General features: G+C 37.4%; 1 protein-coding gene and 1 pseudogene across 1 annotated transcript; one reads left to right on the top strand and one right to left on the bottom strand.

The window, feature by feature from the left end:
- Positions 1-47,390: 47,390 nt before the first annotated feature.
- Positions 47,391-48,958, bottom strand: LOC609540 (DDB1- and CUL4-associated factor 12-like protein 2). Its single transcript, XM_038586600.1, has one exon. The coding sequence runs from the start codon at positions 48,956-48,958 to the stop codon at positions 47,558-47,560; it is 1,401 nt and encodes a 466-aa protein (XP_038442528.1). The 3' UTR covers positions 47,391-47,557.
- Positions 48,959-49,214: 256 nt separating this feature from the next.
- Positions 49,215-232,258, top strand: LOC100683622 (annotated as a pseudogene).
- The last annotated feature ends 56,100 nt before the right edge of the window (positions 232,259-288,358 follow it).

The following is a 288,358-nucleotide window of genomic DNA, read 5'->3' on the forward strand; positions in this document are numbered from 1 at the left end:
CAGTTTTTCCACATTGAATTTGATATTAGCTGTGGGTCTTTTTTATATAGCCTTTATTATGTTGAGGTATGTTCCCTCTGTCCCTACTTTGTTTAGGATTTTTATCATGAATAAATGCAGTATTTTGTCAAACTTTTTTTCTGCATCTATTGAGAGGATCATATGGTCCTTACCTTTTCTTTAATTTTATTAATGTGGTTTATTAATTTTTTTAATTTTATTAATGATTGATATGTAAATATTGAAACAATCTTGCAGCCCAGGAATAAATCCTACATGATCATGATGAATAATCCTTTTATTGTACTGTTGGATCCTATTGGCTAGTATAATGGTGAGTATTTCGACATCCATGTTCATCAGGGATATTGGCCTGTAGTCCTCTAGTCCTTTTTTAGTGGAATTCTTGTCTGGTTTTAGAATCAGGGTAATGCTGTCCTCATAGAATGAGTTTGGAAGTTTTCCTTCCATTTCTATTTTTTTGAAGTAGTTTGAGAAGAATAGGCATTAAATCTTCTTTAAGTATTTGGTAAAATTCCCCTGTGAAGCCACCTGGCCCTGGACTTCTGTTGACTGGGTGATACTTGATTACTGATTCAATTTCTTTGCTGGTTATGCATCTGCTCAAGTTTTCTATTTTTTCCTATTTCAGTTTTGGTAATTCATATGTTTCTAGGAATTTATCCATTTCTTCCAGATTGTCCAATTTCTTTTTTTAAGATTTTATTTATTTATTCATGAGAGACACAGAGAGAGAAACAGAGACATAGGCAAAGGGAGAAGCTGGTTTCCTGCTTTGAGATCCTGTGGGATTCGATCTTGGGACTCTGGAATCATGCCCTGAGCCAAAGGCAGATGCTCAACCACTGAACCACTGGATGTCCTGATTTTCTGATTTCTTGGTGTATAACTTTTAATTGTTTGTATTTCTGTGGTATGAGTTGGTATTTCTCCTCTCTCATTTATTTATTTGGGTCCTTTCTCATTTCTTTTTGTGAAGTCTGTCTAGGTGTTTATAAATTTTATTATTTTTTTCAAAGAATCATCTTCTGGTTTCATTTATCTGTCCTACTGTTTTTGTTGTTGTTGTTTATATACCATTTATTTCTGCTCTAATCTTTATTGTTTTTAGGCTTTGTTTGTTGTTCTTTTTCTAGCTCCATCAGATGTAAGGTTAGCTTGTGTATTTGAGGTTTTTTTCTTGTTTCTTAAAGTAGGCCTGTATTACTATATACCTCCCTCTTAGTGCTGCTTATGTTCCATCCCAGAGGTTTTGGACTATTATGTTTTCATATTCATTTGATTCCATGTATTTAAAAAAATTCTTCTATAATTTCCTGGCTGGCCCATTCTTTCTTTAGTAGGACGTTCTTCAATCTCCATGTATTTGTACTCTTTCCAAATTTTTCCTTATGGGTGACTTCAAGTTTCATAGCATTATGGTCAGAAAATATCCATGGTATGATCTCAATCTTTTGTACTTGTTAAGGCCTGATTTGTGACCTAGTATGTGATCTATTTTGGAGAATGTTCCATGTTGCACTTGAAAAGAATATGTATTCTACAGCCTTAGGATGAAATGTTCTGAATATATCTGTTAAGTCCATCTGCTTCAGTGTGTCATTCAAAGCCCTTATTTCCTTATTGAGTTTTGGCTTTGATGTTCTATTGGTGTAATGTGTTAAAGTGCCATACTATTATTAGATTATTATCAGTTCCATTATGTTTCTTATGGTTATCTATATTTGGATGCTCCCATGTTGGGTATAAATATTTACAGTTGTTAGATCCTCTTGTTGGATAGTCCCCTTTTTATGATATATTGCCTTTCTTCACCTCCTGTTACAGTCTTTTTCTTAAAATCTAGTTTGTCTTGTATGAGTATTGCTACCCCAGCTTTCTTTTGATGTCCATCTGCATGACAAATGGTTCTACATCCTCACATTTTCTATGGTCTATCTGCAGGTGTCTTTAGGTCTAAAATGAGTCCCTTTTAGACAGCATATAGAAGGGTCTTGTTTTTTTATGCATTCTGTCACCCTATGTCTTTTTAAAATATTTTATTTATTTATTCATGACAGACACAGGGAGAGAGAGGCAGAGACAGAGGCAGAGGCAGAGGGAGAAGCAAGTTCCATGCAGGAAGCCTGACATGGGACTCGATCCCGGGTTTCCAGGATCACTCCCCAGGCAGAAGGTGGCACCAAACTGCTGGGCCACTGGGGCTGCACACCCTATGTCTTTTGATATAGCATTTGGTCCATTTACATTCAGAGTGATTATTGATAAATGTATATTTAGTGTTATTTTATTATTTTTTCTGTCATTGTTTCTGGAGATTTTCTCTGTGCCTTTCTAGTCTTTGTTGCTTTTGGTCTTTCCTTTTCACTCAAAGACTTTCCTTTAATATTTTGTTCAGGGCTGCTTTAATGATCATGAACTCCTTTAGTTTCTGTTTGTCTGGGAAATTTTATCTCTCCTTCCATTCTAAACAATGGCCTTGCTGGATAAAGTATTCTTGGTTGCATAGTTTTCTCACTCAGCATGTTGAATATATCATCCCACTCTCTACTGGTTTGCCAAGTCTTTGTGAACATATCTGCTAATAACCTTACTGGTCTTCCCTTGTAAGTTAGCAACTTCTTTTGTCTTGGTGCTTTAAGATTTTGTCTTTATTACTATATTTAAAATTTAAGTACAACATGTCTTGGTGTTGACCTGCTTTTGCTGATTTTAATGGGAGTTTTCTGTGCTTCCTGGATTTGGATGTCTGTTTCCTTCCCCAGATTGTGGAAGTTTCAGCTATAATTTCTCAAATAAACCTTTCGCCTTTTTTTTTCTCTCTCTTGTGGGGCTTCTATGATACAAATGTTACTATGTTTGATGGAGTCCTTGAGTTCCCTAAGTCCAGTTTCATGATTGATAATTTTCTTTCTTTCTTGTCTTCAGCTTCATTAATTTCCATAATTCTATCTTCCATATCACTTATTTGTTCTTCTGCTTTTTCCATCGTTGGGTTATTACATCTGATTGGCTTTGATTCTTGGTTACTGCATTTTTCATTTCAGCTTGATAGGTTTTTTAGCTCATTTATCTCTGTAGTAATGGTCTCTCTGAAGTCTTCCATGTTTTTTCTCAAGCTTAGCTAGCATTCTTATGATTGTTGCTTTGATCAGGCATGTAACTTATATTTCTTTCAATTAAATTCATCACCATCACCTTTTCTTGTTCTTTCTTTTGGGATGAATTCCTCGGTCTTAGCATTTTGTTTAGATCCCTGTCTTCTGTTTGTTTCAAAAGCCTGTTATTTTTCCTGCTCCCAAGAATAATGGCTTTATGAAGAAGAGGTCATATAATATCTAGGGCCTGGTGCTTTAGGAAGTGTCTTTGGTGTGTGCTGCATGTACTCTGCTGCTGTGTTTTGGCTGCTCTATCTTTCAGGTCAGTCATCTACAGAAACTCTTCTTGCATGCATTGGAGACTGTTTGGTCCTTGGCCAGAGTGTGATAAGCTTTAACTAGGTATTCTCTGGTCTGCTTCTTAAAAGAGACCTGATGCTATTTCCACTACAACTAAAACTTTGCAGAGCTCTATGGTCAGTAGATGTGGTGTACATGGGGGTTTATGCTGGTCTTCTGAGGAAGGAGCCTGTTGCACTGGTCCTTAGTTACATTTGCAGGAGAAAAGTAGTACCAGGAAAGTGCAGGGTGGGTGGGACTTTGTGAAAGGTAAGGCAGTGTTGGGGCTATGCTGTTTACTGAAGTTGGTTTATGCTGAAGGGTGGGGAGGATGTAAATAGCACCAGCCAGCAACTTCGACCCCGGGGAATGGAGGCTAGGCCTGCTGCTCTCAGAGAAGCTCTTTCAGAGGAGCAAATAATTTCCCTTTATGCATCACAGATGTTTTTCAGATAGCTGTTTTGACACTATCTGTTCTGGGACTCTTGCCTGCCTGGAGCAGTGCAATGCACCTTGGGCTTTACTCCTGCCAGACATGCTGACTTTTGAAATTCTAAACTTCAGGGATCTGGTGTGGCAGAGACCTGCAATGGTCCTCTGGGAAAGGATCTTACAGCACTAGGACTGATGCAGGTTTGACCCAAAAGGGAAGGCAAGCCATAGTGAAGGGAGTGGGAGTTTTATCAAAGCAGGCCAAACAACCTGTGTCTGGGTTGGCTGCCCTTAGCAGGTGTCTCTGAGCCTATATTGAGTGTCTGGTGAGGGAAAAAGTGCCCTCTGGTTCTTTACCCAGAGGGGCAATGCTACCTCTCACAGATGTGCTCCAAAAAGTATGAACAGTCTTTTCCAGTGTGACATAGGTGATCCTCAGATCCCACATGCTGTGCCAGGTTTGTTGGCCTGCCTCCTTTCCAGTAGTAGGACGGCATCTCCAGATCTCTATCACAGCCAAGCCCAGTGACCTCTAAAATTTCAGTCTTTGAGTCCTACTGGTTGCAAAAACTCATGAAATTCAGCCCCATCTCATTTTCCCAGATAATGACTTTGGGGAGGTGTTCTCCTTATGTAGATCCCTGTGCCATTCACTCTCTCTTATCTTTCTTTGTAACCAGGGGTCTCTACCTTCCCCAGCACCTGCAATCCATTTCTCCCTGAAACCACATCTCCCAAACTTCCTACTTTCCTCAGTATGGCCTCTTCTCTCCCTCTAGTTGTACAGTTTGTCTATCAATTTTCAGGTTGATTTCTTGGGCATTCAGAATTATTTGATAGTTATTTAGATGTGTTTGAGGGATGAGGCAAGCCTAGGGTCCTCCGACTGCATTGCCATTTTAACACCCCCTTGAATTAAGGTAATATTTTTTTCTTATCCCAAATTCCTTAAGATGTTCTTCTTTGTTTCCTCTAGAAGCTTTATTCTTTCAGCTCTCATATTTAGATATATGATCATTCTCCAATTAACAGGATCAAGATTATTTTCTTCCATATAGATATCCAAATTATCAAGTACATTTTCTTTTTTTCCCGAATTAAGTATGGTGGAATCTTTGATGAAAATCACATGTGAGCATCAGTATGTGGACTCTTATTCCATAATTTATTTGCTGGCTTTGCACCAACACCAAACTGTTCTAATTACTTTCTTCATAGTAAATCTTGAAATTTGATCATATAAATCCTCCAAGTTTATTTTTTTTCTGCAATACCATGTTGGATATTCTTGGAATTTTGCATATCCATATTTTGAGAAATAGCTTGCTCATTTAAAAGAAATCTGGAATTTAAAATAATCTAGAGTTTTAATTTGAATTCTATTACATCTATAAAATATTTAGGGATATTTCACATATCTGCAATACTGAACCTTTTTAATTTTTTTAATTTTTAAAATTTTTTTATTGAACATATAGTATAACACCCATTACTCATCCCATCAAGTGCCCTCCTCAGTGCCCATCACCCAGTTACCCCATCCCCCTTCCCGCTTCCCCTTCCACTACTCAACTTTTTTGGGTGATCCTTGTAGGATCACTAGTCCATTTCAACATACTTTTTGACAATTAGTATATCTAACATGCATTAATCCTCAGAACAACCCTGTGACTCAGGTGCAAAGAAAGGTTAAACAATTCCCCAAAGTCACACAACTAGTAAGTAACATAAACAGAATTAGGACTCAGATATCAGTGTTTGGAGTTCAAACCCTTAACCATAGTGCTACTAAGAATATAACTCTGAAATGTCTCCACATTATGATGATGACACAGTATTCAAGAATATGGATTCACTATAATTCACATATTCATTCTTTTATAAATAAATGTTTATATTGCTTTTAGTTTTACAAGCAACATTGTAACAAAAATATATGCACTTTAGTTTCCATATAATGTATATGTGTAGTGTAAATTCCTAGCAATGAATGGTTTTGGTCAATCAATATACACATTTTAAACTTTTATATATATCACTAAATTCCACCTTAAAATTATCACACCAAAATAAAAAAATATACAAAAAATAATAAAAAATAATTTAAAAAATCACACCACATTGAGCTTTTAAAATTCTCATCTGCAGAACCTCACCAATACTCACTATTATTAAATTAATGTTTTGGTATGCACATAATTTAATTTTAAATGGGACTAAAAATTTGCAGATCATTTTCTTTCTTATATTTTCACCATAACGGTATTTGTTGAGCCTTATTAACTTGACTTTTTTCATCTTAATATGAATGTACTTGATAACAATCATTAGATTATTTCTCATGTTTAACCATGATTTTCAGTCATTTTTCTAAAATTCTTCCTTATTTATAAGCACCAAATAGATTATTTATTATGTTATTGGTTTTCCTGATATATCATTATACCATGGTGTATATATTTCAGTACCAGTAGGATTTAATCAGTCAATATTTAATAACTTCTGAGAATTTCTTAAGCCAGCCCTTATTAATTTGTATCATGTTCCTTTGAGATATAAATATACATTCCATGAAAAATGGTTTTCTGTGCACAAAGTTCATTGAAAAATACTGGGTTAAGCAATGCCAAACTACTCTCCTTCCATTCAGAGCTTCTCAAGTTGTCAGGTGCATTGTAAATCTCCAAGAAGTGGGTATGATATATAGCATTTCTAAAACATACTTCACTAGAAAAAAAACTTTTTTTAAAAGAGATAAATTCATTGGATTAGTATTCTATAAAACATAGTTGAGGAAATACTATTTAACAATTTTCCTGTATATGGAAGAAGTCTGTGTATATTGCAAATGCCAGTAGTGGCCCAAAAGGCATAAGTAGAATTAATGGTTATCTATTTTTAGAGAAAGTATATCCAGATGAGAATTGTGGGATAGGTCAATGGTTATTTTCCATGTATTAATGTGAACTAATATTCATCAATCATCTGGCTAAGAATCATTTGAAATTACTTATTACACTTCAAAATGATTGTTGTCTAAAATTGTTTATATGAAAAATAAATTATCTCTTTTGAATGATATCCTTATGTGGTGTTCCTCAACGCTTCAACCAGTATATAATTTATATTTTAACTGATCTCAGAACCCAAAGAAAGGAAATCAATACTGACTTGCTGTCTGCTATCACTTAGCTAAAAATATTTTAGTGTAACTGATAAGAAGACAGAAATTTTACTCTTGATGAATCATACCTTGTTTGCAAATGATGAGGAAGTTGTGAGAATAGGAAATAGTTATAATTATAATGAAAATGTTCAAAAGAACATCGGAAGTTCTTCTCATTAATACTCTAAGCTTCTAAGCATATTAATATTGGGTCTCATTATAATGAAAAACTTAAAAAAGATTAAGCCTGTTTAAAACCAAATGGAGGGATCCCTGGGTGGCGCAGCAGTTTAGCGCCTGCCTTTGGCCCAGGGCGCGATCCTGGAGACCCGGGATCGAATCCCACATCGGGCTCCCGGTGCATGGAGCCTGCTTCTCCCTCTGCCTGTGTCTCTGCCTCTCTCTCTCTCTCTCTCTCTGTGACTATCATAAATAAATTAATTAAAATTTTTTTTTAAAATTTAAAACAAAATGGTTATCTTTCAAACACATTTAATGGTATTTTACAAGATATTAACAAATTCAAACATATGCTTAATTACATGCAGTAATATTTGATATGATATCATTTTAGTTTTAAAGAATTTGGATGATCTTTAGTGGTGTGAAATCTGAATATTAGAAATACTTTACTATTTTTTTGCTTCCTCCTGAGTTAACTGCCTTCATCCTCCTGCTAATACATTTATGCAAATATACTTAGTTTTATTAAAATAAGAGTACTTGTATGGTCTGAATGTTTGTGTTAATCCAAAATTCATATGTTGATATCCTAACCCCTAAGATGATGTTATTAGGAGTCAATTAAGTCATAAGGGCAATCCTCTTGTGAGTGGAATTAGTACCCTTTATAGAAGGGGGTCCAGAGAGATCCTTAGCCACTTCTGCCTGTGAAGACACAGCCAAAAGATGTCACTATCTATGAACTAGAAAGTTGTTCCCAATGGACACTGAATCTGCCAGTTCTTTGACCTTGAATTTCTAGCTTTTAGAACTGTGAGAAACAAATGTTTACTATTTATAAGCCACCCAATTTGTGATATTTTTGTTATAGCAGCCTAAAAATATACTAAGACAGAAAGCTGGTACTGACGGTGGAGTACTGCTGTAACCAAACTAAAAATCTAGAAGCAGCTTTGGACCTGTGTAATGGGTAGAGACTAGAAGAGTTTTGAAGTGCATGCCAGAAAAGGCCTACATTGTCATGAAGGAACTGTTAAGGATGATTCTGGTGAGGGCTCAAGGAGAGTTGAACAAAAGCTTCAATCTTCTTAGAGGATACCTAAGTTGTTATGTTACTGAACCAAGCCCTTGGGCTCTCTAAGCAATTGAAATTGACAACAGACCAAATGGGAATTCCAGGCAAAGCTTTTACTAGAGTTTATGCTCCAGTACAAAGGAGACAGCACAAAGGAAAGAATCCTCAGGCTGACTCCCCAGGGAGATCTTTAAGAGGCCTGGTGGGAAAAGGGTGACATTTAAGCATGTAGAGGTGGGGATTTATTGGCACCTGTGCACTTAAAGTCATGCATATTCATGCATGGCATGTGTAATTAGCATGTTAAAACTGCACCCTGGGCATGATTTTTCATATTATAATGAAAGAGAAAGTCAGTGAAAGGTCAGCACTGGAGTCCATCTTAGCACAGACTGGTTTGGTCCAGTGTTCACCACTCTTCCTAGCTGAGTCCTTCCTTTTGATAAGCATCCTACTTCCACATTCTAGTAAGATATGCTATTCAAGAGGTATAGAGTTTCAGCTATCAAGGAATAACAAATTTTACAATTAGAGTTGAGGGGACCTGAGTTCTATCTCTGGTCTGTCTCAGTTATGAACAGAATGTTGGTAGAAATATGGATGGTAAAGGTCACTCTGATGAGGTCTCAGACAGAGATGAGCAACATACTGATAACTGGAGGAAAGGCGATCCTTGTTATAAAATGATAAAGAGCTTGGCTGAATTGTGTTTATGTCCTAGTATTTTGTCGAAGGTAGAATTTGTGCATGATGAAATTGGATGAAGAAATATCTAAGCACATTGTTGAAAGTGCAGCTTGGCTTCTCTTTAATGTTCATTATAAAATATGAGAAGAGAGAAATGACATAAAGATGGAATTGTTAATCAAAAAAGAAGCACAACTTAATAATTTGGAACATTTTTAGCCTATCCATAAAGAAAGAAAATAGAAAGCTTGAGAGAGAACACAAGGGGTATAGCCAAATTTGATGTGTAAGTTAGTATGGATTGACCATCTCAACAGAAGCTAGGACCTAATGTCCAAAACAATGGAAGAAAAACCTGAAGGCAATTCTGAGATCACAAGGGTCTCCCCTTCTCATCTTGGGTCCAGAACACAAGGGCTTGAGGGGCACAATAATTTAAAGGCTCAGCTCCCAGGGTTCTGGCTCTAAGCATCTCAGCAACCCTAAGTGCAGGTCTGGTGGTCTCTGGTGCAGTGTGGGCTAAGGTTGCTGTCCCTCTCTAGAACACAGGTGGTAAACCTTGGCAGCATCAGTCAGGTGCTGTGTCTGTAGTTTGTACTAGCTGCAGGGATGTGGCTACCTCTACCTAGATTTCAAAAGGATTCCCCAGAAAGCCTCAGTCAGGAAGACAATGGCTAAGGGAGTAGAGCCAATCAGAAAGCCACAAATAGGGCAACACCCAGCTAGGCTACTCATTTCACCCCAGACCAGGACCCCAGGCACACTACTCCAACCCATGAGCTGCTGCTTGAGCTGCAGGCAGCAAAGCCATATTGGCACACTAGGCTCCATTATATCCAGAAGTTAGGGCATTGAATCTTGGCATTTAGTGTCATTTGCCCTATTAGGTTTTGGACTTATCTTAGACCTGTTACTCTTTTTTTTCCTTTTTTATATTCTTCCTTTAAGAATGAGCATGTCTACATATGCTGTCCCACTATTGTATTTTGTAAGCACATAATGTCTTTGATTGTGCAGGTTCACAGCAAGGAGAATTTGCCTTAGGATGAATCATATTTTGAGTCTTGCCCATATATGATTTTGATGATATTTAGATGATACTTTAGATTTAGACATTTGAGTTAATGACATAGAAGAACATGAATGGGAAGCGTGGCAGAGCAGAATGCTATAGACTGAATGTTTTTATCCTCCCAAAATTCGTAGGTTGAAATTTAATGCCCAAGGTGATGGTGTTAGGAGATTGGGCCTTTGACATGTGCTTAGGTCGTGGGGGTGGAGTCCTCATAAATAGAATTGATGTCCTTATAAAAGAGACCCCAGAGCTCCTTTGCCCCTTCTGTCCTGTGATGTTATAGCAAAAAGACAGCTACCTATGAGAAGACCAGATTTCACCAGACTGAATCTGCTGGCACCATGATCTTGGACTTCTCAGCCTCTAGCATCATGAAAAATATGTGTTTATTATTAATGAGCCATCCAGTATATGGTATTTTTGTTATAGCAGCCCAAATGGATTAAAACACATACTCTAGAAATATTTGTGATATCTATAATTGTATGCACAACTCAGAATTGCAAGTGTAAGGCAAAAACATGAGACATCAACTGGAACTAGCTATGACCTATTTGTTAGGATCCTGTTTATTGTTTCATTAAAATGGTTTCTCACTTTTTAACTTAAATATTTGTACCTTGTAAGTACATTCATTCTATAAACTTTATTAAGGGAGGATCCAAGCTAGGAAAGTAAGCTTGCATAGTTAATATAGACTAGTGAAATGCATATATACATTACCATGCCAGCAGGTAGTACTGACTATAATAAAATAAGAGAACTTCAGTTTAAACAAATCTTTATTATGGTTAATGATACAGTCAGACACACCACTAATTAATTTGCTATACATTTACATCAATTCACATTTAGGACTAAATCTTGCCTAAGCAGAATAACAATTTACCTGAAGGTCTCTGAACACTTGTTTGCTCAGAGCCACTTATGCACAAAATAAAACATAAAAATAGAGCATAAAGGAAATAAACAGTTCTATTTTAAAATCAGACATTATGGGGGGAGGAGCAAGATGGCGGAAGAGTAGGGTCTCCAAATCACCTGTCTCCACCAAACTACCTAGAAAACCTTCAAATTATCCTGAAAATCTATGAATTCGGCCTGAGATTTAAAGAGAGACCAGCTGGAATGCTGCAGTGAGAAGAGTTCGCGCTTCTATCAAGGTAGGAAGACGGGGAAAAAGAAGTAAAGAAACAAAGGCCTCCAAGGGGGAGGGGCCCCGCGAGGAGCCGGGCTGAGGCCGGGGCGAGTGTCCCCAGGACAGGAGAGCCCCGTCCCGGAGGAGCAGGAGCTGCACCGACCTTCCCGGGCGGAAAGGGGCTCGTGGGGAGTTGGAGCAGGACCCAGGAGGGCGGGGATGCCCTCGGGCTCCCGGGGACAGTAACAGCAACTGCGCGCCCAGGAGAGTGCGCCGAGCTCCCTAAGGGCTGCAGCGCGCACGGCGGGACCCGGCGGGACCCGGAGCAGCTGAAGGGGCTCGGGCGGCGGCTCCGCGGAGGGGGCTGCGCGGCCCCGGGAGCAGCTCGGAGGGGCTCGGGCAGAGGAAGAGGCTCCGTGCGGAGGGGGCTGCGCGGTTCCAGGAGCAGCTCGGAGGGACTTGGGCGGCGGCTCCGCGGAGGGGGCTGCGCGGCCCGGGAGCGCGAATCCAACAGCGCAGGCCCCGGAGCACAGGGCGCCGGGACACAGCCCAGGATCCCGCCTCCCCCGGGACAGGCAGAGGCCGGGAGGGCCCAGGACAGCAAGGACGCTCCTGCCCCAGCTGAGCACATCAGCGGCCCCGCCCCGGAGCCTCCAGGCCCTGCAGACGGAGAGCTCCGGAGTTCCTGCCGGAGCTGAATCCAGGTTTCCAGAGCTGCCCCGCCACTGGGGCTGTTCCTCCTGCGGCCTCACGGGGTAAACAACCCCCACTGAGCCCTGCACCAGGCAGGGGCACAGCAGCTCCCCCAACTGCTAACACCTGAAAATCAGCACAACAGGCCCCTCCCCCAGAACACCAGCTAGACGGACAACTTCCAGGAGAAGCCAAGGGACTTAAAGTACACAGAATCAGAAGATACTCCCCGGTGGTTCTTTTTTTTGTTTGTTTGTTTGTTTTTGTTTTTGTTTTTGTTTTTGTTTTGTTTTGCTTTTTGATTTGTTTCCTTCCCCCACCCCCTTTTTTTCTCCTTTCTTTTTCTTTCTCTTTTTCTTCTTTTTTTTTTCTTTTTCTTCCCTTTTTTTTCTCTTTCTCTTTTCTTTCCTTCTTTCTCTCCTCTCTTTTTCTCTTTTTCCCAATACAACTTGCTTTTGGCCACTCTGCACTGAGCAAAATGACTAGAAGGAAAACCTCACCTCAAAAGAAAGAATCAGAAACAGTCGTCTCTCCCACAGAGTTACAAAATCTGGATTACAATTCAATGTCAGAAAGCCAATTCAGAAGCACTATTATACAGCTACTGGTGGCTCTAGAAAAAAGTATAAAGGACTCAAGAGACTTCATGACTGCAGAATTTAGAGCTAATCAGGCAGAAATTAAAAATCAATTGAATGAGATGCAATCCAAACTAGAAGTCCTAACGACGAGGGTTAACGAGGTGGAAGAACGAGTGAGTGACCTAGAAGACAAGTTGATAGCAAAGAGGGAAACTGAGGAAAAAAGAGACAAACAATTAAAAGACCATGAAGATAGATTAAGGGAAATAAACGACAGCCTGAGGAAGAAAAACCTACGTTTAATTGGGGTTCCCGAGGGCGCCGAAAGGGACAGAGGGCCAGAATATGTATTTGAACAAATTCTAGCTGAAAACTTTCCTAATCTGGGAAGGGAAACAGGCATTCAGATCCAGGAAATAGAGAGATCCCCCCCTAAAATCAATAAAAACCGTTCAACACCTCGACATTTAATTGTGAAGCTTGCAAATTCCAAAGATAAAGAGAAGATCCTTAAAGCAGCAAGAGACAAGAAATCCCTGACTTTTATGGGGAGGAGTATTAGGGTAACAGCAGACCTCTCCACAGAGACCTGGCAGGCCAGAAAGGGCTGGCAGGATATATTCAGGGTCCTAAATGAGAAGAACATGCAACCAAGAATACTTTATCCAGCAAGGCTCTCATTCAAAATGGAAGGAGAGATAAAGAGCTTCCAAGACAGGCAGCAACTAAAAGAATATGTGACCTCCAAACCAGCTCTGCAAGAAATTTTAAGGGGGCCTCTTAAAATTCCCCTTTAAGAAGAAGTTCAGTGGAACAGTCCACAAAAACAAAGACTGAATAGATATCATGATGACACTAAACTCATATCTCTCAATAGTAACTCTGAATGTGAACGGGCTTAATGACCCCATCAAAAGGCGCAGGGTTTCAGACTGGATAAAAAAGCAGGACCCATCTATTTGCTGTCTACAAGAGACTCATTTTAGACAGAAGGTCACCTACAGCCTGAAAATAAAAGGTTGGAGAACCATTTACCATTCGAATGGTCCTCAAAAGAAAGCAGGGGTAGCATCCTTATATCAGATAAACTAAAATTTACCCCAAAGACTGTAGTGAGAGATGAAGAGGGACACTATATCATACTTAAAGGATCTATTCAACAAGAGGACTTAACAATCCTCAATATATATGCTCCGAATGTGGGAGCTGCCAAATATATCAATCAATTATTAACCAAAGTGAAGAAATACTTAGATAATAATACACTTATACTTGGTGACTTCAATCTAGCTCTTTCTATACTCGATAGGTCTTCTAAGCAAAACATCTCCAAAGAAACGAGAGCTTTAAATGATACACTGGACCAGATGGATTTCACAGATATCTACAGAACTTTACATCCAAACTCAACTGAATACACATTCTTCTCAAGCGCACATGGAACTTTCTCCAGAATAGACCACATATTGGGTCACAAATCGGGTCTGAACCGATACCAAAAGATTGGGATTGTCCCCTGCATATTCTCGGACCATAATGCCTTGAAATTAGAACTAAATCACAACAAGAAGTTTGGAAGGACCTCAAACACATGGAGGTTAAGGACCATCCTGCTAAAAGATAAAAGGGTCAACCAGGAAATTAAGGAAGAATTAAAAAGATTCATGGAAACTAATGAAAATGAAGATACAACCGTTCAAAATCTTTGGGATGCAGCAAAAGCAGTCCTAAGGGGGAAATACATCGCAATACAAGCATCCATTCAAAAACTGGAAAGAACTCAAATACAAAAGCTAACCTTACACATAAAGGAGCTAGAGAAAAAACAGCAAATAGATCCTACACCCAAGAGAAGAAGGGAGTTAATAAAGATTCGAGCAGAACTCAACGAAATCGAGACCAGAAGAACTGTGGAACAGATCAACAGAACCAGGAGTTGGTTCTTTGAAAGAATTAATAAGATAGATAAACCATTAGCCAGCCTTATTAAAAAGAAGAGAGAGAAGACTCAAATTAATAAAATCATGAATGAGAAAGGAGAGATCACTACCAACACCAAGGAAATACAAACGATTTTAAAAACATATTATGAACAGCTATACGCCAATAAATTAGGCAATCTAGAAGAAATGGACGCATTCCTGGAAAGCCACAAACTACCAAAACTGGAACAGGAAGAAATAGAAAACCTGAACAGGCCAATAACCAGGGAGGAAATTGAAGCAGTCATCAAAAACCTCCCAAGACACAAGAGTCCAGGGCCAGATGGCTTCCCAGGAGAATTTTATCAAACGTTTAAAGAAGAAATCATACCTATTCTCCTAAAGCTGTTTGGAAAGATAGAAAGAGATGGAGTACTTCCAAATTCGTTCTATGAAGCCAGCATCACCTTAATTCCAAAGCCAGACAAAGACCCTGCCAAAAAGGAGAATTACAGACCAATATCCCTGATGAACATGGATGCAAAAATTCTCAACAAGATACTGGCCAATAGGATCCAACAGTACATTAAGAAAATTATTCACCATGACCAAGTAGGATTTATCCCTGGGACACAAGGCTGGTTCAACACCCGTAAAACCATCAATGTGATTCATCATATCAACAAGAGAAAAACCAAGAACCATATGATCCTCTCATTGGATGCAGAGAAAGCATTTGACAAAATACAGCATCCATTCCTGATCAAAACTCTTCAGAGTGTAGGGATAGAGGGAACATTCCTCGACATCTTAAAAGCCATCTATGAAAAGCCCACAGCAAATATCATTCTCAATGGGGAAGCACTGGGAGCCTTTCCCCTAAGATCAGGAACAAGACAGGGATGTCCACTCTCACCACTGCTATTCAACATAGTACTGGAAGTCCTAGCCTCAGCAATCAGACAACAAAAAGACATTAAAGGCATTCAAATTGGCAAAGAAGAAGTCAAACTCTCCCTCTTCGCCGATGACATGATACTCTACATAGAAAACCCAAAAGTCTCCACCCCAAGATTGCTAGAACTCATACAGCAATTCGGTAGCGTGGCAGGATACAAAATCAATGCCCAGAAGTCAGTGGCATTTCTATACACAAACAATGAGACTGAAGAAAGAGAAATTAAGGAGTCAATCCCATTTACAATTGCACCCAAAAGCATAAGATACCTAGGAATAAACCTCACCAAAGATGTAAAGGATCTATACCCTCAAAACTATAGAACACTTCTGAAAGAAATTGAGGAAGACACAAAGAGATGGAAAAATATTCCATGCTCATGGATTGGCAGAATTAATATTGTGAAAATGTCAATGTTACCCAGGGCAATATACACGTTTAATGCAATCCCTATCAAAATACCATGGACTTTCTTCAGAGAGTTAGAACAAATTATTTTAAGATTTGTGTGGAATCAGAAAAGACCCCGAATAGCCAGGGGAATTTTAAACAAGAAAACCATATCTGGGGGCATCACAATGCCAGATTTCAGGTTGTACTACAAAGGTGTGGTCATCAAGACAGTGTGGTACTGGCACAAAAACAGACACATAGATCAGTGGAACAGAATAGAGAATCCAGAAGTGGACCCTGAACTTTATGGGCAACTAATATTCGATAAAGGAGGAAAGACTATCCATTGGAAGAAAGACAGTCTCTTCAATAAATGGTGCTGGGAAAATTGGACATCCACATGCAGAAGAATGAAACTAGACCACTCTCTTTCACCATACACAAAGATAAACTCAAAATGGATGAAAGATCTAAATGTGAGACAAGATTCCATCAAAATCCTAGAGGAGAACACAGGCAACACCCTTTTTGAACTCGGCCATAGTAACTTCTTGCAAGATACATCCACGAAGGCAAAAGAAACAAAAGCAAAAATGAACTATTGGGACTTCATCAAGATAAGAAGCTTTTGCACAGCAAAGGATACAGTCAACAAAACTAAAAGACAACCTACAGAATGGGAGAAGATATTTGCAAATGACATATCAGATAAAGGGCTAGTTTCCAAGATCTATAAAGAACTTATTAAACTCAACACCAAAGAAACAAACAATCCAATCATGAAATGGGCAAAAGACATGAACAGAAATCTCACAGAGGAAGACATAGACATGGCCAACATGCATATGAGAAAATGCTCTGCATCACTTGCCATCAGGGAAATACAAATCAAAACTACAATGAGATACCACCTCACACCAGTGAGAATGGGGAAAATTAACAAGGCAGGAAACAACAAATGTTGGAGAGGATGCGGAGAAAAGGGAACCCTCTTACACTGTTGGTGGGAATGTGAACTGGTGCAGCCACTCTGGAAAACTGTGTGGAGGTTCCTCAAACAGTTAAAAATATACCTGCCCTACGACCCAGCAATTGCACTGTTGGGGATTTACCCCAAAGATACAAATGCAATGAAACGCCGGGACACCTGCACCCCGATGTTTCTAGCAGCAATGGCCACTATAGCCAAACTGTGGAAGGAGCCTCGGTGTCCAACGAAAGATGAATGGATAAAGAAGATGTGGTTTATGTATACAATGGAATATTACTCAGCTATTAGAAATGACAAATACCCACCATTTGCTTCAACGTGGATGGAACTGGAGGGTATTATGCTGAGTGAAGTAAGTCAGTCGGAGAAGGACAAACATTATATGTTCTCATTCATTTGGGGAATATAAATAATAGTGAAAGGGAAAATAAGGGAAGGGAGAAGAAATGTGTGGGAAATATCAGAAAGGGAGACAGAACGTAAAGACTGCTAACTCTGGGAAATGAACTAGGGGTGGTAGAAGGGGAGGAGGGCGGGGGGTGGGAGTGAATGGGTGACGGGCACTGGGTGTTATTCTGTATGTTAGTAAATTGAACACCAATAAAAAAAAAGAAAAAAGAAAAAAAAATAAATGGTTAGTATCCAAAATATATAAAGAACCTATAAAACTCAACACCCAAAAACACAAAGCAAATAATTCAATTAAAAATGCTCAGAAGACATGCACAGACATCTCTCCAAAAAAGACACACAGGCCAACAGACAAATGAAAAGATGCTCATCATCACTCATCATCAGGGAAATGCAAATCAAAACCACAATAAGATATCACTTCACACCAGTAAGAATGGCTAAAATAAAAAACACAAGATGGTCACCAGGGTGGCTTAGTCCATTAAGTATCTGCCTTCGGCTCAGATCATGATCCTGACATTGTGGGATCAAGCACACATCAGGCTCCCTGCTCAGTGGGAAGTCTGCTTCTCCCTCTGCCCTCTGCCTGCAGCTTCCCTGCTTGTACTGTCTCTGTCAAATAAATAAATATTAAAAAAGAAAAAAAAGCAGATGTTAATATAACTACCTCAAAATTCCACAAAGACAAACTCATGTACATTATAATAAATAGGGAAGGGGTTATAAGGGAAAGGAGGGAAAATGAGCAGGAAAAATTAGAGAGGGTGACAAGACATGAGACACCTAACTCTGGGAAACGAACAAGGGGCAGTGGAAGGGGAGGCAGGCAGGGGGATGGGGTGACTGGGTGATGGGCACTGAGGTGGGCACTTGATGGGATGAGCACTGGATGTTATACTATATGTTGGCAAATTGAACTTCAATAAAAAAATATTTTAAAAACTCGGGGATTTACCCCAAAGATTCAGATGCCATGAAACGCCAGGACACCTGCACCCCGATGTTTCTAGCAGCAATGTCCACAATAGCCACACTGTGGAAGGAGCCTCGGTGTCCATCGAAAGATGAATGGATAAAGAAGATGTGGTTTATGTATACAATGGAATATTCCTCAGCCATTAGAAACGACAAATACCCACCATTTGCTTCAACGTGGATGGACCTGGAGGGTATTATGCTGAGTGAAGTAAGTCAATCGGAGAAGGACAAACATTATGTGTTCTCATTCATTTGGGGAATATAAATAATAGTGAAAGGGAATATAAGGGAAGGGAGAAGAAATGTGTGGGAAATATCAGAAAGGGAGATAGAACATAAAGACTCCTAACTCTGGGAAACGAACTAGAGGTGGTGGAAGGGGAGGAGGGCGGGGGTGGGGGTGAATGGGTGATGGGCACTGAGGGGGGCACTTGACGGGATGAGCACTGGGTGTTATTCTGTATGTTGGTAAATTGAACACCAATAAAAAATAAATTTATTTTAAAAATAAAAAAAAAAATCAGACATTATACCCTATTTCCTAAACACTTGTAAATTTCTACTCTTTTTTTCTGATCTGTCAGATTGCTTTTATTTCTTTGTTTTAAACTACTTCCATGAGGCACACTTCTCCTCTAATTCTAACTCTTTACCTGCTTAGATCTTTATTTGCCATTAGACTCTATAGTTCATTTAGTAGGATTTCTAGTGAGATACTTGCTTGGCCCATGTACAGAAATGATTTTAATTAACAGAGTCAGAATGACAGATTCTCTTCTGTGTGTGTGTGTGTGTGTGTGTGAATCTGTTTCATTGGGTAACTCATAATTTCATGGATAAAGGTCAGGAATTTTAGGACATAGTTCCTGGTGGAGCTACTTTATTTTCTTGTACCTACATGCTATCATTTGTAAAATAGAGTGAATATTAACTCTTTATGTCCAGAAAGAATTAATACATATGCAGAGTACTTTAAGAGAATATTTTAAGGTTTATAAGGTGTTTACTTACATGTGCATAAAGACAAATTGAGAATTGTTTTTCTTTTTCAAGTAAAACTTGCCCCTGAACAAGTATATGATATAATTTGTCTTCTTTTTTACATACCTGTAGCATCAGAAAGTCTTTCAGAGATAGGGAACAAAGAGGAACAAAGGGGAACCAAAAATACTTTTATAAGACTTGCTGAAAAAGAAGTGTTCTGTCATTGTATCTCAGTCATCATTTTCAGCCAACTTCAGCTAAACAAGCACAGAATTCTTCAATAATTGCCAATATCAGGACATAAAAGTTTGACTAAGACTTAGGAAAAGGTTAAACAAAAGAAAGGCAAAGTGTCATTTAAAACAGCGATAAATTGTAGAAGCAAGAAAAACAATTTGTTATAGACTAAAATGAACATAGAGCATATACTTATCCCAGAACTTTTAATCTAAGTAGCAATTTAAAATGTTTGCTTATTGTCAGAGTAGTGTTTAGTAAAGATAAGAAATGAGGCTATATTTGAATACAGGGTGAGCAAAAGTTCTACAATAAACTGGCATTCTAATTTATTGGAGTATAGCTGCTCATAATATGTTTTAAAAGTCATTTGTATTTCCTTAGTATTGGTTGTGATCTCTTTCATTCATTATTTTATTAACTTGAGTCTTTTTTTCTTTTTAAAAAGTCTGCCTAATGGTTTATCTATCTTATTAATTCTTTCAAAGAACCAACTCCTGGTTTTATTGATCTGTTCTACAGTTATTCTGGTCTCTATTTCATTGAGATCTTCTCAAATCTCTATTATCTCTCTTCTGCTTGGTGTAGGTTTTATTTGCTGTTCTTTCTCCAGTTCTTTTAGGTGCAAGGTTACCTAGTGTATATGAGTTTTTTCCAATTTTTTGAGAGATGCTTGTATTGCAATGTATTTCCCTCTTAGGACTGCTTTCGCTATATCCCAAAGATTTTGAATGGATGTATCTTCATTTTCATTAGTTGCCATGAGGTTTTTAATTCTTCTCTAATTTCCTGGTTAACCCATTCATCTTTTAATAGGATGATCTTTGACTGCCACATGTTTGAGATTCTTCCAATTTTCTTCTTGTGATTGAGTTCAAGTTTCAAAGCATTATGGTCTGAAAATATGGAGGGGACAATCCCAATCTTTTGGTATAAGTTGAGACCTGATTTGTGACCCAGTATGTGGTCTATTCTGGAGAAAGTTCCATGTGCCCTTGGGAAGAATGTGTATTCAGTTGCGTTTTGATGGAAAGTTCTGTATATATCTGTGAAATCCATCTGTTCCAGGGTATCATTTAAAGCTCTTGATTCTTTTGTGATGTTGTGCTTAGAAATCTGTCATTTGCAGAAAGTGCCATGATGAAGTCTCCTACTATTAGTGTATTAGGCAATCTAAAAGAAATGGATGCATTTCTGGAAAACCGTAAATTACCAAAACTGGAACAGGAAGAAATAGAAAATCTGAACAGGCAAATAACCAGGGAAAAAATTGAAGCAGTCATCAAAAACCTCCCAAGACACAAAAGTATAGGACCAGATGGCTTCCCAGGGAAATTCTATCAAACGTTTAAAGAAGAAATAATACCTATTCTACTAAAGCTGTTCTGAAGGATAGAAAGGGATGGAATACTTCTAAACGCATTTTATGAGGCCAGTATCACCTTAATTCCAAAACCAGACAAAGACCCCACAAAAAAAAAAAGAATTATAGACCAATATCCCTGAGTAACACAGATGTAAAAATTCTCAACAAGATACTAGCCAATGGGATCCAACAGTACATTAAGAAGATTATTCACCATGACCAAGTGGGATTTCTCCCCACGATGCAAGACTGGTTCAACACTCATAAAACTATCAGCGTCATAGATCACAACAACAAGAGAAATACAGGAACCATACGATCCTCTGAAATAGATGCAGAGAAAGCATTTGACAAAATAAAACATCCATTCCTGATCAGAACTCTTCACAGTGTAGGGATAGAGTAAACATTCCTCAGCATTTTCAAAGCCATGTATGAAAAGCCCATTGCAAATATCATTCTCAATGGGGAAATACTGAGAGCCTTTCCTCTAAGATCAGGAACATGACAGGGAAGTCCACTCTCTCCACTGTTATTCAACATACTGCTAGAAGTCCTAGCCTTAGCAATTAGACAAAAATAAGAAATAAAAGGCATTCAAATTGGCAAAGAAGTAGTCAAACTCTGTCTTCACAGATGACATGATACTGTACATAGAAAACCCAAAATTCCACCCCAAGATTGCTAGAACTTCTGCATATAGAAATTTGGCAGCGTGGCAGGACACAAAATCAATGCCCAGAAATCAATGGCATTTCTATACACTAACAATGAGACTGAAGAAAGAGAAATGAAAGAGTCAATCCCATTTACTATGGCATCCAAATACATAAGACACCCAGGAATAAACCTAACCAAAGAGGTAAAGGAGCTATACCCTAAAAACTACAGAACACTTCTGAAAAAACTTGAAGAAATCACAAAGAGATGGGAAAATATTCCATCTCATGGATTGGAAGCATTAATATTATGAAAATGTCAATGTTACCCAAGGCAATACACATTAAATGCAATCCCTATCAAAATACCATGGACTTTCTTCAGAGTGCTGGAACAAATCATCTTAAAATTTCTGTGGAATCAGAAAGGACCCCAAATAGCCAGGAGAATACTAAAAAAGAAAACCAGAGCTGGGGGCATCACAATGCTAGATTTCAAGTTGTACAACAAAGCTGTGATCATCAAAACAGTGTGGTACTGGCACAAAAATAGACACGTAGATCAATGGAACAGAATAGAGAATCCAGAAGTAGATCCTCAACTCTATGGTCAACTAATATTCGATAAAGCAGGAAAGACTATCCACTGGAAAAAGGACAGTCTCTTCAATAAATGGTGCTGGGAAAATTGGAGAGCCAGGTGCAGAAGAATGAAGTTGGACCATTCTCTTACACCATACCCAAAGATAAATGCAAAATGGATGAAAGATCTAAATGTGAGACAAGAATCCATCAAAATCCTAGAGGAGAACACAGGCAACACCCTTTCTGAACTTGGTCACAGCAATTTCTTGCAAGATACATCTATGAAGGCAAGGGAAACAAAAGCAAAAATGAACTATTGGGACTTTCTCAAGATCAAAAGCTTCTGCACAGCAAAAGAAACAGTCAAAAAAACTCAAAGCCAACCTACAGAATGGGAGAAGATATTTGCAAATGACCTATCAGGTAAAGAGCTAGTATCCAAGATCTATAAAGAACTTATTAAACTCAACAGCAAAGAAACAATCCAATCATGAAATGGGCAAAAGACATGAACAGAGATCTCACAGAGGAAGACATAGACATGGCCAACAAGCACATGAGAAAATGTTCTGCATCACTTGCCATCAGGGAAATACAAATCAAAATCACGATGAGATATCACCTCACACCAGTGAGAATGGTGAAAATTAAAAAGACAGGAAACACCAAATGTTGCAGAGGATGTGGAGAAAGGGGAACCCTCTTGCACTGTTGGTGGGAATGTGAACTGGTACAGCCCCTCTGGAAAACTGTGTGGAGGTTCTTCAAAGAGTTAAAAATAGAGCTACCCTAAGACCTAGCAATTGCACTAGTGAGGATTTACTACATAGATATAGATGCAGTGAAACGGCAAGACACCTGCCTCCCAATGTTTATAGCAGCAATGTCCTCAGTAGCCAAACTGTGGAAGGAGCCTCGGTGTCCATCGAAAGATGAATGTATAAAGAAGATGTGGTCTATGTATACAAGGGAATATTACTCAGCCATTAGGAATGACAAATACCCATTATTTGTTTTGACATGGATGGAACTGAGGGGTATTTTGCTGAGTGACGTAAGTCAATCAGAGAAGGACAATAACTATATGGTTTCACTCAAATGGGGATTATAAAAATTAGTGAAAGGGATTATAGGGGAAAGGAGAGAAAATGAGTGGGAATAATCAGAGATGGTGACAAAACATGAGCAACTCCTAACTCTGGGAAATGAACAAGGGGTAGTGGAAGGGGAGGTGGGGAGAGGAATGGGGTGACTGGGTGACAGGCACTGAGGGGGGCACTTGGCGAGATGAGCACTGGATATTATACTATATGATGGCAAATCCAACTCCAATAAAAAATATACATATAAAAAATGTGTATACTACCCAAAGCCATCTACATATTCAATGCAATCCCTATCATAATACCATCAGCATATTTCACAAAAATAGAAAAAGAAATCCTAAAATTTATCTGGAACAACAGAAGACCCTAAATACTTAAAGCAATCTTGAAAAAGAAAAACCAAAGCTGTAGGCATTACTATCCTGGAGTTCAAGTTATATTACAAAACTCTAGTGACTAAAACCCTATGGTACTGCCACAAAAACAGACACCTAGATCAATTAAAGAGAATAGAAAACCCCAAATATGAACCCTCAACTCTATGGTCAACTAATTCTTGACAAAGCAGGAAAGAATATCCAATGGAATAAAGATAGTCCCTTCAACGAATTGTGTTGGAGAAACTGGACACAGTCACATGCAGAAGAATGAAACTGGACCAATTTTTTATACCATAACACAAATAATTTCAAAATGAATGATTGACATAAATGTGACATAGGAATCCATCAAAATTCTAGAGGACAACACAGGCAGTAACCTCTTTGACCTTGCCTGCAGCAACTTCTTACTAGATATGTCTCCTGAGGCAAGGGAAACAAAAAGTAAAATGAAGTATTGGGACTTTATTGAGATAAAAAATATTTGCACATCAAAGGCAACAATCAATAAACTAAAAGGTGACCTTCAGAATGGGAGAAGATATTTGCAAATGACATATCTGATAAAGGATTAGTATCCAAGATCTATAAAGGACTTATCAAACTCAACATCCAAAAAACAAGTAATCCAGTTAAGAAATGGGCAGAAGACATGAATAGACACTTTTCCAAAGAAGATATCCAGATGGCCAACAGACACATGAAAAGATGCTCAACATCACTCACCATCATGGAAATGCAAATCAAAACTGAAATGAGATGTCACTTCACACCTGTCAGAATGGCTAAAATTAGTAAGATAGGAAACAGCAAATGTTGTTGAGGATGTGGAGAAAGGGGAATCTTCACACACTGCTGGTGGGAATGCAAACTTGTGTAGCCAACCTAGAAAACAGTATGGATATTCTTCAAAACGTTAAAAATGGAACTTCTTTACAATCCAGCAGTTGCACTACTCGGTATTATCCAAAGGATACAAAAATTCTGATTTGAAGGGATACATTCACCCTGATGTTTATAGCAACATTATCAACAGTAGCCAAATTACGGAAAGAGCCCAGAGGTTCATCAACTGATGAATGGATAAAGAATGTTCAGAATTGTTATGCCTCCAGCTTTGGTTATCTTTTTCAAGATTGCTTTGGATATTTAGGTCTTTTGTTCCATATAAATTTAATGATTGCTTCTTGTATTTCTATGAAATATGCTGGTGGTATCCATATACATAATGGAATTTTATTCAGCCGTTAAAAATAATGAAATTTTGCAATTTCCAACAACATGGATGGAGCTTCATTTATGCGAAGTGAAATAAGTCAGTCAGAGAAAGACAAATACCATATGATTTTGCTCATATGTGGAACTTAAGAAACAAAACAAATGAACATGAGGGAAGAAGAGAGAGGCAAACCATAAAACAAGAGTCTTAACTATAGAGAAGAAACTGAGGGTTACTGGACAGGAGGTTGGTGGGGGCATGGGTTAAATGGATGATGGTTATTAAGTAGTGCGCTTGTGATGAACACTGGGTGTTGTATGGAAGTGATGAATCACTAAATTCTATACCTGAAACTAATATTATACTATATATAAACTAATTGGAATTTAAATAAAAACTTGAAAAATAAAGAAAAAATTCCTTGTCAAAGCACCAAAATCACTTTTAATTATAAAATTTTAAAATTGCTAAATTTGACTCAATAAAAGTTAATTTTGTTTATCATAAGACACTATCAAGAAACTAAAGAAGGGGTAAGGTACAAAGAGATTTTTCAGAATAAATGTATTTGACAAAGTGCTATATCTAGAAAAAATGGAGTTCATAAATAAATAAGAAAAAGGGAAACCCAATTTTTAACATGGATAAAGAATTAAAGAGGCACTTGACAAAAGAGGAAATCACAATTGACTATAAGCATATGGAAAGATGATAAACATTTTCCCTGCTCAGGGTAATGCAAATAAAAACCATAATTACATACCACTGCACACATACCAGAATGTATAAAAATATATATATTATATTAAATAAATCTCTGTGTGTATGTATGTAAAGTGTTAGTATACTGTTAGTTTGGAGCACTTCACTATATATAATTAATACCTTAAAGACAAATAAAAAGATATGACACTATTTTGAGCAATTTTATACATTTGTCAACTTAGATGAAATGAACAAACTTCTTGGAAACTGTAATCATGTAAAATTGACACAAGAAGAACTAGAAAATCATTAGATCATTTAAGTAAATTGAATTGGTTATTATAAATCTTACTACAAATATACTCTGTGCCAAAGATCTGTGCTGATGAATTCTTCTAAGTTACTTAAGTCAGAAAACAAAAAACAAATTTACCCAATCTCTCCCACAAAATAGAAAAAAGGAACCATTCTTTTACTTTTTATGAGGACAACAGAACTTGATACCCAAACCAGAAATAATAATAAGAAGAAGAAGAAGAAGAAAAGAAGAAGAAGAAGAAAAATATTACAGAGATACCTCTCAGTAATAAAGATACAAGGGTGCTGGCATGACTCAGTTGGTTAAACATCTGCCTTCAGCTCAGGTAGTAATCCCAGGACCCTGGGATAGTGCCCCACCAGGGGCTCCCTGCTCAGTGGGGAATCCTCTCCCTCTGCCCCTCTCACTACTCATGCTCTCTCTTTCTTAAAATAAATAAATAAAATATTTTTAAAAATACAGATAAAAATTATTAAATAAAATTGTAACAAACCCAATCCAGTAATATATGGAAAGATAATGCAAAAAGATCAAGAGAGGATTATTTCAAGAAAGCAAAATTGGTTTAGTATTTAAAAAAATAATTTATGGGATCCCTGGGTGGCGCAGCGGTTTGGCGCCTGCCTTTGGCCCAGGGCGCGATCCTGGAGACCCGGGATCGAATCCCACGTCGGGCTCCCGGTGCATGGAGCGTGCTTCTCCCTCTGCCTATGTCTCTGCCTCTCTCTCTCTCTCTATGTGACTATCATAAATAAATAAAAAATTAAAAAATTTTAAAAATAATAAAAAAATAAAAATAAAAAAATAATTTATGTAATGCACCCTACTAATGGAATAAAGAACAGAATTACATATTCATTTTAAAATAGATGCGGACAATGTCATTTGTTTTTTTTAATTATTTTTTATTTTATTTTATTTTTATTTATTTACTGTTTTTAAGATTTTATTTATTTATTTATGAGAGACACACACAGAGAGAGAGAGAGAGGCAGAGACACAGGCAGACGGAGAAGCAGGCTCCATGCTGGGAACCCGACGTGGGACTCGATCCTGGGACTCCAGGATCACGCCCTGGGCCAAAGGCAGGCGCTAAACTGCTGAGCCACCCAGGGATCCCCTATTATTTTTTATTTTTATTTAATTTTTTAAATTTTAAATTCAGTTTGCCAACATATAGTATAACAGTACTTGTCCCATCAAGTGCCCTCCTTAATGCTCGTCATCCATTACCCCATCTCCCTATCCACCTCCCCTTCTGCAACCCTTTGTTTTCCCAGAATTAGGAGTCTCTCATGGTTTGTTTCCCTTTCTAATTTTTCCTCACTCAGTTCCTTTCCTTTCCCTTATAATCCATTTCACTATTTCTTATATTCCACGTATGAATGAAACCATATGATTGTCCTTCTCCAATTGATTTATTTTCACTCAGCATAATACCTCCTGTTCCATCCATGTTGAAGCAAATGGTGGGTATTCATCCTTTCTAATTTTATATATATATATATATATATATATATATATATAGAGAGAGAGAGAGAGAGAGAGAGAGAGAGAGAGAGAAGATATCTTCCACATCTTCTTTATCCATTCATCTGTCGAAGAACATCGTGGTTCCTTCTATAGTTTGGCTATTGTGGACATTGCTGCTATGAACATCGGAGTGCAATGTCCCAGCATTTCACTACATCAGTATCTTTGGGGTAAATATCCAGTAGTACAATTGCTGAGTCATAGGGTAGCTCTATTTTTAACTTCTTGAGGAACCTCCACACTGTTCTCCAGAGTCCCTGTACCAGTTCGCATTCCCATCAACAGTGCAAGAAGGTTCCCCTTTCTCCACATCCTCTCCAAACTTGTTTCCTGTCTAGACAATAGCATTTGATAAAATTCAAGACCTCAAGGACATAACACTGAGTAAAAGAATCCAGACTCAAAAGAACACACATTGGCTCATTTTTGTCAAATTCAAAAAACAGACAAAGCTGGTTTATGGTGTTAGAATCATGACAGTCACCTTTTGGAAATAAGGAAGAGGTAATGACTAAAAGGAGGCATGAGGGGGATGTTAATGGGCCAGTGTTGTTCTGGTTGCTGATTCTGGTTGTTCTTGGTTACAAGGGTGCACTGAATTTGTGAGAATTGTATCAGTTTTGCGCTTATGATTTGTGAACTCTCCTGTGTTATATTTCAGTAAAAACATTTTTAAGTAGCTTATACTGCTAAAGGAAAATATAAATTTGTGAGATAATTCCTTAAAATGCAATATAAAGTAAGTACCCTATATTGAAAATAATTTTTATCCTGTTACATATCTCAGCTATAGACCTTGAAACAGGAAGACAAAAGGTTAATGTATACCAATTTATCAATCATGAAACACTGCTTATAGGAACATACTCTTACTCCATTGCTAGATATAACAGGGTTAGAGAGTTTTTCTAAAACATCCTTCTCAGGGGTGCCTGGATGTCTCAGTTAAGCCTCTGACACTTGATTTTGTCTTAGGTCTTGATCTCAGGGTCATGGGATTGAGCACCTTGTTGGACTCCACACTCAGTATTGAGATCTTCTTTCTCTCTTTCTCTCTCAAATAAATAAATACATCTCAAAAAAAGAAATAAATCTTACAAAAAGAAAGAAAAAAAACACAACTTAAAAAAAACCCTCTCAAGTGTAAGTGTAGGGCAGGTCATTTTATAAATTAATCTCAATATACACTTATAGAGAAAAAAGTGAGATGCTAAGACTTTACATTGGATAAAAATGAATACACACAAAATCAAATAATATTTGTCAATCAAATATTTGTCAGTGAAGTCAAATATACAGTGATGAGACTTGTTACTTTTTTATATTTTAGGAGAATGAAATTTGTTATTTACATTTTGAGTTTTCTTATATTTTTGGTTAAAATTAATTGAGCACATTCTGTGTTCTACGTGTTTTCCAGGTTCTGAGGATTCACAGGCAAATTTGCCGAGATAAATTACTCAGACTGTCACACTAGCAAAGAGGAATAAGAACTTCACAGCCAAAGCCTAAGTCTAAAATGACATTAAGTATTTAAATCATACCTAGTTTTCTTCCATGTAATTTTCTTGGGTTAACAAAAATAAGTGTACTTCTGAAACTAATAATACAGTATATGTTAACTAATTGAATTTAAACTTTAAAAATTGAAAAGAAAAAGCAAACAGTAAGCAAAATAAGCTCTGAGAGATACCAGGTAGTGGGAAAGTCAACACTAAGTAAGTCTTTCCCAATTTAAAAGGGGATCCAAATATCTGATGACCATTGTTTAAATGAATATTTCTGGACCCAGTCAGGGATCTGAATTTTGTTTGGCTTGGTTTGGTAACATCCCAGATAATGTTAGGGTGTCTAGTTCTAGGACTACACTTGAAGAAATACTCACCTCCATAAAAGAAGCAAGAGTCTAAAGTCCAGCCAAAATTAGGCTTAATTTTCTCCTTCATCCATTTTCAGTTCTAACTTGTAGGAAAATATGAGTGATTCAAAATTTATTGTGGCTTTTATTTCCATTTGCATTTGAAAACACAAAGGGGAAATAAGTTTCTCATTTGGTAGGATCACAATAACTTTAATATGGTTGCAAAAAATAAACCAGTGAGAAACAAAATATAGTTTGTATATTTGCCTGAGGCATCCTCTTAAGAGAAACTAAAGACACATACGGGGAAAGAATGTCTGGGAACAAAAGCCATGACTAGCAATGACCTATTGGAAAACGATAAACATTTTTTTAAGATTTTATTTATTTATTCATGAGAGACACAGAGAGAGAGAGAGAAAGGCAGAGACACAGACAGAGAAGCAGTCTCCACGCAGGAAGCCTGATGTGGGACTCAATCCAGGGACTCCAGGATCATGCCCTGGGCTGAAAGCAGGCGCCAAACCTCTGAGCCACCCAGGGATCCCCACGATAAACATTTTTTTCATATATTTTTTTATTATGCTAAACATTTTTAACTACAACCATGCTTTAGCAAGTTTTCTCTATTTCCAAATCCATAGGAGCATGACCAGTATTTTATGTTTTAAAAATACACTTCCATATATTATTTTAATGAATTTATACTTAGATATGATCATAGTATTTGCTGTATAATGATCCTTCTTTTTAAAAGATTTTATTTATTTATTCATGAGAGACACAGAGAGAGGCAGAGACACAGGCAGAGGGAGAAGCAGGTTCCATGCAGGGAGCCCGACGTGGGACTCAATCCCAGGTCTCCAGGATCCTGCCCTGGGCTGAAGGTGGCGCTAAACCGCTGAGCCACCCCGGCTGCCCTGATCCTTCTTTTTGAAACTATTATTTTCTTGCTATAGTCCTCATTTTTTGAATTTTAGGTTTTTGAGAAGAGATCTAGTTTAGTGGAATTAACGGAGATATCATTTTTTGTTGCTCTATTGAGTACATAAACATTTTCTGTATGGAATCAACTCTTATACTTTTAGTAGCTTATAAAATATGTTCATTTTGTACAGGCTAAATAAAGATAAATGTAAAGACCAATAAAATATTTTACATAATCATCCCAAGTTTAAATACACTTACATAAACATCCCTGTTTTACACCAACTTCTGGTTCCCATTCCCAAATATGTTTTATAATTTTAAAACTCTGTATCGCATTTAAAAACTCAACTTATTTTTCAGAGAATATGATTCCAGGAAGATGTTGAAAGTAAAACTGACATGTAAAAAGGAACATACCTCTATCCAATAGCTAATACAAAATGAACTTAGTAGATAGGAGTTACAGGATGGGGCCTATTTAATGCTGACTTGTGGGATATTGCCAAAAAATGGAATGGTTAAGCCTTCATTAGAATTAATATGGCACATCTGAAACAATATTTGCAATTCATATTTGGAAGTAAGAAACTCCTAAATGTCAGATTTTGTGATATTTTTTAGCAAGATGGACAAAAAATACTTAGAGAATTCCTATACAAAGCCATATCTCAAAGCCTAAGTGATGTCACTGTGCATAATGATGGAAATTTTAGAGATAAGATATTATATGAGTGTATGGCATCTGCAAATGGATTAGCAGTGGTTGCATTACATAGAAGAGTCCTGAAGATAATTTTAACCTATATCAACATTGCCCAGACTTAACATTGAGATATGATTTACAACCTTTCTCATTTTTACTTAAAAATCAGAAAATCAATTTGTTCAAAGTATATTGAGCATTTATCATTCCATCCACTTTATTGAGGTGTAGAAGTTCAAAATACATGGTTTTATAGGATGCTTGCAATATTAGAAATATATTAGTACTTCTCAATAGATGCAGAAAAAGGCTTTGGCAAAATCCGGCATCCTTTCTTTATAGAAACTCTCCTCCATGTACAGATAGAGGGAAAATACCTCAATATCATAAAAGCCATATACAAAAAACCCACAGCAAATATCATCTTCAAATGGGGAATAGCTGAGAGCTTTTCCTCTAAGGTCCAGAACATGACAGAGATGTCTACTCTCACCACTGTTGTTCAACATAGTATGGAAGTCCTAGCTTCAGCAATTAAACAACAAAAATAAATAAAAGCATCCAAATTGGTAAAGAGTAAGTCAAACTTTCACTATTCTCAGATGACATGATACTCTATGTGGAAAGCCCAAAAGATTCCACCCCAAAAAATTGCTAGACTGATATAGGAATTCAGCAACATGGCAAGATATAAAATCAATGAACAGAAATCAGTTGCATTTCTATACACTAAAGATGAGGCAGAAGAAAGAGAAATCAAGAAATTGACTCCATTCACAACTGCACCAAAAACCATAAAATGCTTAGGAATAAACCTAACCAAAGAGGTAAAGGATCTGTAAGCTGAAAACTATAAAACACTTATGAAAGAAATTGAAGAAGACACAAAGAAATGGAAAAACATTCTATGCTCATGGATTGGAAGAAAAAATAAGGTTAACATGTATATACTACCCAAAGCAATCTACACTCAATACAATCCATATCAAAATATCATCAAATTTTTTCGTTGAGGTGGAATAAACAATTCTGAAATTTGTATGGCATCAGAAAATACCCCAAAATAGTGAAAGGAAGGATGAAAAAGGAAACCGAAGCTGGAGACATCACAATTCTGGACTTCAAGCTGTATTGCAAAGCTGCAATCATCAAGACAATATAGTGCTGGCACAAAAACAGACATAGATTACTGGAACAGAATACAGAACCCAGAAGTGAACCCTCAATTCTATGGTCAACTCATGTTTGACAAAGCAGGAAAAGTATCCACTGGAAAAAAAGACAGTCTCTTGAATGACTGGTGTTGGGAAAATTGTACAGTCACATGCAGAAGAATGAAACTGGACCACTTTCTTATATCATACACACCTACAAACTCAAAATGGATGAAAGACCCAAATGTGAGACAAGAAAAAATCCATCAAAATCCTAGAGGAGAATACAGGCAGCAACCTTTTTGACCTTGACCACAGCAACTTCTTGCTAGACATATCTCCAAAGGCAAAGGAAACAAAGGCAAACATGAGCTATTGGGACTTCATCAAAATAAAAATTTTGCCCAGCAAAGGAAATAGTCAACAAAACTAAAAGGCAACTTATGGAATGGGAGAAGATATTTGCATATGTCTTATCAGATAAAGGGCTAGTACCCAAAATCAGTTAAGAATTTATCAAACTCAACACCCCAAAATTGAATAATCCAGTCAAGAAATGGGCAGAAAGCATGAACAGACATTTCTCCAAAGAAGACATACAAATGGCCAACAGACACATGAACCAATGCTCCACTTCACTTGGCATCAGGGAAATTCAAATCAAAACCACAATGAGATACCACCTCACACCAGTCTGAATGACTAAAAATAACAACTTGAGGAATAACAAATGTTGGCTAGAATGCAGAGAAAGGGAACCCTCTTAGACTGCTGGTGGAAAAGCAAGTTGGTGCAGCCAGGCTGGAAAACAGTATGGAGTTTCCTCAAAAATTTAAAAATAGAGCTCCCCTATGACCCAGCAGTTGCATTACTAGGTATTTATCCAAAGGATACAAATATAGCAATTTAAAGCAGCACATGTACCCCTTAGCAGCAATGTCTACAGTTGCCAAAACATGGAAGTAGCCCAGATATTCATCAATAGATGAATGAATAAAGAAAAGGTGTTATTATTATTATTCAGCCATCAAAAAGAATGAAATCTTGCCATTTGCAATGACTTGGATGGAAATAGAGGGTGTTATGCTAAGCGAAATAAGTCAGTCAGAGAAAGACAAATACCGTAGGATTTCATTTATATGTGGAATTTAAGAAACAAAACAGATGAACATAGAAGGGAAAGAAAAATAAAATAAGATGAAAATAGAGAGAGGCAAACCATATGAGATGCTGAACTCTAGGAAACAAACTGAGGGTTGATGGAGGGGAGAGTAGTGGGGGAAATGGGGTAATTGGTGATGGGCATTAAGGAGGGCATTTAATGTAATGAGCGGTGGGTGTTCTATGCAAATGATGAATCACTAAATTTTACACCTGAAACTAATGAAAAAGTATATGTTAACTACATTGAATTTAAATAAACAATTTTAAAATATATATAAGTAAATCGCTAATGACAGTGTAGTGTTATAGAAATATAAAAGTTTGAGATTTAGCATGTTATACATAATTGACTGAAATGAGACCTTTAAAACAGGAAAAAAGAACAATACTAGCTATTATAAAATATTCCAACATTTACTAATACAGACGTTAAATCAAAGAGATTAAAAATTCCTTGACATCCCTTAGAGTGCCTGGGTGGCTCAGTGAGTTGAACAGCTGACACTTGATTTTGGCTCAGGTCATGACCTCAGAGACATAAGATCATGCCCTGCATTGGAATCCTCACTCAGTGCAGAGTCTGCTTAAGATTTTCTCCTTCTTCCTCTGCCTCTCCCTCCAGTAGTGCTCTCTTTTCTCAAAAATAAACAAACTTTCCATGATGTTTTGTTTTATCTGAAACATCTCTGTGATGTTTTGTTCTAAGTACCATTGAAAGTGAAATATCCTCTTTTTATAACTCATTTTATTTCAAAAGATACTCCTAAGAGACTTCAGGCTACGTCAATTGTGAAAAACTTATATCCATTTGCAGAATATAATTATTAGTTATTTCTAAAATTGATTTTTGACATATGAGTTTCCCCTCAAAACACACCAAGGATAGCACTTAAAATATAACCTTTTACTTACATAAAGTTAGGAATACTAGCTGTGATCAACTAAATAAATGGGAGATTAAATGTATTGAGAATTTTTAAAAAGTGATAGTTCTTTTTTTTTAGTTTATTTTTTATTGGTGTTCAATTTGCCAACATATAGAATAACACCCAGTGCTCATCCGAACAAGTGCCTCTGTCCGTGCCCGTCACCCAGTCACCCCCATCCCCCTTCCACCTCCCCTTGCACCACCCCTTGTTCGTTTCCCAGAGTTAGGAGTCTCTCATGTTCTGTCTCCCTTTCTGATATTTCCCGCTCATTTTTTCTCCTTTCCCCTTTATTCCCTTTGACTATTTTTTATATTCCCCAAATAAATGAGACCATATAATGTTTGTCCTTCTCCAATTGACTTATTTCACTCAGGATAATACCCTCCAGTTCCATCCACATTGAAGCAAATGGTGGGTATTTGTCGTTTCTAATGGCTGAGTAATATTCCATTGTATACATAGACCAATTCTTCTTTATCCATTCATCTTTCGATGGACACTGAGGCTCCTTCCACGGTTTGGCTATTGTGGACATTGCTGCTATAAACATCGGGGTGCAGGTATCCTGGCGTTTCACTCCATCTGTATCTTTGGGGTAAATCCCTAGCAGTGCAATTGCTGGGTCGTAGGGCAGATTTATTTTTAAGTCTTTGAGGAACCTCCACACAGTTTTCCAGAGTGGCTGCACCAGTTCACATTCCCACCAACAGTGCAAGAGGGTTCCCCTTTCTCCACATCCTCTCCAACATTTGTTGTTTCCTGTCTTGTTAATTTTCCCCATTCTCACTGGTGTGAGGTGGTATCTCATTGTTGTTTTGATTTGTATTTCCCTGATGGCAAGTGATGCAGAGCATTTTCTCATGTGCATGTTGGCCATGTCTATGTCTTCCTCTGTGAGATTTCTGTTCATGTCTTTTACCCATTTCATGATTGCATTGTTTCTTTGGTGTTGAGTGTAATACGTTCTTTATAGGGGCAGCCCGGGTGGCTCAGCAGTTTAGCGCTGCCTTCAGCCCAGGGTATGATCCTGGAGAGGAGAGATCGAGTCCCACGTCAGGGTCCCTGCATGGAGCCTGCTTCTCCCTCTGCCTATGTCTCTGCCTCTCTCTCTCTCTCTCTTTCTCTCTCTGTCTCTTATGAATAAATAAATAAAAATTTTAAAAAATAAGTTCTTTATAGATCTTGGGAACTAGCCCTTTATCTGATACGTCAATTGCAAATATCTTCTCCCATTCTGTAGGTTGTATTTTAGTTTTGTTGACTGTTTCTTTTGCTGTGCAGAAGCTTCTTATCTTGATGAAGTTCCAATAGTTCATTTTTGCTTTTGTTTCTCTTGCCTTCATGGATGTATCTTGCAAGAAGTTACTGTGGCCAAGTTCAAAAAGGGTGTTGCCTGTGTTCTCCTCAGGAATTTTGATGGATTCTTCTCTCACATTTAGATCTTTCATCCATTTTGTGTTTATCTTTGGGTATGGTGTAAGAGAATGGTCCAGTCTCATTCTTCTGCATGTGGATGTCCAATTTTCCCAGCACCATTTATTGAAGAGACTGTCTTTCTTCCAATGGATAGTCTTTCCTCCTTTGTTGAATACTAGTTGACCATAAAGTTGAGGGTCCACTTCTGGATTCTCTATTCTGTTCTATTGATCTATGTGTCTGTTTCTCTGCCAGTACCACACTGTCTTGATGACCACACATTTGTACTACAACCTGAAATCTGGCATTGTGATGCCCCCAGCTATGGTAGTCTTTTTTAATATTCCCCTGGCTATTTGGGGTCTTCTCTGATTCCACACAAATCTTAAGATAATTTGTTCCAACTCTCTGAACAAACTCCATGGTATTTTGATAGGAATTGCATTAAACGTGTAAATTGCCCTGGGTAACCTTGACATTTTCACAATATTAATTCTTCCAATCCATGATATGGAATATTTTTCCAACTCTTTGTGTCTTCCTCAATTTCTTTCAGAAGTGTTCTGTAGTTTTTAGGGTATAGATCCTTTTCCTCTTTGGTTAGGTTTATTCCTAGGTATCTTATGCTTATGGGTGCAATTGTAAATGGGATTGACTCCTTAATTTCACTTTCTTCAGTCTCATTGTTAGTATATAGAAATGCCATTGACTTCTTGGCATTCAATTTGTATCCTGCCACACTGCCGAATTGCAGTCTGAGTTCTAGCAACCTTGGGTGGAGTCTTTTGGGTTTTCTGTGTACAGGAACATGTCATCTGTAAAGAGGGAGAGTTTGACTTCTTCTTTGCCAATTTGAATGCCTTTCATTTCTTTGGGTTGTCTGATTGCTGAGGCTAGGACCTCTAGTACTATGTTGAATAACAGTGGTGAGAGTGGACATCCCTGTCTTGTTCCTGATCTTAGGGCGAAGGCTCTCAGTGTTTCCCCATTGAGAATGATATTTGCTGTAGTCTTTTCGTAGATGGCTTTTAAGATGCTGAGGAATGTTCCCTCTATCCCTACACTCTGAAAAGTTTTTATCAGAAATGGATGCTGTATTTTGTCAAATGCTTTCTCTGCATCTATTGAGAGGATCATATGGTTCTTGTTTTTTCTCTTGCTGATATGATGAATAATATTGATTATTTTATGAGTGTTGAACTAGCCGTGCATCCTGGGATAAATCCCACTTGGTCATCGTGAATAATCTTCTAAATGTATTGTAGGATCCCATTGGCTAATACCTTGTTGAGAATTTTTGCATCCATGTTCATCAGGAATATTGGTCTATAGTTCTCCTTTTTGGTGGGGTCTTTGTCTGCTTTTGGAATTAAGGTGATGCTGGCCTCATAGAATGAGTTTGGAAGTATTCCATCTCTTTCTATCTTTTGGAACAGCTTTAGTAGAATAGGTATGGTTTCTTTGTTAAACGTTTGATAGAATTCCCCAGGGAAGCCATCTGGCCCTGGACTTTTGTGTCTTAGGAGGTTTTTGATGACTGCTTCAATTTCCTCCCTAGTTCTTGGCCTGTTCAGGTTTTCTATTTCTTCCTGTTCCAGTTTTGGTAGTTTGTGGTTTTCCAGAAATGCGTCCATTTCTTCTAGATTGCCTAATTTATTGGCATATAGCTGCTCATAAAAGTTTTTAAAATTATTTGTATTTTCTTGGTGTTGGTGGTGATCTCTCCTTTCTCAGTCATGATTTTATTAATTTGAATCTTTTCTCTCTTCTTTTTAATAAGGCTGGCTAATGGTTTATCTATCTTATTAATTCTTTCAAAGAACCAACTCCTGGTTTTGTTAATCTGTTCCACAGTTCTTCTGGTCTCTATTTCATTGAGTTCTTCTCGAATCTTTATTAATTTTCTTCTTCTGCTGGGTGTAGTATCTATTTGCTGTTTTTTCTCCAGCTCCTTTAGGTGCAGTGTAAGCTTTTGTATTTGAGTTGTTTCCAGTTTTTGGATGGATGCTTCTATTGCAATGTATTTCCCCCTCAGGACTGCTTTTGCTGCATCCCACAATTGTGAATGGTTGAATCTTCATTCTCATTAGTTTCCATGAATCTTTTTAATTCTTCCCTAATTTCCTGATTGACCCTTTCATCTTTTAGCAGGATGGTCCTTAACCTCCAAGTGTTTGAAATCCTTCCGAACTTCTTCTTGTGATTTAGTTCTAATTTCAAAGCATCATGGTCTGAAAATATGCAAGGGACCATCCCAATATTTTGATATCAGTTAAGACCTGATTTGTGACCCAGTATGTGGTCTCTTCTGGAGAAAGTTCCGTGCGCACTTGAGAAGAATGTGTATTCAGTTGCATTTGGATGTAAAGTTCTGTAAATATCTGTGAAATCCATCTGGTCCAGTGTATCATTTAAAGCTCTTTTTTTTTTTTTTTTTGGAGATGTTGTGCTACCTGTTGATTGTAGAAAGCACTACATTGACATCACCAAGTATAAGTGTAGTATCTAAGTATGTCTTAACTTTGGTTATTAATTGATTGATATACTTGGCAGCTCTCACATTCGGGGCATATATATTGAGGATTGTTAAGTCCTCTTGTTGAATAGATCCTTTAAGTATGAGATAGTGTCCCTCTTCCTCTCTCACTACAGTCTTTGAGATAAACTTTAGTTTATCTGATATAAGGATGGCTACCCCTGCTTTCTTTTGAGGACCATTTGAATGTTAAATGGTTCTCCAACCTTTTATTTTCAGGCTGTAGGTGTCTTTATGTCTAAAATGAGTCTCTTCTAGACAGCAAATAGATGGGTCTTGCTTTTTTATCCAGTCTGAAACCCTGCGCCTTTTGATGGGGTCATTAAGCCCATATAAGTGATAGTTCTAATTTTCAAATTATCCTGCTGGATACCTTTTTAGGAAAATATATCAAAAATATATTTTCTGTGTACTTTACAGGTTTCAAGACTCCCTTGCTCACATTTAAATCATCATGATTTCTCCTCATGATAATCACAGCTGTGTATTCTGTTCCATATGTAGTGTACTGTTAGTACTTAAAGATTGGGGTAGAATATTTGTATAAATCAATTGTTAGTTGAAACAAGTTTGAAAACAGCCCCTGACACTTCATGCTTCATTTATATGGGCACTACCCCCAAACAAAACAAAACAAAACAAAACAAAACAAAACACGAAAAATGAAAAACAAAACCTCATAAAATAACAAATATTGGCAAGGCTGTTGAGAAATTGGAACCCTTGTGCACTCTGGGTGGGAGTATAAAATGGTATAGCCATGATGGAAAGCAGAAGTTAAAAACAGAATTACCTTAAGATTCAGTATTTTTATTTCTGGATATATATATAAATTGAAAGCATTGTCTAGAATAGATTTTTGCACACACATGTTTATAGCAGCATTATTCACAATAGCCAAGAAATGGAAGCAGCCCAGTGTCCATCAGTGGATAGATGGATCAATAAAATGTGGGATATACAGACAATAGAATATTATTTAGCCTTTAAAATGAAGAAAATTGGGACACCTGGGTGGCTCAGTGGTTGAGTGGCTGTCTTTGGCTCAGCGCATGATCCTGGGGTCCTGAGATCGAGTCCCTCATCGGGATCCTTGCATGGAGCCTGCTTCTCCCTCTGCCTATGTCTCTGCCTCTCTCTCTCTCTCTCTGTGTCTCTCATGAATAAATAAATAAAATCTTAAAAAAATAAAAAAAACCTAAAATAAATATTTTGACACTTGTTACAACATGAATGGAACTTGAGGAAATTATATTACATAAAATAAACCAGTTACAAAATATTGTAAATATTGTATTATTCCACTTCTGTGAGGTACCTATAATAGTCAAACTAAATGACAGTTGGATGGTGGCTGCCAGGGGCTAGTGAGGAGGGAAAAATGGGAAATTGTTATTTAATGGGTATGGAGTTTCAATTTTGCAAGATGAAGAAATCCTGGAGGTAGTTGCACAATGTGAATATACTTAACTTTACTGAACTGTACACTTAAAAATATATAAGATGGTAAATTTTATGTTATGTGTATTTTACCACAATTGGGAAAAAAAAATTTAAGTCATAAAACAAAAGCCCCTGATCTTTAAGAAGGCAATTAAGGAAACATTCAAATTCTCATTATTTTTGGAGCTATAGTCAGTCTAGAATAATGATGCCCAAATAGTCTGTTTAAAAAATGATTTAAATATTATGAGTTTTAAAAAATTAAAAATAGTAAGGAAAAACAAAAGGTTATTTATAATTCCCTTGGAGTATCTGTGAGCCAAACACCTTTGCTTAGGGCAACATTCTTAAATACCAGGAAAAGAAAGAAGAGAGCTTCTCTAGGTATGACAAATGAGGGTATCTTAGAATTTGCTCTGGCTTGTGATAAACATATACAGAGAAAATCAAATTACAAAATGTCCCATTTTAAGAAATGCCATTTTCTACACAAATGAAATTGGGCTTAATTTATCACATTCTGAAAATATCCTTTAATATTCTTTGAAATAAGGAATTCCATTATATCACTCAGCTTTTATTTGAAGACTAAAGTACATGTCTTAGAGGTGTAGGCAGTGGCAATGCATTAGAAACCACTGTCAATTGGAAATCAATCCATAATAAAGATGACACTTGTGAAATTAATATAAGTCAACGGGTGAATATGTGATTCCGTTTTCAAAAATGTGCTTCATGTACAAATGTCAAGAAATGCATCCATTGTATAAAATGGGGTCGAGTTTTAGCCATATGAGGCATAATTCAAAAACAAAAACACACTCAACCCTATATCTCTTAGTAAAGAAGAAGCAACAAAAATTAGCCATTTCTGAGGTGCTGGGGATGTTAGTTGATGAATTTACTAGGAGCCTAGAGGAAACTAAAGTTGCTGCCCTCTCACTAGAATGTTCAAGTTTATCATTTGTGTGTAACATAAAAGGGCAATTTAGATGTTAAAATTTAATCAACATGAAACATTAATGCCGTAGGTTGAAACAGCTAATGGCACAATAATGGCATTAGAAAGGGTGAAAATAGCACCATTACTCTCATTGACATCATCAATGTGTTTGCATCAGTGAACTGTACCCTCCAAAATGAAATAACAAAAAAAGTAATTTGTAAGGAAGCTATCATCAATACCTAGCTTTATTCTTGCCCAACTGTAGAATGATCCACATTCTACAAAGGATAAAAACACGACTAAGCAAAATATAGGTTTCTCCATTTAAAAAAGCAACAGTTGGTAGATTTCCTTTGTCATCTTTTGGTTAATGTGATTCCAATAGGTGAATTTAAAAGTTGTTCACTACCAAATGAAAAGATGAAATATTACTTTTTTGGAGACTACTAAGTAGCATTTAATATTTACTAAAGAAACATTTATTTGATCATCTACCTAGAAGTCATTAATTACATACTACATGCCAGGCATATAGTAATGTATGCATATATGGATGTGCAGACCTATTTAATATAGGTGGGTTTTGGAATGGGAACCAGGAGACCTAGTCTTTGAGACACTATATTGTTCCCTACCCCAAGTACCCCAAGTACCATTCTATAGTGGTGACTCCCACGTTTGTATCTCTAGCCCTAACCTCTCTCATGAGCTTCCAGATCTGTATTTCCAACTACCAACCAGGCATCTAGAAATCCCATAGGCACTTCAAATTCCACAAGGAATTCCACAAGGGCTGTAATGTATGTGAATGTATGTGCTCATACATTCCAGACACTCATAATGTACTATCTATCTATTTATTTATTTATTTATTTATTTATTTATTTATTTATGATAGTCACACAGAGAGAGGCAGAGACATAGGCAGAGGGAGAAGCAGGCTCCATGCACCGAGAGCCCGACGTGGGATTCGATCCTGGGTCTCCAGGATCACGCCCTGGGCCAAAGGCAGGCGCTAAACTGCTGCGCCACCCAGGGATCCCTCATAATGTACTTTCAAACAGGTATTAGCACTCAGTCTCCACCCTTATTTCACTTTCCAGACCCAGCTCAAGCAATTTATCTCCTGGGAGCTCTCCATGACCTTCCCAGGCAGAATTAATGCTATTCTTTCCGTATTCTCATTGTGCTTAGCATAACTTTAATATTGTACTTACCTTTTTTGGACACCAGTGAATTTTTATAATAAATGAATTAGATATCTTTCTCCTCTGCTACACCATAAACTTTTAAGGCAGATACCCTATTTTGTTGATGGTATCTCATTTGGGTTTTGATTGAATTAATTTGAAAACACTCAAATAAAATGGTGTTTTTACAAGGAAATTCTGTTTCAGTAGATCTGAGTTGAGAATTGAACAACTCTCACTTTTAAAATATGTGCAAGTGGCTGTGATATGCTTCAATATCTGAAAATCACTGAATTAAGCAAGCATCTAGACAAAGATTATCAGTACATGATAAATGTTTACAATTATCTCTTGAGGTTTAAGTAAGAATACAATCTCATAGTTATCCCTCCTTTTTAAGAGGGATACATTTCAAGATCCCCAGTGGATGCCTGAAACTGCAGATAGTATCAAACCCTATATATACTATGTATTTTCCCTATACAGCCCTATGACAAAATTTAATTTATAAATTAGGCAGAGTAAGAGATTAATGACAATAAGTAATAAAACAGAGCAATTATAAAATTACAAAATATACTGTAATAAAATTTATGTGAATGTGGTCGCTCTCAAAATATATTATTATGCTGCACTCATCCTTCCATTTCCTGTGACATGAGATGATAAAATGCCTATGTGATGAGATGATGTGAGGTGGATGATGTAGGCATTGTGATGTAGTATTAGGTTACTATTGACCTTCTGATACTAAGTCAGGAGGGTCATCTGCTCCCAGACTGTGGTTGAAGACAGGTAACTGAAACCACAAAAAGCGAAACCACAGGTAAGAGGGGCTACTATATTGGGATAAATGTCTGATACATTTTTCTAATGATTTCTGGTAATAGAACCAATTTCCTAAGTGGGGCATCAAATAATCCATTTTAATTTTCTGCATCTACACCTTGAGAACATCCTGAATACTAGATAAGATGAATATTTGTTGCCACGAAAAGATGGAATCATTAACCAAAAAAATATTACAAGCCAAACTATAGAAACTATTCTCATTTTAGTAGTGATGACATAGATCAATACATTATGTACAGAAAAAAATCTGGAAAGTTATACACTGAGTTGTTAAATAATAGTAATATCTGGCTGATGGAAATGAGATTTTTTTTTGTTTTCTTATATTTCCCTTTATATATGTCCCACTTTCCACAATGTACATAAAAATTTCCCTGTAAAAATGTAACAATTAGATAAAAAAGTACATATACTCTTTAACAGTATTAGTGGGGATCTAGAGAGAAAGAGAACTAATATCAATAGAGTGCTTATATGTATTAGACAGCATACTAGATTCTGGGGATTGATCAATTAGTAATGTAAGGTCAGGTTTAGAAAAGTTAAGCAACACATTTATGGTTACTCAGTAAAAAAATAACAAAGCAGGGATTCAAACCCAGGTTTTTGTGATTATAAAATATTCATTCCATTTTATATTTCTGGCCCAGATCCAGTATCAGTCCTCTATGAAACTGTTAAGTAATCAAAATTTCTGCTGCCTTGCCCACATTATCCCATGGTATGAAGTTGACATGATCACTACCATGGGGCCTATCTCACGATGTTCTTCATCCATCAACCTAACCCTTATTACATTTGCAAATGTTCTGGTCAACTAATCTGATAAAATAATGGATGCCAAGAATATTGCATTAGTCATTGTTCTGGACTTCCCAGTGCCATTTATGTGCAGCCTACTGTGCTGGATGTTGGGATGACAGAGTTCACATTCAAATGGGGGGGGGGGCAGGGTTGAGTAGCAAGATGCTCACATAGTTAACTGCATTACAATCTGATAAATGCTATATTAAGATAACAAAACTTTCACTCTGGAAACATGAAGAATTATGCATACTGCCCTGCCATGTCACAGAGTTTAGAAGAAAAAAACAGTTGGGGGAAGGGACTATGAAGCAAAGACCACTGCCTGTGCAAAACAACTAGTAGTTAAAGACATCTTCTTTGTGAAGATTAGCCTGTTTCATGGCAACCTCCTGTAACTGCATTGCCCTTTTATTGATGTCACACTCCAATGGTAGATGTTTCTGGGTTTGCAGCAGCCAGTAGTGGGGAATAGTTTTAGGGAACACTCTCAAAAGATCTTAAAATAACATCTCTTAAAGCAAACACTTGTGGCCTATACAGCTTTTCTTTCACATAAGTACATGTCGTTCTCACTGAATTGAATCCCTGAGCAGCTCACATAGTGACATGTTTAATGTAGCTGGGTTACCTAAAACTTGCAGAGATTAGGAAATTGTCAGTAAAACGTCCAGGAAGGCATTGTGAATTACTTTTTAAAATCACTCTAAAAAAAAAAATCACTCTAAATTAGTAATTAATGGAAACTTTTTGACAATTTGTTCAACACTGTTTTCAGCTGGGAAAAAAAACAACCTCTGGAGAATCCAATTTTGTTTATCATTAATGCTAAAATATATTTAACAGATGAATTTTTGAGAGCACTCATCTCAATTTATTTCACTGGATATCCTTGATTAGTCATTTCTTTCTCCCTCTCCTCAAAAAAATTAGAAATTAACTCATCCAAAGAGTAAGGGAAAGAACATAAATTTTCAAGTCAGAAATATATTTGGGGAGGTATATCTGAATATGTAGTTAGATAAATGGAACTAACTTTTTAATGAATAGTTATAAGAACCTATAATGCAAGGGTTTCAGACAACCATAATAGGTAATTTGTATATAAAAATATGTATCCCCTTATGTATGTGTTTTTTAAAGATTTTATTTATTTATTAATGAGAGACACACACAGAGAGAGAAAGAGAGAGAGAGAGAGAGAGAGAGAGAGAGAGAGACAGGCAGAGAGAGAAGCAGGCTCCATGCAGGGAGCCTGATGTGGGATTCCATCCTGGTATTCCAGGATCACGCCTTGGGCTGAAGGCAGACACTCAACCGCTGAGCCACCCAGGCGTCCCTCCCCTTGTGTGTTTTAAGTGAACTACATTTATGGGTTTCCTGTAGTGCCAGTTTCATTACTTTTTCAATTATGTCACTCACAAGCTACATAATTAATTGTACTTCTGTAGGTCATTTTGTTCCTGAAGTAGGAAATATTTCAAAATAATTAAACTTCTACATAATGTAAATACATACATAATTAGGCTCTTTAGTGTTTTTAAAAGACAAGCCATGTGATTTGGCATCAAAAAGATGTATTCTAACTTAGAAAATTAAGAGTGAGACAGTGATGAAGTTAAGGGACAAGCCTAAGAACAGGTCAGAGATGTTTCTTCTAACTCTTCTTTAAAACTCTACCTCATTTAAAACTGTCATTTCCTCTGAAGATGTTCTTCCAATGTCCCCAAATAATGATCAAATACTATAAAAATACCCTATAACCCACAATAAGATGGGCAATAAATATTTTGGTGAAGTTCTTAGGTAATGTTTAAAGAAGTTTTTAACAAATAACTTTTTAGGTAAGAAGAAAAACTCCTACAAAATTAAAGATCTTTCAAAACTAATTTCTGAAAAAGAAACAGAATATTTTTAAAAACCTTCAAATCTAAGTATTTGCAGGTGAAAATGAACAGGCACTAGAGCCTTACTGGGAAATGGATTAGGGCAAAGAAGAAAATGCTTAAAACAAAACAGGATCCCATACTATTTAAGAGTAAACTTTTATTTACGTGTTTATGCATTTGTTTATTTTTCATAGCCTTGAACTTTAAGTCTCCAGAGGCAAATACATTCATTCAGTAAATTGATTGCCTATGATTTGCTAGGCATTAGTGGAGAAATGAGAGAATATAAAGATTCTCTGCTCTCAAAACAATTATGACTGAGTTGGAAACACATACATGCACACAAACACAATTTACTGCTGTATAACAACTATATAAACCTGTTAAGACAATCTCTGTGAGCAAAAGCTTATTTTTCTGTATTTCTTAATTCACTTTTAGTACCTTTGGTTCAGATTTGCAACTGAACAGCATGTAGTGAATGGACACTAAGGCAGCACTTGAGTGCCAGAACATTTACGGAAAAAACAGACATGCCACAACACTAATCCAAGGCCAGCATAACCTGGCCAGTTTTGAGGAAGGGCCAATCTCCCTTCTCACTTGCAATATCCTAACATATCTTCAACCTAATCCCAATTATTTTAATCCCCAGATCATCTCCTGAAACAAACTTCCAGTGCCTTTGATAATTGTATATTATTACATTGAGGGCTACAACATCAATACTTTCTTTTTTAACAATATATTTATTCTACTTTAGATAAGAATCTTTGAAATTCACAAAATAAAATCTTATTAATTTGGACTTTACAAATTGTGCATCTTTTTCCAAAGGGATGGAGACTGGGTTCATTTTTGTCCTTCGCAGGTTTTTGTGATGTAACTGTTCAGCAGAATTAGAAAATTTAAAGTATGCTGAAATATAATATTTGGCATTAAAAACAGAAACAGAAAAAATATCCAGTCTATATCCTGGATCAGTATACATTCTGCCCCACCTGCCATACATTCTACATTTTTATACTTAGAATCCCTGCTTTGAATGATGGCACTGAAATTCTGTGCAAGTTCCTTAAACAACAAACATTCAAATATATATACAAATTTTGATAGTACTAAGGCAAGAAGTGAAAAATACACATTCATTTATTTGTTTAACAACAGGTCATTAAAACTTAAGTAAGGATTGAAGGACAAAAAGATTAATTGTTCAGATTAATTCTGAACATTCAACCAACAGAACCCTTGCATTCCTGAAGTGTTCTGACATATTGAAATTTTGGTACAAAAACAAGATTCTATGACAACATTTTTTTTCAAAGAGAAAAACCTTTTTTAAAAAGTATGCTTAGCACCAACAACTTAGAAACCATAAACACCTAAGATTACAATTTACAAATGGAATGTTTCCAAATTTGGTAATCTAGAACTTGGAATGTATTTTCCAATTGGAACAATGCTCTATAAAACTATGGCTAACTTTCCAGAACAGATGTACAAACCCTGTTTGCATGATTTTATTTTATTTTTTTAAAGATTTATTTATTTATTTACGATAGACAGAGAGAGAGAATGAGGCAGAGACACAGGCAGAGGGAGAAGCAGGCCCCATGCTGGGAGCCCGATGTGGGACTTGATGCCGGGACTCCAGGATCGCGCCCTAGGCCAAAGGCAGGCGCTAAACCGCTGAGCCACCCAGGGATCTCTGATTTTAATATACCATTTACCTGCAATGAAAATAACTAAACACAATATTATTGTAATATATAAACAAAAAATCCAAGATATTATGCTGAGTGAAATAAGTCAATCGGAGAAGGACAAACATTATATGGTCTCATTCATTTGGGGAATATAAAAAACAGTGAAAGGGGATAAAGGGGAAAGGAGAAAAAATGAGTGGTAAATATCAGAAAGGGAGACAGAACATGAGAGACTCCTAACTCTGGGAAAACAACAAGGGGTGGTGGAAAGGGAGGTGGGCGGTGGGTGGTGGTGACTGGGTGACAGGCGCTGAGGGGGGTACTTGATGGGATGAGCATTGGGTGTTATTCTATATGTTGGCAAATTGAACACCAATAAAAAATAAATTTAAAAAATCCAAGATAAAGAAATACAAAATTCTAAAACCATGACTGTGTGGCATTAAAAAGAGAATATATAACTCAAAGAAAACAAGTAAGAGTTAGCCAAAACTCTTTCTAATGTGAATTCAAAAAGATGGTTTGGAGAAGTGTAAAAAAGTATTAAAGCCAAGTTTTGATTGCCTGAAGGAAACGTCTCTTCTCTCTCTCTCTCTCTTTCTCTCTCTCTCTCTCTCTCTCTCTCACACACACACACACACACACACACACACACGGGACAGGTAAGCTGGGCACTTTCGACCTGGAAGACAAACAGCACATTGAGTTAAGAAGCACAAACACAGCGTGAGGAAGGAAAGTGAGAGGGGACCGGGAGGTAAATCTGGGCACCGTGAGAACGCACGCAGCAGCCACCCTTAGCTCCAGAGGCCTGCGTAGTTCCCATGGAGGCCTGAAGGGAGAGGTCCTCCAGCCACGAAGAGCTTCATCTCAGGCCAGTTGTAGCAGTGGGTGTAGAGCGCGTTGGGGAACTCGCCCATCCCACCGAAGTAGTTCACCCACAGGTCGTCGTGGTTGAGCCAGCCTCTGCCACAGGTGAGCTTGAGCTTCCTCCCTGAGGGCCCGGGAGAGGAGTCGGGGCTGGCTGAGGCCCTCTCCTCCAGGAACCTCTGGGCGCGGATGTCGTAGAAGAGCAGGGAGCCATGGCCCGTGCCCACGGTTATGATGTGCTGGTAGAAGCTCAGGGAGCGTACGCCCGTGCCACCCTCCCTGGAGCACAGGGGCCGGATGTTTTGGTGGCCCTGGCGCGGGTCCAGGAAGGAGACGTGGGACTGGGAGCCCACGGCGTACAGGGACAGCTCGTCGCAGAAGGTCAGGCACACGTTCTCCCGGCAGTAGGGCAGCCTGATGGACAGCAGCCTGGACAGAGCGCTCCGGGCTTTCCACAGGTGGAAGTAGCCGTCCAGGGACACGGCTCCCAGCTCCTGGTTCTTGCCGCTGAAGGCCAGGGCCCGCACCTTGCGGTTGCTGGGGCTGGTGCTGGACCTGGGGATGGTCTCCATGTCCCTCGGCCGGATGTGGGCGTACACGGGGAGCCCGGCGTCGTTGTGCCAGGCGATGCTGCCGTTGAACATGTCGGGGTCCACCCGCCACAGCGCCACTGTGCCGTCGCGGGAGCCGCTCACGGCCACCGTGTCGCTCATCCAGGCGATGCTGAAGATCCAGTCCTTGTGGCCGTGGCGGTCGCCCAGGCACACGGGGTCCAGGGTGGGCAGGTGGTAGACCGCCAGGCTGTTGGGGTTCTCGCCCCCGGTGGCCAGAAGCGTCTTGGAGGGGTTCAGCTCGATGGCGTGGATGCCGCAGGTCGGCTGGGCCTGGGCCAACCAGGGCCCCCGGTCGCGCATCAGGGGGATGCGCGTGATCTGGCCCGAGTGCACGTCCACCACGAACAGAGTGTTGCACTTGGTCCCGCACACCACCTGCCTGGCGTTCAACCACTGCGACGCGAACACCTTGTTGAGCGTGCCCAGCGCCAGCTCGCGCTCCCTCAACAGCTCAGGCAGCTTCTGCACCGCGTAGCCGCGCAGCTCGCCCTCGGAGCCCCGGAGCCCGGCGCCGCCCCGCGCGCCCACCTCGCGGCCCTTCAGGTACTGCACCAGCGACCGCCGCGTCGCCCGCCGCCTCTGCTTCTTGCGCAGCAGCGGCCCCTCGGAGGCCGCCGCCGCCGCCGCCGCCGAGCCCTGAGACGACGAGCTCGCGGCGCCCGCCTCGATCGCCGGCGCTTTCCGCTTCCTGCTACCTGTTTGCTGCAGGGCCATGGTGGGCGGCGGGCGGGTGGCGGCGGGCGCGGCGGCGGCGCGGCGGCGGCGGCGGCGGCGCGCGGCACCCGTGTTGGCCGTGGCGGCGGCAGGCACCGCGGCGCCTCCGTGTCAGCCGGGAGCTTGGACTGTAAGGGGCCAGACGGCCGGCGCGGAGCCTCCCGAGAAGGGACGCAGCGGCGAAGAAGGCGAGGGCGGCAGGCGGAGGGGAGTGGAGCTCGGCCGTAGTGCAGTTGCAGAGGCGTGGACCTAGGCGATGGCGGGAAGTGCGGCCGGTGGGGCAGCGGTGAAGGGCGAGCAGGGCGAGGACTGCGCTGGGGCCCGCGGGTGAGGGGGCGGAGGCAGCGGGAGGCGTGGGCTTGGAGCAAGCAGGCGCGATGGAGTGAGCGCTCCCCAAGCAGGGGAAGTGGGATGGACCACTGGGGCTGGGGGTGCACGAGGGCCTGCGCTCCAGGTATCTCCGGGCTAGCCATGTGCTCTTGTCCTGGACCTCCACCAAGTGACACAGGATATTTCGCCGGTCTCAGGACAGCAGCCAACCAACCTTCTTAAAATCCCTACTTAAATAAAATTTGAAATCTTAGATATAGCCTACCACGTTGCTAGAAAGAGCCAGTGCAATTGTCTTCACGAAGAAATAAATGTGCACTTGCTGCAATCCTGGAAGACCCTGGGCTAAGATTAGACATTGAATTTAGTGGGGGAATGGGAGTGTTTGGGAACTACAGGGGACCCCCTCCTTTCTGTTCGTTCTGCAGCCACCCCTCTTTCGGCCGCTCTGCAGTGATCTTAAACACTTTCTACTATACGTGTGTGTGTGTGTGTGTGTGTGTGTGTGTGTACTAAAAATTGAAGTCTTTGAGCTCATGCACCCGAGTGCCTTGAGGAGTGCATTCCACATACAGGTCTCCAGGGATCCCACTTTCTGGCAGGCGTGATGGAGGAGACCCATTAGGCATATCTTTGGGAACATGGCAGGCCACACTGATGCTGACAAGGGAGAAGTTCCTTGGAGGTTTTGGCTTCTATTGTACCCTAGAGACATAAGGAGGTGGAAAGGAGGAGTCAAGGGGTGCAGCTCCTCTCTGCTCCTTGGTTGTGTTAGCTCCCTCTCTCAGTCTCTCAGCCTCAGGTGCCTGGGCATATTCCCCTGGGGCCTGAGGAAGGGTACTGTGGGATAGGCAGGATTGTCACAGAGATGGAGATAAACTACTTTCAGAAGGAGGCAGCCACAGGGACACATTGATGAGAGAATGTAAAGGTTCAGAGCACCAGCTTAGTTTCAGGAGTTGGAAGTTTCATACCCTCAGACCATTCAGAACAGCCTAGTGGCAGGTTCCTCCAAACACAGGCATATAGTTACACAGTGAGTATTTGTCATTTCTAATTGCTGAGTAATATTCCACTGTATACATAAACCACATCTTCTTTATCCATTCAATACCCACCATTTGCTTCAACGTGGATGGAACTGGAGGGTATTATGCTGAGTGAAATGAGTCAATCGGAGAAGGACAAACATTATATGGTCTCATTCATTTGGGGAATATAAATAATAGTGAAAGGGAATAGAAGGGAAGGGAGAAGAAATGGGTAGGAAATATCGGAAAGGGAGACAGAACATAAAGACTCCTAACTCTGGGAAATGAACTAGGGGTGGTGGAAGGGGAGGACGGTGGGGAGTGGGGGTCAATGGGTGACGGGCACTGAGGACGGGCACTGAGGGGGGCACTTGACGGGATGAGCACTGGGTGTCATTCTGTATGTTGGCAAATTGAACACCAATAAAAAATAAATTTATTATAAAAAAATAGTTACACAGTGATACCTCGCACTTTGAAGCTACTGGTTGGTACTTCCCCACTTCCCCTGTTCTGTTTTACTGATTTTTCTCCCTACTTCCCCTACTGTTTTTGCAATGTCACGTAAAGTGCCCAACTCCCAAGTACAAACCATGGGCCTTTCCCACCATGCCAGTCCAGGTGTTACATTCCAGTGATCCCTAACACTCTCCGGCACCCCAGCCCTGATTCCTCCCCATCTCATTCAGCCCATAGCTGACAGAAGAGGTTGCAACTGCTGCAGGTAGTGAACATGAAATTAGAAAAGGCTTCATGGAAAAGGCTACACTTTGTTTCCACAGGTGAGCCTAGGGGAATGGACATTTCAGAAAGAAGCAACTATATGACAAGGTATGCAGAGTGTAGAGAAGAGATTCACAAACTTTAGTGCATATTCAGGTAATGGGGACAGCTTAATAAATATGCACATGCCTTGACCCTATCCTAAAAGATTTGATACAGATGGTCTGTGAACCACTCTTTGAGAAATAATAGTCTAGGCTCTTTTCAACCGATCAGGCCAGAGTATGTTGCAGATAGGAGATTAATAGTACATTTTCAGAGTACTTCAGAGCTACCCTGAAAATGGACCCCCTATCCATGTGATAATTGTCAAAGCCTTAGCAATTAAAGTGGATATTATCAGTTTGAGGCCAAGGCAGAGGGTAGCCTAGGCTACCTAGGCAGAGAAATTATACCTATGAACTATATATAACTTATTATATTTTACTATTTAACCTGAAACCTTTGCTATATTATTACACTGACAAGCATTGTTGTAGTAATTTTAAAATATTATCTTGTCTAATCCACTGTTATAATAGTGGTGGATTTTGTAGATGAGGAAAAGGAGTCTTGCAGGAGTTATGATTTAGTAAGTCAATGAATTAGTAAGTGATGGATGCAGGATTTTACTCAAGTAATCTGAATCCAAATTCCATGTTCTTAATCACTTCTCAAGAGATATGTTAGGAGTTGAATGAAAGGTTCTGCTAGTGATAGAGATTATTTTAAAAAGACCTTTGCACCACCCAAAATGGTGAAATATGGCTGTGGACATCTGTGGAAGTTGGACTCCATGGGTAAAGATACAGAACAGGTGTGAGAGATCCTGTGATCAGTGGCAAGGCTTTCTGAAAGAGGCGACACTATAACTCCCCTGACAGCAACCAGAGTAGCAAGAACCAGTTTAGGTCATCCTGATGTCATTCTGTAATAGAATAAGCAATATGAAGATCCATAGCAAACACAAAGAACTAAGAACTACATCCCTCTTTTTTCCTGGGACCAAGTAAGCATCAAAATTTAGTGATATCCCATAAAAAGGATAGCCCTTGGAATTTCTGATATTAGACTTTCTACCAGCCAGATGGGCCCAATTTTGAAATGTGCTGTATTTTTCCCCATGTTTCATGAAAGAAGATAATACCCATTACCCAAGATTCACAAGAAAAAGAGAGGACCTTGTATGGTCTGGGGATATGTTACCATGGAAGGAGAGGCAACCACTTACACACCTAATATCTTCCAAGGCATAACACAATGCCTGTATGTCTGCAGTAGTGGAGGGTGAGTATTATAACTGTCTAAAACACGAGTAGGCAAAAGACTAGTTCACAGAGTAAAAAAAAAAAATCTAAGCAGGTACACCTGATTTTTGTCTATTTATTTAAGTATGACACACACATACTACTATGCCCATATACTTTAAACATTCTTGAGAACAAAAAATGATTTAATAAATTAATGTAATGCAGATTTCTACTAGTATTCTAATGTGGCATACCTAGAATATATTTGTGTATCATGGAGAAAGGGAGTTGATATGGGGGAAGGAGAGAAAGGGATGAAGAAAGCAAAAAGGGAAAAATTAAAATTCCTTCCAAAATTCTGCAAACATAATTACATGTTCACATTTATTTGAAACTTTCTATATGTATTTATGTATTTATATAAATATAATTTTAATAAAAAGTAATATGCAAATTAATTATCTAATATGTTCTTTGGTACCTAACTGGATTGTTTTGTATTCACAGCTTTTTTTTGGTATATTTTTTTAATTGGAGTTCGATATACAAACATACAGCATAACACCCAGTGCTCATCCGGTCAAGCGCCCCCCTCAGTGCCTGTCACCCAGTCACCTCAACCCCCCCGGCCACCTCCCTTTCCACCACCCCTTGTTTGTTTCCCAGAGTTAGGAGTCTCTTATGTTCTGTCTCCCTCTCTGATATTTCCCACTCATTTTCTCTCCTTTCCCCTAAAATCCCTTTCACTATTTTTTATATTCCCCAAATGAATGAGACAATTAATGTTTGTCCTACACCAATTGACTTACTTCACTCAGGATAATACCCTCCAGTTCCATCAACGCTGAAGCAAATGGTGGGTATTTGTTGTTTCTAACGGCTGAGAGATATTCCATTATATACATAGACCACATCTTCTTTATCCATTCATCTTTCAATGGACACAGAGGCTCCTTCCACAGTTTGGCTATTCTGGACATTGCTGCTATACACATCGGGGTGCAGGTGTCCCGGCGTTTCATTGCATCTGTATCTTTGGGGTAAATCCCCAGTAGTGCAATTGCTGGGTTGTAGGGCGGTTCTATTTTGAACTATTTGAAGAACCTCCACACAGTTTTCCGGAGTGGCTGTACCAGTTAACATTCCCACCAATAGAGCAAGAGGGTTCCCCTTTCTGCACATCCTCTCCAACATTTATTGTTTCCCGTCTTGTCAATTTTCCCCATTCTCACTGATGTGAGGTGGTATATCATTGTGATTTTGATTTGTATTTCACTGATGGCCAGTGATGTGGAGCATTTTCTCATGTGCTTATTGGCCATGTCTATGTCTTCCTCTGTGAGATTTCTGTTCAGGTCTTTTGTCCATTTCATGATTGGGTTGTTTGTTTCTTTGCTTTTGAGTTTAATAAGTTCATTATAGATCTTGGATACTAGCCCTTTATCTGATACGTCATTTGCAAATATCTTCTCCCATTCTGTAGGTTGTCTGAGTTTTGTTAACTGTTTCTTTTGCTGTGCAGAAGCTTTTGATCTTGATGAAGTCCCAAAAATTCATTGTTGTTTTGTTTCCCTTGCCTTAATAGATATATCTTGCAACAAGTTGCTGTGACCAAGTTCAAAATCGTGTTGCCTGTGTTCTCCTCTAGGATTTTGATGGAATCTTGTCTCACATTTAGATCCTTCATCTATTTTGCGTTTATCTTTGTGTATGGTGTAAGAGAATGGTACAGCTTCATTCTTCTGCACGTGGCTGTCCAATTTTCCCAGCACCATTTATTGAAGAGAATATCCTTTATCCAGTGGATAGTCTTTCCTTCTTTGTCAAATATTAGTTGACCACAGAGTTGAGGTCCCATTTCTGGATTCTCTATTCTGTTCCATTGATCTATGTGTCTGTTTTTGTGCCAGCACCATACTGTCTTGATGATCATTGCTTTGTAGTACAACTTGAAATCCACCATTGGGATGCCCCAGGCTCTGGTTTTCTTTTTCAATATTCCCCTGGCTATTCGGGGTCTTTTCTGATTCCACACAAATCTTAAGATGATTTGTTCCAGCTGTCTGAAGAAAGTTCATGGTATTTTGATAAGGATTGCATTCACTGTGTAAATTGCCCTGGGTAGCATTGACATACATCTTCACAATATTAATTCTTCCAATCCATGAGCATGGAATATTTTTCCATCCCTTTGTGTCTCCCTCAATTTCTTTCAGAAGTGTTCTGTAGTTTTTCGGGTATAGATCCTTTACTTTTTGGTTAAGTTTATTCCTAGGTATCTTATGCTTTTGGGTGCCATTGTAAATGGGATTGACTCCTTAATATCTCTTTCTTCAGTCTCATTGTTAGTGTATACAAATGCGACTGATTTCTGGGCATTGATTTTGTCCTGCCACACTGCCAAATTTCTGTATGAGTTCAAGCAATCTTGAGGTGGAGTCTTTTGGGTTTTCTACGTAGAGTATCATGTCAGCGGCGAAGAGGGAGAGTTTGATTTCTTCTTTGCCAATTTGAGTGCCTTTTATTTCTTTGGTTGTCTGATTGCTGAGGCTGAACTTCTAGTACTATGTTGAATAGCAGTGGTGAGAGGGGACATCCGTGTCTTGTTCCTGATCTTAGGGCAAAGGCTCCCAGTGTTTCCCCATTGATAATGATACTTGCTGTGAGCTTTTCATAGATGGCTTTTAAGATGCTGAGGAATGTCCCCTCTATCCCTACACTGTGAAGAGTTTGGATCAGGAATGGATGTTGTATTTTGTCAAATGCTTTCTCTGCATCTATTGAGAGGATCATATGGTTCTTGGTTTTTCTCTTGTTGATATGATCTATCATGTTGATTGCTTTAGGGGTGTTGAACCAGTCTTACATCCCGGGATAAATCCCACTTGATCCTGGTGTATAATCTTCTAATGTACTGTTGGGTCCTATTGGCTAGTATCTTGTTGAGAATTTTTGCATCTGTGTTACTTAGGGAGATTGGTCTATAATTCTCCTTTTTCGTGGGGTTTTTGTCTAGTTTTGGAATTAAGGTGATGCTGGCCTCATAGAACGAGTTTGGAAGTATTCCATCTCTTCCTATCTTTCGGAACAGCTTTAGTAGAATAGGTATGGTTTCTTCTTTAAACGTTTGATAGAATTCCCCTGGGAAGCCATCTGGGCCTGGACTTTTGTATCTTGTGAGGTTTTTAATGACTGCTTCAATTTCCTCCCTGGTTATTGGTCTTTTCAGGTTTTCTATTTCTTCCTGTTCCATTTTTGGTACTTTTTGGTTTTCCAGAAATGCATCTATCTTTTCTAGATTGCCTAATGTGTTGGCATATCACTGCTCATAATACGTTTTTAAAATCATTTGTATTTCCTTGGTATTGATTGTGATCTCTCTTCATTCATTCATGATTTTATTAATTTGAATCTTTTCTCTATTCTTTTTAATAAGGCTGTCTAATGGTTTTTCTATCTTATTAATTCTTTTGAAGAATCAACTCCTGGTTTTGTTGATCTGTTCTACAGTTCTTCTAGTCTTTATTTCATTGAGTTCTGCTCGAATCATTATTGTCTCTCTTCTTCTGCTTGCTGTAGGTTTTATTTGCTGTTCTTTCTCCAGTTCCTTTAGGTGCAAGGTTAGCTTGTGTATTTGAGTTTTTTTCCAAGTTTTTGAAGGATGCTTGTATTGCGATGTATTTACCTCTCATGACTGCCTTTGCTGTATCCCAAAGATTTTGAATGGATGTATCTTCTTTTTCGTTAGTTTCCATGAATCCTTTTTTTTCCTTTTTAAAATATTTTATTTATTTATTTATTTAGTCATGAAAGACACAGAGAAAGAGAGGCAGAGACAGGCAGAGGGAAAAGCAGGCTCCATATAGGCAGCCCAATGTGGGACTTGATCCCGGGACTCCAGGATCACACTCTGGGCTGAAGGTGGTGCTAAACCACTGATCCACTCAGGCTGACCACCATGAATCTTTTTAATACTCTTTAATTTCCGGGTTGACCTATTTATCTTTTAGTAGGATGCTCTTTACCTCCACGTGTTGAATTTCTTCCAAATTTCCAAATATTCTTGTGATTGGCTTCTAGTTTCAAAGCATTGGGGTCTGAAAATATGCGGGGGACAATTCCAATCTTTTCATATCGGTTGAATCCTGATTTGTGACCCAGTATGTGGTCTATTCTGGAGAAAGTTCCATGTGCACTTGAGAAGAATGTGTATTCAGTTGTGTTCGGATGGAAATTTCTGTATTTACTTGTGAAATCCATTTGGTCCAGTGCATAATTTAAAGCCGTTGTTTCTTTAGTGATGTTGTGATTACAGTATCTGTCATTTGCAGAAAGTGCTGTGTTGAAGTCTCCCAGTATTAGTGTATTATTATCTAAATAAGATACTGTACTGTACTTTGGTTATTAATTGATATACTTGGCAGCTCCCACATCAGGGGCATAAATATTCATGATTATTAGGTCCTCTTGTTGGATAGATCCTTTAAGTAGTATATAGTGTCCATCTTCATCTCTTACTACAGTCTTTGGGATAAACTTTAATTTATGTGCTATGAGGATTGCTACCCCTGCTTTCCTTTGAGGACCATTTGAATGGTAAATGGTTCTCCAACCTTTTTTTTTCAGGCTGTAGGTGTCCTTAGGTCTAAAATGAGTCTCTTGTAGTCAGCATAGAGATTGGTCTTGCTTTTTTTTTTATCTAATCAGAAACCCTGCAGCTTTTGATGGGATCACTTAGCCCATTCACATTCAGAGTTCCTATTGAAAGATATGAATTTAGTGTCATCGTAATACCTGTTCAGTCCCTGTTTTTGTGGATTATTTCCTTGGGCTTCGTCTTTCTTTTACAGGCCCCACTTAATAGTTCTTGGAGAGCTGGTTTGGTGGTCACATATTCTTTCATTTTCTGCCTATCTTGGAAGCTCTTTATCTCTTCTTCTCTCTGTAGCATTCCAGCTGTTAGAAGTGTAAACTCTTCTCTCTGTAGCATTCCAGCTGTTTTCTCTTTAAATCTCAGGTTGAATTTGTAGGTTTTCAGGATGATTTGAAAGTTGTCTAGGTAAATTGGTTGGGACTGGTGAATTGGGGACCCTACTCTTTCGCCATCTTGCCCTGCCCCCTCCTGTAGTTACTGCTCTGAAGATGTGTTCTAGGGAATTGTAGTTTATGGAGTGCTTATCAATAAGATAAGTACTATGCTAAGTGATTTACATAATTTATTTTATTTAATACCTACCATTATGGCTAGAAGCAAATATTATTTCTGCCATTTAACATTTTAAGAAGTGAAGCTATAGCAATTTTAAGACAACTCTTTAGATGAAAATTTATACATCTAGTAGGTGAAAGAGCTGAGATCAAAATGTATCTTGGTTTGTTTCCCAAGGTAATACACAGCCTATAGCATGTATTCTTTGTTGAATTTTTGCTTATAATAACAAATGATATAGTGAGGCTCTTGTTTTATTTCTTTGAAGATTAAGAAGTACTGCTTTTATTTTTAAGGTAGAATATAGTTAGGAAATGGTAAATGTACAACTCAGTTAAAAACTTGAGCCAATTATTGAGAACTATTAGGACGAAGTTAAGATATATTAAATTCTTTTGATTTGTCTGAGGTCATTAGAACATGTGAGGGTTAGAAAGGGGAAAAATATGGTGAGGCACCACTCTCTCTACTTGGCATCTCTCATTTCAGCATACACAACTTTTTCATGATCATGGAAAAAAAGATACATTGAATTCTTCTTACCCAAGTGTCTGGTTCCTTTTGTTCAGAATTTTTTGGATGTATCAAATCAATCTTGATAATTTCAAAAATCTAAAATATAGCATAATGCCCAGTATCAAATATATAAGAAAAGGAAATATGTAATATCTTAGTATTATTTTCTTTCCTTTTTTAAGTCCAATTAGCCAACATAGACTACATACTTAGTTTCAGATGTAGTGTTCAATGATTTCAGTTGTGTGTTATTTTCTTATACTTTTTCTAATTCCTGATTCTTAGAATTATAGGATCAATAAACATCAACAGAGATCCATTTCCTTAATTCCTGGTTAATGTTCCCTAAGTTATCCTGAACCAAGGAGTAGGAAAAGAGCATGGTGCCTGCTTTGCCACAGCGTTTTTGTTGTCAACTTGCCTCACTGATAGGTCTTGCTTTAAAAGAAGCTTTTTGTTGATCATGCTTTATACCACATGACTTTGTTATCCTGGTCCTAACTGATTAGACCAAGTATAGGTAAGAGGCTAAAGATAAGTCAGTTCATAGAAAGACAGGTGACTGTATCCTAGGTCAAAAATGAGCTGGGACAATGATATTCTCAGTTATAGTAGGAAATACCAACTACCGTGAACTTAATATGCATTTGCTATAACTAGTCTACAATGGAATTTTGAAAACCCTGATTCGCAGGGGGAAATAGCGGCTGGAGTTGAATTAAATAACAATGCAATGTATTGCAATAAAAGTACAAAGGAACTAACACTATAGCTGATTGGCAAATTAACAATGAGACTACTAGTTACTACAATTAAAAAAAAACTTAATGAATTTATCTCCAAATTATATGTCTTTTATAATATATTTTTGAGGAGCAAACTGGCATTTCATGTGTGTTTTAATTATTTCATATGATTACATGTAAGTTTTCCCATTATCACTTGTCTAAATGTCCTCTAAGCATTGAAAAATTAAAGGAGACCCAATCAGTAATATTTTCTCACATTAATTTTATGTTTTAAGAGAACCTAATTGACCTCATAGCAAAATGCTGTCCTATAGAGAAATTAATTGAAAATAGGAAACAAGGATTTATTTATCCACCTATCTTTGTATCTCTCGTTTTCTGTACACACACATATATATATATATACATAAATAATAATTCATATATACATAAATAATGATTCAAAAAGGTTTTGGGAGGCTAAAACCAACAACACAAGAAACAAGTTTTGGCAAAGATGTAATATTAAAAAAGAAAACCATAGCTGGGGGCATCACAATGCCAGATTTCAGGTTGTACTACAAAGCTGTGGTCATCAAGACAGTGTGGTACTGGCACAAAAACAGACACATAGATCAATGGAACAGAATAGAGAATCCAGAAGTGGACCCTCAACCTTATGGTCAACTAATATTCGACAAAGGAGGAAAGACTATCCACTGGAACAAAGATGTAGAGAAAGGAGAACCTTCTTGTACTGTTGGTGGAAATGCAAACTGGTACAGCCACTCAGGAAAACACTATGGAGGCTCCTGAAAAGGGTAAAAATAGAACTACCCTGTGATCCAGCAATTGTACTACTAGGTATTTACCCAAAGGACACAAAGAAACTGATTCAAAGGGATACATACACCCCAATGTTTATAGCAGCATCATTTACGAAAGCCAACTTATGGAAACAGCTTAAGTATCCATTGACTGATGAACAGATAAAGATGTCCTGCCTATGCACAATGGAATATTACTTGGCCATAAAAAAGAATGAAATCTTGGCATTTGAAGTGACATGGATGGAGCTAGAGCGTATAATGCTAAGCCAAATAAATCAGTCAGAAAAAGACAAAAACCATATGATTTCACACATATGATTTAAGAAACGAAACAAATGAGCAAAGCGGGAAAAAGTGAGAGAGGCAAATCAAGAAAGAGACTCTTAAGTATAGAGAACAAACTGATGCTTACTGGAGTAGAAGTGGGTGAGGAGATGGGGGAAATAGGTGATGGGGATTAAGGAGTTCAGGGTATTTTTAAATTTAAATTCAAGTTAGTTATCATACAGTACAGCACTGGTTTCAAAAGCAGAATCCAGTGATTAATCAAATACATGTGCTCATCTCAATAAGTAAGGAGTGCAGTTATTGTGATTGTATGGAAGTGTTGAATCACTATATTATACACCTGAAACTAATATCATGCTATTTGTTAACTAACTGGAATTTAAATAAAAACTGTAATAAAGGACAGCTTGGGTCGCTCATTGGTTTAGCGCTGCCTTCAGCCCAGGGCCTGATCCTGGAGATCCAGGATCAAGTCCCACGTCAGGCTCCCTTCATGGAGCCTGCTTCTCCCTCTGCCTGTGTCTCTGCCTCTCTGTCTCTCTGTCTCTCATGAATAAATAAATAAATAAAATCTTTTAAAAAACTGTAATAAATAAACTTAAAAAGGCATTGGGAGAGTGCATATGCATCTGGAAAATATAATAAAAAAAACCAACTACAATATACTCGTTGTCTCTCAACAGATATGTTGCCTACACATGAAAACATACAGTAGTAAGTTACAAGGTCTCCAAAGGCAGAAGCATTATGCAGTTTACTTATTTTAAAATTTTTTCCCAAAAAATTAAATAAATAAAAAATTTTCCTACCATGCCTAGACTAAATGATTTTAAATTGTAAAACAAGGTTTTCAAAAAAAAAGTATTTTAAAAGGAGTTATGTTGTAAAACAAATGCTTAAATCAGGTTTCTACCCATCTAACATCCAGAAATTTCAACATTGATGTATTTATTTCTTAGGGTTAAGATAGTGGGCTAAATTGTCAGCTAGCACTTTAAAAAAAATCCAGATCTGAGGATGTTTTCCATAATTTTTATGAAACACAATCACTAAACAAAGATAAAGTTTTCAAGCAAAAAAAGTTAGCTGGATTATGAGAATTATTCTCAACCAGCACAAGACGTAAGTTATTGTGATGATGACCTGGAGGTACTATGGGTACAAAAATTATATTAATAGTCCAGAAATAGTCTTTGGAGTTTTTTACATAAAAACTTCTTTAAGTATTTGAGCTCAGTGGAGTGCCAACTAATACATCTAACACATCATTTGATATAATTGGGCCTGCTGAGCAGTAAATGTTAATCAAAAAATCAGTGTGCTCAAGAGAGCAAGGTCTCACCTAGGTTTATCACTAGGCATTGATCATGTTTAAATAGCTGATCTATTATCACCCCAGAAACCCCAAGGTCAACTATTCTGGACTCAGTTTTAACAGTAACAGATTTTGAGGTATAGTTCTCAGCAAGAGGATCCAAAGGGATACTGTATTTTGATCAGAATTTTCCAGTTTGAGTAGGCTAATTCATAAATTTCCAAATTTTCAATTATTTTTAAACCGAGTTTAATAGAAACCTATAATAATAGTGAATAATAGAAATAATAACTGACATTTATATAATTTATCATAGTTTATTATGAGCTATGTACATACCATCTTCACAATAACCCTGAAGAGTAAATATTTTTGTCTCTACAGATGAGTTGAAAAACTAAGAGATAAAGTTAGACTGCCAGTGTCAGGGATGAACCAAAAATTCAGTTTTATCCCAAACTTCTCAACTGCATGTAGTCAGCTTAGGCTGCCATAGCAAAATATCATAGATTAGATAGCTTAAAAACCAGAAATTTGTTTCTCACATTCTGGAGGCTACAAGTCTGAGATTAGAGTGCTGCCATGGTCAGGTTATGGTGGGGGCTCCATCTTCAAAATCATCTATACCTGGTTCCTTCCCAAAGGCTCCATTTCCTAATACCATCATATTGAAAGTTAGGACATCACAATATGGATATTTGGGAAATACAAATATTCAGTTCACAACAAACACCAAAAAGACCATTCAAAACTTTCTATGCACCAACAGTGTAAGAGGGTTCCCCTTTCTGCACATACTCTCCAACATTTCTTGTTTCCTGTCTTGTTAATTTTCACCATTTTCATTGGTGTGAGGGGTATCTCATTGTGCTTTTTATTTCTATTTCCCTGATGGCAAGTGATGTGAGGCATTTTCTCATGTGCTTGTGGCTGTGTGTATGTCTTCTTCAATGAAATTTCTATTCATGTCTTTTGCCCATATCATGATTAGATTATTTGTTTCTTTGCTGTTGAGTTTAATAAGTTCTTTATAGATCTTGGATACTAGCCCTTTATCTGATATGTCATTTGCAAATATCTTCTCCCATTCCGTAGGTTGTCTTTGCATATTGTTGACTCTTTCTTTTGCTGTGCAGAGGTTTTTATCTTGATGAAGTCCCAGTAGTTCATTTTTTGCCTCTGTTTCCCTTGCCTTCATAGATATATCTTTCAAGAAGTTGCTGTGGCCAATTTCAAAAAAGGTGTTTCCTGTGTTATCCTCTAGGATTTTGATGGAAACTTGTCTCACATTTAGATCTGAACTGGTGCAGCCACTCTGGAAAACTATGTAGAGGTTCCTCAAAGAGTTAAAAATAGAGCTACCCTATAACCCAGCAATTGCACTACTGTGGATTTACCCCAAAGATACAGATGCCGTGAAAAGCCAAGACACCTGTACCCCAATGTTTATAGTAGCAATGTCCACAATAGCCAAACTTGGAAGGAGCTTCAGTGTCCATCAAAATATAATGGATAAAGAAGATGTGGTCTATATGTACAATGGAATATTACTCAGCCTTTAGAAACGACGAATACCCACCATTTGCTTCAATGTAGATGGAACTGGAGGGTATTATGCTGAGTGAAGCAGTCAATCAGAGAAGGACAATATTTGTGTGGTTTCCCTCATACAGGGAATATAAAAAACAGCGAAACGATTTTAGGGGAAAGGAGAGAAAATGAGTGGAAAAAATCAGAGAGGGTGACAAAACATGAGAGACTCCTAACTTTGGGAAATGAACGAGGGGTAGTGGAAGGGGAAGTGGGTGGGGGGATGAGGTGACTGGGTGTTGGGCACTGAGAGGGGCACTTGACCAGATGAGCACTGGGTGTTACGCTATATGTTGGCAAGTCAAACTCCTATAAAAAGAAAAAAAACCCTAACATTTTCCATGCAAGTATTCTAAGATGTATTATAAACAATCATTTGTGAGATGCTTAGCAAAAAATATGTGAGTGTGTGTGTGTTGTGCAATGAAATACATTTGGAAAATAGGTTTACACTACTTTCCATTTGGAAAAATTCACAATGCTTGCTATCTGAGTGAAGTCCCTGACAAGTCCTGTGGAAAAGAAATCTGTTTTATTTTAATCAGTTTTTTCCAAGCCTTCTTTTCTATTAAGTACTTTCCCAACAAACACACTTTGAAAAATATTAATTTCTGTCAGTCATGCTCTGCTCTTCCAATATTCTTCCTGGATGGCATTATAACTATAGTTTTGGGGAATTTGAATAAAATACATCATGTTACAATGCTAGCAGGAGTGAACACGAAGAAGAAAGCTTAATTGAATAACATTTATGGTTCTTTCAGTGGATAAGAAAAAGCTACAGTGGGTGTCAGGGACAGTAGAAGACTATATTAAGTGTGTATTATACTTAAATTTTATATGCTTAATATTCAACATCTTGAATAGATGAATAATAATGGTGATGGTGGAGCACCTGGGTGGCGCAGTGGTTGAGTGCCTTTGGTTCAGATCTTGATCCCAGGGTCCTGAGATGGAGTCCTGCATTAGGCTCCCCACGGGGAGCCTACTTCTGCCTCTGTCTATATCTCTGCCTCTCTCTGTGTGTCTCTCGTGAATAAATAAATAAAATATTAAAGAAAATAATGGTGATGGTGATGAGAGTTACTATGATTATTATTATTACATGAAAAACAAAGACAAATTTATTGGTATATTGCTCCCTCATTGTATTAATCAGGGTTCTCCAGAGAAATTTAGATAGGTAGATAGATAGATAGATAGATAGATAGATAGATAGATAGATAGATAGATATAGATAGAAAAAAAGAGAGAGAGAGAGGTAAAAATACTTATTATGAGGAATTGCTTCACATGATTATGGAGTCTTGAGAAGTCACAGGACTTCTCAGCTGGAAACCCAGGAAAACCAGCAGGGTAATTATAGTCTGAGTCCAAAAGCCTGAGAACCAGGGGAGCTGATGGTATAAATCCCAATCCGAGGGTTGGAAAAGACTGATGCCCCAATTCAAACAGGTAAGAAGGAAGTGATATAATTCTCCTGCCTCCACCTTTTTTGTTCTATTCAGCCCCCCAAAGGATTGGATGGTGCCCACCTACATAGGGAAAGTTAATTTGCTCCTTTCAGTCTACCTGATTCAAATACTAATTTCTTCAGGAAACACCCTAACAGGCACACAGAAATAATTCTAAAGCAGACATGTGGGCATACTATGATCCAGTTTAGCTGATACATAATATTAACCATCACAATCATCATAGGTGACATTTAAACTTCTAGAAAATGATTACTATACACAATTGGCATAACTCTATTCTTGCACTGCAGCACATGACAATTTTTATGTCTGTGGTTAAAGAAATTTGTTGAAAGCACTCACTCTTTAAAAAACAAACCTACATGTAAAAATCAATTGCAAGAGATTCATCTGACTAAAGCTTGTATGCAAAGTTTCAGAGTAGAAGTGATGAATTAAAAATAAAAAAGACATACTTAAGTCTTCAAAGTGTGAAATAAATTTCCAAAACTCCATTTTTAAAAGTCATGACAGAGCTAGGAACAATTAAGTGAATATACCTAATTAAAACCAAATTACTAAATCAATAGTGTAATTTAGCCCAAACTAAAACTCACTCTAGCAGACCAGAAATACTTAGAATTGACAAGCTGAGTACTGGATCTCAATTAAATAATATGATGCTATTAGCCAGGAAACTTGCAGAAAAAACTTTATTCTTGTATTTGAGATTAATAATAAAGTAAAACAGAATGTTCTCAGAATATATGAAATGTTCTAATATTCAGAATAATCCAAAGTGTGACCTGCATTTGTATTATACAAAAGACTACTAGCTACATTCCATATACAAGAAAGAAAGACTATAAAGATGGTACTCATATTGAAGATAGAGATCCAAACTATTTTATTTATTTTATTTATTTATTTATTTATTTATTTATTTATTTATCTATTTATTTATTTATTTTTATTTTTACATATTTTTTAAATTGGACTTCAATTGCCAACATATACCATAACACCCAGTGCTCATCCCATCAAGTGCCCCCCTCAGTGCTCGTCACCCAGTCACCACCACCCGCTGCCCACCTCCTTTTCTACCACCCCTTGTTTGTTTCCCAGAGTTAGGAGTTTCTCATGTTCTGTTTCCCTCTCTGATATTTCCCACTCATTTTCTCTCCTTTCCCCTTTATTCCCTTTCACTATTTTTTATATTCACCAAATGAATGAGACCATATAATGTTTGTCCTTCTCCGATTGACTTATTTCACTCAGCATAATACCCTCCAGTTCCATCCATGTAGAAGCAAATGATGGGTATTTGTCATTTCTAATGGCTGAGTAATATTCCATTGTATACATAGACCAATTCTTCTTTATCCATTCATCTTTTGATGGACTCCGGGGCTCCTTCCACAGTTTGGCTATTGTGGACATTGCTGCTATAAACCTTGGGGTGCAGGTGTCCCGGCATTTCACTGCATCTATACTTTGGGGTATATCATCAGCAGTGCAATTGCTGGGTTGTAGGGCAGATCTATTTTTAACTCTTTGAGGAACCTCCACACAGTTTTCCAGAGTGGCTGCACCAGTTCACATTCCTACCAACAGTGCAACAGGGTTCCCCTTTCTGCACATCCTCTGCAACATTGGTTGTTTCCTGCCTTGTTAATTTCCCCCATTCTCACTGGTATGAGGGGGTATCTCATCGTGGTTTTGATTTATATTTCCCTGATGGCAAGTGATGCAGAGCATTATCTCATGTGCATGTTGGCCATGTCTATGTCTTCCTCTGTGAGATTTCTGTTCATGTCTTTTGCCCATTTCATGATTGGATTGTTTGTTTCCTTGCTGCTGAGTTTAATGAGTTCTTTACAGATCTTGAATACTAGTCCTTTATTGATAGGTCATTTGCAAATATCCCATTCTGTAGGTTGTCTTAGTCTTGTTGCCTGTTTCTTTTGCTGTCCAAAAGCTTCTTATCTTGATGAAGTCCCAATAGTTCATTTTTGCTTTTATTTCTCTTGCCTTCATGGATGTATCTTGCAAGAAGTTACTGTGGTCAAGTACAAAATTGGTGTTGCCTGTGTTCTCCTCTAGGATTTTGGTGGAATCTCGTCTCACATTTAGATCTTTCATCCATTTTGAGTTTATCTTTGTCTATGGTGTAAAAGAATGGTCCAGTTTCATTCTTCTGCATGTGGATGTCCAATTTTCCCAGCAGCATTTATTGAAGAGACTGTCTTTTTTTCCAGTGGATAGTCTATCCTCCTTTGTCGAATATTAGTTGACCATAGACTTGAGGGTCCAGTTCTGGATTCTCCATTCTGTTCCATTGATCTATGTGTCTGTTTTTGTGCCAGTACCACACTGTCTTGATGACCACAGCTTTGTAGTACAACCTGAAATCTGGCATTGTGATGCCCCCAGCTATGGTTTTCTTTTTCAATATTCCCCTGGCTTTTCGGGGTCTTTTCTGATTCCACACAAATCTTAAGATGATTTGTTCCAACTATCTGAGGAAAGACCATGGTATTTTGATAAGGATTGCATTAGTTGTGTAAATTGCCCTGGATAGCATTGACAATTTCACAATATTAATTCTTGCAATTCATGAGCATGGTATATTTTTCCATCTTTTTGTGTCTTCCTCAATTTCTTTCAGAAGTGTTCTGTAGTTTTCAGGGTATAGATCCTTTACCTCTTTGGATAGGTTTATTCCTAGATATCTTATGCTTTTTGGTGCAAATTTAAGTGGAATTGACTCCTTAATTTCTCTTTCTTCAGTCTCATTGTTAGTGTATAGAAATGCCACTGACTTCTGGGCATTGATTTTTTATCTGGCCACACTGCCGAATTGCTGTATGAGTTCTAATAATCTTGGGGTGGAGTCGAGTCTTTTGGGTTTTCTAAGTACAGTATCATGTCATCTGCTAAGAGGGAGAGCTTGACTTCTTCTTTGCCAATTTGAGTGCCTTTTATTACTTTTTTTTTTTTACCTGATTGCTGAGGCTAGGACTTCTAGTACTATGTTGAATAGCAGTGGTGAGAGTGGACATCCCTGTCTTGTTCCTGATCTTAGGACAAAGGCTCCCAGTGCTTCCCCATTGAGAATGATATTTGCTGTGGGCATTTTGTAGATGGCTTTTAAGATGCTGAGGAATGTTCCCTCTATCCCTACACTCTCAAGAGTTCTGATCAGAAATGGATGCTGTAATTTGTCAAATGCTTTCTCTGAAGCTATTGAGAGGGTCATATGGTTCTTGTTTTTCTCTTGCTGATATGATGAATCACATTGATTGCTCTACGAGTGTTGAACCAGCCTTGCATCCCAGGGATAAATTCCACTTGGTCATGGTGAATAATCATAATGTATTGTTGGATCCTATTGGCTAGTATCTTGTTGAGAATTTTTGCATCCATGTTCATCAGGAATATTGGTCTATCATTCTCCTTTTTTGTGGAGTCTTTGTCTGCTTTTGGAATTAAGTTGATGCTGGCCGCATAGAATGAGTTTGGAAGTATTCCGTCTCTTTCTACCTTTCAAACAGCTTTAGTAAAATAGGTATGGTTTCTTCTTTAAATGTTTGATAGAATTCCCCTGGGAAGTCATCTGGCCCTGGACTTTTGTGTGTTGGGAGTTTTTTAATGACTGTTTCAATGTCCTCCCTGGTTATCGGCCTCTTCAGGTTTGCTATTTCTTCCTGTTCCAGTTTTGGTAGTTTGTGGTTTTCCAGAAATGCGTCCATTTTTTCTAGGTTGCCTAATTTATTGGCGTATAGCTGCTCATAATATGTTTTTAAAATCATTTGTATTTCTTTTTTTTAATGGTTTTTTATTATTATTTATTTATGATAGTCATACAGAGAGAGAGAGAGAGAGAGAGAGAGGCATAGACATAGGCAGAGGGAGAAGCAGGCTCCATGCACCGGGAGCCTGACATGGGATTCGATCCTGGGTCTCCAGGATCGCGCCCTGGGCCAAAGGCAGGTGCCAAACCGCTGCGCCACCCAGGGATCCCCCGTTTGTATTTCCTTGGTGTTGGTGGTGATCTCTCCTTTCTCATTCATGATTTTATTGAGCCTTTTCTCTCTTCTTTTTAATAAGGCTGGCTAATGGTTTATCTATCTTATTAATTCTTTCAAACCAACTCCTGGTTTTGTTGATCTGTTCCACAGTTCTTCTGGTCTCTATTTCATTGAGTTGTGCTCGAATCTTTATTAATGCTCTCCTTCTGCTAGGGGTAGGATCTATTTGCTGTTTTTTTCTCCAGCTCCTTTAGGTGCAAGGTTAATTTTTGTAGTTGAGTTCTTTCTAGTTTTTGGATGAATGCTTGTATTGCGATATATTTCTCCTTCAGGACTGCTTTTGCTATATCCCAAAGATTTTGAACAGTTGAATCTTCATTCTCATTAGTTTCAATGAATCTTTTTAATTATTCCCTAATTCCCTGGTTGACCCTTTCATCTTTTAGCAGGATGGTCTTTAACCATCCACGTGTTTGAAATCCTTCCAAACTTCTTGTGATTTAATTCTAATTTCAAAGCAGTATGGTCTGAAAATATGCAGGGGATGATACTAATCTTTTGGTATCAGTTAATACCTGATTTGTGACCCAGTATGTGGTCTCTTCTGGAGTAAATTCCATGTGCACTTGAGAAGAATGTGTATTCAGTTGTGTTTGGATGTAAAGTTGTGTAAATATCTGTGAAATCCATCTGGTCCGTGTATCATTTAAAGCTCTTGTTTCTTTGGAGATGTTGTGCTTAGATTACCTGTCGATTGTAGAAAGCGCTACATTCAACTCATCAAGTATAAGTGTATTATTATCTAAGTATGTCTTAACTTTGGTTATTAATTTTTTTGATATACATGGCAGCTCTCACATTCGGGGCATAAATATTCATGATTGTTAGGTCCTCTTTTTGCATAGTTCCTTTAAGTATGATATAGTGTCCCTCTTCATCTCTTACTACCGTCTTCGGGATAAACTTTAGTTTATCCGATATAAGGATGGCTACCCCTGCTTTCTTTTGAGGACCATTTGAATGGTAAGTGGTTCTCCAACCTTTTATTTTCAGGCTGTAGGTGTCCTTATGTCTCAAATGAGTCTGTTGTAGATAGCAAATAGATGGGTTTTGCTTTTTTATCAGTCTGAAACCCTGCGCCTTTTGATAGGGTCATTAAGCCCATTCATTTTCAGAGTTACTATTGAAAGATATGAATTTAGTATCATCATGATACCTATTAAATCCCTGTTTTTGTGGATTGTTCCCTTGGTCTTCCTCTTTCTTTTACAGAGTCCCCCTTAATATTCTTTGGAGAACTGGTTTGGTGGTCACATATTCTTTCAGTTTCTGCCTATATTGGAAGCTCTTTATCTCTCCTTCTCTTCTGAATGATAGCCTTGCTGGATAAAGTATTCTTGGCTGCATGTTCTTCTCATTTAGGACCCTGAATATATCCTGCCAGCCCTTTCTGGCCTGCCAGGTCTCTGTGGAGAGGTATGCTGTTAATCTAATATTTCTCCCCATAAAAGTTAGAGATTTCTTGTCTCTTGCTGCTTTAAGGATCTTCTCTTTATCTTAGGAATTTGCAAGTTTTACTATGAAATGTTGGGGTGTTGAAAAGTTTTTATTGACTTTAGGGAGATCTCTCTATCTCCTGGATCTGAATGCCTGTTTCCCTTCCCAGATTAGGAAAGTTTTCAACTATGATTTTTTCAAATACATATTCTGGACCTCTGTCCCTTTCAGTGCCCTTGGGAACCCCAATTAAATGTAGATTTTTTCCTTCTGAGGCTGTCATTTATTTCCCTTAACCTATCCTCATGATCTTTTGTTTTTCTCTTTTTTCTCTGTTTCCCTATTTGCCATCAACTTGTTTTCTATGTCACTCACTCGTTCTTCTGCCTCATTAACCCTCGTCATTAGGACCTCTAGTTTGGATTGCATCTCATGTAATTGATTTTTAGTTTCTGCCTGATTTGATCTAAATTCTGCATTCATGAAGTCTCTGAATCCTTTAAGCTTTTTTTCTAGAGCCACCGGTAGCTTTATAATAGTGCTTTTGAATTGGCTTTCTGACATTGAATTGTAATTCAAATTTTGTAACTCTACGGGAGAGAGGACTGTTTCTGGTTCTTTCTTTTGAGGTGAGTTTTTCCTTCTAGTCATTTTGCTCAGTGCAGAGTGGCCAAAAACAAGGTGTACTGGGAAAAGGAGAAAAAGAGAGAAGAGAATAAAGAAAAGAAGAAGAAGAAGAAGAAGAAGAAGAAGAAGAAGAAGAAGAAGAAGAAGAAAAGAAGAAGAAGAAGAAGAAGAAGAAGAAGAAAGAAGAGAAGAAGAAGAAGAAGAAGAAGAAGAAGAAGAAGAAGAAGAAGAAGAAGAAGAAGAAGAAGAAAGTACAGGGGAAGCAAACAGAAAACAAAAAACAAGGGGTGGTATTGTCTGATTCTGTATAGTGTAAATCCCTGGTCTTCCCCCCGAACTTTCCAGTGCTGCTTGGTCAATAACTTGCTTTTCCCCTGTCCGTCTAGCTGGTCTTCTGGCGGAGGGTCCTGCTGTGCTGATTCACAGGTGTGTGCACCTGGGGGAGCTGCTCAGCCCCCTGCCTGGTGCACGGTCAGTGGGGGTTGTTTATCCTGTTTATCCTGTGAGGCCACTGTGAGGGTCAGTGGGGGTTGTTTATCCTGTGAGGCCCCAGGAGGAACAACAGTGGTGGCCTGGATGCTCCGGGGGTGGGGACCGCTGATCTGCAGCAGCTCGGGGGCGCCCAGCTGCAGGAGCATCCCTGCTGTCCTATGCCCTCCTGGCCTCCGCCTGTCCAGGGGGAGTGCCGGATCTTGGGCTGTGTCCCCTAGCACCCTGGGCTCCTGGGCTTGCGCCTCTTGAATCGCGCTCCCAGGCCACGCAGGCCCTCCGAGCGGAGCCACTGCGGGAGCCGCCTTCGAGCTGCTCCCGGGCCCAGCTGTGCACGCGCCGCAGTGGTTAGGGAGCTCCGCAGCGGTGTGTGGCGCCCTCTTCCCCGGGGCGCAGGTGTCTGTTTGCGTCCCAGGGAGCCTGAGGGCATCCCCGCCCTCCTGGGGTCCTGCTCTAACTCCCTGAGAGTGCCTTTCCGTCTGGGAATGTTGGTGAAGCTCCTGCTTCTCCGGGACGGGGCTTTCCTGTCCTGGGGACACTTGCCCCGGCCTTAGCCCGGCTCCTTGCGGTGGGGGTCCTCCCCCTTGGAAGCTTTTTATTTCTTTTTTTTTTTTTCCTGTCTTCCTACCTTGATAGAAGCGCTAACTCTTCTCACTGTAGCATTCCAGCTGGTCTCTCTTTAAATCTCAGGCCAAATTCGTAGGTTTTCAGGATGATTTGAAAGTTATTTAGGTAATTTGGTGGGGACAGGTGACTTGGGGACCCTACTCCTCCGGCATCTTGCCCTCCTCCCCCAAACTAATTTTAAACTACTTGTTGGTATAAACTTTTTTTATGTTAATGCTTATTACACTGTCCAATTTCTAGGCAAAATTACTCCTGGTAAAAAATTGTTGAAAGAACTTGAGAGTTGAGCATATGAGATCCTCTATGGAATCGAGGAGGTAGCATAAGATTTTGAAATATGGAGCATGAGGGTTTCATTTCTAGAAAAGAGTTGGGTGAAATATGGAGAAAGACTGAACATTTCTGCTTATGGGTCCAGATAATGTACTTATGATGTAGGCATGGTAATTAATGATATAGTCCAGGTGGCAAATTGATTTAGTTTATGTGGTTATATGAATACAGATCCTGGGAGATATGGAAGAACTTGATGGAATGATTTGGACAATAGCAGCAATGTATCTGACTGTGAGTCAGTGGAAAATAGCACTTTTTAAAGAGCCATAATTTCTTCAATAATTCTATTTTCTTTTATACATGGATAAAGCATATTTCATGACCCAGCTTATGTGCTGCTGTGTTTGTAGTTGTATTTAGGAAAGAAGAGAATTGCCAAAATTATGTGATTTCATCTGCCTCTCTCATTAACTCAGCAATATTTCATGTTCTTTTAACAAGGAACAAAACCACCTATTCAACAATTGGAAAAGAATCTTAACACAGAAATATAAATTACTGATATTAGACCCTTTTTCTGAAAAATTTATTGGAGTAATTGAAAAAAGTATGAAAATGGTAGAAGGGATACATTAGGATAAAATGAATCTATCTATCAAGGAGTCTGCTTATGTTGATAATGCGCTGATATGGATAATTATGTCTCTCAGGTTCAGCAACATTCAGAAGCATCTTTTGAATAATGAAAAAAATGATCAAATCATAATAAATGCAGTGAAACCTCTAATTATGTTGAATCTGTTTAAACATTAATGATTCAGAGGTGACATCAGCCAAATGATGGAGTAGGAAGTTCCAGATCCTCATTTCCTCATGGAAACATCAAAAAAGAAACAAAACAGCAACAACAGCAAATGAAAGCCTGGCTAGGGAATCCCTGGGTGGCTCCGCGATTTGACGCCTGCCTTTGGCCCAGGATGTGATCCTGGAGACCTGGAGACCTGGAGACCTGGGATCAAGTCCCACATTGGACTCCCTGCATGGAGCCTGCTTCTCTCTCAGCCTGTGTCTCTGCCTCTCTCTCTGTGTGTCTCTCATGAATTAATAAATAAATAAACAAACAAACAAATAAACAAACAAAAATCTTTTAAAGTAAGCCTGGCTAAAGTAGCTTTATAGGAATTTTGGAAAATAATCAAAGGTTTAGAGCCATCAAGCAAATGCACAATCAAGAGAAAGCAGAATTCGAATGATAGGAAATTTTCTAGTATTTTTACCTTCCAATACCCCACCCCTTCCCTGGTGCTTTATAGTCTCTTTTTGGAGGAGGTTGCTGCCCACTTTCCAAATCCCTCTAGAACCAGAGGAAGAAGAGCAGTGTTCTGACTTACCTGAGGTTTGCCTGAGTGACTAGTCTCTGTTTCATTTAACTTTGAGCTCGGAAGGGAAAATCACTGGGCAGTATTTATGAAAAGTACTGGGAATCTAAGACCCAGAGATGCCTGGAGCAAGAGATTTTGTGTGAAGACAGTTAATTAACCATTTAAGGCAGTATCCTCATTTCCTGTTTCTCTTTAAACCGAGGGAAGCAGAGAGACCTTGTTTACAACATTCTAATGTTTCTGGGCTGCTTAAAGGACAGGTCTCTGTTTTACCTAACTTGGATCTCTGGCTGGGAAAAGTGGTGAAAACATAAAGTACTGCTTGTAAAAGTTGATGGAGGACCTGCAGAGGCCTGGAGAAAGGGATTATGGGTAGAAACATACAATAGATCATCTAAGACTTCAAGGAGAAACTGATGTGACATGCTTTGGGAAATTAAGCATTCAGAAGCAACCCTGTATATGGGAGAATAAAAAAAAAAACAAAACCCTCAAAGCCCAGACAAAATACATTCCAGAAAAAGGGTTCAGAAGACCTTAACCCTTCATATGGTGCTGATCCCAAGAATCAAAGAATGTCCGGCTAAGTAGAGGACTTCCAGTGAAAAAGTGTTTATTTTTCTATTCAGTCCATTTTTTTCCTTTTTCTTTCTTTTGTTACTAGTGCTTTTGGTGCCATATCCAAGAACTCAAAAACAACAATAAAATGTCAACACAGTTTAAAAAATAAAGGCAATTTGAATGGACATGTCTCCAAAGAATATATACAACCTGCCAAAACATACTAAAATGCGTACTGTAGGGACACATATCCACAAGAGAAATTTTTTTTAAATAACACAAAAAATATGGAAATAACAACACTAAAGAAAAAGCATAAGCTATAACTTCATGCAGCAACGTGGACAAATCTTACAAATAATAATGCTTAGCAAAGAAAGACAAAGAAAATATGCTGCATGAGACTAAACAGATTTCAAAACTTGAGTATTTGAGCACTTTTTCTGTATATAGATGCTTTACTACAATTTAAAAAATATTTAGATTACTTATTTTAAAATCTCAGAGACACAGCTGCCAATGACAATCAGTAGGAAAATGGATAAACAAATTTTGACTGTCTCATTCATTGACATACTACTCCTCAATTAAAAGGAATAAACTACTGCTACACACAATGATAGAGATAAATCAGTCACACTGACATTATACAGACAGAAGGAAGTTGTGAACAAAAAGGACATATAGTATGATGTTTATAAATTTCTAGAAGAGACAAAACTAATGTATGATAAAAAAATGAAAAACTATTGCCTGTGTTGTGTGCAGTGAGATTAACATGAAGGAACTTTCTGGAATGAGGGAATGTTCTAGATTTTTGTAAGGATATGAGTTACATCTTTGAGTTCTCCATCTTTGTAGGATATGAGTGGGTATGTGCATTTCTCAAAATGCATTGCAATGTACACTTTGGAGTTGTACATTTCACTCTAACTAAATTTACATAACATAATAGACCTATAAACAAAATGAATGGATGGATGGATGGATGGATGGATGGATGGATGGATGGATGGATGGCAGCTGCTTTTACTTAAAAAGAAATGTGTATACTTTGACCTCAAAATTCCACTTGGAACAAAACGTTCTAAAGAGACAAATGAATAGATGTTTAGGCATACCTCTATCTATATATCTGTCATTTATCATATTACGCTTTTATGAATTTTATTATATATTTCAAAAACAAGAACAGTCTAGTAAGTCCTTTATTTGGGACTCACTTGAATAAAATATATGAAATGACCATATAATGGAAAAATATGCAGCTATTTAAAATTAGACTGTAGATCTATGTTTATTGACATAGAAAGATGTCCATGACTCCTTGAGTACCAAAAATATATGAAGATAGTAAATGTAGTATTACTGATTATATATAAATATTATTTGTGTATAGGTAAGTAGGTTGATAGATACAGAAAGAACATATTAATGAAAGGGTAGATACAAAACAGATAACACTATTTCTTTATAGAAGTTAGAATTCAAATTAAATTTTAGTTTAATAATTACAGTTTCTCTACATCAAATTTTTATAATAAAAATATATAATTTACCTAAGCAGAGAAGATACAAAGCTATTTTCATCCTGAAAAATATAATGCAAGTTACTTTTTAAAAACAATATCTTTTGAAATTAATATGAAGAAATACTCCCAGTTAATTAAATAGCACAAAAGAATAATTAATTATGTAGAAAAACAGATTAACAATTTCTGTGTTCGCTACCATTTATTTTCAGTCACAAGATTTTTTTATTTCTAACATTAATAAACAATTCTCAAAATATACAAAGTAAGTGTATTCTAATTAACTTGTCTTTTCATGATGTGTGTGTGACTGTGTATAATTTTAGTTTCAAATTGTATTCTCTTATATTCATTGTTCATATACAGAAGGCAGATGGTTGTCAAAGAGACAAGATAAGAAAAGATGTGTTTGTCTACCTTCCAGAAGCGAAGATTTCTAATTAATTTTGCTTTCATTTTACAGATGTCACTTGAGGTAAGCTATCAGCTTTCCAACTGGCAGGCTAGCTGATGAAAATTCAACCAACACTTCCAATTCCTCTTGGCATTCTCACAGGTTGCTTGATGTTATAAATAAGCAGAAAAAAAAAAGTTTAAGGGTTGATTAAATCCTTATTAGTGGAAATATGCAATGTGCATCCTCAAGAGCCTTTTGTTATAATACAAGGAAGTTTATTCCAAACTCTTACTCCAATGTGCTTAAGGGTAATGAATAATAGGCATTATGAATTGTGAATAGAGATATACTATATAATATCATGAATAGAGATTATTTTTTACAAATCATATGCCTAATGGTTGTTAATTACCACAGAGAATATATAATAAATATGAATGAATGATCTTCAGCCCATTTGGAAAAATCTAACCTTACTCTTTTATACTTGCAAATTCATCCAAAGGTTTCAATAGGCATTTAGACATGTACAACATTACAAAAACCCCACTTCATTTACAATGGCTCTAAGCATGTTCTGTTATTTATAGAAGATGTCTTTGAATTGTCCACCATTTTTATTTATTTTTAAAGATTTTTTTATTTATTCGTGAGAGACACACAAAAAGAGAGAGAGAGAGAGAGGCAGAGACACAGGCAGAGAGAGAAGCAGGCTCCATGTAAGGAGCCTGTTGTGGGACTTGATCCCAAGACTCCAGGATCATGCCCTGGGCCGAAGGCAGGCAATAAACTGAGCCATCCAGGGATCCCTATTGTCCACCATTCTTAAAGGGTACTTGTAGCTATTACTTATAGTGGCTAAAAAAAAAAAAAATCAAAGTATATTTTCCCTAGTGTTAAGCATCTTGATTTTCCAAAACAAAAATTGAATCATTGTTGTTGAATTCTTTTTCAGAGTTGTTTTAGGAAAGTCATAGTTTCCCATAGTCTCAGAAATAGATTCTGAGATATATATTTGCATGCAGATGATTATTGGGAAGTGATCTCAAAAATATCATTTGTTTTAAGTGAAGGAAGGACATTAGACAGAGTAGTTGGAGTGTCATGCATTTGAACCAGAGGCCTTGAACTCACAGGGAGCTATGGAGCTGGCATAGCCTTAACAGGTATCTCAAATGAAGGCAACGTTGTCCAGCTGTTGTTACCTTTCCATTAACCAGTAATTTGTTGTGGGGAAAGAGTGTAACCTTGGGGACAGCAACTCCTTTAAGCTGACTACAATGTACTGGGTGAATGCCACAGGCTTGAAGAGGGAAGGGATCTGAATGTTTCACCCTAGCACAGTAGAAAGTGCATATAAGGCTGGGTGATGTAAAGAAGAAAGTAACAATCTCCATCATCTCATCAACCATACATAAGCAAAGTTAACTTTTTATTTGGTCTTTGTATATCACCTAAGCCTAAAAAACCATGTCATTCTTGAGTGCTTCCTATGCCTCTCCCTCACTCGTACATCCAATAAACTAGCAACTCTTGACAATTTTTTACTCAAGTGTTTCTTAAATCCATCCCTACTTCCAATGTGATCTCCATTTCCATGACCCTTATTCAGTCCCTCATCTTTTGCTTCATTTTATAGCATCTGAAGATTTATTGATTCCCCAGTTCATTGGCTATTATTTCACTCTTCCTTGCCTTAGGTTTTATTACCTGACTTTTTCTTCCCAACATATACCATGATGTTTTATTATTTAATGAGCTTTTAATTGTATATATTTACTATATTATGCTTAAAGAGTTCTAGTGACTTTCCATTATATTTAGAATAAAATCCAAATTTCATACTCTGGCTTACAAAGCCCTACAATCCAACCTTCGCCTACCACTTCAAAATCTATCACAGTCCATCCATACTTTCTTCTTTCTGTTCTTTAATTATTTACCCACCAAGGTCACTCAGATTTTGGGGACTTTTTGCTTTAGCTGTCCTCCAAGCCAAGAATGTTATATTCTCTAATCTTCATGTAGCCTGATCCTTCTTATCATTGAGTTCTCTGGTTAAATATAATCATGGAGAGCTTTCTTGACTACTTCAGTTTAAATAGTTACTCAGTCATTAGCATTTCCTTCTTCCATTTTCTTTATGACACTGATCACAAGGTATGAGTACTTTGGCTACTGTCTGTCTACACCCACCCTTAGAATATAAACCCTGGACAACAGTAACTCTATGTTTGCCTAACACACCACCATTTCTTCAGCATCTAGAAACTGGTCTGGCACAGAGTAGTCTATTGATAAATAAATGGATAAATGTTTTTGTCTTTGTTTTCTATGAGACTATGTTTCTAAAAACTGGAGTATATGCCTTATTTTAAAATTCTTATGTTTATCATTAGATCCCAATACAAGCTCCTAGAATAGAGCACAGGTTCAAAATGATGTTGTAGAATTTGACTGATTTATTCATATAATTTTGGGTGATTGGTCATGGGACTCCTGGGATCTTGTCCATTTGACTTGCTTTGTCACTACTTGTTAAAAATTCTCTAAAATCTTAGAAAAATATTCTAGATGTATAAGTTAATTCTTCCTTACTCAAAAAACATCTATATTATGACCTTCTTTCTTCATTTCTTCCTGAAAAATGCAGACACGAAGCTTTTGGGATTTGCATGAAAAAGTCATGCTCACCGAGGTGGGATCATTCCAGAAGATATTGGGTCAAACTCAAGGAAATGGGGTTGATGTTTAGCAGAATCAGGAGATTTTTTTTTTCATACAAGCAGGCTAGGAAAATAGGCAGATATATGTAGAGTAGCAGGACCCAGATTTCTCACTATCATGTAAATATATAGAAAATAGCAGGACCCAGATTCTCACTGTCAGAGAAGGGATTTACAAATATAAGAAAATAAAAGAAGGGGAAGGCTAGGCATCAACACTGTTGTTAGGTTTTACAATTGGAGATATTAGAGAAAAGCCATGGTTTTAAATATATGAGTAGACATAGAAATATAGAAAAATATACATGCGTATATATTATATATAATTTTTCCAGGTAGAAGTCCTGGGAGCAATAAGTATATTGATGGCACATCATTTTAGTTTCCAATGAAAAGAACTAAAGCTCCTTGAAAAAATGAAGGGGTGGATGGGGAAGGAAAAGCACAGGATAAGGCTGTAACATCTTGTTGCACCAGAAAGTAAGAAAGTTTGAAGGAATGATGGGGACATCTCCAATGGATGCAGAAATCATTTTGCGAGGACTCATATTGATCAGAGATGGGACAATGTGACCTTCAAAACTAGCAATAATAAATAAACAAATAAGAATAAATAAAATGTTCAATGATCTATATTAAAAGAGGAAGGAAAGGAGGAAGGAACAAGTTTTATAGAGTGGAATGCTAAATAATAAATATAGAAGGAGGGATGGAATTAGAAACTCCCTGGTGATCATCAAAGTAATAATTCAGGCAAGAAACCTTAGTGGATGCTAAAACTTCTGAGTGCAGGTTTGATGAGAAGAAGGATATAAACATAGTGTCAAAGGATTGCCTCAAAAATACATGTTGAATACAAAAGGAACAAGTAATTTGTAACAAAAATCTAGCAGACTCCACCTTGATCAAATCATCAAAGTCAACATCATCAATAAAGGGATAAATTGAAACCTTTTACCACCTTATAAAATATGGTAAGATATACTGAAGAAAAACACAGCTTCTTTTCCATAATAATCATGCCAAAAGTGTATAACCTTAATCTAAGCACAAAGAAACATGAGACAAACCCAAACTGAGGTATATTCTACCAAATAACAGGCCTTTAATTTTCAAAACTTTCAAGGCTAACAAAGTCAAGGACAGACTGGGATTTTTTCCAGATTGAAGAAGACTAAAGAAAATTACATCTTTAACGCAATGAATTACTCCTATTTGGATCTTTTATCTGTGAAGGATAGTATTGGAACTTTTGATGGAATTTAAATGGGCTACATTAAAAACTTGTAACCTATTAATGCTTATTTATTAATTTTGATTGTTGTAGTTAAATAAGAGAATTTTTCCATTCATAGAAAATAAAAGTCAAAGAATTCCTGGGTAACATGGCATCAATCTGCTCTTGATTGATTCAGGAAAAAAAAATCTGCTTTTTTAAAAAATACTTTAAAGATTTTATTTATTTATTTGAGAGAGAGAGAGAGAACAAGCAGGCAGAGTGGCAGACGGAGAAGGAGAAGCAGGCTCCCTACTGAGCAGAGAACCCAATGAGGGGCTGAATCCCAGGACCCTGGGATCATCACCTGTGCTGCAGGCAGATGCTTAACCAACTGATCCACCCAGGCACCCCAAAGTTTCCTACTTCTTTGCAAAATTTTGTAAGTCTAAAAGTGTTTCTAAAAATAACATTTGCAATAGAATTTTTGATCTTTCATTGAATAATGAGCATTTATTTAGTATTTGAATGTATCTGGATTTCGTCCCCTCCTGCTTCGTTAGGAACATAGCTGAATCAAATATTCTGTCTTTTCAACTTAATCTAAGAATTCTCAACACTTTTTAGACATATCCAAATATCTGTAATCTTAAACAAATAAATATACAACCAAACAAAACTTCCTTGGCTGTACATGCTCCTTATTCATCCTATATTTCATACCCAACCTACTTGAAAAACAGTTTATTCATTTTTTTCCATATTTTCTTTTGAACAACTTCAAATTGGCTTCCAATCTTATCATTACACTAAAGCAACTCTATTTTTTTTTTGTCATAGTAGCCAATGACCTCTAGACACCAAATCCAATGGTGGATTTCAAGTCCTGTCCTGTTCAAAACTACCCTTGGTGCTGTTGCTAGACTGATATTTCTAATACCCAAATAAGACCACATAAGTCCATTGGTTAAAGCTATTTATCATACCTAATAGCATTTAGAATAAAGTACAGTATCCTGAGTATGTCATAAAGACCCTTCAAGATCTGGCATCTGCCTACTTCTCTCATCTCATGTTTTGTCACTCTCTTTCTTCCAAAGTGTCCTGCTGAAATTGGTACAATTATTTCTATCACTGTAGTCTCAGCACTGATCTCAGGCATGTATGAGTTGTTATGTAAAACTTCAGTTAATGAGTGCCTATCATGTGTTTAGAACTGTGTTAGATGCTGTGAAAAATTCGAAAAAATACTAAAAGGAATGCCTATTCAAGAATATTATTGATAATGTCATTGATTTCATTGATAATGAAAATGCAAACAAATATTCAAATTTAATGCCTATTAACTAAGAATCATTTCCAAGTAACATTTGTGAACATTTTTCCTTCATATCTACAAGTTTGTTATGGCAAAAACAAACTTTTTAAAAAGTAAATAACATTTTAACATAAAAGTGAATAATGTTATTATTAAATCCAATGAATCAACGGATGTGTTTAGTACCTTATATGTAAGAAACTGCACTGTTATAAATGACTACAGACAAAATATCATGTGTTTAATACAATTGTAGTTAACACATATAACATACAACTTTTATTTTCTTTTTTTAAATATTTTATTTAAATTCAATTTGCCAACATATAGTTTAACACCCAGTGCTCATCTCATCATGTGTCCTCCCTAGTGTCCATCATCCAGTTACCCCTTCCCTCCACCCACCTCCCCTTCTGCAACCTTTGTTTGTTTCCCGGAGTTAGGAGTCTCTCATGTTTTGTTACCCTCTTTAATTTTTCCCCACACAGTTTCCCTCCTTTCCCTTATGGTCCATTTCAATATTTCTTGTATTCCATATATGAGTGAAATCATATGATAATTGTCTTTTTCCGATTGACTTATTTCGTTCAGCATACTACCCTTCAGTTCCATCCACATTGATGTAAATGGTAGTATTCATGGTTTCTGACACCCATTTTCCCAACACCATTTACTGAAGAGACTGTCTTTTTTTTCCATTGGATATCCTTTCCTAGTTTTGTTTTTAAAGATTTTATTTATTTATTCATGAGAGATACAGAGAGAGGCAGATACATAGGCAGAGGGAGAAGCAGGCTCCACGCAGGGAACTCAATGTGGGATTTGATCCCGGGACTCCAGGATCACGCCCTGGACCAAAGGCAGACACTCAACCACTGAGCCACTCAGGCATCCCATCTTTCCTGCTCTGTTGAAGATGAGTTGGCCACAGAGTTGAGGGTACATTTCTGGGTTATCTATTTTGTGCCATTGATCAATGTCTGTTTTTGTGCCAAGACCATACTGTCTTGATGACTACAGCTTTGTAATACAGCTTAAAGTCAGGCACTGTGATGCCCACAGCTTTGGTTTTCTTTTTCAACATTCCTCTGTCTATTCAGGGTCTTTTCTGTTTCCATACAAATCTTAAAATTCTTTGTTCCAACTCTGTGAAGAAAGTCCATGGTATTTTGATAGGGATTGTATTGAACGTATAAATTGCTCTTGGTAGCATAGACATTTTCAAAATATTTACTCTTGCAATCCATGACCATGGAATGATTATCCCTTTCTTTGCGTCTTCCTTGATTTCTTTCATAAGTGTTCTGTAGTTTTTTTAGTATAGATCTTTTAGGTCTTTGGTTAGATTTATTTCTAGATATCTTATGGTTTTGGGTGCAATTATAAATGGGATTGATTCCTTAATATCTCTTTCTTCAGTCTTATTGTTAGTGTATAGAAATGCAACTGATTTCTCTGCATCGACTTTTATCCTGCCACGTTCCTAATTGCTATATGAGTTCTAGCAATTTGGGAGTAGAGTCATTTTGGTTTTCTATATACAGTATCATGTCATTTGCAAAGAGGGAGACTTTGACTTCTTCTTTGCCAATTTGAATGTTTTTTATTTTGTTGTTGTTGTTGTTGTTGTTGTTGTTGCCTGATTGCTGAGGCTAGGACTTCTAGTACTATGTTGAACAAAAGTAGTGAGTGTGGGCATTCCTGTCGTGTTCCTGACCTTAGGGGAAAAGCTTTCACTTTTTCCCATTACAATGATATTCTTTGTGGGCTTTTAATAGAAGGTTTTTATGATATTGAGATATGTTCCCTCTACCCCTACACTTTGAAGAGTTTTAATCAGGAATGGATGTTGTATATTGTCAAATGCTTTTTCTGCATCTATTGAGAGGATTATATTGTTCTTGTCTTTTCTTTTATTGATGTGATCTATCACATTTCTTGTTTTATAAATGTGAACCATCTTTTCATCCCAGGAATAAACATCACTTGGCCCTGGAGAATAATCCTCTTAATGTACTGTTGGATCTTATTGGCTAGTATTTTGTTGAGAATATTTGCATCCATGTTAATCAGGGATATTGGTCTGTAATTCTCCTTTTTGGTGGGGTCTTTGTCTGGTTTAGGGATCAAGGTAATACTGGCCTCATAGAACCTGTTTGGAAGTATTATTTCCATTTCAATACTTTGAAACAGCTTTAGAAGAATAGGTATTATTTCTTCTTTAAACTTTTGGTGGAATTCCCCTGGGAAGCCATTTGGCACTGGACTTTCCTGTCTTGGGAGGTTTTTGATGACTGCTTCAATTTTCTCCATGGTTAGTGGCCTGTTCAGGTTTTCTATTTCTTCCTGTTCCAGTTTTGGTAGTTTTGGGGTTGCCAGAAATGTATCCATTTCTTCTTGATTGCCCTAATCTGTTGGCATATAGCTGCTTATAATATGTTTTTAAAATCATTTATATTTCCTTGGTATTGGTTGTGAACTCTCCTCTTTCATTCATGATTTTATTAATTTGAGTCTTTTTTCTTTTTAACAAAGCTGGCTAATGGTTTATCTATCTTATTAATTCTTCAAAGAACCAACTCTTGGTTTTGTTGATCTGTTATACAGTCCATCTGACCTATATTTCATTGAGATCTGCTCAAATCTTTATTATCTCTCTTCTTCTGCTTGGTTTATGCTTTATTTGCTGCTCTTTCTCCAGTTCCTTTAGATGTAAGGTTAGTTTGTGTATTTGAGATTTTCCCAATTTTTTGAGGGAGGCTCGTACTGACATGTATTTCCCTTGTAGGACCATCTTTGCTGTATCCCAAAGATTTTGAACAGTTGTGCTTTCATTATCATTAATTCCCATAAATCTTTTTAATTCTTCTCTAATTTCCTGGGTAGGATGCTCTTTAACTTTCAAGTGTTTGAGTTCTCCATCCAAATTTCTTCTTGTGATTGAGTTCTAGTTTGAAAGCACTGTGGTCTGAAAATATGTAGGAGATAATCCTAATCTTTTGGTATCAGAGGAGAACTGATTTGTAACCCAGTATGTGGTCTATTCTGGAGAAAGTTCTGTGTGCACTTGAGAGGAATACATATTTTGTTGCATCAGGATGGAATGTTCAGTATATAATTGTGAAATCCATTTGGTCCAGTGTGACCTTGTTTCTTTTGGTGATGTTCTGCTTAGAAGATCTGTCCTTTGCTGAGATTGCTATGTTGAAGTCTCCTACTATTAATGTATTATAATCTAAGTGTACTTCTACTTTGGTAATCAATTGGTTGATATAATTGGCTGCTCCCACATTAGGGGCATAAATATTCATAATTGTTACATCTTCTTGTTGGATTGACCCTGTAAGTATGATATAGTGTCCCTCTTCATCTTTTATTACAGTCTTTGGGATAAACTATAATTTATCTGATATGAGGATTGCTACCTCAGCGTCTTTTGAGGACAATTTGAATGGTAAGTGATGCTCCACCACTTCATTTTCAGTCTGGAGGTGTCCTTAGGTCTAAAATTTGTCTCTTGTAGACAGCATATAGACGAGTCTTGCTGTTTTATCCAGTCTGATACCCTGTGTCTCTTGATTGGCTCATTTAGCGCATTCACATTCAGAGTAACAATTGAAAAATATGAAAGTAGTGTCATAGTATTGCATATAAAGTCCTCGTTTTTGTGGATTGTTTCTTTGGGCTCCCTCCTCACTTATAGGATCCCCCTTAATATTTCTTGCAGAGCTGCTTTGGTGGTCACATATTCTTTCAGTTTCTGTCTCTCTTCAAATCTCTTTATCTCTCCTTCTATTCTGAATGATAGCCTTTCTGGCTGTCAAGAATAAACTATTCTTGGCTGCATGTTTTTCTCATCTATTACCTTGAATATTTCATGCCAGCCCTTTCTGGCTGCCAGGTCTGTATGGATAGGTCTGCTGTTAATCTGATATTTCTCCCCATATCAGTTAGGAATCTCTTGTTTGGAGCTGCTTTTAGGATTTTTCTCTCTATCTCTGAAATGTGCAAGCTTCACTATTATATGTCAGGGTATTGATAAGATTTTGTTGAGTTTTGAGGGGTCCTCTCTATCTCTTGGATATGAACTCCTGTTTCTTTGACCATATTAGGGAAACATTTCATTATGATTTGTTCAAAAATACTTTCTGGTCCTCTCTCTCTCTCTCTCTCTCTCTCTCTCTCCATGCCCCCTGGAATCTCAATAAGATGAATATTTTTCTTTCTCAAATTATCACTTAATTCTCAGTCTTTCCTCATGAGCTCTTTGTTGTTTTTCTCTCTTCCTCAGCTTCCTTCCTTTCTATCAACTTGTCTTGTACATCACTCACTCTCCCTTCTAGCTCATTAACCTTAGCTGTTAGAGCATCCAGTTTAGACTGCAGCTCAAAGTATTTTTTATTTCAGCCTGATTAGATCATATTTCTGCAGTAAGATAATTTCCAGAGTTTTTTATGCTTTTTTTCAAGAGCCACTAGTAATTTTATCATTATAATACTGCATTGTATCTCTGACATCTTACTTAAATCCATATCCATTAAGTCTGTGTCAGGGAGTATTACTTCTGGTTCTTTCTTTTGTGGTGAATTCTTCCTGCTAGTCATTTTGTCCAGTGCAGAATGGCTATATGAACAAGCAGAGTCAAAGATAGCATCCACAACCTAAGTAAATATACTCTAGACAATTCTGACGAGGTCAGGGACCAGAAAAGAAGAGAAAAGAAAAGACCATCAAAGTGAAAAACAAATTTTTAAAAACTGTAAATTTTCTTTTAAAGTGTGTGTGGGGGGGTGGGGAATGGTAGGGGAGAAAGAATACAGCCTCACAGAATGGCCCAAGACCAGGATCTTTTTTGTTCTGAGTGTATTTTGGTATGTATTTTAGAAGGTACTAAATTCCTAATTTATATAGAAAAGAAAAAATTATACAGAGAAACAACAGCAACAACAAAAACAAAAAGAAGAAAAAAGAGGGAGAAGAATGGGAAGGAAGAGAGAATATAATCTCACAGAGTGGGCCAACACACTACTCCACTTGGTTTTGAGTGTATTTTGGTCCTTACATTAGAAGTTACTAAATTCCAAAATTATAAAATAAAACAAAATGAAGCGAAATCCAAAAGAATCCCAAACTTATATATCTACAAAAATTAAATTGAATACATTGAAAGGAAGCCAGAAATGAAGAATATATCTATGACATGTAATTGTAAAAATATGAAAGTCAGAAAGGAAAAAATACTTAAAAATGTAGTGTTGATAAAATATTATAGTTAAGACAGGAAAGAAAGAAAGCATATTGGAAATTTTTAATCTGAAAGATAAATGAATCATAAGGAAAAACACCTCGATTTCTATATACATTTTCCCTCAGTCCTGGAGCTTTTCAGTGCTTCTTGGTCAGTAAACTTGCTCTTTCCCTGTTCCAGCTGTTCTTCTGGGGGAGGGGCCTGCTGTACTGATTCTCAGATTTCTGTGCGTTGGCGGAAATGCCTATTGCTTGCCAGGTGGCGGGGCTCAATATAAGCTGTTTGCTCTGTGAGGCCTCTGTTCCCTGGAGCCCATGCCTCCCCTGGGTGAAAGGAGAAAAAAAAATGGCAGCAGCCAGATATCCAGCCCCAGAGCCAAGACCTCCCTGCCTGTACCGAACTGCAGTCTCTTAATGTGCACTGGCTCAGATCCTGCTGGGGGCAGGTGAAGGGGCACTGATTCATACAAATTAGATAGCGCCTAGCAGCAGAGGTGCTTTTGTCATCTTGTGTGCTCCCCATTTCCATCTCACCTGGAGGAAATGGAGGATAGCCCACCTCTGTCTGCCATACCCTGGGGCAGAGAGCATTTACCTGCTTGAGTGCACACCTGCTCCACTCTCCCAGATGCCCAGGGAGAGTTGCTGCATTCCAGTCCTTTACTGGGACCTAGGACAGCATAGGTCCCCCGATGTGACCTCAGTTTGCAGTTTATGGTACAAGTTGAGCTTTCTCCTGAGTGCCTTTGTCCTTTCTATGTCTCCAGGAATATTTATACTTCACTGCCCCTCCTGTGATTCTGTCCTATTTCACCACTGAGCACTTTTTCAGGCAGGGAAGACTCTCTGAGGAGCAGATTTCTATAGGATTCAATTGTATGCCCTAGTGCTGTATTACTTTCCTACAGCCAGCTTACAAAGACTCCTTCTCCCACTGTTTATCTTCTTATATATCCCCTCTGTTTCTCTTCTCCACATTCCTAACTTGCAAGAAGCAATAACTTTTCTTTCTGTAGCATTCCAGCTGTTCTTTCTTTACATCTCAGGTTGAATTCACAGGTGTTCAGGATGGTTTGAAAATCATCCAGGGATCCCTGGATGGCTCAGTGGTTTAGCGCCCCCTTCAGCCCAGGGTGTGATCCTGGAGTCCCGGGGTGAGTCCCATGTTGGGCTCCCTGCATGGAGCCTACTTCTCCCTCTGCTTGTGTCTCTGCTTCTCTCTCTCTCTCTGTGTGTCTCTCATGAATAAATACATAAAATATTTTTTGAAAAGGAAAATCATCCAGCTAGATTTGGGGGACAAAATGAAATGAGGACCCCTACTCTTCTAACATCTTGCCTCCTCCTCCATGTGACTCTTTTAAATGAGACCTTGAAATTTCTGGTGTAATGAAGAATTTTGTCTGCTTCTCTTTTCTAGAAAACACCCCAAAACAAAACAAAAAATAATAGCAACAACTACCAGAAACACAATCTTCAATGAGACTAAGAGCTATTAACCATTTAAAAATAGAGCATTAAAATTAGCAGTTAGGAGATGGGACAAACCTAAGCACCTGGGTTGAATGGGAAATGGAGAGAAACTAATCTGATGTAATTTCAGAAAAGCCCATGCTTTAGAGCCCTAGGAATTTCCTAATATATGAGTAATGCTGCAAGGGCAGAAAATAAAGACAGTGTTTGAAAGTCTGAAAAAAGATAAATTAGACTCTACTCCCATATGTAGGTTCTTTCTTTTATCTCTCACTTTCAAATAGCTATATGTCTCCATCCCTACCCCCATGAAAGATAAAATACAATCTCTGACATGGGTGAGATAACATATGGAAAATATTAAATAAAAATCTGCATACTGAGAGATGGATCCCTCACCTCCCCCCCAGCAATAAAATGCCATAAGCCAGGTTAATATGCACAAGTAGGAGCCTGGGAAATGGTTTGCTGAAGAACCTGAACCACTCCTGAGAAAACCTATAGGCAATAACATTTAGAGGTCCTCTAAAATCCCAGATGACCAAATGATAATTATAGCAAAACCAAGATTCAGTGAGGTGCAAAAAGTTATAAGGTGCATTTTTATTTTTTTTTAATTTATTTTTTATTGGTGTTCAATTTACTAACATACAGAATAACCCCCAGTGCCCGTCACCCATTCACTTCCACCCCCCGCCCTCCTCCCCTTCTACCACCCCTAGTTCGTTTCCCAGAGTTAGCAGTCTTTACGTTCTGTCTCCCTTTCTGATATTTCCCACACATTTCTTCTCCCTTCCCTTGCGCGCTCGGTCGAAGAGGACGACCATCCCCGATAGAGGAGGACCGTTCTTCGGTCAAGGGTATATGAGTAGCTGCGCTCCCCTGCTAGAACCTCCAAACAAGCTCTTAAGGTGCATTTTTAAATACAAACAACAACCCCAAATCACCAGATATTACCAGAAAGCTTCTAAAATTAAAAAAAAAGAAAAAGAAAAAAATGCTTAGAGCACCTGGGTAGCTCAGTCAGTTATGCATCCATCTCTTGATTTTGGCCTAGGTCATGACCTCAAGATTGGAAGATCATGCTCCATATTGGGCTCCGAGCTGGGCATAGAGTCTGCTTAAGATTCTGTCTCACCCTTTCCCTCTTCCCCTCCCCTCTTCTAAAAAAACATCTTAAAAGGATGAAATAGGAGGTACCCTGTTGCATCCCACTGCAGAAACAGCAATCTGACAGCCATCCACAAACTTTGAGCTTTTGTAGGAGTTCTGGGATCTAGGTAGGTTTCAAAACTCCATGGAGCCCAACACCAAGAGAATCATTTTGAAAAGGCCCATGCCCAGATGGCAGACTCATTAACAAAGGACCTGGAGACAGACATAGAAACAGCTCCATCTCCATGTGGATTTAGTTACAACCCCCTTTGGTCCTGGTACTGCCACCAATACTATCTGAAAAGTAACCCAGGAGGAACCACATACACCTGTACCTCAAGTGACAGGCCCCCTAAACTCAGTCCTGGTTATGGACCCTGAAGTGACTCATAACATCGCTTTAGGCTCTCTCAGCCACAGTCTGGGGGTAGTTGTGCTACTCAAAGACTAGAAGGGAGACACATCCATATTTTTAGAGGCAGGTCCGCAGATCTCAGTACTGTCTGCAGACTCAATGGTAACAACAACAAAAATATATAATATACACAATAAGAAACTAGAAGGAAATCAAAAGTGTTCACTAAAATAAATTCTCTAAATGAATAAAAATGTAGTAGTTGAGGGGCTCCTTGGTTACTCAGTTAGGCATCCCACTCTTGATTTCAGCTCAGGTCATGATCTCAGCCCTGTGAGATGGAACTTTGCCTTGGGGTTCTACACTTAGAGTGGAGTTGGCTTGACATTCTCTCTCTCCCTCTGCCCTTCCTCCCTATTCTCTCTCTTTCATACACTCCCTCTCTCAAATATATACATCTTTTTAAAAACTTATAATAAGAATGCAGTAGTGGAGGAAAAGGTGAACCAAAATATCCATAAAACATACAGAAAATAAATAAACTGGCAAGAGTAAGTCCTTCCTTATCAATAACTACATTCAGTGTAATTGGATTGAATTATCCAATCAAAAGGCAATGACTGGCAGAATGAATTAAAAAAAAAAAACTAAGATCCACTCTAAGCTGTCTGTAAGAGACTCACTTTAGATCGAAGATGCAAATAAGTTGAAAGTGAAGGAATAGAAAATGATATTTCATGGACATAAAAATGAAAAGATACCTGTGGTGGCTATACTGATATCAGACCCAGCTGATTTAAAGTCAAAGGCTGATAAAAGAGTAAAAGAAGGACATTGTATGTTGATTTAAAAGCTCATTGAGAACTAATAACAATTATAAACATCTAAGTACCAAATTAACAACCCAAAAATATATAAATCAAGCACTGACATAAGTGAAGGTAAAGATAGCTCTATAGTAATAGTTGGACACTTTAGTACCCCAATTTCAATAATGTATAGAATGTTTAGGCAGAAGATCAATAATGAAATAAAGTATATAAATAAGACTATAAACCAACAAAACCTACTCCACCTGCTATAGACTGAACATGTTCCCCCTCAAATTCAAATAGTGAAATCCTAACCAATTAATGCAATAGTATTAGGACAAGAAGCATTTTGGGATTGACTAGGTTATAAAGGCACAGCCCTCATAATTTGGATTAGTACTCCTATGAAAGAGACCCCAGAGAACTTCCTTGCCTGGTCCACCATGCAAAGCTACAGCAAGAAGACAACCATCTATGTACCAGACGGCAGGCTCTGAATCTGCTAGTATCTTTTTTTTAAGATTTTATTTATTTACTCATGAGAGACACACACACAGAGAGAGAGAGAGGCAGAGACACAGGCAGAGGGAGAAGCAGGCTCCATGCAGGGAGCCCGACACGGGACTCGATCCCGGGTCTCCAGGATCATGCCCTGGGCTGAAGGCAGGCACTAAACTGATGAGCCACCCAGGCTGCCCTCTGCTAGTATCTTGATCTTGGACTTTCTAACCACCAGAATTCTGAGAAATAAATTTCCAATGTTTTTAGGTTACCAAGTTGATGGTATTTTTGTTATACCAGCCTGAATTGCCTAAGACACCACCTGAACAAGAGAATACACATTATTTTCAAGTACACATGGAAAATTCTCCAAGATGGATCATACATTATGCCACAAAATAAGTCTCAATAAATTTAAAAATATTTAAATTGTACAAAATATTTTCTCTGTCCACAGTAGAATGAATCTGAAAACCAATAAAAGAAAGAAAATTGGAAAATGCACAAAAAATGTAAAAATTTTAAAGTCAACTCTTAAAGACAAATGGGTCAAAGAACATGTCACAAGAGAAATTAGAAAGCACTTAGAGATGAATGACAAGAAAAATGCCACAACTTATGGTTGTAGTGAAGGTAATATTGAAGGAAATTTATAGTTGTAATGTCTATATTAAAAAAAGAAACATTGAAGAGATGCCTGGGTGGCTCAGTGGTTGAGCATCTGCTTTGGGCTCAGGTCATGATCCTGGAGTCCTGGGATCAAGTCCTGCATCAGGTTTCCTGTGGGGAGCCTGCTTTTCCCTCTACCTATGTCTCTGCTTCTCTCTCTGTGTTTCTCAAGAATAAATAAATACAATCTTTAAAAAAATAAAAATAAAAATAAAAATGAAACATTGCAAATGATAATCTAATATTACATATTGAGGAACTAGAAAAAGAAGAGACTCCTAAACCTAAAGCTAGCAGTGTGAATTAAACAACTACTAATAAATTAATTAATACTTATAATTAATCAAATTAGCATATTAACAGTAAAATAATAAATAAATAAACCAAAACAACAACAACAACAACAACAAAAACAGAAGACTCAACTAAAATCACAAAGGAAAATGGGGACATTACTACCAACCTTAAATAAAGACATACCAGAATACTATGAATAAATTAAATAGCCTAGATGTAATGGGCAAATTCCTAGAAATATGCAAATTACTTAAGCTGACTGAAATTAATGTAGAGAATCTCAACAAACCTATAACAACTAAGAGACTGAATCAGTAATCAAATCTTCCCAATAAAGAAAATCCAAGACTAAATGGCTTCCCTAGTGAATTCTTCCAAATATTTAAAGGAAGGTTAACATCAGTCCATCTTAAAATCTATATAAGCCCAGCATTACTCTGATTCCAAAGGCAAAGTCATAACAAGAAAGTTATATTGCAGACCAAAATATGTTATACAGATGTAAAAAATCCACATTTTGTTATCAGACCCAATTCAACAGAGTATTAAAAGAGTTACATACCATAACCAAGTGGGATTTATTCCAGGAATGCATAATGGTCCAAGATAAGGAAATCAATCAACATAATACTTCATACTAATAGAACAACAAAATCTCAACTGATATAGAAAATACATTTAAGAAATCCCCCCAAAAATTTACAATAAAGATACATTAAAAAAAGCAATAGAAGGGAACTTCCTCAACATGATAAGCGAAAAACCCACAATTAACATTATATTCAGTGGTGAAAAGATTAAGACTTCTCCCCTATGACCAGGAATAAGGAAAGGATACATGTTTCAACATTGTTAATCAACACTGTATTGGAAGTCCTAGCGATAGCAATTAGACAGTAAAAACAAATGAAAGGCATCCAGACTGGAAAGGAAGAATTATAACTATCTATATTCACAAATGACATGGTGAATATATAGAAAATTCCAAATAATTCACAAGAAAGTTATTAGAACTAATAAATTAATTCAGCAAAGTTACAGTGTATAAGATAAACACATAAAAATCAATTGTGTCTCTATACACCACCAATGAACAATTGAAAAAGGGAATAAAGAAAACAATTTCATTTGCAAGAGATCAAGATAAAATTCCTATGGATAAATGTAATCAAGATGGCGAATGAGTTTTACAATGAAAAGTATAAAACATTGCTGAAAGAAATTGAAGAAGACCTAAATAAATGGAAAGATATCCTGTGTTCGTGAATGGGAAGTCCTGATATTGTTAAAGTGTCAATACTATTGAAAGTGTTGTACACATTCAGTGCAATCTCATTAAAATTCCAAAAGCCTTAAAACTATGATGCAATATCACTTCACACCTATCAGAATGGCTAAAATTAATAACACAGGAAACAACAGGTGCTGGTGAGAATGTGGAGAAAAAGGAACTCTCTTGCACTATTGGTGGGAATGCAAACTAGTGCAGCCACTGTGGAAAACAGTGTGCAGGTTCCTCAAAAAGTTAAAAATAGAATTAACCTATGATCCAGCAAATGTACTACTGGATATTTACTCAAAGAATGCAAACATATTAAGTCGAAGGGATACCTGCACCCCTATGACTATCACAATATTATTTATAATATCTAAGATATGGAAGCAGCCCAGGTGTCCATTGATTTATTAAATTGACAAAAGGAGGAGGAGGGGCAGGATGGCAGAAGAGTAGGGTCTCCAAATCACCTGTCTCCACCAAATTACCTAGATAACCTTCAAATTATCCTGAAAATCTATGAATTCGGCCTGAGAATTAAAGAGAGAACACCTGGAATGCTACAGTGAGAAGAGTTCGCGCTTCTATCAAGGTAGGAAGATGGGGAAAAAGAACTAAAGAAACAAAGGCCTCCAAGGGGGAGGGGCCCCGCGAGGAGCCGGGCTGAGGCCGGGGCGAGTGTCCCCAGGACAGAAGAGCCCCGTCCCGGAGAAGCAGGAGCTGCACCAACCTTCCCGGGCGGAAAGGGGCTCGCGGGGAGTTGGAGCAGGACCCAGGAGGGCGGGGATGCCCTCGGGTTCCCCGGGACAGTAACAGAGCAACTGCGCGCCCAGGAGAGTGCGCCGAGCTCCCTAAGGGCTATAGCGCGCACTGCGGGACCTGAGCAGCTCGGAGGGGCTCGGGCAGAGGAAGAGGCTCCGTGAGGAGGGGGCTGCGGGGCGGGGGCAGTTCGGAGGGGGCTCAGGCGGCGGCTCCGTGGAGGGGGCTGCGTGGCCCGGGAACGTGAATCCAACAGCGCAGGCGCCGAAGCACAGGGCGCCGGGACACAGCCCAGGATCCGACCTTCCCCCGGGACAGGCAGAGGCCCAGAGGGCCCAGGACAGCAAGGACGCTCCTGCCCCGAGCTGAGCAGATCAGCGGCCCCGCCCTGGAGCCTCCAGGCCCTGCAGACGGAGACCTCCGGAGTTCCTGCGGGGGCTGAATCCAGGTTTCCAGAGCTGCCCCGCCACTAGGGCTGTGGCTCCTGGGGCCTCACGGGGTAAACAACCCCCACTGAGCCCTGCACCAGGCAGGGGCACAGCAGCTCCCCCAACTGCTAACACCTGAAAATCAGCACAACAGGCCCCTCACCCAGAAGACCAGCTAGACGGACAACTTCCACGGGAAGCCAAGGGATTTAAAGTACGCAGAATCAGAAGATACTCCCCCGTGGTTCTTTTTTTGTTTTGTTTTGTTTTGTTTTGTTTTGCTTTTGGATTTGTTTCCTTCCCCCACTCCCCTTTTTTCTCCTTTCTTTCTTTTTCTTATTCTTTTTCTTCTTTATTTTCGTTTTTTTCTTCCTTTTTTTCTCTTTCTCTTTTCTTTCCTTCTTTCTCTCCTCTCTTTTTCTCCTTTTCCCAATACAACTTGCTTTTGGCCACTCTGCACTGAGCAAAATGACTAGAAGGAAAACCTCACCTCAAAAGAAAGAATCAGAAACAGTCCTCTCTCCCACAGAGTTACAAAATCTGGATTACACTTCAATGTCAGAAAGCCAATTCAGAAGCACTATTATACAGCTACTGGTGGCTCTAGAAAAAAGCATAAAGGACTCAAGAGACTTCATGACTGCAGAATTTAGCAAATCAGGCAGAAATTAAAAATCAATTGAGATGCAATCCAAACTAGAAGTCCTAACGACGAGGGTTAACGAGGTGGAAGAACAAGTGAGTGACATAGAAGACAAGTTGATAGCAAAGAGGGAAACTGAGGAAAAAAGAGACAAACAATTAAAAGACCATGAAGATAGATTAAGGGAAATAAACGACAGCCTGAGAAAGAAAAACCTACGTTTAATTGGGGTTCCCGAGGGCGCCGAAAGGGACAGAGGGCCAGAATATGTATTTGAACAAATTCTAGCTGAAAACGTTCCTAATCTGGGAAGGGAAACAGGCATTCAGATCCAGGAAATAGAGAGATCCCCCCCTAAAATCAATAAAAACCGTTCAACACCTCGACATTTCATAGTGAAGCTTGCAAATTCCAAAGATAAAGAGAAGATCCTTAAAGCAGCAAGAGACAAGAAATCCCTGACTTTTATGGGGAGGAGTATTAGGGTAACAGCAGACCTCTCCACAGAGACCTGGCAGGCCAGAAAGGGCTGGCAGGATATATTCAGGGTCCTAAATGAGAAGAACATGCAACCAAGAATCCTTTATCCAGCAAGGCTCTCATTCAAATGGAAGGAGAGATAAAGAGCTTCCAAGACAGGCAGCAACTAAAAGAATATGTGACCTCCAAACCAGCTTGGAGGAGGACTCTCAAAATTCCCCTTTAAGAAGAAGTTCAGTGGAACATTCCACAAAAAACAAGGACTGAATAGATATCATGATGACACTAAACTCATATCTCTCAATAGTAACTCTGAATGTGAACAGGCTTAATGACCCCATCAAAAGGCGCAGGGTTTCAGACTGGATGAAAAAGCAGGACCCATCTATTTGCTGTCTACAAGAGACTCATTTTAGACAGAAGGACACCTACAGCCTGAAAATAAAAGGTTGGAGAACCATTTACCATTCGAATGGTCCTCAAAATAAAGCAGGGGTAGCCATCCTTATATCAGATAAACTAAAATTTACCTCGAAGACTGTAGTGAGAGATGAAGAGGGACACTATATCATACTTAAAAGATCTATTCAACAAGAGGACTTAACAATCCTTAATGTATATGCCCCAATGTGGAAGCTGCCAAATATATAAATCAATTATTAACCAAAGTGAAGAAATACTTAGATAATAATACACTTATACTTGGTGACTTCAATCTAGCTCTTTCTATACTCGATAGGTCTTCTAAGCACAACATCTCCAAAGAAACAAGAGCTTTAAATGATACACTGGACCAGATGGATTTCACAGATATCTACAGAACTTTACATCCAAACTCAACGGAATACACAGTCTTCTCAAGTGCACATGGAACTTTCTCCAGAATAGACCACATATTGGGTCACAAATCGGGTCTGAACCGATACGAAAAGATTGGGATCGTCCCCTGCATATTCTCAGACCATAATGCCTTGAAATTAGAACTAAATCACAAGAAGAAGTTTGGAAGGACCTCAACACGTGGAGGTTAAGGACCATCCTGCTAAAAGATGAAAGGGTCAACCAGGAAATTAAGGAAGAATTAAAAAGATTCATGGAAACTAGTGAGAATGAAGATACAACCATTCAAAATCTTTGGGATGCAGCAAAAGCAGTCCTAAGGGGGAAATACATCGCAATACAAGCATCCATTCAAAAACTGGAAAGAACTCAAATACAAAAGCTAACCTTACACATAAAGGAGCTAGAGAAAAAACAGCAAATAGATCCTACACCCAAGAGAAGAAGGGAGTTAATAAAGATTCGAGCAGAACTCAACGAAATTGAGACCAGAAGAACTGTGGAACAGATCAACAGAACCAGGAGTTGGTTCTTTGAAAGAATTAATAAGATAGATAAACCATTAGCCAGCCTTATTAAAAAGAAGAGAGAGAAGACTCAAATTAATAAAATCATGAATGAAAAAGGAGAGATCACTACCAACACCAAGGAAATACAAACGATTTTAAAAACATATTATGAACAGCTCTACGCCAATAAATTAGGCAATCTAGAAGAAATGGACGCATTCCTGGAAAGCCACAAACTACCAAAACTGGAACAGGAAGAAATAGAAAACCTGAACAGGCCAATAACCAGGGAGGAAATTGAAGCAGTCATCAAAAACCTCTCAAGACACAAGATTCCAGGGCCAGATGGCTTCCCAGGGGAATTTTATCAAACGTTTAAAGAAGAAACCATACCTATTCTCCTAAAGCTGTTTGGAAAGATAGAAAGAGATGGAGTACTTCCAAATTCGTTCTATGAGGCCAGCATCACCTTAATTCCAAAACCAGACAAAGACTCCACCAAAAAGGAGAATTACAGACCAATATCCCTGATGAACACGGATGCAAAAATTCTCAACAAGATACTGGCCAATAGGATCCAACAGTACATTAAGAAAATTATTCACCATGACCAAGTAGGATTTATCCCTGAGACACAAGGCTGGTTCAACACCCGTAAAACAATCAATGTGATTCATCATATCAGCAAGAGAAAAACCAAGAACCATATGATCCTCTCATTAGATGCAGAGAAAGCATTTGACAAAATACAGCATCCATTTCTGATCAAAACTCTTCAGAGTGTAGGGATAGAGGGAACATTCCTCGACATCTTAAAAGCCATCTATGAAAAGCCCACAGCAAATATCATTCTCAATGGGGAAGCACTGGGAGCCTTTCCCCTAAGATCAGGAACAAGACAGGGATGTCCACTCTCACCACTGCTATTCAACATAGTACTGGAAGTCCTAGCCTCAGCAATCAGACAACAAAAAGACATTAAAGGCATTCAAATTGGCAAAGAAGAAGTCAAACTCTCCTTCTTTGCCGATGACATGATACTCTACATAGAAAACCCAAAAGTCTCCACCCCAAGATTGCTAGAACTCATACAGCAATTCGGTAGCGTGGCAAGATACAAAATCAATGCCTAGAAATCAGTGGCATTTCTCTACACTAACAATGAGACTGAAGAAAGAGAAATTAAGGAGTCAATCCCATTTACAATTGCACCCAAAAGCATAAGATACCTAAGAATAAACCTAACCAAAGATGTAAAGGATCTATACCCTCAAAACTATAGAACACTTCTGAAAGAAATTGAGGAAGACACAAAGAGATGGAAAAAGATTCCATGCTCATGGATTGGCAGAATTAATATTGTGAAAATGTCAATGTTACCCAGGGCAATATACACGTTTAATGCAATCCTTATCAAAATACCATGGACTTTCTTCAGAAAGTTAGAACAAATTAGATTTGTGTGGATCAGAAAAGACCCCGAATAGCCAGGGGAATTTTTAAAAAGAAAACCATAGCTGGAGGCATCACAATGCCAGATTTCAGGTTGTACTACAAAGCTGTGGTCATCAAGACAGTGTGGTACTGGCACAAAAACAGACACATAGATCAGTGGAACAGAATAGAGAACCCAGAAGTGGACCCTGAACTTTATGGTCAACTAATACTCGATAAAGGAGGAAAGACTATCCATTGGAAGAAAGACAGTCTCTTCAATAAATGGTGCTTGGAAAATTGGACATCCACATGCAGAAGAATGAAACTAGACCACTCTCTTTCACCATACACAAAGATAAACTCAAAATGGATGAAAGATCTAAATGTGAGACAAGATTCCATCAAAATCCTAGAGAAGAACACAGGGAACACCCTTTTTGAACTCGGCCACAGTAACTTCTTGCAAGATACATCCACGAAGGCAAAAGAAACAAAAGCAAAAATGAACTATTGGGACTTCATCAAGATAAGAAGCTTTTGCACAGCAAAGGATACAGTCAACAAAACTAAAAGACAACCTACAGAATGGGAGAAGATATTTGCAAATGACCTATCAGATAAAGGGCTAGTTTCCAAGATCTATAAAGAACTTCTTAAACTCAACAGCAAAGAGACAAACAATCCAATCATGAAATGGGCAAAAGACATGAAGAGAAATCTCACAGAGGAAGACATAGATATGGCCAACATGCATATGAGAAAATGCTCTGCATCACTTGCCATCAGGGAAATACAAATCAAAACCACAATGAGATATCACCTCACACCAGTGAGAATGGGGAAAATTAACAAGGCAGGAAACAACAAATGTTGGAGAGGATGCGGTGAAAAGGGAACCCTCTTACCCTGTTGGTGGGAATGTGAAATGGTGCAGCCACTCTGGAAACTGTGTGGAGGTTCCTCAAAGAGTTAAAAATAGACCTGCCCTACGATCCAGCAATTGCACTGTTGGGGATTTACTCCAAAGATACAGATGCAATGAAACGCCGGGACACCTGCACCCCGATGTTTCTAGCAGCAATGGCCACGATAGCCAAACTGTGGAAGGAGCCTCGGTGTCCAACGAAAGATGAATGGATAAAGAAGATGTGGTTTATGTATACAATGGAATATTACTCAGCCATTAGAAACGACAAATACCCACCATTTGCTTCAACGTTTATGGAACTGGAGGGTATTATGCTGAGTGAAGTAAGTCAGTTGGAGAAGGACAAACATATGTTCTCATTCATTTGGGAAATATAAATAATAGTGAAAGGGAATATAAGGGAAGGGAGAAGAAATGTGTGGGAAAATCAGAAAGGGAGACAGAACGTAAAGACTGCTAACTCTCAGAAACGAACTAGGGGTGGTAGAAGGGGAGGAGGGCGGGGAGTGGGAGTGAATGTGTGACGGGCACTGGGGTTATTCTGTATGTTAGTAAATTGAACACCAATAAAAAATAAATTAAAAAAATAAACTGACAATAGGAGAGAAGAAGTATATATGTAGGCAAATATATATTATATATTATATATATTAATATATATATAATTCAGCCATAAAAAGAATGAAATCAAGTTATTTGCAGTGACATGGATTAAGCTAGAGAGTTTAATGCTAAGTGAAATAAGTCAGAGAAAGACAAATACCATATATTTCACTCACATGTGGAATTTAAGAAACAAAACAAATGAACAAGAGGAAAAAAGAGAGGTAAAGACAAATCAAGAAACAGACTCCTAACTATAGAGAACAAACCGATATTTACTGGAGAGGAGGAGGATGGGGACAGGTGAAATAAGTGATGGGGATTAAGGGGTGCCCTTGTAGCAATGAGCCCCGTGTGATGTATGGAATTGTTGAATCACTATATAGTATACTTGAAACTAATATTACACTGTATGTTAACTAACTGGAATTAGAATTTAAAAAATAATTTAAAAATAATGATGAATTCACATTTTAATGTTTTTCATAATCTTAGTATAGAGAAATCTTAAAATTAAAATATTTTTGTGAACAATGAAAGTATAATCCTTCGACAATCGAAGGATTGTACTTTAACTTCATTTTATTCCCTTAAGTTCCAGTAAAATAAATGCCATTTATTATTCAATAACTTGCATAATCCAGTTTTCAGCTATTTATCCACTCATTTATCCCTTCACCAATCTGTCATCTATCTACTTACCTATGCATGCATCTGTATATCCTATCTATCCATCCATCCAATTTGTCTATCCTTCTATCTCAAATCTACAAAAATAGTTTTATACTTAATACTACTGTATTATATATTTGCAAGTTGTTAAGAGTAGGTATTAAAAGTATCTCAACAAATTTATAATTCTGTATGGGGATGGATATTAACTAGACTTATTGCAGTGATCCTTTCACAATCCTCAAATTCATATGGAGTTTCAAGGGCTCTGAATAGTAAAAACAATCCCCAAAAAGAATAAATTTGGAAGACTCACAACAAAGCTGTGAGTCTACTGTGTGTACTACTTCCTACTACTGTAATCAAGACAGTGTGGTACTTGCATAAGTATATCTATATAGACCAATGGAATAGAATTGAGACCACAGAAATAAACTCATAAATCAATGGCCAGTTGACTGTTGACAAGTATGTCAAATTCATTCAATGGGTAAAAAATAGTCTTCAACAGATGGTGCTGAAACAACTAGATCTTCACATGCAAAAGAATGAAGTTGGACTGCTGCCTCATACCATATACAAAACTTAAATAAAAAATTATCAGTGTCCTAAATATATGTCCTAAATATGGCTTAAAACCCATAAAACTTACAAGAAAACAGGGTTAAATCTTTATAACCTTAGATTTAGCAATGTATTTTTAGACATAAGACCAAAATTATAAAAAAAGGAAAAGTAAAAACAGATAAATGGGCTCCAGGAAAATTAAAAATTTTTGTGCCTCAAAGAACATTATCAAGAAAATGAAAAGATAATCTAAAGAATTGGAGGAGATATTTGAAATTTTGTATCTGATAAGAATTCAATATCCATAATATCTAAGAAATTCTTCCCAACTTCCCAACAGAAAGACAGTCCATTTTAAAAATGTATAAATAACTTGAATAGACTGTTCTCTAAAACAGATATAGTAATAGCCAATAAGCATAGGAGAAATATTCAAAATCATTAGTTATTAGGGCAATGCAGATCAAAACCACAATGATATATCATTTCATATGCAATAGCATGGCTATAATTTTTTTAAAAATTAAAAATAAGTGTTATTGAGGATATAGAGAAATTGGAATTCTTATATATTTCTGGTGAGAATAGAACATGGTGCAGCTGCTGGGAAAAACAGTTTGGCAGTACTTCAAAAGCCTAAGCAAATAATTATGCTTAGAATTATGAGCCAGCAATTCAATTCTTTGGTATGTACCCAAAAGAACCTCAGACAAGAAATCACAGCCATACCTACTTGTATACCAGTATCCATTGCAGGATTATTCACAATAGCCACAGATGACTAAAGAAAGAAAATCAAAATATAAACAAAAAATATAAACAAAATATAACAAAATATAAACAAAATCAAATATATATTATACAATGAAATATTATTCAGCCATCAAAGAGAATGAAGTTCTGGCACATGGAACATGGAAACATACAAAGTGAAATAAACCAGACACAAAAAGGACAAATATTTTATTTCACTTACATGAAATATTAAGAATAGGAAAATTTATAGAAATAGGAAGTAGATTGGTAGTTACTAGTGGCTAGAAATGGAGAGAATGAGAAGTTATTGATTAATGATTACAGAATTTCTACACAGAGTTTCTATTTGAGATGTTCAAAATATTTGGGAAATAGGTAGTGATGATGGTCACACAACATTGTGATTGTTATTAATGCCATGGAATTAAACACTAAAAATGGCTAATGTGACAAATTTTTTATGTTATGTATATGTTTATTCCATAATTAAGAAATTAGAGTTATGAGGGAAAGAGTGTTATGTAAAACTTAAGAAAATCTAAAGAAAATATGGACTTTCATTAATTTTAATGTCTTATTGTTGGTTCATGATGACGAATGTAACTATGCTAATGTTAGATAATAATAATAATAGGAAAAACTATATGAAGTCTACATGGGAACTCTCTCTGCTATCTGCAATTTTTCTACACATCTAAAATTGTTAAAGCAGTTTATTTTTTAAGAAAAGATTAATATAGTTGGACAAGGTCTGTAAAATTGGTTTTTAAAAATAGTTTTCTTTATTGAAGTACAATTAACATACAGCATTATATTAGTTTCAGTTGTACAATATAGTGATTCAACAGTTCTTTTTTTAAAAGATTTTATTTATTTATTCATGAGAGAGAGAGAGAGAGGCAGAGGGAGAAGCAGGCTCCATGCAGGAAGCCCAACATGGGACCGATCCCAGAACTCCAGGATCACGCCCTGGGCGGAAGGCAGGCGCTAAATCGCTGAGCCACCCAGGGATCCCCACGATTCAACAATTCTATACATTACCCAGAACTCATCAAGATAACAATACTTTTAATCCTCTCAACCTATTTCACCCATCTTCCCATCCACTTTTCCTGTGACAACTACGTTTGTTTTCTTGTACTTAAGAGTCTGTTTTTTTCTTTTTGTCTCTTTTTCTTTGCTTGTTTGTTTTGTTTCTTAAGTTTTACATGAGGGGAATATGGTATTTTGTCTTTCTCTGTATGACTTATTTCACTTAGCATTGTACCCTGTAGATCCATCTATGTTGCTGCAAATGGCAAGACCATTCTTTCTTTATGGCTCAGTAATACATCAGTAATACATCATTGAATAAATCTATACCACATCTTTATCCATTCACCTATGGATGGACACTTGGGTTGCTTCCATATCTTGGTTATTATAAATAATGTTGCAATAAACATAAGTGTGTGTATATCTTTTTGGATTAATATTTCATTTTCTTTAGGTAAGTAGTAGTGGAGTTACTGGATCATATGATAATTCTAATTTTAATTTTTTGAGGAACCTCCATACTATTTTTTACAGTGGCTACACCAAGTCACATTCCCACCAACAGTGAACAAGAATTTCTTTTTCTCCACGTACTTGCCAACACTTGTTATTTCCTATGCTTTTTATTTCGTTCATTCTAACAGGTGAGAGATGATATCTCATTGTGATTTTGATTTACATTTCCCTGATAATAAGTGAGCTGAGCATCTTTTCATGTGTTTGTTGGTCATCTGTATGCCGTCTTTGGAAAAATGTCTATTCAGGTCCTCTGTCCATTCTTTAATTGGAATATGTTTTTGTGGGGGGGAGGGGCAAGATGGCGGAAGAGTAGGGTCCCCAAATCACCTGTCCCCACCAAATTACCTAGAAAACCTTCCAATCATCCTGAAAATCTATGAATTCGGCCTGAGAATTAAAGAGAGAACACCTGGAATGCGACAGTGAGAAGAGTTCGCGCTTCTATCAAGGTAGGAAGACGGGGAAAAAGAAGTAAAGAAACAAAGGCCTCCAAGGGGGAGGGGCCCGCGAGGAGCCGGGCTGAGGCCGGGGCGAGTGTCCCCAGGACAGGAGAGCCCCGTCCCGGAGACGCAGGAGCTGCACCGACCTTCCCGGGCGGAAAGGGGCTCGTGGGGAGTTGGAGCAGGACCCAGGAGGGCGGGGATGCCCTCGGGCTCCCGGGGACAGTAACAGCAACTGCGCGCCGGGGAGAGTGCGCCGAGCTCCCTAAGGGCTGCAGCGCGCACGGCGGGACCCGGCGGACCCGGAGCAGCTCGGAGGGGCTCGGGCGGCGGCTCCGCGGAGGGGGCTGCGCGGCCCCGGGAGCAGCTCGGAGGGGCTCGGGCAGAGGAAGAGGCTCCGTGCGGAGGGGGCTGCGTGGTTCCAGGAGCAGCTCGGAGGGGCTCGGGCGGCGGCTCCACGGAGGGGGCTGCGGGGCGGGAGCGCGAATCCAACAGCGCAGGCTCCGGAGCACAGGGCGCCGGGACACAGCCCAGGATCCCGCCTCCCCCGGGACAGGCAGAGGCCGGGAGGGCCCAGGACAGCAAGGAAGCTCCTGCCCCAGCTGAGCAGATCAGCGGCCCCGCCCTGGAGCCTCCAGGCCCTGCAGACGGAGTTCCTGCCGGAGCTGAATCCAGGTTTCCAGAGCTGCCCCGCCACTAGGGCTGTTCCTCCTGCGGCCTCACGGGGTAAACAACCCCCACTGATCCCTGCACCAGGCAGGGGCACAGCAGCTCCCCCAACTGCTAACACCTGAAAATCAGCACAACAGGCCCCTCCCCCAGAACACCAGCTAGACTGACAACTTCCAGGAGAAGCCAAGGGACTTAAAGTACACAGAATCAGAAGATACTCCCCGGTGGTTCTTTTTTTTGTTTGTTTGTTTTTGTTTTTGTTTTGTTTTGTTTTGCTTTTTGATTTGTTTCCTTCCCCCACCCCCTTTTTTTCTCCTTTCTTTTTCTTTCTCTTTTTCTTCTTTTTTTTTCCTTTTTTCCTTCCCTTTTTTTTCTCTTTCTCTTTTCTTTCCTTCTTTCTCTCCTCTCTTTTACTCTTTTTCCCAATACAACTTGCTTTTGGCCACTCTGCACTGAGCAAAATGACTAGAAGGAAAACCTCACCTCAAAAGAAAGAATCAGAAACAGTCCTCTCTCCCACAGAGTTACAAAATCTGGATTACAATTCAATGTCAGAAAGCCAATTCAGAAGCACTATTATACAGCTACTGGTGGCTCTAGAAAAAAGTATAAAGGACTCAAGAGACTTCATGACTGCAGAATTCAGAGCTAATCAGGCAGAAATTAAAAATCAATTGAATGAGATGCAATCCGAACTAGAAGTCCTAACGACGAGGGTTAACGAGGTGGAAGAACAAGTGAGTGACATAGAAGACAAGTTGATAGCAAAGAGGGAAACTGAGGAAAAAAGAGACAAACAATTAAAAGACCATGAAGATAGATTAAGGGAAATAAACGACAGCCTGAGAAAGAAAAACCTACGTTTAATTGGGGTTCCCGAGGGCGCCGAAAGGGACAGAGGGCCAGAATATGTATTTGAACAAATTCTAGCTGAAAACGTTCCTAATCTGGGAAGGGAAACAGGCATTCAGATCCAGGAAATAGAGAGATCCCCCCCTAAAATCAATAAAAACCGTTCAACACCTCGACATTTCATAGTGAAGCTTGCAAATTCCAAAGATAAAGAGAAGATCCTTAAAGCAGCAAGAGACAAGAAATCCCTGACTTTTATGGGGAGGAGTATTAGGGTAACAGCAGACCTCTCCACAGAGACCTGGCAGGCCAGAAAGGGCTGGCAGGATATATTCAGGGTCCTAAATGAGAAGAACATGCAACCAAGAATACTTTATCCAGCAAGGCTCTCATTCAAAATGGAAGGAGAGATAAAGAGCTTCCAAGACAGGCAGCAACTAAAAGAATATGTGACCTCCAAACCAGCTCTGCAAGAAATTTTAAGGGGGACTCTTAAAATTCCCCTTTAAGAAGAAGTTCAGTGGAACAGTCCACAAAAACAAGGACTGAATAGATATCATGATGACACTAAACTCATATCTCTCAATAGTAACTCTGAATGTGAACGGGCTTAATGACCCCATCAAAAGGCGCAGGGTTTCAGACTGGATAAAAAAGCAGGACCCATCTATTTGCTGTCTACAAGAGACTCATTTTAGACAGAAGGACACCTACAGCCTGAAAATAAAAGGTTGGAGAACCATTTACCATTCGAATGGTCCTCAAAAGAAAGCAGGGGTAGCCATCCTTATATCAGATAAACTAAAATTTACCCCAAAGACTGTAGTGAGAGATGAAGAGGGACACTATATCATACTTAAAGGATCTATCCAACAAGAGGATTTAACAATCCTCAATATATATGCCCCGAATGTGGGAGCTGCCAAATATATAAATCAATTATTAACCAAAGTGAAGAAATACTTAGATAATAATACACTTATACTTGGTGACTTCAATCCAGCTCTTTCTATACTCGATAGGTCTTCTAAGCACAACATCTCCAAAGAAACGAGAGCTTTAAATGATACACTGGACCAGATGGATTTCACAGATATCTACAGAACTTTACATCCAAACTCAACTGAATACACATTCTTCTCAAGTGCACATGGAACTTTCTCCAGAATAGACCACATATTGGGTCACAAATCGGGTCTGAACCGATACCAAAAGATTGGGATTGTCCCCTGCATATTCTCAGACCATAATGCCTTGAAATTAGAACTAAATCACAACAAGAAGTTTGGAAGGACCTCAAACACGTGGAGGTTAAGGACCATCCTGCTAAAAGATAAAAGGGTCAACCAGGAAATTAAGGAAGAACTAAAAAGATTCATGGAAACTAATGAGAATGAAGATACAACCGTTCAAAATCTTTGGGATGCAGCAAAAGCAGTCCTAAGGGGGAAATACATCGCAATACAAGCATCCATTCAAAAACTGGAAAGAACTCAAATACAAAAGCTAACCTTACACATAAAGGAGCTAGAGAAAAAACAGCAAATAGATCCTACACCCAAGAGAAGAAGGGAGTTAATAAAGATTCGAGCAGAACTCAACGAAATCGAGACCAGAAGAACTGTGGAACAGATCAACAAAACCAGGAGTTGGTTCTTTGAAAGAATTAACAAGATAGATAAACCATTAGCCAGCCTTATTAAAAAGAAGAGAGAGAAGACTCAAATTAATAAAATCATGAATGAGAAAGGAGAGATCACTACCAACACCAAGGAAATACAAACGATTTAAAAAACATATTATGAACAGCTATACGCCAATAAATTAGGCAATCTAGAAGAAATGGACGCATTCCTGGAAAGCCACAAACTACCAAAACTGGAACAGGAAGAAATAGAAAACCTGAACAGGCCAATAACCAGGGAGGAAATTGAAGCAGTCATCAAAAACCTCCCAAGACACAAGAGTCCAGGGCCAGATGGCTTCCCAGGGGAATTTTATCAAACGTTTAAAGAAGAAACCATACCTATTCTCCTAAAGCTCTTTGGAAAGATAGAAAGAGATGGAGTACTTCCAAATTTGTTCTATGAGGCCAGCATCACCTTAATTCCAAAACCAGACAAAGACCCCACCAAAAAGGAGAATTACAGACCAATATCCCTGATGAACATGGATGCAAAAATTCTCAACAAGATACTGGCCAATAGGATCCAACAGTACATTAAAAAAATTATTCACCATGACCAAGTAGGATTTATCCCTGGGACACAAGGCTGGTTCAACACCCGTAAAACAATCAATGTGATTCATCATATCAGCAAGAGAAAAACCAAGAACCATATGATCCTCTCATTGGATGCAGAGAAAGCATTTGACAAAATACAGCATCCATTCCTGATCAAAACTCTTCAGAGTGTAGGGATAGAGGGAACATTCCTCGACATCTTAAAAGCCATCTATGAAAAGCCCACAGCAAATATCATTCTCAATGGGGAAGCACTGGGAGCCTTTCCCCTAAGATCAGGAACAAGACAGGGATGTCCACTCTCACCACTGCTGTTCAACATAGTACTGGAAGTCCTAGCCTCAGCAATCAGACAACAAAAAGACATTAAAGGCATTCAAATTGGTAAAGAAGAAGTCAAACTCTCCCTCTTCGCCGATGACATGATACTCTACATAGAAAACCCAAAAGTCTCCACCCCAAGATTGCTGGAACTCATACAGCAATTCGGTAGCGTGGCAGGATACAAAATCAATGCCCAGAAGTCAGTGGCATTTCTCTACACTAACAATGAGACTGAAGAAAGAGAAATTAAGGAGTCAATCCCATTTACAATTGCACCCAAAAGCATAAGATACCTAGGAATAAACCTAACCAAAGAGGTAAAGGATCTATACCCTCAAAACTATAGAACACTTCTGAAAGAAATTGAGGAAGACACAAAGAGATGGAAAAATATTCCATGCTCATGGATTGGCAGAATTAATATTGTGAAAATGTCAATGTTACCCAGGGCAATATACACGTTTAATGCAATCCCTATCAAAATACCATGGACTTTCTTCAGAGAGTTAGAACAAATAATTTTAAGATTTATGTGGAATCAGAAAAGACCCCGAATAGCCAGGGGAATTTTAAAAAAGAAAACCATATCTGGGGGCATCACAATGCCAGATTTCAGGTTGTACTACAAAGCTGTGGTCATCAAGGCAGTGTGGTACTGGCACAAAAACAGACACATAGATCAGTGGAACAGAATAGAGAATCCAGAAGTGGACCCTGAACTTTATGGGCAACTAATATTTCGATAAAGGAGGAAAGACTATCCATTGGAAGAAAGACAGTCTCTTCAATAAATGGTGCTGGGAAAATTGGACATCCACATGCAGAAGAATGAAACTAGACCACTCCCTTTCACCATACACAAGGATAAACTCAAAATGGATGAAAGATCTAAATGTGAGACAAGATTCCATCAAAATCCTAGAGAAGAACACAGGCAACACCCTTTTTGAACTCGGCCACAGTAACTTCTTGCAAGATACATCCACGAAGGCAAAAGAAACAAAAGCAAAAATGAACTATTGGGACTTCATCAAGATAAGAAGCTTTTGCACAGCAAAGGATACACTCAACAAAACTCAAAGACAACCTACAGAATGGGAGAAGATATTTGCAAATGACCTATCAGATAAAGGGCTAGTTTCCAAGATCTATAAAGAACTTATCAAACTCAACACCAAAGAAACAAACAATCCAATCATGAAATGGGCAAAAGACATGAACGGAATATGTTTGTGTGTGTGTGTGTGTGTGTGTGTGTGTGTGTGTGTGTGTGTGTGTTTTGGTATTGAGTAGTATAAATTCTTTTTTACGTATTGTTCCCTTATTGGATATATCATTTGCAAATATCTTCTACCATTCAGTAAGTTGCATTTTGTTTTGTTGATGGTTTCCCTCTCTGTGCAAAAACTTTTTATTTTAGTGTAGCTTCAATAGTTTAATTTTGCTTCTGTTTCTTTTGCCTGAAGAGTCATATTTAGAAAAATACCTCTACAGTTGGTGTCAAAGAAATTACAGCCTATGTATTCTTCTAGGAGTTTTATAGTTTCAGGTCTCACATTTAGGGCTTTAATCCATTTTTAATTTATTTTTGCATATGACATTTAAAAGTGGTCCAGTTTCATTCTTTTGCATGCAGCTATCCCATTTTTTGAATTTTTTTTAATTATTTAAAACAAAATATTTTTTGTAATTATAGACACAAAAATACAACTATGTAAAACATAAGGTCCAGAAATAAATCCAACTACAATTGTGTTGCACCTTCAATAAAAATGACCATTTATTGGGCACCGGGGTGTCTCAGCGGTTGAGCATATGCCTTTGGCTCAGGTTGTAATCCCAGGGTCCTGGGATCAAGTCCCACATCATGGCTCCCCACAGGGAGCCTGTTTTTCCCTCTGCCTATGTCTCTGCCTCTTTCTCTGTGTCTCTCATGAGTAAATAAATAAAATCTTTTTAAAAAATGATCATTTATTAAATGTCTTTCATATGTCAGATATTATATTTACATAATTCTCAATCCTCATAATGATCCTGCAAGTCCAGCATTACATGCCCACAATCTATAGATAAAAGGTGGTGACTCAGGTTAAATAATCTGGCCAACATAGCACAACTCTCAAGTTACAACATGAATTTGAGACCTAGTCTATTCCATTGTAAAACCTGTGATCTTTAAGAATTTTTTGTTACTTATAGGTAAATAAGTAGTCTAAATATGCTTTGTAAATCCAACAACGTATACTTTAGGTGGATTAGGCAAGATTCATCAGATTATAGAAAATCAAACAAAAAAGAAAAGAGTATATTTACACAAAAATATTTTCTTTTGGAAGTAATAGATATTACAATGGATAAAACTGCCATATTTGAATATAAAAATTAAAGATGATAAAATAACAATTAAATAATACAAAAATCAGCAGGAAATTGTGTAAAATATTTACATGGCTTACATGATGTTTGCATGTATGATGTATAAAGAATATATTTAACTTTATTGAAGCAACAGCAAATTCTCATTAGAAAAATGGATATAGAATTTGAACATAAATTTCCCATAATAGAAAATTAGTGTTTGAACATGTTGGAAAATGTGAATCTTCACTAAGAGTAGTCAAACTGGAGCCATTTTGATGACTTACAAAAAGCACATAGTTTGTAGTAACTTCTACTGGTAAGGTGTTAATGTATTTCAACTTGAGTGGCATTATAAATTGGAATAAGCCTTTTAGAAAGCGATATGACAAGGTAAATTATGTGTTACAAATATACACACTCTTTGACAAAGTCACCCCACTGCTAGGTATTCTCTTAAGAAAATAATTTAACAATAGAATAATAATAATAATTTAACAGTAGAATAAAAACTATACATTAAAACATCCATTGAAATGTTTACCTACAAAGTACAGTATCCACTCATGATAAAAACCCTCAACAAAGTAGGGCTCAAGGAAATATATTTGAACCTAATAAAGGCTATGTATAAAAATACTACAGTTAACACCATTCTTTTAAAAAAAAGATTTTTATTTATTTATTCATGAGAGACAGAAAGAGAGAGAGAGGCAGAGACATAAGCAGAAAGAGAGGCAGACTCCATGCAGAGAGCCTGATGTGGGACTTGATTCTAGGACTCCAGGATCACACCCTGGGCCGAAGGCAGGCACTTAACTGCTGAGCCACCCAGGCGTCCCACTAACATCATTATTAATGGTGAAAAACAGATATTTTCCCTGAGGTCAGGAGCAAGACAAAGATGTCAACTCTCACCACTTGTATTCAACATAGAACTGGAAATCCTAGCCACAGCAATTAGACAACAAAAAGAAGTAAAAGGCATCCAAATCAGTAAGGAAGAAGTAAAACTTTCACTATTTGCAGATGGCATGATCATGATACTGTATATAGAAAACCTGAAAGCCCCCACCAAAAAACTGCTAGAATTGATAAATGAATTCAGTAAAGTCACAGAATGAAAAATCAATATACAGAAATATGCTGCATTTCTACACACCAATAATAAAGCAATGGAAAGAGAAATTAAGAAAGCAATCCCATTTACAATTGCATCGAAAGCCATTAAGATACCTTGGAATAAACCTAACCAAAAAGGTGATAGACCTGTACTCTGAAAACTATAAGACACTGATGAAAGAAATTGAATATGACACAAAGAGGTGGGAAAACACTCCATGCTCATGCATTGGAAGAACAAAAATTGTTAAAATGTCTATAATACCGACAGCAATTTGCACATATAATGTAATCCCTATTAAAATATCAACAGCATTTTTCACAGAGGTGGAACAAACCATCCTAAAATTTGTATGGAACAACAAAAGTTCTCATATAGCAAAAGCAGTCTTGAAAAAGAAGAGCAAAGTTGAAAGCATCACAATTCCAGAATTCAAGTTATATTAAAAAGTGGTAGTAATCAAAGCAATATGGTAGTAGCACAAAAATAGACACATAGATCAATGCATCAGAACAAAAAGCCCAGAAATAAACCCACAACTATATGGTCAATTAACCTTTGACAAGGCAGGAAAGAATATCAAGTGGGAAAAAGAGAGTCTCTTCAATACATGGTGTTGGGAAAATTGGACAGCCACATGCAGAAGAGACTCAACCACTTATTACACCATACACAAAAATAAATTCAAAATGTATTAGAGATCTAAATGTGAGATCTGAAACCATAAAAATTCTAGAAGAGAAAATAGGCAGTAACCTCTTAGACATCAGCAGTAGCAAATTTTTTAGGTATGTTTTTGAGGCAAGGAAACAAAAGCAAAAATAAACTATTAGGACTACATCAAAATAAAAATTTTCTGCAAAGCAAAAGAAACAGTAAACAAAACCAAAAGACAATCTACTGAATGGGAGAATCTATTTGCGAATGACATATCCAATAAAGGGTTAGTATCAAAAAATATAAAGAACTTATACAAATCAATACCCCCAAAACAATTCAATGAAAATAATGGGCAGAAGACATGAACAAACATTTCTCCAAAGAAGATATACAGATGGCCAACAGATACATAAAAAAGATGCTGAACACCACTCACCATCAAGGGAATGCAAAACAGAGCTACAATGAGAGGGACGCTTGGGTGGCTCAGCGCTGTAGCGCCTGCCTTGGGCCCAGGGTGTGATCCTGGAGTCTCGGCATCAAGTCCCACATTGGGCTCCCTGCATAGAGCCTGCTTCCTCTCTCTCTCTCTCTCTTTCTCTCTCTAATAAATAAATAAACAAATAAATAATTTTTAAGGACTACAATGAGATATCACCTCACACCTGTCAGAATGGCTAAAATGAAATATAAGAAGCAACAGATGTTGGTGAGGATGAGGAGAAAAAGGAACCCTCTTGCACTTTTGGTGGGAATGCAAACTGGTGCAGCCACTGTGGAAAACAGTATGGATGTTCCTCAAAAAATTAAAAATAGAACTACCATATGATCAAGAAATTACACTGAAGGGTATTTGCCCAAAGGATACAAAACTGGTAATTCAAAGGGATACATGCCCCCCAATGTTTATAGTAGCATTATTTACAATAGTTAAATTATGAAAAGAGCCCAAATGTTTATCGACTGATAAATGGATAAAGAAGATGTGGTGTTGTGTGTGTGTGTGTGTGTGTGTGTGCATGCACACGTGTGTATGGAATGGAATATTAGTCATAAAAAAGAATGAAATCTTGTCGTTTGTGATAACATGGATGGAACCACCGAGTATTATGCTAAGCAAAATAAATCAGTCAAAAAAGATAAATATCATATGATTTAACTCATATGTGGAATTTAAGAAACAAATGAACAAATGGGAAAAGGGGAAAAAGAGATAAGACAGACAAATCTAAACACAGACTCTAAAAAAAAAAAATGAGTGGTAAATATCATAAAGGGAGACAGAACATGAAAGACTCCTAACACTGGGAAACGAACAAGGGGTGGTAGAAAAGGAGGTGGGCAGGGGGTGGTGGTGACTGGGTGACGGGCACTGAGGGGGGCACTTGACAGGATGAGCACTGGGTGTTATTCTGTATGTTGGCAAATTGAACACCAATAAAAATAAATTTATTATTAAAAAAATCAGTACATCGTACACCTGAAACTAATGTAACATAGTACATTAACTCGAATTGTTTTTTAAATTTTATTTATTTATGAGAGACACAGACAGAGAGAGGCAGGGACCCAGGCAGAGGGAGAAGCAGGTCTGCAGGGAGCCTGATGTGGGACTCGATCCCAGGACCCCGAGATCATGAGCTGAGTCAAAGGCAGGCTCTCAACGGCTGAGCCACCCAGGCATCCCTAACTAACTCGAATTTAAATAAAAACTTAGAGATAAAAAAATTAAAAATAAAGAGATGTTTACCTCTAGAAGAAAATATCAGAGATAATTAATTGTTTAGTAAAATGATTTAATAAATTTTGATATATAAGCATGTCAAAAGGAAAAGCATATTAAAATATTAATCCCAGTTAAGACTGGGAAATTATGTAAATAATTATGATGTAACATTAAGAGAAAATAATAGAACAAAAACTGATATGTAAACTGTAAGTAAAATGATATAAAACTATCTCAGTTGTGTGAGAGTGTTAGGATTATGTATTATTTGTTATTTTTTCATTTTTTTTGAATGCTAAACTTTATGGAACTAAAGTATCATGTCTTTCTAATTATTCATACATCAGGTCAGAGATTAAACTTGCAGTTAATAGTTGAGTGTACTCAACTCAGGGGAAAGGGGGGATGAGGATGGGAAACATCTAGACCTGATGATTGGAATCTCTGCACTATCATTAGGGGCAAGGGTACAGTGGATTGGGAAAAGTTGAGACTTGGAGCAAGGAATTATTTAAAGAAGGTTAGAGGAAAAGATTAACTACCAATGAGATATAGAGCCCCTAGAATCAAACTTGGGCTACTATAACAATTTTTTTCAAAGATCACCCTTGGCTTGTTCTTAGAAAAGAACCCTGAATGAGTATAGAAACTCTTAAGGATATACCTGGTGTTGACTGGTCCTAGAAAATTAAGTTAGAAAAATAAAGGACATGTTGGTTATACCCTCTTGTCCTAGATCTAGATGTTTATAGATTAATCCTTTAAAATGCCATAGTCTGAATGAAAACGTCTACAAAATCCCTAGTGGCTTATTTTTATACTTTAGTGTAATTTCTTGCTTTTTTTGAGTTTTACTTTTAAATTCTTTTTTTTTTACAAAAAATATTTTATTTATTTGAGGGGGGAGAGCACAGAGGGAGAGTAGGAGGGAGAAGCAGACTCCCTGCTAGGCAGACAGCCTGATGTGGGACTTGATCTCAGGACCCTGAGACATGACCCGGGCCAAAGGCAGACTCTTAACTGACTGAGCCACCCAGGCACCCCTTAAATACTTTTGGATAGCCAGTGTATATTCTAAATGAAGTTTGAAGATATCAGTGGATGAACATCTCTTTATAACTGTGTTACCAAGATGGCTTGCTGTAGCATTGAAATTTATCTCAGAAGACAAGAAACACAGAGATGAACTGCTATTTCAGCTCAGGCACGGCAGAGAACCTGAGCAGAAGAAAAAAGCCTATTACAAAATGCATGCTATAGTATCATAACTTCAGCAATGTTTTGAAATTGTCCAATTGTGTCATGAAAGCATGGGCTAATCAGACGTAACACTGGCAGGCCCATGTATTAGCTGTGACAATCACATACTAGCTTATATATCCTAAACAATCATGGAGATTTTTTAATTAAGCCTAATTGTTTTATTATGGTTCCTAGCAAGCAACAATACAGCAGCTGGAGATCCTCAGTCTAATTAACCTAATCAGGTCTTTGATAATCTTTTTTGAGATTTTTAGAAAAAAAAAACTAACATTCAACTCAGATAAATAAGCACAAGAAGCTGTACCATTCAAAAAGTTAACACTTTGATATAGGAAGTAAATTTTCTCAAATACCACTTGGTAAATCAATGGGTTCTTTAAATGTCAAAGTCCTTTTCACTTAAGTCTTCAACAGCATTTATCAATGGCTTTGCAGAGGAGTTTAATAAGAAGAATAAGAGAATAGTTTAAGAAGAATAAGACAATAGTTATACATAAGTCTAAAGCTTGAGGAACTCTACCTGTCTCTGGATTATAAAGGTTGAGAAACAATTTTTTTTCAACCATGATAAACACTATTTTGAGATGAGTAAACTTTCAAAAATGGATTTTCTTTTGATTATTTTACAACATTTCTTTTGAAAAAAAAAGCAAATATCATGTAACTATCAGATTATTAATGGTTTTAGCATTTTTTGGTTTTAGCAAGTTCATCAATACATTCAGAAAATTATAGTGATTAAACAAACATTGCTTAAAATGTAATATATTGGAGAAGGAAAAACCAACTCAAATTTTTCTGAGCTCAATTTTACAAACTTAAAATTATATATATTGTATAAATTAATCAATGACAAAATTATAATGAACTTGTGAATACTAGGACAGGAAATGAATTTGCCAAATTCTTTTTATCAGACAAATTATATTCAGAAAACCTTATCTCCAAGGGCCACTTTTGTGGATATGTCTGAATCCAAGAGAAAAGCATATTGGCCAAATTATTTACAAGTATCTTCAAATTATCTCAAAGCTTTTAAAAAAGATACAAGGTAAAAATAAAATAGTAAAACAAATCAGAATATACTTGTTATAACACATAAAAATATAGTACACGACTCAGTATTTGATAAGCCCTCTGAGTGAGTATCCTATTAAAATTGTTACAGTAATGAAAGTCAGAGTTTCTAGATGATATCAGCCCATATGTTCTCATAGGGAAAGCTCTTCTTTCAGCATTCATTATATAGTTCTTTTATAAAATATTGTCATTTCATAAATTACTGTACTAATTTAGAGCAATAAATCCTACCTTAATTGATATGGCTTTCCCAAACTGTTAAATATTTCTCCAGCATATATATTAGCATATATAATGTGTTACAAAATAAATGATGTAAATATAGATAAGGGGAAAAAAATCTTTCACACCCTATGAAACCAAATATAATTTTAATTGTTTTATTTTTTTAATTTTACTTGTTTTAAATCTATTTCTAGTTTCAAAATTTAGGAATTATGGTATGGTTTCAAATATAATGCAGTTATTTATGGAATATAAATCCAGGAAAAAGGAAAATTAGGAAGAAATTTGCCCTTTTAGGAAATAATAACAAAAACATCTATAGTTTCTCAAATATGCACTCTAGCTTCACAAACACTTTGCTGAGTATTTTACATTTGTTATCTAATCTAATCTTCAAAATAATACAGTGATATAGGTATATCGCTTATATTTAAAGATGACCAAACTCATTTAGCAAGTCTTCCTACTCTCATTTTGATTATTTCTGTGTTCCATTCCCAGACATTTCAAAAGACTACTTATACAGTCAAATCAGAAAACAGAGGTACATTTATATTCTAAATAACTTTTCTTAATAGTGCCCCCCTCAGTGCCCATCACCCATTCAGCCCCACCCCCCGCCCTCCTCCCCTTCCACCACCCCTAGTTAGTTTCCCAGAGTTAGGAGTCTTTATGTTCTGTCTCCCTTTCTGATATTTCCCACACATTTCTTCTCCCTTCCCTTATATTCCCTTTCACTATTATTTATATTCTCCAAATGAATGAGAACATATAATATTTGTCCTTCTCCGATTGACTTACTTCACTCAGCATAATACCCTCCAGTTCCATCCACGTTGAAGCAAATGGTGGGTATATGTCGTTTCTAATGGCTGAGTAATATTCCATTGTATACATAGACCACATCTTCTTTATCCATTCATCTTTCGATGGACACCGAGGCTCCTTCCACAGTTTGGCTATTGTGGACATTGCTGCTTTAAACATCGGGGTGCAGGTGTCCCGGCGTTTCATTGCATCTGAATCTTCGGGGTAAATCCCCAACAGTGCAATTGCTGTGTCATAGGGCAGGTCTATTTTTAATCTTTGAGGAACCTCCACACAGTTGTCCAGAGTGGCTGTACCAGTTCACATTCCCACCAACAGTGCAAGAGGGTTCCCTTTTCTCCGCATCCTCTCCAACATTTATGGTTTCCTGCCTTGTTAATTTTCCCCATTCTCATTGGTGTGAGGTGGTATCTCATTGTGGTTTTGATTTGTATTTCCCTGATGGCAAGTGATGCAGAGCATTTTCTCATGTGCATGTTGGCCATGTCTATGTCTTCCTCTGTGAGATTTCTCTTGATGTCTTTTGCCCCATTTCATGATTGGATTGCTTGTTTCGTTGGTGTTGAGTTTAAGAAGTTCTTCATGGATCTTGGAAACTACCCCTTTATCTGATATGTCATTTGCAAATATCTTCTCCCATTCTGTAGGTTGTCTTTTAGTTTTGCTGACTGTATCCTTTGCTGTGCAAAAGCTTCTTATCTTGATGAAGTCCCAATAGTTCATTTTTGCTTTTGTTTCTTTTGCCTTCGAGGATGTATCTTGCAAGAAGTTATGTGGCCAACTTCAAAAAGGGTGTTGCCTGTGTTCTCCTCTAGGATTTTGATGGAATCTTGTCTCACATTTAGATCTTTCATCCATTTTGAGTTTATCTTTGTGTATGGTGAAAGAGAGTGGTCTAGTTTCATTCTTCTGCATGTGGATGTCCAAATTTCCCAGCACCATTTATTGAAGAGACTGTCTTTCTTCCAATGGATAGTCTTTCCTCCTTTATCGAATATTAGTTGACCATAAAGTTCAGAGTCCACTTCTGGGTTCTCTATTATGTTCCATTGATCTATGTGTCTGTTTTTCTGCCAGTACAACACTGCCTTGATGACCACAGCTTTGTAGTACAACCTGAAATCTGGCATTGTGATGCCCCCAGATATGGTTTTCTTTTTTAAAATTCCCCTGGCTATTCGGGGTCTTTTCTGCTTCCACACAAATCTTAAAATAATTTGTTCTAACTTTCTGAAGAAAGTCCATGGTATTTTGATAGGGAATGCATTAAACGTGTAAATTGCCCTGGGTAACTGACATTTTCACAATATTAATTCTGCCAATCCATGAGCATGGAATATTTTTCCATCTCTTTGTATCTTCCTCAATTTCTTTCAGATGTGTTCTATAGTTTTTAGGGTATAGATTCTTTACCTCTTTGGTTAGGTTTATTCCTAGGTATCTTATGCTTTTGGGTGCAATTGTAAATGGGATTGACTCCTTAATTTCACTTTCTTCAGTCTCATTGTTAGTGTATAGAAATGCCATTGATTTCTGGGCATTGATTTTGTATCCTGCCACGCTACCAAATCGCTGTATGAGTTCTAGAAATCTTGGGGTGGAGGCTTTTGGGTTTTCCTTTTTTTTTTTTCTTTTTTTTTTTTTATTGGTGTTCAATTTACTAACATACAGAATAACCCCCAGTGCCCGTCACCCATTCACTCCCACCCCCCGCCCTCCTCCCCTTCCAACACCCCTAGTTCGTTTCCCAGAGTTAGCAGTCTTTACGTTCTGTCTCCCTTTCTGATATTTCCCACACATTTCTTCCCCCTTCCCTTATATTCCCTTTCACTATTATTTATATTCCCCAAATTTCTATGTAGAGTATCATGTCATCGGCGAAGAGGGAGAGTTTGACTTCTCTTTGCCAATTTGAATGCCTTTAATGTCTTTTTGTTGTCTGATTGCTGAGGTTAGGACTTCCAGTACTATGTTGAATAGCAGTGGTGAGAGTGGACATCCCTGTCTTGTTCCTGATCTTAGGGGAAAGGCTCCCAGTGCTTCCCCATTGAGAATGATATTTGCTGTGGGCTTTTCATAGATGGCTTTTAAGATGTCGAGGAATGTTCCCTCTATCCCTACACTCTGAAGAGTTTTGATCAGGAATGGATGCTGTATTTTGTCAAATGCTTTCTCTGCATCCAATGAGAGGATCATATGGTTCTTGGTTTTTCTCTTGCTGATATGATGAATCACATTGATTGTTTTACGGGTGTTGAACCAGCCTTGTGTCCCGGGGATAAATCCTACTTGGTCGTGGTGAATAATTTTCTTAATGTACTGTTGGATCCTATTGGCCAGTATCTTGTTGAGAATTTTTGCATCCATGTTCATCAGGGATATTGGTCTGTAATTCTCCTTTTTGGTGGGGTCTTTGTCTGGTTTTGGAATTAAGGTGATGCTGGCCTCATAGAATGAATTTGGAAGTACTCCATCTCTTTCTATCTTTCCAAACAGCTTTAGGAATAGGTATGGTTTCTTCTTTAAACGTTTGATAGAATTCCCCTGGGAAGCCATCTGACCCTGGACTTTTGTGTCTTGGGAGGTTTTTGATGACTGCTTCAATTTCCTCCCTGGTTATTGGCCTGTTCAGGTTTTCTATTTCTTCCTGTTCCAGTTTTGGTAGTTTGTGGCTTTCCAGGAATGCGTCCATTTCTTCTAGATTGCCTAATTTATTGGCGTATAGCTGTTCATAATATGTTTTTAAAATTGTTTGTATTTCCTTGGTGTTGGTAGTGATCTCTCCTTTCTCATTCATGATTTTATTAATTTGAGTATCCTCTCTCTTCTTTTTAATAAGGTTGGCTAATGGTTTGTCTGTCTTATTAATTCTTTCAAAGAACCAACTCCTGGTTCTGTTGATCTATTCCACAGTTCTTCTGGTCTCGATTTCGTTGAGTTCTGCTCGAATTTTAATTAACTCTCTTCTTCTGCTGGGCATGGGGTCAATCTGCTGGTTTTTCTCTAGCTCCTTTATGTGTAAGGTTAGCTTTTGTATTTGAGTTCTTTCCAGTTTTTGAATGGATGCTTGTATTGCGATGTATTTCCCCCTTAGGACTGCTTTTGCTGCATCCCAAAGATTTTGAACGGTTGTATCTTCATTCTCATTAGTTTCCATGAATCTTTTTAATTCTTCCTTAATTTCCTGGTTGACCCTTTCATCTTTTAGCAGGATGGTCCTTAACCTCCACGTGTTTGAGGTCCTTCCAAACTTCTTGTTGTGATTTAGTTCTAATTTCAAGGCATTATGGTCTGAGAATATGCAGGGGACGATCCCAATCTTTTGGTATCGGTTCAGACCCGATTTGTGACCCAGTATGTGGTCTTTTCTGGAGAAAGTTCCATGTGCACTTGAGAAGAATGTGTATTCAGTTGAGTTTGGATGTAAAGTTGTGTAGATATCTGTGAAATCCATCTGGGCCAGTGTGTCATTTAAAGCTCTCCTTTCTTTGGAGATGTTGTGCTTAGAAGGCCTATCGAGGGTAGAAAGAGCTATATTGAAGTCACCAAGTATAAGTGTATTATTATCTAAGTATTTCTTCATTTTGGTTATTAATTGGTTTAAATATTTGGCAGCTCCCACATTCGGGGCATATATATTGAGGATTGTTAAGTCCTCTTGTTGGATAGATCCTTTAAGTATGAGATAGTGTCCCTCTTCATCTCTCACTACAGTCTTCGGGGTAAATTTTAGTTTATCTGATATAAGAATGGCTACCCCTGCTTTCTTTTGAGGACCATTCGAATGGTAAATGATTCTCCAACCTTTTATTTTCAGGCTGTACGTGTCCTTCGTCTAAAATGAGTCTCTTGTAGACAGCAAATAGATGGGTCCTGCTTTTTTATCCAGTGAAACCCTGCGACTTTTGATGGGGTCATTAAGCCCGTTCACATTAAGAGTTACTATTGACAGATTTGCGTTTAGTATCATGATATCTATTCAGTCCTTGTTTTTGTGGATTGTTCCACTGGACTTCTTCTTAAAGGGGAATTTTAAGAGTCCCCCTTAAAATTTCTTGCAGAGCTGGTTTGGAGGTCACATATTCTTTCAGTTCCTGCCTGTCTTGGAAGCTCTTTATCTCTCCTTCCATTTTGAATGAGAGCCTTGCTGGATAAAGTATTCTTGGTTGCATGTTCTTCTCATTTAGGACCCTGAATATATCCTGCCAGCCCTTTCTGGCCTGCCAGGTCTCTGTGGAGAGGTCTGCTGTTACCCTAATATTCCTCCCCATAAAAGTCAGGGATTTCTTGTCTCTTGCTGCTTTAAGGATCTTCTCTTTATCTTTGGAATTTGCAAGCTTCACTATGAAATGTCGAGGTGTTGAACGGTTTTTATTGATTTTAGGGGGGGATCTCTCTATTTCCTGGATCTGAATGCCTGTTTCCCTTCCCAGATTAGGAACGTTTTCAGCTATGATTTGTTCAAATACATATTCTGGCCCTCTGTCCCTTTCGGCGCCCTTGGGAACACCAATTAAACGTAGGTTTTTCTTCATCAGGCTGTCGTTTATTTCCCTTAATCTGTCTTTATGGTCTTTTAATTGTCTGTCTCTTTTTTCCTCAGTTTCCGTCTTTGCCATCAACTTGTCTTCTAGGTCACTCACTCGTTCTTCCACCTCGTTAACCCTCGTCGTTAGGACTTCTAGTTTGGATTGCATCTCATTCAATTGATTTTTAATTTCTGCCTGATTGGATCTAAATTCTGCAGTCATGAAGTCTCTTGAGTCCTTTATACTTTTTTCTAGAGCCACCAGTAGCTTTATAATAGTGCTTCTGAATTGGCTTTCTGACATTGAATTGTAATCCAGATTTTGTAACTCTGTGGGAGAGAGGACTGTTTCTGATTCTTTCTTTTGAGGTGAGGTTTTCCTTCTAGTCATTTTACTCAGTGCAGAGTGGCCAAAAACAAGTTGTATTGGGAAAAGGAGAAAAAGAGAGGAGAGAAAGAAGGAAAGAAAAGAGAAAAAGAAAAATGAAAGAAGGAAGAAAAAAAGGAATAAAGAGAAGAAAAAGAGAAAGAAAAAGAAAGAAAGGGAAAAAAAGGGTGGGGGAAGCAATAAAAAAAAAAAAAACCACGGGGGAGTATCTTCTGATTCTGTATACTTTGAGTCCCTTGCCTTCCCCTGGAAGTTGTCCATCTAGCTGGTCTTCTGGGGGAGGGGCCTGTTGTGCTGATTTTCAGGTGTTAGCAGTTGGGGGAGCTGCTGTGCCCCTGCCTGGTGCAGGGCTCAGTGGGGGTTGTTTACCCCGTGAGGCCCCAGGAGGAACAGCCCCAGTGGCCGGGCCGGCTCTGGAGCCCTGGATTCAGCTCCTGCTATAGCTACAGAGCTCTCAGCCTGCAGGACCTGGAGGCTTGGGGCGGGGCCGCTGATCTGCTCAGCTCGGGGCAGGAGCGTCCTTGCTGTCCTGGGCCCTCCTGGCCTCTGCCTGTCCTGGGTGGGGAGGCCGGATCCTGGGTTGTGTCCCCGGCGCCCTGTGCCCCCCGGTCTGCGCTGTTGGATTCGCGCTCCCGCCCCGCAGCCCCCTCCGCGGAGCCGCCGCCCTCCCCCCTCCGAGCTGCTCCGGGTCCCGCCGTGCGCGCTGCAGCCCTTAGGGAGCTCGGCGCACTCTCCTGGGCGCGCAGTTGCTGTTACTGTCCCCGGGAGCCCGAGGGCATCCTCGCCCTCCTGGGTCCTGCTCCAACTCCCCGCGAGCCCCTTTCCGCCCGGGAAGGTCGGTGCAGCTCCTGCTCCTCCGGGACGGGGCTCTCCTGACCTGGGGACACTCGCCCCGGCCTCAGCCCGGCTCCTCGCGGGGCCCCTCCCCCTTGGATGCCTTTTGTTTCTTTATTTCTTTTTCCTCGTCTTCGTACCTTGATAGAAGCATGAACTCTTCTCACTGTAGCGTTTCAGCTGTTCTCTCTTTAAATCTCAGGCCGAATTCGTATGTTGTCAGGATGATTTGAAGGTTATCTAGGTAATTTGGTGGGGACAGATGATTTGGGGACCCTACTCTTCCGCCATCTTGCCCCTCCTCCTTAAATAACTTTTTAATTTAACTTATTTATGTGTTATAAAAGATAAGAAAATCTCTTTTAATAATGAAAACTTTTTTTTACAAATCAGGAAGCTAATTTTTATTTGTATTTTTAAAAGCTGTTAAGACATAGAATTATATGAAGTTCTTCCTTTGGAGTTAGGAAAAAGAAAAACTATCTCCCTGTATTCTTAAGATATTCTCATCTCCCAAATTAAGGGAAGGATTTCAGTTCTGCCTGTTTGCAAACAAAACTTCTATAATAATGCTGCTGTGATGACACCTTGAAGCAGGGCAAATGTTTGAGTACAACCATTAGCTATGGTGTTTGATAATAAAAGATTATAAAGACAGAATTTTTATAAAGCTGGCCTTTGGGTTTTATTTTGTAAGTTTGTACAATTTTTTTGCATCATTATTCCTTTTTAAAAAAAGATTTATTTATTCACTCATGAGAGACACACAGAGAGAGAGAGGCAGAGACACAGGCAGAGGGAGAAGCAGGCTCCACTCAAAGAGCCCAATGTGGGACTCAATCCCGGGACCAGGATCCCACCCTGAGCCAAAAGCAGACACTCAAGCACTGAGCCACTCAGGCATCCAGCATCATTATTCCTAATTATACTATTTTAGTTGTGCATATAAACATTCAAGACTTTCAGTACTAGAGTTTATCCTTATCCCAGAATGCAAAGTAAAATCCATAAAGGAAGAAAATTTTAACAAAATGGTGATGATTCAGATTCTAAAATGGATGACGTTATCCATTTATCCAGCCTCAAAAAAGTATGGCTTTCATTATTAGGTTACAGTGGATCAAGATTTGTGTTCACACTAATGTTGCCCTCATTTCCATTTATATTAAACTGGTATTTGTTTTTTAAAGGAGGCACATGAATGAACAGAGCCTTCTCCAATCTCTGTTTGTTCAGCTTGTAACATGCACAATAGTAAATTCAATCTTGTTAAGAGGCTTATTCCTCTATTGTAGAACTTCCTTGAATTGCAAGAAAGTTAGAATTTGCATGGGTTATGTGTTTGTGTGGGAGAAAGAATTTAAGTTCTTTAAAGATTTTATTTTTCTTTCTCTGTAATAAATTGCTTATGACCACTTAATTTCAAACATCTTTTGCCCATTCCATTACTTAGCTGGGCGGCGAATGAGGGAAAAATATCTTCATTTCAATATTAGGAAAGTAAAGTTCATTTGAAAAAATAACACTGAAAATGTCAATGAACTCACACCTCTTAAAACTCACAAGGATAATCTCTCAGGTAAGTTCTTAAAAGCAAACAGTTTTTCTTTGATGAAGCATAATATAGTTTAAGTCAGGTAACAAGGCATTGGGCACATAGTCACAGCATCTTCTTGGCTAGCAAATTGTGTTTGATACACATATAAATTTATTTTACCAAGGATTTTTTTTCTGTTAAAGAAGTCATTTCAATTGGAGAAAAGGAAGTTGACTGTCATCAGCCAGCATATGGAAATAACTATAATTAAATTTTGGTCATATTGCAAGCATGTAGGTTAGTTTGTTAATCTAGTCAAATGTGGACAATGATTGAATGACTGCTATCTTTACTGAACTGCTTTAGGTGATGTGATAAGATACAGTAACTGTCTTTCTGTACATAGATGAGAAACCTATAGAACACACACACACACACACACACACACACACACTAGATTGGAGGAATATATTTCAATGTGAAAATAGAACTAGAAGAGAAGTCAAAGGATAATTTAACCCTGGCTCTACTGCTTATCATCTGTGATCTTGCAAGTCGTTTAAACTTTCTATCAAATTTTCAGTTTCTGCCTTTACAAAAAATGAAAAAAAATAAGAAAAAATATGTGTTTGGTATTAAGGGAGGCTAAAGACACATGCAACTAAACAGAATGAGTAATTTTTGAGTGAGACCTGGACATTAGAATGACAGTAGCAACAACTAAATAAGGTGAGTCTTAATTTCCAGATTTTCGTAATTGTGCTGTAGTTATATAAGATAATGCCCCCCACCTTTTTTTTTTTTTGAGAGGAGAGAATTACCACTAAAGTATTTAAAGGTAAAGTGTCATCATGTATTCAATTTATTCTGAAATTCTACAGAGAGAAGGAGAGGGGAAAGAATGGCTAGCAAGTATGTTAAAGCATTAACATTTGGGGCATCTGGGTGAAGGACATAATGCAATATTTTTTACTATTTATTTAATTTATTTATTTAATTTGTTACTTTCTAGTTTAAGGTGGAATCAAAGGTGGTTGACTTGAGACCTTTCTTTCTAATATGAGTATTTAGTACTAAACATTTTCTTTTAAATACTCCTTTAGTTGCATCCTACAGTATTGTATATGTGGCATTTTCATTTGAATAAAAACTAATTTCTAATTATTTTATTAATTCTTCTTGGGCCCACGGGTTATTTAGATATGTGTTATTTAACTTCCAAACAATTGAAAAATTCCTGGACAAAATAGCATCATTGGTAATTTTGCCAAACATTTAAGGAAGAAACTATAACAATTTTAGGGAAATTAGTTAATGTGGTTGAATAGAAGGGGGATCCTGAGTTTGCCTCATCCCATCAACACAGCTAAATCAATACCAAATAATTTTTAACAACTAGGAAATTGATTGAGGATTAAGAAAACAATCTACACAGTTGGAGGGAGAGAATACAGTAGATGCAAGGTTTAGAGCCATGGTACAGTGAAGGGGAGGGAATTCTTTTCATGGAGCAAAGCCAGGCAGAAAGGGAGAGAGTAGGAGAGAAAGCAGCAGGTAGAGTTTCCACAATATGCCTTGGTGAGGGGATCTCCTGGGTTGCACTGGGAGAAAATGCTCCCCTTCCTGCAGTATGTTTGGAAGAAGGTATTTTGCCTCTCTAAGGTCAAAAGTCCTGCCAGGAGCCATTAAGTGGCCATTTAAAAGCAGGGAACAGAGGTACATGCACAGCGGGCAGAAAACCTGGTTGCAACTTTTCACTTTGAGCCACAATAGACTCCAGCCACCATGTGCATGAGTGTGACAGCTTTTGTGGGACAGAATGGTACCAGGCACAGTGCAAGGCTCTCCTCCAGGAGAGGGAACTGGGCCCCCATTTCACCAGGTCCTTTAAGATGTGGAGGTTTGAATCCCAGCCACCAGCCAGAGGTAAAACCTAGGAAAACTGTGCCACCAGGCATGCCAATAGGTGGGCACAAACAGATAAAGGGTGGGGGTCTGATAAAAGCCTGGTACAAAGGAGAAGAGAGGATTCCCTTTTCTGGGAGGGCCTCCTCAACAGCACTGCCATGAGTTCCGGTCCCCAGTGACTAGAAGGAGGCATGATGCCATCTTCCACCCCCTGACCATCAGCGGGTCAGATTTCAGAGAGAAACAGCATCTCCAGTGGAGGCCGGAGTCCCTTACATCAAACCACCACCTCCTTGCACCCAGAAGCATTTTTGCAAAGGCAGGTCTGACTGTAAGCCAGTACTATGGGCCTCTCTTAGAAGACCTAAATAAGCCCCTGAATATACCAAGTCTACTGAATATAGAATGCTCCAAAGTGTCACCTTCAGTTCTAGTGGAAACACTACCAAGATTTCTTTTTTTTTCCTTTTTTTTCTTTGATTATTTTTCTTCTTTTTCCTTTGGTATCAGGGTTATACGTTTTTGTTCATTTGTTGGTTGATTTGTTTGTTTCCTTTTCTCATTTTTTGGATCAGGTTTCAAGTTTTTTTCACCCTTTCTTTCCTATTCTTTAAATCAGACTTAAAGTTGTTTGTTTGCTTGCTTTTCTGTTCCTTTTTCCTATTCTTTTTTCTTAGATCAAGCCTGTTTTTTTTTTTCCAGTTTTATCTTAATAAGCAGTTCAAAGCACACACAGTTAAAGGTCCAAAAACTTCCCACTGCAAGCAAGAAGGAACTATACAGAGGCCTGATCTGTGGGATGAACAGCCAAAACATAACAGCATACACCAAAAACACTTCCTGAAGTGCCAGATCCTGTACGGTGTAGGAATGTTTTTTAATATAGTATTACTCTCAGGAGCAAGAAATATAGCAAGCTTTCATAATATGCAAAAGACAGAAACCTAGACAAAATAACAAGACAGAGGAATTCTCTGCAAAACAAAGATCAAGAAGAAATCACAGCCAGGGATGTGCTCAAAAGAGATAAAAGTAATCTATCTGAACAAGAATTTAGAACAACAGTCATAAAAATACTAGCTGGGTTTGAAAGAAGCATCACTACACCATAGAAAACCTAGCTGCAGAGATAAAAGAGCTAAAAGCTAGTTGGACAAATTTAAAAATGTTATAACAGATGCAAAACTGACTGGATTTAATCACAATGAGGATGGGAGAAGCAGAGGATTGAAGAGGTGATAGAGAAGATACAATTATGCACAATAATGAAACTGAAAAAAAGAGGGAAATAAAACTTTTCAGTTTTCATAAATATAGACTTAGGGAGTTCTGAGATTCCACAAAGCACAATAATATCTGTATCATAGGAGTCACACAAGAAGAGTGGGAAAATGGGGCAGAAGTTTTATTTGAAGAAATTATTTATAGATGAGAAGTTATCTAATCTGGGGAAGGAAACAAGCATTTTAGTCCAAGAGGCAAAGAGAACCCACCTCAAAAATTAACAAAAATAGGTCAACATAAATACATATCATAGTGAAATTTGTAAAATACAAAGATAAAGAGGAAATTCTGAAAGCAACAAGGGACCAAAGGTCCTAACCTACAGGAGAGACACATAAGTTTAGCTGCAGACCTGTCCACAGAATCTTGGCAAGCCAGAAAGCAGTGGGATGATATGTTCAACATGCTAAATGGGAAAAATATACAGCCAAGAATACTCTATCCAACAAGGGTATCATTCATAATAGAAAGAGAGATAGAGTTTCTAAGATAAGCAAAAACTAAACCAGTTTGTGAACACTGAATCAGCTCTGCAAGAAATGTTAAAGAGGACCCTCTGAGCAAGAAAGAAAGACTGAAAGCAACAAAGATTAGAAAGGAACAGAGACAAACTATAGGAACAGTGACTATACAGGTAATACAATGGCACTAAATTCATCTCTATTAATAATCACTCTGAACGTAAATGGACTAAGTGCTCCAATCAAAAGACATAGGATATCAGAATGGATAAAAATATAGACTCACTGATTTGCTGCTTACAAGAGACTCATTTTAGACCCAAAGACACCTACATATTGAAAATGAGGGAGTATAGAACCATTTGTCATGCCAATGGACATTAAAAAAGCTGTAATAGTGATATTTATATCACGCAAACTAGTTTCTAAACCAGTGATTATAAGAGATGGTGAAAGGCACTATATCATAATAAAGGGGTCTATCCAGCAAGAAGATCTAACCATTGTGAATATTTATTCCCCTAACTTGGGAGCAACCAAATATAGAAATCAACTAATAGGAAACATAAAGAAACTCATTGATAATAATACAATAATAGTAGGGACTTTAATACCCCCACTGACAGCAATGGACGGCTCATCTAAACAGAACATCAACAAGAAAACAAAGGCTTTGAATGACACGCTGGACCAGATGGAACATTCTCCAGAATAGATCACATACTGGTCACAAATCAGGCTTCAACCAGTACAAAATGATTGAGATCATACCATGCATATTTTCAGACCACAGCACTATAAAACTTGAAGTCAACCACAAGAAAAAATTTAAAAAGACCACAAATACATGGAGGTTAAAGAACATCCCACCAAAGAATGAGTGGGTTAACTAGGAAATTAAAGAAGAAATCTTAAAAAGACATAAAAGCAAATGACAATAAACACAGACAGTCCAAATGTTTGGGACATAACAAAGGCAGCCATAAGAAGAAAGAATGTAGCAATACAGGCCTTCTTCAAACAAGAAAACACACAACCTAACCTAACGCCTAAAGGAGGTGGAAAAAGATTGGCAAATAAATAAAAAACAAGCAGAATAAGGAAAATAATTAAGATTAAATAAAAAATAAATGATATAGAAATTTAAAAACAGTAGAACATATCAAGGAAACCAGGAGCTGTTTCTTTGAAAGACTTAATAAAATTGACAAACCACTAAGCAGACTTATCAAAAAGAAGAGAGAGAGAGAGAGAGAGAGAGGATCCAAATAAATAAAATGAAAGACACAAATGAAAGACAAATTTGTGTCTCTCACAAATGAAAAACAAAAAATTACAACCAACAATGCAGAAATAGAAACAATTATAAGAAAATATTGGGAGCAATTATATGACAACAAATTAGGCAGTCTGGAAGAAGTGGATAAATTCCTAGAAAGATATAAACTACCCAAACTAAAACAAGAAGAAATAGAATACTTGAACAGACCCATAATAAGTAAATAAATTGAATCAGTAATCAAAAATCTCCTGACAAACATGAGTCCCAGGGGAGGGTGGATTCCCAGGGGTATTCTACCAAACATTTAAAGAAGAGTCAATACCTATTCTTCTGAAATTGTGTCAAAAAATAGAAATGGAAGGAAAACTGCCAAACTCATTCTACAAGGCCAGCATTATCTCAATTCCAAAACCAGAAAAAGACTCCACTAAAAAGAAGTGTTACAGTCCAATATCCCAGATAAACTTAGATACAAAAATTCTCAACAAGGGGTGCCTGGGTGGTACAATCAGTTGAGCACCTTAGGCTCAGGTCATGTTCCCCATATCATGGGATTGAATCCCCCTGCCTCTCCCTCTGTCTCTGCCTCCCACTCTCTCTCTCTCATGAATAAATAAATAAAATCTTTAAAAAAACTCTCAACAAGAAATTAGCTAATCATATCCAACAGTCCAGTAAAAGGATTATTCACCATAATCAAGTGGACTTATTCCTGGGCAGCAGAGCTGGTTCAATATCTGCAACTCAATAAACATGACACAACACATTAATAAAAGAAATAATAAAAACCATATTATCCTCTATAGATGCAGAAAAAGCATTCAACACAATACTTCATCTTTTCTTGATAAAAACCTTCAAGAAAGCAGGGAAAGAAGGAACATAGCTCAATATCATAAAGGCCATATACAAAAGACCCACAGCTAATATTGTCCTCAATGATGAAAAACTGAGAGCTTTTCCCTAAGGTCAGGAACACCACAGAAATGTCTACACTCACCACTGTTATTCAACATAGTACTGGAAGTCTTAGACTCAACAATAAGACAACAGAAAGAGATAAAATCACCCAAATTAGCAAGAAATAAGTCAAACTTTCACTAATTGCAGATGACATGATACTAGGTGTAGAAATCCTAAAAGATTACACCAAACATTACTAGAACTTTTACATGAAATCAGCAATTGCAGGATATAAAATCAACCCACATTTCTATACACCAATAATGAAGCAGCAGAATGAGAAATCAATGAATTGATCCCATTTACAACTGCACCAAAACCATAAGATACCTGGGAATAAACCTACACAAAGAGGTAAAATATCTGTATACTGAAAAGTATAAAACACTTATGAAAGAAATTGAAGACACAAAGAAATGGAAAAATGTTCCTTGCTTATGGGTTGGAGAAATAAATATTTTTAAAATGTCTATGCTACCCAGAGCAATCTACACATTCAATGCGATCACTACCAAAACACCATGTACATTTTTCACATAACTGGAATAAATAATCCCAAAATTTGTATGGAACCAGAAAAGATCCCAAATAGCAAGAGGAATGTTGAAAAAGAAAACCAAAGATGGAGACATCATAATGCCTAGCTTCAAGCTATACTATAAAGCTGTGATCATCAAGATAGCATGGTACTGACACAAAAACAGACACATAGATCAATGGAGCAGAATGGAGAACCCAGAAATGGACCCTCAACTCTATGGTCAAATAATCGTCAACAAATCAGGAAAGAATACCTAATGGAAACAGTCTCTTCAATAAATAGTGTTGAGAAAATTGGACAGCCACATGCTGAAGAATGAAAGTGGACCATTCTCTTACACCATACACAAAGATAAACTCAAAATGGGTGAAAGACCTAAATGTGAGAGGAATCCTTCAAAATTCTAGAGAACACAGGCAGCATCCTCTTCGACCTCAGCTGCAGCAACTTCTTGCAAGACATGTCTCTAAAGGCAAGGGTAACAAAAGTAAAAATTAACTATTGGAACTTTATCAAGATAAAAAGCTTCTGCACAGCAAAGGAAATTGTAAACAAAACTAAAAGGCAACCTGCAGAATGGGAGAAGATATTTGTAAATGGTATATCAGATAAAGGGCTAATATCCAAGATCTATAAAGCACTTATCAAACTCAACACCCAAGAAACAAAACAATCCAGTCAAGAAGTGGGCAGAAAACATGAACAGACATTTCTCCAAAGAAGACATACAAACGGCCAACAGGCACATGAAAAAATGCTCCACATCACTTGCCATCAAATAAATTCAAATCAAAACCACAATGAGATACCACCTCACACAAGTGAGAATGGCTAAAATGAACAAGACAGGGAACAACAAATTTTAGCAAGGATATGGAGAAAGGGAAACCCTCTTACACTGTTAGTGGGAATTCATGCTGGTGCAGCCATTCCAGAAAACATTGTGGAGTTTCCTCAAAAGTTAAAATAGAGCTACCCTATGACCCAGTAACTGCACTACTGGCTATTTACTCCAAAGACACAGATGTATTGTAATGAAAGGGCATCTGCACCCCAATATTCATATCAGCAATGTCCACAATAGCCAAACTATGGAAGGAGCTGAGATGTCCTTCAACAGATGAAAGGATAAAGAAGAAGTGGCATATATATATATATATATATATATATATATATATATATATATAGTAATATTACTCAGCCACCAGAAAGGATGAATATCTACCATTTACTTCCATATGGATGGAACTGGAGGGTATTATTTTGAGTGAAATAAGTCAGTAGGAGAAAGACAATCATCATATGGTTTCACTCACATTTAGAATGTAATAAATAGTGAAAGGGACTTTAAAGCAAAGAGTAGAATTGAATGGGGAAAAATTAGAAAGGAAGACAACCATGAAAGACTCCTAACTCTGGGAAACAAACCAAGGGTTGCTGAAGGGGAGGTAGTTGGAGGGATGGGGTACCTGGATGATGGGCATTTAGGAAGACACATGATGTGATGAGTACTGGTGAATTAATGAAAACCATATCTGAAATTAATGATGTACTGTATGTTGGCCAATTGCATTTAAAGTTAAAAAAGTCAAGGTTGATTTAACATTAATTCAAAATAAGAAAAAAAGTATGGTAATCTCAGTAGATGCAGAAGAAGTTTTTGATAAAAACTGTCATCCATTCACGATAAAAATTCTGAGAAAACTGGAATAAAATGGAACTTCCTCAACCTTATAATGTACTATGGCAAAACATATGGCTAAGATCATACTTAATTGTGAAAGACTGAATGCTTTTCTCATATGATAACAAAGAATGTTCATTTCTACTACTTCAATTAACATTAGAGTGGAAGTTCTAGTTATTGCAATGGGGCATACAAAAGAAATAAATTCATCCAGATTGGAAAGGAAGAAGTAAAATTCTTTATGGCCACAGAATAACTTCATCTGTGTATAGAATCCTGTAAAGTCTTCAAAGAGATGCAAAAACAGATATAAAATGTTAAGCAAAACTGATTCAAGATCACCAAAATATAATTTGTATTATTACATAATAACAATGAGAAATCATATATTCAAACAAAAACATACCAGTTATAATAGTAATAAATTTATTCATACCTACTAATACATTTGACAACCTATGTGCAAGAACTGTGCATTGACTTGACGGGATGAGCACTGGGTGTTATTCTGTATGTTGGCAAATTGAACACCAATAAAAAAAAATTTATTATTAAAAAAAACTGTACATTGAAAAGTATAAAGCATTTTTGAGAGTTATTTAAAAGACCTAAATAAATATATCATTTTTATGAATTAAGAGACTCAATTATTGATAAAGTATTAATTCTCTCCAATTTGATCTATAAATTCAGCAAAATCTCTATCAAAATACCAACTTTTTCAGAAATTGACAAGTGGATTATAAAGTTCAAATGGAAATTCAAAGTTCTAAAATAAGCAAAATACCTGTGGGAAGAAAAGAACAAATTTTGAGAACTTATACTGTGTGATTTTATTTTTTTAAATATTTGTTTATTTATTTATTCACGAGAGACACAGAGAGAGAAATAGAGGAAGAGACACAGGCAGAGGGAGAAGCAGGCTCCATGCAGGGAGCCTGACGTGGAACTCCATCCTGGGCCTCCAGGATCACGCCCTGGGCTGAAGGCAGCATTAAACCACTGAGCCACCAGGGCTGCCCTATGCTATGTGATTTTAGAACTTCCTATAAAACTACAGTAATCAAGGCAGTATTATGTTGGTATAGAGAGGCAAATAAATCAATAAAAAATAATATCAAGTCCAGAAATACACCTACACATATAGGCTCAACTTGATTCTTGACAAAGTTGCTAAGATAATTAAATATTTTAAATAAACTTAGAAGCCTTTTCAACAAATAGTACTGGAAAGATTTGATAGCCATAATAAAACTGAAAGAAGAAGAGAAAAAGGAAGATAGGCATTTATCTCACGCCCTGCACTAAAATTAACTTGAAAAAAAGGGGGAGGGACGTTTGGGTGGCTCAGTGGTTGAGCATCTGCCTTCGGCCTGGAGTCCCAGGGTTGAGTCCCACATTGGGCTTCCTTCATTGAGCCTGCTTCTCTCTTTGCCTATGTATCTGCTTATCTCTCTGTCTCTCATGAATAAATAAATAAAATCTTTTTTTAAAAGGGGGATTAACTCAATTGGATTATAAACCTCATTTCAAGAGCTAACACTGTAAAATTTCTAGAGGTAAACAGAATTATGATTTAGTAATCTTGGGTTTCTTAGTTGCAACATAAAAGTAGGAAGTGGCATCTGGGTGGCTCAGTCAGTCAAGTGTCTGCCTTCAGCTCAGATCATGATCTCAGGGTCCTGAGATTGAGCCCCAAGTCATAAATAAAGTGTTTGCTCTTCAAAGGACACTATTAAGAAATGAAAAAGCAAGCTGTAGTTTGGAATACAAATCCCAATCCTAACAAAGGACTTATAACTAGAACATATAAACAACTATTATGAATCAATAAGAAGACAAAGGCCTCAATGAAAAAGGGACGAATAATTTGAACAGATGTATCTCTAAAATAGATATACAAATGACAAATAAACATATGAATTAGTCATCAGGAAAGTGCAAATTAAAACCACAACTAGGTATTACTAAAGACCTATTAGAATGGGTAAAACTAAAAACACTAACTTTACCAAGTGTTGGCAAGAATGCAGAGAAACTGAAACACTCCTAGTGGGAGTGTAAATTTGTAAAGCATAGTTGGACAACAGCTTTATAATATCTTATAATGTTAAACATACTACTACTATATAAATCAGCTATTCCACCTGTAGGTAATTAACCCAGAGAAATTAAAACATATGTCCACACCGAACACATGTGGAGAAATGTCTATAGCTGCTTTCTTTGTAATAGCCCCAAAGGTGAACAGCCCAAAGTTCATGAACAGGTAAATATATAGAATAGTGCTCAGCAATAAAAGGGAATTAGGTATTTATATACATAACAGCATGGATGAATATCAAAATAATTATGTGGAGTGAAAGTAACCAGACCAAAAAGAATATTATTCCATTTACATAAAATTCTAGAAAGACAAACTAATGTATATTGACAGAAAGGAGACCAGTGGACCTACAGACCTGGACAGAAGTTGGAGGTTTGGCTAGAGGGAGGAATAAGAAATGAGCAAGTGGAAGCTTTTAGGGGTGATGAATATGTTTATAATCTTCAGTGTGGTGATGGCTCCATGGGCGTATTTCTATGTCAAAATCCACTAAATTTTTACTATGTGCAGTTTATATCAATTATACCTCAATAATTATATAAAAGAATCAAAACAGGACACTTTAGATATAGAAGACATTCCTCAGAAGATATTTGAAAACAAAAATGAGATCCTAAAATCTAATGAAGTTGTCTAAATCTCAAAGTTTTAGCTTAATTCATAAAAGAATATTGTAAAGTTTTATACACTACAAATACGTAACATGATTTTTTAGTTATTAGTACACCTAATTAATAACAGTTACAATCAGAAATGAAGACTGCTGATGGGGATACATATTGTTCATTGTTTCCTGCATTCTGCATTGTAATTTATGGGAAGGTTATAATTGCAAATAAGTATTAGAAGAAACGCCTAAAAATGCTCCGCATCACTGGCCATCAGGGAAATAAAAATCAAAACCACAATAAGATACCACCTTACACCAGTGAGAATGGTGAAATTTAACAAGACAGGAAACAATAAATGTTGGAGAGGATGTGGAGAAAGGGGAACCCTCTTGCACTGTTGGTGGGAATGTGAACTGGTGCAGCCACTCTGGAAAACTGTGTGGAGGTTCCTCAAAGAGTTAAAAATAGATCTACCCTACAACCCAGCAATTGCACTGCTGGGTATTTACCCCAAAGATACAGATGCATTGAAACAGCAGCACACCTGCACCCCAATGTTTATAGCAGCAATGTCCACAATAGCCAAACTGTGGAAGGAGCCACAATGTCCTTTGACAGATGAATGGGTAAAGAAGATGTGGGATATATATATATATATATATATATATATATATATATATATATATATATATATAAAGAAATATTACTCAGCCATTAGAAATGACAAATACCCACCATTTGCTTCAACATGGATGGAACTGGAGGGTATTATGCTGAATGAAATAAGTCAATTAGAGAAAAACAATCATTATATGGTTTCACTCATATGGGGAGTATAAAAATAGTGAAAGGGATTATAGGGGAAAGGAGACAAAATGAGTTGGAAAAATCAAAGAGCGTGACAAAACATGAGAGACTCCTAACTCTGGTAAATGAACAAAGGGTAGTGGAAGGGGAGGTAATCTGGGGAACGGGTGATTTGAGGACGGTCACTGAGGGGGGCACTTGATGGGATGAGCACTGGGTGTTATACTGTATGTTGGCAAATCGAACTCCAATAAAAATATACATAAATAATAGAAAACACTCTCCTGGGACATGTTAATAGATGTGTCACAGAACAGAGTTTCAGGGGTTGGATAAACATGGAAAATGCTATATAATATATTCTTCCTCTTGAAGATTTACATAACCTATTCAATAATATGTTTCTGAATGTCACTTACATATTATTTCACTGATCTTTTTCATGTATGGATATTCACTAGACTATAAGAAAATATGCTATTGCTTGAGAAAAGGCACTGGACTCAGAAAACTGACAGCCCTTGTTCTAGCTCTGTGGACTTTGACATGACACAACTTCTTTGACAATTAAGCTCTTAGTAGGAAAGAAAGCACTAATGATACTTGCCCTAGTAAAAGACTACTAGGTAGTCTTATTATTATCAGGTAGAAATAAAGTATATATGTAAAATCACTTTAGAAGTTATAAACCAATATAAAAAGAGAGATTTTTATACACACATACATACATATACATATTGTATATGTATATATATATTCATATACTATTTTGATCTCTTTGGGCTGCTATAACAAACTTCCATAAACTGGGTGGCTAAGCAACAAACATTTATTTCTCACAGTTCTGGAGTGGAGGCCTGGAAGTCTAAAATCATTGCACCAGCAGAGTCAGTGTCTGGTGAGGGCATACTTCCTGGTTCACAGACAGCATCTTCTTGCTGTGTCCTGACAGGGCGTAAGGAGTGAGGGAGCTCTCTAGAGTGTCTTTTATAAGGACACTCGTACCATTCATGAGGTCTCCACTGTTATGCTCTAATCACCTCCTAAAACCCATCTCCTAATACCATCACATTGGAAGTTAAGATGTCAACACGTTTACTTTGGAAGGAAACGAACATTCAGTCCCTAACTGAAAGATAATGATGCATTAGAAGAAAACAGTTTGGTTATTTGGATATTAATTTGCCTATGATTCATTGTAAAATATTTCATCTGTTGATGGTGAGAAATGTGGGCAGACACAGAATATAAAAATCTTACATATAATTTAGAAACAAATACAAGAAAAATAAAACACTATATTTTAGTAAAAGTGATCCTAAGAAAAGAATACGAAGAACAAATTAAGAAGAGGTAGAAAGCAAGGATAAAGGAAAAAACAGAAGGAAAGAAGGAGAGCAATATCCCCTTAGGCTTAGTTGCTAAACAATTATGGATCTGTTATACTTAATTAATTTAACAAGGCAATATTGAAAAACAAGAAGTGGAAAATTTGACCTTCTCCTCAACTTGATTTTGAGAAAGTATGAGGAAAACATCCCAGAAAGCCACCTACATAACAAATTTGTAAAATGAGATTCTGTCACAGTGAAATGCCACCCTGTATGTTCATGTGTTTGAGAGTTAATGTCGTTAGGAATTACCTAACTTACTTCCTATACTAGTAATTTATCCAAATGGCAGGCAAGGATGAACATAAAGAAACAGTGGTATAATATAAATTGTTTAATATAAGTTAAAAATCCTAATCCTACATTTTTCTATGTTTTATTTTATTTTATTTTTTTACTGGAGTTCAATTTGCCAACATATAGCATAACACCCAGTGCCCATCCGGCCAAGTGCCCCCTTCAGTGCCTGACACCCAGACACCCCATCCCCCTGCCCACCTCCCTTTACACTACCCCTTGTTCCTTTCCCAGAGTGAGGTGTCTGTCATGTTCTGTCACCCTCTCTGATATTTCCCACGCATTTTCTCTCCTTTCCCCTTTATTCCCTTCCACTATTTTTTATATTCCTCAAATGAATGAGACCACATAATGTTTGTCCTTCTCCAATTGACTTACTTCACTCAGCATAATACCCTCCAGTTCCATCCACGTTGAAGCAAATGGTGGGTATTTGTCGTTTCTAACGGTTGAATGATATTCCATTATATAATATACCACATCTTCTTTATCCATTCATCTTTCAATGGACACCGAGGCTCCTTCCACAGTTTGGCTATTGTGGACATTGCTGCTATGAACATTGTGGTTCAGGTGTCTTAGCTTTTCATTGCATCTGTATGTTTGGGGTAAATCCCCAGCAGTGCAATTGCTGGGTCGTAGGGCAGATCTATTTTTAACTCTTTGAGGAATCTCCACATGGTTTTCCAGAGTGGCTGTACCAGTTCACATTCCCACCGACAGTGCAAGAGGGTTCCCCTTTCTCCACATCCTCTCCAACATTTGTTGTTTCCTGTCCTGTTAAATTTCTCCATTCCCACTGGTGTGAGGTGGTATCTCATTGTGGTTTTGATTTGTATTTCCCTGATGGCAAGTAATGTGGAGCATTTTCTCATGTGCTTGTTAGCCATTTGTATGTCTTCCTCTGTGTGATTGTCTTTTGCCAATTTCATGATTGGATTGTTTGTTTCTTGGGTGTTGAGTTTAATGAGTTCTTTATAGATCTCGGATACTAGCCTTTTATCTGTCATTTGCAAATATCTCCTCCCATTCTGTTGGTACTCTTTTAGTTTTGTTGACTGTTTCTTCTGCTGTGCAGAAGCTTTTTATCCTGAATAAGTCCCAATAATTCATTTTTGTTTTGTTTCCCTTGCCTTCATAGATGTATCTTGCAAGAAGTTGCTGTGGCCAAGTTCAAAACTGGTGTTACCTGTGTTCTCCTCTAGGATTTTAATGGATTCTTGTCTCATGTTTAGATCTTTCATCCATTTTGAGTTTATCTTTGTGTATGGTGAAAGGGAGTGGTCTAGTTTCATTCTTCTGCATGTGGATGTCCAATTTTCCCAGCACCATTTATTGAAGAGACTGTCTTTCTTCCAATGGATAGTCTTTCCTCCTTTATCGAATATTAGTTGACCATAAAGTTGAGGGTCCACTTCTGGTTTCTCTATTCTGTTCCACTGATCTATGTGTCTGTTTTTGTGCCAGTACCACACTGTCTTGATGACCACGGCTTTGTAGTACAACCTGAAATCTGGCATTATGATGCCCCCGGCCCTGGTTTTCCTTTTTAATATTCCTGTTGCTACTCAGGGTCTTTTCTGATTCCACACAAATCTTAAGATAATCTGTTCCAACTCTCTGAAGAAAGTCCATGGTATTTTGATAGGGATTGCATTCACTGTGTAAATTGCCCTGGGTAGCATTGACATTTTCACAATATTAATTCTTCCAATCCATGAGCATGGGATATTTTTCTATCTCTTTGTGTCTTCTTCAATTTCTTTCAGAAGTGTTCTGTAGTTTTTAGTCCACTCAGAGACCATTTTGTAGGGGTGCCTGAGTGGCTCAGCTGCTTAAGCACCCAACTCTTGATCTCAGCTCAGGTCTTGATCTCAGGGTCATGAATTCAGATCTTGCATTGGCCATCATTATGGGCATGGAGCTTCCTTTAAAAAAAGGGAGTGAGACTGTTTTGTATTCACTGATTTTTTCCCCTGAGTATGGGGCATATTTTTTTGTTTCTTTGCATATTTCTTAAATTTCTGTTACAGATATTTTAGATAATATGTTAGAGCAAATATGGGTCTTGATTTTCCTCCTAAAGGTTTTTGTTGTTGCTATTTATTTGTTTAATAACGTGCCTAGGTTAAATTTATGACATCTATATTCCCTGCCATTTATAGATGATGTCTTCTCAACTCAGTTTTTTAAATGAATTAATTTGTTTATAACTTACTTATATTCTTATTTTTAAATTTAATTCTGACTTCCTATGGAAGTTCCCATGTCTGAATAGCTAAATGGTTAGGCAATAATTCTACAGAAGTTATGTTTTTTCTTTAATTTAAATTCAATTAATTGACATATAGTATGTTATTAGTTTCAGAGGTACAGTTCAGTGATTCATTAGTTCTATATAACATCTAGTGGCATTACATCATGTGCCCTGCTTAATGCCTGTCACCCAGTGACCCCATCTCCTCACCACCCTCCCCTCCAGCAATCTTAAGTTTATTTCCTATGATTAAGAGTCTCTTATGGTTTATCTCTCTCTCCTATTTTGTCATTTTACTCCCTTACCATTCTCCTATGCTCCTCCAATTTGTTTCTTAAATTTCAATACAAGTGAAATCATATGATTATTATCTTTCTGTTTGACTTATTTCACTCAGAATAATACCCTCCAGTTCCATCCACATCATTGCAAATGGTAAACAAAAATTGATAGCTGAGTATTCCATTGAATATATACATCACTTCTTTATCCATTCATCTGTCAATGGACATCCAGGCTCTTTCCATAGTTTGGCTATTGTGAACGTATGAATATTGGGGTACAGGGGAACTCTCAAATCACTACATTCGTATCCTTGGGGTAAATACCTAGTAGTGGAATTGCTGGGTCATAGGGTAGCTCTATTTCTAACTTTTTGAGGAAATTCTATACTGTTTTCCAGAATGGCTACACCAGTTGCATTCTCACCAGCAATGTAAAAGGGTTCCCCTTTCTCCACATTTTCAACAACATCTATCGTTTCCTGTCTGTTAATTTTAGCCATTCTGACTGGTGTAAGGTGGCATCTCATTGTAGTTTTAATTTGCTTTTTCCTGATGCCAAGTGATGTAGAGTATTTTTTCGTGTGCCTGCTGGCCATTTGCATGTCTTCTTTGAGAAATGTCTGTTCATATCTTCTACCCATTTCTTGATTGGATTCTTTGTTCTTTGGGTGTTGAGTTTAATAAGTTCTTTATATATTTTGGATACTAGCTTTTTATCTGATATGTCATTTGCAAATACCTTCTTCCATTCTGTTAGTTGTCTTTTGCTTTTGTCCACTGTTTCCTTTGCTGTGCAAAAGTCTTTTTATCTTGAAGAAATACCAATAGCTCATGTTTGCCTTTGTCTCCCCTGACTTTGGAGACGTATCTTTTAAGAAGTTGCTGTGGCTGAGGTCACAGAAGTTGCTGCCTGTGTTTGTCCCTAGGAAATTAATGGTTTCCTGTTATGCATTTAGGTCTTTCATCCATTTTGAACATGTTTTTGTGTATGGTGTAAGAGAATGGCCCAGTTTCATTTTCCTGCATGTGGATGTCCAATTTTCCCAACACCATTTATTGAACAGACTGTTTTTTTTCCATTGGATATTCTTTCCTGGTATGTCAAGATTAGTTGACTATAGAGTTAAGGGTCTATTTCTGGGTTCTCTATTCTGTTCCATTGATCTATGTGTCTGTTTTTGTGCCAGCATCATGCTGTCCTGATGACGATAGCTTTATCATAGAGCTTGAAATCCAACATTGTTATGCTACCAGCAAATATTTTCTATTAAAAAGAAAATAGATATGAGAGAAACACAAAATAAGATGATAAAGTAAGAACAAACTTTTCAGTTCCAAGAATAAACTTAAAATGAATCGCCTTATTAAAAGAAAAGACTCAGGTTGGATTTAAAGATAAATTCGTCTATACAATACTTACAAAATACATTTATAAAGTAAATGATATGATAAAATTAAAATTAGATGTTAGACACAAATATATCAGTCAGATATAATAACAAGAAAAAAATTCAGACTATTATTATAAAAAATAAAATTCAAAGTAAAACGAAGAATCTTAATGAATATTTTTTAAACTCTTGGACAAAGGATACAATCTACAATGAAGTTATAATTATCATTCTCTAAATACCATGCCGTCAAAATATAAAAATAAAATGCTCTTTGAAATACAACTCAGCTGGGACTGCTTCAAAGGATTAGTGAAATAAGAGATCAACATTCAACTATTGAGGTATATACTAATGCTTCAAAGAAAGAAGTCGAAAAAGGATGCTTTCTTCTATTCTGTTTCACAAGTTACACAAAACTAGAAAATTCTGAAGCAGAAGAAAATAAAAGTTTTAAGGAACAAATGGCAGAGGACATATTCATTCTTTCTTAGCCCATGAGAATACAGGTTTGGAAGCATCAACGGGAACATCTATTTAGAAAAACCTTGGGGGGTGTGCCCAACTGAAAGAAATATCTAGAAGTAGGGCAAGACTCATCTAGGAGATATCATACATAAACCTAAGCAATTCTATAGCAGAAGGTAGAAGCTGTTGCCAAGGTGCACAGAACTAAAAATGCCCTGACAGGATGCTAGGGATGGAAGAATATAGAGAAAAGAAGATATCTTTTATGGAGAAAGCAAAGCAAGACACTTCTGAGTATAAAATATCCTTTATTTTACAAAATGCTGAACTGTAATCAGAATTACATTTCATCATTAGTTACAGAAACCTAGAAAATAATGGTTTAAAAAAGGGGGGGCATTTTCTCTCATGAGAAGTCCTGCAGTAAACCAAAATTGATAAGGTGGGTTCAAATGCTGTTAAGAACCTACGCTTCTTTTCATCTTCTCCTCTGATTTCTTAGCATATAACTTCTATCTTTATTCCATCACATGTCACAAGATGGCTGCTCCAACCCCAGCCTCATATCCAAGTACGAAAAAAAAAAAAAAAAAAGGACACAGCAAGGAAGGTGGCTGCCTATATTAGGAATGCAAAAGCCTTCCAGAAATCCCAGCAGACTCTCCCTTATATCTCATTGCCCAGAACTGTATTTTATGGCTACTCCTAGGTACAAAGGAGACTGATAAATGTATTTTAGCTGGGTGTGTTGTGTCTGTGAACAAAACTTGAGATTCTATAAGTGAGGAAGAAAGGAAATAGATATTGAGTAGGCAACTAGCAGTACCTGCCATAGATGGTGATGATAATTGATAGTTCTTCATGCATTTATTGGTGGGGTTTTATTGTATCTTTACCTGGTGAAATAAGAAGCTGGGAACATTTTATTTTTTTTGGCTGAATTATTTTTTATTTATTTTTTTAGAATTATTTCAGCAAACATTTATTAAGTATGTAAAATTCAGCTTTTATCACAATGTAAAGCATTGCACCAGGCTCTTTGGGGATTACAAACATATGTTTTTTTAAGTTTTTATTAAATTGCAGTTAACATAGTGCAATATTAGCTTCAGATATACAGATATACAGTATAGTGATTCAACACTTCTATACAACACCTGGTGCTCATCACAAGTGCACTCATTAATGTCCATTTTAGTCTATAACATTAGTTTTTTATTTTACTGTTTCTCAAAGCCTGTAAATTTTAGAATAATTGGGTTAACTTTCTCAAGGTCATTAACTGAAAATGACAGTCAGATATTTGAATCCATATCTAACTCCAAAGCCCATGATCTTTCCAAGAAATCAACTGCATCTCACCAATTACTGAAATTAACTCAATTACTTCTCTGGCTTGAAAATCTTAAGACTCTTCCAGCCAAGTTTCATACTCATCTGTCAATATATGACTCAAGTTTGTTTGTTTTCTCTTACAACTGGTCAAATGAAATAACATAGCACAGCAAATGTTCCACATTGAGGAAAACAAATTAGTAGAAAGGCTCCATAAGATAAACAGTCTCTCCTTGGGCTGTTCAAATAAAATGACATCTGATAATAAGTTACAGTTTTGACCTTTATTATATGTGCAAATACAGATCTGTGCAATGTGTTTGAACAATCAAAAGGTTTCACTTTGATGGCTTTAGTGTAGGCAGACATAGAATTTCCCTTCATGTTAGACACAAAGATAAGTTTCAATTCTTTGATTTTCTCTAAAAATACATTTGTTCTTTTACTTTTGGAACAGCTACTAAATGGAATTTAGCTCAGGGAATAATTTCACTTTCTTCCCTGGTCAACAGTTGGCTACTGGGAACTTTTCAATCTCTATGTAAGACAATTTCTCCCAATTGTAAAACAGGGATAATTAGAGTTGGCAAACAACGAGAAGAAAAATTAAGCATAGGATAGAACTTTCTGAGTTTTCAAATAAAATATGATCTGAATAACATATATGTTTTTGAGGCAATTAAATCACTGTGAATTAAATTTTTCTTAAGAAGACTATCTTATTTAGGGTACAAGCAGTTTTATATCTCCCATTTCAATCTCTATCTGCCAATAGATAGATGATAGATGATAGAAAGAAAGATGGATAGATAGATGATAGATAGATAGATAGATAGATAGATAGATTTTTAGATAGCTATGCAGATATGCCACAGAAAATATGACAATAAATTTATTTGAATTTGAAGTGATTATTTAGCTCAGAAGGAAGAGAAGGAGGTGATGGAGTTTTTATTATCTATGTCACTGTTTTCTTACCTCTTTTCTTATCTCTGCAGTCAGTAAAAGGTCAAACAAATCCCCTAGAATCAGAAGCTGGTCAGTCAAATTCACATGATGAGATAATAGATTGCTAGGTAATTTTAAGGATCCTTAACCATAACATCTCATGTTAAAAACAAAACAAATCATTAAGCCAGCAGGAGCATGCTTCTTGAAACGTTATCAGGCAAATAATGCCATTAGCCATAATAGAGAGCAAGACCATACACTCAAAATCTGAACAATATTCAATAATCAATATACACTTAATCAAATGCAATATCAAATCAGTATCAAAATATACAATATAAAATACAATTTCAAATGTGCAATGTGAAAATACAATAATAGAGAGTAATCTTCCATGAACACATAGCTTACCACTGAATACCTTGCTTATTGGGGAAAACAAAAGCAAGCAAAAGAAACAAGCTTACCAACTTTCTTTGGAAGTGAGGATCATTATGCCTCACCTTTACATCTGCCACCAATACTCCAATTTGTCTTTCCATGACTCTTCTTTTGCAGTCACTAAAATCAAGCTCAGTGTAAGATATAATATCAACTAATTTATTTTGCCTGTAAATATCTATGGACTTAAATTTATCCTTATCTTTTTTTCTGCTCTGCCTGAATCAGATGAATGAGTTGTACTGCTCAAATTAGTTCTAAAATTCCTGAAAGGATTCTCAGGATGCTCCTAAAACTTGGGGCTGTATTCTATCCTTTTCTACAGTCTTCTGTAATTACATCTACCATCTCATTACATATTAAGAGGTCTTTTCCCATTATTCCTGTAGTAAGCATAATAAGCATTTCCTTATCTCTACTGTCAAAGACTTATTGTAAGGTAATAAAGCAACTTACCAAAAGGAATATACATTATTATATTTATGCTAATATAGCCTAGAAGGTATGCTGTTTCAAACACTCTGTGACCCTTCTTCATTTCTCAAATTGTTAAAAATTCCATTGCTGACACCCTTACTTAATGTAATCAAGCCATAGTTCAAACTCCTCTGAAAACACTCTTCATCTTCCATATCTAATAATTGTGTTGACCACAGGTCATATTGTCTTTTCCTGATGTCTCCCACAGGTCATCAATCCAGGATACAGAATTAGCCACCAGCCTGTCACTGCTTGCTTGATTCTCCAAATGGATCTCAACATCATGGAGAAATATTTTACTTTTCTATCAAGAACTCATATAAATTTCTTAAAACTAACAAGCAAGCCAACAAACAAATCCCCCAAAACTATTTGTTAAAATGTGAACAATCACACATGCCTGTGGTCTACCTTGCCCATAAGAAAGAAATTAGCCTGAGAAATGTATATGGCACTGTAAAATTCCATACTTATACACAGAATATCTATTCTCAAATGGTCAAATGGTACAACACAGAACACCAGTTGTACTCCCAATGTGAGGGTTCCATTTTGATCACATCCCTCTTAATGTAAGATGTTAATACAAACACCTTAATTGCTTTTGCTGATTCCATTTTGTCTTGTGGCACCATTCTTGTCTTCTGTCACATAAGGCACCTAAGCTCTCTAGATCTAAGCAGGACTGGGAGAATAAGCTGTTTCCTAACAAGAAGGTTAAGTCTTTGGCAGTATAGATAATTCCAAGGAAATGCTTATTATGCTTATCTCTCTCTAGGACACAATGAAGCTGTTTCTGGGCACCTGCCAGTGACTGTAGCATAAAAGGGAAAAGGTGTAGTTGGTGACAGCAGCCTCCTTTGTTCCCTCTTCCAAATATGCACAACCTTGGTAAAGAGAAAGATTATGTCCAAACCATACAGAGAAAAGAGGGGTGAAAAAGTGACTGGTAAGCATTTAGTCTGGCTACCTCTTCCCTGTCCTCCTCATGTTATCCCTTGTTTCTTTGTCCTGCAGTCTGTCTTGATTAACGTCCCCTGTGAAAAAGTCTCTTTTCCTGCCCCATCCCCTTTTAGGTTACTTCTTCCTTGGGAAACAAGTCCCAAACTCCTTTGTATGTCTTGAAAATCCATACCTTCAGAAGGATTTACTTTGAATCAGAAATGTGATCTTCTCAACAAGGTTTCTGCTGTTATCTAAAAGGAAGGTGTAAGATCATGTCTCACATTTTACATTGCAATTTGCATTTCCCCAAGTATCTAAAAATTTAGACACATTTCATATTTTGAGAGTTAGTTTCTTGCCAAACTCCTTCAACAAGTCTAGATAAGAGGGATATTGTGTGGTCAATATAATATCAACCTTATAATGCTCAAAGAATACTTTTCTTCCTCATGACTCAAGGTTGTATTTACGAAGTCATATTCCACTAACTTGATCATGAAGAACATTAAGTACAATTGGTCTTCCCTAATTTCTGGATCTCTTCTTTCTTTCTTAGAGGTTATAGAATTTTCTGCCATACACAGAAAGCTATAAATTCCTTATCAGATGTAGTTATCTTTAACTTGTCATTCAAAGCCTTCTATGATCTTTCACCACTCTAGTTTATATACACTTATGTACATCTGGAAACCATGATGACTTATATATTCCCAAATACTATCTTTTCTTTCCTGTTTCTGTTACTTTGCTTATGCCATTTTTGCTATATTTTTTATCCCCTTCTCTGTCCAAAAATCTTATTGACTTTTCAGGTTCCAACTCTACCATTATTTTTTCATGAAGATTTCCTTGATCAGCCTAGGTAGCAAGTATCTCTAACTACTTATCTTCAATAGAACAGTGTGCTTCCTTTATTCATCTTATATGTTCTTTATCATAGCAATTTTTAATAAAAATTCAAATTGTACTCATCTCAGAACTTAGTAGAGTAAGTTCTTGGGAACAAAATGAGTTCTTTATAAATGTTTTCTGATTAAATACATAAATGCACAAATATTTTACAACAGACAAGTAAATGGAAGGGCACTTGAAAAAGCTCACATGCTGCCTAAACTCATAACATTAATTATTTGAAGGTAGGTGAAGTGTAGTCAATATACATGCAGGCACACATGTACACACACACACACACACACACACACACACACAAAGACCCATCATTTTACCATCCTTTTTCTAGCCCTTTAAAAAAATGTTCTAATTATACTCCCAGATAAACCTTAATCCACTGGTTTTATAACTGTTGGTATGATAATATTGTGTGGCATAACAAACCTTTAGTTTAAGAATGAATTGAAAATGAATTCTGACTCTTAATTTCTAGGTGTGTGAAATTGAGCAAGACATTTAACTTCTCTGAGCCTTAACTCCCACAACTGTAAAAATTGGAGAAAATAGAATTATTATTATGTTCACATGAGATAGTATACATAAGACATTTAGCATGATGCCTGCCAAGTGGTAGATATTCAATAAATGTAATTTCCCTTCCCAGTTCAGAATCATGTTTTATATATATATTTAAAGACTTGAGATCATTCTCTAGTAATTTACTATATATTCACTTTCTCTTCTCCAATTAGATTGTGATCTCAAGGTAAAACCAAACCAAACCAAACAAAACAAAACTTTTATTTTCTGTTCCTCTACATTGGTTTTAATATTGTTACACACATAATAGACACTTAAGGAATGTTTATTACAATTACACATTGAAGAACTCATCTAGTAAATATACTAAAAACTATTGAATGTGTGTTTTAAATAGATGAACTTTATGATATGTAGATTATATCTCAAAAAAACCTCAGTGCACTTGGGTGGCTCAGTGTGTTAAACATCTGCCTTCAGCTCTGGTCATGATACCAGGGTTCTGGGATTGAGCCTCACATTGGGCTCTCTGCTCAGCGGGAAGCCTACTTCTCCCTCTCCCTCTGCTGTTCCACCCCTCCTCACTCATTCCCTCTTGCTGTCTCTCTCAAATAAATAAAATATTTAAAAAACACTTTTAGGGCAGCCCCGGTGGCGCAGCGGTTTAGCGCCGCCTGCAGCCCAGGGCGTGATCTGGAGACCCTGGATCGAGTCCCACGTCAGGCTCTCTGCATGGAGCCTGCTTCTCCCTCTGCCTGTGTCTCTGCCTCTCTCTCTCTCTCTCTCTCTCTCTCTCTCTCTGCATCTCTATGAATAAATAAATAAAATCTTAAAAAAAACACTTTTAAAAATCTCATCTTACACTAATATATGACCCAGTAGGAGAAAGAAGCCTGACACTAATATCAATATTTTGTGATAAGCCTTTCTACTGTTTATCAATATCTGATTATCATCTAATTCCATGTGTATGGCAAAATTCCATTTATCCTCTCTCTCTCTCTTTTTTTTTATTTATTTATGATAGTCACAGAGAGAGAGAGAGGCAGAGACATAGGCAGAGGGAGAAGCAGGCTCCATGCATCGGGAGCCCGACGTGGGATTCGATCCCGGGTCTCCAGGATCGCGCCCCGGGCCAAAGGCAGGCGCCAAACCGCTGCGCCACCCAGGGATCCCTATCTTCTCTCTTGAAGTCAGACATAGCCATTTGATACTCACTGGCCAATAACATGTGAGTGGAAGTGGCATATATCACTTCAGGCTGAAAATATTTAATTGCTTGTTCTTATCTCTCTAATGCTTCATTCCCAGCCAAAGCAGTTGAGGAAAAAGTGTCATGTTGATGTAGCAGTGCCAAAAGACTGAAACAGAATTGCTAAGTATGAAGGATGGCTGCCCTGAAGAGTCACACATACCTACAACAAACTTTTATTAAGCAAGAAATCAACATTTGTTATAAACTGTGTATAGCAGAATTCTACATGGATTCTTAATAACCCTGCTCTCTAGTGTATATCTCGGGTCTATCCCTGGAGTGAGAAAGGATGTTACTAGGATCGGATATTCACTCCCTGATTAGTTTCCTTATTTGACAAAGGTGATCAGATAGTTATATCTTTTACATGATACAGACTCCCCTGTACCCAAATGCAGTGAAATTCTCTTGCTGGCACCGAAGAAGCAAGGTAATATGTTGTAAGAGAACTCACTTTAGAACCTAAGAGTGACTAATATGGCCAACAGGAAAAATGGGATCTCAGTCTACAACAGCTACAAACTGAAATTGGCCAAAAATTTGAGCCTAGAAAAGGATCTTAAGTCTCAGATGAGATTACAGACTCAGCTGACACCTTGATTCTAACCTAGTGAGACCCTGGTGAACCAGATACATCCTGCCAGGACTTCTGATTTATAGAAACTGTGAGATAATAAATGGGAATTAGTTAAGTTGCTAAATTTGTGGTAATTTGTTATGCGGAATTAGAAAACTAATACATAGACCATTTAGATTTGAGTGCTGCTTGTTTATTTTGCATCATTTTGCCTTTCTTGACTGACATAACATTGCAAACAGACATTTTTAAGAACTTTGCTCTTAGGAAGGACGCGAAAGAAGACCCTTTCTTATTGGATAGACCTCCATTTGTCAATAAAAGTAGTCTGCTGAATTTTAAAGACTAATGTTTAAAAATTTCCATTCTACTTACTCATTTTACTGCATCATTACAATGGGAATATCATAAAAATAACATAAATATAACATAGAGTGGAATGATTTTCATCAGCAAAGCAGGTGAGCATTCTTGAAATATTATATAACACATTAAATATTTTTGCATTTACACTGGACCAAAATGTCATCATCATCACACTTTGTCTTTAAGCTAGCAGGACTAATACTATTATATTTAGATTTCTGAATGAGTTGACCATAAGTTTATGCAAAAGAAATTCTATAACAAAACTCTTTCCTAATAAGTAAATGTACAATCTTACATTTAGACTCGGAACCACCAAGCATTAAATGGAAATTTTATTGAGATGAAAAATTTACTGGATTTATAATTTCTATCTAAACACACACTAGAACATCATCAGGGCCTGGCTTAACTATTATAAAAGAATAAAAAATTAAATAAGTTAAAAGAATAGTTGCTCAAAATACTTGAAAAACCACCACAGTAAAACCTGCATTAACAAGTGCTGTTCTAACATGCCACCAGGTTTTCATATTGAAGACTAGTTAACTGCATTCATGGTAAGATTAGTAGGCTCCCCAAATCTTCTCACTCCAATGGTGTTCCTCATTCACTTATTCCCAGATGCCTATAATTTACTATTAGAGAAGAATTTACTTGACTCCATATTTCTTGTCTCTGCTATAGGGTATCCCTGAGAGGGATATCACTTTAATTCCCATTATACATTTATATTTTTAGTACAAATGCTTTACCATGTCTTTTCTAGGAAATGCATTTTGATAAGAAAATAAATATTCTTTATTCTTCTAGGAAAGTGACAATATGTTGAAGAGGTGGGGAGAAAGAGACACTAAAGGAAAGAAAGTCAGAAAAAGTAAGCATGGTTTCCAGGAAAAAACTGCAGTAATTTAATTTTTATTCCTATGTTTGGCATAATTCCATTGTATTTCAAAGTGTACTTTTTAAAGTTAAGCTAGCAATGAAACAAAGAAATGAGCACTGGAAATATGTTTAAGGATTGCACAAAGCAAGGATAGTTAACTGGTTTTCATGGATGAATTTTCAGAGTCAGTGAACCTCTTGAAATTATATGCAAATTTTTGCAGATATGTGCAGTTTTTGGGGGAAAGAATCCATAGCTTTCAACAGATTCTTAAATAGGTTCATGACCCAAAAGAAGATAAGAACCACTGGCATATAGAATTAAAATGTTTCTTATACAAATAGGTAAAGATTGCCACAGTAAGAGTATCCCACAGCCCATGTGTGAAACCACCTACTGTTTATCTGTCACAAGCCATTATCTTAACCTATTATTGGGTACTATTTTTAACTTACCATATGAGTTTAAAACAAAGGCAGAGACAAAAGATAGCTGAGAAAGAGCTTCTTTTCCAATCTGCAATGAGTCTGCAAAAAACTATAAAATAAATGTTTCTTCAATATAAATGTTTCGTCAATGACATGGATAAATGATGTCTTTGGGGAGATAAATGCATGTAAATCACCAAAAAAGAAAAGGAGGAAAAGATATATAATCAACCAAATAAGAGAGGCAAAAGAAAATTTTCCTGATTTGATTTTTTTAAAAAATCATTTGCAAAAATGCAATCTTAACATAAGCAATGGCATATTTCACCAAAATAATAAATGTCTGTTGATTTTTTTTTAAATCATGTTTTTCATATACCAGGAGAGCTCACTAAATAAGGAAAATTTAAAAAAATACTTCCTAATAGTTGAGTAATATTCCATTGTATACATAAACCACATCTTCTTTATCCATTCATCTTTCGATGGACACTGAGGCTCCTTCCACAGTTTGGCTATCGTGGCCATTGCTGCTGTAAACATCGGGGTGCAGGTGTCCTGGCGTTTCATTGCATTTGTATCTTTGAGGTAAATCCCCAACAGTGCAATTGCTGGGTCGTAGGGCAGGTCTATTTTTAACTCTTTGAGGAACCTCCACACAGTTTTCCAGAGTGGCTGTACCAGTTCACATTCCCACCAACAGTGTAAGAGGGTTCCCTTTTCTCTGCATCCTCTCCAACATGTTTCCTGCTTTGTTAATTTGCCCCATTCTCACTGGTGTGAGGTGATATCTCATTGTGGTTTTGATTTGTATTTCCCTGATGGCAAGTGATGCAGAGCATTTTCTCATATGCATGTTGGCCATGTCTATGTCTTCCTCTGTGAGATTTCTGTTCATGTCTTTTGCCCATTTCATGATTGGATTGTTTGTTTCTTTGGTGTTGAGTTTAATAAGTTCTTTATAGATCTTGGAAACTAGCCCTTTATCTGATATGTCATTTGCAAATATCTTCTCCCATTCTGTAGGTTGTCTTTGAGTTTTGTTGACTGTATCCTTTGCTGTGCAAAAGCTTCTTATCTTGATGAAGTCCCAATAGTTCATTTTTGCTTTTGTTTCTTTTGCCTTCGTGGATGACAAATACCCACAATTTGCTTCAACGTGGATGGAACTGGAGGGTATTATGCTGAGTGAAGTAAGTCAGTCGGAGAAGGACAAACATTATATGTTCTCATTCATTTGGGGAATATAAATAATAGTGAAAGGGAATATAAGGGAAGGGAGAAGAAATGTGTGGGAAATATCAGAAAGGGAGACAGAACGTAAAGACTGCTAACTCTGGGAAACGAACTAGGGGTGGTAGAAGGGGAGGAGGGCGGGGGGTGGGAGTGAATGGGTGACGGGCACTGGGGGTTATTCTGTATGTTAGTAAATTGAACACCAATAAAAAATAAATTTAAAAAAATAAAAATAAATAAAAAAAATACTTTCAATTAAAATAATGCATGTGGAAAAATAATTCAAAACATAATAAATAATTTAAAATATGCACTAACCTTAGTTTATTTGCATTTAAAACTCAAAAATAACAGTTACTGAGACAAGACAAGTTTTTCTTTCTCTTGGAGAAAAACAAAATCTGGAGATAAGTAGCTCAGGAATGGTTAGGCTGCTTCTACATTTTCCAGAACCCTATCTAGTTGCTCTGCCATCTGTAACTTCCATCCCTGAATCATCTAGAGCTCTAGACATCGTGTTTGTATTCTATCATAGAGGAATAAGGAAAAACTGAAAAGAAGTACTTACCTTTCTTCCTCATTTAAAAAATATTTTATGAAATTAGTGAAGGGGAATATAGGGAAAGGAGAGTAAATGAGTGAAAATATCAGTGAGGGTGACAGAACATGAGAGACACCTAACTCTGGGAAACAAACAAGGGGTAGTGGAAAGGGAGGTGGGCAGGGGGTTGGGGTGACTGGGTGATGGGTACTGAGGGGGACACTTGGTGGGATGAGCACTGGGTGTTATGCTAAATGTTGGCAAATTAAACTCCAATAAAAAATTAAAAATAAAAAAATTAAAAATATTTTATGGGAAATCACATTATAGGCTGTTAATGGACTCCTGAATCCATATTTTAAATTCTTAACCTGTAATACCTCAAAACATGACTTTATTTTGAAATAGAGTAATTGCAGATGGATTAGTTAAGATGAGATCATTAAGGTGGCCCTGATCTAAAAATAACTGGTGTCTATATAAAGGGGATATTTGTACAAGAGTCATACATTCACACAGGGAGAACATGGCTATCTCCAAGCCAAGGAGAAAGGCTTGGAATAGATACTTCTCTCACAGCCCTCACAAGGCCCAACCCTGCTAACGCTTTGACTTTGGGCTTCTAGCCACCAAAACTGTGGGATCATAAATTATTGTCATTTATTCTACCCAGTTTGTGATACTTTGCTATGACAGCCCTAACAAACTATTACATCACACAAAACTTTTCTGCTTACATCATGTAGGTAGACAAAAGTCAGTCCGATGGCCAAATCTAGTTTCAAGAAGGCTGAGAAATGGAATTTTTATTCTGGAAAGTCATGTGACCCGCTAAAAATGTGGGATAGTATTATTGAAGAAGGGAAGAATGGCTGTGGGCCAGGCAATAAACAGTGTTTGCCACAAAGTGAAAAGGGGACATCTCAAGTTCCTACCCTAATACTCTTTAAGAGAGTGTAAACAGTTTAAAAATTTTGTGTGCAACTCCAGATATATTTTTTGCACAATTTTTGAAAAGCATCCCAGGCGATTCCAACATGCACCGCTCCCTCCATCTTTGAGGACTATTGATCAAAACCAACTTGATGTTATACAGTGGCATTAATAAAACCTACCTATGTACCTTCTAGAGTTTGTAGGCTTCAATGATCATTTAGCATGTTTGCATATAAGATTATTTAGCACTATCACAACCTCTGGCATTTAATATGTTTTAAATATATGTTAGCAGCTGTGATAAAATAGGCAACATTCTACACCTATACTTTATCACCTGACTTAAGTGGCATTTCTTCTATAAAGTGTTCCTTTGCTCTTTTATATGGAATTAAGCGCTCTTCTGTTTTCACTGAACTTGTGTATAACTCTATCAAAATAAATAACACTTTTGTAGTGTTTTGTTTTTCAAAGACTTCATATATTATCTCAACGATCTTAAGTGTCATCATAGAGATTGATACATTCCCAACCCCTCAGGTCAGACGAAGAAAACTGACACTAAGATCATTAGTAAATATTATGGAACTGGTGTTTTATTTTTTTTAAAGATTTAATTATTTATTCATGAGAGACACAGAGAGAGAGGAAGAGACAGGCAGTCGGAAAAGTAGGCTCCCTGCAGGGACCCCAGTGTGGGACTCAATGCCGGATTCCAGGATCATGGCTTAAGCCCAAGGCAGACACTCAAACTCTGAGCCACCCAGGCATCCCTGGAACTGGAATTTTAATGTAATGCTTTCAATTAAATATTCTCTGCCTTTAGACTAAATATTATGTATTATAATTACTCACTAAGGTAGACAGACCTTTGGCCACCATAACTTCCACTTCCTGGTATTACTCCCCTGAATATGTTAACTTACAATAGAAAAAGAGACTTTGCAGATACAATTCTTATTAATCATCTGGCCTTAAAATAGGAAGATTATTCTGTATTATCAGTGTGGGATCAATGTAAAGACATTAATTTTTAATAACAGAAAATAAAGGCAGAAGGGGAAGTCTGAGAAATTCTAGTCATGAGAAATTCAATGCATTATTGCTAGTTTACAGATAAAAAGGACCACAATGAGAAGAAATATAGCTAGCTTCTAGGATGAGAGAGTAGCTCCCAGCAAACAGCTAGCAAGGAAACTTGTACCTTGTTTCTACAGCCTCAAGGAAATGATTTCTGCCAGTAAAGAATAAGCTTGAATAAGCTTGAAAGTAAGATTCTGTCTCAGAGTTTACAAATAAAAGCTCAATTTGGTCCACTACCTTGACTTTTGACCTTGTGCGAACCTAAGCAGACAACCTAGCTAAGTCACTTTTTACCTGGACTTCTTACTCATGGAAAATATATAAAAATAAATTTAAATCTGTTAATTTGTTGTAATTTTCTATGGCAGAAAAAATAACTAATATATCTATTTACTTGTCTTCTGTACTAAATTATGAGTTACTAAAGAGCTCCTATTCATTTTTAACAACATCCCCAACCAAACTATAGCATATGGCTTATGTTAGAAATAGTCATAGTAGTAGTCTATAAACTAGTGGTTCATGTTTATTTAGGATTTTTTGCCAGATATTGATATCTTACACATAAAAGTATATTTAATCCTCATATTATGAAGTATGTAAATTTCTATCTTTACTTTATAGAGGAGGAAGTTAAGGTTTAATTAACACAGGCAAAGTCAAACAGCTAGTACGTTTTTTTTAAGATTCTATTTCTTTATTCATGAGAGACAGAGAGAGAGAGAGAGAGAGAGAGAGAGGCAGAGACATAGGCAGAGGGAGAAGCAGGCTCCATGCAGGTACCGCGATGTGGGACTCAAACCCGGGTCCCTGAGACCAAAGGCAGACGCTCAACTGCTGAGCCACCCAGGCGTCCCATACGGCTAGTAAGTTGCAATGCCCTAATTTTTTATCCACGTAGTCTACTTCCAGAGACTGGGAAACATTAAAACCACTATGCTATGTGGTCTATTGAATAAAAAAAGAGAGAGAAAGAGGAGCATGTTTATAAGAAGTGTCTGAGACAGTTGCATTCATAAATATGAAAAAATTTATGTAATTAATTAGAGGGTTTTTAAAAAATTTTAGCAACTTTTTTTTCCAAACAAAGTCTTAAAAAGAAACCAACTATGTGGAACAAATTAAGTCAGAGCCGCTCTCATTGAAGTAAGAAAAAATTAGGACTCAAAGGTTTGCCTGTTTATTTCCTCTCAATAATCTATCCCCTGCTTTGGAGAAATCTTTAGAGCAACTCTATTCTATGGAAATGTTATGTAAGCTACAGCTGTGAGGTGGGTTAGTGATTTTAAATTTTCTTTTTTTTTTAAGTTTTATTTATTCGTGAGAGACACAGTGGGAGGCAGGGGCATAGCCAGAGGGAGAAGCAGGCTCCACACAGGGAGCATGATGCAGGATTCAATCCCAGGACCGAGGGATCACCACCTGAGCCAAAGGCAGACGCTCAACCACTGAACCACCCAGGTGCCCTGATTTTAAATTTTCTAATAGCTATGTTAAAAAAGTGAGAAGAAATAAATGTAGTTAATTTGAGTGATAGATTTAATTAATGTAATATATTAAAATATTAGCAGCAATATGTTATCAATATAAAAATGATTGATGAGATATTTACATTTTGGACTAAGTACTCAAAATGTAATGTGTATTTTGCAATTATAGCATATCTCAATTTGGACTATTCACATTTCAAGTGCTTGATAGCCATATGTGTCCAGTGGTGACCTTGTTGGGTAGCAGCATAAGTGTTCATGAGCAGCATGAGAGCATGATTTAAAACCTTTCACAGTAAAGGAATGCTCTACCAAGGACTGCTCATTTCTTCCCAATATATTGCTATCCATGAAAAAAGTTTTAAAGTCTTATTAATTCCAAATATACATTGAGAGAAAAATATAGAAAACAGTTCATTTTTTCACTAAGTCCAGTTTTGTATTTGTGAAGAATTGACCATTTTGACGTTCTTACCTACTGTGATTCATAAGGGAACAGAAAGTTGTATTTCTTTAATAGAATCAAATAGTCTTTAATTTAAATACCATTTAAATAATGTGATAAAGCACTGATTATAATCTCAACTGGGTTGAGTCAAATCCTTTTGGATGGTAGTTCTAACTCTTAAAGTTTCAATGCATTAATGGGATATATTTTTTATGACTGTTTTAAAAATCCATAAGAAATCCACATTTTCTGAGATGGAGGGTGAGGGGGGAACACTGGTGTATAATACAGGAAAGTTGCTAAGAATAAATCCAAAGAGTTCTCATCACAGGGAAAAAAAAGCCAAACTTTTTTTTTTGTCTATAGTAGGTTATGGATATATGTCAAATGCTTTTGCTGTACACCTTAAACTCATACAGTGCTATATGTTAATTATATCTTAATGAACTAAAAAAAAGAAATCCATATTTTCCCTTGCCATAAGTGCTTGGTAAAAGATGAAATAGCTCTCATATTGAGGGAACCAAAAAATAAAAATCAAAGAGAAGTCTTCTCTTTTTGAGTTTCTATGCACTTAACCCTTACATGGCAAGCTCTAGTCTTATTCTGTTTATTCTTAGTATGGCTTCAATTCCAGTTGTTTTGCTAATGATAAGTTGCTCTAGACCAGTGATTTCCAATATATTAAATTCCAGGAATACTTTATAGAAATGAAGTCTTATGCGTATAATATGTTCAATAGATAAAATCTTTTCAGGAAGGGTCATGGAGCTTCACTTTGTGCTTTCATTTTCCTACTTGAGGACACTGTACACAATCCTAGGTTTTCCTGAGCACTGTTTGACAAACAATGCTTCAAGCCATGAATATTTTCTGACCCATGCCTTTTAAAATCAATAGCATTCATTTTCTAGGTATTTGATTTAAATTATGTTTCAAGAATCAGCCTATTGGGATGCCTGGGTGGCTCAGCAGTTGAGCACCTGCCTTTGGCACAGGGTGTGATCCTGAAGTCCTGGGATCCAGTCCCACCTGGGGCTCCCTGCATGGAGCCTGCTTCTCTGTCTGCTTGTGTCTCTGCCTCTCTCTCTCTCTCTCTCTCTCTCTCTCTCTGTGTCGCTCATGAATAAATAAATAAAATCTTTAAAAAAAGAATCAACCTAGCAATATAGTATTTGTGAATCCAAATTGCATGACTCAAAGATGGGAAAAACTGCTTCAGTCACATTAATAACTTTCTGTACTCAATTCCATCCATTCAATTAAAAAATGTTTTATTGGATGCATGCGTGTTAAGTAAAATGTATGAGGTGGTAATAAAATAGAAATGAATTAGACAAGGTCCTTGTCTTAAAAGAGAGTACCATCTTCTGAATAGTTTAGTAACTAATTAAATCGCTATTTAATAAGGGACAGATAATCTAGATAGTCATTCATTCAACAAATATTCACTGATGTTTGGTATATTAGAGAAAATGCACTGTTTGTGGCTGGGAATGAGAGAATAGAGAATTGAGTAAGAACATTTTCATCTTCAAAGATGCCACATAAAGGAAATGGGCAGAAGTAAAAACTTACACCCTGGTACTGATTCATGCCTTAGGTAATTGCTATTATTGTGTAAATATAAGTGCATTTGAAAATATGTGTTGTACATATAAAAATGGATATAGAACCCAGAAATGGACCCTCAACCCTATAGTTAACTCCTCTTCGACAAAGCAAGAAAGAGTATCCAATGGAAAAGAGAAAGTCTCTTCAATAAATGGTGTTGGGAAAATTGGACAGCCACATGTGGAAGAATGAATCTGGACCATTCTCTTACACCATACACAAGGGTAAACTCAAAATGGTTGAAAGATCTAAATGTGAGACAATAAACTATCAAAATCCTGGAGAAGAACACAGGCAACAATCTTTTTTAACTTGGCCACAGCAACTTCTTGCAAGACACATCTATGAAGGCAAGGGAAACAAAATCAAAAATGAACTGTTGGGACTTCATCAAGATAAAGAGCTTCTGCACAACAAAGGATAGAGTCAACAAAACTAAAAGACAACCTACAGAAAGGGAGATGATGTTTTCAAATGCCATATCAAATAAAGACTAGTATCCAAGATCTAAAAAGAACTTATCAAACTCAATGCCCAAGAAACAAACAACCCAGTCATGAAATGAGCAGAAGACATGAACAGTTATTTCTCCAAAGAAGACCTACACATGACCAACAGGTATATGAAAAAATGCTCCACATCACTTGTCATCAGGGAAATATAAATCAAAACCACAATGAAATATCACCTTACACCAGTTAGAATGATTAAAATAACAAGACAGGAAACAATCAATATTGCGAGGATGTAGAGAAGGGTGAACCTTCTTTCACTCTTGGTGGGAATGCAAGCTGGTGCAGCCACTCTGAAAAACAGTATGGAGGTTCCTCAAGAAGTTAAAAATATAGCTACGCTGTGACCCAGCAGTTGCATTACTAGGTATTTACCTCACAGATACAAATGCAGTGATCTGAAGGGGCACTTGCACCCCAATCTTCATAGCAGCAACGTCCATAATAGCCAAACTGTGGAAGGAGTCATAATGTCCTTCCACAGTTGAATGCATAATGAAGATGTGATATAACTGAGTGGGGGAAAAATTAGAGAGGAAGACAAACCATGAGAGACTCCTAACTCTGAGAAGCAAAGCGTTGCAGGAAGGGATGTGGGTGTAGGGAGGGGTACCTGGGTGACAGGCACCAAGGAGGACACATGATGAGATGAGCACTGGGTGTTATACTACATGTTGGCCAATTGAATTTAAATAAAGTATTTAAAAAAAAAAAAATATATATATATATATATATATATATATATATATATATATATATATATCCTTGGCATTGTTTAATGTTATGTTCTGGAAGCAACAATAGCCTATTACTGTATTTTGCTTTGTAGTATTAGTAGCGGAAGCAATGTTTATTTTTTTTAATATCTGTGGAAATGTATAGTCTCTAATGTTAAGATTTTTGTTGTTGACTTATTATATTAAAGGCCCAAGTTTAATGAGTAGAGTTAGCCCCACCACCACCAACCCCCACCCCATTAATCAGTTTTCACATTTCAGCATGAGTTTTCCAGGAATCAAAATAAACAAAACAGTCCACTGAGTGGTGAAAAAACTCATGAAATTAATCCAAAATACGTCTTTAAAACCATCATGAGACAATCAATTGACTTAGCATTATTTTTTAAAGTATGTTTGCTGATTTAATGATTGTTGTTAACTGCTTTGTTATAGCAAAACTGTAGTATATTTGAAGCTGCAGCTAAGAAGAAGCTATATTAGAAAAGTTTGATAGGCTGAGAAATAACAAGGAGATGGGAGTTGCAGAATGAACAACTATGGATTTCTGTGTTGCATGTTCTTAAGTTATAGCAAAGATTCCTCTGCAGCTAAGTAACTCCAGACAAGCATAAAGGAATAACAACAAAGAAATCATAAAAATTGAAGCAAATTGGTTGATCTGTCTTTTATAACAGTAGTTCCGTAACCCAAATGGAGCACTAATTAATAGCACTTCTCAGTGTGTTTGGGAAAAACTTTAAGGGGAAATCAGACTCTCTTATCTACTGAAATGGCTTTCCCGATCCTCCCCACACATCTTGCGGAAAGAAGCAGTTTCATTGGGGCTGGACTAGGCACTTCTAAGCATCCTCAAGTCCTCTGTCACATCTTTCAGAATGAATGACATCTGGCAGTTGCAGCTAAGATTTAATTTAGGAAGAAAATGGGAGAATACCTAAGTATATGGTTTGGCAAATTGCTATCCAACAATAGACAGGTTGGATGAAGTGTTTTGAAAAATAAAAAACTCTAGTAGATATTTGTTATATATCATGCACATATCACTATTATTCACAGATTTTTAGAATATAAATAAAATAGATTTAACACAGACTATGTGCTGGGCATAATTTAATCTTCCCCTGTTGATTAAGGAAACATGTAAGTATAGTATATAATTTTCATTCTATAATTATGAATATAGGTTATCCCGGTAAATAGAGAATTCCAGTTGGATTTTCTGCATGTAGGCAGTTGTATTTGGTTCATAAGACATAACCAAATGAATAGAAACACAATTTATTGAGCATAATTCATCATAATTTTTCATCTATATACTGAGTATCTGTCCTCATAGCTATGAAACAATGAAAAGATAATTTATATCCAAATGAATAAGTATACATCTATTCCTTACTGAATTAAAATTTAGCTAAACTTTTTATCATTTATATTTAATCTAAAATATTGTAATAATAATATATTTTCATTCTACTATTGACATCATACACAAGGAGACAGTTGGTCAGTATTATGATTCACTATGCATAAAACTCAGAAGGCTGCTGTAAAATCTTTAAATCACAAATCATCATGTATAAAAATGAATAGTAGAATCAAAATGCAAGGTTATAAAAATTACTATCAACAAGTAAATGTCATGAAAATATAAATTATTTTTCACTGAGCAGGGTAACAACACGAATAAGAGAACATGTAATAAATAACTTGTTATGATAAATTCAGTACAATAAAACAATTCACTGAAAGCTTGTGATAAAATATTCAGTGTACAACATACATAAATATACCTTAGCACTGTTTAAAAGGACCTTTTTACTTTAACAACAAGTCACGTAAATTGCCAACAGAAATTTAAATGATTATGAGGTAAACTGAGTTTGATACTTATCCTTTTGTTATGATCTTTTTAAACTCAAAATACAAGAAAGCCTTACATTTTAAAGTTATGTGAAATATTTGGAAGTCCCTAATGTGATATATATATATATCCCTAATGTATTCTTGAATATGATACTTAATATTACTTTGGTTAATCAGTCAATGTGATACACTACATTAATAAAAGAAAGGATAAAAACCATATGATCCTCTCAGTAGATGTAGAAAAAAAGCACTTGACGAGACACAGCATTCTTTCTTGATAAGAACCTGCAAGAAAGTAGGAATAGAGGGAACATACCTCAATATCATAAAGGCCATATGTAAAAGACTCACAGTTAATATCATCCTTAATGGAGAAAAACTGAGAGTTTTTCCCCAAAGTCAGAAATATGACAGCAATGTCCTCTCTCACCACTGTTGTTCAACACAGTACTAGAAGTCTTAGCTTCAGGAAGCAGACAACAAAAAGAGACAAAAGGCTTCCGAATTGGCAAGGAAGTAGTCAAACTTTAACTATTTGCAGATGACATGATACTTTATGTAAAAGATCTGAAAGATTCCACCAAAAAATTGCTAAAATTGATACATGAATTCAGAAAAGTTGCAAGATATAAAATCAATGTACAGAAATCTGTTTCATTTCTTTATACCAATAATGTAGCAGCAAAAAGAGAAATCAAAGAATCAATCTCATTTGCAATTGGACCAAAACCCATAAGATATCTAAGAATAAACCTAACCAAAGAGGTAAAGGATCTGTACTCTGAAAACTACAGAATATCTATGAAAGAAATTGAAGACACCAAGAAATGGAAAAATATTCCATGTTCATGGATTGGAAGAACAAATATTATTAAAATGTCTACATTACCCAAAGCAACCTACACATTCAATGCAATTCCAATCAAAATAACATCAGTATCTTTCACAGAACTAGAACAAACAATCCTAAAATTTGTATGGAACCAGCAAAGACCCCACATAGCCAAAGGAATTTAGAAAAAAGAAAAGCAAAGTGAGAGACTTCAGAATCCCAGACTTCAAGATGTGTTACAAATCTACAATCACCATGACAGTATGGTACTGACATCAAAAACAGACACATAGATCAATGGAACAGAATAGAGAACCCAGAAATGGACCCTCAACTCTATGGTCAAGTAATCTTTGGTGGATCAGGAAAGAATATCCAATGGAAAACAGACACTCTCTTCAGCAGATAGTGTTGGGAAAATTGGACAGCCACGTGCAGAAGAATGAAACTGGAGCACTTTCTTACACCATACACAAAAACAGACTCAAAATGAATGTAAGACCTAAATGTGAGACAGGAAGCCATCAAAATCCCAGAGGAGAAAACAGGCAACAACCTTTTTGACCTCAGCAGCAGCAACTTCTTAATAGACATTTCTACAGAGGCAAGAGAAACGGAAGCAAAAACAAACTTTTGGGGCTTCATCTAGATAAAATGCTTCTGCATAGGGAAGGAAACAATCAGTAAAAGTAAAAGGCAACTGACAAAATGGGAGAAGATATTTACAAATACCATGCACAAATGGCTAGTATCCACAATTCATAAGGAGGTTATCAAACTCAACACCCCAAAAATTAGTAATCCAGTTAAGAAATGGGCAGAAGATGTGGACAGAGATTTCTCCAAAGAAGGCATACACATGGCTTATTGACACAGGAAAAATGTGCAACATCTCTCATCATCAGGGAAATACAAATCAAAACCATGATATACCACCTCACTCCTGTTGGGATGACAAAATTAACAGCTCAGGAAACAAAGGGTGTTGATGGGGATGTAGAGAATGGGGAACACTTTTGCACTGTTGGTGAGAATGCAAATTTGTGGGAAATGGTATGGAGGTTCCTCAAAAAGATAAAAATAGAACTACCCTATGACCCAACTATTGCACTACTGGGTATTTATCTAAAGGATATGAAAGTGCTGATTCAAAGGGGCACATGCACCCCAATGTTTATAGCAGTATAAATTATAGAAAGAGCCCAAATACCCATTGACTGATGAATGGATAAAGAAGAGATGGTATATATAGACAGTGGAATATTAGCCATCAAAGGAAGAAATCTTACATTTGCAATAATGTGGGTGAAGCTACAGTTTATTATGCTAAGTGAAATAAATCAGAGAAAGACAAATGTTCTTCTCCAGGATTTTGATGGTTTATTGTCTCACATTTAGATCTTTCAACCATTTTGAGTTTACCCTTGAGTATGGTGTAAGAGAATGATCCAGATTCATTCTTCCACATGTGGCTGTCCAATTTTCCCAACACCATTTATTGAAGAGACTTTCTCTTTTCCATTGGATACTCTTTCTTGCTTTGTCGAAGAGGAGTTAACTATAGGGTTGAGGGTCCATTTCTGGGTTCTATATCCATTTTTATATGTACAACACATATTTTCAAATGCACTTATATTTACACAATAATAGCAATTACCTAAGGCATGAATCAGTACCAGGGTGTAAGTTTTTACTTCTGCCCATTTCCTTTATGTGGCATCTTTGAAGATGAAAATGTTCTTACTCAATTCTCTATTCTCTCATTCCCAGCCACAAACAGTGCATTTTCTCTAATATACCAAACATCAGTGAATATTTGTTGAATGAATGACTATCTAGATTATCTGTCCCTTATTAAATAGCGATTTAATTAGTTACTAAACTATTCAGAAGATGGTACTCTCTTTTAAGACAAGGACCTTGTCTAATTCATTTCTATTTTATTACCACCTCATACATTTTACTTAACACGCATGCATCCAATAAAACATTTTTTAATTGAATGGATGGAATTGAGTACAGAAAGTTATTAATGTGACTGAAGCAGTTTTTCCCATCTTTGAGTCATGCAATTTGGATTCACAAATACTATATTGCTAGGTTGATTCTTTTTTTAAAGATTTTATTTATTTATTCATGAGCGACACAGAGAGAGAGAGAGAGAGAGAGAGAGAGAGAGGCAGAGACACAAGCAGACAGAGAAGCAGGCTCCATGCAGGGAGCCCCAGGTGGGACTGGATCCCAGGACTTCAGGATCACACCCTGTGCCAAAGGCAGGTGCTCAACTGCTGAGCCACCCAGGCATCCCAATAGGCTGATTCTTGAAACATAATTTAAATCAAATACCTAGAAAATGAATGCTATTGATTTTAAAAGGCATGGGTCAGAAAATATTCATGGCTTGAAGCATTGTTTGTCAAACAGTGCTCAGGAAAACCTAGGATTGTGTACAGTGTCCTCAAGTAGGAAAATGAAAGCACAAAGTGAAGCTCCATGACCCTTCCTGAAAAGATTTTATCTATTGAACATATTATACGCATAAGACTTCATTTCTATAAAGTATTCCTGGAATTTAATATATTGGAAATCACTGGTCTAGAGCAACTTATCATTAGCAAAACAACTGGAATTGAAGCCATACTAAGAATAAACAGAATAAGACTAGAGCTTGCCATGTAAGGGTTAAGTGCATAGAAACTCAAAAAGAGAAGACTTCTCTTTGATTTTTATTTTTTGGTTCCCTCAATATGAGAGCTATTTCATCTTTTACCAAGCACTTATGGCAAGGGAAAATATGGATTTCTTTTTTTTAGTTCATTAAGATATAATTAACATATAGCACTGTATGAGTTTAAGGTGTACAGCAAAAGCATTTGACATATATCCATAACCTACTATAGACAAAAAAAAAAGTTTGGCTTTTTTTTCCCTGTGATGAGAACTCTTTGGATTTATTCTTAGCAACTTTCCTGTATTATACACCAGTGTTCCCCCCTCACCCTCCATCTCAGAAAATGTGGATTTCTTATGGATTTTTAAAACAGTCATAAAAAATATATCCCATTAATGCATTGAAACTTTAAGAGTTAGAACTACCATCCAAAAGGATTTGACTCAACCCAGTTGAGATTATAATCAGTGCTTTATCACATTATTTAAATGGTATTTAAATTAAAGACTATTTGATTCTATTAAAGAAATACAACTTTCTGTTCCCTTATGAATCACAGTAGGTAAGAACGTCAAAATGGTCAATTCTTCACAAATACAAAACTGGACTTAGTGAAAAAATGAACTGTTTTCTATATTTTTCTCTCAATGTATATTTGGAATTAATAAGACTTTAAAACTTTTTTCATGGATAGCAATATATTGGGAAGAAATGAGCAGTCCTTGGTAGAGCATTCCTTTACTGTGAAAGGTTTTAAATCATGCTCTCATGCTGCTCATGAACACTTATGCTGCTACCCAACAAGGTCACCACTGGACACATATGGCTATCAAGCACTTGAAATGTGAATAGTCCAAATTGAGATATGCTATAATTGCAAAATACACATTACATTTTGAGTACTTAGTCCAAAATGTAAATATCTCATCAATCATTTTTATATTGATAACATATTGCTGCTAATATTTTAATATATTACATTAATTAAATCTATCACTCAAATTAACTACATTTATTTCTTCTCACTTTTTTAACATAGCTATTAGAAAATTTAAAATCAGGGCACCTGGGTGGTTCAGTGGTTGAGCGTCTGCCTTTGGCTCAGGTGGTGATCCCTCGGTCCTGGGATTGAGTCCTGCATCATGCTCCCTGTGTGGAGCCTGCTTCTCCCTCTGGCTATGCCTCTGCCTCCCACTGTGTCTCTCACGAATAAATAAAACTTAAAAAAAAGAAGAAAATTTAAAATCACTAACCCACCTCACAGCTGTAGCTTACATAACATTTCCATAGAATAGAGTTGCTCTAAAGATTTCTCCAAAGCAGGGGATAAATTATTGAGAGGAAATAAACAGGCAAACCTTTGAGTCCTAATTTTTTCTTACTTCAATGAGAGCGGCTCTGACTTAATTTGTTCCACATAGTTGGTTTCTTTTTAAGACTTTGTTTGGAAAAAAAAGTTGCTAAAATTTTTTAAAAACCCTCTAATTAATTACATAAATTTTTTCATATTTATGAATGCAACTGTCTCAGACACTTCTTATAATCATGCTCCTCTTTCTCTTTTTTTTTTTGTTTTTTTTTTTCACCTCTGCCCTAGATCTGATTAAATGACCATATATCACAGTTTGACTGGAAGAGTTTATAAACCTGTTATCTCATTTCAATTATTAATATTGTCCCTTCACTCTCATAAGTGTTCCAATTTGGACTATCACTTATATGGTCACCTTGGCTCTCACCAATTTTTTTACAGTTGTGATCTCAGAGTCTCTGGTGTCCTGCCCTCATAGCACACCTCTTGCCTCATGGTGCAGGCTTTCCTGTTCACATTCCATAAAACACTCCCATGGGATCAATATCCTTGAACATATATGGGAAACTTAGAAATATAGAGGAACTAAAGACCAAATAAATATTTGACCAATGTGAGGAGCAAGTAAACAAATTATTCATTCTGCCTTTTCCCCCAAAACCTTACCCTCCAGGAATAGCCTATATATAGTTTGTATAACATAGGGGGTACAGATTATCAGTTCCAAGAATCAGGCAATCACATTTAATAGTAGCCTGCTCAATAACAACTCCTCATATTAGCACTTCTTCCTTCACTGATTTTCTCTTTTTGTTCCTTACTCCTGCTCCCTGAGACTGGACTCTGTAATAATGGCATGAAAACCTGTATCAGGTATGCTTTCTGGTGAACACAGGCAAAGATAAGACCTCACCCTAGAAAGCTTAAATCTCTTAGGCTCTTTCAGACGTCCTGTGTCAATAGCCATCATTTATATTTCTTGGTCATTGGTTGAAAGCTGACAGATATAGAACTAATCCTGAATTTAGGCAAAAGAGATTTAGGGAGCTCTATTTTAGTATGAGTCAGCATTAAATTGTCCTATGCTAATTCAAGCCAGGTTTTGATAGCTGGGCTTCCATCTTGCTTTTTTTCAAAGACGTGGTCACTATCTCATTTTTAGGAACCAGATTTTTGCCATACTCCTTTTATCTACATCCAGAATCTTTATGTGAACAAATACTAACACCAAATATATTCTGTTGTCACTGTATCCAGATACCATGTTCTGGATGAGTATGAACCTTTAAGATCTGCCCTTTTTTTGGCAATTTTAGCAATTCCCATTCCTATCAATGCCATAAAATACAACAAACAAACCAGTCCAAGACCATAATTGAGAAAATTCGGAGAACAGTCAGGGATAAAAACTCATTCTCTTGGATTCTAGCCCATTGCTCTTTCTACTTAAATAGTTGGGAAATATATACATATGTGAATGTGCATGCACACACACAGAGAACTAATCTTTCAGTAAATCCGTGTAGCATGAAACTATCAAAGGTATCAAAACACAAAAGGTATACATCATAAAGAACTTAAACCATATCCCTAACAGTCATATGACTTCTGGCATACAGTGAAAAAAAAAAAACCTAAAATAAAAGAATACTCTTCTTTACTAACAAACATGCTCTTTCAGTCAGGCAATTCCAAGGCCTTCTCCATGAAATCCTTCTGGACCACAACTTTAATGTGCATTAGATATATTTGTAGATCATGGTAAAACGTAGATCCCCAAATCTCATTTAACTGAGATCCAGATGCTATCAGTGTCCCCAGGAGTCACACTTTGAATACTGGTGATTTGAAATGCCAAAATATCAAGCCATTAGGGAAAAGAAATAATCACAACTGAGGAGAATAGAAAATGAAAGCATGCTAGTTACCAAAAATTAGAGTAGTCTCTATACCATTAATTTATTTTCCAGCAACACATCTAAGAAGTGATTCCATTCATCGTCATATGGAAAGCATGCAAGAATAAAGGGAATCTAATATGTGCTGCCTGTTGGCAAATATTGAATTTGAATAATCTTTATTATTTAAGAATGGAAAAAGACTAAATGCTAAATTTGGAAAGTATTAAACAATATTTTAATTCATGTAAACTATCATTTGGAAGCTGCAGAAAATCATATTAAAGTAATTTCTTAAACAGAAAAATATTTTAGAAAAATATTTGGCATTATTACTGAGTTAATATGGTATATAAGACTGAGATATAAGTCATAAGGAAGCATAAGAATGGGATTTTTTACAAAAGAGATGCAGAGACAGGTATAGTTACAAATGCTGCCAAAATAAAGTGTCTTGGGACGCCTGGGTGGCTCAGTGGTTGAGTGTCTGCCTTTGGCTCAGGGTACGATCCTGGAGTTGCAGGATTGAGTCCTACATCAGGCTCCCTGTGAGGAGCTTGCTTCTCCCTCTGCCTATGTCTCTGTCTCCTCTCTGTCTTTCATGAATAAATAAATAAAATCTTCTAAAAAATAAATAGTCATGAGAAAATTAAAATTATAAAAACAGAGTTAAAACTGTAGTATACAATAAATAACAGAAGTTTATCATATGCTGTAGCTCATAAAATATTTTATTGGTGAAATAATAGATATGGATATTAGCAGAATAGATTAGAAACAAACACAAGGGATGCCTGGGTGTCTCAGTGGTTGAACATCTACCTTCGGCTCACAGCATGGTCCTAGAGTCATGGGATTGAGTCCCACATTGGGCTCCCCAAAGAGAGCTTGCTTCTCCCTCTGCTTATGTCTCTGCCTCTCTCTGTATCTCTTATGAATAAATAAATAAAATCTATTTAAAAAAAGAGAGAGAGAAACAAACACAGCATAGTTAAGTACTTATGCCTGATAAAGGTACCATTTCAAATAAGAAGGTAGAAGATTTATTAATCAACAAATGGGGGATCCCTGGGTGGCGCAGCGGTTTAGCGCCTGCCTTTGGCCCAGGGCGCGATCCTGGAGACCTGGGATCGAATCCCACGTCGGGCTCCCGGTGCATGGAGCTTGCTTCTCCCTCTGCCTGTGTCTCTGCCTCTCTCTCTCTCTGTTACTATCATAAATAAATAAATAATAATAATAAAAAAAGCAGAGAGTTTTCTCTGGAAAAAAAAATAAGGGAGATCACAGCAGAAATACATGAAATAGAAAAAGAAAAAATACAAAAGTCAATGAAACTAAGAGTTAGATTTTTGAAAAGACAAACAAAATTGACAAGTATTTAGCCACACTAGGAAAAAAGGAGATTAAAATAAATAAAATCAGAAAATGAAAGAGAAACCATAGATATATATAAACTGTCATAAGAGATTATTATCAATGACTGCATGCTAACAAATTGGATAACCTAAAAGAAATAGATGAATTCCTGGAAACATATAACAAACCAAGACTGAATTAGGAAGAAATAGAAAAATTGAACAGATAATAATGAGTAAGGATATTGAAACAGTAATCCAAAACATCCAATAAAGAAAAGTCCAGGACCAGATGATTTAACTGGTGGATTCTACCAAACACTTAAGAAATAATCACAGCCAATGCAATTCAAACTCGTCCAAAAAGTTGAAGAGGGGGAAAACACTTTCACCTTTATACCACAATAAAGACATTAAACGAAAACTGTGAGCAACTATTCTTGATTAATATAGATGTAAAAACTGTCAACAAAATGCTAGCAAACCAAATTCAAAATCATATTAAAAGAATCACACAAAAATGATGAAATGGGATTTATCCTTGAGATATAAAGATGATTCGATGTACACATATTAATAAATGTGATAGAATAAAATGTAATAGAATGAAAGATAAAAATTATATGGCCATATCATCAGATGCAGAAAAAAGCATTTGAAAAATTTAACATTATTTTATAATAAAAAATTTAACATATCAGTTATAGAAGAAAGGCCATATATGAAAAACTCACAGCTTAGCTCATAATCAGTGGTGAAAAGGTGAAAGTGCTCCTGCAAAACTCAGGAACAAGATAAGTGTGTCTACTCTTATCACTCCTATGCAACATAGAACTGGAAATTGTGCCCAGAACAATTAGGCAAGAAATGAAAACAAAAGTGGTCAAATTGGAGGAGAAGTTGTAAAATTTTCTATTTGCATATTATATGATTTTATATACAGAAAAATCTAAAGATTTCACTAAAAAATTCTTAGAATTAATATAGCATTTATTTCTGACTCCAAATCCTGTGCTCTTTCCATTTGCCATCATTACTTAAAGATTAACACTAATATAATGCCAAAAAAGTAGAAGAGTGTTGCCTAAGCAACCTTTTCGACCTGGACCATAGCAACCTCTTACTAGACATATCTCTGGAGGCAAGGGAAACAATAGCAAAAATAAACTTTTGGAATTTCATCTAGATAAAAAGCCTCTGCACGGGGAAGAAAACAATCAACAAAACTAAAAGGCAACTGACAAAATGGGGGAAGATATTTGCAAACAACATATCTCATAAAGGGTTAGTATCCAAAATCCAAAAGGAAATTATCAAACTCAACACCCCCAAAATAAATAATCCAGTTAAGAAATAGGCAGAAGACATGAACAGATTTCTCCAAAGAAGGCATACAGACAGATGACTTACAGATCCATGGAAAACTGCACAACATCACTCATCATCAGGGAGATACAAATCAAAATCATGAGATGCCACCTTACACCAGTCAGAATAGCTAAAATTAACAACTCAGGAAGTAACAAATGTTGGTGAGGATACAGAGGAAGGGGAATGCTTTTGTAGTGTTGGTGGGAATGCAAATTCATACAGCCACTTTGGAAAACAGCATGGAGGTTCCTCAAAAAGTTAAAAATAGAACTACTTTATGACCCAACTATTGCACTACTGGGTATTTATCCAAAGGATACAAAAATGCTGATTCTAAGGGGCACATGCACCTCAATGTTTATAGCAGCACTATCAGCAATAGCCAAATTATTGAAATAGCCCAAATGTCAATTGATTGATTAATGAATGGAGAAAGAAGAGGTGATATATATATAAAATATCATATTTTATATATATATATATATATATAATGTTACTCAGCCATCAAAAATAATGAAATCTTGCATTTGCAACCATGTGGATGGAACTAGTGTATTATGCTAGGTGAAATAAGTAGTCAGAGAAAAACAAATGTATGATTTTACTAATATGTGGAATTTAAGAAACAAAATAGATTAACAGTTAGGAGTCTATGTTCTATCTCTCTTTCTGATATTTCCCACACATTTCTTCTCCCTTCCCTTATATTCCCTTTCACTATTATTTATATTCCCCAAATGAATGAGAACATATAATGTTTGTCCTTCACCAATTGACTTATTTCACTCAGCATAATATCCTCCAGTTCCATCCACGTTGAAGCAAATGGTGGGTATTTGTCATTTCTAATAGCTGAGTAATATTCCATTGTATACATAAACCACATCTTCTTTATCCATTCATCTTTCGTTGGACACCGAGGCTCCTTCCACAGTTTGGCTATTGTGGACATTTCTGCTAGAAACTAGGGGTGGTGGAAGAGGAGGAGGGCAGGGGATGGGGGTGAATCGGTGACGGCTGCTGAGGGGGGCACTTGACGGGATGAGCACTGGGTGTTATTCTGTATGTTGGCAAATTGAACACCAATAAAAAATAAATTTATTATTTAAAAAAAGAAAGAAAAAGAAAAAAACAAAGTAGATGAACATAGTGGAAAGGAAATAAAATAAAATAAGATAAAAACAGAGAGAGAGTCAAACCATAAGAGACTCTTAACTATCAAGAACAAGCTGGGGAACATGGGTGGAGGGGATGGGCTAAATGAGTGAAGGGCATTAAAGAGGGCACATGCTGTAATAAGCACTGGGTGTTATATGTACCTGATGAAACAGTAAACTCTGCCCTTGAAACCAATATTACAGCATGTATTTACTAACGAATTTAAATGAAATTTTGGAAGAAAAAAGTTTTCACTAGAAAAAAATTATATGTAATGAAAACATAATGCAATTTTATACTCAATGTGGTTGATTTGCCAATATCCATTCCAACTTTAAGAAACTATTCTAAGCTAGTTAGGGTTATCCTACTCTTCTTACTATTGATTGATTTAAAAAATAAACAGTCAACCCAATTCTTTTTTTTTAATAATTAACATCTTTATAACATTGAATATTCTTATCCATTAAAAAAATTAAATTTTAGAAATATTTTTATTTTAAAATTTTTCATTTATGCAATCTCTACATCCAACATGGGGCTCAAATTCAGGACCCCAAGATCAGGAGTAACATGCTCTTCCCATTGAGCCAGCCAGGCCCCCTTGAATTTTAAAGATTTTAAAAACTTTATAACCAAATCTATAAGTTCCTGAGTACTTTTATCTTCTTGTTAGTGTACATTATATCTTTTTTAAAATTATGCTTTATGTTTGTTGGGTACAAAAACTAAACTCAGTTCTATACATTAATTTTATAGACAACAAGCTTAAATTATTAATTAGAAAATTTGTATAGTGCCTGGGTGGCTCAGTCAACTAAGTGTCCAACTATTTTTTTAAATGAGTTAATTACCATATAATGTATCATTAATTTCAGAGGTAGAGGTCAGTGATTTCATAGTCTTATATAATGCCCAGTGCTCTTTACATCACCCGCCCTCCTTAAAGTCCATCACCCAGGTACTCCCTCCCCTCCAGCAACCCAGAGTTTGTTTCCTATGATTAAGAGGCCCTTATGGTTTGTCTTCCTCTCTGATTTCATCTTGTTTTATTTTTCCCTCCCTTCCTCTATGCTCCTTGGCTTTATTTCTTAAATTACATATATGAGTGAGTGAAATCATTTGATAATTGCCTTTCTTTGATTGACTTAATTTGCTTAGCATAATATCCTCTAGGTCCATCCATGTCTCTGCAAATGGCAAGATTTTATTTGTTTTGATGGCTAAGTAATCTCCCATTGTAAATATACACCATCTCTTCTCTATCCATTCATCTGTCAATGGGCACCTAGGCACGTTCAGTAGTTTGGCTATTGTGGACATGGCTACTATAAACATTGGAGTGCAGGTGCCTCTTCAGATCCCTACATTTGTATTTTGGGGGTAAATACTAATGCAATTGCTGGGTCATAGGGTAACACTATTTTCAACTCTTTGAGGAACCTCCATACTATTTTCCAGAGTAGCTGCACCAGCTTCACCGGCTTGCATTCCCACCAGCAGTGTAAAAGGGTGTCTGTCCCTTTCTTTGAATCCTCGCCAACATCTGTCATTTCCTGACTTGTTAATTTTAGCTATTCTGGCTGGTGTGAGGTGGTATCTCATTGTGGTTTCCATTTGTTTTTCACTGATGCTGAGTGATGTGGAGTATTTTTTCATTTGTCTATTGGCCATCTGTATGTCTTCTTTGAAGAAATGTCTGTTCATGTCTTCTGCCCATTTCTTGTTTGGATTATTTGTTCTTCGGGTGTTGAATTTGATAAGTTCTTTTTAGATCTTGAATACTAGTCCTTTATCTGATAAGTTATATGCAAATATATTTTCCCATTTTATAGGTTGTCTTTTGGTTTTGTCAACTGTTTCCTTTGTTCTGCAAATCTTTTTATGTTCATATTTGCTTTTGTTTCCCCTGATTTTGGAGAAGCGTTTAGCAAGAAGTTACTGTGGCTGAGGTTACAGAAATTGCTGCCTGTGTTCTCTTGGATTTTGATGGTTTCCTATCTCACATTAGGTCTTTCATCCATTTTGAGCTTATCTTTATATATGGTATAAAAAAGTGGTCCAATCTCATTCTTCTGCATGTGGCTGTCCAATTTTCCCAACAGTATTTGTTGAAAAGACTGCCTTTTTTTTCTATTGGATATTTCTTTCTTTTTCAAAGATGAGTTGACCATATAGTAGAGGGTCCATTTCTGGGTTCTCCATTCTGTTCCATTAATCTTAATTAATTTGTAGAATTGCAACAATTCTTCCCTTACATCTCTGGTTGAGTTCACAGATGTTCAGAATAATTTGATACCTATCTAGCTGAATTCCTGGGACCAGACAAAATTAAGGTCTCCTACTCCTCCACTATGTTGGAAAGTCTACAGTCAACCCAATTCTATACAATAAAATACAAGGTAAATTCTGTTGGAGGACTTCCATGAAGTGTCCTCACTCCTAAGAAAGAGACTCAAGAATATATAGTCTTTTTTTCTTTTGGATATTTCACTCTCTGGATTTGGTAACCTGAATTATTGTAGCCATTCTATTCTAAAGCCAAATTCAAGAACAATACCAGAAAGATTGGTCCTTAAGGATGTTGTGTCATGGCTAGCTCCTGCATGCCCTACCTCTAATTTTTCATTTATGAGGTGAAAATTTTCCTTGTTTAAACCAGTTTGAGGTGAGTATTCTATTACTTATGAGTCTTTTTTTAAGTTTGTTTTTATTTATTTATGATAGTCACACAGAGAGAGAGAGAGAATGGTAGAGACATAGGCAGATGGAGAAGCAGGCTCCATGCACTGGGAGCCCGACGTGGGATTCGATCCCGGGTCTCCAGGATCGCGCCCTGGGCCAAAGGCAGGCACTAAACCGCTGCGCCACCCAGGGATCCCTATTACTTCCTAAATGAAACAACTATAATAAACTGCTAACATTACACTTCATAGTAAAACAGAAAACAAATTTCCATTAAAACCATCTTTCATATATATAGCAATAGAGATGACTTTTATCACTCATATTATTTGATGTGATTCTAGAAAGTCCAGCTAAGAATTAATAGGTGCAACTTACAGAAATGAAGGAAAAACTCTATCCATAGATAGAGTAATTTTGTACCTTGAGAACCAAATAAGATAAATAAAGATCCCCTGGAATTATAAATATTTTTAAATCCCCCCAAATTATAAATTTATGAAAATTATTATAATTCATGCACACCAACAAAAGCATGTAGAAACTGTAATAGAGGAAAAGTCCCAATATAATAGCAGCAATATTAAATTTATAGAAAAAAATTTAATATGAAATATATATAACATAAAAATATCTATAAAATGTTAAAGAAGGATCTTAGTAGCCCAACTTATCTTCCAGTGTGATTCTTTACTCTCTCTCATCCCCACAATTTCTGTGGAGAAATAATGTACTTATTATGTCATGTGATGGCTCTCTTGATTAGCATAATTGTAGTAATCATTTCAAAATGTAGACATAAATCATTATTTTGTACACTTTATATATAATTTTATTTGTAAATTGTACCTCAACAAAGATGTGAAAAAGTAATTGATCAAATGCAAGGACTTTATTGAAACAATGCTAGCAATTAAATTTTGGTATAAGTGAATAGTATAAAAGCTCAGACTTCTCTATGGCATATTCTATATTGCTTTCTTTACTTATCTTTTTGGTTCCTATTTTAGAATCATGCTCTATGGGCTGCCACAATGAATTAAGCCTGAGGCTAGTTTGTGTTTGGGTCTATTCACCTTTCTTGTACAGGCCAAACTGAAACCAGTGTGAGTTCAGTGGGTTAGGGGGCATCTTCTAAGCCTCCTCAACAGCTATCATGTGTTGCTACTCACTACAGCCCTGGGATATACATAGGGGAAAGGTCCAAAGCATTAAAGCATGTTTAATCAATATACTATACTAAAATTGATATTTCTTCCTTCCTAAGCCTTGGGCCTGCTTCTCTAGATTAGCTGTAGCTTTTATAAGCAGCTAGTAAAGGATTCATGTATGAGAAGGTGACCTTGAACAAAACAGAAAAACTCAATACCAATGTAATATTTTGTATTTGTGTAATTTTGGCTACAAGAGCAGTACCATATCCTGTTGAGTGGGAAGCTCTTATCCTCTAAAGAAGATTGGCTAACCCTAGAGGATAAAATGAAATAAGCCTTTCAACTGATTAGAGGAACTTCTTCATCTCTCAGAACCTAGATTTCAAGATAGCAGGGATGAGTTTCCTCTGATCATGTGCAATCAAGGAAGATAGAAATGTCATTTCTGAGCTGAGACCTTTTGATACAATTGTCAGTGAAAGCATAAAAACCCATAGCAGCACCAGCAGTATAAGGAAGTGGACAGTTTCTACAATAGCCAATATCTTGGGCAGAAGTTGCTAAGAAATCTACCTTCAAGAAGTTATAGCTGAGTTCTGACCATCCTGGAAAGCTGTAAGAGATATCAGTGCTTACCCTAGACATGAAGGTAAATATACCACTCCATAAGATGTTGTCATCATTAGTGGTCACTTGTAATGATATATGTGTCCAGTAAAAGAAAGATATTTGGGGTTCAGACTAGTAGAAGCTTCAGAGAAGAATAATATAAGAATGACAAGGCAGAAATGATCTGAAAAACATATTTTGGAACACAAAGGTATAAACTCTCATAAATAAATTATTTGAGGGCAGCCCGGGTGGCTCAGTGTTTTAACGCTACCTTTAGCCCAGGGTGTGATCCTGGAGACCTGGGATTGAGTCCCACATCAGGCTACCTGCATGGAGCCTGCTTCTCCCTCTGCCTGTGTCTCTGCCTCTCTGTCTCTGTCTCTCATAAATAAATAAATAAATAAATAAATAAATAAAATCTTTAAAAAAATAAAAAAATAAATTATTTGAGGTGGTGAGATGGGGAGGTTTTTAAGTTCAATTGAGGTAATCAAGTGTGGTTCTGATAAGGAGAAACTATTGTCTTTAAAGAAGACATAGGAAATATCTCTCTCTCTCTCTCTCTCTCTCTCTCTCTCTCTCTCTCTCTCTCCAGTATGTTAAGGCACAGCAAGAAGGCAGCATCTTCAAACCAGGAAGAGAGTTTTCACCAGAAACCAAGTTAGCCAGCACCTTAATATTGGACTTCCCAAACTCTAGAACTGAGATATAGATTTCTGTTGTTTAAGCCACCCGGGCTGTGGTAGTTTGTTATGGCACCCTGAGATGACAGACACAGATTTTGGTACTGAGAAGTGGAGTGCTAAAAAGATGTCAATGGTATTAGAACTTGTTAATGAGTAGAGGCTGGAGGATTTTTAAAGTGTGTGCTAGAGAAAGCCTGGATTGCCACGAAGGAATTGTTGGTAGAAATACAGATGCTACAGGTGATTCAGATGAAAGCATAAAAAGAGAAGAGCTGTAGAGAAAGTTTCCATATTCTTAGAGAATACATAAAATAAACATTAGGTAGGGCAAGATGGCAGAAGAGTAGGGGTCCTCAACTCACCTGGTCCCACAAACTTACCTAGATAACTTTCAAAACATCCTGAACACCTACCAAGTCGACCTGAGATTTAAAGAGAGAACAGCTGAAATGCTACAAAGAGAAAAGTTTTCTCTTCTAACAAGGTAGGAAGGTGGAAAAATAAATAAATAAAAAAGAATAAAGTGGGGGAAGGGAATCGCGAGGAGCTGGGCTAAAGTGGAGCGGCAAAAGCCTCCAGGACCAGAAAGCCCAGCCCTAGAGAAGTGGGAACTTTAAAAATCTGCACCAGACTTTTCCTGGATAGAAAAAGTGCTTAGCAGGGAAATTGGGCAAAATCCCAGGAGGAGCAGTGAAGCCTCAAGATTCCTGGAGTCCCTATAAAAGGAGGAGCACCTGGGAGAAACCTCCCCACAAACTGCGGTCCCATATCAGTAAAGGCTGGAGTGCCACAGCCCTCTGGGACATTTGGGAGAAGCCAGTGGGTTAGGCGGGCCAGCTCTGGATGGAGGTGGCTGTACCCCATTCCTTTTGGGAGAGGCAACCCCCAGGAGCATGGTTTCAGAGGAAGAGGCCCCAGAACCCAGGGCGCCCAAGCACAAAGCCAGCTATCCTGAGCTCTCCCTGGGACTCGGGAAGATGGGAGGGCACAGCACAGTGAAACTCTCCTGTCACTGGGCACCCCCAAGCTGTGCAGATCAGTGCAACTGCTCTGGCCCCCAGGAGCACCTAGGCCAGTGTGGACTGGGAGACTGTGGTTAGTTACTCCCAAGGAGCTTGACACCTGACTTAGAAATCTGGCCACTGCCATTAATGTTTTCCTTTTTATTTTACCATGTGCAGAGAAGAGGCAGGGCAGCCAGGGAACAAAGGCCTCACAGGATACACAGCTCCCACTGAGCCCCGAACCTAGCAGGGGACAGGGCATCTCCACCAAGGGTCAGACACCTGAGAATCAGCACAGCAGAACCCTCCCCAAGAAGGCCAGTTGCAAAAACAAGAGAAGAGCAAGTTTTGGACCAAGAAGCTCTGGAAACTTCAAGAAATGAGGGAAAATGAAGTAAAAATAGTATACAGAACTAGACGGTCCAGCCCTTTTTTTTCCCCTCTTTTTTCCATTACAACTCGTTTTTATATCAGACTAAAAATTTCCAATATTTTTTTCTTTTTTCCTAACTTAACTACAATATTTTACCAGTACTTCATTTTTAAGTTTTTTTTCCTTATTGAATTTCATACTTCTACAATTACATGTCTTAGATATATTTTTCCCTTCTGGATTCCCTTAAACGTATTCAATTTAATTTTAGTAGATATATGAAATATGGGTTTTTGCTTTGTGTTTTTGTTTACTCTGCCTCATCTTGTTTTACAACAGTAGAAGTTAATACCTTCTAAAACATGACCAACATGCACTTAGAAACAAGTAGAATATCATGTTGGTTCATTCTGTGAGCTCCTATGCTCTCTTCCTTCCCATTCTCTCCCCATGATTTATGTTATTTCTGTTTAGGTGGTCAATGGTGGGGTTTCTATAAGTATTGCTGGTTTATATAAATTTTGGATTGATCATCTTCTAACATACAGAACAAAATACATTCAGAACTAAGAGGATCACCCTCTAGGACCTTTCAGATAGACTACATTCTCTCTCCACTACCACTTCTTCACCACCACCATTCCCCAACCTCCTTCTTTCTGTCTTTTTCTCTTTTTCCTGTTTCTTTTTTCTTATTTGTGGCTTTTGGCCTTTTATTTTTACTACTTTGTTTTAAAATATCTTTCTCCCACTAGTGGTCCTTTTGTTTTTATTTTTATATGATCTTTTTTATTTTCTGGACTCTGACCTCTTTGGAATCATCTAGAGTGTATTTTACTTAGGTCGTGGTTGATATTTTTGACTCAGCCCACTCATTCAGCCACTCTGCACTGGACAAAATGACTAGAAGGAAGAATCCATCACAATAGAAAGAACAAGAAATAATACTATCTGCCACGGAGTTACAGAATATGGATTTCAGTACGAGATCAGAAAGTCAATACAGAAGTACAGTTATAAAGCTACTGGTGGCTCTGAAAAAAAGCATAAAGGACACTAGAGACTTTGTTACTGCAGAATTGAGATCTAATCAGGCCGAAATTTAAAAAAAAATAGATTGAATGAGATGCAATCCAAACTGGATGTCCTAAATGTTAAACAGGTGAAAGAGAGAGTGAGTGAGTTAGAAGACATTGATAGTAAGGAAGGAAGCTGAGGAAAAAAAAAGAAAAACAATTAAGAAACCATGAGGAAAGGCCTAAGGAAATAAATGATAGCCTCAGAAGGAAGAATTTACATATAACTGCGGTTCCAGAGGAGAATGAGAGGGACAAAGTATATCTGAACAAATCATAGCTGAGAACTTCCCTCATCAGGGGAAGGAAACAGGCATTCAGACACAAGAGATAGAGAGAACCCCCTCCCCCCGAAAATAAATTAAAAACCATGAACACCTCGATGTTTAATAGAGAAGCTTGCAAATTACAAAGAAAAAGAAAGATCCTTAAAGCATCCTGAGACAAGAGATTCTTAACATATATGGAGATAAATATCAGATTAACAGCAGAACTCTCCACAAAGGCCTGGCAGGCCAGTAAAGGGTGGCAGGATGTATTCAGGGTACTAAATGAGAAGAACATTCAGCCAAGAATACTTTATCCAGCAAGGTTCTCATTCAGAATAGGAGAGATAAAGAGCTCCTAAGATAGGCAGAAACTGAAAGAATATGTGAGCACAAAAGCAACTCAGCAAGAAATATTAAGGAGGACCCTGTAAAAGAAAGAGGGAGCCCAAAGAAACAGTCCACAAAAACAGGGACAGAACAGGTACTACGATGATGCTAAATTCATACCTTTAAATAATTACTCTGAAGGTAAATGAGCTAAATGATTCCATCAAAAGACACAGGCTATCAGACTGGATAAAAATTGCAGGAGCCATCTATATGCTGTCTAAAAGAAACTTATTTTAGACCAAAGGAAACCTCCAGCCTGAAAATGAAAAGCTGGAGAACAATTTACCATTCAAATGGTCCTCAAGAGAAAGTTGGGATAGCAATCCTCATATCAGATAATTTAGAGTTTATCCCAAAGACTGTAGTGAGAGATGAAGAAGGACACTATATCACACTTACAGAGTCTATCCAACAAGAACACTTAATGATCGTGAATATATATGCCCCTAATGTAGGAGCCACCAAGTATATCAATCAATTAATAACCAAAGTAATGAGATACTTAGATAATAATACACTTATACGGGGAGACTTTAACATGGTACTTTCAGTAAATAAAAGATCTTCTAAGCATAACATAACCAAAGAAACAAGGGCCTTAAATGATATACTGGACCAAATGGATCTCACAAATATATATACAGAACTTTCAATCCGAATGCAAGTGAATACACATTCTCCTCAAGTGCACATGGAACTTTTTCCAAAATAGACCACATACTGGGTCACAAATCAGGTCTCAACCAATACCAAAAGACTGGAATTGTCCCCTGCATATTTTCAGACCACAATGCTTTGAAACTACAACTCAATCACAAGAAGAAATTTGGAAGAAACTCAAACACGCGGAGGTTAAAGAGAATCCTACTAAAAGATGAATTGGTCCAACAGTAAATTAGAGAATAGTTAAAAAGATTCATGGAAACTAACAAAAATGAAGATACAACTGTTCAAAATCTTTGGGATACAGCAAAGGCAGTCCTAAGTGGGAAATACATCACAATACAAACATGTCTCAAAAAATTGGAAAAACTCAAATACACAAGCTAACCTCACACCTAAAAGAAATGGAGAAAGAACAGCAAATAAAACCTACACCAAGCATAAGAAGAGAGGTAATAAAGATTTGAGCAAAACTCAATGAAATAGAGACCAGAAGAACTGTAGAACAGATCAACAAAACCAGGAGCTGGTTCTCTGAAAGAATTAATAAGATAGATAAACCCCTAGCCAGCCTTATTAAAAAGAAAAGAGAAAAGATTCGAATTAATAAAATCACGAAAGAAAGAGGAGAGATCACAATCAATAACAAGGAAATACAAACGATTTTAAAAACGTATTACAAGCAGTGATATGCCAACAAATTAGGCAAACTAGAAGAAATGGATGCATGCCTGGAAAACCACAAACTACCCAAACTGGAACATGAAAAAATAGAAGACCTAAACAGGCCAATATCCAGAGAGGAAATTGAAGCAGTCATTGAAAACCTCCCAAGACAAAAGTCCAGGGCCAGTTGCCTTCCCAGGGGAATTCCATCAAAAATTTAAGGAATAAATAATACCTATTCTGCTAAAGCTGTTTCAAAGGATTGAAATGGGGGGGGGGGAATACTTCTAAACTCATTTTATGAGGCCAGCATCACCTTGATTCCAAATCCAGACAAAGACCCCACCAAGGGGCAGAACAAGATGGCAGAAGAGTAGGGTCCCCAAGTCACCTGTCCCCACCAACTTACCTAGATAACTTTCAAATCATCCTGAAAACCTACGAATTTGGCCTGTGATTTAAAGAGAGAACAGCTGGAATGCTACAGTGAGAAGAGTTTGCGCTTCTAACAATGTAGGAAGACGAATAAAATAAAATAAAATAAAATAAAATAAAATAAAATAAAATCATCCAGTAGAGGAGGGGCCCCGCGAGGAGCAGGGCCAAGGTCGGCAGCTAGAGCCTCCAGAACAGGAAAGGCCAGTCCTGGAGAAGCAGGAACTTTAAAAGTCTTCCCGGAAGGAAAGGTACTCCGAGGGAACTCGAGCAGGATCCCAGGAGGGACAGCAGAGCCTCCAAGTTCCTGGAGTCACTAACAGAGAAGGTGCGCCCTGAGGGAGACTGAACCACACCCTGTGGTTTGAGCACAGTAAAGGGCTGGAGCCCACGCCTGGTGGGGACTCAGGGGCAGCTCAAGTGGGGCTCCAGGATGAGGGGGCTGCTAGGCCCCAGAAGCGTGATTCCAGTGGTGCAGGCCCTGGATCCCAGATCACCGAGGGGCACAGGCCATGGTCCTGTGTTCCCCTCAGGACAGGGAGAGTGTGGGAGGGCACAGGACTGTGAGGATGCTCCTGACAGAAGGCGTTCCCGAGCTGTACAGATCAGCACCCCTCACCCCTGAAGCATCCAGGCCCCTGCAGAATGGGAGACTGAAGTAGTTACTCCTGTGCAGATGAGCACTGCACCCCACCCTGCCCCGCCCCTGGAGCATCCAGGCCAGTGCAGACTGGGAGACTGAAGTAGTTACTGCGGGAGCTGACTCTAAGGCTGGAGAGCTGGCCACTGCCACTGTTGTTCCTCCCGGTGTCACCCTGTGCCTTGGAGAATCCGGGCCACCAGGGAACAGGGGCCTCACAGGATAAACAGCTCCCACTGAGCTCGGCATCTGGCAGGGGCCAGGGTAGCTCCCACAGGTGCACACACCTCAGCACAGCAGGCCCCTCCCCCAGAAGACCAGCTGGAAGGACAGGGGAAGAGCAAGTTCTTGACTGGGCAGCACTGGAAAGCTCCAGGGGAAGTTGAAGGATTTACAGTATATAGAACCAGAGGATACCCCTCCTTGTTTTTTGATCTTGTTTTTGTTTTTGTTCTTTGGGGTTTTTGTTTTTGTTTTTGTTTTTGTTTTTCCCTTATTCTTTCCCTTTTTCTTTCTTCCTTCCTTTTTCCAGTACAACTTCTTTTTAGACACTCTCCACTGAGAAAAATGACTAGAAAGAAGAACTCAGCACAAAAGAAACAATCAGAAATAATACTCTCTCCCACAGAGTTACAGGATTTGGGTTACAATTTGATGTCAGAAAGCCAATTCAGAAGCACAGTTATAAAGCTAATGGTGGCTCTGGAAGAAAGCATAAGAGATTCAAGATACTTCATGACTGCAGAATTTAGATCGAATCAGGCTGAAATTAAAAATCAATTGAATGAGATGCAATCCAAACTGGAGGTCCTAACGACGAGGGTTAATGAGGTAGAAGAAAGAGGGAATGACATAGAAGACAAGGAGATGGAAGACAAGGAAGACAAGGAAGGAAGCTGAGGAAAAAAGAGAAAAACAAAAAATCATGAAGAAAGGTGAAGGGAAATAAATGACAGCCTCAGAAAGAAAAATTTACCTTTAATTGGAGTTCCAGAGGGAGCCGAAAGGGACAGAGGACCAGAAAGTGTATTTGAACAAATCATAGCTGAGAACTTCCTTAACGTGTGGAGGGAAACAGATATTCTGAAACAGGAGGTAGAGAGATCCCCCCCAAAAAAGTCAATAAAAACCGGTCAACACCCCAACATTTAATAGTGAAACTTGCAAATTTAAAAGATAAAGGGAAGATCCTTAAAGCAGCAAGAGACAAGAGATCCCTAAGTTATATGGGGAGACAGTATACTTCTTAGATAATAATACACTTCTACAGGGAGACTTCAACATGGCCCTTTCTGTAAACAACAGATCTTCTGAGGACAACATCTCCAAATAAACAAGAGCTTTAAATGATATGTTGGAACAGATGGATTTCACAGATATTTGCAGAACATTACATCCAAATGCAACTGAATACACATTATTCTCGAGTGCACATGGAACTTTCTCCAGAATAGACCACATACTGGGTCACAAATCAGGCCTTAACCAATACCAAAATATCGGAATTGTCCCCTGCATATTTCAGACCACAATGCTTTGAAACTAAACTCAATCACAAGAATAAATTAGGAAGAAATTTGGAAGAAATTCAAACATGTGGAGGTTAAAGACCATCCTCTTAAAAGATGAAAGGGTCAACCAAGAAATTAGAGAAGAATTTAAAAGATACATGGAAACCAATGAGAATGAAGATACAACTGTTCAAAATCTTTGGGATACAGTAAAAGAAGTCCTGAGAGTGAAATACATAGCAATACAAATATCCCTCAAATAAATGGAAAAAACTCAAATATAAAACCTAACCTTGCACCAAAAACACTGGGGAAAGAACAGCAAATAAAACCTACACCCAGCAGAAGAGAGTCAATAAAGATTCGAGCAGAACTCAATGAAATAAAGACCAGAAGAACTGTGGAACAGATCAACAAAACCTGGAGCTGGTTCTCTGAAAGAATTAAAAAGATAGACACATATTAGCCGGCCTTATTAAAAACAAAAGAGAAAAGACTCAAATTGATAAGTCACCAATGAAAAAAGAGAGATCACCACCAATACCAAGGAAATACAAATGAATTTAAAAACATATTATGAGAAACTATATACATATGAATTAGGTAATCTAGAAAAAAAATGAACGCATTTCTGGAAAACCACAAACTACTAAAACTGGAACAAGAAGGAATAGAAAACCTGAACAGCCAATAACTAGGGAGGAAATTGAAGCAGTCATCAAAAAACTCCGAAGACACAAAAGTCCAGGGCCAGATGGCTTCCCAGGGGAATTCTATCAAACTTTAAAAGAAGAAACAATACCTATTCTACTAAAGCTGTTCCAAAAGATAGAAAGAGATGGAATACTTCGAAACTCATTCTATGAGGCCAGTATCACCTTAATTCCAAACAAGACAAAGACCTTACCAAAAAGGAGAATTATAGACCAATATCCCTGAGCAAGACAGATGCAAAAATTCTCAATAAGATATTAGCCAATAGGATCCAACAATACATTAAGAAAATTATTCACCATGAGCAGGTGGGATTTATCCCCAGAATGCAAGACTGGTTCAACACTTGTAAAGCAATCAACGTGATAGATCACATCAACAAGAGAAAACAAGAACCATATGATCCTCTCAATAGATACAGAGAAAGCATTTGATGAAATAGAGCATCCATTCCTGATCAAAACTGTTGAGAGTGTAGTGATAGAGGGAACATTCCTCAGCAGGTTAAAATCCATTTATGAAAAGCCCACAGCAAATACCATTCTCAATGGGGAAACACTGGGAGCCTTTCCCCTAATATCAGGAACACAACAGGGATGTCCACTCTCACCACTGCTATTCAACCATAGTACTAGAAGTCCTAGCTTCAACAATCAGACAACAAAAGGAAATAAAAGGCATTCAAATTGGTAAAGAAGAAGTCAAATTCTCCCTCTTTGCAAATGACATGATACTGCACGTAGAAAACCCAAATGCCTCCACCCCAAGATTGTTAGAACTCATACAGCAGTTTGGCAGTGTGGCAGCATACAAAATCAATGCCCAGAAATTAGCAGCATTTCTATACACTAACAATGATACTGAAAAGAGAAATTAAGGAGTCAATCCGATTTACAATGGCACTCAAAAGCATAAGATAGCTAGGAATAAACCTAATAAAGACGTAAAGATCTATTCCCTAAAAACTACGAACACTTCTGAAAGAAATTGAGGAAGACAGAGATGGAAAAATATTCTATGCTCATGGGTTGGCAGAATTAATATTGTGAAAATGTCAATGCTACCCAGGGCAATTTACACATTTAATGCAATCCCTATCAAAATACCATGGACTGTCTTCAGAGGGTTGGAACAAATCATCTTAAGATTTGTGTGGAATCAGAAAAGACCCCGAATATGCAGGGGAATTTTAAAAAAGAAAACCATATCTGGGGGCATCACAATGCCAGTTTCAGGTTGTACTACAAAGCTGTGGTCATCAAGACAGTGTGACACTGGCACAAAAACAGACACATTGATCAATGGAACAGAATGAAGAATCCAGAAGTGGACCCTCAACTCTATGCTCAACTAAAAATTCGATAAAGGAGGAAAGACTCTCCACTGGAAGAAAGACAGTCTCTTCAATAAATGGTGCTGGGAAAATTGGACAGCCACATGCAGAAGAATGAAACTAGAATATTCTCTTACACCATACACAGAGATAAACTCAAAATGGATGAAAGATCTAAATGTGAGACAAGAATCCATCAAAATACTAGAGGAGAACACCAGCAACACCCTTTTTGAACTCGGCCACAGCAACTTCTTGCAAGATACATCTATGTAGGCAAGGGAAACAAAAGCAAAACATGAATTATTGGGATTTTAATCAAGATAAAAAGATTCTGCACAGCAAAAGAAACAGTCAACAAAATTCAAAGCAAACCTACAGAATGGAAGAAGATATTTGCAAATGTCCTATCAGTTAAAGGGCTAGTAATAAGATCTATAAAGAACTCATTAAACTCAACAGCAAAAAACAAACAATCCAATCACTTAATGGGCAAAAGACATGAGCAGAAATTTCACCAAAGAAGACATACACGTGGTCAAGAAGCACATGAGAAAATGTTCTGCATTACTTGCCATCACAGAAATACAAATTAAAACCACAATGAGATACCAACTCACACGAGTGAGAATGGGGAAAATTTACAAGACAGGAAACAACAAATGTTGGAGAGGGTGTAGAGAAAGGGGAACTCTCTTGCAGTGTTGGTTGGAATGTGAACTGGTACAGCCACTCTGGAAAACTGTGTGGAGGTTCCTCAAAGAGTAAAAAATAGATTTGCCCTATGACCCAGCAATTGCATTGTTGGGGATTTACCCCAAAGATACAGATGCAGTGAAAAGGCAAGACACCTACACCCAAATGTTTATAGCAGCAATGTCCACAATAGCTGTGGAAGGAGCCTCAGTGTCCATCAAAAGATGAATGGATAAAGAAACTGTGGTATATGTATACAATTGAATATTACTCAGGCATTAGAAATGACAAATACCCACCATTTGCTTTGATATGGATGGAATTGGAGGGTACTATGCTGAGTGAAATAAGTCAATCAGAGAAGCACAAACATTATATGGTCTCATTCATTTGGGGAATATAAAAAATAGTGAAAGGGAATAAAGGGGAAAGGAGAGAAAATGAGTGAAAATATCATAGAGGGTGACAGAACATGAGAGACACCTAACTTTGGGAACCAAACAAGGGATATGGAAAGGGATGTGGGAGGGCGGTTGGGGTGAGTGTGTGAGAGGCACTGAAGGGGGGGCACTTGACGGGATGAACACTAGGTGATATGCTATATGTTGGCAAACTGAACTCATATAAAAAAATGAAAACATGCAAAAAAATAAATGACGATTATATGTAAAAAATAAAATAAATTTATGTTGACTATTTAGAAAAAAAAGATCCCACCAAAAAGGTGAATATTGACCAATATCCCTGATGTACATGAATGCAAAAATTCTCACCAAGATACTAGCCAATAGGATCCCACAATACATTAAGAGGATTCTTCACCATGACCATGTGGGATTTACCCCTAGGTTGCAAGGGTGTTCAACATTCATAAAACAATGTGATAGATCACATCAATAAGAGAAAAAACAAGAACCATGTGCTCCTCTCAATAGATACAGGAAGCATTTGATGAAATACAGCATCCATTCCTCATCAAAACTCTTCAAAGTGTATGGATAGAGGAAACATTCCTCAGCTACTTAGAGGCCATTTACGAAAAGCCCACAGCAAATATCATTCTCAATGGAGAAAAACTGGAAGCCTTTCCCCTAAGATCAGGAACAAGACAGGGATGTCCACTCTCACCACTGCTCTTCGACACAGTACTAGAAGTCCTAGCCTCAGCAATCAGACAACAAAAAGAAATAAAAGGCATTCAAATTGGCAAAGAAGTCAATCTCTTCCTTTTTGTAGATGACATGATATTGTACGTAGAAAACCCAGAAGACTCCACCCCAAGATTACTAGAACTCATACAACAACTCAGTAATGTGGCAGGATACAAACTCAATGCAAATAAATCACTTGCACTTCTCTACACTAACAATGAGACTGAAGAAAGAAACAATTAAGGAATCCCATTGGCACACACAAAACAAAACAAAACCAAAACAAAATCCCATTTATATTTGCACCCAAATGCATAAGATACCTAGGATTAAACCTAACTAAAGAGGTAAAGGATCTATTCCCTAAAAACTACAGAACACTTCTGAAAGAAATTGAGGAAGTCACAAAGAGATGGAAACACATCCCATGCTCATGGATTGGAAGAATAATTATTGTGAAAAAAATCTATGCTACCAGAGCAATTTACAGATTCAATGCAATCCCTATCCATATACAATAGCCTTTCTTCACAGAGTTGGAACAAATAATCTTACTGTTTGTATGAAGTCAGAAAAGACCTCAAATAACCAGAGGAATATTGAAAAAGAAATCCAATGCCAAGGGCATCAGAATGCCAGATTTCAAGATGTATTATCAAGCTGCGATCATCATCAAGACAGTGAAGTAGTGGCACAGAAACAGACACATAGATCAATGAAACTGAATGGAGAACCCAGAAATGGGCACTCAACTCTATGGCCAACTAATATTCGACAAAGCAGGAAAGATTATCCACTGGAAAAAGGACAGTCTCCTCAATACATGGTGCTGGGAACATTGGACATCCACATGCAGAAGAATGAAACTAGACCACTGTCTTTCACCATACACAAAGATAAACTCAAAATAGATGAAAGATCTAAATGCGAGACAAGATTCCATCAAAATCCTAGAGGAGAACACAGGCATCACCCTTTTTGAACTCAGCCACAGTAACTTCTTGCAAGATACATCCATGAAGGCAAAAGAAACAAAAGCAAAAATGAACTATTGGGACTTCATCAAGATTAGAAGCTTTTGCACAGCAAAGGATACAGTCAACAAAACTCAAAGACAACCTACAGAATGGGAGAAGATATTTGCAAATGATGTATCAGATAAAGGGCTAGTTTCCAAGATCTATAAAGAACTTCTTAAACTCAAAACCAAAGAAACAAAAATCCAATCATGAAATGGGCAAAAGACATGAACAGAAATCTCACAGAGGAAGACATAGACATGGCCAACACGCACATGAGAAAATGCTCTGCATCACTTGCCATCAGGGAAACACAAATCAAAACCACAATGAGATACCACCTCACACCAGTGAGAATAGGGAAAATTAACAAGGCAGGAAACCACAAATGTTGGAGAGGATGTGGAGAAAAGGGAACCCTCTTACACTGTTGGTGGGAATGTGAAATGGCACAGCCACTCTGGAAAACTGTGTGGAGGTTCCTCAAAGAGTTAAAAATAGACCTGCCCTATGACGCAGCAATTGCACTGCTGGGGATTTACCCCAAAGATACAGATGCAGTGAAACGCCGGGACACCTGCACCCCGATGTGTATAGCAGCAATGTCCACAATAGCCAAACTGTGGAAGGAGCCTCAGTGTTCATCGAAAGATGAATGGATAAAGAAGATGTGGTTTATGTATACAATGGAATATTACTCAGCCATTAGAAATGACAAATACCCACCATTTGCTTCGACGTGGATGGAACTGGAGGGTATTATGCTGAGTGAAATAAGTCATTTGGAGAAGGACAAACATATGTTCTCATTCATTTGGGGAATATAAATAATAGTGAAAGGGAATAGAAGGGAAGGGAGAAGAAGTGTGTGGGAAATATCAGAAAGGGAGACAGAACATGAGAGACTCCTAACTCTGGGAAATGAATTAGGGGTGGTGGAAGGGGAGGAGGGCGGGGGGGGTGGGGGTGAATGGGTGACGGGCACTGAGGGGGGCACTTGACGGGATGAGCACTAGGTGTTATTCTGTAAGTTGACAAGTAGAAGACCAATAAAAAATAAATTTATTATAAAAAAATGAAATAAATAAATAAAATGAAATATAGGCATTAAGATCATTCCGGTGAAGTGTCAGATGGAAACGAGCGGTAATTTAGAAACTGGAAGAAAGGCAATCCTTGTAATAAATTGACAAAGAACTTGGTTGAATTGTCTTCTAGTGTTTGGCGAAAGGTAGAAAGTCCAAATGATGAAACTAGGTATTTAGCTGAGGAGATTTCTAAGCAAAGTGTTGAATGTGTGGCTTTGCTTCTGTTTAATACTTACCAGTAAAGTGTGAAAGGGGATTGCTAAATTTAAGAAGCTGTTAAGCAAAAAGGAACTAGAACTCGAGAATTCGAAAAATTCCAACCATATCCATGATACAACAAATGAGAAAGACTGTTTTTAAGAGGACTTTAAGCATGTGGCTAAACACCCATTTGCTGAGGATATTTGTATGGTTATGAACCACAAATTTAGTCAGTAACCTCAGAAAAGCAAGCAATAGAAATGAGATTATACCAATGATAACACTGCCAGCTGGGACTAAAAGACACAGAGAAAATGAAACCAAATGAAAGAAGACTTCTAACATGATTTATCTTTCAATAAAAGGGAATAACCACTCAGAAGGTGATTTGGAGATCATCAGGGGTCCCACTTCCCCCCACAGGCCAAAGCTGCCTTTTCCTCAGTTTCAGTGGATAAGACCCTCGCAGAGAAGGCAGAAGGCTGTCCATCTGAGCTGAATGGGTGGGGCCACCCTGAAGAGCTCTGTGGGTGACATTGCTACCCCTGTGGGCATGAAGGGCAGATCATCAAAGAGGATTATGCTCTAGCCTTAAAAGCTAATGGAATTTGCCTTGCTAGGTTTTGGACTTGCTTGGAACCCATCATACGTTCCTTTTTTAATTTAAAGATATATATTTATTTGAGAGAGAGAGAATGTGTGAGCAGGGGGAGGGGCAGAGGGAGAGGAAGAGGGGAAGCAAAGTCCCTACTGAGTGTGGAGCCCAAGGTGGGCTTTGATCCCACTACCCCAGAATCACAACGAGATCTGAAACCAAGAATCAGACATTCAAGTGACTAAGCTACCCAGATGCCCCATCATCTCGTCCTTCTTTCCCATTTTTCTGTTCTGGAATAGGAATATCTATCCTATGCCTACCCCACCATTATTTTTGGAAACATGTAATTTGTTTGGTTTCACAGATTCACAGCTGGAAAGGAATTTTACCTTAGGACAAATTGTATCTCAAGTCTCACCCAAATCTGATTTAGATAATATTTAGATGAAACTGTGAACTTCAGGGGCAGCCCAGGTGGCTCAGTGGTTTAGCACTGCCTTCAGCCCAGGTTGTGATCCTGGAGACCCAGGATCGAGTCCCATGTCAGGTTCCCTGCATGGAGCCTGCTTCTCCCTCTGCCCCCCCCCCCCCGCTCTCTGTGTCTCATGAATAAATAAACAAAACCTTTAAAAAAAAACCTGTGAACTTCAGGTTTTAGAGTTGATGCTGAAGTGATTAACACCTTTGGTGTTTTTGGAGTGACAGGGACATGCATTTTGGAGACTCCGAGGTGGGATGCTATAGACTGAATGATGTTCCCTTCAAAATTCAAAGGTTGGGATCCCTCGGTGGTTCAGTGGTTGAGTGCTTCCCTTCGGCCCAGGGCATGATTCTGGGGTTCTGGGATTGAGTCCCGTGTCGGGGTCCTTGCATGGAGCCTGCTTCTCCCTCTGCCTGTGTCTCTGCTTCTCTCGCTCTCTCTCTGTGTGTCTCTCATGAATAAATAAATAAAATCTAAAAAAATCATATGTTGAAGTCTTAACCCCAGTATGTTTATATATGGAGATAGAGTCTATAAGAGGTGATTAAGGTTAAATTAAGTCATAAAGATGGAGTCCAAAATCTGTAGGATTAGTGTCCTTACAAGAAGAGACACAAGAGGTCACTCTCTTTCTCTCTCTTGAGATCTAGATACATAGATATATAGAGATATACATCCCTATCATATGAGAACACAGTGAGAAGGAAGATGTCTATAAGCCAGAAAGAGAGCCCACACCAGAGACTAAATCAGCTGGCACCTTGATTTTGGACTTCTTAGCCTTCAGAACTGTGAGAAACAAGATTTCTGTTGTTTAGACCACCCAGTCCATAGTATTCTGTTATGGCAGCCCAAGCAGACTGATATGGGGCAGGGGGGTGACATACACTTAGAATGGTTAGGGCCATCAGTTCCTTAGACACTGAAATAAACAAGAATTCAGATTCCTCCCACAATTAATATTCAATGGATATACAGTGGAATTGGGATGTCATGTTTTGCCTGGAAAAGTACTTATGCTCTACAATAGAGAATAATCCAATTAAATTAAAGAGTTACTATTTAAAACTGAAAACACACCTGTAGGTGCTATGAGTAACTTCTTACATGGGGCCAGAAGATCTGATATTAGTGAGCATAGGTCAGGGTGAATTCATTTGTGACTTCGAACTGTTAGTGAAGTTTTTTGTAGACAAAGTTCCATATGGGGATCAAGGCTCCTGCACTGGGACAATATTTTTGATCAGTGCTTCTTGTTAGTTATATTCTGATTTCTGGAAGAATACATATCATTTTGAATGGTTCCCTAGAGGCAAAAAGCTAGTGAAGTATAAGCAGCGGGGCAGCACAGGGCTAATGAAAGCCTTGGGATCTCTACAGGATAACAAAAACGCAGAGATCAGAGTGGAGGATTGGAAACTTGTGAAATTCATGTCTGCGAACTTTTGCCTTTTACAAATGTCAGGCACCCTGATCATAATATAGAAATATAAGATAGATATATACTGAATGGGAGGATTACTTATTTTTTCCTAAATCTTATAGGTAAGTTTTTGGTGATGTGATATCTTTATGCATATTGGGATATGCATTTAAGCTTAGGGGGAAAAAAGAATTTCATGAGAGATTTATGATTTTAATCCAGCTTTGGGTATGGGGAAATGGAAGCCAATTCTGGCAACCACCTTTAAAGAATAAGCACGTATAAGAGAATGGATCAAATTACTGAGAGTAGTTTTCTGTGGCTCTTGAGATTATGAGTGGCAATGTAGTGGTAAAAACTAGGCTCTCAAGCTAGACTGCTTGCATTTGAATCTTGACACTTACAAGTGTGACACCTTAGGAAATTCTTAAATTTTCTGTACCTTGTTTCTTCATTTGTTAAAAAAATAGAAATAGAAAAATATCTTCTGCCTCTGGTTATTGTAAGCATTAAATAAAATAATCCATGGGAAAAAATAATCCATGGGAAAAAGAAAACAGAAGAATATCTGATCCACAGTTAGTGCTCCAACACTGTTACACTGTAAGTTATTATTTTCTTCAAAAATTTCAACATTTTCTTTTTAAGATATTTTTATTTATTCATGAGAGACAGACACAGAGAGAGGCAGAGACATAGGCAGAGAGTGAAGCAGGCTCCACACACTGAACCTTTGGCTCAGGGCATGATCCTGGAGTCCCAGGATTGAGCCCCACATTGGGCTTCCTTCATTGAGCCTCTATGATGGTACAATTAATATTAAAGTTTTACCCTGTGAAGAATCTAAAAAAGAGACTTGTAATTAATATAAATTGTGAGCACAGAGCATTTGAGGACATTATGAAGTATCTTGAGATTTATAATGATAGAAAGGATTTCTTTTGTCAAATTCTGTTTATCTTTATTGTGTACATGAAATTGCCCTTGAGTAGTTAACAATCAGTACCTCAATGCCATCTGGCATTTTGTGGATAGGCACATCTCCAAAACTATAAGGTGAAATATCATTCGTAAAAAACAGAGATTTATGTTCTCTGTAATGTACTAGCACAGGCTATGAAGTCAATAACTGTTCACTAGTCTCAAAAATAACTTAAAACTAGAAATTCAATGCCATAGAATATCAGGCAGCCCTACTCTCACAATCCAAATAGCTGATACATCTCAATAGAAGTTGCCTTTTGTGAAATAAATGTTGATACATTGCATAATGCCAGCACCTCCTTGAAGCCTACCTATTCCTAAAGACAGCTTTAAGATCCATTTTTGTTTTGGAGTAGGTAATTTACCAGTGTTACTAAGTGAATAATAGCAGCACTGATGCAATAGACTAAGTTTTCCAAATTCTGAACCTTTTACTCTCTAAATCTGAATTCCTGATATATAGTGATTAAATACAGGGATCTTTGATGTGAGGGAGACTTTGTTTTGAATCCTGCCTCCATCAATTTCTTGTGACACTTAATGAATGACTTCATCTTTGAACCTCAATTTTCTTTCTGTTAAATGGTAGTAGTCCCCAGGTTTCTTATAAGGGTTAAATGAGTTCACATCATGATCTCCAATTCATTAGTCTATTTATTTCAATCTTCTGCTCTGAGAACTTCACTGAAATAGCAATGATCAAGATTAACAACGACGTCTATATTGCCCTCTCAACAGCATTTAACCCAACTAACTATGCTTTCCTGAAGCACCATATTCTCTTGACTGTCTACTGAGTTCCTTGACTTTTTCTCAGTCTCCATTGGGAGTCCAGCATTCTCTGTGCAACCCTAAATCTTGGTGTGCCTGAGGACTTAATCTTTGGATTCTTCTCTTTCACTCTGCTCTCTTTTTGTTCCCCTTCCCTTTTACCTCTATAATAACTTTCTAGGTAACTCCATTCTAGCATTGTGGCTTTAAATACTATTAGTTTTTTTGATGATTTTCAAATTTCTATATAAAATCCAGACCTCTGTTCTGAGTCAGATTTGTGTATTACAATATTTTGACGTCACCAGTCATATTTATTAGGCATCCAAAGTTGATATGTTGAAAAAGACCTCATGATTTTCATCCCAAAACAATAACAACAGTTTGTTGTTCCCTTAGTTACCCTCAATTTACTAAATATGCCACTGTAAACTTCTGCTCCTCAAACTGAAAACTTAGAATTCATCCTCAGTCAGTTGCTTACCTTAATTCTCCACATCCAATACATTACCAAAACCTGTGGCCTTATCTCCAAAACAAGTCCCCAATCAGTTCACTTCTCACTATTCTTAATGTTCACTACCAATTCTCCCTATAATAAATAGAAGAAAATTTTGAAAATGAAAAGCAGATCCTATCTTCTCCCTAGCATAGAATACCTCAATGGAGTCCCATCACTCCCAGAATAAAATCTATGTTTCTTACCTCAGCCTAGAGTGTTTCTAAATGATCTAGTTCCAAACTACTTCTCCGATATCATTTCATATATTTCTCCTTAGTAAGCTCTAACAAAACAGTCCCCTCTCTCTAACATCCTAAATGCCTTTGTAACCTATGTCTGGAATGTTTTAACCCCACAGCCTTGTATGGCTGACTTCTTTTTTTACCTCAGTCCAAATGTCACCTCCTCGGAGAGATTTTTCTTAACTCTCTCCACTCAGTTATACTATCTTGTCACCCTGTTTACATTCTTTAGAATCTCTCATATAATCTACAATTATCTTGCTTACTTACATATTTATCTATTTCCTCAAGCTCTATATGAGCAGGGATAATTTTCCTAAAATAGTTTCTATCTTAGAAATGCTCACCATGGATTTGTGAAATGAATAAAGAATATATACACTTAGAACAATATCTATGTTCAATAAACGGTAGCTATAAGTGTTATTAATTAAAGAAAAGGAAGATAACAAGGAGGAGGGAAGGAAAAAAGAAGAGGAGGGATAAGGGAAAAATAGAGAACTTGGGAAGAAGGTGAGAAATTTCTTAAGTAATTTCTATAAATTTATGCTTTGTTGATTTAATGAAAAAGACATAATGCACAGAATTAAAAAAACTATCCCCATTAAGTTATGGAAAATTATAAGGAAAGAATAAATTTTGAACTGACACATAATGTCAAATAGCCCCTCAATACGAGAGATGTTTGGTCTCATTTGTAGCATCATTTTTCATATTATTAACAGGGCACTAATATTCTCCACCAAATATTCCATAATCATTAAACTTTCCAGCAAGAGACCACTTGGGTTTCTTTTTTTTTTTTTTTTTTTTTCCACTCGGGTTTCTTCACACTCTAGAAATTTATTTCTTCTTTGGAGAAATTGGCATATCTTTTACTTACAAGGGAATAGACAAATTAGTTGAAAAGATGCTAATTCAGTCTTATAATACTTGCCAAAAAATACTTTTTAAATCTGTAATTGGATATTTTAAGGAATTTGTTAGACAATGATTCCAAGAGCTATGAATCACTTTATACTCCAAAGGTTTCTATTTAAGACTCTATATCTCTAAATCCAAGCTGCTCTGAGCAGAAGCACTCCTGTATGTATATGTATATATGTATGATGTCCACATTAATCTTGATTGGTACCATAGTTTATGTAGTGAATTATTCTGCAAATAGTCTTAACCTACTTTCCTATTATGCTAACATGTTGTCAAGTGCTCTCCGTTCTCATACCATGTTCTTCTTTTATAACAGAAACTATGTCACTTGATTTTTTTAATGACATATATTTTCTTATGCACTTAGGGATGTTAAATATGGTGTAATCATGTACAACCATTATTGAAGGGTCATTGCATAAACTCTGAAAGTTAATCTAAATACATTCTGCCTCTATTTCTCTTTCCTTCTTTCTTCCCTCTCCTTTCTTCCCCTTCTCTCCATCCCTCCTTCTCTCCCTTTCTTGCTATATATTTAGGCATGAAAATTTACTTTGTATGACCTATCACCCTCTAAACAATCCTCCATACTGCAATGATGAAGATATCACAGTACTAAACCATTAACAGAGACAACCTCATTAGTGTAACTTGATATCTCTGAACAATGACTGATGACATTGATGAGGTGTTTCTTTAAAAAGCAATATTTTACTCAATTATTTTATTTGCAACAAGGATGATGTGTGTGAGGACTTATTATTCTAGATATTAGCACCACATAAAGTAGTTATCTCTATACTTTTTGGTTCCAAGATAAAATTAAAGCCTTAGTATATAAGTCCCATCAAGCAGATTGGCTGATATCAAATTCTTCAACCAAAGAGCAGTCATTTTAAATATATTGTGATCTTAGTTTCCATGGTGCACTTCCTATCCAACTGTTTGCTAGAAGTATTGAGAGTAGACGTACATTATCTTCTGCCATCCCATTTTTTTCTTAAAGTAATCTCATACTTCATACTGTATATCAAAAACTGTAATTTAACTGAACAGTCCTTTTAATGACATACTACTCTGTGCTAAACCTACCCCAAACCAGATGCAGTCATCTTAAAACTGCAGAGGTTTATCTTCTGCCATCCCATTTTTTTCTTAAAGTAATCTCATACTTCATACTGTATATCAAAAACTGTAATTTAACTAAACAGTCCTTTTAATGCATACTACTCTGTGCTAAACCTACCCCAAACCAGATGCAGTCATCTTAAAACTGCAGAGGTTTAAAGAAAATAAAGCATTAGCCAGGACTCAAGGGCAACACAAATATAGATGTATAAGCAACAGTTCCCTTTGCTACGCACAATAGATTTAGAAATATGAACTCTAAGTAGACAATTGTCCATCTTCTTCCTCTCAGTTTTTCATTTTCATGGACTTTTGGTTTAGATGTTTCTAAATTGCAGTTAAAATACTAGATATCCAGTCTCTTTGGAAATGAATCACATCAAGGAATCATCAAATTTTGCAGAATTCAGAACTTTAATCATTTTACCTCCAACTCTTCTTCAGGAGCTTTAAGTAGCATGAGTATAGTGTAAAAATGTTACACCTGTAAGCCATAAAATGAACAATACAAACATTATTTGTTAACTTCAGAGTGGGAATTATAGTATTTTGTACATAATGTTTTTTGAATGAAACTTTCAAATTGGAGTATCATATAGTAAGTGTATCTTTTAGGCAGGGCTTTTTTTTTAAGTCATTTATGTAAGGCTATGTTTCCAAAAATACTCTTTTGTGCTTGTTCTGTGAGATGCTATGCAGAAAAAGAAATGCATCTACTTGTCAAATTCTATTTTAAGAGATATTGCACTAGACAGTCCTCTCTAGAAGATTTACATTATATTAAAGACAGGGCCATAAGCAGCAGTAATAAAACATTTAACCTTGCTGAACCCACAGATCTCCAAATGTATTTTCCTTGCCTAATATTCTTACAGCCACCCCATGTGATCCTTATTTATCTGAAGAACTTACTATGGAAATGTTGATGAAACAATTTCTTTTCTAAACTAAATAGGAGGCCATTGCCCACAAAGATCCAGTCTTTTCCCTATTGTTCAGATAATTTTTCTTAAGAATAGTGATAAAAAAATGTTTCCCTTCAAAATTGAACACTTATATGTCAGTGCAATAAAACATAAAAGGATTCAAGAGTCAACAACTGCTTCCTTTTTACCAGTCTGCTAATTAATAGTCAATCCTTCCATTTACTCTGAAAATCCTTCTCGACTCTATTTTTGGCCTCAAAACAAAGTTTCTTCTCTCACTTTCTTTTCACTGCCAAAGTACCAGTTGGTTGCTAGTCCCATCAAATGTATATCAAATAATCCACTTAAATATACTTTTCTTAAGGGAAAAAATATACTTATTCAGTATTTATTGAACACACATGTTCCCAAATCTGAGTCCAAGATAGTCAGTGACCTCCAGAAAAGAATTTACAAGAGACACAGGCTCAATGGGGAGCACAGAGAAGAAGCAACAAAATGCAGCCTGCTATAGGTTTTATAGTGAGAGCAGGGGCAGCTGGGGTCCAGAATTCACAGAGGAAAGTGGAATCTGGGCCCCAGTGAGGAGTCAGAGGTTGGGCTCAGAACTGCAGGTGGCTTAGCTTGAAGGAAAAGGAGATCCCACTTGTATCTACTTAAATATGATATATATTTTCACACCTCTCTGCCTCTACTTTTCCTTCAGAAAGAAATGACTTTGTTCCAACTTTTTAATTTGTTGAATTAACAAACTATTTATTTTTCAGTTTTATATATAACTTGCTCTAGAATATTTCCTAGTCACTTTCATAATGAATCCTTCGTTTGCATTTTTATAGAAAATTGCTTATGTAACTAATCCTGCTTAAAACTAGGTTTAATTTTACCTCATATAAGATTTTTTTTACCTCATATAAGATTATTTTTTACTATGTTTACAGACAGTAAATCTTGAGAGCCAAAGGCCATGAATCATTCACTATATTACGTAGAACAGTGTCTTATACAAACTGTCATTAAATACACATTTGTTGATTAAGTAAATGTCAACAAATTGAACTTTGAAGAGAGCTCTTTTTACTCCCTCCAAGAAATACACACACTTGAATTCTGCATTTTTATAATAATAAAACACTGAATTTAATCAGAACCTGTATTTCTCTTCTTTAAGTTGTACACCTTTCTATCTTTAATTTGTTAATCCTTACTACCCCAAGTCTGTATTCCAGAGAAAGGAGCATTTTCCCCGAATGTTCTATAATCTATCATTCCAATTATACTTTGAACTAAATAGCATCAAATTTTTCTTGTTTGAGCTCTATGACTAGTTTCTGTGCTTGGACTATCATATTAAATTAACACAGAGGACATACAGGAAATATAGAGAATTAATGCAAAATAAATAGTTGACCCATAATAATTAAATATAATAACACTCTTTTCATTTGTCTCTCTCTTTCTCCCTCCCACACACATTCAGGAGCTCAAAATGCTGCATAATTAAAATGTAATATCAAAAGAGAAAAATAAGATCATAATATACAAGTTCAAATACTCAAGTAAAGCCCTGATGAACACCATCTTCTTTATTTTCTAAAAAGTACTAACAACAAGAACAGTAATAATAAAAGAAACCCACAAAAATGAGCCTAAGGCAGTGCTGACAATAATGAAAAGAACACAATATTCAAGGAATGGTATTAATGACCTTAGAGTTTGGAAGTGAAGAGAAATGATCAATGCAAAATTCCTAAAGGAATAGGATGTAAGGGATCCCTGAGTGGCGCAGCGGTTTGGCGCCTGCCTTTGGCCCGGGGCGCGATCCTGGAGACCCAGGATTGAATCCCACGTCTGGCTCCCAGTGCATGGAGCCTGCTTCTCCCTCTGCCTGTGTCTCTGCCTCCCCTCTCTCTGTGTGACTATCATAAATAAATAAAAATTTAAAAAAGGAATAGGATGTAAGGCCAAAGTTTTCCTGGGTCATTATTCTTTCTTTAAGAGTGCCATCAAATGAACTAAATTATGAACATAAAATATAATAACCACAGCCATTCCTTTAATTCAACTCTGAAAGAATCCAATCAAAAAATAATTCTAAAATATAAATATAGGGGCACTTCGGTGGCTCAGTTGGTTAAGCATCTACTTTCAGCCCAGGTCATGATCCCAGGGTCCTGGGATCAAGTCCTGCATTGGGCTCCCTGCTCAGCATGGAGTCTGCTTCTCCCTCTGTTACTCCTCCTGCCTGTGCTTGCTCTCTCTCTCTCTCTCTCTCTCTCTCTCTGTGTGTGTCAAATAAATAAATAAAGTCTTTAAATATGTGTATATATATGCATATATAAATATAAAATTTTGAATACACACATATATCCTCCAAAAGACATCAGTAAAAATGAGATGGCATATTCTCTATAGTTATCAGACATTGAACTGATATAAAACCAGAAAAGAGTATATTCTTGGAAAGGTATCTAATGAAACTTGTGCTTGATTCACTTTGATTCTCTGCTCCTCAAATATATTCCCAGGGATTTATTACAGGGTCACATAGGTAATAAGCTCATTTTCCCTTATAACTTTAAATCCCACAAGCCACGAAAGTACACCACAATTCCAAAACTCCAAGATCCTAGATTAAAATTAAATAAAATAGCTAAACCAAAGCAGTAGCAACAACAACAACAACAAGAACACACACAAACACACACACGTCTGCAAGTTTCCTTCATGAAGAAAGCAGCATATTTCTCAAAATTAAAAAAAAAAAATCCCATTCAGTATACAAACACTGGTCCCAAAGTGCCAACATGCTGAAATCCTGGCAAAGAGGCCCAGGCAGCAAAATAAAATCTCTCATCTCCCTATGGATTGCAGAACATAAATAATACCAACACAGAACTAATAAGTGGACTCATTTACCCTTTGCTGTGGCTTTCAGGAAACCTTTCATCAAATTTATTGCCAGAGCTGCTGCACATTATTGTGTTCTTTATTAGGCATTCTTCTCCCTGAAGATTAATTCAGGACTTTATGAAGCTGCGTGATCCGGAGTAATAGATGACTGCAAGTAAGTTAAGAGGTGTCACATTCACATCACTATAGACACATGCAATTGTGGTCAAATATATAATGACATTCTTAACATAGTGTGTTGTCTTAAACTCAACATGACCATGTCTTAAACTCTCTCTTTGGATGAGTGTCAAAGAATGTTTAGGGGACATTCATATTTGAAGGAGGTAGATAATGCAGAATAAATACAGTTGTAGTATGTTCCTTCAGCTGCATCTATAGGATGACAATGCAACTTTTAAGAAAGTGAAATAGTCTGTCAAATCACAGGGTTTTATTTCTCATCTCCCTGATATCATCTGTGCCAAAAAAACTATATGGAACTAATAAAAATGAACCAGATGTTTTATATATGTAATTTCTATGAAGATGAATTAAGTGTACAATTAATTGGTTTAATTTGTACATCTGAAGCAAATTTTGAATTTACAACAGCATGCTTCCATAAATGAAACTGATTATTTTTTCTACACAGCTTCATTGAAAGTTGATTAAGTTAGCCATTTAAATATTATTTAGATATCTGCAAAGAGATCTGTATCTAAATCACAAAGCAGAAGGCTGGACATTTAGTAATTACAATTAGTATATTCAACATAGAGAGCCCATCTGTGTTATCCACACCTCCAAGTAGACTTTTGATAATATTGCTTGGTCAAATTTACTGGAAATGTTAATTGCTTCTTTTTGTTTGTTTTGAAAAATGCTTTGTATATCTTGAGATCAATGCCAAAATAATGTTTACGTACTTTTACTAAGATTAATATCTATAGGGTGTGCCTTTCATCTTTAGTGCAAATGCCATCAAATTAAAGGGGATATTTAACAAAAAACAACATATACTTCTTTAAGCACTTACTAGGGGCTTCTGGATGGCTCAGTTGGTTAGGCATCTGCCTTAGGATCAGTTCATGATCCAAGGGTCCTGTCAGGCTCCCTGTAAAGTGGGGAGCCCACTTCTCCCTCTGCCCCTCCCCCTCACTCATGCGCTCTCTTTCTCTCTCAAATAAATAAAATCTTTTAAAAAATAAAAACACTTACTATGTGACAGATACTGTTATAAGTAAGAGAGAAGGAAATCTCCTATGTTTTAGTTTGGTATCTTTAAACTATGAATCTTAGAAATCTGAATTATCTACAGTCATGACTTCTCGAAAGTTTGTTCCAAGTGCCCATACTTAAAAGGCACTTATTTAGAATGAAAACAGAAATCTTATTTTTAACTTCTTTCCTAAAAGAGATTATTTTACAGTTAAAATTTGTGTAAGGCATAGAGTTTTACACATGTTAGCTTTTCTAACTAAATGGACACAATAATCCCTCTGTAATTCTAAAATTCAATGATTCATCCACTTAAAAATAGAAAAATAGTACCTGCTGTTGAAAATTATGGGCATACAGCTAATGTGGGATAAAAAGTAAAATTAAAGGCTCTAAAGATGGACTGTCTAGTCTGAAATAAAATCTTCATTTTTCTTGATTCAGCTTCACCATTGATAGTAGGCAATACAAACAAGTTGCTTGTGTTTTACTTCTTAAAATTATTATTTTAAAAATTCCTCTGCAAACCATTTCCAACCCCCCAAAATATTGCAATATTTCTAGAACAGTTTGTCCACTGCCCAACAGGAAATAATAGGAGTCTTAAGTTAAAAATAATACAACTATATAGAACTAGACTATTTCTATGTGGAAAAAAGCCAGAGCAATATCTGAAAGACCTTAATAATTATACACTTTAAATTCCTGCTTTGGTATTTACTTGCAAGTTCCCTTCATACCATTTTCATCTTAGTGTGGAACATTTTCTACACTAAAACTTCCTAATTAGTTCTCATAAGTTTTTCATAGACAGGCTTACTAGCAGAAGTTGTTTGTTAGGCTGTGACTACAGTTGGATCCATTTAGCTTTATATTATTATTATTTGGTGTTTTCAGCTATTTATGGATCAAGGTAGGACAATTTGGCAAAACTTTTTTAAAAACCTTGCATATTTTGATAAGAAATAGTGCAGAGGATCATAGGGGAAGGGAGGAAAAACTAAATGGGAAATCATCAAAGAAGGAGACAAACCATGAGAGACTCTTAACTATAGGAAACAAACTGAGGGTTGCTGGAAGGGAAGTGGGTGGGGGGATGGGGTAATTGGGTGATGGGCATTAAGGAGGGCATTGGATGTAATGAGCACTGGATATTATATGAAAGTGATTATTTAACACTGCATCTGAAACTAATGATGTACTATATATTGGATAATTTAATTTTTTAATGAACTATATATTGGATAATTTAATTTAATGTTTTAATGAAAAATAAATAAATAAAGGCCTTGCATTTTTAGAGCCAACTACATAATGGCACATTCTTTTCTGGCTCTGTAACAGTATAACAAAAATCAAAAACAAGAAAGCAAATAAAACCTCAAAAATCCTGAAAATAGGACATATTTTTATAAAGCCTACATATAAAAGGCCTTTATCTCGATAAAAATATTATTCGGGTATAACATTTTAAAGTTGGGAAATGTGTGAAGCAGCAACAAGATTTTGTAGATTCCTTTACAGAAGTGGAGAATATAGAAATCTCTTCTTATGCTGCCTTAACTCTTATGACAAATGATTCAACTAAATTATGTCCACTCAATTGAAATAGCCATTTCATAATAATTCATTACTTTATCCTTCAAACAAGAGCAGGAAGATATATGCTACTTGTTTTTTTGGATGGCAAAGTAAGGAGTTCAGCAAAAAATAAATAAATAAAATAAAAAACTTCAAATTCATCAAAAACTAACCTTTCAGGATTCTGGATTGACTAAAGCCATACAAAAGATTGAAAAAAGTTTGTTTGAGAAACACAAATAAACCTTAATACGGACAATGGGAATATATGGCAGTTCAGTCTGGGGCTGTTCCAATCCCCAAGCCACAGCTCTATCATGTTGTGATAGCTCTACCAGTGCAGGATAGGCCATGAGGACTTAAGAGTCTTATGGTGTAAGGCAGCTGTCTTGATTTAGAGAAAGAATAAAAACTCATGCTCAGAGGTATTATTATTTTTTACAATTTTTTCTATTTAAATTCAATTTGCCAACATATAATATAACATCCAGTGATCATCGCATTCAAGTGCCCTCCTCAGTGCCCATCACAGTTACCCCATCCTGTCGTCGACCTTCCCTTCTGCAACCTTTTATTCGTTTCCTAGAGTTAGGAGTGTCTCATGGTTTGTCTCCCACTCAAATTTTTCCCACTCAGTTCCCCTTCTTTCCCTTAAAATCCCTTTCACTTTTTCTTATATTCCATGTATGAGTGAAAGCATATGATGATTGTCCTTGTCCGCTTGACTTATTTCACCCCCAATAATATTCTCCAGTTCCATCCACATGGAAGCAATTTGTGGGTATTCTTCTCTTCTGATGAATGAGTAATATTCCATTGTGTGTGTGTGTGTGTGTGTGTGTGTGTGTGTGTAAGGGAAATGGTGGGTATTTGGTGAGATCTCACCTTCTTTACCCATTCATCTGTAAAAGGACATCATTGCTCCTTCCACAGTTTGGCTATTGTGGACATTGCTGCTATGAATATTGGAGGGCTGGTGTCCCAGCATTTCAATAGAGCTGTATCTTTGGGGTAATACCCAGTAGTGTAATTGGTGGGTCAAAGGGTAGCTCTATTTTTAACTTCTTGAGGAACCCACACACTGTTTTCCAGAGTGGCTGTACCAATTTGCATTCCCAACCACAGTATAAAAGGAAGCCCCTATTCCACGTCTTCTCCAACATTTGTTGTTTCCTATCTTATTATTTTTTACCATTCTCACTGGTGTGAGGGTATATCACTGTGGTTTTGATTTATATTTCCCTGATGGCAAGGGATGCAGAGCATTTTCTCATGTGCTTGTTGGCGATGTGTATGTATTCTCTGGTTAAATTTCTGTTCATGCCTTTGCCCATTTCGTGATTGGATTTTGTATTTCTTGGGTGTTGAGTTTGATAAATTCTTTATACATTTTGTATACTAGCCCTTTATCTAATAGCTCATTTGCAAACATCTTTTCCAATTCTGTGGGTTGTCTTTAGTTTGTTGACTGTATCTTTTATGCTGTGCAGAAGATTTTTTAAATTAATTAATTAATTTTTTTCTTGGAGTTCAATTTGCCAACATATAGCATAACACCCAGTGTTCATCTCATCAAGTGCCCCCCTCAGTGGCCATCACCAAGTCACGCCAACCCCCCGCCCACCTCCCCTTCCACTACCCTTTGTTCCTTTCCCAGAGTTAGGAGTCTCTCATATTCTGTCACCCTCACAGATATATTCACTCATTTTTTCTCCTTTCCCATTTATTCCTTTTCACTATTTTTTATATTCCCCAAAAGAATGAGACCATATAATGTTTGTCTTTATCCAATTGACTTACTTCAGTCAGCATAATACCCTCCAGTTCCATCCACATCAAAGCAAATAGTGGGTATTTGTCGTTTCTAATGGCTGAGTAATATTCCATTGTATACATAGACCACATCTTCTTTATCTATTCATCTTTTGATGGACACTGAGGCTCCTTCCACAGTTTGGCTATTGTGGACATTGCTGCTAGAAACATCGGGGTGCAGGTGTCCTGGCATTTCACTCCATCTGTATCTTCAGGGTAAATACTGAGCAGTGCAATTGCTGGGTAGTAGGGCAGTTCTATTTTTAACTCCTTGAGGAGCCTCCACACAGTTTTCCAGAGTGGCTGCACTAGTTCACATTCACAGCAACAGTGCAAGAGGGTTCCCCTTTCTCCACATCCTCTCCAACATTTGTTGTTTCCTGCCTTGTTAATTTTCACCACTCTCACTGGTGTCAGGTGGTATCTCATTGTGGTTTTGATTTGTATTTCCCTGATGGTCAGGGATGTACAGCATTTTCTCATGTGCCTGTTGGCCACGTGTATGTCTTCTTTGGTGAAATTTCTGTTCATGTCTTTTGCCCATTTCATGATTGGATTGTTTGTTCCTTTGTTGTTGAGTTTAATAAATTCTTTATAGATCTTGGATTCTAGCCTTTTATCTGATAGGTCATTTGCAAATATCTTCTCTCATTCTGTAGGTTGTCTTTTAGTTTTGTTGACTGTTTCTTTTGCTGTGCAGAAGCATTTTTATCCTGAATAAGTCCCAGTAGTTCATTTTTGCTTTTGTTTCCCTTGTCTTCATAGATGTATCTTTCAAGAAGTTACTGTGGCCAAGTTCAAAAAAGGTGTTTTCTGTGTTTTTCTCTTGGATTTTGATGGATTCTTTTCTCAAATTTAGATCTCTAGTCTATTTTGAGTTTATCTTTGTGTATGGTGTAAGAGAATGGTATAGTTTCATTCTTCTGCGAGTGGCTGTACAATTTTCCAAACACCATTTATTGAAGAGACTTTTTTTTCAATGGATAGTTTATTCTACTTTGTTTTTCTTGTTTCTTTTTTATTTATTTTTTTAATAATAAATTTACATTTTATTGCTGTTGAATTTGCCAACATAGAGAATAACATCTAGTGCTCATTCCGTCAAGTGCCCCCCTCAGTGCCCGTCAGGGATTCACCCCCACACCCCGCCCTCCTCCCCTTCCACCACTCCTAGTTCGTTTCCCAGAGTTAGGAGTCTTTATGTTCTGTCTCCCTTTCTGATATTTCCTACCCATTTCTTCTCCCTTCCCTTCTATTCCCTTTCACTATTATTTATGTTCCCCAAATGAATGAGAACATATAATGTTTGTCCTTTTCTGATTGACTTATTTCACTCAGCATAATACCCTCCAGCTCCATCCACGTTGAAGCAAATGGTGGGTATTTGTTTTGATGAACGCAGCTTTGTAGTACAACCTGAAATCTGGCATTGTGATGCCCCCAGCTATGGTTTTCTTTTTAAAAATTCCCCTGGCGGGATCCCTGGGTGGCGCAGTGGTTTGGCGCCTGCCTTTGGCCAAGGGCGCGATCCTGGAGACCCGGGATCGAAACCCACATCAGGCTCCCGGTGCATGGAGCCTGCTTCTCCCTTGCCTATGTGTCTGCCTCTCTCTCTCTCTCTCTATCATAAATAAATAAAAATCAAAAAAATTTTAAAAAATGTATTAAAAAAAATTCCCCTGGCTATTCGGGGTCTTTTCTGATTCCACACAAATCTTAAAATAATTCGTTCCAACTCTCTGAAGAAAGTCCATGGTATTTTGATAGGGATTGCATTAAATGTATAAATTGCCCTGGGTAACATTGACATTTTGCCAATATTAATTCTGCCTGATTAGATCTAAACTCTGCATTCATGAAGTCTCTTGAGTCCTTTATGCTTTTTTCTAGAGCCACCAGCAGCTTTATAATACTGCTTCTGAATTGGCTTTCTGACATTGAATTGTAATCCAAATTTTGTAACTCTGTGGGAGAGAAGATTGTCTCTGATTCTTTCTTTTGAGGTGCGGTTTTCTTTCTAGTCATTTTGCTCAGTACAGAGTGGCCAAAAACAAGATGTATTGGGAAAGGGAGAAAAAGAGAGAAGAGAAAGAAGGGAATAAAAGAAAAAAAGAAAAAAGGATAAAAAAAAGAAAAGAGAAGAGAAGAAAAAGAAAAAAAAGAAAGAAAGGAAAAAAATGGGTCGGGGAAGCAAACAGAAATCAAAAAGAAAAAAAAAGTGGGGAGTATCCTCTGATTCTGTATACTGTAAGTCTCTTGACTTGCCCTGGAACTTTCCAGTGCTGCTTGTTCAATAATTTTTCCCCCGTCCCTCTAGCTGCTTTTCTGGGGGCAGGGCTTGTTGTGCTGATTTTTACGTGTTAGCACTTGGGGGAGCTGCTCTGCCCCATGCCTGGTGCAGGGCTCAGTGGGGGTTGTTTACCCCGTGAGACCCCAGGAGAAACAACCAGAGTGGCTGCAGCCAGCTCTGGAGCCCTGGATTCACCTCCCGCAGTAACTACAGAGCTCTCTGTCCGCAGGGGCCTGGAGGCTTTGGGGCGGGCCGCTGATCTGCTCAGCTCCGGGCAGGAGCGTCCTTGCTCTCCTGGGCCCTCCCGGCCTCTGCCTGTCCCGGCGGGAGGCCGCATCCTGGGCTGTGTCCCCGGCGCCCTGTGCTCCCGGGCCTGCGCTGTTGGATTTGCGCTCCCGGCAGGCAGCCCCGTTCGCCGGAGCCTCCGCCCGATCCCCTCCGAGCTGCTCCCGAGTCCAGCTGAGCTCGCGATGTAGCCCTTCGGGGAGCTCGGTGCACTCTCCCTGGTGTAGAGTTGCTCTGTTACTGTCCCAGGATGCCTGAGGGCATCCCCGCCCTCCTGGGGTCCTGCTCTAACTCCTGCGAGGCCTTTCCCCCGGGAAGATTGGTGCAGCTCCTGCTTCTCCGGGATGGGGCTCTCCTGTCTTGGGGGCACTCGCCCCGGCCTTAGCCCGCCTCCTCGCGGGGCCCCGCCCCCTTGGATGCCTTTTGTTTCTTTATTTCTTTTTTCTCTGTCTTCCTACCTTGATAGTATCCTGAACTCTTCTCACTGTAGCATTCCAGCTGTTCTCTCTTTAAATCTCAGGCCGAATTCACAGAGTTTCAGGATGATTTGAAGGATATCTACGTAATTTGGTGGGGATAGGTGACTTAGGGACCCTACTCTTCCGCCATCTTGCCCCTCCAATCAATTTTTAATACTTTGTGGAATATTAGTTGACCATAGAGTTGAGGGTCCACTTCTGGATTCTCTATTCTGTTCCATTGATCTATTGTCTGTTTTTGCACCAGTACCACACTGTCTTGATGACCACAGCTTTGTAGTACAACCTGAAATCTGGCATTGTGATGCCACAGCTCTAGTTTTCTTTTTTAATATTCCCCTGACTATTCGGGGTCTTCTCTGATTCCACACAAATCTTAAGATGATTTGTTCCAAATCTCTGAAGAAAGTCTATGGTATTTTGGTAGGAATTGCATTAAATGTGTAAATTGCCCTGGGTAGCATTGACAATTTCACAATATTAATTCTTCCAATCCATGAGCATGGGATATTTTTCCATCTCTTTGTGTCTTCTTCAATTTCTTTCAGAAGCATTCTGTAGTTTTTAGGGTATAGATACTTTACATCTTTGGTTAGGTTTATTACTAGGTATCTTATACTTTTGGGTGCAATTGTAGATGGGGTTGACTCCTTAATTTCTCTTTCTTAGGTCTCATTGTTAGTGTATAGAAATGCCGCTGATTTCTGGGCATTGATTTTGGATCCTGCCTCACTGCCGAATTGCTGTATGAGTTCCAGCAATCTTGGGGTGGAATCTTTTGGGTTGTCTATGTACAGTATCATGTCATCTGCAAAGAGGGAGAATTTGACTTCTTTGACAATTTGAATGCCTTTCATTTCTTTTTGCTGCCTGATTGTTGAGGCTAGGACTTCTAGTACTATGTTGAATAGCAGTGGTGAGAGTGGACATCCCTGTCTTGTTCCTGAGCTTAGGGGAAAGGCTCCAGTGTTTTCCCATTGAGAATGATATTTGCTGTGGGCTTTTCATGGATGGCTTTTAAGATGCTGAGGAATGTTCCCTCTATCACTACACTCTCAGCAGTTTTGATCATGAATGGATGCTCTATTTTGTCAAATGCTTTCTCTGCATCTATTGAGAAGACGTTACGGTTCTTGTTTTTTCTGTTGTTGTTATGATCTATCACATTGATGGCTTTACGACTGTTGAACCAGCCTTGCATCCCAAGGATAAATCCCACTCGCTCATGCTGAATAATCTTCTTGATGGACTGTTCAATCCTATTGCCTAGTATCTTGTTGAGAATCTTTGTATCTGTGTTACTCAGGGATATTGGTCTGTCTTTCTCCTTTTTATTGGGGTCTTTGTCTTGTTTACAATTAAGGTGATACTTGCATCATAAAACGCGTTTGGAAGTATTCCATCTCTTTCTATCTTTCTGAACAGCTTTAGCAGAATAGGTATTGTTTCTTCTTAAAAGTTTGATAGAATTCCCCTGGGAAGCCATCTGGCCCTGGACTTTTGTGTCTTGGGAGGTTTTTGATGACTGCTTCAATTTCCTCCCTGGTTATTGGCCTGTTCAGGTTTTCTATTTCTTCCTTCCAGGTTTGGTAGTTTGCATTTTTCCAGAAATGCATCCATTTCTTCTGGATTGCCTATGTTATTGGCATATAGCAGCTCAGTATAAGTTTTTAAAATAGTTTGTCTTTCCTTGGTATTGGTTATTATCTCTCCTTTTTAATTTGTGATTTTATTAATTTGAGTCTTTCTCTTTTGTTTTTCATAAGGCCAGCTAATGGTTTATCTTATTAATTCTTTCAAAGAACCAACTCCTAACTCTGGGAAACAAACCACGGGTGGTGGAAAGGGAGGTGGGCGGGGGGTGGGGGTGACTGGGTGATGGGCACTGAGGGGGGCACTTGATGGGATGAGCACTGGGTGTTATTCTATATGTGGGCAAATTGAACACCGATAAAAAATAAATTTATATTAGAAAGAGAACCAACTCCTGGTTTTGTAGATCTGTTCCACAGTTCTTCTAGTCTCTGTTTCATTGAGTTCTGCTCTAATCTTTATTACCTCTTTTCTTCTGCTGGATGTAGGATCTATTTGCTGTTTTTTCTCTAGCTCCTTTAGGTCCAAGGTTAGCTTTTGTATTTGAGTTCTCTCTAGTTTTTGGATGGATGCTTGTATTGCAATGTATTTCCCCCTTAGGACTGCTTTTGCTGTATCTCAAAGATTTTGGATGGTTGTATCTTCATTCTCATTATATGAATCTTTTTAATTCGTCTCTAATTTCCTGGTTGACCCTTTTATCTTTTAGTAGGATGGTCTTTAACCTCCACGTGTTGGTATTTCTTCCAAACTTCTTCTTGTGATTGAGTTCTAGTTTTAAAGGATTATGGTCTGAAAATATGCAGGGGATGATCTCAATTTTTGGTATCGTTTAAGACCTGTTTGTGATGCAGTATGTGTTCCATTCTGGAGAAAGTTCATGTGCACTTGAGAAGAATGTATTCAGTTGTGTTCGGATGGAAAGTTCTGTAAATATCTGTCAAATCCATCTAGTCAAGTGAATCATTTAAAGCTCTTGTTTCTTTGGAGATGTTGTGCTTAGGAGATCTATCATTTGGGGACAGCGCCATGTTGAAATCTCCCAGTATAAGTCTATTATTATCTAAGTATGTCTTAACTTTGGTTATTAATTGATTGATATACTTGGCAGCTCCCATATTCAGGGCATAAATATTCGTGATTCTTAGGTCCTCTTGTTGGATAGATCCTTTAAGTATGATATAGTGTCCCTCTTCATCTCTTACTACAGTCTTTGGGATAAACTCTAATTTCTCTGACATGAGGATGGCTACCCCTGCTTTCTTTTGAGGACCATTTGAATGGAAAATGTTTCCCCAACCTTTCATTTTCAGGCTGGAGGTGTCCTTACATCTAAAATGAGTCTCTTGTAGACAGCAAATAGATGGGTCTTGCTTTTTTATCCAGTCTGAAACCTGGTGCCTTTTGATGGGATCATTAAGTCCATGTTTAGAGTTACTATTAAAAGATATGAATTTAGTGTTATCATGATACCTATTCAGTCCCTGTTCTTGTGGATTGTTTCTTTGGACTTCCTCTTTCTTTTACAGAGTCTCCCTTAATATTTCTTTCAGAGCTCGTTTGGTGGTCATATATTCTTTCAGTTTCTGCCAATCTTGGAAGCCCTTTATCTCTCCTTCTATTCTGAATTACAGCCTTGATGTACAGAGTATTCTTGGCTGCATATTCTTCTCATTTAGTACCCTGAATATATCTTGCCAGCTCTTTCTGGCCTGCCAGGTCTCTATGGAGAGTTCTGCTGTTAACCTAATGCCATGGAGAGAAGTATTAGGTTAACAGCAGACCTCGGGATTTCTTGTCTCTTGCTGCTTTAAGGATCTTCTCTTTATCTTTGGAATTTATAAGTTTCACTATTAAATGTCGGGATGTTGACTGGTTTTTATTGATTTTAGGGGGGAATATCTCTATCTCCTGGATCTGAAAGCCTGTTTTCCTCCCCGTGTTGTTGAAGTTCTCAGCTATGATTTGTTCAAATATGCTTTCTAGCTCTCTGTCCCTCTCAGCGGTCTCTGGAACCCCAAATAAAAGTAGATTTTTCCTTCTAAGGCTATCAATTATTTCCTTAACCTTTTCTCATCGTCTTTTGTTTTTCTCTTTTTTCCTCAACTTCTTTCCTTGCCATGAACTTGTCCTCTATGTCACTCACTCTTTCTTCCACCTTATTAACCCTCGTCATTAGGACCTCAAGTTTGGATTGCATATCATTTAATTGATTTTTAATTTAAGTCTGATTCAATCTAAATTCTGCAGTCATGAAATGTCTTGATTCCTTTTTGCTTTTGTTCCAGAGCCACCAGTAGCTTTATAATTTTGCTTCTGAATTGGCTTTCTGACATCGAATTGCAATCCAAATTCTGTAACTCTGTGGCAGAGAGTACTGTTTCTGATTCTTTCATTTGTGGTGAGTTCTTTTTAGTCATTTTGCTCAGTGCAGAGTGGCTAGAAACAAGTTGTACTGAAAAAGGAAGGAAAAAGGAAAAAAATGGGGAAAAACAAATAAACAAAGAAAAAAAAAACAAGGAGGGGTATCCTCTGATTCTGTATACTGTTAAGTCCCTCGACTTCCCCTGGAGCTTTCCAGTGCTGCTTGGTTAAGAACTTGCTCTTTCCCTGTCATTCCAGTTTGTCTTCTGGGGGGAGGGGCCTGCTGCGCTGATTCTTAGATGTGTGCACCTGGGGGTGCTGCCGCGCCCCCTGCCAGGTGCACAGCTCAGTGGGAGCTGTTTATCTTGTGAGGTGCCTGCTCCCTGGTGGCCCTGCTCTGTTCTAGTCACAAGGTGACACGAGGAGGAACAGCAACAGTGGCAGTGGCCAGCTCTCCAGCCCTAGAGTCAGCTCCCTCAGTAAGTACCACAGCTCCCAGGCGGCAGGGGCCTGGATGCTCTGGGGGCGGGGCGCTGATCTGCACAGCTCGGGGGGGTGCCCAGTGGCAGGAGAGTTCTCGCTGTCCTGGACCATCCCAGCCTTCACCTGTCCCAAGGGAGTGCCAGATCGTGGGCTGTTTCCCCCCGCGCCCTGGGATCCGAGGCCTGCGCTGCTGGAATTGCGTTCCCGGGTGCGCAGCTTCCTCTGTATGGAGCAGCCACCAGAGCTGCTGCCTGAGCCACTGCCTGAGCTGCTCCCAGGGCCCGCCGGGTGCATGCTTCAGCCCTTTAGGGAGCTCGGCCTACCGTGTGTGGCGCGCTCTCCCCCGGGGCACACTTCCTCTGTTAGTGACCTCGGGAACCTGGAGGCTCCACTGCCCCTCCTGGGATCCTGCCCGAGCTCCCTGCCAGTGCCTTTCCCACAGGGAAGATTGGTAAATTTCCCGACTCTCCTGGGTTGGGCTTTCCTGTCCTGGAGGCTCTCGCTGCCTGGCCTTAGCCCGGCTCCTCGCGGGGTCCCATCCCCCACTGGGTTCGTTCTTTCTTTCTTCTTTCTTTCTTTCTTTCTTTCTTTCTTTCTTTCTTTCTTTCTTCTTTCTTTCTTCTTTCTCTTTCTTTCTTTCTTTCTTTCTTTCTTCTTTCTTTTCTTTCTTTCTTTCTTTTCTTTCTTCTTTCCTTCTTTCTTCTTTCTTTCTTTCCATCTTCCTACTTTGATAGAAGCACGAAATCTTCTCACTGTAGCATTCCAGCTTTTCTCTCTTTAAATCTCAGGCTGAATTCGTAGATTTTCTGGATGATTTGAAAGTTACCTAGGTAAGTTCATGGGGACAGGTGACTTGGGGTCCCTACTCTTCTGCCATCTTGTCCCGCCCCATGTGCAGAAGTTTTTAATCCTGATTAAGTCCCAATAGTTTACTTTTGCTTTTCTTTCTTTTCCCTTCATAGATGTATCTTGCATGAAGTTATTGTGGGCAAGTTGAAAAAGGGTGCTGCCTGTGTTATTCTCTAGGATTTTTATGGATTATTGCCTCACACTTAAATCTTTCATCCATTTTGAGTTTGTATTTGTGTGTATGGTGTAAGAGAATGGCCTATTTCCATTCTTCTGCACATGGCTGTCCAATTTTCCCAACACCATTTGTTGAAGAGACTGTCTTTTTCCAGTGGATAGTCTTTCCTGCTTTGTCAAATATTAGTTGACCATAGACTTTATTGCTCATTTCTGGTTCTCTATTCTGTTTCATTGATCTATGTGACTGTTTTTTGTGCCAGTACCACACTGTCTTGTTAATTGTAGCTTTGTAATACAGCTTGAAATCTGGTATTGTGATGCCCCCAGCATGTCTTTTCTTTTTCAATATTCCTCTGGCTATCTTTCCTGACTCAAAACAAATTGTAAGATTATTTGTTCAAACTCTGTGAAGAAAGGCCATGGTATATGGGTACGGATTGCATTAAATGTGTAAATTGCCCTGAGTAGAATAGACATTTTCACAATATTAATTCTTCCAATCCATGGCCATGGAACTTGCTTCCATCTCTTTGTGTCTTTCTCAATTTCTTTCAGAAGTGTTCTGTAGTTTTTAGGGTATAGATCCTTTACCTCTTTGGTTAGGTTTATTCCTAGGTGTCTTATACTTATCAATGCAATTATAAATGGGATCGATTTTTTAATTTCTATTTTTTCCTGTTCATTGTTCGTGTACAGAAATTGAACTGACTTCTGTGCATTGATTTTGAATTCCACCAGATTGTTGAAATGCTGTATGAGATCTAGCAATCCTGGGGTGGAGTCTTTTGGGTTTTCTATATACAGTATCATATCATCTGCGAAGTGGGAAAATTTGACTTCTTCTTTACCAATTTGAATATGCCTTTTATTTCTTTTTGTTGTCTGATTGCTGAGGCTAGAACTTCTAGTACTATGTTGAATAACAGTGGTAAGGGTGGACATTCCTGTCGTGTTCCTGATATTAGGGGAAAGGCTCTCTGTATTTCCCCATTGAGAATGTTATTTGCTGTGGGCTTTTCAAAAATGGCTTTTAAGATATTGAGGAATGTTCTGTCTATCCCTATCGCTTTCCCTCAGAGAGATCACAACCAATACCAAGGAAATACAAACGATTTTAAAAACATATTATGAGCAGGGATATGCCAACAAATAATCTAGAAGAAATGGAAGGACATTGAAGAGTTTTGATCAGGAATGGATGCTACATTTTGTCAAATGCTTTCTCTATATATATTCAAAGGATCATACGGTTCTTGTTTTTTCTCTTATTGATGTGATCTATCACGTTGATTGTTTTATGAATGTTGAACAAACCTTGTGATCCAGGGTGGTCTTGGTGAATAACCCTCTTAATATACTGTTGGGTCCTATTGGCTAGTATCTTGTTGAGAATTTTTGCATCTGTGTTACTCAAGGATATTGGTCTATAATTCTCCTTTTTGCTGGGGTATTTGTCTAGTTTTGGAATTAAGGTGATGCTGGCCTCATAGAACGAGTTTGGAAGTAGTCCATCCCTTTCTATCTTTCAGAACAGTTTTAGTAGAATAGGTATTGTTTCTTCTTAAAGCTTTGATAGAATTCCCCTGGGAAGCCATCTGGCCCTGGACTTTGGGGTCTTGGGTGGTTTTTGATGACTGCTTCAATTTCCTCCCTGGTTATTGGCCTCATCAGGTTTTCTACTTCTCCCTGTGCCAGTTTTGGTAATGTTTGTTTTTCCAGAAATGCATCTTTTTCTTCTAGATTGCCTAATGTGTTGGCATATCAGTGCTCATAATACGTTTTTAAAATAGTTTCTATTCCCTTGGTATTGATTGTCATCTCTCCTCATTCATTCATGATTTTATTAATTTGAATCTTTTCTCTATGCTTTTTAATAAGGCTGGCTCATGATTTTTCTATCTTATTCTTTCAAAGAACCAACTCCTGGTTTTGTTGATGTGCTTTACAGTTCCTCTGGTCTCTATTTCATTGAGTTCTGCTCGATTCTTTATTATCTCTCTTCATCTGTTTGCTGTAGGCTTTACTTGCTGTTTCTTCTCCAATTCCTTTAGGTGGGAGTTTAGCTCCTGTATTTGATGTTTTTCCTATTGTTTGAGACAGGCTTTTATTGTGATATATTTCCTTTTTATTTATTTTTTAAAGATTTTATTTATTTATTTATTTATGAGAGATGCAGAGAGAGAGAGAGAGAGAGGCAGGGACACAGGCAGAGGGAGAAGCAGGCTCCATGCAGGGAGCCCGACGTGGGACTCGATCCTGGGTCTCCAGGATCACACCCTGGACTGAAGGTGGCGCTAAACTGCTGAGCCACCGGGCTGCCCATATTTCCCTTTTATGCCCACTTTTGCTGTTCCCCAAAGGTTTTGAAAGGTTGTATCTTTATTTTCATTAGTTTCCATGAACTTCTTTTAACACTTCTCTAATTTCCTGTTTGACTGATTCATCTTTTAGTAGGATGCTCTTTCACCTCCTCATGTTTTTTTTTATTTATTTTTTTATTGGTGTTCAATTTACTAACATACAGAATAACCCCCAGTGCCCGTCACCCATTCACTCCCACCCCGGCCCTCCTCCCCTTCTACCACCCCTAGTTCATTTCCCAGAGTTAGCAGTCTTTACGTTCTGTCTCCCTTTCTGATATTTCCCACACATTTCTTCCCCCTTCCCTTATATTCCCATTCACTATTATTTATATTCCCCAAATGAATGAGAACATATAATGTTTGTCCTTCTCCGACTGACTTACTTCACTCAGCATAATACCCTCCAGTTCCATCCACGTTGAAGCAAATGGTGGATATTCGTCATTTCTAATGGCTGAGTAATATTCCATATTACATAAACCACATATAAATAAACCACATCTTCTTTAACCATTCATCTTTCGTTGGACACCGAGGCTCCTTCCACAGTTTGGCTATCGTGGCCATTGCTGCTTTAAACATCGGGGTGCAGGTGTCCCGACGTTTCATTGCATTTGTATCTTTGGGGTAAATCCCCAACAGTGCCATTGCTGGGTCTAGGGCAGGTATATTTTTAAATCTTTGAGGAACCTCCACAGTTTTCCAGAGTGGCTGCACCAGTTCACATTCCCACCAACAGTGTAAGAGGGTAGCTTTTCTCTGCATCCTCTCCAACATTTGTTGTTTCCTGCCTTGTTAATTTGCCCCATTCTCACTGGTGTGAGGGGGTATCTCATTGTGGTTTTGATTTGTATTTCCCTGATGGCAAGTGATGCAGAGCATTTTCTCATGTGCGTGTTGGCCATGTCTATGTCTTCCTCTGTGAGATTTCTCTTCATGTCTTTTGCCTATTTCATGATTGGATTGTTTGTTTCTTTGGTGTTGAGTTTAATAAGTTCTTTATAGATCTTGGAAACTAGCCCTTTATCTGATATGTCATTTGCAAATAACTTCTCCCATTCTGTAGGTTGTCTTTTAGTTTTGTTGACTGTATCCTTTGCTGTGCAAAAGCTTCTTATCTTGATGAAGTCCCAATAGTTCATTTTTGCTTTTGTTTCTTTTGCCTTCGTGGATGTATCTTGCAAGAAGTTACTGTGGCCAATTTCAAAAGGGTGTTGCCTGTGTTCTCCTCTAGGATTTTGATGGAATCTTGTCTCACATTTAGATCTTTCATCCATTTTGACTTTATCTTTGTGAATGGTGAAAGACAGTGGTCTAGTTTCATTCTTCTGCATGTGGATGTCCAATTTTCCCAGCACCGTTTATTGAAGAGACTGTCTTTCTTCCAGTGGATAGTCTTTCCTCCTTTATCAAATATTAGTTGACCATAAAGTTCAGGGTCCACTTCTGGGTTCTCTATTCTGTTCCATTGATCTATGTGTCTGTTTTTGTGCCAGTACCACACTGTCTTGATGACCACAGCTTTGTAGTACAACCTGAAATCTGGCATTGTGATGCCCCCAGATATGGTTTTCTTGTTTAAAATTCCCCTGGCTATTCCAGGTCTTTTCTTATTCCACACAAATCTTAAAATAATTTGTTCTAAATCTCTGAAGAAAGTCCATGGTATTTTGATAGGGATTGCATTAAACGTGTATATTGCCCTGGGTAACATTGACATTTCCACAATATTAATTCTGCCAATCCATGAGCATGGAATCTTTTTCCATCTCTTTGTGTCTTCCTCAATTTCTTTCAGAAGTGTTCTATAGTTTTGAGGGTATACATCCTTTACATCTTTGGTTAGGTTTATTCCTAGGTATCTTATGTTTTTGGGTGCAATTGTAAATGGGATTGACTCCTTAATTTCTCTTTCTTCAGTCTCATTGTTAGTGTACAGAAATGCCACTGATTTCTGGGCATTGATTTTGTTTCCTGCCACGCTACGGAATTGCTGTATGAGTTCTAGCAATCTTGGGGTGGAGACTTTTGGGTTTTCTATGTAGAGTATCATGTCATCGGCGAAGAGGGAGAGTTTGACTTCTTCTTTGCCAATTTGAATGCCTTTAATGTCTTTTTGTTGTCTGATTGCTGAGGCTAGGACTTCCAGTACTATGTTGAATAGCAGTGGTGAGAGTGGACATCCCTGTCTTGTTCCTGAATTTAGGGGAAAGGCTCCCAGTGCTTCCCCATTGAGAATGATATTTGCTGTGGGCTTTTCATAGATGGCTTTTAAATGTTGAGGAATGTTCCCTCTATCCCTACAGTCTGAAGAGTTTTGATTAGAAATGGATGCTGTACTTTGTCAAATGCTTTCTCTGCATCTAATGAGAGGATCATATGGTTCTTGGTTTTTCTCTTGCTGATATGATGAATCACTTTGATTGTTTTACGGGTGTTGAACCAGCCTAGTGTCCCGGGGATAAATCCTACTTGGTCATGGTGAATAATTTTCTTAATGTAATGTTGGATCCTATTGGCCAGTATCTTGTTGAGAATTTTTGCATCCATGTTCATCAGGGATATTGGTCTGTAATTCTCCTTTTTGGTGGGATCTTTGTCTGATTTGGAATTAAGGTGATGCTGGCCTCATAGAACGAATTTGAAAGTACTCCATCTCTTTCTATCTTTCCAAAGAGCTTTAGGAGAATAGGTATGGTTTCTTTTTTAAACGTTTGATAAAATTCCCCTGGGAAGCCATGTGGCCCTGGACTCTTGTGTCTTGGGAGGTTTTTGATGACTGCTTCAATTTCCTCCCTGGTTATTGTCCTGTTCAGGTTTTCTATTTCTTCCTGTTCCAGTTTTGGTAGTTTGTGGCTTTCCAGGAATGCGTCTATTTCTTCTAGATTGCCTAATTTATTGGCGTATAGCTGTTCATAATATGTTTTTAAAATCGTTTGTATTTCCTTGGTGTTGGTAGTGATCTCTCCTTTCTCATTCATGATTTTATTAATTTGAGTCTTCTATCTCTTCTTTTTAATAAGGTTGGCTAATGGTTTATCTATCTTATTAATTCTTTCAAAGAACCAACTCCTGGTTCTGTTGATCGGATCCACAGTTCTTCTGGTCTCGATTTCGTTGAGTTCTGCTCGAATCTTTATTAATTCCCTTCTTCTCCTGTGTGTAGGATCTATTTGCTGTTTTTTCTCTAGCTCCTTTATGTGTAAGGTTAGTTTTTGTATTTGAGTTCTTTCCAGTTTTTGAATGGATGCTTGTATTGCAATGTATTTCCCCCTTAGGACTGCTTTTGCTGCATCCCAAAGATTTTGAACGGTTGTATCTTCATTCTCATTAGTTTCCATGAATCTTTTTAATTCTTCCTTAATTTCCTGGTTGACCCTTTCATCTTTTAGCAAGATGGTCCTTAACCTCCACGTGTTTGAGGTCCTTCCAAACTTCTTGTTGTGATTTAGTTCTAATTTCAAGGCATTATGGTCTGAGAATATGCAGGGGACGATCCCAATCTTTTGGTATCGGTTCAGACCCGATTTGTGACCCAATATGTGGTTTATTCTGGAGAAAGTTCCATGTGCACTTGAGAAGAATGTGTATTCAGTTGAGTTTGGATGTAAAGTTCTGTAGATATCTGTGAAATCCATCTGGTCCAGTGTATCATTTAAAGCTCTCGTTTCTTTGGAGATGTTGTGCTTAGAAGACCTATTGAGTATAGAAAGAGCTAGATTGAAGTCACCAAGTATAAGTGTATTATTATCTAAGTATTTCTTCACTTTGGTTAATAATTGATTGATATATTTGGCAGCTCCCACATTCGGGGCATATACATTGAGGATTGTTAAGTCCTCTTGTTGAATAGATCCTTTAAGTATGATATAGTGTCCCTCTTCATCTCTCACTACAGTCTTTGGGGTAAATTTTAGTTTATCTGATATAAGGATGGCTACCCCTGCTTTCTTTTGAGGACTATTCGAACGGTAAATGGTTCTCCAACCTTTTATTTTCAGGCTGTAGGTGTCCTTCTGTCTAAAATGAGTCTCTTGTAGACAGCAATAGATGGGTCCTGCTTTTTTATCCAGTCTGAAGCCCTGCGCCTTTTGATGGGGTCATTAAACCCGTTCACATTCAGAGTTACTATTGAGAGATATGAGTTTAATGTCATCATGATATCTATTCAGTCCTTGTTTTTGTGGACTGTTCCACTGAACTTCTTCTTAAAGGGGAATTTTAAGAGTCCCCCTTAAAATTTCTTGCAGAGCTGGTTTGGAGGTCACATATTCTTTTAGGTGCTGCCTGTCTTGGAAGCTCTTTATCTCTCCTTCCATTTTGAATGAGAGCCTTGCTGGATAAAGGATTCTTGGTTGCATGTTCTTCTCATTTAGGACCCTGACTATATCCTGCCAGCCCTTTCTGGCCTGCCAGGTCTCTGTGGAGAGGTCTGCTGTTACCCTAATACTCTTCCCCATAAAAGTCAGGGATTTCTTGTCTCTTGCTGCTTTAAGGATCTTCTCTTTATCTTTGGAATTTGCAAGCTTCACTATTAAATGTCGAGGTGTTGAACGGTTTTTATTGATTTTAGGGGGGAATCTCTCTATTTCCTGGATCTGAATGCCTGTTTCCCTTCCCAGATTAGGAAAGTTTTCAGCTAGAATTTGTTCAAATACATATTCTGGCCCTCTGTCCCTTTCGGCGCCCTCGGGAACACCAATTAAACCTAAGTTTTTCTTCCTCAGGCTGTCGTTTATTTCCCTTAATCTATCTTCATGGTCTTTTATTTATTTTTTTTTTAAATCTTTATTTATTTATGATAGTCACACAGAGAGAGAGAGAGAGACAGAGACATAGGCAGAAGGAGAAGCAGGCTCCATGCACCGGGAGCCCGACGTGGGATTCGATCCCGGGTCTCCAGGATCGCGCCCTGGACCAAAGGCAGGCGCCAAACCGCTGCGCCACCCAGGGATCCCCTCTTCATGGTCTTTTAATTGTCTGTCTCTTTTTTCCTCAGTTTCCGTCTTTGCCATCAACTTGTCTTCTATGTCACTCACTCGTTCTTCCACCTCGTTAACCCTCGTCGTTAGGACTTCTAGTTTGGATTGCATCTCATTCAATTGATTTTTAATTTCTGCCTGATTAGCTCTAAATTCTGCAGTCATGAAGTCTCTTGAGTCCTTTATGCTTTTTTCTAGAGCCACCAGTAGCTGTATAATAGTGCTTCTGAATTGGCTTTCTGACATTGAAGTGTAATCCAGATTTTGTAACTCTGTGGGAGAGAGGACTGTTTCTGATTCTTTCTTTTGAGGTGAGGTTTTCCTTCTAGTCATTTTGCTCAGTGCAGAGTGGCCAAAAGCAAGTTGTATTGGGAAAAGGAGAAAAAGAGAGGAGAGAAAGAAGGAAAGAAAAGAGAAAGAGAAAAAAAAGGAAGAAAAAAACGAAAATAAAGAAGAAAAAGAATAAGAAAAAGAAAGAAAGGAGAAAAAAGGGGGGTGGGGGAAGGAAACAAATCCAAAAGCAAAACAAAACAAAACAAAACAAACAAACAAAAAAGAACCACGGGGGAGTATCTTCTGATTCTGTGTACTTTAAGTCCCTTGGCTTCCCCTGGAAGTTGTCCGTCTAGCTGGTCTTCTGGGTGAGGGGCCTGTTGTGCTGATTTTCAGGTGTTAGCAGTTGGGGGAGCTGCTGTGCCCCTGCCTGGTGCTGGGTTCAGTGGGGGTTGTTTACCCCGTGAGGCCCCAGGAGCAACAGCCCTAGTGGCGGGGCCAGCTCTGGAAACCTGGATTCAGCTCCGGCAGGAACTCCGGAGCTCTCCGTCTGCAGGGCCTGGAGGCTCCGGGGCGGGCCACTGATCTGCTCAGCTCGGGGCAGGAGCGTCCTCGCTGTCCTGGGCCCTCCCGGCCTCTGCCTGTCCCGGAGGAGGCCGGATCCTGGGCTGTGTCCCGGCGCCCTGTGCTCCGGGGCCTGCGCTGGTGGATTCGCGCTCTCGGCCGCGTAGCCCCTCCACAGAGCCGCCTCCCGAGCCCCTCCGAGCTGCTCCTGGAACCACGCAGCCCCCTCCGCACGGAGCCTCTTCCTCTGCCCGAGCCCCCCCGAGTTGCTCCCGTGGCCGAGTAGCCCCCTCCGCGGAGCCGCCGCCGGAGCCCCTCGGAGCTGCTCTGGGTCCCGCCGGGTCCCGCCGTGCATGCTGCAGCCCTTAGGGAGCTCGGCGCACTCTCCTGGGCACGCAGTTGCTCTGTTACTGTCCCCGGGAGCCCGAGGGCATCCTCGCCCTTCTGGGTCCTGCTCCAACTCCCTGCGAGCCCCTTTCCGCCCGGGAAGGTCGGTGCAGCTCCTGCTTCTCCGGGACGGGGCTCTCCTGTCCTGGGGACACTCGCCCCGGCCTCAGCCCGGCTCCTCGCGGGGCCCCTCCCCCTTGGAGGCCTTTGTTTCTTTATTTCTTTTTCCCTGTCTTCCTACCTTGATAGAAGCGCAAACTCTTCTCACTGTAGCATTCCAGGTGTTCTCTCTTTAATTCTCAGGCCGAATTCCTAGATTTTCAGGATAATTTGAAGGTTTTCTAGGTAATTTGGTGGAGACAGGTGGTTTGGAGACCCTACTCTTCCGCCATCTTGCCCCTCCTCCCCACCTCCTCATGTTTGAGTTTTATTGCAAATTTCTTCTTGTGATTGAGTTGTAGTTTCAAAAGAATTGTGGTCTGAAAATATGTAGGGGACATTCCCAATCTTATGGTTTCAGTTGAGACTTGATTTGTGACCCAGTATGTGGTCTATTATGGAGAAAGTTCCATGTGCCCATTAGGAGAATATGTATTCACTTGCATTTGGATGGAAAATTCTGTATATATCTGTGAAATCCATTTGGTCTAGTATATCATTTAAGGACCTTGTTTCTTTGGTGATATTCTGCTTAGAATATCTGTCATTTGCTGGAAGTGCCATGTTGAAGTATCCTACTATTAGTGTATTATTGTATAAGTATCTCATTACTTTGGTTATTAATTGATATATTTGGCAGCTCCTACATTAGGGGCATAAATATTCATGATTGTTAAGTTTTCTTGTTGGATATATCTTGTAAATATTATATAGTGTCCCTCTTCATCTCTTACAACAGTCTTTGGGATAAACTCTAATTTATCTGATATGAGGAGTACTACCACAACTTTCTTTTGAGGACCATTAGAATGGTAAATGGTTCTCCAGTTTTTCATTTTCACGCTAGAGGTGTCCTTAGGTCTAAAATAAGTCTCTTGTAGATAGCATATAGATGGCTCCTGCTTTTTTATCCAGTCTGATACACTGTGTCTTTTGACGGGATCATTTAGCCCATTCACCTTCAGAGTAACTATTTAAAGATATGAAGTTAGTGTTGTCATAATACCTATTCAGTCCATCTTTTGTGGATTATTTCTGTGAGCTTCCTCTTTCTTTTACAGAGTTCCCCTTAATATTTCTTGCATAACTGGTTTGGTGCTCACATATTCTTTCAGCTTCTGCCTATCTTGGAAGCTCTTTCTCTCTCCTGTTCTGAATGATAGCCTTGCTGGATACAGTATTCTTGGGTATATGTTCTTCTCATTTGGTATCCTGAAGATATCCTGCCAGCCCTTTCTGTCCTGCCTGGTATCTGTGGAAAGGTCTGCTGTTAATCTGGTATTTCTGACCATGTATGTTAAGAATCTCTTGTCTCAGGCTGTTTTAAGGATTTTCTCTTTTTCTTTGGAATTTACAAGTTTCACTATTAAATGTCAAGGTTTCAAACAGTTTTTATTTATTTGGGGGCTGGGTCCTCTCAATCTCTTGGATCTGAATGCTTGTTTCCTTCCCCAGATTTGGGAAGTTCTCAGCTAGGATTTGTTCAAATATACTTTGTGGTCTCTCTCTCTTTCTCTCTCATAGCCTCTTCTGGAACTCCAATTATATGTAAATTCTTCCTTCTCAAGCTATCATTTATTTCCCTAAGCCTTTCCTCATGGTCTCTTAATTATTTTTTCTCTTTTTCCCTCAACTTCCTTCCTTACCATCAACTTGTCTTCTATGTCACTCACTCTATCTTCCACATCATTAACTCATCATTAGAAGTTAGGACATCCAGTTTGGATTGTATCTCATTTAATCTATTTTTATTTTTGACCTGATTAGATCTCAATTCTATGGTAACCGAGTCTCTAGAGTCCTTTATGCTTTTTTCCAGAGCCACCAGTAGCTTTTTAAGTGTACTTCTGAATTGACTTTCTGGCCTCGTTTTGAAATCCATACACAACAACCTTTTTGAACTTGGCCACAGCAACTTCTTGCATGACACATCTATGAAGCCAAGGGTAATAAAAGTAAAAAGTGAATTATTCAGACTTAATCAAGATAAAAAGCTTCTTCACAGCAAAATAAATGTCAACAAAACTAAAGGACAACCTACACAATGGGAGAACATATTTGCAAATGACCTCTCAGATAAAGGGCTAGTATCAAAGATCTATAAAGAACTTATTAAACTCAATAGCAAATAAACAAACAATCCAATCACGAAATGGGCAAAAGACATAAACAGAAATTTCACCAAAGAAGACATACACGTGGCCAACAAGCACATGAGAAAATGCTGCACATCACTGGCCATCAGGGAAATACAAATCAAAACCACAAGGAGATACCACCTCACACCAGTGAGAATGTTGAAACTTAAGACAGGAAACAACAAATGTTGGAGAGGCTGTGGAGAAAGGGGAACGCTTTTGCACTGTTGGTGGGAATGTGAACTGGTACAGCCACTCTGGAAAACTGTGTGAAGCTTCCTCAAAGAGTTAAAAATAGAACTGTCCTATGACCCAGCAATTGCACTGCTGGGTATTTACCCCGAAGATACAGATGGAGTGAAACGCCAGGACACCTGCACCCCGATGTTTATAGCAGCAATGTCCACAGTAGCCAAACTGTGGAAGGAGCTTTGGTGCCCATCAAAAATGAATGGATAAAGAAGATGTGGTCTATGTATACAATGGAATATTACTCAGGCATTAGAAACGACAAATACCCACCATTTGCTTCAACGTGGATGGACCTGGAGAGTATTATCCTGAGTGAAGTAAGTCAATTGGATAAAGAGAAACATTATTTGGTCTCATTCATTTGGGGAATATAAAAAATAGTGAAAATGAATAAAGGAGAAAGGAGAGAAAATGAGTGGGAAATATCAGTCAGGGTGACAGAACATGAGAAACTCCTAATTCTGGGAAACAAACAAGGAGTGGCAGAAAGGGAGGTGGGTGGGGAGTTCGGGTGACTGGGTGATGGGCGCTGAGGGGGGTACTTGACAGGATGGGTACTGGTGTCATACTATATGTTGGCATATCAAACTCCAATAAAAAATATATACAAATAAAAGAGAAATCCATGTTCTGTAACTCTGTGACAGAGAGCATTGTTTCCAGTTCTTTCTTTTGTGATGGATTATTCCTTCTAATCATTTTTCCAATTCAGATTTGCTGTATGAGTGGGCTGAGTCAAAAGTATCTACCACAACCTAGATAAAATACACCCTAGATGATTCTGAAGAAGTAGATACCAGAAAATAAGAGAAAGAAGAACAGATCAAAATAAAACAAAATGACCACAAAAGGGAAAAATACATTTTAAAACAAAGTAGTAAAAATAAAAAGTCAAAAACCAAAAAAAAGAAGAAGAAACGAAAAAAATGTAAAGAAAAGAGAAAAAGGGGGGGATAGTGTTCGTAAGGAAGTGGTAATGGAGAGAGAATGTAGTCTACCTGATGGATCCTAAAGGGTGATCCTCTTTGTTCTGAGTGCATTTTGTTTTCTATGTTAGAAAACGGTCAATCCCAAATTTATATAAATCACCTATACTTACATAAGGACCTATCATTGACCACAAAAACATAAATAAGATAAAGAAAGGGGTAGAATGGGAAGAAAAAGAGAATATAATGTCACAAAATGAACCATGTGGTGTTCTACTTGGTTCTGGGTGTATTTTGGTCATGTGTTCGAAGGTATTAATTTCCACAATTGTAAAATAAAATGAGGCAGAAAAACATAAAACAAAAAAACAAATACCCATATTTTGTATATCTACCAAATTTAAATTGAATATGTTGAAGGGAATCCAGAAGTGAAAAATATATCTAAGATATGTAATTGTGGAAATTTGAAAGTCAAAAAGGAAAAAACTGAAAAATGAAGAGTTGGTGTAATATTGTAGTTAAGATGGGAAAAGAGAAAAAATATTGCAAATTTTTAATCTGATATAAAAAACAAGTCATAATGAGGGAGAAAAAGGACCCTTAGTTCTGTATACTATTTACCCTCAGTTCTGGAGCTTTCCAGTGCTGTTTGTTCAGTAAACTTGATTTTCCCTTGTACTTTCAGCAGTTCTTCTGGGTTAGGGGTCTGCTGTGCTGATTCTCAGGTGTCTGTGCCTTGGCAGAGATGCCCCACCACTTGCCTGGTGCTGGGCTCAATATGAGCTGTTTATCCTGTGGAGCCTTTGCCCCGTAGAGGCCCTGCCTCTCTGAGACACAAGGTGAAACAAGGAGGAAAAAGAAAAAAAAGTGGTGTTGGCTAGACTTCCAGTTCTGTAGCCAAGCTCCCCTTGAGTAACTAACTGCAGTCTCCCAGCCCACAGTGGCCTGGGGACAGGCATAGGTGTTCTGATCTGCACAGCTTGCAGTGTGCCCAGCAGAAGGAGAGTTCTCACTTTCCATTGTCCTTCTCACTTCTGCCTGTTCCAGCAAAAATGGAGGATCACTGCTGGACATGCATTCCCAGGGACTGCCTTTCCTGAAGGGAATGGAATACAGCCACCTCTGTCCATTGCCGGGTTCTAGTGTAAAGGCCATTCTGGAGCTAGCCCACATAACTCACTGGCTTCTTCCAAGTGCCCTGGAGGACTCCAGCACTCCAGCCCTTTACTGAGATCAGACCGTGGTTTGTGGTGAGCTTTCCTCCAGATACCCCTCCTCTTATAGTGACTCCAGGAATCTTGAGGCTTCACTGCCTTTCCTGTTATTCTGCCTGATTTTCCTGCTAAGCACTTTTCTGTCAAGGAAAGCTCTGATGCTGATTTTTGAAGTTCCCATTTCTCTAGGGCTGGGCTTTCATTCCCCAGAGGCTTTTGCAGCTCCGCTTTAGCCCTGCTAGTGGTGGTTCCCCTCTTCCACTTTATTCTTTTTTTTTTTTGCCTTCCTACCTTGTTAGAAGTGAAAACATTTCTCTCTGTAGCATTCCATCTGTTCTCTCTTTATTTTTTTTAAATTTATTTTTTATTGGTGTTCAATTTACTAACATACAGAATAACGCCCAGTGCCCGTCACCATTCCCTCCCACTCCCGCCCTCCTCCCCTTCTACCACCCCTAGTTCGTTTCCCAGAGTTAGCAGTCTTTACATTCTGTCTCCCTTTCTGGTATTTCCCACACATTTCTTCTCCCTTCCCTTATATTCCCTTTCACTGTTCTCTCTTTAAACCTCAGGTCGAATTGGTAGGTGTCCAGGATGTTTTGAAAGTTATCTAGGTAAGTTTGTGGGATCAGATGAGTTGAGGGCTCCTACTCCTCCGCCATCTAGCTGCCTCCTCCCAGAGGTATTATTAAAGCCAAAAGTGATATGGCTTAAAGAATAGTCAGGTAAGGTGTTTATCCCTATCTGATCATGAAGCCTTGTGCACCCAGAAAAATACTGACTTCATAAGAAGTGACTTATAACTGACTGAAATTAAATTGTGTACCCCAATCTATACACAGATAAATTGGCAAAGAAATGTTATTCACTTAAAGAGTTTGGCACAAATTTTAATTAATCACTGGTTTACCACCAATTTTTTTTAACCACCAATTTTTAATGACTCAGAGGTAACTCCTATGAAAGCAGTATTAAAAATAAAATTAAAACAATGAAATATCTTTAAAAATAGAACAGAGACATCAATGGCCTCACAGTACATGGGATATAAGGGATACAGACTCTACAGAATTAGCCTAAGAAAGATACCAAACAAATGGACCAAGCAAAAGGCAATAACAACAACAACAAATCTGTAGAAGGGATCCAAATCCATAGGCACTAAACTAATTTATCTAAAGTGACCTGTTTTTGACAAAAATTTATAAAGCATGCAAAGAAGCAGGAGAATATAACTCATACACAGAGGGGGGAAAAGTCAAGAGAAATTCTAATAGTGTCCAAATGTTGGACTTAGTAGCAAAAAATATTTCAAAGTATCTAATATACATGTGCTTAGACAAATAAATAAAATCATTCTTTAAAATTAAAGGAGCATGTGTTGACAATGACTCAATAAGGAATATCAATACAAAGGCAAAATATATTTTTAAAAGCACCAAGTGGAAATGTTATAGTTCAATAGTACAATAACTGAAATGAGAAATGTACTAGAAGAGTTCAATAACAGATTTGAGCTGACAGTGGAAGAATCAATGGAATAAAAGATAAATCACACTTGATGGAATGAGCACTGGGTGTTAAACTATATGTTGGCAAATCAAACTTCAATAAAAACAAATTTTAAAAAACAAAGAAATGAAAAAAGATAAATCAATAAAGATTATATGATCTGAAGAAAAAGAGAGAGAGAGATGAATAGAGCCTAGAGACCCCCAGGTCTAAACAACCTATATCATCATAGGCATAATACAATTCTCAAAATGAGAAGAGTAACATAAAGGGGCAGAAAGTATATTTGAAGAAATAATGGCCAAGGGATCCCTGGGTGGCGCAGCGGTTTGGCGCCTGCCTTTGGCCCAGGGCACGATCCTGGAGACCAGGGATCGAATCCCACATCGGGCTCCCGGTGCATGGAGCCTGCTTCTCCCTCTGCCTGTGTCTCTGCCTCTCTCTCTCTCTCTGTGACTATCATAAATAAATAAAAATTAAATAAAAGAAATAATGGCCAAAATATTTCCAAATTTGAAGATAAATATTAATCTATACATCCATGAATCTCAAGTGAATAAAAATAAACATGGAGACCCATGCCTAGAGACTTATAGACAAGTGGTTGAGAGACAAAGGTACACAGAAACTCTTGAAAGCAACAAGAGAAAAAGAACTTATCACATATAAGAAGAACCAAAATAAAATTAACAATTTACCTTTAGTCAGAAACAATGGGGGCCAAGGGACAGTGAGTTGGCATATTCAGGGTGTGGGAAGAAAAAGTGCCTGCTGAATATTTTATATCCAGTAAAATTTTTCTTCAATAGTGAAGATGAAAAAAAAGACATACCTATATAAACAAAGATTGAGGGCTGTCCGGGTTGCTCAGTGGTTTAATGCCTGCCTTTGGCTCAGGGCATGATCCTGGAGACCCAGGATCGAGTCCCACATCAGGCTCCCTGCATGGAGCCTGCTTCTCCCTTTGCCTGTGTCTCTGCCTCTCTCTCTCTCTCTCTCTCTCTCTCTCTCTCTCTCATGAATAAATAAATTTTAAAAATATTTTAGGGATCCCTGGGTGGCACAGCGGTTTGGCGCCTGCCTTTGGCCCAGGGCGCTATCCTGGAGACCCGGGATCGATTCCCACGTCGGGCTCCCAGTGCATGGAGCCTGCTTCTCCCTCTGCCTGTGTCTCTGCCTCTCTCTCTCTCTCTCTCTCTGTGACTATCATAAATAAATAAAAAATTTAAAAAAATATTTAAAAAATAAGTAAATAAATAAATAAATATTTTAAAAGTCAATTGCATAATGCAATAATTATAAACCTATATAAGGACAAACATTATATATTCTCATTCATTTGGGGAATATAAATAATAGTGAAAGGAAATATAAGGGAAGGGAGAAGAAATGTGTGGGAAATATCAGAAAGGGAGACAGAACGTAAAGACTGCTAACTCTGGGAAACGAACTAGGGGTGGTGGAAGGGGAGGAGGGTGGGGGGTGGGAGTGAATGGGTGACGGGCACTGGGGGTTATTCTGTATGTTAGTAAATTGAACACCAATAAAAAAAAAATTAAAAAAAAAGAACCAAAAAAAATAATAAAAATAAACCTATATTATTGGTTTTATGACATAAAGACATATAGGACAATACTAGCACTAAGAAGTGGGATGAGAATAAAGCTACACTGGAGCAAATATATTTACTGAAATTCAATTAGAATCAACTTGAAGAAGATTATAATAAATAAAGAAAAGGGGCAGCCCGGGTGGCTCAGTGGTTTGGCTCTGCCTTTGGCCCAGGGCATGCTCCTGGGGTCCCGAGATCAAGTCCCACCTCTGGCTTCTGCATGGAGCCTGCTTCTCCCTCTGCATGTGTCTGTGTCTTTCTCTGTGTCTCTCATGAATAAATAAATAAAATCTTTTAAAAAAGAATATTTTGAGCTGCTATGGCATACATTGTGTCCTCCAAAATTCACATGTTAAAGAGTAACTCCCAATTTGATTGTGTTTGGAGATAAGGCTTTTATTTGTTTGTTTATCTATTTATTAAGATTTATTTATTTATTTATTTATTTATTTATTTATTTAAGAAAGAGAGCATGTGAGCAGAGGAAGGGGCAGATGAAGAGAGAGAGAGAGAATGAGAGAGAGAGAGAGAATCTCAAGCTGATTTGACACTGACCACAGAGCCCGACACAGGGCTTCATTCCAGAATCCTGAGATCGTTACTTGAGTCAAATTCAAAAGTCAAAGGCTTAACAGACTGAGCCACCCGGGCCCCCCTGGAGATAGGGGTTTCAGAAAAGTATTGAGATTAAATGAGATGAGAGTAGGATCCTAATCCAGTAGGACTGGTTACCTTAAAAGAGGCAAGGGGTGATCTCTCTCACCACATGCACACCTGAAGAAATACTATATTATCTTGATAAGATAAGAAGATAAGAATTGGCTGTCTGCAAGCCAAGAAGAGAGATTTCACCAGAACCCAAATATTTAGCATCCTGGTTGATATCAGACTTTCAACCTCCAGATCCATGGAAAATAGATTTCTGTTGTTTAAGCCACCCATTTCATGGTATTTTGTTATGACAGTCTGAGCCAACTAAGACATAAATCCTATAGTAACAATTAAGAAAGTAACTTAAAAAATAGTAAAAACAAACAAATAGCAAACTAAATTGGTATTAAGGTGACACAGCAAAAAATATCTATGCAACAAAATATAAGTCAACAAAAGAGAACTGTAGGAACAATAAGATGTGAAAGATGTAGAAAACAAATAGTAAAATATAGACATAAATTCTCAACAAAATACTATGAAGCTGAATATATAAAACTTTTAAAAAGCATTACAGAGATGCACCAGGGATTCAGTAGTAAGATACTGCTAAGTCTCAGTATCGCCAACCCCTCCCACAGGAGACCACTGTAGTTGGCCAACCCCCACTCCTTGGTAACCCTGTGTGACCAAAAGGCCATGATAAAAAAAATGCTGATTCATCAGAGAAGATGCAACAGGACTCTATGTAGTGTGCTACTTAGGAGCTGGAGAAATAGAATATAGAGAAAGACCTTGTGGCCCGTATTAAGAAGGAGTTCAACAAAGATTAGAACCCCCCTGACACTGCATCATGGGGAGGAATTTTGGTGGTGATGCGACATGTGAAACCAAACACTTCATCTACTTCAACCTGGGCTAAGTGGCCATCCTTCTGTTCAAATATGGTTAAAAGCATGGACTATGTCACACACCCAATGATTCGTCCAAAAACAAGGACAGCAACCTAAATTTCAAATACCCGAGACTAAAATCTTCAGCTTTGCCCAAGGGAACACCTTGATCTTTGAGCCTTTATTGTGTTGTTTTGTATAGGTCATACTCTGTATGAATTTGTTGTGGTTATAAAACAATTAGCAAAACAGCTTACATTTGTATTTATTTCTTTTTTTTTGTTTTGTTTTGTTTTTTTGTATTTATTTCTTATTCCATACTTCTGTCTCATGATTTTTTCTTTTCAAAATCCATTGCTTTCAAAAAATAAATGTGTCAGAGAAGTGAAAACTAAATAAAAAAATTTTAAAAAGCTTTTTATCCAGTGACCAGTTATACCTGGAATGTGAAGTTGTTTTCACCTCTAAATATTGATAATGTAATATATTTTATTAATGGAGAAAAGAACAAAACCACATAAGTATCTCAATAAGGAGAAAAATGTTGACAAAATCTAACACTAATTCATAATAAAAACAATCAACTAACTACTAAAGAAAAGGGACTTGGTCAAATCCATAAAAGACATCTACTAAAAACTTAAAATCAGGGGTATCTGGGTGGATCAGTTGGTTAAGAGTCTGCCTTCAGCTCTGGTCATGATTCCAGGGTCCTGGGATCAAGCTCTGTATTGGGCCACCTGTTCAGTGTAGAGCTTACTTCTCCCTCTCTCACCCACCCCTGCTCATCCTTTCTCTTGTTATCTCTCTCAAATAAATAAATAAAATATTTTTAAAAAAACTTAAAATCAATATCATACTTAATGATAAAAGACTGATTGCATGATGCCTAAGATTGGGAACAAAACAAAACAAAGATGTCTGCTTTGGCAACTTCTTTTTTTAATTTTTAAATTTTTATTTAAATTCAACATGTTGTGTAATATTAGTTTCAGACATAGAATTCAGTGATTCATTAGTCACATCTAATACCCAATGCTCACTACATAATGTGCCATCCTTAATGCCCATCACCAATTACCCCATGCCCCCACCCACTTCCCCTCAAGCAACCCTCAGTTTATTTCCTAGAGTTAAGAGTCTCTACGGTTTTTCTCTCTCTCTCTGATTTCATGTAATTCTATTTTTCCCTCCTTTCCTCTGTTTTGTTTCTTAAATTCCACATATGAGTGAAATCTTATGATAATCATCTTTCTCTGATTGAGTTATTTTGCTCAACATAATACCCTCCAGTTCCATCCACGTCTTTGCAAATGGCAAGATTTCATTTGTTTAATGGCTGAGTAATATTCCATTATATAAATATATATATAATATATATATTATATATATATATATATATATATATATATATACCACCTCTTCTTTATCCATTCATCTATAAATAGACATCTGGGCTCTTTCAATAGTTTGGCTATTGTGGATATTGCTGCTATAAACACTGGAGTGCTTGTGTACCTTCAGATCACTACATTTTTATCTTTGGGGTAAATACCTAGTAGTGCAATTGCTGAGTCATCGGGTAGCTCTATTTTTAACTTCTTGAGAAACCTCTATCTCATTTTCCTGAGTGGCTATTCCAGCTTGCATTCCTACCAGCAGTGTAGGAGGGTTTACCTTTCTCTGCATCCTCTCCAACATTTGCTGTTTCCTGACTTGTTAATTGTAGTCATTCTGATTGGTGTGAGGTGATATCTCATTATGGTTTTGTTTTTTCCTGATGCTGAGTGATGTGGAGTATTTTTTCATGTGTCTATTGGCCATGTGTATGTTCCTTTGGAGAAATGTCTGTTCATGTCTTCTGCCCATTTCTTGATTGGATTATTTGTTCTTTGTTGAATTTGATTAGTTTCTTATAGATTTTGGGTACTAGCACTTTATCTGATGTCATTTGCAAATATCTTCTCTCATTCTGTCTGTTGTCTTTTGGTTTTGTCAACTCTTCCCTTTGCTCTGCAGAAGCTTTATATCTTGATGAAGTCCCAATAGTATATGTTTGCCTTTGTTTCCCTTGATTTTAGAGACATGTCTAGCAAGAAATTGCTGTGGCTGAGGTTACAGAAATTGCTGCCGTGTTCTCCTCTAGGATTTTTATGGCTTTCTGTCTCACATTTAGGTCTTTCATCCATTTTGAGTTTTTCTTTATGTATGGTATAAGAAAGTGGTCCAGCTTCATTCTTCAGCATGCAGCTGTCCAATTTTCCCAACGGCATTTATTGAAAAGATTGCCTGTTTTTCTATTGGATATTTCTTGCTTTGTCAAAGATGAGTTTACCATATAGTTGAGGGTCCATTTCTGGGTTTTCTATTAGGTTTCATTGATCTACTTATCTGTTTTTGTACCAGTACCATACTGTCCTGGTGATTGTTTGGGAACTCCTATACAACATTATAATAGTGATTTTAGTCAGTGTAATAAGAAAAAAAAGAGGGCAGAAGATAAAAGCATTTAGATTAGAAAGAATAAAGCAAAGGAAAAGTCCTACTGGCATGATCTTTAATGTAGAAAATCCTAAAAAGATAGGCTCACACAAACACACACATTATTAGTCCTAATAAACACATTTAGAAAAGTTATAGAATACAAGAACAATATATTAAAAGCAAATAAATTTACATATAATAATAACAGAAAATCTGAAAATAAAAATAGAAAAAATATTTCATTCAAAATCCTAAAAAGAAAAAAACCTTGGAAATAAATTTAACACATAATTTCTAGACCAATACACTGAAAATTATAAACCATTGCTGAGAGAAATTAAAGATAATCTAAATGATCAATATTTAAAAGCTCAATGTTGTGAAAATGGAATTTCTCATCAAATTGATCTATAAATTAAAAGTGATACTTATCAAATGAAGTCACCAAAAATTACTAAGTAAGGAAATCCAAAACTCTGTTACTTCACAAAAGCAGTAAGTAAGCTGAAAAACTGTTAGGATCAACTTTCTCAGAACTCTAGAATGAAATTAAAAATTTAAAATAAATAGAGTGTGCTTAATGAAGAAAAGGTGATGAATTTACATAAGAGAAATCTGTGACATTTTAACTTACATGTTAACATCTCCTACTCTCCATTCTACTTTGATGATGACAACTTGCATTTCCACTGCAGGTTACAAGTATCAGAAGAAGACATACAGAACTTATTTTTAAAGAATTCTGGTTGTGTGTTTTCTTCTGTCTGGTGGCTCCTTGAGAGATAATCCCAAGGATTTGAACTTGTTTTTTCTGCCACAGAACCTCTCCAGGGCTGAAACAGCATTCTGGTCAGCATTAAAGGATATGTATTAGCCACTGCTGCTATGAGCAAAGGATAACTAGATAACCAATAGGCCAAAAAGCTTGAAAAGGAAAAGGATAGAGAAAGAGATGTTTCCAGGAATAAGGGCTTTAAAAATCGTCTGTATATTCTAAGGAATCTAGAAGGCCACAGGTATGTCTGTTGCCAGACAGATGTTCACAAAAGACCTGAGAAGACACTAAGCTCCCACCTCTGGCTTACCTTAAGGCTCTGTGCAAGCAAGAAGTAAAGGCCAAGACCAGCTTGTAAACTGTCTGGCTAACTAGTTGCCTGACTAAGCATTAAATTCCTTAAAACAGACACAATCTGCAAGCACTGGGAGATGGAAAAATAAAATCAAACCCAAACAACAAACATGTGATTATTTATTGACCCATGAAAATAAATACTGTACTATCAATTCAGAGAACTAATTGCATGATCATAATTATACTCAAAGCATGAGTTGATAATTCTTATTAAAGGAAAATCTCAGACACTGATATAACAGAGATTAATAAATAGTAATAATGGTAAAATCACAATGTCAACATTAGTAGCTAACAAATTTTAATAACCCTGTAATAGAACTAGGATGTAATAGTACCCTGAAATAGTAAAAAATGTTGTGGGCAGAAATAAGCAAAAGAGGCAGAAAAGCAATATTTATTGAGCACCTATTATGTGCCAGAGTCTTTCATACACACTATCTCATTTGATCCTTGCATTTCCCTACAAGTTTGGTGTTATTATCCCTATTTGAGAGCTGAGAAAACAGCTTTACAGGTTGAGGAATTTGCCAGGATAAAATAGATATTAGGATTTGAACCCAGTTCTATCTGATTCCTATCCATTATACTGTTGAAATGTTTCTTTGTAAAAAACAGACTTAATTTATTGAGGAGGAGAATGAGATAAAAATTCTGATGCCCAATCTGCGTCACGATTTTCTAAGAGTGGACCCAGGCATAATTTCATAGAGTATAAAAGGGAATTTTAATGCATAGCCATAGTTGAGAATGATGGTCAAAAGAGAAGTTGGGGGATACATGGGTGGCTCCCAGGTTGAGCATCTGCCTTTGGCCCAGGGCATGATCCTGGAGATCCAGGATCAAGTCCCATATAAGGCTCCCCACAGGGAGCCTGCTTCTCTCTCTGTGGTGTCTCTGCCTTTCTCTGTGTGTGTCTTTCGTGAATAAATAAATAAAATCTTAAAAAAGAGAATTTGGATTCTCCAAAGGAAATATAGGATTGAGAATCAAGACACCGTGCTTTAGTTTCCTCTCAACTGTCACTAATTGTCTCTATGGCCCCTGTCAAGTTACCCAGCAATGTTGCTATGGAGCTTACATATTAGAAGAAAGAGGCAGAAAATTAAAAAAAATAAACATGTAATTGAGATAGCATGATATAAGGTGATAAGTTTATGGATAAAAATGGCACAGGAGGGATCCCTGGGTGGCGCAGCGGTTTGGCGCCTGCCTTTGGCCCAGGGCGCGATCCTGCAGACCTGGGATCGAATCCCACGTCGGGCTCCCGGTGCATGGAGCCTGCTTCTCCCTCTGCCTGTGTCTCTGCCTCTCTCTCTCTCTCTCTCTGTGACTATCATAAATAAATTTTTTAAAACATTAAAAAAGATGGCACAGGATTGTGGGATTCAAGTGTGGAATAAGGCAGGGCAGGAGAAGCGGACAGGGATTTTTAAAGAAGGTGGTGGCTACAGAAATCTCATCAAGAAGGTGAATATATATAAAAGTATTGGAAAAGTATAAAGGATTATATGTGCATATAATATGGTGCTATAGGACAGTTCTAGACTCTTGACCTAAGAGGGTTAAAAAAGCTCTGGGCTTTATCTGCATATATGAGCAAGTATTTTTATTGAAACATATTTAGGTTATAACTTCACAATGTCAAACAATCAATTTGACTTCTTAAAATCATTCTGGGGGCACCTGGGTGGCTCAATTGGCTGAGCATCTGACTTGGTTTCAGTTCAGGTCTCCCACAGAGCCTGGTTGAGATTCCCTCTCCCTCTCCCTCTGCCCTTCTTGCTTGTGTTCTCTCTCTCTCTCAAATAAATTTTAACTAATAATAAATAAAAAAGACTAATAATAAATAAAAAAGATAAAACCATTCTGTTGACCAATTTTCACTACTTGCTTGAAGTTGGCATAATTAATGCTAATATAGTGTTACGTAGTGCCCCCCAAATCCAAACTATTAGTCAGTTTGGTCTGTTCAGTCCCTAGTTAAGTGAAGACAAAATTTGGACAAAAATGATTATCTGATCGTGTTTTAAAATGGTAAATTCAGTATCCCTCTATGACTATGAATATATTTCATTGAATTTTTATAATACACTCAGTGCTCTTTTCTGGCCTTAGAGCTTCTGTTCATGTCCATATGCCATTGTACTCAAATAACATTGTGAGATAATAAAAATGTGTTAGCTACGAGTACCATCACTGAATTTTATCATTCATCAGTGTCCTTTGTGTGCAACTCCAAGTTTCTGTATTTTAATAGAACCCATCAATTTCTGTGCACCTTATGCATAATTATGATCAGTTTGTGAGTTTTCTGAATTGATAGCACAGGATTTGTTGTTAAGCGCTTAAAAGCCAAAAAAAAAAAAAAAAAAAAAAAAAAGGTCCTTTTTTAAATTTGCCTTGTGTTTTCCAAATTCTAGCTTTTACCCATTTGTCTCCTTCATGTAAACCTTATGTTACTTATGTTAGCCATCTGAGTTCCTGGTGTTCCCAGTCTATTCAGTGACCTTCAGAAAGATCAAAAAACCATGTTTATGCAGTTGATGCTGGACATAGGTTTAGCTACATATGATATTCTGAGTGATATTTAGGGATGGCTGTGTGACTTCAGAAGTAAAATAATCCTGATGCCGGAGAGCCATCTGTTACTCCTCAGCTTTTTCCATATTGTTTTTCTTACCTGAAATTTTCTCCCTCGCTCTTCTTCACTCTGCTCAAGCCACTTGCTGAACCAAACATAGCATATATGCTCCAGGCTTAGAATATTTACGATTGCTTTTCCCTATGCCTAGGAAACTCTTCTTCAGCTACCCACATGGTCAACTCCCACACTTCATTTAAATTCCCTCTCCTCAGAGAGACATTCATGCATATCCTATGGTAATTATTTCTATCCCAACCTCCTTTTTTTCTATCCCTTAACTAGGGCAGTTGGCCTGGCCATAGTCTACTGAGCTATAATATTGAAAATTATATGTTGAATTATCCAATAGGTATATACACATGCTAAGAGTACTGTCAAAATAGGGTCACTAATACATTTCTTTAAAATAACTCGATATCATTAACTTGAGTACTTTAAACTTATTTTTGGGATCCCTGGGTGGCGCAGCGGTTTGGCGCCTGCCTTTGGCCCAGGGCGCGATCTTGGAGACCTGGGATCGAGTCCCGCATCGGGCTCCCGGTGCTTGGAGCCTGCTTCTCCCTCTGCCTGTGTCTCTGCCTCTCTCTTTCTCTCCGTGTGACTATCATGAATAAATAAATTAAAAAAGAAAAAAAATTAAAAAAAAATAAATAAATAAACTTATTTTTAATAATATATCAAGGATGGGAGTGAGGAACAATTTTCTTTTTAGTCCTTTGGACCTCCAAAGGTCTTACTTAATCCTACTTTAGAACTATGTCACCATTCTTTGACAAACTACATTCCATGCTAAGTATATGTGTGTAACATAAGTCACACCTCTTATTTAGCTTCTTAAAAAATGAATATAAGCTCAGTTCTTTACCTGGTAAGATCTTTTGAGATGAAAAAGAAGAAAGTGTACTTTTTCCCTATCATTTTATTTTTACTTTAAAGGCATCATATTAAAGATCTTGTTTTATTTTTCAAAAGTATGGTGGCAACCTCAAATGGTAATAAGGCTCTAGTTAATATTATTCAAGATGACTTCTCAGAATAGAACATATAATAGTGCTGATCTGAAAGAGAATCTAATTAGCCTCTATCACTGTGTCTTTTAAAAGTACATGTGTGCTCTATTATCCCAGGGTTTGACGCTTAACAGTGACAAGAACTGAGAACTTTAGCATTGAGTGAACAATATGGCTATGGCAGACATGCAGTTGTAGACTATGAGGTGCCTACTGCTTACATAAGTTTTTCCCCATCTTATAGTACTGTTGATCCCACATTGTTCAGTATCTTATATTTCCCCCTCTCCATTATCAGCATATTAATGCTCTTCATCATCTTTCTTTGGAAGTATGTCACATATCAAATTCTCCATCCTTTGAAACATATGGTCTGGAACTATTTAATAGCTCCAATATGATAATCCCAGGATACTGAGCACAACTGATTGGTGCATTAAACTGCTAGGAGACTCTTATCTAAGGTAGACAGAATTCTTCCCAATGTGGTCCTAAGGGACCCTCTAGTAATGAAAAATAGTAATTCAAAGATGTTCCTACTTGTCTGTTGCCAGGCAGCTCTAAATAGAGTCCCAATAGTTTTTCTTTTTCCATAACACTTATTAGAGCAAATCAAATGTAAGCCAGTAGAAGTTGAAGAGTTTTACTAGAGACCCTGACATTATCAATTTAAGAAGTATTTCAAAGTCTTATCATTCCCAGATATAACACTATAAAGCAATTTGATATATGCAAGAAAGTACATTTTCTTAAATTGCTATCACTAACCCAACTCATCAGTTTAAAAGAAAATCAGACTCACCCTTACACATATTCACATATATGTGCAATTATGCTTTCCAAGAGAAAGCATAAATTTTTATAAACCTGTAATGCATTCTTAAATATAAAGAAAACTTTCATGTTTTGCCAATCACACTATACCCAAAATGAATGCATTTTGGAGATCAGGAAGCTCTAGATAGTTAAAATAAAATGATACCTGATTTAAGATTCTGAGTTTGAAGACACACGTCTCTTCAAATAAATCTGAAAAATTTAAATTTGAATCTTGTCATTCACACATTTAAACATGATATGATTTCTTAAAATTGATCAATTTTTAGAATGAATAAATCTGTAGTTGAATGGTATTTCAATAGCATTATTTCTAAAGATGAAGAAAACAATGCTGAATTTGCTTGTGTGCAACAATTGTATATTATTGTACTCTAATTGCTCATAGTATTTTTTAATTGCTTCTTACTAATTGCTATATAGAGTTTCTTTGTACATCTAAATTCTCCTAAGTTTTATCCTAAAAGTAGCTGCATGCTGCACTGACATGTGATTGATCTATTTGTTGTAAAACACCTAAAAATCGTAAGGCATTATTATCTGGAAAGACCTATAAATATAGAGTACAGTTATTTTTTAAAATGCCTTATTATTTCACTAACTCAAGTGTTATTTCCTTTATACTCTATCATTCTAGCTTAACCAAAAATAATTTCCTGCATTACGCTAAAATCGTTCTTCAGAAATGATTGTGTTGCTTTAAAAATTCTTTAACGGAGGAAAAAAGCTGAGATCTTTTTGATTACTAGTATTCCTTTACTCTACATATGCTATATCCTAGCAGAAGAATATATCAAATAATTATTTCATTAAAATTTAAAGTACTTTTTTTTTAGTTTTACATCCTGAAAGGGACCTGTTGCCAAAACAACAACCCTTTAAATATTCAATTGTGATTCACTTTAACATTATTTTTCTATTTTGCAAGCTCACCACAAGAATTTCAAATTAGTGAGCTGTTTTAAAATTAAATCTGTACACAGCTTCATATCTGCAAACCTGAGATTGTAGATAAAGCAACAGCATCTAAACTTTCTATTATCAGTATATGATGTGTACTCATAGCAAGCCAATCATCCAAAATCAACAGCCTGAACAACAAGATGAAGAAAGCATAAGTGGGGAGGGGGAGCTTTGAGTGGCTCAGTTGGTTAAGTATCCCACTCTTGATTTTGGCCCGGGAAATGGTCTCAGGGTTGTAAAATGGAACTCAGAGTTGGGGCTTACCTTTTTAAAACTCTCTCCCTCTACGTCTGCCCCTTCCCTCTCCCTCTCCCCACATTCTCTAAAAAAAAACATAAATGGAATACCAAAATAATTTTTCCTAATTTCAACAATAAAATTCCAAGTTAATTTTATTTTCTGTGACCAGCTTTTCATTCAAATACAACATTTTATATTTATGGTAGAAAAAAAACATTAAAAATGCATAGTGGTTTGCACTATCTGGAGTTTGGTAATAAACTCTGTTTCTGAACTGCACTTAGGTAAAAGAAAGCATTTTTAATTTTCAAATAGTTGCATTTAAAACTTAAGCACTAGGTTTATTTTCCAACCAACAGTAGGATGGCAAGAATATACTTAATAAGATTATTTAAGCCACTACATTAAAATATCTTGCAATTAGTAGGATTATATTACTGGTACATACTGAGAACCATAATGTAAGTTTCATTATATTCTTAATTTGATTCTCATAAGCACACTTAGATTTTAATTTGTGAACCAATATAGTGACATTGACATTGAAAAAGCCTCTCCCATATTTCATTTAGAGCAAAATACTGCACTGAGCAAAATGACTAGAAGCAAAAAACTCACCACAAAAGAAAAATCAGAAACAATACTCCCTCCCACAGTTACAAAATTTGGATTACAATTCAATGTCAGAAAGCAATCAGAAGCACAAGTATAAAGCTACTAGTGGCTCTAGAAAAAAGCATAAAGGATTCAAGAGACTTCATGACTGCAGAATTTAGATCTAATCAGGCTGAAGTTCAAAATCAATTAAATGACATGTAATCCAAACTGGAGCTCCTAACAATGAGGGTTAATGAGGTAGAAGAACGAGTGAGTGACATAGAAGACAAGTTTATGGCAAGGAGGGAACCTGAAGAACAAAGAGAAAAACAATTAATAGATCATGAGGATAGGTTAAGGGAAATAAATTACAGCCTCAGAAGGAAAAATCTACTTTTAATTGGGGTTCCAGAGAGCACCAAAAGAGACAGAGGACCAGAAAGTGTATTTGAACGAATCATAGCTGAGAACTACCCTAACTTGGGAAGGGAAACAGGCATTCAGATCCAGGAGATAGAGAGATCCCAGGTCTAAAATCAATAAAAAACGCTCAACACCTCACATTTTATACTGAAACTTGCAAATTCCAAAGATACAGAGAAAATCCGTAAAGCAGCAAGAGACAAGAGATCCCTAAACTTTATGGGGAGAAATATTAGGCTAACAGCAGACCTCGCCACAGAGATCTGGCAGGCAAGAACGGGCTGGCAGGATATATTCAAGGTCCTAAATGAGAAGAACATGCAGGCAAGAATACTTTATGCAGCATGGCTGTCATTCAGAATAGAAGGAGAGATAAAGAACTTCCAAGATAGGCAGAAAATGAAAGTATATGTGACCACCAAACCAGCTCTGCAAGAAATATTAAGGGGGATTCTAAAAGAAAGAGGAAATCCAAGGAAACAATCTACAAAAACAGGGATTAAATAGGGATCATAAGGGCACTAAATTGATATATTTCAATAATAACTCAAAATGTGAATGGGCATAATGACCCCATCAAAAGGCGCAAGGTTTCAGACTGGATAAAAAAGCAAGACCCATCTATTTGCTGTCTACAAGAGACTCATTTTAGGCATAAGGACAACAACAGCCTGAAAATAAAAGGTTGGGGAAACATTTACATTCAGAGGGTCCTCAAAAGAAAGCAGGGGTAACCATCCTTATATCAGATAAATTAAAGTTTATCCCAAAGACAATAATAAGTGATGAAGAGGGACACTATATCATATTTAAAGGATCTATCCAACAAGAGGACTTAACAATCACAAATATTTATGTCCCGAATGTGGGACCTGCCAAGTATATCAATCAATTAATAACCAAAGTTAAGACATACTTAGATAATAATACACTTATACGGGGAGACTTGAACATAGCACTTTCTATAATCGACAGATTTTCTAAGCACAACATCTCAAAAGAAACAAGAGCTTTAAAAGATACACTGGACCAGATGGATTTCACAGATATTTACAGAATTTTTCATCCAAATGCAACTGAATACACATTTTTCTCAAGCGCACATGGAACTTTCTCCAGAAGAGACCACATACTGGGTCACAAAACAAGTCTTAAACGATACCAAAAGATTGGGATCGTACCCTGCATATTTTCTGACCAAAATACTTTGAAACTAGAACTAAATCACAAGAGGAAGTTTGGAAGGATTTCAAACACGTGGAGGTTAAGGACCATCCTGCTAAAAGATGAAATGATCAACCAAGAAATTAAAGAAGAATTAAAAAGATTCATGGAAACTAATGAGAATGAAGATACAACCATTCAAAATCTTTGGGATACAGCAAAAGGAGTCCTGAGGGGGAAATACACCACAATACAAGCATCCATCCAGAAACTGGAAATAACTCAAATACAAAAGCTAACCATGAACCTAAAAGAGCTGGAGAAGAAACAGCAAATAGATCCTACACCCAGCAGAAGAGAATTAATAAAGATTCGAGCAGAACTCAATGAAATCGAGACCAGAAGAACTGTGGAACAGATAAACAAAACCAGGAGTTGGTTGATTGAAATAATTAATAAGATAGATAAATCATTATCCAGCCTTGTTAAAAAGAAGAGATAAAAGACTCAAATTAATAAAATCATGAATGAGAAAGGAGAGATCACTAACAACACCAAGGAAATACAAACATTTTTAAAGTTGAGAAACTGAACAACTTTACATCAGTAAATTAGTCAATCTAGAAGAAATGGACACATTTCTGGAAAACCACAAACTACCAAACTGGAAGAGGAAGAAATAGAAAATCTGAAGAGGCCAATAACCAGGGAGGAAATTGAAGCAGTCATCAAAAACTTCCCAGGACACAAAAGTCCAGGGCCTGATGGCATCCCAGGGGAATTCTATCAAATGTTTAAAGAAAAAACCATACCTATTCTACTAAATCTGTTCAGAAAGATAGAAAGAGGTGGAGTACTTCCAAACTCTTTCTATGAGGCCAGCATCACCTTAATTACAAAACCAGACAAAGACCCCACCAAAAAGAATTATAGACCAATATCCCTGATGAACATGGATGCAAAAATTCTCAACAAGATACTAGCCAATAGGATCCAACAGTACATTAAGAAGATTATTCACCATGTCCAAGTGGAACTTATCCCCAGGATGCAAGGCTGGTCAACATTCGAAAAGCAATCAATGTGATTGATCGTATCAGCAAGAGAAAAAATAAGAATCATATGATCCTCTCAATAGATGCAGGCAAAACATTTGACAAAACACTGTATCCATTCCTGATCAAAACTCTTCAGAGAGTAGGAATAGAGGGGACATTCCTCAGCATCTTGAAAGTCATCCACGAAAAGCCCACAGCAAATATCATTCTCAATGGGGAAACACTGGGAGCCTTTCCACTAAGATCTGGAACAAGAAAGGGATATCCACTCTCACCACTGCTATTCAACATAGTACTAGAAGTCCTAGCCTCAGCCATCAGGCAACAAAAAGAAATAAAAGGCATTCAAATTGGCAAAGAAGAAGTCAAACTGTCCCTCTTCGCAGATGACATGATACTCTACATAGGAAACCCAAAAGACTCCACCCCAAGATTGCGAGGACTCATACAGCAATTTGGCAGTGTGGCAGGATACAAAATCAATGCCCAGAAATCAGTTGTGTTTCTATACAGTAACAATGAGATTGAAGAAAGAGAGATTAAGGAGTCAATCCCATTTACAATTGCACCCAAAAGCATAAGATACCTAACCAAAGACATAAAGGATCTATACCCTAAAAACTACAGAACACTTGTGAAAGAAACTGAGGAAGACACAAAGAGATGGAAAAATATTCCATGCTCATGGATTGGAAGAATTAATATTGTGAAAATGTCAAAGCTACCCAGGGCAATTTACATATTTAAAGCAATCCCTACCAAAAGACCATGGGCTTTCTTCAGAGAGTTAGAACAAATCATCTTAATATTTGTGTGGAATCAGAAAAGACCCCGAATAGCCAGGGGAACATTAAAAAAGGAAACCATAGCTGGGGGCATCACATGCCAGATTTCAGGTTGTATTACAAAGCTGTGGTATCAAGACAGTGTGGTACTAGCACAAAAAGAGACACATAGATCAATGGAACAATGAGTGACAAAATACAGCATCCATTCCTGATCAAAACTCTTCAGAGTATAGAGATAGAGGGAACATTCCTCAATATCTTAAAAGCCATCTACGAAAAGTCCACAGCAAATATCATTCTCAATGGGGAAGCACTGGGAGCCTTTCCCCTAAGATCAGGAACAAGACAGGGATGTCCACTCTCACCACTGCTATTCAACATAGTACTGGAAGTCCTAGCCTCAGCAATCAGACAACAAAAAGACATTAAAGGCATTCAAATTGGCAAACAAGAAGTCAAACTCTCCCTCTTCGCCAATGACATGATACTCTACATAGAAAACCCAAAAGCCTCCACCCCAAGATTGATAGAACTCGTACAGCAATTTGGCAGCATGGCAGGATACAAAATCAATGCCCAGAAGTCAGTAGCATTTCTATACACTAACATGAGACTGAAGAAAGAGAAATTAAGGAGTCAATCCCATTTACAATTGCACCCAAAAGCATAAGATACCTAGGAATAAACCTAACCAAAGAGGTAAAGGATCTATACCCTAAAAACTATAGAACACTTCTGAAAGAAATTGAGGAAGACACAAAAAGATGGAAAATATTCCGTACTCATGGAATGGCAGAATTAATATTGTGAAAATGTCAATGTTACCCAGGGCAATTTATCATTTAATGCAATCCCTATCAAAATACCATGGTCTTTCTTCAGAGATTTAGAACAAATTATTTTAAGATTTGTGTGGAATCAGAAAAGACCTGGAATAGCCAGGGGAATTTTAAAAAAGAAAACCATATCTGGGGGCATCACAATGCCAGATTTCAGGTTGTACTACAAAGCTGTGGTCATCAAGACACTGTGGTACTGGCACAAAAACAGACACATAGATCAATGGAACAGAATAGAGAATCCAGAAATGGACCCTCAACTTTATGGTCAACTAATATTCGATAAAGGAGGAAAGACTATCCATTGGAAGAAAGACAGTCTCTTCAATAAATGGTGCTGGGAAAATTGGACATCCACATGCAGAAGAATGAAGCTAGACCACTGTCTTTCACCATTCACAAAGATAAAGTCAAAATGGATGAAAGATCTAAATGTGAGACAAGATTCCATCAAAATCCTAGAGGAGAACACAGGCAACACCCTTTTTGAACTCGGCCACAGTAACTTCTTGCAAGATACATCCATGAAGGCAAAAGAAACAAAAGCAAAAATGGACTATTGGGACTTCATCAAGATAAGAAGCTTTTGCACAGCAAAGGATACAGTCAACAAAACTCAAAGACAACTTACAGAATGGGAGAAGATATTTGCAAATGACATATCAGATAAAGGGCTAGTTTCCAGGATCTAAAAAGAACTTATTAAACACAACACCAAAGAAACAAACAATCCAATCATGAAATGGGCAAAAGACATGAAGAGAAATATTAAACTCAACACCAAAGAAACAAACAATCCAATCATGAAATGGGCAAAAGACATGAAGAGAAATCTCACAGAGGAAGAAACAGACATGGCCAACATGCACATGAGAAAATGCTCTGCATCACTTGCCATCAGGGAAATACAAATCAAAACCACAATGAGATACCCCCTCACATCAGTGAGAATGGGGAAAATTAACAACGCAGGAAACCACAAATGTTGGAGAGGATGCGGAGAAAAGAGAATCCTCTTACACTGTTGTTGGGAATGTGAACTGGTGCAGCCACTCTGGAAAACTGTGTGGAGGTTCCTGAAAGAGTTAAAAATAGACCGGCCCTATGACCCAGCAATTGCACTGTTGGGGATTTACCCCAAAGATACAGATGCAATGAAACGCCGGGACACCTGCACCCCGATGTTTATAGCAACAATGTCCACTATAGCCAAACTGTGGAAGGAGCCTTGGTGTCCATCGATAGATGAATAGATAAAGAAGATGTGGTCTATGTATGCAATGGAATATTACTCAGCCATTAGAAATGACAAATACCCACCAGTTGCTTCAACGTGGATGGAACTGGAGGGTATTATGCTGAGTGAAATAAATCCATCGGAGAAGGACAAACATTATATGTTCTCATTCATTTGGGGAATATAAATAATAGTGAAGGGGAATAGAAGGGAAGGGAGAAGAAAGGGGTATGAAATATCAGAAAGGGAGACAGAACATGAAAGAGTCTTAACTCTGAGAAACGAACTAGGGGCGGTGGAAGGGGAGGAGGGCGGGGGGTGGGGGTGAATGGGTGACGGGCACTGAGGGGGGCACATGACGGAATGAGCACTGGGTGTTATTCTGTATGTTGGCAAATTGAACACCAATAAAAAATAAATTTATTATTTTAAAAAATTGGAACAATGTGGGTCCAGAAGTGGACCTTCAACTAGATGGTCAACTAATATTCGACAAAGCAGCAAAAACTATCCACTGGGAAAAAAATGTCTCTTCAATAAATGGTGCTGGGAAAATTGGACATCCACATGGAGAAGAATGAAACTAGACCCTTCTCTTACACCATACACAAAGATAAACTCACAATGGACGAAAGATCTAAATGTGCGACAAGATTCCATCAAACTACTAGAGGAGAACACAGGCAACACCTTTTTTGAACTTGGCCATAGCAATGTCTTGGAAGATACATCCATGAAGGCAAGAGAAACAAAAGCAAAAATGAATTATTGGGACTTCATCAAGATAAAAAGCTTCTGCACAGAAAAGAAACAGTCAACAAAACTAAAATACAACCTATAGAATGGGAAAAGATATTTGCAAATGACCTATCAGATAAAGGGCTAGTATCCAAGATCTATAAAGAACTCATTAAACTCAACACCAAAGAAACAATCCAATCATGAAATGGGCAAAAGGCATGAACAGAGATCTCATAGAGGAAGACATACACATGGCCAACAGGCACATGAGGAAATGCTCTGCATCACTGGCCATCAGGAAAATACAAATCAAAACCACAATGAGATACCCCCTCACACCAGTGAGAATGGTGAAAATTAACAAGACAGGAAACAACAAATGTTGGAGAGGATGTAGAGAAAGGGAACCCTCTTGCACTGTAGGTGGGAATGTGAACTGGTACAGCCACTCTGGAAAACTGTGTGGAGGTTCCTCAGAGTTAAAAATAGAACTGACCTACGACCCAGCAATTGCACTGCTGGGGATTAACCCCAAAGATACAGATGGAGTGAAACGCCGGGACATCTGCACCCCGATGTTTATAGCAGCAATGTCCATAATAGCCAAACTGTGGAAGGAGCTTCGGTGCCCATTGAAAGATGAATGGATAATGAAGATGTGGTTTATGTATACAATGGAATGTTACTCAGCCATTAGAAATGACAAATAACCACCATTTGCTTCGATGTGGATGGACCTGGTCGGTATTATGTTGAGTGAAATAAGTCCTCTGGAAAAGGACAAACATTATATGGTCTCATTCATTTGGGGAATATACAAATTAGTGAAAGGGAATAAAGGGAAAGGAGAGAAAATGAGTGGTCAATATCATGGTGACAGAACATGAGAGACTCCTAACTCTGGGAAATGAATAAGGGGTAGTGGAAGGGAGATGTGCGGGGGGGGGGGGTTGGGGTGACTGGGTGATGGGCCCTGAGGGGGGCACTTGATGGGATGAGCACTGGTTGTTATGCTATAAGTTGCTATTAGTTGGCAAATTGAACTCCAATAAAAAGAATTAAATGAGCACTGGTTGTTATGCTATAAGTTGGCAAATTGAACTCCAATAAAAAGAATTAAATATTTTTTAAAAGGATAAAAAAGAAGGAAAATAAAAAAATTCAAACTTCAAGGAATAATAGAGAACCATTAAAATACAGTTTTTGTGGATTTTAATACTTCTTTCCTCATTTGCCTCTATTCAGTGTGTGTATGTGTGTGTGTGCACTCAATGCACCGTATATGTGTGTATGTGGAGAAGGAAATCTGAGGAGTTAATGCATGTGATGTCATGATTGTCTTTTTTTTTTTTTTTTTTACTATTGTCTTAATAAGGAAAACTAAACCTGGGAAGGGTAAGCGGCTCACTTATGGTCACACAACCATTAAGTGACAGAGCTGAGACTCAAGACCAGGCTTATTTAATTCCAAATCCTATGTACATTCTACTATACAAGACTGGTTTGCATTAAACTATGTACTAACAGTGTCAGATACAATTTGTTAAAATACAACTCCATAAAAAGAACACGTGAACAGTGAGTCTATATAGGAAGTATTAGTTCCATTATCCAACATTATGATTAGTATCTGACATTTGTATGTTTAATTAAAACCACTGCCAAAGCTTAAACATATCTTCTAGGTATTTATAACATCCTGTTAGAGGACTTAGAGCCAAGCAAGATAGCAGTGAGGTTTAGGTCAATAAAAACTGAATCAATGAAACAAATTGGAAGACCTTTCATAAGAGAAGGACTTATCCAGTTCAATTCTTATACTGCTCAGAAGATCCTCAGAAAAGCTCTAAGTATAGCCATTGGTATAGAATGCTGAACTTGAGACAATGAAGGACAATGTCAAATCAAAGGCAAAAGTTTACATTCTTGTCCTGGAAGGAAACATTTGTTGAGGAGGCTCCTACTGCAGTTTAAAGAAAAACCTTTATTCTGTGCTATGATAGAATACTCTAGTTTGGTATAGTCAAGGTAAAATGCTTTACTATCTTAGCCCATTTCCTCATTTTCTGCAATATATTTAAGCACCAGGGCTACTGTTAAAATAATCCAACTATATATATAGCAAACAGTATTTACAATCAATGGAAAAAGGAAGCTTTCAAGCTAAGGAGAATGAATTAGAAGACATTATCTGGCATCCAAGATAGAGCTCTAATTCACTTGAAAGTTAAGGTATAGAAAGTAAATTGTAGCACCTGAATCTGTAAATGAGCTACAACATAGTTAAAATGATCTAGTCAGTTCCCCAGGACTGATCCTCCTAATATCGGTATGAATTTCTACATGCATTACTCTGTACTAATTGTTAAAATCCATAGAGGCAAATCAGCATGGGCAGACGTGTGGGAAGCTTGTCTCAAAAAATTGATTGATTGATTGATTGATTGATTTTAGAGAGAGAGAAAGCACATGAGCAAGAGGAGGAGCAGAGGAAGAGGGAGACAAACAGATTCCCTGATGAGTAGGGAACCTGTTACTGGGCTCAATCTCAGGACCCTGAGATCATCACTTGAGCTAAAATCAGGAGTTGGAGGTTTAACTGACTGAGACATCCAGGCACCCCAGAAGCTCGTCTTTTACAAGCAACATTATAGACAATTTTAAGGGACAGACCTAGACAGAATCAACAGTCCAGTCCGAGTTAGGCCACATTAAGGTCCAAGTTCATTTTTCCAAATGGGTCAATCATCTCAGCTTAGTCCCCATGAATTTTCTCATCACACATCAACACAGTTTATTTTTTTTTAATTTTTATTTATTTATGATAGTCACAGAGAGAGAGAGAGAGAGAGAGGCAGAGACACAGGCAGAGGGAGAAGCAGGCTCCATGCACCGGGAGCCCGATGCGGGACTCGATCCCGGGTCTCCAGGATCGCGCCCTGGGCCAAAGGCAGGCGCTAAACCACTGCGCCACCCAGGGATCCCAACACAGTTTAAAAGATGGTACAGATTCTATTAGAAGTGTACCCATACTCCTTTGCAAGTCACATATTTTGCCATTTCAAGATCCTCTAAATATCAGACATAGCCTTGTGATTTTAACAAATCTTCTGGAGACTTTAGATGCCATGTGAGGAAAAGTCTGGTGAATCCACTATTGTAGTCTCTTTTCCATAACATATTTAGTCACTATTTGACTACCTTAATACCTAGTGATCACCAAATTGTATTTTATGTAGCCCCAGCCCTCTCTGTAGGAGCCTTAAGTTGGCTTGAATATCAGAGGTGATAAAGAGGTAGTAAAGAGTGAGGAGGCAGAGCTCCATGTTCTCCCATTTATCCTGCTTCAACCAGAAAATTCTCCTTTTAAAAATGTTCTAATTACTTAAGTTTAATTATTTATTTTGTTTTTTTTTAAGTTCTGCTGCAGAACTATTCCTATTTGTAGGTCAGTAGAGAAGACTCAAGCAAGTAATTTCCATAATTTACTAATGTTAAGAAATTAACCAAAATGCATTCTAACCAAAAATGCATTATAGTAGATAGCCAAGTTTTCTGTGGATAAACTTAGTTTGACTCTGTAGAACCACTATTTCATTTTAAAATATTATAATTACAAGACAGTTATCACAAAGATCCAAGATTTGACTGAGCTAAGCAGAGCAATGCAACGATAGATAATAAAAGTTATTATTTATAACATCACACAAGTTCCTTTCTGGGAGTAGCTGTGATGATTAATGTTATATAACAAATTGACTGGGCCATATAATGCTCAGATATTTGGTTAAATAATGTTCTGGATGTGTCTGTGATGGTGTTTGGGCTGAAATTTGAATTGGTAGATTGAACAAAGCAGATTGCCTTCTAGGGAAGGCAAGAAGGCTGAACATTCTTATATCCTAAGAGGGAACTACTGTCTGAGTTGGCACATGGATCTGTTCTTGCTTTTAGACTAGAGCTGAAACATGAGATGTTCATAGGTCTCAAGCCTCATAGCTTTCAGATTGGAACAGAACTCCAGCTCTTGTAGTTCTCAGGCTTTTTTAATCAAACTGAAACTTCACCATCAGCTGTCCTTGTTCGCAAGCCTTTGGACTCAGACTGGAACTATACCATTAGCAGTCCTGGGTTTCCATTGCCAACTGCTCTGGAGAATCGTGCTTAATACAGTTCCTTTTTCATAATTACATTTTAGCTAAACTTCATCTGAGTAGGACAATGAAATTCTAGCTCACATGCAAAAGAATAACAAGTCTTGCACTTGCAAAGTAAAATATTAAGTCACTTCCTCATTCATTTCACTTTTTTTTTTTAGAAAAAGCAGTGCATCATTGTATATAGTGAATGAAAAATAATTGGTTAGGGTTTATTTATTTCCACAAATCATGATTATAAATAAAATCTAATTTATTAATTCATATTATTATTTTAATAATCAGAAATTCAGCAGAATCTTCAGAGTTATTTGAGGAAAAGTATGCAGTATATCGTGTTTACTTATAGGAAAAAGGCTTCAAAAATTATCATACTGGGTATTTTTCCCTACTTCTAAGTTAAATTTTGATCATCCACTTGAAAAAAATGTAAATTTTATTACAATGTGAAAAATCATCCCATTTATTCATTAATATAATATATATTTATTGAGCACTCTTCTACAAGCTCAACATTGTACTACATAGAGTATACACTGGTTAATAAAAAAAGACATAATTTCACTTTTATGGACCTTTCAATTTGGTGAGGGTGAAAGGCAACAAAAAAAATAAACAAACAAAAAAGAATATTTACTAACAGTGGAGAGGGTAAGCCATTGCATTTAAAGATTCTAGAGACCTTCTATTTATACTTGTCCTCACTCTTCATGTAAAAATGCATATAGAACAAAAGTATTAATATAAAGGAGAAAACAATGTATTTTCTAATCACCTTATTTCTAAGAGTAGAGTTGGCTTCTAACAAAAATGAATACTTGGTTTTAGTGGTTTTGCCTTTCTGTACCATACAGTTTACTGAAAGCCTTCTCTGGCAACTTTTCTGTGTATACATTTTGATTATTCATGAAAATTGTTTTTGTCACTATGTTATCTTACCCAAGATCACCTCTGCTGACTATCTTTGAGACCTATGCAAGCAGTGGATAGATTCCTCATAGATTATAGTGAATACACTATATGAAGGAAGGCTGACCTGAGGAAATCTACCCCAAAAGATGTCACAAATCTTTATGGAATGAGTATAATATTGTCTGCACTACAAAGGATAACAAGATGAATCAGAAAGGGATACTATCTTCAAATGGCTCTATTATCTAAAAGGGGTCATAAAAAAGCTACATGAATATATCAGGCATAACAAAGAGGGAACATTCCAGAAGAATTGTACTTATCTGATGTTTTAAATGCCAACATAGTAGAAATGAAGTAAAGGTGAACACCTTGCTGCCCTCCCAACATGTTATTAGATAGATAGATAGATGATAGACAGATAGATAGATAGATAGATAGATGATAGATAGATAGATAGATAGATAGATGATAGATAGATATCTTTACTTTTACATCTTTCCATAATTCCTAAAACCAACTATAGTTCATAAGGTGATCCTATATCAACATAAAAATGTATTTTATTCATCTATTTAGTAATTGCTACTTACTAAGCTCTGAGCTAGGGATTGGAAATATAGAAGTGAGTATCCAAACAGTAACTTTGAAGGATATTTAAGGAGCTCTCTGTCTACTGATGTACTGTTCCCTGTGGTAGCTAGTATGATGTGTGGCTACAAGCAATCGAAATATGACTAGTCTAATTTGAGATATGCTGTAGGCATAAAAATATATAGCAAATTTTGAAGATATAGTACCAAAAAAATGAATGTAAAATATCTTATTATCCGTTTTCTATTCTGATAACATGATGAAATGATAATTTGAACTAAATAATTAAATAAAATAAATTAGCATAAATTCATCCCACCTGTTTCTATTTATTTTTTAAATATCCCTAAATAAAAATTTTATTTTTTAAAAAAATTATCTAAATTCGTTTAGCCAATATATAGTACATACTTAGTCTTAGATGTAGTGTTCAATAATTTACCAGTTACGTATAACACCCAGTGCTCATCTCGTCATGTGTCCTTCTGAATGCCTATCACCCAATTACGCCATCACCCCACCCACCTTCCCTCCAGCAACTGTCACTTTGTTTCCTATAATTAAGAGTCTCTCATGGATTTTCTCCCTCTCTGATGACTTCCCACTCAATTTTCCCTCCCTTACTCTATGATTCTATGTGCTATTTCTTAAATTTCACATATGAGTGAAACCATACGATAAATACCTTTCTCTGACTGACTTATTTAGCTCAGCATAATACCCTCCAGTTCCATCCATGTCGATGTAAATGGTAAGTATTCATAACTATATAGTGGAATATTAGTCATCACCTTCTTTATCTATTCATCTGTTGATGGACATATTGTCTCTTTCCACAGTTTGGTTACTATGAATATTTCTGCTATGAACATTGGGGTGCAGGTGCCCCTTCAAATCGCTACATTTGAATATTTGGGGTAAATACCTAATAATGGAATTGCTGGGTCATAGTATGGCTTTATTTTAAACTTCTTGAAGAACCTCCATATCATCTTCCAGAGAGGTTGTACCAGTTTGCATTCCCACCAACAGTGCAAGAGGGTTCCTTTTTCTTTAAATCCTCTCCAACCTTTGTTGTTTCCTGTCTTGTTAATTTTATACATTCTGATTGGTGTAAAGTGGTATCTCATTGTATTTGTATTTGTATTTCTCTGATATCAAGTGATGTGGAACATTTCATATATCTGTTGACCATTTGTCTACCTTCTTTGAAGAAATGTCTGTTCATGTCTTCTGCCCATTTCTTGATTGGGTTATTTATTTTGGAGTGTTGAGTTTGATAAGTTATTTATAGGTCCTGGATACTAGCCCTGTATCTGATATGTCATTTGCAAATGTCATCTCCCATTCTATAGATTGCCTTTTAGTTTTGTTGACTGTTTCCTTTGATGTGCAGAAGACTTTTATCTTGATGAAGTCCCAATAGTTCATTTATGCCTTTGGTACTCTTGCATTTGGAGACATGTCTAGCAAGAGGTTGCTGCTGCTGAGGTCAAAGAGGTTACTGCCTGTGTTGTCCCCTAGGATTTTGATGTTTTCCTGTCTCACATTTAGGTCTTTCATCCATTTTGAGTTTATCTTTGTGTATGGTATAAGAAAATCATTCGGGATCCCTGGGTGGCGCAGCGGTTTGTTTGGCGCCTGCCTTCGGCCCAGGTCACGATCCTGGAGACCCGGGATCGAATCCCACATCGGGCTCCCGGTGCATGGAGCCTGCTTCTCCCTCTGCCTGAGTCTCTGCCTCTCTCTCTCTCTCTCTCTGTGACTATCATAAATAAATAAAAAAAATTTTAAAAAAAAGAAAATCATTCAGTTTCATTCCTCTACATGTGGCTATCCAATTTTCCCAGAGCCATTTATTGAAGAGACTGTCCTTTTTCCAGTGGATATTCTTTCCTACTTTTTCAAAGATTGTTTGATCATAGAGTTTAGTGTCCATTTCTGGGTTCTCTATTCCATTTCATTGATCTATGTGGGTATTTTTGTACCACTACCATCTTTCCTTGATGATTACAGCTTTGTAATATAGCGAGAAATCCAGCACTGTGATGCCATCAGCTTTAGTTTTCTGTTTCATCATTCCTCTGGCTATTCGGGGTCTTTTCTGGTTCCATAAACATTTTAGAATTATTTGTTCCAGTTCTGTGAAAAATGTCAATGGTGTTTTGATAGGGATTGCATTGAACGTGTAGATTTCTCAGGGTAACATAGACATTTTAACAATATTTGTTCTTCCAATCCATGAACATGGAACATTTTCCCATTTCTTTGTGTCTTCCTCAATTTCTTTCAGAAGTGTTCTATAGTTTTTAGAGTATATATACTTTACCTCTTTGGTTAGATTTATTCCTGGGTATTGTATGGTTTTGGGTGCAATTATAAATGGGATCGACTTTTTAATTTCTATTTTTTTTCTATTTCATTGTTAGTGTATAGAAATTCAACTGACTTCTGTGCATTGATTTTGTATCCTGCCATGTTGCTGAATTGCTGTATGAGTTCTAGCAATTTTTGGATGGAAGCTTTTGTGTTTTCCACATAAAATATGTCCTCTGGGAAGAGTGAGAGTTTGACTTCTTCTTTGCCAATTTGAATGTCTTTTATTTCTTTTTGTTGTCTGATTGCTGAGGCTAGGACTTCTAGTACTATGTTGAACAACAATGGTGAAAATGGGCATCCCTGTCATGTTCCTGACCTTAGGGGCAAAGTTCTCAGTTTTCCCCCATTGAGGATGATATTTGTTACGAGCTTTCTGTAGATGATTTTGATATTGAGTTACATTCCTTCTATCCCTACACTGTGGAGTTTTAATCAAGAAAGGATGCTGTGGTTTGCCCAATGCTTTTTGTGCATCAATTGAGAGGATAAGAATGTTCTTGTCCTTTCTTTTGTTAATGTGAAGTATGACATTGAGTCTTTTGCGGATGTTGAACCACCCTTGCATCCCAGGAACAAGTCCCACTTAGTCATGGGAATTAATCCTTTTAATGTACTGTTAGATCCTTTTGGCTAGTATCTTGGGGAGAATTTTGGCATCAGAGATAGTAGTCTGTAATTGTCCTTTTTGGTGAGGTCTTTGTCTGGATTTGGGATCATGGTAATGCTGGCCTCATAGAATGAGTTTGTTTTCCTTCCATTCCTATTTTTGAAACAGCTTTGGGGATACCTGGGTGGCTCAGTGGTTGAGCACCTGCCTTTGGCTCAGGGCATGATTCTGGGGTCCTGGGGTTGAGTCCCACATCAGGGTTCCCACAGGGAGCTTGCTTCTCCCTCTGCCTATGTCTGCTTCTCTCTGTGTCTCTCGTGAATAAATAAATAAAATATTCTTTTTTAAAAAAAGAAAAACTAAACAGCTTCAGAAGAATAGTTATTATTTCTTCTTTAAATGTTTGGTAGAATTCTCCTGGGAAGCCACCTGGCCCTGGAGTCTTGCTTGTTAGGAGATTTTTGATTACTGCTTCAATGTTGTTGCTGATTATGGGTCTGTTCAGGTTTTTTAAATTTCTTCGTTTCAGTTTTCCTAGTTCATAAGTTTCCAGGAATGCATCCATTTTTCTGGATTACCCATTTTGTTGGCATAGATTTTCTCATAATATATCCCTAAAATTTTATGTATTTCCTTAGTGTTGGTCATGACCTCTCTTCTTTCATTCATGATTTTATTAATTTGGGTCCTTTCTCTTTACTTTTTGATAAGTCTGCCTAGGGGTTTATTGATCTTATTAACTCTTTCAAAGGATCAGCTTCTAGTTTATTTGATCTGTTCTGCTTTTCTTCTGGCTTCTATTTCACTGATTTCTGCTTTAATCTTTATTATCTCTCTTCTCCTGCTGGGTTTAGGCTTTATTTACTGGTCTTCCTGCAGCTCCTTTAGGTGTAAAGTTACCGTGTGTAGCTGAGAATTTTCTAATTTTTTGAGAAAGGCTTGTATTGCAATGTACTTCCCTCTTAGGACCCCCTTTGCTGTATCTAAAAGGTTTTGAACAGTTGTACTTTCATTTTCATTAGTTTCCATGAATTTTTAAATTCTTCTTTAATTTCCTGGTTGACTCATTCATTAATTATCATGATGCTCTTTAACTTCCAAGAGTTGGTGTTCCTTCCAATTTTGCTTTTGTGATTGAGTTGAAGTTTCAAAGCATTATGATCTGAAAAGATGCAGGGAATAATCCCAGTCTTTTGCTACTGGTTGACACCTGATTTGTGACTCAGTATGTGAATATGTAAAGTATATTATTCTGGAGAATGTTCCATGTGCACTCGAGAAGGATGTGTAATCTGTTGCTTTAGGGTGGAATGCTCCATAGATATCTGTGAAGTCCATCTGGCCCAGTGTGTCATTCAAAGCCCTTGTTTCCTTGTTGGTCTTCTGCTTATATTATCTGTTGTTTGTTTTGAGTGGGGTGTTAAAGTTCCCTACTGTTATTGTATTATCAATGTGTTTCTTTGAGTTATTAATTGGTTTATATAGTTGCCTGCTCCCAAGTAGGAGCATAAATTTTTCTAATTGTTAGATCTTCTTGTTAGATCCTTTAAGTACGATATAGTGTCCCTCTTCATCCCTTATTATAATCTTTGGATTAAAATTTATTTTTTCTGATATAAGGTTTGCTATCCCAGCTTTCTTTTCAGGTCCATTACTATAACAATTGGTTCTCCAGCCTCTCAGTTTCAATCTGGAGATTACTTTTGTTCTAAAATGAGTCTTTTGTAGACAGCATACAGATGGGTCCTGATTTTTTTTATCCAATCTGATATCCTGTGTCTTCTGATTTGAGCATTTAGCCCTTTTACATTCAGAGTAACTATTGAAAGATATGAGTTTAGTACCATTGTATTTTAGGTAAAGTCCTTGTTTCTGTATATTGTCTCTGTTTCTTTCTGGTCTATGTTAGTTTTGGCCTCTCCCTTCACTTGCAGGATCCCCCTTATTATTTTTTGCATGATTGGTCTAGTGGTAACATATTCTTTTTTTTTCTGTCTGTCTTGGAAGCACTTTATCTCTCCTTTGTTATGAATGAGAGTCTTTCTGGATAAAGTATTCTTGGCTGCATGTTGTTCTCATTTGTTATCTTATATATATCATTCCAGTCTTTTCTGGCCTACCAGGTCTCTATGGATAGTCCTGTTGCCAGTCTAATGTTCTTACCCCTGTAGGTTAAGTACCTCTTGTCCCGAGCTGCTTTCAGGATTTTCTCTTCAGCTCTAAAATGTACATGTTTTACTATTATATATCTGGGGGTTGATTTATTTTTATTGATTTTTGAGAGGAGTCCTCTCTACCTTTTGGACTTGAATGCCTGTTTCCTTCCCCAGATTAGGAAAGTTCTCAGGTATGATTTTCTCAAATATACCCTGTTTCCTTTCTGTCTCTCTTTCTTCTCCCTGGGGTACCCCAATAATTCTAATATTGTTTCATTTTATGGCAACCCTGATTTCTCAAAGCCTCCTCTCATGATCCAATATTTGTTTTGGTTTTTTTTCTTCAGTTTCCTTCCTTTCCATCAACTTGTCTTCTATGTCACTGACTTGTTCTTCTGCCTCATTTACCCTAGCTATTAAAGCATCCAATTCAGACTTCATTTCAGTTAGACATTTTTTATTTCAGCCTGATTAGTTTTCATTTTTACATTAAGAGATTCTATAGTGTTCATTATGCTTTTTCAAGCCTAGCTAGTAACTTTATAATTGTTATCCTGAATTCCAGCTAGGACATCTCGCTTTTATCCATGTCAGATTGATCTGTGGCAGAGTATTACCTCTGGCTCTTTCTTTTGTTGTGAATTCCTTCTTCTAGACATTTTTTCCAGAGAAGAGTGGATGGGGGAAAGATAATATAATCTCACAGGGTGGACAAAGCAGGGTAATCCTCTTGTTCCTGAGTCTTTTTGTCTGTGTGTTAGAAGACACTAAGTCCCAAAATTGTAAAGAAAACAGAACTTCATATATATATATATATATATATATATATATATATATATATATATACATATATATAACATATATATATGTATACACACACACACACATATATATATATGAAAATAAAATTGAATACAGTGGAAGGAAGCCAAAACTGAAACATATATTTATAAAATGCAAATGTAAAAGATGGAGGTTAAAAAAAGACTTAAAAACAAAGAGTTGATAAAATAAGAAACTAGTTGAAAATAGAAAAAAGAAAAAGGAATGGAGAAGTTTTAACTGACAGATAAATGAATCATAAGAAAACAAGCTCAAGTTCTTTATACTATTTTCCCCTAGTGCTAGAGCTTTGAAGTCCTGTTTCATCTGTAAGCTTGCTGCTCACCTTTTCTTCTGGCCAGTCTTCTGGGAAAGGGGCCTGCTGTGCTGAATCTCAGATGTCTTTGCCTGGGCAGAGTTGCACTGCCCCATGCCAGGGGCTGGGATCAATGTAAGCTGGTTGTTCTGTGTGGCTTTTCTTCCTTGAAGGCTTTCTGTGCCTCTTTAAAGGGCGAAAATAAAATGGCTATGTCCTGATCTCCAGCCCCAAAGCTGCAAGATCATGGTGTGTGCCAAACTCTTCAGACTTCTGCGATTCCCACTCAATTCCAATCCTCTCAGGGAAGGTGGAGTTGCCAATTTGTGTACTTTGTGGGGCTCCAGCTCAGAAAGCATTTAACCAGCTCCACCCATCTCAGAAGAAGATGGAGGGTTGTTGTGTTCCAGGGCCCCAACAAAGAAAGCAGCCACCTTAAAAGGCTGCAGTTTGCAGTTTATGGCAAGCCAAGCAAAGAGCCCTCTCCCAGGCATGCTAACCAAAACCAGTTTCCCTGATCCAAAGCTTGGAAACTCTGCTTACTCAGGTAACCCTGTTCTTTCTGTAACCCTGGAGATTGAGAGACTCCACTGTCCAACCTGGGACCCTGCCATGCTTCAGCACTGAGCACCTCTCAGGAAAGGAAGTCTCACTGGAGCAGATTTCTAAAGGTTTTGATTTTGCCCTCCAGGACTATATAATATTCTGGTAGCCAGCTTACACAGGTTTCCTCCTCCTCACCATTTATTTTGTGACATATCCCCTCAGTTTCACTTGTCCACACCCCTACTTTGCAAAAAGTACTTTTTCTACTTGTAGAATTCCAGTCATTCTTTTCTTACACCCTTCCTCTGCTCTTATTTAACATCTTACTCCAAACATGGTTATACCCTGCAAACATTAAACATCCCATAATCCCATGTAATTCCCAATCCCCTTAGCCACATATTTTGTGCCCAACTTTGTTGACTCCATTTAATCACTTCCACTTGTTTTAGTATCTATCTCCATCATACTATTAAAAAATGTTCTTGGGACACCTGGGTCGCTCAGTGGCTGAGTGTCGGCCTTCCACTCAGGGCGTGATCCCAGAACCTGGGATGGGGTCCTACATCAGGCTCCCTTCATGGAGCCTATTTCCCCCTCTGCCTGTGTCTCTGCCTCTCTCTGTGTGTCTCTTATGAATAAATAAATAAATCCTTTAAAAAATGGGCAGATGATCTGAATAAATATTTTTTAAAAATGTTCTCAAAATCAACAATGATTTTCAGGTCCCTAAATTTGATTAAGGCTTCTTGTCCTTATTTTGCTTAATCTTCTCTATTACTGAGTACTATAAATCACTCCCCCATTCTGGGATCATGGATTAGTTTTTATTTATTTATTTTTGCTTCATGAAATTTCATTCTTCCCATTTCCTTCCTACCTCTCCAACTATGACAATTCTGTTTCCTTTGTAGGTCAATCTAATTTATCCCCTTTTATTACAAGTTGTAGTTTCAATTCTAGGCCATTGTTTGTTTTTTTCTATAATTTGTCCTTAGTGAATCTCATGTATGCCTATGGTTTCTATTATCAACTCCATGAAGATGAGTTGGAGATTTCTATTTCTAGTGATGAGGACCAGCTTTCTATATCCAATTGCCAATGTAATCTCTTCACTTTGATATATCAAAGGCACTTCAATTTCAACGTGTGCAAAACCAAACTCATAATCTTCTACCCTCACCTTAAGGTGGTTCTCTTCTGGTATCACTTAGAAATCTCCAAATGGGTAAGCCATAAAACTAGAATCTTTTTACCTCTTTTCCTCAATATTCAATTTCTGTAAATTCTACTTCCCAAATACAGCTTGAATTCATGTATATATTTCAATATGTACCACCATTATCATAAGAGATGTTTTTAAATATTTGTTAAAACAATAAAATATTGTTGATTGGCTGAAGAAATGAATAAATAAATTAGTAATAAAAACAAAGGCATGATTGTTTAGTGTCACTTTAGGAAAGATTAAGTGGAATTCTGAATTGCCTGGCTTCTTTCAGTGAGATACAATAGTAGAAGGAAAACCTAGAAAGAAAAATAGGTGTCATGTCATGATGAAATTTGAATTTTATGTCTGAGTTTGGATTTTATTTTGTGGGTACTAAAAGGACTTGAGTGCTTCTTTTCTTTGTGTTGCAGTTTTATCAGGGGATATATTGTATTTTTAAAAGATTATTTGAGAAGGACACCTGGGTGGTTCTGTTAAACATCTGACTTTGTGGTTCAGGTCATGATCTTGGGGTCCTGGAATTAAACCCCACATGGGGCTTCATGCTCAGCAGGGAGTCTGCTTCTCCACTCCTCCCTCTCTCTCTGCCCCTCCCCCTCTCATGCATGTGCAGGTGCACTTTCTCCCTCTCAAATAAATAAAATGAAAGAAAGAAAAGAAAAGAAAGAAAGAAAGAAAGAAAGAAAGAAAGAAAGAAAGAGAAAAAAGAAAGAAAGAAAGAAAGAAAGAAGAAAAAAAAACAAGAATCCCGAAAGAAAACACAAGAAGAACCGAACCCGCCCACCGACGAAAAAAAGAAAGAAAGAAAGAAAAATATTATTTGAGAAATAGTGCATAGCATGGATGGAAAGGAGAGAGGTTAATTATCAGATTTACATCAGTTTAGATGCTACTGAAAATTTATAGGCAAGAAATAATGTGGGTCAGAACTAGGGACTTCATTGCAAATAGAAATGGAAAATGGATAAGGAGACACTGTAGCACTATATTTTTCATTATAGGACTTGACTGTAGGGATAAGAATGAGAGGAGGAATTAGAAGTAATTCTGAGGGCAGTCCTAGTGGCCCAGTGGTTTAGCACTGCCTTCAGCCCGGGGTGTGATCCTGAAGACCTGGGATTGAGTCCCACATCAGGCTCCCTGCGTGGAGCCTGCTTCTCCCTCTGCCTGTGTCTCTGCCTCTCTCTCTCTGTGTGTGTCTCTCATGAATAAATAAATAAAATCTTTTTTATTAAAAAAAGAAGTAATTCTGAGATTAAAACTTGGATGATATGGAGAACAATAACAGAAATATCAAAAGCCATATATTATATTACTGAATAGACATCTCCACTAGGATATACCACATACATCAGAAAATGAACATATGCAAAAATGACCTTGTCATTACCCCAAAATGTTTCTCTCATATCTCCTATTTTGATAAAGGTCATCACCTACTACCTAGAAATTTCATGATCATCTTTGACTTTTTCTTCTACCTGGACCATAATGTCCAATTACTCATCATGTCTTACTGACTTTGCCAATGAAACTTTGTTCATATTTTTTTCTCTTCTGATAATCTCTCACACATACTAGTGCAAGATACTCTAATATGTATCCTTGCTTCTCATATCTTTTTCCAGGAACCTTATGTATGGAAAATGATATAGTGCAGTGAAAAAGACTGGTGTTTGAAAATGGACTGAACTATGTTCAAATACCAACCCTGTTACCTTTAATAAATTATATAATTTCTTTGAACTCCAATTTCATTAATTATAAGTGGGAGCTAGATCAATACAACAATTGGAAACACAAATATGTAATACATTTGGATGTAATTGGTGCTTAAAATTAGTGATTATTATCATTTGTTATTATTACTCTCATTCCATATTTAGTCTCATTAATACTAGCTATGTAACACTGGTGAAACAACATAACCTCTTTGGGCTTTAGTTTCCTCATTTGTGAAATGGGAAAATTGATATTTATCTTGAGTTGTTGAAAGGATGAAAACAGAGTCATATATATTGCAAAAACAAAATGCCTGAGAAGTAGAGAGTGCTTAATTAATGTTGGTTCACATTTTTTTTGCAGTCTCCCCTTTAATCATGCCAAATTCTCAAAATGTCATACTTAACTATGAACAAGATAAACATTTAAAACCATCTGAAGGGTTAAAAATGAGAAGTAAAGGGACACCTGGCTGGCTCATTTGGTGGAACATATGACTCTTGATTTCAGGGTTGTAAGTTTGAGCCCTACATTGGGTGCAGAGATTATTTTAAAATAAAATATTGAAGAAGAAGAAGAAGAAGAAGAAGAAGAAGAAGAAGAAGAAGAAGAAGAAGAAGAAGAAGAAAAGGAGGAGGAGGAAGAAGAAGAAGAAGAAGAAGAAGAAGAAGAAGAAGAAGAAGAAGAAGAAGAAGAAGAAGAAGAAGAAGAAGAAAGAAGAGGAAGAAGAAAAATAGGCATCTGGGTGGCACAGTCAATTGAGCGCCAAATCTTGATTTTGGCTTAGGTTATGTTCTTGGGATTGTGGGATAGAGCCCCTCATCATACTCCATGCTCACCACGGAGGCTGCTTGAGATTCTCTCTCCCTCTTCCTCTGCCCCTTCCCCCTGCACTCTCTCTCTCAAATAAATAAATACATCTTTTTAAAAATTGAAAAGTAAAAATACCTCTCCCTCTCCCCCAAATCTCACTTTGAAATCTCAGATATAGGGGCACCTGGGTGGCTCAGTGGTTGAGCGTCTGCTTTCAGCTCAGGTCTTGATCCTGGAGTCCCTCATCAGGCTCCCTGCATGAAGTCTGCTTCTCCTCCCTCTGCCTATGTATCTGACTCTCTGTCTCTGTGCCTCTCATGAATAAATAAATAAAATGTTTTTAAAAAATAAAAGCATATATAGATAAAACTAGTTTTTTAAAACAATATTGTTATATCAATTGCATGGATGTACTGTAATCATATAAATTTCTCTCATTCACTTATTAGGGACATGAAGTTTGCTTCCTTTCTTAGATTAAACAAAGTTATACTGAAAATAAATACTTGGTTTTTCAAAAACTTGTCTAAGTACATTGGCAAAATAGATTTTTTTTTTGGCAAAATAGATTTCTATGGTAGGATTAGCTGAGTCAAATGGTGTATGTATTTAAAATGTGGGTAGAAATTGCAAAATTGCCCTCCAGAAACTGCACATATATGAATTTCCTTCTGAGTATTATATATTATTTTTCATATTTACCAATATGATAGGTAAAATATGGTATTGTTTTTCTTTATTTTTTGTTTATTCATGACATTTTGTATATTCCTTGTTTGTTTATATTTTGGTTTCTGCAAACAGCATGATAATTCTTTGCCAATTTTGAAAAATTGAGTTATCTTTTACTTAGACATTTGTAGAAATTCGCCATACTATAGAAATTAGATTTTTTTCTTAAATGAATTAAATGAATAAACAAGTTTCTACTATTTTTTCGAAAGGTGTTTTGGAATTTTGACTTTTGGGTCATGCAAAATTCACCTGTAATTATCTATAAATGCTTGTTGAACAGATGAATTGAGGTACTTTATATTGAGCTGATATAACACTAAACTAAAGCCTCATGAGATCTAGACACTGATTATTTTCCTTTTCTAAACTAAAAGCCTCTAATACTAAAGCCTAAGAGAAACCTTTCCAAGTTATTCAGGGGCTCCATTTCACGTACTTGAAGCATATACAAACAAGATGAACGTTCCTTATTAAAATTTTGTAAAGAATTTATTCATTAGCTGACATGAAGTTAAAACCAATTATTTATTAGGAATCCTTTCCTTCATTGATCTCATTCATATTTGATGGAGACAATCTTTGATATTTCTTATTTAATATGACTAAACACTAAAAATACTCTAGTAGTTCTGTGTGATTTATGTATGGCTATAAGCATAAGTCATGTAAGACAATAAAGTCTACACCACTTATAAGAGTGACTCATAGGCTGCCATACTGTATGTGATATTTATCAAGAGCATACCACTATCTTGTCACCTTGTTCCTAAACGCATAAATGAATTTCAGATAACACTTATCATAGATGAAAACAGATAGGTTAACATTGACTGAAGCTACCACTTTATAGATGAACACAAGGAATGAAAAGACCTCAACACAAAGCATATCTCAACTGTGAAGACATTTTTACCAGAGCAGACAATTAGATCAGGGAAAAGGGGGATATACTCACTAGTTTATCTGCTATAGTTTGGTATCACTTTTAAAAACACCATAGACAGTAAATCACAGAGGCTGAACCAAAGAACCTCATTTTAGGTGACAAATGTCTTTAAATAGCAAGGGGCTGTAAAAGAGTCTATGAATAAAAGGTGAATTCAATTTTGCCCCTGAACTACCTCACAAGTATTAGACTATGCTTTCATCTGATTGCTCTCCCAATGTGGTTTTTCTAAGTACCCTGAGCCTCTGTCTTGAGCCAAATTATAACTAGGCCACATTTTTGTTATATCTTTCCTTCCTGCCGTCCAACCTATGTGATTCATCTCTTTAAGGTTAGTGCAATGTCAGCTCAATAAGGAGCTAATACACTGCAGATAATAGCAAGGATACAACATTGAGGAAACACTTGAGAGAGATTTCCAATGCCTTACATTCCTCCGGCTATCCATCCCCAAGCTAATTTGATCTTCACTGTATTTACCTAAAAATCTATTGTGGATTATTTTGTCCTTTTATGTTTTGTTATTATTAGAGTTTAAAGTACCCTAATAATAATGTACTCTAATAATAACACTAATCATGGCTTGCACTTAACAGAAAAAGCTGACCCAAAGGCCCCAGATAATGGCATGAGATCCTCAGTTTGTGTAAGCTCACAGAAATTAAAATGAGGGGATAGAAAATAATGATTATTTTGTGAGTACCTATCATATGTTGATCACTCTATTACAAATATTTTATATATTTTCCCACCTAATGCACATAAAAGGTTATCATTTGGTTGTTACAACATTTTAGTTTTAAGGAAGAGCTCAGAAATGTAAATTATTGCTCCAAATGACACAGCTAGAAAATATATCAGCCAAGATTTGAGCAGGTCTGTCTGAGTTCAAAACCATAGTGCTTTCCACTTTATCACTTAGCTTGTCTCACCACCTGCCTCGAACTAGCTTCTCTGATGCCTCTATAGAAATCATGAACCACTAAGAGACCAAAATCCCACAAAAATAAATTTAGATCAAATGTGGAAAATAGCTTAACACTGTATCTATGGTGACCATCTGTCCTGTACAGAAAATGTTTGAATTTAAATAGTTCTATTATATATTAACTGTTACAAAAGTAAAATATTTCAACAGATTATACTTCCTATGTCATCTCCTACCTGAAAGAATCACGAAAAGCTAACTACTTAAAAAAAAAAAACACAGTAAAACATAGAACTCATTTATAAAAGTGGCAAAAAAAAAGTGTATGTCAAGAGGCTTCATTTAGGATTAAAATTTTATTTTTTATGATGCTAGTTTGAAAAAGAAATTTTTGTAATCAAGTGAGGGCACAGCTCAAGGCAAGAGATTAGTTGTACTTGAGGTACTTTCAGGATTTATTGTTATTTTTTTAATGGAAAAAGCCTTCGCTTTATTTTATTTTTTGTATTTTTTTATTGGGATACGATTTGTCAACAAATAACATAACACCCAGTGTTCATCCTGAAGAGTGCCCCCCTCAGTTCCTGTCACCCAGTCACAACATTCTTCTACCGACCTCCCTTTCCACTACCCCTTCTTCATTTCCCAGGTTAGGAGTCTCTCATGTTCTGTCACCCTGTCTGATATTTACCACTCATTTTCTCTCCTTTCCATTTTATTCCCCTTCACTATCTTTTTATATTCTCCGAATGAATGAGACCATATAATGTATGTCCTTCTCCGATTGACTTACTTCACTCAGCATAATACCCTCCAGTTCTATCCACATTGAACAAAATGGTGGGTATTCGTCATCTCTAAAGGCTGAATAATATTCTATTGTATACATATACCAAAGCTTCTTTATCCATTCATCTTTCGATGGACACTGAGACTCCTTCCACAGTTTGGCTATTGTGGACATTGCTGCTAGAAACATCGGGGTGCAGATGTCCCGGCGTTTCACTCCATCTGTATCTTTGGGGTTAATCCCCAGCAGTGCAATTGCTGGGTCGTAGGTCAGTTCTATTTTTAACTCTGAGGAACCTCCACACAGTTTTCCAGAGTGGCTGTACCAGTTCACATTCCCACCAACAGTGTAAGAGGGTTTCCCTTTCTCTACATCCTCTCCAACAATTGTTGTTTCCTGTCTTGTTACTTTTCACCATTCTCACTGGTGTGAGGTGGTATCACATTGTGGTTTTGATTTGTATTTCCTTGATGGCAAGTAATGCAGAGCATTTTCTCATGTGCTTCTTGGCTATGTCTATGTCTTCTTTGGTGAAATTTCTGTTCAAGTCTTTTGCCCATTTCATGATTGGATTGTTTGTTTCTTGGTGTTGAGTTTAAGAAGTTCTTTATAGATCTTGGAAACTAGCCCTTTATCTGATAGGTCATTTGCAAATATCTTCTCCCATTCTGTAGGTTGTCTTGTAGTTTTGTTGACTGTTTCTTTTCTGTGCAGAGGCTTTTTATCATGATTAAGTCCCAGTAGTTCATTTTTGCTTTTGTTTCCCTTGCCATCACAGATGTATGATGCAAGAAGTTGCTGTGGCCAATTCGAAAAGGGTGTTGCCTGTGTTTTTCTCTAGGATTTTGATAGATTCTCATCTCACATTTAGATCTTTCATCCATTTTGAGTTTATCTTTGTGTATGGTGAAAGAGAATAGCTAGTTTCATTCCTCTGCATGTGGCTGTCCAAATTTCCCAGCACCATTTATTGAAGAGACTGTCCTTTTTCCAGAGGATAGTCATTCCTGCTTTGTCAAATATTGGCTGACTATAGAGTTAAGGGCCCATTTCCGGGTTCTCCGTTCTGTTAGACTGATCTATGTCTCTGTTTTTGTGCCAGTACCATACTGTCTTGATGGTCACAGCTTTGTAGTACAGCTTGAAGTCCGGCATTGTGATGCCCCCAGCTCTGATTTTCTTTTTCGATATCCCCCTGCTATTTGGTGTCTTTTTTGACTCCACGCAAATGTTAAGATGATTTGTTCCAACTCTCTGAAGAAAGTCCATGGTTTTCTGATAGGGAATTTATTCAATGTGTAAATTGCCCTAGGTAGCATTGACATTTTCACAATAGTAATTCTTCCAATCCATGAGCAAGAAATATTTTTACATCTCTTTGTGTCTTCCTCAATTTCTTTCAGAAGTGTTCTGTAGTTTTTGGGTATAGATCCTTTCCCTCTTTATTAGGTTTATTGATAGATATATTGTCCTTTTGGGTGCAATTGTATATGGGATTTACTCCTTAATTTCTTTCTTCAGTTTCATTGTTAGTGTATATAAATGCCACTGATTTCTGGGCATTGATTTTGGATCCTGTCACACTGCCGAATTGCTGTATGAGTTCTAGCAATCTTGAGGTGGAGTCTTTTGTGTAGTCTATGTACAGTATCATGTCATCTGCAAAGAGGGAGAGTTTGACTTCTTTTTTGCCAATTTGAATGCCTTGTATTACTTTTTCTGCCTGATTGCTGAGGCTAGGACTTCTAGTACTATGTTGGATAGCAGTGGTGAGAGTGGACATCCCTGTCTTCTTCCTGATCTTAGGGCAAAGGCTCCCAGTGCTTCCCCATTGAGAATGATATTTGCTGTGGGCTTTTCATAGATGGCTTTTAAGATGCTGAGGAATGTTCCCTCTCTCCCTACACTCTGAAGAGTTTTGATCAGGAATGGATGCTGTATTTTGTCAAATGCTTTCTCTGCATCTATTGAGGGGATCATATGGTTCTTGTTTATTCTCTTGTTCATATGATCTATCACATTGATTGTTTTATGAGTGTTGAACCAGCCTTGTGTCTCAGGGATAAATCCTACTTGGTCATGGTGAATAATTTTCTTAATGTACTGTTGGATCCCATTGGCCAGTATCTTGTTGAGAATTTTTGCATCCATGTTCATCAGGGATATTGGTCTGTAATTCTCCTTTTTGGTGGGGTCTTTGTCTGGTTTTGGAATTAAGGTGATGCTGGCCTCATAGAATGAGTTTGGAAGTATTCCATCCCTTTCTATCTTTTGGAACAGCTTTAGTAGAATAGGTATGGTTTCTTCTTTAAATGTTTGATAGAATTCCCCTGGGAAGCCATCAGGCCCTGGACTTCTGTGTCTTAGGAGATTTTGAATGACTGCTTCAATTTCCTCCTTGGTTATTGGCCTGTTCAAGTTTTCTATTTCTTCCTGTTCCAGTTTTGCTAGTTTGTGGTTTTCCAGAAATGCGTCCATGTCTTCTAGATTGCCTAATTTATTGGCAGATAGCTGCTCATAATATGCTTTTTAAATCATTTGTGTTTCCTTGGTATTGGTTGTAATCTCTCCTCATTCATTCATGATTTTATTAATTTGAGTCTTTTCTCTTTTGTTTTTAATAAGGCTGGCTAATGGTTTATCTATCTTATTAATTCTTTCAAAGAATCAACTCCTGGTTTTGTTGATCTGTTGTACAGTTCTTCTTGTCTCTATTTTATTGAGTTCTGCTTAGGTCTTTATTAACTCTCTGCTTCTGCTTGGTGTAGGCTTTATTTGCTGTTCTTTCCCCAGTTCCTTTAGGTGGAGGTTAGCTTGTGTATTTGAGTTTTTTTTTTCCTATTTTTTGAGGGATGTTTGTATTGCGATGTATTTCCCTCTTAGGACTGCTTTGCTGTATCCCAAAAATTTTGAACCCTTGTATCTTCATTCTCATCAGTTTCCATGATTCTTCTAATTATTCTCTACTTTCCTGGTTGATCCATCATCTTTTAGAAGGATTCTCTTTAACATCCATGTGTTTGAGTTCCTTCCAAATTTCTTCTGGCAATTGAGTTCAAGTCAAAGTATTATGGTCTGAAAATATGCAGGGGACAATCCCAGTATTTGGTATGGGTAGAGACCTGATTTGTGACCCAGTTTGTGGTCTCTTCTAGAGAAAGTTCCATGTTCATCTGAGAAGAATATGAATTCAGTTGCATTCGGATGTAAAGTTCTATAAATATCTGTGAAATCCATCTGGTCCAGTGTATCATTTAAAGCTCTTGTTTCTTTGGAGATATTGTGCTTAGAAGATCTGCCATTTGCAGAAACTGCTGTGTATTAGTGTATTATTATCTAAGTATGTCTTAACTTTGGTTATTAATTGATTAATTGATTGATATACTTGGCAGCTCCCACATTAGGGGCATAAATATTCATGATTGTTAGGTCCTCTTGTTGGATAGACCCTTTAAGTACGATATAGTGTCCCTCTTCATCTCTTACTACAGTTCTTGGGATAAACTCTAATTTACCTGATATGAGGATGGCTACCTCTACTTTCTTTTGAGGACCATTTGAATGGTAAATGGTTCTCCAACCTTTCATTTTCAGGCTGGAGGTGTCTTTTAGTCTAATATGAGTCTCTTGTAGACAGGGAATAGATGGGTCTTGCTTTTTTTGTCCAGTCTGAAACCTTGCATCTTTTGATGGGATCATTAAGCTCATTCACCTTCAGAGTTACTATTGAAAGATATGAATTTAGTGCCATCATAATACCTATTCAGTCCCTGTTTTTGTGAATTATCTCTTTGGGCTTCCTATCTCTTTTACAGAGTTGCCCTTAATATTTCGTGTGGAGCTGGCTTGGAGGTCACATATTCTTTCAGTTTCTGCCTATCTTGGAAGCTCTTTATTTCTCCTTCTATTCTGAATGAGAGCCTTGCTGAATAAAGTATTCTTGGCTGCATGTTTTTCTAATTTAGGACCCTGAATATATCCTGCCCGCCCTTTCTGGCCTCCAGGTCTCTGTGGAGAGGTCTACCTTTAATCTAATAGTTCTCTCCATGTACATTAGGGATATCTTGTCTCTTTTTGCTTTAAGGATTTTCCTTTTATCTTTGCAATTTGCAAGTTTCACTATTAAATGTCAAGGTGTTGAACAGTTTTTATTGATTTGGGGGTGGGAACCTATCTCCTGGATCTGAATTCCTGTTTCCCTCCCCAAATTAGGGACGTTCTCAGCTATGATTTGTTCAAATGTGCTTCCTGGCCCTCTGGCCCTCTTGGAAGCTTCTGAAACCCCAATTAAACATAGATTTTTCCTTCTGAGGCTATTATTTCCCATAGCTTTTCCTGATGGTCTTTTAATTGTTTTTCTCTTTTTTCCTCAACTTCCTTCCCTGCCATGAAGTAGTCCTCTATGTCGCTCACTCTTTCTTCCACCTCATTAACCCCCAATCGTTAGGACCTCCAGTTTGGATTGCATCTCATTTAATTGACTTTTAATTTCGGCCTGATTAGATCTAAATTCTGCAGTCATGAAGTCTCTTGAATCCTTTATGCTTTTTTTCCAGAGCACCAGTAGCTTTATAATTGTGCTTCTGAATTGGTTTTCTGACATCAAATTGTAATCTGAATTCTGTAACTGTGTGGCAGAGAATACTGTTTCTGATTCTTTCTTTTCTGGTGAGCTCTCCTTCCTAGTCATTTTGCTCAGTGCATAGTGGCTGTATGAGTGGGCTGAGTCAAGAATATCAACCACGACCTAAGTAAATTTCACCCTAGATGATTCTGATGAGGTCAGAGACCAGAAGTTGAATAGAAAGATCACCAAAGATCACTTTGGTGGCAAAGTGAAAAACAATTTTTAAAAGAAACTCTTAAAAACTAAAAGGCCAGGAATCCTATAAAAGAAGAGGAAAAAAAAGAAAAGAAAAGAAAAGAAAAGAAAAAGAAAAAAGAAAAAAAGGAAAAGAAAAATTAAAAAATGGGGAGGAAAAAAAAATGGGGAGGACTGGGAGATGGTGGTGGTTACGAAGTTGTAGTGGAGGGAGAATGTAGTCTACCTGAGGGATTCTACAGGATGATTCCCTTGTTTCTGAGTATATTAAGTTCTGTATGTTAGAAGATTCTTAGTCCCAAATTTATATAAACCAGAAATACTTGTAGAGGGCCCCAACATTGACCACCAAAACATAAATGTGATAAAAGAGGAGGGCAGAATGGGAATGAGGAATCTCACAGAATCAACCAGCACAGTATACCACTTGGTTCTGGGTGGATACTGGTCATGCTTTACAAGTTATTTACTGGGATCTCCGGGTGGCTCAGCAGTTGGCACCTGTCTTTGGCCCAGGGCATGATCCTGGATCCCCGGGATCGAGTCCCACGCCGGGCTCCCTGCATGGAGCCTGCTTCTCCCTCTGCCTGTGTCTCTGCCTCTCTCTCTGTTCTCCATGAATAAATAAATAAAATGTTTATTTTAAAAAAAGGAGGTATTAACTTCTGGCATTGTAGAACAAAATGAGGCAGAGAAAACAAAAAACACAAAACAACAACAAAACATATCTTGTATATCTCCCAAAATTAAGTTGAGTATGTTGAAGGGAATCTAGAAGTGGAAAACATATCTAGGACCTTAATTATAGAAATATGAAAGTCAAAGAGGAAAAATCTTAAAAATGAAGAGGTGGTAAAATATTGTAGTTGAGGTGGGAAAAGAGAAAAAATGGATATTTACAGTCTGATATAAAAACGAGTTGTACTGAAAAAAGAAAGAAAAAAAAAGGAGGGTTACCTTCTGTTTCTATACTGTAAATCTCTCGACTTCCCCTGGAGCTTTCCAGTGCTGCTCGGTCAAGAACTTGCTCTTCCCCTGTCCTTCCAGCTGGTCTTCTGGGGGAGGGGCTGCTGTGCTGATTCTCAGGTGTGTGCACCTGGGGGAGCTGCCCCGCCCCATGCTGGGTGCACGGCTCAGTGGGAGCTGTTACCCCGTGAGGCTGCTGTTCCCTGGCGGCCCCACCTCCCAGGCACAAGGTGACACCAGTAGGACCAATCACACTGGTGGCGGCCAGGTCTCCAGCTCTAGAGTCAGTTCCCACAGTCTCCCCGTCTGCACTGGCCTAGATGCTCTGGGCACGGCACGGGTGCCCTGACCTGCACAGCTTGGGGGCGCCCGGTGGCAGGAGCGTCCTCGCTGACCTGTGCCCTCCCCACCTCTGCCTGTCCGGAGGAGGGGAGCGCAGGTTACTGGGCTGTGTCCCCCAGCGCCCTGGGATCTGGGGTCTGCGCTGCTGGAATCGCGCTCCCGGGACCGTGGACCCTGAAGGCAGCAGGCGCAGCCACCTCCATCCCGAGCCACTGCCTGAGCTTCTCCCGAGGCCCCGCCAGGCACGTACTCCAGCCCTTTACCCAGCTCGGCCCACAATCTGTGGCGCTCTCCCCCGGGGCTCACTTCCTCTGTTAGTGACCCTGGGATCCTGGATTTTTTAACATTCCTGCTTCTCCAGGGCTGGGCTTTACTGTCTGAAGGTTCTCACTGCTTGGCTTTAGCCCGGCTCCTCGCGGGGCTGCTCCCCCACTTGATTCTTTTTTATTTTTTTCCACCTTCCTACCTTATTAGAAGCGAAAACCCTTCTCTCTATGATGTTCCAGTTGTTCTCTCTTTAAATCTCAGGTCGAATTCGTAGGTTTTCAGGATAATTTGAAAGTTATCTTGGTAAGCTGGTGGGGACAGGTGAGTTGAGGACCCTACTCCTCCGCCATCTTGCCGTCCCCCCTGGTTTATTCTGTTAGAACGATTGTGATAGAATTTAATCTGGGACAATAGTGAGGCAGCAGATACATTTCTCCATCAGAAAATCTGTTAATTTGTGTAAAAAGGCTACTTATTCTAAATTTTCTTTCACATTCTGATTTTAAAATAAGAAATCCTTACAGCACAGTAACCCTTTATGAAAAATTATTTGTCTATGCTAGTAAAGATGTTCAACTTGTCTTTTTTTGCTTTCTGAGTAGTATAACCCTCCAAAATTGTCAATGAAGCCTAAAATATTGTGATAAGGGAGTAATCCCATTAGGAAATTATTGTTTAAATACAATATTCCTGGGATATGTAATGCATTAACCTATTGTTTTTATTAATAAACTTTACACAATTTATAGGATTGATTTATAATCTGCTAATTTCCAAGTTATATGGTCTCTTGTAGGCAGAAGCGGGGACATTTATAGGATGAGAATATTCTGATGGGAGATTAGAACAGGGGAAAGATGTAGATCTTGGAAATGTGCTTAATTGATAAAGTCAGGATTGAGGGTTGGGATGGGTGAGAAGAAGGATAGTGAAAAATAAGTTAAGAAGGTCAAAAAGAGCCAATCGACATGCCACTTGTCAAAGTATACCTGGGGAATAGAAATCACAGAATCCAACTGTGCCTTAGAAGGAGGAAGAGCTGCCTTTCCAGCTGGAAATGATTCCATCTAAGTTGCTTTTATAACTTCAGGAAATGAAAATACATAATAGTAAGTTTGAATAAAAATGTATGCCTCAAAATGAAGATGAAAAACAGCTGTGATCTCTTTCACAACAATCATTAGACTTCACAGACAGATGGGAAGAGAGATGGAATGATGGACAATCAAATGCGCTATTAGCTCTGGCACATTCTAAATATTGGCTGACTTTCGAAGCTTGCATGAAAATCAACCTGATAGAAATACTACACATATTCAATGAATGTTAAAGTATATTTGGCAAAGTATATTCTCCTCAAGTTTTTCCTTATTTCCTTAGATTACTTCTATTAAGTCTGTTTTCTTCATGCCATGAAAAAATGAATCATTTGAAAGGGAAAAACATAGAAATAGGATTTTATAGTAAAAATGTTTTTTTCTTTAACCAGAGACCAGTAGGAAAGTTTAGATTTAATGCTTATAGAGAACTGATCTTTCACTTGATTTTAATGATTAACTGGACTATATTTTGTTTATCTGCTTTGAAAATGATAAAAATCTGTGGTATTCCAGAAGAATTCAAGTAATCTCCTTATATCATCTAATTAGTTTGAGTGACTTGCTTTTGCAAGCTTGGTTGAAGAAGGGTCATTCAGATTGCAATCTGACCACCATCCTCACTCTACCACCTATTACTGGTACACATCTTTTCCTGTCACATTGTGATATCTTTGAAAATAATGCTTTAAAATGTCTTCTGCATCTGGCAGCTAATAAGTGTGAACAAGATTCAGGAAAGCACTGTGTTACTAAAGATTAAAATCAGCAAAATGTACGTTCTGCCAGTCAAAATTCCAGGTGTGTGAGTAAAGCTGTTGCAGCATAATGATTTTTTAAGACAGGTAGAATTATTTGTCTTCAGTCATGCTTATGAATAATTTTGATATATTTCTGATGCATTATAGTAAAAAGTGCCTTTCTACTTCATGTCTTGTAACATGGTGACATATAACACTGTAAGGTACATTTTCTAGAATCAGTTATACACAGAGGCATAAGAAGAAGGAAAGCAGATTACCATGTGTCATAAATTAAATATGGACTATTTGAATGTACAAGATGGTGCCTTTAAAACATGGTGATACCTTCTTACCCCACATGTCATATACCTCCAAAGTCAGAAACATATATGGTAATTTGTAAGCAATGTGTTTCCATTGGCAAAACAGGTACCTCCTTATTCATGTAGACTTGGTCAGACCAGGTTCCTGCCAATGAAATGTTCCAAATACATCTCTGTCACCTCATTTGCTGTGCTGAATCAGCACTCTCTGGGCATAAAGTTTTATTGAAAATTTCTTCAAAATATTACACACTGGAGGGGATACTTTCACAAAGGCTGAGTCAGCAAGCAGAACAAGAGAGGAAGTGAGAGATTTATCGGGTTATTTCAATGCTGGAAGAAGCCCTGCTGACAGACAAGAGGATGATTATGCAAGTTAGGTTATGTGGGCTGAGCTTCCAGAGAATGAGCCTCAGTCTCTTCATTTTGTTTGAAATTAACACTATGTAGCCTAGTCATGTACGTTACTACTCATAGCACAGGCTCTCCATCACACTTACATTTGAATGATACATTTCATTTTTCAAAACATTTTCACATTTGTCACTTCATTTTTTCTTTTTCAGACAACAGTCAGACAGACAAATAAGCCAAATTTGATAGATGAAGAAAATAAGGTGGAAGGAAATTAAATAACTTGTCTAAGATCACATAGTTTATTATTGATTTGAGACTACAAGACTATAATCCTGGTTGCTTGACCTCCAGTCTAAGAACTTTTCAATGTATATACTTTCTACATGTTTGGACATGTAAATTCCATATGGAGAGAGAGAAAGAGAGAGAGAGAGAGAGAGAGAGAGAGAGAGAGAGAGAGATTACTATATACCAGGCATTGAGCAAGGCACGTTAGTTACCTTTATGAGTAAATCGGTCTCTGCCTTCAAGGCAGAGTGAGAAAAGACAGTTTAAACTCAATTGTTTCAATCACATGTATGCTGTTGGTCAGCATAAAATAAAACAGAATCTGTGAGTTGTATATTTGAATGTAGGCATTAATTTCAGCTGTGATGCCAACTTATTTCTAGAGCTTCTGAACATGTTTCATTATCTCACTAATTACTGGTAGTTTTTTTTTTTTAATGCTAAGATCCCAAACTGATGGAAAGTTTCTTAAAAGTAGAGAGCTGTAAAAGCAAACAAACAACAAATAAATGTAGAGAGCTATATTTCTAGAGTTACTGCACTCTTGGGTTTATAATATCAGATATTCATTTCATGCTTCCTATATGTAGCACAGTCCAGAATGGTAAATCCCATGGGAATCTGATTCTGCCTTGCCACAAACAAGTAAGCAATCTTCCATTCCTACCTTGTCTTAAATTTCACAAGTGATGCCATCAGGGAAATACAAATCAAAACCACGATGAGATACCACCTCACACCAGTGAGAATGGGGAAAATTAACAAGGCAGGAAACCACAAATGTTGGAGAGGATGCGGAGAAAAGGGAACCCTCTTACACTGTTGGTGGGAATGTGAACCGGTGCAGCCACTCTGGAAAACTGTGTGGAGGTTCCTCAAAGAGTTAAAAATAGACCTGCCCTATGACCCAGCAATTGCACTGTTGGGGATTTACCCCAAAGATTCAGATGCAATGAAATGCTGGGACACCTGCACCCCGATGTTTATAGCAGCAATGTCTACAATAGCCAAACTGTGGAAGGAGCCTCGGTGTCCATCGAAAGATGAATGGATAAAGAAGATGTGGTCTATGTATACAATGGAATATTACTCAGCCATTAGAAACGACAAATACCCACCATTTGCTTCAATGTGGATGGAACTGGAGGGTATTATGCTGAGTGAAGTAAGTCAATCGGAGAAGGACAAAGAGCGTATGTTCTCATTCATTTGTGGAATATAAATAATAGTGAAAGGGAATATAAGGGAAGGGAGAAGAAATGTGTGGGAAATATCAGAAAGGGAGACAGAACATAAAGACTCCTAACTCTGGGAAATGAACTAGGGGTGGTGAAAGGGGAGGAGGGCGGGGGGTGGGGGTGAGTGGGTGACGGGCACTGAGGGGGACACTTGAAGGGATGAGCACTGGGTGTTATTCTGTATGTTGGTAAATTGAACACCAATAAAAAATTATTTTATTAAAAAAATTTCACAAGTGAAACTTTTCAATCTGTATACTGAGTTTTCTTAAAGCATAGATTATCCCTGCATCTTACTAATAAAGCTGGTATGTTATTAATACAAACTAATTAGGGAAGACTGAAATCCATTCATTTATTCACCAAGCAGTTATTGAGTACTGCTGTGAGCCAGGAATTATTCTATGTGCTCAGGTGCCTGCCCTCAGCAGGGAAAAGGGAGAAAAAGCAGACATTAATAAAAATACTTGCAAAAAGTTGCAACTGTTCCAAGTGCTGTGAGGGGAAGTCATATATGTTATTTGAGTTTATAATAGATGTGTTATCTATTGAACCAAGAGCTAAGGAATAAGGAGTTAAATAGGCAAAGAGTTTAGGGTAGATATTCTAGGCAGAAACAGCACGTATGACAATAATACAGGTATATTTTTGTAGAGTGGATTAATGGTCTTTAGCCATTGTTTGAGAAATCAAGGAAATAGCAAATTCAGCAGGAAAAAATACTATACTTTATGTTGAGTAAAGAGCAGAAGATTTTATGTAGATGCTCCCAATCTTCTTTTGGACAATATTCATCCCCTAACAACATTTCCTGAAGGGCTATACTTCCAAATACCAATTTTAATCATTCATATGATTGTCCCAAGAAGTGTTGTTAATTCAATTGTTCGAATAGGAATAGAAAATAGGGTTTTTCCCGTGTTATCCCAATGTATTCAGCCACTCAGCATTGTCTCTGTCTATTGGTGGATGAAAGGTGTTTTTTTTTTTCTCTAATCAAAACAGGAGTCAGAAGGTATGTCAGATTCTTTGAAACTAGCAAAATGTTTCACTTTATTCTGGAAAACCTGGACACTCCATTCCAGGCAACAAGAGATAATCACCATACAACAAAAGTAGCCCTAAACTAAACATAGCTTTATAAGTCATCAAAGCAATTTAAAAGACAGTTTGAGCAATGTCCACAACAGCCAAACTGTGGAAGGAGCCATGATGTCCTTCCACAGATGAATGGACAAAGAAGATGTGAGATAGATGGATAGATAGATAGATAGATGATAGATAGATAGATAGATAGATAGATAGATAGATAGATGATAGATAGATAGATAGATAGATAGATAGATAGATAGATGATAGATAGATATGACAAATGCCTACCATTTACATCGACATGGATGGAACTGGAGGGTATTATGCTGAGTCAATCAGAGAAAGACAACCATCATATGGTTTCACTCATATGTGGAATATAAGAAATAGTGAAAGGGACTATAAGGGGAAAGAGAGAAACTGAGTGGGGAAAAAATGGAGAGGAAGACTCCTAACTCTGGGAAACAAAGGATTGCAAAAAGGGCAAGAGGGTGGGAGGATGGGGTAACTGGATGATGAGCACTAAGGAGGGAGGGCACTTCATGGGATGGATGAGCACTGGATGTTATACTGTATGTTAGTAAATTGAGTTTAAATAAAATATTTTTTTAAACAAAAGAAAAAAGAACTTAAAACCAAAAAATAAAATAAATAAATAAAAGATCAGTTTGATGTTTGACAGAGTCAATATATATCACTATGGTTTGTGATGACATGCAGAAGTAGCAGTTTACTCAGCTTTGAGCCTTTGCAGGAGACTCAGAAGATGAGTAAAATCAAATGAAAACATGATAAGAGACTAACTGAGAATCTGAAAATACGTGGGTAACATTCTTTACTGAATGCATAAGATGTAGCAAAAAGGCCAATGTAAAAAAGGCTTGCCTGCTCCTATTAATCCAGCTACCCTTTCCAGATGGCATTGCCTGTTTCCTTTGACTCACATGCTTCAGCCTTCACAGGTCATTTACACCCTACTTGTTAAGCCTTATTATTTATCACTCTAGTATCTTCTTTTTCCAAGGAGATTGTGAGGCACTTGAGGACAAAAGCTCTGCCTTCCTTCTACTTTCTTTGTTGTCTCAGGTACTTTTTCTAGTTCTATATGTACACAACAAACATACTAAAACTGTATGTGCTAGTTGAGAAAATGTACTATATTGTATTGGAGACCATCCAACTGATTTAACCAAGAATAAGTGGCTAGTAAATGGTGAAGTCTGCATTTGTAACCTGGTCTGCCTGGCTCAAGTGAGATCTAAAGTTAGACAAACCTGGATTGGAAACCTGGTTCCATTATGTATGTAGTTGTGAGAAAATCATTATCTCATTAAAGGCATACTATGAGCCAAGCACTATGCTTAATTTCTATTACTATTCAGTCTTCTCAATAATCCTAAAAGGAAAGTGCTATTATTATTCCCATATCACAGAAGAGCATATCAAGCCACAGAAAGGGTGAGTAACCTGTCCAAGGTCTTAGAGTTAATAAGTAGCAGAACTGAGATACAAACTCAAGGCATTTAACTCTGAGCACATCAATGTAGCTGATGTTGCCTCCCTAGTTGTTATCAACATTAATTGAATAGATACTAGATCAGATACTCCTAAACCCTTGGAATTGCATGGAAAATTTTACTTTCTGCATACGCATATTTCCCCTGAAAATTGCTTTCATTGAGTTCTCAAAGTTGTTCATGAATCCAAAAAAGCAAAAGAACATTTATTAGAATCAGGGGGAGGATTATGGAGATATAAAGTAGTGTAGCACATGTTCTTTGTACTCCAACAGCTTATGATTCACTTCATGGCCTAAGATGGTAAAAGAGGTAAATATAAGATACAAGACCAGATATATTCGCTTCTAAATAAACAGCTTGGAGCAGGAAAATATGATTTTAGCTGAGGCAATAAGGAAAGACATCACAAGAAGAGAGTAGATCTGAGTTGTATCTTGAAATATAGGCACGATTTTGAAAAGTTAAAAAAAGGAGTCAAACAAGACTCATAGGCTGCAGGGGTGAAGGATGTGGTATGAGCAAAGACAATGTCAACTTATGCTGATAAAGTCTGAAAAAATCTATAATTTTTCCTTACTATTCTAGCATAGCTCTGAACTCACCTGATAACACTGATTTTTATAGGTGTCCTGGTGACTTAGAAGGCTTGGCATAAAGTTTTGCAGAGCACCTGTTTTAAGCTGGTGGTTTTCACAACCTTGCATTCAAGCATCCCAAAGCCAAAGTGAAATTAAATTAATTTGACCCTTAAAAATTACATTTGTAATAAGGAGAACTAAAGACCATAAAATGAAGATAGCACAACAAAACAGAAATCAAATTAAGAGGCTGTCCTGAAGACCTTTAAGGTGAGGAGGACCTTTTATGCATTGGGTGTTGTTAAATCATTCAGTTCATTTCACAGTGACTTGCCTTTGACGCAGTCTAGGATGAAATGTATTTCATTGCTCCTGTGCGTAATTAATATCATTCTGTAGTCTTCATCAGATAGGTCACCTCTGAATATAAAATAGTTGTATTTTTCCAGAATTTCCTCTTGTAATGGATCCTCAAAACATACATGAGGGACCATGGAGGAGTGTCTGAAGACCTACTATAAGTACTGTCCTTTAATGAACTTGGTTTTCTTATCTATAATTAATTCATTTATTTATTCAAGCATTCATTTCTTCATCCATCCATTAAGTAAACAAATATCTATTCATATTTTTTATTTAGTTGCCTTAATGTCTATTACCATAAGGCACTGTGTTAGAACTGAGTATAAGGCAGGTTCTACCTGTGAGTTGCTCACAGTCAAGTAGAGAAAACTGGAGTATACACAGATAAACTACAATGTGATAAGCTAAATTTTCATTTTTATTTTTTTTTAGGATTTCATTTATTTATTCATGAGAGACAGGGAGAGAGACAGAGAATAGGGAGAGGAAGAAGAAGGCTCCTCACGGGGAGCCCGATGTGGAACTCGATCCTTGACCCCAAGATCATGCCCTGAGCCAAAGACAGATGCTTAACTTCTGAGCCACCCAGGTGTCCCTAAATTTTCATTTTTAAAGGGTGCAAGAGTTCTAATATTAAAAATCTTGTTATTAAAATTTTTTACAAATATATGTAATAAAATAAATTCAAGCCTTACAAAATGAATTAGAATAAAAAGACACTATCATTGCAAACACTCAGTTCCCCACCCAAAGGCAAGTACTATTCTGTTTCTTATATTTCTTTCTAGAAATTATCATTATACATATGCATATGCATATACATTATGCCCATCCATCTGCACGTTGTTTTTTTCACTTAGAATATCTTGGAGATTTTCCCATATTAGGCCCACTCCTCACTCTCTTTAATAACAAAATGACATTTTATTGTGTGGATATAAGCCAAATTAACCAATCTCTTCTTAAATACATTTTGTTGGTTTTCAGGTAGTTGCTATTTCAAAACAAAGAATATTCTAATAGATAGCTTTGTGTTTATCATTCATTGTACAGTGCATTCTAGTGGTGGAAGTTTTGTATCACAGTGTTATGCAAATATTGCATTTGGACAAATATTTTCCAATTACTTTTCAAAGAAATTACTTGTTTTCCTCTTTCCTTCTCTCTCAAAGAAATATTTTTAAATAAAAGGGCACCTGGGTGGCTAAGTCAGTTCAGTGTCCAACTCTTGGTTTTGGTTCAGGTCATGATCTCGGGATCCTGGGATCAAGCCCTGCTTCTGGCTCCCCACTCAGTGGGGAGTCTTCTTCCCCTCACTCACCTTCTGCCCCCCCACTCAAACTCTCTCTCTCTAAAATAAATAAATAAATCTTTAAAAGAAAGGTTTGTTTTAAAAGACGAACATAAGGGAAGGGAAGGAAAAGTAAGATAAAAACAGAGAGGGAGGCGAAACATAAGAGACTCAACTCTAGAAAACAAACTGAGAATTGCTGCAGGGGATGGGGTAATTGGGTGATGGGATTAAGGAGGACACTTGATGTAATGAGCACTGAGTGTTATATGCAACTGAGGAATCACTAAATTCCACTCCTGAAACTAATAATACACTATATGTTAACTAATTTGAATTTTAAAAAAATTAAGAGAAAAAATGGTTTGTGTTCATTGTGTTGTAGTAGTAGGATAGTCTAGAAGTGTGAGCAACTAATTCTGCCTGGCACTGTAGGATAACTTTTTCAAATAAGAAGAGTTTGAGTCCAGTATTAAGAAATGAGTTCACCAGGTGGGGAACATGGACATGGACATTCTAGGTATAGGGAATAAAGTTGAAGACACTTGAAAGAATATAGTGTGTTTAAAGAAAGTTGACAAGTTTCCTATAACCGTAGGGCATAGTGATTAGACAGTAAGGACAAGAAGTGAGATTGGAAAGGCAGGTTGGAATCAGATAATAAATTACTTTGCTAAGAAGTTTAGGATTGTTCCTGTAGGAGAAGGGAAACTTTGGACATCTTTAAGCAGAAGAGAGACATAATCAATTGTTTTTCAAAAGATCATTCAAGCAACAGTGTTTGAAATGGCTGGGAAAAGAGGACAAGGGTACTAGTTAGAAATCCATTACAATAATTGAGGAAAGAAATATCTTTGTTTTTTCCTGTTGTTCTTTTTTTAAATACCTTTGTTAATACAGACTTATTCATAAATGTTACCGTAATGTAAGACTCTGCTCTATTGTAGTGCCCAGAAAGGCTGCAGTCTAGAATGGTGGGCTGATTGATCTTGGACTGCTATTGACCACAGGTATCAGGCAGGAGGAAAGTATTTCCTTCCTGGAGAAAGTTAACATCATCCTAAACATAAAATGATTTCTAAAAACATTTTTTCATATAATACATGTCAAACAATCGATGATGAGGCACATGACAATCCTTGTAATTACCAGATTTCTACTTTAAAACAACTATGCTTGCAATACTTCTTATGGAAATAAAATCCTTACTTTTAAAAATATAGCAAGAAACTAGGAACTATAAAAACTTATAATACAGATTTGAAAATTAACCAACAGAAATTATAGAACTGAAAAATATAATAATCAAAATTAAGAATTTATTGGATGAGGTTAATAGAAAAATAGACAAAATTAAAGGGAGAATTAGCTAGGTTCTAGCATATAAGTAAGAAAAATAGTACAAATTGAAGTACAAACAGATGAGAAAAGTTCTCAATAAATTTTAAAGGATTAAATATGTTAAAAATAATTGAATACCTTATATCTGTCCCTCAATTTAAGAAATACAATATTACTAGTGTCATTGCAAGCTTTTGCATGTCCCTGTCTTGCTTTTTTTTAAGATTTTATTTATTTATTTATTTATTTGAGAGAGAGCGTGTGTATAAGAAAGCACAAATGATGGAGAGGGAGAAGCAGGCTGCCCATTGAGCAGGGAGCCCAACGCGAACCTGAGCCAGACCTGAGCTGAAGGCAGTCACTTACCCAGCTGAGTCACCCAGGTGCCCCACCTTTTTGCTTTAAATCTTTTTCTCTCCATCAGAAATAAACCTCATCCTAAATTCTGTATCAAATGTTTCATTATCTGTCTTTATTTTTTATTACATTTATATACAGCTCTAAAAAAATATCATTTAGCTGTAGCGATGTTTTGAATTTTCCATATACAGAATCATATTGCTTGTATTACTTTGTCTTATTTTTATCTCTCAACAGTAGTGTTATGTTTTTTTTTAATTCATGCATGTTGTTGCATGCATTTATTTTCACTTTTGTGTAACATTTTGTCGAATATGAATATATCACACTTTGTATATTTATTTTACAATTAATGGAACTTTGTGTTTTTTTTCCCCCTATAACAGTGTTGTTATTGGCATTCTGCTACATGACTCCGAATAAAAATGTATGAGTGTTTATCTAGGAAGAAAATATTTTAGGTAGTGAAATCATAGGTTGTAGGATATGCCCATATAGGTGGTGCCAAATTATTTTCCAGAGTGGGTGTGACAATTAACATTCCCACGGTGAATGAGAATTCCAATTTCTCAACATCACTGAACAGTATCTATTGTAAGATATTAAAATTTAGCTCAATCTGTTTGAAATGAAAAAATATATATATTGCATTGTAGTTGTACTCTGAATTTCTCTGATTAAAAATTATATTAATGTATTTTCATATTCATGGACATTGTGCTTCATCTTCCATGAAATGCTTTTTTTGTCTTTCATTTCTTAAAAATTGGGGTAATTTCTTTTCTTCTGGAATCATAGGAGTTCTTTACATATTATGAATTCTAATTAACTGTCCATTAGAAATGCTGCATTCCAATAAAATTTTATTTGTGGGACAATCTAATTTATTTCAACTTGAGAAGTTAGAGACTAGTCAAGCATAAGGATTTTAAACGTTTCCAAGGGAATTTTAATATGTATGCAGAGTTGCAAAACACTGCTAGATCTGTTCAAAGAGAATCGATATGTTTCAGACTCTAATCCTCTATCTTTAATGTATTTTAATAAAGTATTTATTGATTGTCACACGAAGGCTGTGTATACCTTTTGTCATATTTGTTCCTCAGTTTTAATAATATTATTGAAAATGAAGATGGGTTTTTTAAAAGATTTTATTTATTTATTTGAAAGAGAGAGCACAAGCAGAGAGAGTGACAGGCAGAGGAAGAGGGAGAAGCAGGTTCCTCACTGGGTGGGGACCTACCCCCTCCCCTCGGTGCATGCCTCCATCCTAGGACCCCAGGATCATAAACTGAGCAAAAGGCAGATGCTTAATCGACTGAGCCTCCCAGGCACCCCAAAGATGGTATCTTTTCAAGTGTCGTTTTTTAATTTCTTGTCAACGTATAGAAGTGCAATTGAATTTTTGTGTAGTTATATTAGATCTGGTTTCTTGGTAGAACTTTCTATACTTTTTTGCCATAACATTTAAAACTTAATATACTTTATTTTTAGGACAGTCTTTGATATATAAAAAAGGTGAGTGGAAAAAACGGAGAGTTCCCATTTTGCCCTCCCTCTACCTACCTATATTAATATTTTGCATTAGTGTAGTACATTTGTTACAAATTGATGAGTTAATATTAATATATTGTTATTAACAAAATGCTATTGTTTCCATTGGATTCACTCTTTGTGTTGTACATTCTATGAGTTTTGACCAATGTATAATGACATCCATCATTACAGAATTGTGAAGAGTCTCCTTAACTCTACTGATAATCACATCTTTTTACTCTCTCCACTTTTTCTTAATATCATATATTGGAATCATACAGTTTATAGTCTTTTCAAATTGGCTTTTGTTTTACTTAGCAATATATATTTAACTTTCTTCCATGCCTTTTTGTGGCTTAATAGTTTTTTCTTATTAGTGCTGAATAATAATATTTCATTGTCTGGATGTATTACAGTTTATCCATTCACTTACTGAAGGACATCTTAGCTGCTTGTAAGTTTTGGCAATTATGAATAAACCTGCTATAAACATCCATGTGCAGGTTTTTGTGTTGACAGAAAGTTTCAACTTTTGGGGAGTAAATACCAAGGAATATAATTGTCAGAATGTATGATAAGGGTATATCCACTTTTCTTTTAAAGATTTTATTTATTTATTCATGAGAGACACACAGAGAGAGGCAGAGACATAGGCAGAGGGAGAAGCAGGCTCCACACATGGAGCATGATGTGGGATTTGATCCTGGGAATCCAGGATCACACCCTGGGCTGAAGGCAGGAGCTAAACCGCTGAGCCACCCAGGCATCCCAAGAGTATATTCACTTTTGTATGAAATTGCCAAAATGTTTTCTAAAGTGCCTGTAACTTTTTGCATTCCTACCAAAAATAAATGGGAATTCTTGTTACTCTGTACCCTTACAAGCAATTGGTGTTTTCAGAATTTTGGATTCCAGTCATTCTAATAGGTGTGTAGTGGTATCTCACTGTTGCTTTAGTTTGCATTTCCCTGAAAATTTATGGCATGGAGCATCTTTTCATATGTTTTGTATATCTTCTTTGGTGAGATGTCTATTAAGGTCTTTGGCCAATTTTCAAATTGTTTTTTTAGTTTTTCTGTTGTTGAATGCAGTTCTTTGTATATTTTGGATAACAGTTTTTTATTGTATGTGTTTTTTGCAAATTTTTCTTCTTGTCTGTTGCTTGTCTTTTAATTCTCCTGATATTATATTTAGCAGAGAAGTTGTTAATTTTAATGAATCCAAACTATCATTTTTCCTTCATAGATCATACTTTGGTTATGGTATTCAAAAATCCATTGACAAACTCATGGTCCTTTATATTTTCTCCTACATTATTTCCAAAGTATTACAGTTTTATATTTTACAATTATGATTTATTTTCAGTTAATTTTTCAGGTATGAGTTTTGTCCTTAGTTTCCTTCTTTTCTTTCTTTCTTTTTTCGTCTTCTTTGGAGGGAGGGGGAGTGGTTGGGGGGAGGGAGGGGGAGGAGGAGGGAGGGGAGGGGGGAGGGAGGGAGGTCTTCTTGGAGGGCGGGGGTATTTTTTGTCTTTCTCTTTGGTACTTCTGTCTTCTTCTTCCTCTCCTTCCTTCCTTCCTTCCTTCCTTCCTTCCTTCCTTCCTTTCTTCCTTCCTTCCTTCCCTCCCTCCTTTTACTCATAGATATCCAGTTGTTCCAGCATTACTTGTTGGAAATTTTTCTTTACATTTTAATATTCTTTTCTGCTTATTCTTTTGAATCTTTACATTTTCTGTATAGAAAACAATAATGTCAAGCAATAACAAGAGTCTGTTTCTTCTCTTTTAATTTTATATGTTTTTTAAATATATTTCCCAAATG

This window comes from Canis lupus, chromosome X (assembly GCF_011100685.1).
Source record: "Canis lupus familiaris isolate Mischka breed German Shepherd chromosome X, alternate assembly UU_Cfam_GSD_1.0, whole genome shotgun sequence".
Lineage (NCBI taxonomy): Eukaryota > Metazoa > Chordata > Mammalia > Carnivora > Canidae > Canis > Canis lupus.

Bases quoted from the DNA above. Each gene is read 5' to 3' on its own strand.
- LOC609540 (XM_038586600.1), bottom strand. From the start codon at position 48,958: ATGGCCCTGCAGCAAACAGGTAGCAGGAAGCGGAAAGCGCCGGCGATC.